Source organism: Microcebus murinus, chromosome 21, assembly GCF_040939455.1.
Source record: "Microcebus murinus isolate Inina chromosome 21, M.murinus_Inina_mat1.0, whole genome shotgun sequence".
Classification (NCBI taxonomy): Eukaryota; Metazoa; Chordata; class Mammalia; order Primates; family Cheirogaleidae; genus Microcebus; species Microcebus murinus.
In genome coordinates this window covers 3,756,040-3,985,909 of record NC_134124.1, presented here as the reverse complement: position 1 = coordinate 3,985,909, position 229,870 = coordinate 3,756,040, and the positions used below count along the sequence as shown (strand labels likewise).

General features: G+C 39.6%; 7 protein-coding genes across 13 annotated transcripts; 2 read left to right on the top strand and 5 right to left on the bottom strand.

Moving 5' to 3' along the window:
• Positions 1-1,167: 1,167 nt before the first annotated feature.
• On the bottom strand, positions 1,168-13,434 carry TXNDC15 (thioredoxin domain containing 15). The gene is made up of 5 exons (XM_012762202.2): positions 13,170-13,434; positions 9,234-9,691; positions 6,343-6,506; positions 4,369-4,499; positions 1,168-1,906 (listed from the first exon to the last, which is right to left on the bottom strand). Exons 1-5 carry the CDS (start codon positions 13,234-13,236, stop codon positions 1,710-1,712), a joined length of 1,017 nt encoding a protein of 338 aa, XP_012617656.2. The 5' UTR covers positions 13,237-13,434; the 3' UTR covers positions 1,168-1,709.
• Positions 13,435-18,810: 5,376 nt separating this feature from the next.
• Positions 18,811-29,496, bottom strand: C21H5orf24 (chromosome 21 C5orf24 homolog). 2 transcript variants are annotated; one of them, XM_012762201.2, is made up of 3 exons: positions 29,202-29,496; positions 22,903-23,332; positions 18,811-21,184 (listed from the first exon to the last, which is right to left on the bottom strand). In XM_012762201.2, the coding sequence occupies exons 2-3, from the start codon at positions 23,327-23,329 to the stop codon at positions 21,144-21,146; spliced, it is 468 nt and encodes a 155-aa protein (XP_012617655.1). In that variant the 5' UTR covers positions 23,330-23,332; positions 29,202-29,496; the 3' UTR covers positions 18,811-21,143. The 2 variants fall into 2 exon arrangements, with proteins under 2 accessions (XP_012617655.1, XP_012617652.1); XM_012762198.2 differs by having other exon boundaries at positions 18,811-23,332.
• Positions 29,497-38,445: 8,949 nt separating this feature from the next.
• Positions 38,446-96,607, bottom strand: DDX46 (DEAD-box helicase 46). Of its 2 annotated transcripts, none has more exons than XM_075996059.1 (23): positions 96,374-96,607; positions 92,277-92,465; positions 91,292-91,435; positions 89,647-89,743; positions 86,196-86,361; positions 84,269-84,414; positions 82,776-82,889; positions 81,912-82,077; positions 80,650-80,770; positions 79,892-80,067; positions 78,835-78,956; positions 76,794-76,872; positions 74,958-75,040; positions 60,150-60,314; positions 59,052-59,214; positions 56,741-56,934; positions 54,460-54,597; positions 53,969-54,118; positions 50,492-50,668; positions 48,321-48,539; positions 47,862-48,006; positions 41,241-41,314; positions 38,446-40,004 (listed from the first exon to the last, which is right to left on the bottom strand). In XM_075996059.1, exons 1-23 carry the CDS (start codon positions 96,388-96,390, stop codon positions 39,957-39,959), a joined length of 3,093 nt encoding a protein of 1,030 aa, XP_075852174.1. In that variant the 5' UTR covers positions 96,391-96,607; the 3' UTR covers positions 38,446-39,956. The 2 variants fall into 2 exon arrangements, with proteins under 2 accessions (XP_075852174.1, XP_075852175.1); XM_075996060.1 differs by having other exon boundaries at positions 50,495-50,668.
• LOC142863071 (large ribosomal subunit protein eL31-like) lies at positions 46,781-47,211 on the top strand. The gene has a single exon (XM_075996061.1). The coding sequence runs from the start codon at positions 46,790-46,792 to the stop codon at positions 47,162-47,164; it is 375 nt and encodes a 124-aa protein (XP_075852176.1). The 5' UTR covers positions 46,781-46,789; the 3' UTR covers positions 47,165-47,211.
• A 7,478-nt stretch (positions 96,608-104,085) lies between the features above and the next one.
• On the bottom strand, positions 104,086-114,465 carry CAMLG (calcium modulating ligand). Of its 3 annotated transcripts, none has more exons than XM_012762196.2 (4): positions 114,176-114,465; positions 111,786-112,246; positions 109,087-109,152; positions 104,086-104,702 (listed from the first exon to the last, which is right to left on the bottom strand). In XM_012762196.2, the coding sequence occupies exons 1-4, from the start codon at positions 114,345-114,347 to the stop codon at positions 104,511-104,513; spliced, it is 891 nt and encodes a 296-aa protein (XP_012617650.1). In that variant the 5' UTR covers positions 114,348-114,465; the 3' UTR covers positions 104,086-104,510. The 3 variants fall into 3 exon arrangements, with proteins under 3 accessions (XP_012617650.1, XP_075852173.1, XP_012617651.1); XM_075996058.1 differs by having other exon boundaries at positions 111,786-112,243; XM_012762197.3 differs by lacking the exon at positions 109,087-109,152.
• A 2,220-nt stretch (positions 114,466-116,685) lies between these two features.
• SEC24A (SEC24 homolog A, COPII component) lies at positions 116,686-181,544 on the bottom strand. 3 transcript variants are annotated; one of them, XM_012762189.3, is made up of 23 exons: positions 180,828-181,541; positions 167,516-167,983; positions 161,300-161,473; positions 158,007-158,084; positions 156,925-157,085; positions 156,492-156,664; positions 155,163-155,265; positions 153,106-153,232; positions 150,811-150,920; positions 147,558-147,670; positions 145,830-145,948; positions 142,604-142,659; positions 141,301-141,507; positions 139,478-139,598; positions 138,980-139,138; positions 135,103-135,276; positions 132,245-132,355; positions 130,437-130,612; positions 127,445-127,582; positions 124,662-124,766; positions 122,812-122,904; positions 121,071-121,174; positions 116,686-119,594 (listed from the first exon to the last, which is right to left on the bottom strand). In XM_012762189.3, the coding sequence occupies exons 1-23, from the start codon at positions 180,922-180,924 to the stop codon at positions 119,480-119,482; spliced, it is 3,282 nt and encodes a 1,093-aa protein (XP_012617643.1). In that variant the 5' UTR covers positions 180,925-181,541; the 3' UTR covers positions 116,686-119,479. The 3 variants fall into 3 exon arrangements, with proteins under 3 accessions (XP_012617643.1, XP_012617645.1, XP_012617647.1); XM_012762191.3 differs by lacking the exon at positions 158,007-158,084; XM_012762193.3 differs by lacking the exons at positions 116,686-119,594; positions 121,071-121,174; positions 122,812-122,904; ... (5 more) ...; positions 138,980-139,138; positions 139,478-139,598 and adding an exon at positions 142,149-142,222 and having other exon boundaries at positions 141,402-141,507; positions 180,828-181,544.
• Positions 181,545-191,317: 9,773 nt separating this feature from the next.
• Positions 191,318-215,237, top strand: SAR1B (secretion associated Ras related GTPase 1B). Its single transcript, XM_020282435.2, has 7 exons — positions 191,318-191,459; positions 201,149-201,224; positions 204,719-204,838; positions 210,068-210,133; positions 212,399-212,502; positions 213,558-213,689; positions 214,595-215,237. The coding sequence occupies exons 2-7, from the start codon at positions 201,167-201,169 to the stop codon at positions 214,709-214,711; spliced, it is 597 nt and encodes a 198-aa protein (XP_020138024.2). The 5' UTR covers positions 191,318-191,459; positions 201,149-201,166; the 3' UTR covers positions 214,712-215,237.
• Positions 215,238-229,870: the final 14,633 nt, after the last annotated feature.

Genomic DNA, 229,870 nt, shown 5'->3' with positions numbered 1-229,870 from the left:
AATCTACTCAAAGGCCTATAATATAGCTAAGGTTAGGAAAATAATTACTAACAATGAAATATTTATCATTTGTTAAGAAAAAAAAAAAGGCAAGTTGCTACATTATAGCTGGTATGACTACAACTATGGGAGGCACACCCAGGAGAAAGACTAGAGGGAAATGCATTTGATGAGGCCAACCAAGCAGGGTGCATCCCACGTAGAGGTTCTAGACTCTAGAGTAAGAATACTTCGGTTTGAAGCTTGGTCCCACCACTGGAAGCTGCATAACCAAAAGCAAGTTATTTGAGGTCTCAGTTTACTCTTTCAAATGAGGATATTTTACAATTTAATAGGGTTGTCATTGGATAAATAAAGTATTAATAGTATATGTAAAGCGTTTAAAATAGTACCTGGCACTCACATAGTAATAACTCAAATGTAAGTTATTATAAGAGATGGACTCACTAGAGGCTTTGCTTACATTTGTATTTTAAGAAAATACACAAAAACCTTCATGTGAAGGTTTAAATCCCAGCTTCATCAATTTACCATCTGTGTAACCCGGGCAAGTTATTTAACCTCTCTCTGCCTAAGTCTGCTCATTTATACAATGGAAATAATGATGGTACCATTCTGAGTCACAGTCCCCTCCTGCTAGTGACCACCCCAGCCATAGCTGTTCTCAACATGACACATAAAGTTGTAAACTCCCATTCAATACTCTGAGAAGGAGACTCACCTAAGGTTCTATTTCTATAGAATTTAGGGTGCCTTATGAAATAAACACTTTATCTACAACACTGGAAGCAACTGGTATAAAAGTTATTTATCATGAGGTAATCAACTCGCTGAAATCTAAATTTAAAGGGATCTTTTAGAAAGAGCTTTTCAATGTTGTTTCTTTACTAAATGTGTCCTGAACTAGACTGGCATCAACCTGTGGGCAAAAACAGTGTTTTATACTTTTGGATCTCACTAAACCAAGCATAGTGCTAGGAACATTTTAAGGTTCAATTAATGCATGCTGCTTAGGTAACTATGACTAGAACTTACACTTTACCACAGAACTGACAATATTATTAAATGAGCTTTAGGTATAGCATTTACTTTTTCCTAACATTTGTCTTACCCAGAAACAAATTAAACTACTTCAAATTCTTTCAGTGAAAGAAGAGATCACAAATGTCAAGGTATTTGACTCTTTTATTTTCCATCAGTTGCTACTTGGAGGGTCATACTAATCAATTCTAGTTACTCTTTCCATAACAACACTTTCTGCTATGGACTCTGGAAGAGAAATTGCAAACAAAAAAAAATCAACCTTCTGAAACATATATAAGGAATCACGAGTTTTCTAAAACTATAACCCAAAAGTCCTATTTTTGCCACCTTCTTAGTAAACATATTATCATTAACTCACTATTCCACCAGAATGTCTTCACATTTCAAACTGGATTACTCTTCATGTATAGGATAACGTCCAAGTAGTAAAAATAAGAACAGGGCATTCTAGTGAATATTTTTTTGCATTTGCTTATGGCAATTCTAGTTAAAATACCAGTTTAGAATTTTTTGACGCATTCAGTAATAGTTCAACAAATGCATGATTTTTTTAATCTAAGTGAACTTGCAAGTCAATACTTCACTAGATAAAATGAAGCTGTAGCACTAATTTCTGAAATGAAGGACAGAAATTCCTCTTTCCAACTTTTCTTTTCAGTCCATCATTATTCCACATGTTCCTGCTCTTGTCCTGGAATTAGCCACCGAATACTCTCAGTCCGAATGGTAGCATACATAATGAAACTAATTAAAAAGAATAAGGAAAATACAAGCAACCAGTCCACACTTTTTATCAACGTGCTGGGAAGAGGACCTATTTGGTCCGCTTGAGTTACCATCACATTTTTCTTGGCTTCTATACCTGAAAGAGAAATCAATTGTTTCAAATCAGATAGAAAAAGCACCCGCCATTGATTTTTCTGAAGTATTATACATGGTATGCAAAATGACATCAAGTCCTAAAATAAACACCACTGCTATTATGTCTGGGATGGATTTCACTTGCCTGTCAGTATAATTTGTAACTTGCCTTTCCCCACACCACATCAAAGGACAGGAATCCATTCAGCTGTTCAAAGCTAAAGCACTAGAATTCTGTGAACTCACCAAAGGTTTCTTAGTCAATGCAGTCTAAGAGATGTCTTTTGTTCTCTTTTGAGGCTAAAGTTCAGTAAGTAACTAGTAAAGCTTCTCTTCAGAGTCTACAGAATGTTTTCAAAGGTTAAGTAATACTAAATTCAAAATGCTTTTTAAATAATTTATTCAAAGAATTGTTAAAACAACTAGCCAGCACTTGGATCACTGATTACCAAAGATGCCTTGAGGAAGACTGCACTAGTGTTCTAGGTTTTCTTAAAGCAGTGAACAAAATGCTCCCTCTCCCACATCAATCTAAATGACAATCAGGGATCCAGTATAAGACTTGAAATAGGGCCACTGTGTGGCTCACTCCTGTAATCCCAGCACTGTGGGAGGCCAAGGCAGAAGAATCACTGGCTAGGAGTTAGAGAACAGCCTGGGCACATAGTGAGACTTTTTCTCTACAAAAAATAGGAAAAATTAGCCAGTGTGGTGGCACAAGCCTGTAGTCCCAGCTACTCGTGAGACTGAGACAGGAGGATGGCTTGAGCCTGAGAGTTCAAGACTGTAGTGAGCTATGATGGCAGCACTGCACTCCAGCTTGGGTGACAGAACAAGCCTCTGTCTCTAAGACAAAAAAAAAAAAAGACTTGGAATAACTAACCACCTTGCAATATCCCACTTTTATTCCTGTAACCTAACTCAGCTGTTTTTCTCTTTAATATCAGATAAAAGTGATTACATGCAACTAAATATATATGGAATGTGTGTTATAATTTGTATTTATTTCCAGTAAATGTACTTTAGGAAGAGTAGAGTGTTCATAAGTGAGGCATTAAGGTTTTTGAGGAAGCTGGGCATGGTGGCTCACACCTATAATCCTAGTACTCTGGGAGGCTGAGGCAGGAAGATCACTTGAGCTCAAGAGTTTGAGACCAGCCTGAGCAAGAGTGAGACCCCCGTCTCTACTAAAAATAGTAAAAAAAAATTAGCTGGGCGTGGTGGTGCATGCCTGTAGTCCCAGGTACTCAGGAGGCTGAGACAGGAGGATCTCTTGAGCCCAGGAATTTGAGGTTGCTGTGAGCTATGTTCATGCCACTGCACTCCAGCCTGGGTGACAGAGTGAGACTCTGTCTAAATAAATACATACATAAATAAGTTTTTTTTTTTTTTTTTGAGACAGAGTCTCGCTTTCTTGCCTAGGCTAGAGTGAGTGCCGTGGCGTCAGCCTAGCTCACAGCAACCTCAAACTCCTGGGCTCAAGTGATCCTCCTGCCTCAGCCTCCCGAGTAGCTGGGACTACAGGCACAAGCCACCATGCCCGGCTGATTTTTATATATATATATTAGTTGGCCAATTAATTTCTTTCTATTTTTATGGTAGAGACGGGGTCTCGCTCAGGTTGGTTTTGAACTCCTGACCTTGAGCAATCCGCCCGCCTCGGCCTCCCAGAGTGCTAGGATTACAGGCGTGAGCCACCGCGCCCGGCCCCATAAATAAGTTTTTGAGGAATGAACTTTTCCAATGGAGAAAATGTCTTCAATTTACGAAGCTCAAACTTTTACAGAGTAAAAAATAAGGCCATATGTTTTGGCAAATATTAAGAAATTAAAATAGCATCTGCAAATGAATTAGTAAATGGAACATTAGCAATGAAACTAAACAAAACAACCATATACAACCATGCAGATGCATCTCACAAGGATTATTTTGGATGGAAAATGCCATACACAATAGAATACCTATTAATATTATATGTCTCCACTAATATAAAGTTGAAAACAGGTAACAAGTCTATGCCATTAGGAGTAAAGATTGTGGCTACCTTTGGGGAGAGCAGGTTGCAGTAGTGCTGAGGGGAGCTGGTATGTTTGTTTCTTCATTTGAGTAGTGGCTACCCAGGGGGTCCCCTTTGTGAAAATTCATCACTCTAATGATTTATGCATATTTTTGTGTAAATATTAGACTTAAGTGTAAAATATATATATTAATAAAAAGATATCTACAAGTGAAATATATAGTATGTGAATTATATTTCAATAAAACTATTTTTTTAAAAAAGGTATCTACAACATTAAAACTACCTATTAATGTTAAGCTTGACATTGGGATTTATTTTAACAGGATCGTAACAGTTCATAAGAAAAGAAGTTTTATATCTCAATATCCTTCACTTAGGATAAGGATTATAGCAGATCAGAACCCAAAAAAGGCATATACCCTCAGCATATTATTTCTACATACCTGTCTGATTGAAAATGAAGATTTTCAGTGTTTCCAATGTTCTATCTGTGTGGTTAAATCTAGCCATTGGTTTAGCTCCTTGAAATAGCAAAATGTTAGGAACAGCTACGGTGCCAAACCTGGTGGAAAGGCTACAAATAGAAAGAAGTCAGTCTGTAAACCTGAATTTAATACCAGTGGGCTTTCTCACACAATTACCATATCAGAATGGATGGAAATATATAAATGAGAAAAGATTGGTGTATCATGTGACCTAAGGAGGGGCGTCTTTGATACTCAAACTTGAGGCTTTTTAGTTTTTTTCTGCCCTCTTTCTTTACAGGGAATGGTTGGGGCATTCCTGTTCTGCAATCTGAGTTACTTTCTATGATAGTATGGATGTACCCATAACAATTATTCCACCATTTAAGTTCCTAACTGTCAAAACATGTCACACCAGAAACTTCTAATTCATGGACAAAGCACACAATGTCAGTTTGCTTGATAGAAAAAATTTCCAACTCTTCAGAATACCCATCCCCATCCCTCAGAAAAGATCAACTTATGGTATGCGATTAGTTTGGTGAATTGGCACAAGGGAATAGATGATCTAACAAACACACCAGGAAGTTCACGATTCGGGCTGGGCAACTTGCCCGAAAGCAATATGATCCGTGTAGGCTTGTCACACCTTTACATAACAGGTATCGGTGGTGATAAGCTCCCACATCAACTCACTGGCTTCAAGCCTCAGTTCTGCCCCTGAACCAGCTGGGTGACCTCTGGGCAGGCGATTTAACCCCCCCAAGCCTCAGTTTCCCCCATTAGTAAAACAGTAATATTGGATGATGAGGATCTTTTTGTGTAAACATGTTGTAACTTAAATATTAACATATGAGGCAAACACGTGCCAGCCCACATAGTAAGAACAAGTGCCCCAGTCTCCATAATCAAGGCACCATACCAGGGACTACAAGGAAATGAAGGAAAGAAAGAATAAATGAGATGGGGGGTGTATGGGAGAGACAGTGGGGAGAGACGGTGTGACACCCAAAGCCAAACACTGCTCCGTATGCTTGGGGACAGTGGAGGGCCCAGCCACAGTCAGACATGGACCTGAACTGTCTTTCCAATCAGTCTGTTCCTTTGCACCTGGCCACTTAGACATTTCCCCGAAGCCCATGTGAGAACTGTTAATTTGCTGGGCAATTTATTTCTTCATAAACAGTTTCAGGTAAACACTGGCAGTTATACTCCCACACTGAAAAATCAGTGGAGTACAAGCCAATGGTTTTACTCAACTTCATTTTACCACCAATTTGACCATTTTCCAGACATTCTAGATTTACTCACCTCCTTGTGACCTGCTAAGGAGAATTTAGAAGAGAAGGGACCACAGTTTGCAACCCAGGCACAGTCACAGCACTCAGGGGCAATATCTAACATCTGAACCAAGTGCTTTGTAACTTATTTTACTGAACATTTAAAAAAGACAAAAGCCCAGTGAACAATATAAAAGAAATATAAAACAAGAATATGGGTAAATGTCATTGTAAAGAGCTAAATTAATCCATTACTTTATTGTCTACTACAGAACATGCATGCGAGAATAAATGTAAGTAAGAGAAAACAAAGGAGGGAAGGAAAGAGAAAGAAAACAAAAGAAGGAAAGAAAGAAATCCTGAGTAGACACAGAACAGGGGTGGGGACCTAAAATGCAGGTTACAGTCACAAAGGAATACCCTACTGTGATACCAATTGTGCTAATTCAGTCTGGCCAGGACCCTAAAAAGCCCCTTGGCCCCTTCCTTGCCACCGTTAAACCTACCACACAAAAAGTCTGACAATCCTCACCCCTTACTCTTGCGGTTCCCATCCTTCAATCTGGTTGCAAAGTTCATGGTCACCTCCTCTGCTTCTTAACTAATTACAACTTCCAAATAACTGCAACCATCGGCCAAAAGGCTGAGCATGAACCCCACCGAGCAAAGGTACCTGCTGTGCTGAGATGCATCCAGAGCCAAAAAATGAAGCGTTGGAAACGCCCGGGGCAGAGAGTTAAAATGAGGGGCCAAGCTGGCAGAGAATCGGCACCACGGGGTGTAAAACAGCACTAGAGTACAGTCGCTGCCGTTCGGGTTCAGGAAGTCCATGAGGTCCTGAGGTAGAAGAAACAAGTGTTAAAGTTAGCAGTAAATGTACAAATACATTCTTCTGAAAGGACACGCAAGAAACGACTGGCAGGCGGGGCAGGGAGAGGCAGGAGACTGCACTGGACATCTTCAAGCAGCTTTTAGATTTTAAACCGTATGAATCCATGAATCAACAGAAAAGTAGTATCAAATGACAAGTTATACACTTTCCTAATATTACTACAGAGCTATGTTAATATTTTTCATAACTGATCAATTCAAACACAGGCATAGCTCGTTGGATTGCACTTCGATCTATTGTGCTTTGCAGATATTGCCTTTTTTACCAATTTAAGGGGAGGGGCAACCCTGCCTCAGTCAGGTCTATCGGTGCCATTTTCCCTGGAGCATGTGCTCACTTCATGTCTCTGTCACGTTTGGGTAATTCTCACAAGAGTTCCAACTTTTTCATCATTATTATATCATAACTGTTATGGTGATCTGGGATCAGAGATCTTTGATGTTACTACTGTAACTGTTTTAGGGTGCCACAAACCATGACCACGTCAGACGGCAGCTTAATGGATAAACGTGTGTGTCCTTACAGCTCCACTGACCGGCCTTCCCCTGTGTCTCTCCCCCCCTCAGACTCCCCTGTTCCCTGAGACACCACAATATTGAAATAAGGTCAGTTACTAGCCCTACAGTGGGCTCTAACTGTTCAAATGAAAGGAAGAGTCACACATCTGTCACTTAAAATCAAAAGCTAGAAATGATTAAGCTTAGCGAGAAACGCAAGTTGGAAGCTGAGACAGGCCAAAAGCTAGGCCTCTTGGGCCAAACAGGTAGCCAACTTGTGAATGCAAAGGGAAAAGTTGAAGGAAATTAAAGGTGCTACTCCAGGGGACACACAAATGATAAGAAAGCAAAACAGCTTATTGCTCACATGGAGGAAGGCTGAGTACTCTGGATAGAAGATCATACCAGCTACAACATTCCCTTAGACCAAAGCCTAATCCACAGCAAGGCCCCAACTCTATTCAATTCTATGAAAGCTGAGAGAGGTAAGGAAGATGCAGACGAAAAGTTGGAAGCTAGCAGAGGTTGCTTCATGAGATTTAAGCAAAGAAAAGACACCATCTCGGGGAAGGGAGGAAGGAAGAAAAAAAAAAAAAAAAAAAAAAGAAAAGACACCATCTCCATAACATAAAAGTACAAAGTAAAGCAGCAAGGGCTGATGGAGAAGTTGCAGCAAGTTATCCAGATCTAGCTAAGGTAGTAAATGGATGAACGTGGTACACTAAAAAACAGGTTTTTAATGTAGACAAAACAGCCTTATATTGGAAGATGCCATCTAGGACTTTCATACCTATAGAAGAAAAGTCAATGCCTGGCTTCAAAGCTTCAAAGGACAGGCTGACTTTCTTCTCAGGGCTAATGTAGCTGGTGACTTTAAGTCACTTACCATTCCAAAAATCCTAGGGCTCTTAAGAATTATGCAAAATCTGTTCTGCCTGTACTCTAGAACTGGACCAACAAAGCCTAGATGACAGCACATCTTTACAGTATGGTTTGCTGAATATTTTAAGCCCACTGTTGAGAACTACTGCTCAGAAAAAAAGATTCCTTTCAAAATGTTACTGTTCATGGACAATGCACCTGGTCACCCGTGAGGTGACATCTAATGGAGATGTACAAGGAGATTAATGTTGTTTTCAGGCCTGCTAATACAACATCAATTCTGCAGCCTGTCGATCAAAGAGACTTTCTGACTTTCAAGTCTTAGTACTTAAGAAATACATTTCATAAGGCTATGGCTACCATAGATAGTGATTCCTATGAAGGCTCTGGGGGAAGTAAATTGAAAACCTTCTTGAAAGAATTCGCCCTTCTAGATATCATTAGGAGTATTTGTAATTCACGGGAGGAAATCAAAATATTAACATAAATAGTTAGAAGAATTGATTCCAAGTCTCATGAATGCGTTGGGAGGGCTCCAAGACTTCAGTGGAGGAAGGCACTGCAAATGTGGCAGAAATAATGACAGAACTGGAATTCTACGTGGAGCTGAAGATGTGCCGAGTGCTGCAATCTCGCGATAAGCCTCGCATGCATGAGGAGCTGCTTCTTATGGATGAGCAAAAAAAAGGGGTTTCTTGAAATAGAATCTACTCCTGGTGAAGATGCTGCGAACATTGCTAAAAAGACAACAAAGGATTGACAATATTCCACAAATGTGGCTGACATAGCAGCAAGAGGATTTAAGAATATGGACTCCCAACTTTGGAAGAAGTTCTACTGTGGTAAAACGCTACCAAACAGCATGGCATGCTACAGAGAAGCCTTTCATGAAAGGAAGAGCCGACCACTGTGGCAAACGTCACTGCTGTCTTATTTTAGGAAATGCCACCACCACCCCGATCGGTCAGCAGCGAGCCACAGCGAGGCGAGATCCTCTACCGGCAAAACATTATCACTCGCTCAAGGCTCAGATGACCAGTAGCATTTTTTAGCAATAAAGTTTTTTTGCTGTTTTTGTTTTGAAAGAGTCCGGCTCTGTTTAAGACAGGGTCTCGCTCTGTCGCCCTGGCCAAGGTGCAGTCACCACAGGTCGCTGCAGCCTCGAACCCCTGAGGAGCTGGGACTTCAGGTGTGTGCCACCATGCCTGGCTTCAAAGTTGACGGGGTTTCAAACCATAAAAATGCATGTGCTAAAGATGAGGAAAAAGTACTCTACATAACTTTTTCCCTTACCTGTGACATATTTAAAATTTTCAGAGTGAAATTCTCCAGGCCCGTCACATTCCTCTCCTCACAGTTCACCTTGGGGGATTTCAGGCTGTCGGTGCTGTTGGCGTCCTCGGCCGGGGCCGGGTCGGACTCCGCCACCTCCGGCTCGGGGTCGTCCTCGTCCTCCCGGTCGGGGAAGGCGGCGCCGGCGCCACCGGTCAGGGAGAAGAGGTTTTCGCGGAGGTGGCACCTCGAGTCCTCCTCGCCTCCCGCGCCACAGGTGTCGCCGCCGCCGCCGGGCTCCGCGCTCGGCTTCTCCTCGGCGTCCCCGGGGACCACAGACAGCATCACCACGCGGTCGCCCGCCGCGTCCGCGCCCACCTGGCCGCGCGGGGGCTCCTCCTCGCCCAGGTGCGCGGCGCCCGCCTGCAGGGGGTGCGCGGGCTGCTCCTCGGCCCGCGGGCGACCGCCTTCCTCTGCGACTGAAACACGTGGGCACTCGGTCACGGTCGACTTCGGCAGCGACGAACCCCCCACCCCCGGAGAAGGACGGCTCCCCTCGGATGTGAAATTTTCCTCTCTGGAGAGAACAGTCGTCCTGCCCACGAAGCCACCCACCACTCTCCAGGCCAGAAGAAAGGGCTTACAGGGGGCACGAGATTCATGAGTACCAAATAAATGAAGGGACAAATATCTGCATAGCTCCGCCCGACACCTGCCACTTGCCGTGTGGGTTATAGCCAGAAACATTCCAGTGCGGACAGCCAATAAAGAAAATATAATAAAATCACTGCAACATTTTCGTTTGGTAAGAATACCGAAGAAAGGCCGGGCGCGGTGGCTCACGCCTGTAATCCCAGCACTCTGGGAGGCCGAGGCAGCAGATCGCTCGAGGTCAGGAGTTCAAAACCAGCCTGAGCAAGAGAGAGGCCCCGACTCTACTAAAAAAAAAAATAGAAATTAACTGGACAACTAAAAATATATATAGAAAAAAGTAGCCGGGCATGGTGGCGCATGCCTATAGTCCCAGCTACTCGGGAGGCTGAGGCAGGAGGATAGCTCGAGCCCAGGAATTGGAGGTTGCTGTGAGCTAGGCTGACACCACAGCACTCTAGCCCGGGCAACAGAGTGAGACTCTGTCTCAAAAAAAAAAGAATACCAAAGAAAAATAATAATGGTTTTATGCAAGATTCTACTCAGGCAAATCTTCTTTGCACACATTGTAAGAGCTCTGCGACATGGGCAAGACAAGGGTGGTCAAGCCCACTTAACAGATGACCACGCTGAGGCACAGAGAGGCTCACCGAGGTGCCCAGTGGCACACAGCGGGCAAGCAGCAGGGCCAGGCCTCAGAGCACAGTCTCTGGCTGCAGCTCCACAGTGGGCCTTCCCCTCCCTGCCACCACACCGGGGGCATGCTGAGCCTGAGGTAAGGCGGGAGAAGTGACAAGGTAGGGCTAGACAGGGCAGAGTGTGGGGCTTGGGCAGCAAGGTGAGACTCTGGCAGAAGGTCAAACGCTTCTGTGACGACAACACAGAGAAAGGGCTGGTGCCCCAAGATGACCAACGATCCACCCCCTGGCTGATGTTATCCTCAAGACTGGCAGGCACGTGACCCTGACTGCAAGGCGGGCTCACACCGGCTGTACGATTAAATCCTGTGAATCGGCCGGGCTTCTGCCAAGAGGCAGCACATTTAACTTGGGCAATTTCCAGACAGTTTTGTTTTTGTTTTGTTTTGTTTTGTTTTGTTTTTTTGAGACAGAGTCTCACTTTGTTGCCCAGGCTAGAATGAGTGCCGTGGCGTCAGCCTAGCTCACAGCAACCTCAAACTCCTGGGCTCAAGCGATCCTCCTGCCTCAGCCTCCCGAGTAGCTGGGACTTTAGGCATGCATCACCATGCCCAGCTCATTTTTTCTATATATATTAGTTGGCAAATTAATTTCTTTCTATTTATAGTAGAGATGGGGTCTCGCTCTTGCTCAGGCTGGTTTCGAACTCCTGACCTCGAGCCACCTTCCCGCCTCGGCCTCCCAGAGTGCTAGGATTACAGGTGTGAGCCACCGCGCCCGGCCTCGGGAGAGTTTAATAAAGCGGCCACCAATGTGTGGGCTAGGCGTGGAGAAGTTAAGGGCGATGGTAAGGCTCTCCATGGCCAGTAATAGCAGGGGGCAGCCGGTTGCCACTCACAGACCTTAAGGGTCCAGAGGCAGAAGCAGCCACAGAACCTGGAAACACAAGGGCAACACAGAGGCAGTTTCTAGAAGTCATCACCTTTCACCAGGGGGACACAGCAAGCCTGTATTATATCCTGATCTCACTCTCGACTCATTCCAACCAAAAGGAAACCAGAAGACAGGACAGCTGGTATTTACTCCACACAGGGTGGAGAACCTGGGGAATGACATCCAGCACATGCCATCATCCCAGTGAGGCCGGTGGAGAAGAGCAGTGGGAATACAGAGGTGTGGCTGGAAGTCAAGCAGAATGCTTCAATCAGGGCTCCCAGACTTCTGGCTGTATGACCTTGGCAAAGGCCTTACTGGCTCTTAGTCTCAGTTTACTCATCTATAAAACAGGAACAGCTTTGGGAGGCCAAGGTGGAGGATCGCTGGAGGCCAGGAGTTCGATACCTGCTTGGGCAACATAGCAAGACCTCATCTCTACAAAAAACCTAGCCAGGTGTGGCGCCAGGCACCTGTAGTCCCAGCTACTCAGGAGGCTAAGGCAGGAGGATTGCTTGAGCCCAGGAGTTTAAGGCCCTAGTGCGCTATGATCCTGCTCTGCCACTGCACTCCAGCCTGAGTGACAGAGTAACACCCTGGGGGGAACAATACCATCTGCTGAATAAGCATTTAAGGATTAAATAACATGCTGCTCCTACAGCACCGGGCACAGTGCCTGGCAGTGAGTGCTTTCATTGTGCCCCTTTACTTGTGCTACTATTCCTCCCCTTGCTCAGCAAGAGTCTACTGCCCTGCCCACTTCCAAGACACCCCAGGAAAAGCCAAGACCTGCCTATTCCTGCCAAGGTCCCAGTGACAAGCAAGGCCACAGAGCGTGGACTGTAGCAGGGCCGTGAGGACTGGGGTGAAGGAGCCGAGAGAGTAAGGCCTCCTGGGCACCGGCTTCCCCACTAGAAGGAGTCCCTGAGAGCAGGCCCTGGCGAGCTGGGGGCTGCCCCGCAGTCTCCTGGGTTCTCCTGTATGTCCTTCGCGCAGGCGTCTGAGCAAGGGTGGCCTCCTTAAGAAAGCGGTCCAGCAGGGCGGGCTCCAGCGAGGGCTTCAGAGTCAGAGAGCCCAGCTCGGCCACGCGCCAGAAGCGCAAACTAAGGCAGCTGGCGCGGCCTCTCCGAGTCTCAGCATCTTCCTTTGAGAAACGGAACCGCTCATGGGAACCCCGACCTTGCAGGGTTGGTGGCGGTTAATCGAGATGATGATGTAAAAGCACTACGTACAGTTCCTGGCTCTGATAAGGCCACTGGAAATGTCAGCTATTATGACTATTATTTATTTTTTCTATATGTTTTTAGTTGGCCAATTAATATCTTTCTATTTTCTTAGTAGAGACGGGGGTCTCGCTCTTGCTCAGGCTGGTTTCGAACTCCTGACTTGAGTGATCCGCCCGCCTCCTCGGCCGCCCAGAGTGCTAGGGTTACCGGCCTGAGCCACCGCGCCCGCCCCCGTTATGATTATCAGTAACAACGAGCTCATCACAGAGGGTATGCCTCTTACCACAGGGGCCCTGCTGCTGGCAGACGCCGGCTGAAGGGGCCTGAGCGCGGCCGCCCGCCTGGCCGAGCCCCTCCGGCGACCAGCGCACCTGAGGAAGAAGCGGCCGGGGACCGGCGCCGGGAGCGCGCCAGGAAGCGGAGAGGCGCGCGTCGCCGGCCCTCGCGGACCCCCACCTTGCCCGGTCACCTCACGCCCGCCGCCCCGGCCCTGCCCGGCCCGCACTCACCCTCTACGCCGCGGGCGAGAAGCGCCAGCGCCCACAGCAGTAACTGCCACCAACCGAGAAGCCGCATGGCGCGGGGCGGCCGGCGGCCGGCGACCGGCGGCCGGGACCACCACCCAGGTGGACTGGCAACGGGCGCTCGGCGAGGAGCGTCGCGCTCCCTACCACAGAGGAAGGCTGGGGGAGGAGAGGCCGGGAGCGCGGGCGCGGGCCCGCGCCGCCATCTTGGCGCCTGGCAGCCGCCGCGAGCGCCATGTTGGAGTCGGGCGGATGGCCTCTGGCCTGGGGCCTGCGCCGCCGGCCTCGAGACCCCGCCGGGAGGCCAGCACCCGGCCTTCCGAGTCGTTTGGAACTCTCCGGACCCTAATTGAAATACAGAGCGGTGCTCCAGCCGAGGCCCGTGGCCTCCTTTGTTCCCGCACAAGTCGGGCCCGGCTGCTTGGAGCACAGCGCCCGCCCGGGGAGCGTTTCCATGCTTCACTCCCAGGGCAGAAAGGCCCAGAAGCCTCCCTCAAGTGCCCCACTGAGGTGCAGAACCCTCGGAGGCTGTAACTGTTAGAATCCCTTCCGTTTCCCACGCTGCCTTACCTGGAGTTGCCAGAGAGAATACCGGATACCCAGTTAAATTTGAATTTCCCATAAACAATAATTTTTACCATAAGGGACATGCTTTATAACTGAGCATCCTATAATTTTATTTGCCGGATCTGGCAGCCCTAACCCTACCTGTCTACCCAGGGGAAGAGGTATTGGTTGGTTTCAACCAATTCACCACCCAGGCATTCTTCCTCCTCAAACCCACCCACCCAGGGCAGGGGCGGTGAGCATGGGCTCTGGGTCATGATGGAGCTGGAGCCACCCGAGCATAAAGCTAAGGAAGGGCTTAGAATGAAGAGGGCATAGATGGGGAGGGGAAGTGTGCCACTGAGGAACAGGACTCTGCATTCCCAAGCGAGGGCACAGAGGTGGGGATCTAAGAGACAATTCTTGGAGGGAATAGAGAGGATGACCCCATTTTGTCAGCAATGAGGGTGTTTTGGCAGGGAGGGCCTCCTAAAAATCGAAGAGAGCAAGTTTTGAGCAGCCACATCAGTGCAGTATTAATTAGTGCACAGTGGCTTTCAAATTTACTATGAAGTTGAAAAAAATAGAAATAGAAAAATTTCAAAGATCTTTACACCAATCTATTGGTTAACATAGCAATGTTAAGGGGAATCTGGGCTGTTTGGTCATGTGGTGAATCCCAGCTCCACTACTTACCATAGTATAGGGGCAGCAGGTTATGTAACCTTTCTTTAAGTTCAGTTTCTTTATCTGTAAAATGAGGATGAAATTATATAGAGTCAGGGATTAAATGAAATGTAAAGTGATGAGCACAGTAAGCACTTCAAAGTGGTAGCCATTGTTAACTGATTCATACAATTCTAGTGGAGTAACTGTATCCTGTGTCCATCAAAGAAAGAATGTTAGACCAGAAAGATCATTAATTTGACCCCATGGATGATTTTTTTTTTTTCTTTTTTGAGACAGTGTCTTGCTCTGTTCCCTGAGCTAGAGTGCCATGACATCAGCCTAGCTGACAGCAACCTCAAACTCCTGGGCTCAAGCGATCCTCCTGTCTGAGCCTCCCAAGTAGCTGGGAGTACAGGCATGCACCACCACACTAATTTTTTCTATTTTTAGTAGAAATGGGGTCTTGCTCTTGCTCAGGCTGCTTTCAAACTTCTGACTGAAGCGATCTTTCCGCCTTGGCCTCCCAAAGTGCTAGGATTACAGGTGTGAACCACCTCACCCTTTTGGATGATTCTTGTAAACAGGCTGCCATGGTTTTGCTATAGTAAATCCTCAAGTGTGGTTTTGTGGGTCCACAGGGCCTGAGACAATGGACATGGATGAAAGAGCCCATACTTCTAGAGCATGGGTGGGGAAGCTTTTCATGTTGGAAGGCCACATTAATTTAGGTGTAATCAAATAAGGCCACATTCAAGAAACTTGAGTTAGATACACTTTAAAAATGTACATTATTTTGTAAAAATCGACTACTATGTACTTAATTTCAGAAAACTAGAAAACAATTTGTTAATTTTAAAGTTAATGTTTTAATAACTTTGTTGTGTCTGCTTTTAGTTGGAAAGCATTTGAATATTTAGTTGCAGCATGGAGGTCCTCAGTTTCAGTTGATCCTCTAGATGGGTGTCAGTCATTTGTGACCTTAAGGGCATCTTGGCTTGGGTTAGGTGGGAGAATGTAGATTTGTAGTAATTTTAAGCAAGAAAGCATTTTTCGGGCGTGTTGCCAAAGTCATGGGTATTCTGCATTTTTCCATATTTCAATTGGGTCTTTCTTAGCATTAAACAATGACTTTAAGATGTCATCTACTGAGAGCTCAATCAGTTCCATCTGCAGTTCTTTAGGTGCCTCGGTGATACCAACTAGGTGAGGCTGAAACGCTAATTTGAGTGTGATGTCATGATTCTCAAAGTCAGTGAAACTTTCATTGTATTCTCCAATTAATAGGTCTATAACAGTTGCATATTCTTCAAATGATTTGCATATATCAGTCAATGGCCTTTGCTAACTGGGGAAATGTTCATCCAAAATTTCTTTTCGAAGAAGTGTTTTGAAAAAAGATAGCTTTTTTTGAAATGCTTGGATTTTTTGCCACATATCATTTATAGACTTAGTTTTACCTTGCAAAGAAATATTCAAGCCACTTTGATTAGACATATCACAGAAATGCTGCATTCCTACAGAAACCTTCTTTTAATAATTCACATTGCTGAATAATTCTGTTCTTCATAAAATTTAACTATCTGTTCTCACAGAGATAAAATTTTGGCTAATGCCTGTCCCTGCGATAACCAATTCACGTTAGAATGATATGGCAAATCCACACCGAAGACCTCATCTTTCAACTTTTCACATGTCACGAAACTGACCATGCCAAATTCCATTTGTTTTAATATAGTTAACAATACTTATATGTTGTTGCCAAATGGCACTTACAATAGTAGTATTAGCACAGAGATTTTCCAAATGCATGATAATGAAAAGAAATGACAGATCTGGGTCTGTTAGTATGTTTTTTCATCTGTGCGATAAACCCTTCATGTTTTCCTGTCATGGAAGGTGCACCATCTGTACATACACTCACTAAATTTACCAAATTCAGTCCAACTTCATGACATTTATCTTGAAAGTTGTTGATATCTATTCCCTGTGTTCTGTTCACAAGAGTGCCCAAAGCAAGTAACTCTTCATAGCAAAGAAAATCTTCTATTAGAACCTGAATGAAGTACAAAACCTGCACCGAGTCAGTAGTATTAGTTGATTCATCCAAAGCCAATTGAATAATATATATTTTCCTTTTGAAATAATGCATGAAGTTGTTCTATTAAATCGAAGACTAATTCATGCTGCTGATCAGTTATGGTTCTCCCTAAAAGACTGTTGTTTGCACTATCAGATGTTAACCGGGGTCTAAGCATCCTCAACTTCAACAATGCATTCTTTCACAATTTCTACATCACTGAATAGCTTTCCTTTGTTCCCGAGTATATAAGCTACTTTACAAGTTGCTTCACTGGCATTATTTCCAGGTCTTATTGCTGCTTGGAAGAATTGTCTTTGCTTTTACTTTTCATCTTTTAATTTCTGCCATACCTTTCTCACCTCTCCCTCTAATTTAAAATATTTGTGGCCCTTATGAGTGTTGTAATGCTGATGAGCATGGGATTTCTTTAATGTTGATATTGCAGTATCACAAAGCAAGCAAATCATATTATCTTTAGCAGAAGCAAGATGATATTGTAATTCCCAATCCTCATTAAAAAATGTTTTCTTCTGGCCAGGCTCGGTGGCTCATGCCTGTAATCCTAGCATTCTGGGAGGCCGAGGCAGGTGGATTGCTCGAGGTCAGAAGTTTGAAACCAGCCTGAGCATGAGCGAGACCCTGTCTCTACTATAAATAGAAATTAATTGGCCAACTAATATATATGTAGAAAAAATTAGCTGGGCATGGTGGTGCATGCCTGTAGTCCCAGCTACTCAGGAGGCTGAGGCTCCTTGCTTGAGCCCAGGAGTTTGAGGTTGCTGTGAGTGAGGCTGACGCCATGGCACTCACTCTAGTCTGGGCAACAAAGTGAGACTCTGTCTCAAAAAAAAAAAAAAAAAAATGTTTTCTTCTTTCAGTGTTCTCTTGGTCTTGGTCTTTGACATGGTGTGTTAAGTAGACAGAGTTTAAAAATATTTTTAAAATATTTTGCACAATACAGTTGAGCTGTGTAACTATTCATAAATTCCACTTCAAACAGAAACACAGTACACTGTTGTCAAAAGCTGATAACAGACTGGCGGACTCCACTTCCATAAAGTCTCACCAACCAGTCTCTCGAGACATTGCCGTCAATCAGGCTGGGGAAGTTAGAACTAAATCATGAGTGCAGCAGCCATCGATTTAGCCCTTACAGTTTACTAATGTTCTAATTATGCCTGTCAACCAGGGAAGATTATTTCATTGAATCTTATTTTATTCTTGGTATTTTAAATACGTTCATTTAACAAAAATGTAAAAGACAAACAAAAATGTCTTAATAAAAATAAAAGGATTTGTCCTGTAAAATCATTTGGGACAGTCAAAAGGCCACACTTAAGGACCCACTACGCCACATGTGGCCTTAAGGCTGCAGGTGCCCCACCTTTGTAGAGTTTATCACCTCAGTCATCATTTGGCTAACTACCTCGCATGCCTAACAGGGTAACAGCACACCTTTCCTTCTTGAACTTATTCCCTCCCATACCCCACATGCCCAATTTGAAGGTGAATGAAAGGCCAATAGGACAGTGCACTAAGAGAATTTATGATTAATGAAAAGGCTGATCTGGATACTCCAACGTGGATGCCCTGTAGATACCACTACTTCCTTTTCATTATGTCCCTTCCCTCCCTGTGTTTGTACCATAGCTGTATATTTGGACAGATACAAATGCAGGAATTGTTGGCTTTCAATAAATAACTATATATACCCCCTAAAATGACAACTCAATAAATACCGTCAACAGGACAGAATCCTCACATGACTGTCTCACCACCAGGTGGCACATGCACTTATTCTCCGTGAGAAAATTCAGGTTTGTCTGTATTTCTGTCAGGGTTTGGAGGTAGAGAGAAGTTGGCATCATTCTCTTCCCTGAAATTAGATCTGCCAATAACTTATGGCCTAGGATTGTTTATACAAGAGTCTGATGGTAATTGGAATAATTATGCACAGCCTCACGCCTCTAACTTTGATCTTTAGTTTGTCCTTCTGGATAGGTTTGCCTACATTTTTTTAATCTGATGAGTCATGAGAGCCTCCCCCCATCCCTCACACACAGACAAGTATTTACTTTGGTTTCCATCACCATAGCAAAGTGTATTTTCCAAAGATAGTCACAACAATCTCCCATCCCACATGCTATTCTACAATGCAACTTTGCTACTGCCCCATCGATAGGTAGAATCTAATTCCCTCCCCATGAATCTGGGTGGGTCAGAAAGCAAAACAGTAAGACAATACAAGATCCACAGTCCTGAAAAAAGTTCAGCATTTACCATTTCTTTACTTGAAAAATACCATACTAAAAAATAAAGTAGAAAACATAGTTGGTTTTAAAGTAATGACTTTATTAATAAATATACATCCATATGATGATGTAGATACAAATCATGAACACTACTCCATTCCCATACACATAATTGCACACGAGTAGCTCAAGTTCATGGACATAAAACAAATACAGTATCTATTCAGACTTTTTACAGCAGAGGACAGCGTGCTTATTATCAGTTAATTGGTAATTATTTTCTCCAAAACCATCTGTGAAAAAAGGAAATTGTGAAAACTTAAAGAATCAAAGTGGTCTGATTACTTAAATCACGCACTTGATTAACTATAGCATTAAATTTCCAAAAATTAAATACATTATATGTGAGAGCAGAGACTTATCTACTTGAGGGGAGGAGGGAGAAAAAGCAAAGGAAAGATTTAGATACATCCTAGAGTTTAATAGCATATAGGTAAGCTATAATAAAAACAAAAGCAGAATAGCCTCAAAATTTTTTATGTCCAAGGGAAAAAATGTTTTGAACTGTTGTGATTTGTTATATTTTTATTAAAAAGAGATCATAAAATTTTATTGCATATAGAGACAATGACTGACAGAGTAGCAGTTATTACCAATATCCCCTGAATTGTTCTTTTAAAGCTTCTTATAATATAAAAGAGAAGTTTAATTTTTTTTTCTTTAGCTCATACACTGGTTTATCCTTATGCTGAATGGATCGCCGTTAACCCAATAAATGGATCCAAATATATTTTTTCCTCCTTAACTCAAAGAAACTCTATTCTTATTTCATGAAAATACACATGTAAATTCACACGAACATCAATTTGGAATGAATGTTACTTTGACAGATGGCTCATTTAAAAAGTAAATTAAAAATATAAAGAATTTTTAGTCTAATTTAAACATTGATTTAAAAAAGTCCCCAAATATTAAAAATTAAACCAGATACTACTTTTTTCCAATACATTGTGCCAGTATATTTTTTAATATCCAGTGCAAAACTCCAAAGATAGTATCAAAATCATCCCATACTAAAGATTAGTTATGCAAGGTTATATCCGTCAAAAAAGGAAAATTTCATCTGTATATTAGCTCATTTGTTAACATGATAACAATAATAAATAGGGCATGTTAAAATATTTTTTAAAGAAAAAAAAGTAAAGCAAACTTACTTGAATAGCAGATCATTTTCTGACCAACAGTTTTAATATAGAATAGTGAAACCTATTTTGTGAAGAACAGAATTACATAGTATAAAATTAGCAATTTACCTTTCAAGAAATAATCATACAGTGGGGGGGAAAAGGCCAGTTTTCCCCAGCTGATTATATTAAAGTATAGGCAACTGTTTAACATGCTATTTCAGTGTTTATCATGACGAGAGACAGTGTTACAAAAGATGCACAACATAGTCTTTAGATTATATAGAAGTAAAAATATTTCATATTTTAAGACTTCATTCATGTAATTACTTAGATGTCTTTCTCTTCAGCATGGCACCAGTAAACTGTTCACAAGGAGAAAAGGAAGTGGAATCAGGAGATGCTCACCAGCGTACAGATCTAATATTCCAGGTAACTGCTTACATGAACAGTAAATTCAGCTTCCTAAATGATGTTATCCATTCACAACGAACGGTAGCCATTTGCCCCCTTTTTTTCCTGGGACATAGCTCCTGATAACAAACACTGTGATGAACATGCCTCCTTTAGATGATTTCACCATTTCATAAGCATGTATACAAAATTCATTATACAATAATACACCTGTTTTATCTTCTGACACACAGCACAGCACCACTTAGTAGATGTGCTGGAAGGTGGGGGAAGGGTAGGGGAGAAAGAGGAGGGTATGTATAACAAAATCAGGAATGAAAATAAACTGAAAAGGAAATGTCAAACGGACTTAATATGAAACACAACATGCAACCAAATCCTTGACAATGTTGTATATTACTCTATGGTAAAACATTTAATTAAACAACTTTCTTTAGGAACTAGCTTGAAAATGGATTTCTAAGAACCCAACTGCAGAACATCACCTTGAGAAACAGCTAAATGACACGTACATAAGAAAAGTAAATAACGAACACATGAATAAAGATGCAAGCATTTGTGTGTGCCAGAAGTTATACTGTTCTGAGTAAATTATAAAAAGTTTTATATTTTAAGCTTCTGCAAGAAGCTCTTGTAGCAATTTAGCTGCCAGAATGTTACAACTGATTTTATGTAGTCATCCAACATCTTTCTCTATGGTTTGTGCAAAGCAAGTATTGTTGAGGTCACTGTCTTAGATGCCAGTGCACACAGTCCCCACACACAATGCAACACCTCTTACTGTAAAGAGCAGCATAAAGTCCAGCTCATTGTGTCAGGCATCACTGGAACACCTGAAGGCTTGCTGCTTTTTTCCTGATAAAAAAGGTACGAAACATGACATCCATTTGCAATCAGAGTGCGCATTAACTGAGAGCAAGCCCAAACAACACAATATGCACCCTTTTAAAATTTTAATTATTTTAAAAGTTTTTGGGTCCTGCAAATCTGCATTTTAATCTCAAAGGCATTTAAAATCTGCAAGTACAAACATTGTAACTTTAATTTAAAGTTCAGTGGAATTTTTTCAAGTCTGAAGTTTATAGTACTTTATTTAAAACAAACAGAATAAATAAAATGTATATTAACAAGGAATATTACTTTCAGAAAGGAAAGAAGAGAGATTTCCCTCTGTCCATATCCATATTATACATATCTACCCAATACTTTTCTTTTTCCTTTTCTATCTTGCTTTTAAAGCTAACATTATCAGGGGAAAAAAAATGTTCTTTTGGATGAACTGGTCTCACGAGAGCCACAGTAAGATTTTAATTAAACTAATGAATATATTTTTTACATGTTTCATGCATAGATGGATTCCTATATATTTCTTAATATTTGGGTTCTGATGGTCAGGAAACTGCATTCTGTTTATACCAGTTTTACAGTCTACCATTAAATCTGTGTCCTTTGGTAGATATAAACCTGAAAACATAGTAAGTGCTAATGCAATGGAATAATTTCTCAGAAAAACTAAAAACATTTCAAATAAATGAGCAACATTAACAAATGTTTTAAAACATAATTTTAAAACTAATACATGAAAGGCAAAATATAGTGACTATAGCTACATGCAGACCTTGAGAATGTTTAGTTTTCTATACGAAATATGTCAAAATGCATTGTATTTCACCAAAAATGTAATGTGCAGCTTTTATAAAATAGTTTAAATATTTCGTAAATATGAATTGTTTGTAGTGTTTGGTATATATGCTCTTAGGCAATTAAAACATACACAAACTATCACTGCTCAAAGACAAACATTAAAGAATAATTTTAGAAATAACGGTTAAATCAATTAATGCCATATAGATTAATAAATAAGCTGCTTAAACCTAGAACATTAAAAATAGGTTTCGTATCACCTGAAGTCTATGCAAACACAAAGCATAGAAGTATCTGTGTCCTGTCTTGTGAAAATGAATGCTGCAACTCACACAGCCACTACCTCAAGTAATCCTGAATCATTAGTTTTTTTGTCCTATCAGTTAAAATTACCTTAGATGGTATCTTTATCATATTGTAGATTTACTTCACAAACTAATACGTATAATGGTTTCGGGTGTTTAGCACATAAAGCATCTATTTATTTAATAGAATGGCCCAAAAGTAATAATGAAACACTAGACATGACCATAACTCTAAAGGAAAAACAAAGATAATGTCATTAGATGTTACACTTGAACCTATGTACAAATATAATGCCACTGCTCATGCCCTGAGTGCATCTGTCAGCATATGGCAGCTTTTGAGCAAAAGCAGGAAAAAAAATCAAACAGGAAATCAAATTTGGAAAGCCCAGGCCATTAAATTACGTATGTCAAAATAAAACCAAGAAACTTTGGGATTATTCACAATCTTCCTTCTGAACCTGGCCTTCTTTCCCTGCCTCACTCACTCATTGGGTGGCTTGACTTCACTGCTGGTTTCCTCTACCCCGTGAACTGCTCTGCCATGCATCATGGGATAAGGAAAAGCAGCAGTACCACAGCCATAACCAAGATCGGCAAGACGGGATAGAGCTTTAATGCTACCTGGAGGTCTCCCTGGGCTGACTTTGTATCCCGCAGCTTTAGTGGTACCCAAAGGTCTGCCTGGACTTGTCTTAAATCCAGCCGCTTTGGTGGTTCCCAGGGGTCTGCCTGTGCTGGTCCGGTATCCTGCTGATTTGGTGGTTCCTGAAGGCCGGCCACGCTTACCAGATCGGTTGAGATTTTTCTTTTTCTTTAGTTCATCTTTTATCTCTATGCTTCTGCCACTAGTAGTCTGCAAGTGTGTTTCATTTAATGGGTCTTGCCTCTGACAAACCATGGGTTTGTGGCTGACTGTGTGGCTGTATTTGCTTTGCTGGGAGGAATATATGTCAAACTGATCAGCAGCTCTCATGGCATCTTCATTGAGGCAGGAAGGCTTGCCAGGCCCACAGAAAGCCGGATTACTGCTGGCAACAGGATGCATCATTTTCTACCAAAAATAAAAGACAAATATATATAAATACGCATATACAAATATATATCTGTATGGCAACATTCAGTGGGAACACTGTCTTCCAACAACTATGCAGACTACCTAAAATTAGGCTGACAGGCAGGACTCCAGACCACTTATAAATAAACACACATCAGCAGATTCAAAGATACTTGTTTTTCTCAATTTAATCATGGATGGGGACAAACATCATACAAGATAACTCAATTTATAACACTGACTTAGTAGCTATAAACTTTCTCTGATTAGGAACTGGAACAGTGTTTAAATAGAAAACAAATGTTACATTTTGTAGGCTTTTCTCTTCTACATTACTAAACTCCAAAAGAGTAACAGTAAATGTGGCCATGCACAGTGGCTCATGCCTGTAATCCTAGCACTCTAGGAGGCTGAGGCCGGAGGATCACTTGAGGTCAGGAGTTGGAGACCAGCCTGAGCAAGAGCAAGACCTCATCTCTACTAAAAATAGTAGAAATTAGCCAGGCAACTAAAAATAGAAACAAAAAATTAGCCGGGCATGGTGGCAAGCACCTCTGTAGTCCCAGCTTCTCAGGAAGCTGAGGCAGGAGAATTGCTTGAGCTCAGGAGCTTGAGGTTGCTGTGAGCTATGCTGATGCCATGGCACTCTACCCAGGGTAACTGAGTGAGACTCTGTCCCAAAACAGAAAGAATAACAGTAAAGGTAAGAACTCTATTTAAACACGATTCTTTTTATTCAGTTTGCCTAATGTTCTTAGAATGCCTTCCGTTGGTCTTTTATTTCCCACATGTTTACTTCTGACCTGATAACAGATGCCACAAGATGGACACTCCATCATTATTATTAATTTATTATTTATACAGAAACCTGAGTGTATGTTACACTTTACAAAAGATAGAATGTGCCAAGCAAAGAACACAATCTCTTGGCCCAAAGTACTGACTCCCTTCAAACATACTCTATCCAAACAGAAGACAGTACTAGTACAAAGGATATACAAAGTGTCCATTAGCTAAAATGAGAGAATATTTATACAATTAAGACTTGTACTACAAAAATATAGGTAATATCATAATAAAATATCTCCTATTTTGAAGGTATGGTTGTCAAGACAAAAATATACAACACTGGTTTCTCCCTTGATCATAAATATGGTATGGATTTTCTTCCCTTACAGGAGTCCTTTGATTATTAAAGAACAGTTCCAGCTGGGTGAGGTGGTACATGCCTGTAGTCTCAGCTACTTGGGAAGCTAAAGTAGGAGGATCGCTTGGGCCCAGAAGTTCAAGTTCAGCCTGAACAACATAGCAGGAAAAAAAAGTCCAAAGTCTCTGTTTTGTCTATGAGGACATCCCTGTGATTTTTTAAAATAAAGAATTTATTAATTAGCCAGGAAAAAAATCCTTCTGTAGATCAAAAAAAGAAAAAAATGGTAAGGAAAAAGTAAAAAAGATATTTAAAAAAAAAAAAAGAAAAAAGAATTTATTAGGCCAGGTGCAGTGGTGGCTCACGCTGTAATCCTAGCACTCTGGGAGGCTGAGGGTGGGTGAGATTGCTCAAGGTCAGGAGTTAGAAACCAGCCTGAGCAAGAGTGAGACACCGTCTCTACCGTAAGTAGAAAGAAATTAATTGGCAAACTAAAAATATATATAGAAAAATCAGCCAGGCATGGTGGTGCATGCCTGTAGTCCCAGCTACTAAGGAGGCTGAGGCAGAAGGATTGCTTGAGCTCAGGAGATTGAGGTTGCTGTGAGCTAGGCTGACGCCACGGCACTCTAGCCAGGAAAACAGAGTGAGACCCTGTCTCAAAAAAAAAAAAAAAAAGAATTTATTAAAACCACCACCACAACAAGCCAGCCACATGATTTAGACACATAGGAAAGAGTTTTTATAGAGTCTACAGTATTACACAGCAATGAGGCGAGAAAGATAAAGATATGGGTTCCAATTCAGATTTTGAAAAAGAATCACAAATGTATATTAAGGTCTAGCTCCAAGTCATTAGGAAATGTTTGCTTGTACACTTCACACATGTAAAAGTACACCAAGACCTGAGTTATGAAAACAGTTACTTCCAGAGGCCATGAACAGGTAATAATGTGAGCCAAAACCACTGAAAATTTACTTAAATTTATAAAGGAAAAGGAAATTGCAATAAAGTCATAGGATCAAATTCTGTTAAACTACTAAATATTTGCTGAGACTCAACAGATAAAGAGCTGCTGGCCAGCTGGCTTAAAGTCTAAACTTGAAGGAAAAATATCTACAATGAGAAGCTACTTCTTTATGGCAGAAGCTTTTTAGACTTGAGAACATAAAACAAGACTGGGCTAAATACAAATAGTAAAAAGAATAATTTTTCACTCATTCCCCAAGGAAAGAAGAGATCTAGGAGAACTAGGTTATTAATTATGACTTCACTAGCTCAAATTCTAATTTCAGATGAGAAAAAAGGAGAGACCCTCCAAATGAGTTCCAAATATAATATGAACTGACAGTTAACAGTTTTTGAGCATTTTAAATGTGCCAGGCAATAAGCTTGGTGCTTTGCACATTGTTTGATTTAATCCTCAATACAAGCCTATGAGGAATATACTATTATTAGCTCTATTTTACAGAAACAGAGGCAAAGGCTTTAAGCAATGTGCCAGGGATACACAATAGGAAATAGTAAAGCCAAATATGAATTTTAATAATCCAACTTCAGAACCAACAATTTACAGTATAGCATACAGCTATACCAGAGTTTTTCAACACCAGCAATGTCATTTGGGTCAGACAATTCTTTGTTGTGAGGGGCTGTCCTGTGCATTGTAGCATGTTTAGCAGCATCCTTGGCCTCTACCGGCTAGATGTCAATAGCAACACCTCTCTCCCTCCCCCAAATTTGTGACAACCAAAAATTTCTCCAGATATTGCCAAATGTTCCCTGGGGGTAAAATGCACCCCTCACCATGAAAATCCCTCAGCTATACTAAAATGAAAATACAAGACCCAACTTAAAACACTCCTGCTTAAGTTTTTATTCACTTTAGTCCCTACCTCACCAAATATCCACAAAATCTTTCTGCTGGTGACATGTACAAAGTCAAATAGATTTGTTTTCCGAATTGAAGAAAAGCCAGTGTTGGAATCTGTGACGGGAACAACCACCTTCCTCTCCCCTTCAAGTTATAAACTAATTGAGAAATATACACAGGAATCGAAATACTAGTTTATTGCCAATAAAGCTGGACAAAAGACCACATGCAAATACAAGGAGAAATACACACAGACCTGTGGGCAGAGGATTTTAAGAGAAAAAGTAAACCCCTTTTTCAGTCTTATTACTCAGAAATCATCCTGCTGGAAAGCTCTAATAAAAAGAGGTACAGTAATCCTAGCACTCTGGAAGGCAGAGGCAGATTGCTCAAGGTCAGGAGTTCGAAATCAGCCTGAGCAAGAGCGAGACCCCGTCTCTACTATAAATAGAAAGAAATTAATTGGCCAACTAATATATATAGAAAAAATTAGCTGGGCATGGTGGCGCATGCCTGTAGTCCCAGCTACTCGGGAGGCTGAGGCAGCAGGATTGCCTGAGCCTAGGAGATTGACGTTGCTGTGAGCTAGAGTGACGCCACGGCAAAAAAAAAAAAAAAAAAAGAGGTACAGAGGTACAAATTCTCTTCCAAAGGTAGGACTGCCGGTGAAGGGAGAAAATATTTCTTCCTACGTGAAGGGAGAAAATATTTCTTCCTACGTGAAGGGAGAAAATATTTCTTCCTACAATCTGTTTCAATGTTTCATAGTTCATGCCTTTTCCATTCCTATCACTAGTCTTACGGAAACCTTCCCTCTGGACCTTACTTCCCTTACTTCATTTTCTCTTAATGTATCAGAACATTCACAATCTGTCAGCACGCACGATATATAGTCTCAGCTTACATTACCTTAGCCTTTAAAGGCAAAATGGGACCACATATCCTTTACCAACCCACACTGAAAAAAACCGTACCATTAAAAAATTAGACCTGTAATTAAAAAAAAAAAATCCATCTCCAATTTCTTTAATCCTCTCCAGGAATTTATGCCTTTGGTTTGTATTATATTAATATAGTTTTGATGTAGCTCACATTTATTGAGGGCCAACTCCACACAAGACATTATTCTAAGTAGAAGTAGGACATAAAACAGTCAAGGGTAAAGGTGATTACTCCAATGGAAAGACAAGATACAGACTTAAGGAACATTTCTCAAGTGTAGGTCTTCTATATATTCTATATTTTCCTTCTCTGCTACTGCCAAGAAATCAGTACAGTATTCTGCTTCCTCAATAATCAATTAACAAACTGGACAAGAAATTTACTATGACAATTACTCGTGTAAACAGTTAACTAAAAAAGGAAACAGCTAAAATCAATGCCTTCCTGCTTTCAGACTTCAATCTTATCAAGACAGGAATCAGCACTATTAGATTCTTATGTGCATAACCACCACATATATATTTATATGCAAGATATATATGTTTATATGAAGTATGTGCACATATAAGCTTAACCCTACACTGGAAAATGGCTCCCTCCTCCCACTTCAGGGCTAACAATTGTTGAAAGACTCTTCCCACACAGAGTTCACTGATAATATGCAGGCCACATTTCTTAAGAGTGTCAGAATGAATACATTTCTAGAAAGTCTGGACGGAATGTAAGCCAAGAGTTACAAAACAGACTGTGTAGACTGACAAAGGTTAAAGATCATCTTTTAAAATGGTTCACTACATGTAACGGAATCAACTAAGAGCTTCTATATACTGTGACTGTTATTATTATCAAATTTTTGATGCATAAGCTAAAACTTGCCATCCCTGAAGCTGTTTTACTGCGTGTGTTTAACTCCTGAAGTTTAACCCCTAAAGTGAGCCGTTCTCTAATAAAAGAACAATTCCCTTCCCTTCTCTTGAATGTGGCGGTCATTACTAACAACATAAAGAACTACAACTATTTCCAGTAACTTCACAAATCATACATGAAGCTTTCTAAACAGGCAGAAACCCCTCCTTTCAAGAAACCCAAGTTCTGCTCTTCTCCAAAGACCAACCATCACATACTTCTCCGAGATTTTATTTCGGGTCATTTGCTAACAATTAGACATAATCATAGACGATTTTATAATCCTAAATTGTCCATCTGCGACTCACCTCAATCACTCTGAAAGTCTATTTGGCAACGGCCCAGAGCTAAGCACTCTGCTCCCCCACGGAAAGTTTTGATACCAGGGCTGGACATAAATAACTGCCTCCTTTGTCTCCTTTCTACTCCTTAACTGTGCCCCACGGCGCAGTTTCCCGGTGCCAGATCTCTTATTTGACATCAGGCGTTTAAAAATGCATTACCTGTTGTGTGCCCGAAAAGAGACTCCTCACGTAGGGGCAATAACAAGTTTGCAGAGGAGACGCGCCATGCTAGAGAGCGCCGCGCGCCCTCCAAACATCAAAATCCACGGACCGCTGCGCGTCCCCTCGGAGTTCCGCAAGCGTCCTGCAGGCCCAGGGGCCCCTCCATCCGGACGCCGGCGGCGAGCCCGGCAGGCTTTCATGTGACGGGGGTGAAAGGACTCCGCATTCTGACCTCTCCAGGAAAAGACGGACCCCTCCCCGCCGCCGCGTCTCCCCCCGCAATGGCTCCACACCCAGGGAAGAGCAGGCTGCGGCCGGGCCCTTCCTCTCGCCCCGGGCTAGGCCACCAGGGCCCCTCCGCGGGCGCCGCTGGGGCACCTTCTCCCCAGCCGGCGAGGCGCTCGCCCACGGCCCGGCCGCCTTCCCCGCCGGCGGCGCCCGCCGCCCCGCTCCGCTCCCCGCCAGCTGACAGCCCGCGCGCGCCCGCCTACCTCAGCCGCTCGTCGTCCGGCCCCTCAGCGCGCCCAGGGGCTTCCCATCGGCTGGGAACCTCACGCTGGCGCCGCTCCCTCCCCAGCCCGCCGCCTCTGCCCGGAGCAGGGAAAAGTCCCAGGCAGAGAGGGCCAGGCCGCGAGGGCGGCGGCGAGGCAGACGCTGGCCCCCAGCTCCGGCCGCGGCCGCCGCACACGGTCCAGCCCCGGACGCAGAAGGAAGAGGCCGCTACGGCGCCGTAGTGCGAAGGAGCGGCGTGCGCGAGCTCGCGAGGGCCGCGCACGCGCGCGCACACGCATCGCGAGAACCGGCCTCCCGCCGCGACCAGCACGCAAGCTTGGGGAGGGAGCCCGGGCGGCCGGGCTGCGCTTGCGCTCGGGAACTGGCTGTCGGCCGGGCTGAGGCCTGACTGGCTCGGATTGTGGTTTGGACCGTCTGCAGTAGCTGGGTTGGAGGGACCCACGAAAAGGAGAATTAGTATTTCCTTACGTGTATTTTTTTCATCCCAATTCTGTGATGTCTGGAAAACTACCTACCACATTTCTCAGATCACAGGACTAATAATTGGCGGCCAGGATTTAGACCAAGCAGTCTTTTTCCAAGACTGTTTTAATCGCTTTTGGCAAAAAGATTATTAATGCCTCATTGTGCTAGGTGCTGCCCAAAGCATGTGCAATGGATTCAGCCTCTGCTCTTTAAGTTTCATACCGATAAGTAGGGTGAGATCCCACTTGCAAACAAAATGAGGAATATTTACATAATTTAGGGAGTTGGGACCCTCAGGTCTAGAATCATGTGATAATAAAAAGCCTCATTTTGTGGGACACCCTGATCCGTAATCATAACAGATCCATGATCTCTTAGAATTGCCATATTCTTCATTCCACCATCACAGGAAAGGATGGACAAGAGTAGTTTGCTTACAACTACTCCTATTATGTACTTACAGTGAGATTTCTGGCATATCACCCCATACAAACCCACTTAGAGGGGATCTGTTTCCTCGCTCCTTCTTCCTGTGAATTTCTGGACGTCAGAAAGGATCCAGAACTAAGGCGGCTACTGAGAAAAAGACACTTTATTAAGCAGTGGGAAGAGACTAGAGGAGGGTGCTTGTCCTTTTCCCCCATGCAATAAAAGGTATTCGAGGAGACAGTTCATAGTACTGAGTTCCACCATAACTATATCCCTCAGCCAGGTGTTGCCCTGCCATTAGGGAAGAAAGGAAGAGCTACAACTTTTCTGGATGAACACACAAGCAGGAGGAAAATCAAATACAACACATGAAACAGGCAAGCCCATTCATTCAACCTACTGAGGGACTGGTTTCGATGGGCTCCAATATAAAAACTCTGCACACCAAGACCCAGGTGAGCTTCCCTGGTTTGGAAGGTAGGATTCTTTGGGCAGGCAGGCTTTCATAACATGATTCTAAACATCACTCCAACTACCCCTAGAAAATACTAGAAAACAGGACTAATCATGCTAGTATGGCTTACACATAAAAGGAAAATATCAAAATAGAAAAGTTAAAATATGTATACAGATTTGAAGGCACATTAACTAGCCTACCAAATTTTCTCTAAGCGAGGCTTTTTTACTCTTCAAGTAGAATCTCAGAATGTATCCTAACATTCCCATTCCATATCATGACTATTCCAAATTCATAATTTTAAACTTTCGTCTGGAGTGTAATTTGTACATAAAAACACTTAAGAAACAGAAACTTTTGTACTAACCAGGTTGAGTAATTTGCAGGCACAATGGAGGGGTAGCCAGAGTAACAGATGAAGTCAGACATTCCTAGGTGTGAATGCCTGAATTTGAATGCTTTTCTGCCACTTGCCTCCTGTGGTACCTTGGGCAAGTCACTGCTCTTCCAGAAGTTTCCTCATGTGTGAAATGAAGACAATATCTTTCTTACAGGGCTGTGAAATGAAATAAGCTAGTAGGGATATTTAAAGTATCTATCAGTACTAAGAGGTTCATTATACTATTCTATTTTCTTTTTCTTTTTTTTTTTAGCAATGCTTCCTTCACTGAATACTATTCTATTATCAAATAGTTAAATTTTCCATAAAAGTTTTTAAGCTCATACAAGTTTGTTATACTGTTCTTGAAAAAAAACAAATATAAACATTCCAATAAAATCTTCAATAAAAATTCACAGAAATAAATATTCACATCATTAGAGTTAAAGGGAATAACTGAGGAAAACTTGCAGAGGATGAGTTTTGAGCTTGGATTTGAAGAAGGTGCTGGGCACAGAATGGTGGAGTAGAAGCAGAGGTGGCCATGGGGGAGACTACAGCAAGTACATTTACACTGGCAGAACAAGTTTCATTCACTGAATGCTCCAAGAAGCATTGGAGGTGGGCTTTAAACTGACACTTTATTCTGGAGAGATCTCTGACAGAAGCAGTCTAAGCCAGGAAATGTCAACAGGAAATCTCCAGCTAGCTCTCTTTAGGGGGCGATATAGGCACCAAGCTGAAACTGCACAGACATACCAGCTGGCTCTTCTAGGTGATGACTTTAGTAATAAAACACAAGTCACCTGACTTTTGGTAAACCATTACCTGGTAAGCATTTGATCAAGGAAGGAGACGCATTCTAGATTAACACACCCTCTGACACATCTATTCATTTATGCTATATATTGACTAATTTTAGAGATTCAATGGAGCAGTCAAGTGTTATAATCATGCAAAATAGCATTTCCCCAAAATCTATGAACTATCTTCACAGCAGTAATTACGAGAGGCTGATCAATTAACTCCTTAGGTAGGAATCTACTACCTTTCTAGGCAGCTCCTCTTATCACAGACCAGCTCTAACTTCTATAGTTTGGCTTCATATTATAGCAGTCAACCTCCTACTAATGTCTACCTGATGTCCTATTTCTTCCACTCAAGCTGCATGAAGTCAGTCATATGATACCACTTGCCTCTGTAATAAGATGCTCATTTAGTTCATTTGAGACCTTCAATTGTGGAGAACAGACCTCTGGAAGGCCTTTATTGAATGCTATGATAGATGTTACAACTAATCTCCACTATCTAGCTCCTCTGTACTTCTCTAGCCACCCCATCTCCCAAAGTCAGGCATGACCATGTGAATTGCCCTGGTCAATGAAAGTGACAAATGAGACCCTTCAAGATTCTGGCTATTAGGACTGTGAATTCCAGATGTTAGAGTTCTCTGCTATCTTGGAGCAAGAAAAATTTGAAGTAGTGCAGGTGTATAGTAAAAAATTTAAACTTGACCAAAGAGAAGTCTGGCCTTGGCCCTTGGCGGCGATATCTAAGCCTTTGGAAATGTCATGCTTGATAGTGTTCTTGTTTGCCTGGGGTCTTGGGTCATGCCAGATAGTCTAACAATGTGATATGGTGTGGGGGAGTTGAGTCACATGATGTCAACTCCACCTCCTGAGTAACTGGAGACTGAGATTAGCCATATGGGTTGTTAATCATGCCTACGTGATGAGCACCAATAAAAACTCTGGATACCAAGGATCAGGTTAGCTTCCCTGATTGGGAAGTTTTATTTTCTGGTAGGTAGGCACAGTAGTACACATTGTTGCCAGAAAAGTTAACACTGTCCATGACTTCACAGGTGAGTACAAGTAGAAGTTCTGCATTTGGAACTTCCCCTGGACTCTGCCCTTGGCATTTTTGTTTTGTTTTTTTTCTGAGATAGGTCTCTCAATTGTCCTGGCTAGAGTACAGTGGCACCATCATAGCTCATAGCAACCTCAAACTCCTGGGCTCAAGTGATGCCTCTGCCTCCCAAGTAGCTGGGACTATAGGTGCACACCACCATGCCCTGCTAATTTCTTCTATTTTGTGGAGAGATGGGGTCTCACTCTTCGTCAGGCTGGTCTTGAACTCCTAAGCTCAAGTGATCCTCTGGCCTCAGCCTCCCAGAGTTGATTATAGGCATGAGCCACAATGCCCAGCCACTTTGGCTGATTTTGATCTGTATCGCTTCACTGTAATAAACCTTAACTGTGAGTACATAAAAGCTTTCAGTGAGTTCTGAGTCCTTCTATTGAATTGAAACTAAGGACAGTCTTGGGGTCCTTCAGATTGCAATTGATATCAGAAGTGAGGGTGCTTTCAGAAGACAAAATAGCACAGGGTGAAGAGCTAGACTCGTTTGATGGGAATGAAATAGAAAACAATGAAAATGATGAATAACCAACACCAGTTCCAGTTCAAGTGTTTAAAACTTTTGACAAGTGGTAGTCCTACTGTTTACACTCACAGTTAATGTTCATACCTAGTTTTATAAGCTGTTCTATAACATAGTGTAGCAAAAACAAACAACAACAAAAAACTCCAAGTCATGTTATACAGGTGTGTCAAAAGGTAACTTGGTCATTAAGTATTGTGCAGTGCATTATTTATTATCACTAGGAGAGATGAAATTTGAGAGGCGATCATGTCTTTTTAAGGAAACTTACATAAAGCTCTGCTTTTCTTTTTTTCTTTTGGTACCATTGGTATTATAATAAAGAGCAATTTGTAACTGAAAAAAAAAAGTGACTGTGGACTTGTGGGCTGTGCTTCCCTCTAACTTCACAGCACAGGATTTAGAGAAAGCACAAGGAGACAGACTCCCGGGTAAGAAGCATAGGCAGTAGATTTTACAACAAAGTAAAGTCTAACATCCAACTTTAGGATTCCCTTATCATGCTATATTTCCCTTTTGAGATTCTTTAGGTTTGGTACACAAAAGTTTGCTACAATTTAGAGACATCTTATGTTGTCATTACATAGTATCAAGGGACGACCACATTGATATTTTGTGAGTAGTCTTCTCTAGGATTCATCCTCAGAATTTTCTTTTCTTAGAGATGGGGTCTCACTTTGTTATCCAGGCTGGTCTTGAACTCCTGGCCTCAAGACATCCTTCTACCTCACCATCTTGAGTAGCTGACTAGTGCTGAATGTAGAGGCTTAAGAGGAGCACAGGCATTTATCATCACTTCATTTGCAGTAAAAGCACACTTAAATGTCACACTATTTGACTTATTGCCCAACATTTTTTCTTCCAAAATATACATCCTTGAAATATAATTTGAGCTCAATCCAACATTTTCACTGCTTCTGCAACAGCTTCAGGCTGGTCCAAGGTAGGCGAGATCCTATAGCAAAATCACCAGCTAATAAGGCTTTTGAATGATACATGGTGATTGCATAAATATGTGAAAAGGCGGCCAGAAAAAGAATATTTGTACAGATCTGGGAGCTGGCTGCCTCTAAAGACCTTTCAATTGAGTCTACAAGTGTCTTAAATATTTTCATTTTATAATTTTAATATATTAATCTTAAAACTTTTACTAACTTTTTCTTTTATTCTTCTATCAGTTGACTAACAGTTAAAGCTTAAATACGTTCACTTGAACTCAAAGATATGCATAGGAAAAGAATGAATCTCTGGCCGGGCGCAGTGGCTCACGCCTGTAATCCTAGCACTCTGGAAGGCTGAAGTGGGTGGATTGCTCGAGTTCAGGAGTTCAAAACCAGCCTGAGCAAGAGCGAGACCCCATCTCTACCATAAATAGAAAGAAATCAATTGGCCAACTAATACATATAGAAATACTTAGCCGGGCATGGTGGCGCATGCCTGTAGTCCCAGCTACTCGGGAGGCTGAGGCAGTAGGATCACTTGAGCCCAGGAGTTTGAGGTTGCTGTGAGCTAGGCTGCAGCCACGGCACTTACTCTAGCCTGGGCAACAAAGCGAGACTCTGTCTCAAAAAAAAAAAGAAAAAAAAAAAAAAAAAAGAATGAATATCACTTTCTAGATTTTAACTTATCAGTAACAGTTGACTTTATATAGAAATTATTTATAGCAATATTATATGGAAAGATAGTGTCTTAGTTCATTTGGTCTGCTACAACAAAATAGCAAAGACTGGGTGGCTTACAAAAACCAAAAATTTATTTTTCACAGTTCTGTAGGCTGGAAAGCCCAAGGTCAAGGGGTCAGCCAATTCACTGTCTGGTGAGAGCCCGCTTTCTGGTTCACAATCTTTTTGCTGTGTCTGCATGTGGCAGTAGGGGCAAGGGAGTTCTTTGGGTCTCTCTTGTAAGGGCACTAATCCATTAGCCCTCGTGACTTAAGCACTCCCCAAAGGCCCCTACCTCCCAAAGTGATCACACTGAGGCTTAGGTTTCAACATATGAATTTTCATGGGGACACAAACATGCGGTCTACCAGCAAACATTTTTTAAATGTTTACCATATGCCAGGCAGTATCTTTATATGCTCTAAATGTATTTATGCTTTAAATGTATTATTTTACCTCATCCTCACAACAACTCTAAGACGTAAGTATTATCACATTCTCATTATATATATGGAAAAACGGAGACAGTTAAGCAACTTACCCAAGGTTGTCCAAGTACCCTCCAAATATTTGTCAATTTATTTTATTATTAAATATATGAACTGTTATCCCAATACTATAACATATTATTAAAAATTTAGACAAAATAATAAGCTCTTAAAGAGATGGTGATTATTGCACAGGGAATTTACAAAAAGGAAGAAAAATTTTTAAAAAGATTTTTAAAAAGAAAGTTTGAGATTTAAAAAGAAAAACAAATAGAAGCTTCAATATTCTGTTTATTTATTTATATCCCCTCATAAACATGTACAAGTCTTCAATATTTTCTTCTTGCTTTCAATGGATTACTGCACATGTGACCCACTTTGGAGACCACTTTAGATCACAGGCAGTCAAAAATCCAAGAGCAAAAGATAGTGAAGATTATCCGTGGTTCTCAAACTTAAATGTGTACCATAGAATCATTACTACCCCAGACACACTTTTAATAGCAACACTAGACCAGTAAAACATTACAGAGGAACTTACACTTTCTTTGAAGCTCCCAGGCATCCACCTCTGCCAGGCTCTCCAAATCCTGTGTTAGACACTGGGCCCTGCGCTGATCTGAGGGGTTTGGGAGGGGGAACTCTTTTCAAAAGTTCACAGTATAGTTGTGGGAGTCTCAGCTCCCAGAAGACTCTTTTAGGCAAAGGCATGGAGACACGATGCTGCCTTCAAGGATCCTTGGGCTGGCCAGACGGCACCTTGGAGCTGTCTGGAATTCAGGGATAAAGGCCAAGGACACCTTAACACCCACAGCTGCTAGAAGTACCTGGAATTGACAGGCTGCTGAAAATCTAGCCACTACCAAGTTCAAATGAAAAGCTTCTTCTGTGGAAAGAACATGTTTTACAAACTGAATCCTCACATTTCTTTTATTCTGTAACATGTATAACTAAAGAGAAACTAATATTCAAAACATGGGCCACTAGGTATTTCTATATATTAAAAATAGTTAGAATTTGTTTTTCCTAATTTTTCTGAAATTCTAGCTTTTAAAGTAATCTTACTATGTGAGAGAATACAGCTGAGTTCCAATTCTCCAAAGGGGTTAAAATTTCCTTTTTATTTCGTACTTTTGTCCCTAAAAAAAAAAAAAGCAGGGTTAACGGAAAGTCAGAATTTCTTCTTAAAGGCTTGAGTTCCAAAATCATGAACTCCTATAAGCCGATGCCATATTTGGAAGAGAACAAGGTCAAGAAAAATAATCAAAAGTAAATTCCTCACCAGTCATGTGATTTGACAGTATGGTCTCACATACATACCAGCTAAGCCGCAAGGCATTAAGAAGGAGAAACCATCTTAATGTTATATTGATACTAAGGCGATCTTGTAAAGAATGCATTTATACTTTTCTTCACATTCCTACTTGGATCTCTGCCTGAGAAAAATAATGAATTGATACAGGGAAAAAAAAAAAAAAGACCTTCAAATATCCATAATTGCCAACATATTAGGGAATCTTTTCCTAGAGAGGGAAATGCAGCCGCCTTTAGCTCCAAAGAGCTGGCCTAGGAGTAGAGAAGATGTTTCATTCAGTGGTGTGCCACTTAATGAAGCTGATATACTCCAAGTTAATTATATGTCTTAATCCAGTAAGATTTTGTTTTCTGATGGTTATATCTAAACTAAATAAAAAGTTAAAACTACACCCAACCCACCACACACATTCACTCACTCTCTCTCCTACTTACACATACATGCACACACGCACACCCCAATAAGGCCAGTGAGATGAAATGTATCAAATCATAAAGTGTTTAAAAGGAGTTAGGAGAACTTAGCCATTATCCTTTTATTCTATATCTCTACTTTGTAGAAGTGAGTACCATTGTGGTAAAACCTCCAACTGGCAAATGAACCTATTATTTCACCTATATTCATCTTATGCTAAATACAAAGAACATCAAAGATGAAGGGGCATTTTTAGGAAGAAATTTTTGGAATAGAACGGTATTTTGGATAATAAGTTGCTAGAATTTTTAATAATGATACAGAGAGAATAATACTTCTCTTACTTTTTTTTCTTAAAGAGATGTTATCTATGTTGTCTAAACTGAAGTGCAGTGGCTATTCACAGCCACTATCATAGGACACTACAGCCTTGAACACCTGGCCTCAAGGGATCCCAGCACCTCAAGTTCCTGAGTAGCTGGGAGCCTATCTACCAATATAAACAAAATTACAGAAACAGAAGAGAAAGCATTTGAGGAAAGATAATTTTAGAAAAATGTAGGTCGAATTAATTTTATTTTATAAGGAATTTAGAAAACATGAGCGAATATTCATATTTCATTAAAAAAAACAGTCTGTACATCATTCAAATTTTAAAATCAGTATGACACTAAAAAATGTACTAACAGTAATATGTTTTATTTTGGAACAAAATACTATCAGTGCCTCATCACAACTAGATATACAAACATAAAGAAAATGATATATAACTCTGAATCTCAAAGTGATCCAGTTGGCTGAAGAGAGCACCAATTGTCACCAATGTGGGACTGCCATACAGTCTATCAAAGGAAATAAACTACTACTGGGTGATAAAGATAAGCAAATAAATAAACTGAAGAAGAAAAAGGAGCCCAGCATGCCTGGAATTTTAGAGTAAATGTTTGTTTCTTTTAAATGCGTTGTATCTGTTTTCTTTCTTCAAGAATCTAAGTGGATGTGTGAGGGATCCAAGGATATTTCTCAGTTATATCTTACTTTTTCAGTAAGGATAACTTTATGTTGAAGAAATGTTTGATACTCCCTATCACTTTAGCTACTGAATGTACTATTAAAATGATTTCAACAACTGCAGTATGCTTTGATTTTTTAAAAAAAACTGTAAGTCAAGAATATTTAAAGAACTTTTATGTCTCTTAATTTAATAAATATGAAATACACATTTGTCCTTTGCTGTCCATGGGGGACTGGTTCCAAGACAACCTCCCAGCACACCCTATCTCCGCTGTGGATACCAAAATCCATGGATGTTAAAGTCCCTTACGATATAAAATGGCTTAGTACTTGCATTTAACCTATGCATATCCTCCTGTATACATTAAATCATCTCTAGATTTCTTATAATACCTAATACAATGTAAATGCTATGTAAATAGTTATTAAGTGTATTTTTTTAAATGTATGTGATTTTTTATTATTGTATTAACTTTCTGAATATTTTTGATGCGTGGTTGGCTTAATCTTTGTGGAACCTGTGGGTATAAAGCATTGATTGTATCTATTTAATAAATTCCCAAAAAAGTTCTTTTTTGAAAAAGTGACAATAATATGAAGTTGAAATGCACCAGGAGCCTTGAAAAGAATATGAGGTAATCCAATTTTAACAATTTAAATTAGGATATTCAGGAACTATACCTTAAGGGTTGAAAAATATAATTTATGATTCCTTGTGAACTAAATTTCACTGAGAGATGCTGAAGTCTAAATCTAAAACTTAGGTACCCTTATGTTTTAAAAATTTGAAGAAAGAAAACTCACAACTTAGTCAATGATCCTGAAGAAAAATCAGATTAAAAATAGTAGGGTATTCGTACATACTACATGTAGAGATGTATAAACACTTACAGAAGGGAAAAGGAATCATATTTAATATTTATAGGCTATAATCACTTTCTTTTAAAGAAGGTTTAAAAAGAATCAGTAGCTAGGCATAGAGCCAGAAGATGCAAAGGGATCCTAATAGTAATAAACAATAAACTATTTGTAGAGTTTTATACTCAGTGTAAAGAAATACAAAAAGTCCTTATACTATAAATCTTTAATTTTACAAAAACCAAAAGTAGTCCAACTACTTTTTGCCTATGACGATGATAAAAATTGAAAGAAAAACTCTGAACCTATTTTGTTAAACTTCTATTACAAAATTCTTAAATCTGGTTCATGTTGTTCCACTGAATCAAGTAACATTTAAGCTCAAGGGGGGGGGTATATAAAATATGACAGTGAATTTTACCTTTCCCAGGAAATGATCACAATTTCATTGAAAGTACAGGATAAAGTAAATAGCCCCTTAGCAACTTGTGTACTTTATTACCTTTAATAGAAAGTCCAAATATTTCCATTTTTAAACCTCTAGAATATTATCCAGATATTCAAAATATTGATATTTAAGTTTTACATTAAAGGACATCATAATCTGAAAACAGACCTGTTTTAAATATAGTTTGATTAATTGTAGGGGTACTTACTGACTGAAGACTTCTTTAGCAAATACTTGTTTTTATATTTAAAAAATCAGCAAGATAGAATTTTAAAAATCTTAATTTACAACGCATTTAACTGCAGACAACAATTACCACATGTATCACAGACCAGAACAGGTGAAAAGTTCTTCCCAGATGTTTATAAGACTTTGTATCTTCCTTTATTTGTTGGTTGGTATGAATTTTGCTATGATAGAAAATAAAAGATACATAATCAGAAAAAGCAAAAAAAGGGGCATAAATATTTAAGATCATTTCCTTTACTGACTTATAAAACAGGCATTTAAAACTTAAAGTTAGTATTATTGCGTTGGGGGAAGTAACTTTAATAATTCATCATTTCTTTGTTCACTCAACTATTCCTTGACAAATGTGTTCTGAATAAACTGAATGGTGGTAGCATCTATAAGCACAGGTTGTTTTTCCATCATTCCTTGGTGAAAGAGTCTTAAGTACTTGATTTAAAGGTTATTTTACTTCTTCCCTCCTGTTTGTGTATCCGCTTTTCTTTAAACTTATCCCCCCAAAAGGATGCTCTATAGGGGAATTTTAGAAAAGTCCTCAAAAATCACATTCTTAGAGAAAGGTTATGATTTCTTTTCAAAGAGCCCTCATCCCAGTATACACACTGTACGGAGAGTATACAAGCTTAAACTGGCAGTAAGACACAGGGATGTGTCTGCTCCCTTTGGAAAGGCAGTCTGTAAACGGCTGCTTTTTCCAAACTCAAATTAAGAAGTCACTGACTAAGTTTAAAGATATTGACAACACCGGGAGTTGGTAAAGATGGAGAACTGGAATTTTCATACACTGCTGGGAGTGTAAACTGATATAAACCCTTTGGAAAACTATTTAGCAATATTTACCCTATAATTAGCAATTCTACTCCAAGGTGTATACCCAAGAAAAAAAGCATGCCAGTGTGTGGCAAAGAGACAAGAGAGAATTTCAGTTTTTTTTCATAAAAACCAAAAACCAGAATAATCCCAAAGTCTAATATATCAATTAATTTGTAGACATCCATATAATTAAATATTATACGGCCACAAAAATGAATAACTTATTGCTACATGCAACAACATAAGTTGATCTCCTCAAAATATTGAGCGAAGAAAACTAGAATATAAAAGGAAGTATATAGCACATGATTCCACTTATATATAAGTGCAAAGGCAAAACTGATCTGAATTTAAAAGTCACAATATGGTTACATTTGGAGGAGAATAATGACAACAAGAGGTATGCGAAGGCTTCTAGGATGTTAGTAATGTCATTTCTTGTTTGAGTAGAGATGACATTAGTGTGCTAATTTTGTGAAAATTCACCAAGCTGTATGTGATCTGTGTACTTGTCTGTATTTATAGACAGTTCAATAAAACACTCATTAAAACAAAATAAATAAGCCCTTGAAGTATTCACTCACCAGCCGGATCAGTTCTTCTTTTATGAGCCTGGTGATTTCTGCCTTTGCTTTCTGCACAGCCAGTTCATTGGCACCTGGTGATTGAGTGGAAAGCATATTATTCATCTTACTAGAATTGCACTGTATTCTTATACATGTCACGGAGGTCCAGGAGAACATACTGTAGTTGACTTTTAGGACACTGTACTGACTGCCAAGATAGCCTTTCAATGTCTGGTGGATAATCACCCACATTATATAATGGCTGCTATTATTTTTATTACTTTTAGAGTATCAAATGTAAACACTGAGGTCACAATACATGTAGTATTAAGAGTTACTGGTATGTTGATTAGAAAGAGTGAAAAGATGATGATTAGCAATTTGTCCAGAAGAGAGTAAGAAAAGTTTAAAGAGAAATATAATTTCCTTGGTTTATTCATTTAACAAATATTTACTGGACATTTATTATGTTCTCTGAAGTCTGCAAATGTTTCAGAAAGGTGTCATCTGAACAGTCTCAAAGATGAAAGGAGGACTAACCAAGTGGAGAGAGGAGGGATGCCATGGACAGTATTTTGCAAAGGGAATCACATGTGCAATGGTACATAATTAACAAAAGCATGCTTAATTATTAAAGAGTAAGAGAAGTTTAGTGTGGTTGGAAAAAAGAGTATGAAAGAACATAGCAAGATAGTTGTAGATGAGGCGAGCTAGAAGCATACATTTATAGCTATTATTCAAGAAACATTAAGCCCTCACCATGTATGATATACTGTGAGAAATTTAAAATACAAAGACCTCATTTATGCTCTTTATAATGTTGTAGCCTACTAGAAAACTTATAAAGATATTACGACAGCATTAGTAGGAAGTAGTTTACCTGAATAACTTTTTTTTTTTTTTTGAGACAGGGTCTCACTCTGTTGCCCAGGCTACAGTGCAGTGATGTCATCATAACTCATGTGATCTCAAACTTCTAGGCTCAAGCGATACTCCTACATTACAGGTGTACACCACTATGCCTGCCTAATTTTTCTATTTTTTGGTATAGACGGGTCTTGCTATTTTGCTCAGGCTGGTCTCAAACTCCTGGCCTAAAACAATCCTCCTGCCTTGGCCTCCCAATGTGCTAAGATTACAGGCATAAGCCACTGCCTACAGCCCAGAGTAACTTTTAAATATCACTTTAACGCTTTTCCTGACTTCTCCAAGCAGAGTTAAGTGGTTTTTTCCTCAGTACTCTCACAGTATTGTGTTCACGTTCACCATGACAGCACATTTTTGAGGTAGAATGGACAAGATGGTTTTTTTGACAGGATGTGAACAGTGAAGAACAGCATCAACGTAAGATGCTCAGAGTAGATTAGCAAGTAAAGAAAGTTAGAAGTAATAAAGAATATACTGGCTAGTCGTTGAGACTCAGCCTGTAATCTTAGCACTTTGGGAGGTCAAGGCAAGAGGATCACCTGAGCCCAGGAGTTCAAGACCAGCCTAGGCAATAGCAAGACTTTTGTTTCTACACACAAAAAAACGAAAAGAATTCACAAGGAAGAAATTTTTCTCCCTTATTAGAAATGAACAACCATTCTGACCAGAGGTTAGGGGAGCTGAGAGAAGAGGAAAGAAGGAGAGGGAGGTAGAAACGGTTTAACAGGAAGGAAAGGGTCAAGTGCATGACTGTGAAATCATTGCAACCTATCTAATTTAGTCCTATACCTCCACCAGCCACTAACCACACATTTTAAAGCTGTGTGGGGAAGGTGGGTACTGGAGGGGAAGGCTAAAGGGTAGAATCAAGAGCAAAGTCAGACTGAAAATTACAATGAAAATGAAATTCAGGAAAAAAAAAATATATCACTTGGCATGAATTGGTGTGAAGCTTGTTACTTTTTCTTTTGTAATTTTTTTCTATGTGCTATTTTTAAAAGAAGGAAAATGACACTCTCACCTAGATCCAAGTAGAAGAATAATTTTCCTACTTTAGTTAGAGCCTGACCATTTGGACCAGTTTAAATTCTGACTTATGTAACTTCTTTAGGTAATAGGTTACATATGTTTATAAGTAGCCATGAAAAAAAGGCATTTCCTTTCACTGGTCCAAAAACAACTCTGGCTGCTTTTAAGGGATTCTCCACTAGTAAAAAGAGAGGGTCACAGAACAGGCTATATAAATTATACAGGCTGACTAGGCACGTAAGTCCTTCCTGTTCTCCTTCCCTTTGCCTGGTGGGAGGCCTGGAGCTGCTGAGCCAAATAGAGCCTCCAAGGAGCCAGCCAGGCAGTGGGGTCTCTCCAATTACAGAACTAGAAACAGATGACACTATGCTCCTTCCATGCTAGCAACACCTGTTTTCATCCTGTTACTGTTTAGTTGAGTTTGGTTAAAGTTTCAAAAAGTAAATGACCCTTTTAAAAGTCTAATTACCTCTGAAAATTCTAAAAGCTTTAGATCAATTAAATTACCAATACCCAGCTCTTATTCACTATCATTATGTTTCTAGAATATTTTTAAGATTTGTTTTCGACAAGGTTGTCTTTTTAATAGGGGTAAAACACTTGCTTAGATTATTATAAAAATTAGATATTATTTCCTGAATGCAAGTTGACAGTGGGAAGAAGTAACCAGAACCATCCTATGTGGAAGGAAAAGCAAACAGAAGCTGGGGACTGTATATAGTGAATATCTTACTCATGTCACCTTATATTATAGGAGATGTGTTCTGATATGTAAACTGAACTTTGATGTTAATTATATCATACCAAACAAACATAACTATCTTTAAACTAATTAATGAATTACAAAAAAGAAACTTTTTCAAAGCAAATAATTATGTCTCTGTTAAATAATTATGACTCTTTATAAGGCAGGAATTTAAAATATTGGTTTTGCTTATGACACCTATTACATTCAAGCAGAAAATAAAAGTTTGATTCCATGTATACCAAAGTTTTTATCATCTGATTCCTCTAAATATCACTGTGTCTACATCCTGTATAGCCTAATGAACACAGCAGCAAAGATTTGCCCAGTTCCAAGTACAAAAAGATGTCATGTTAATCTTTGCTGCTTGAAGACCCAGGTGTCAGCAAGTCCCATTTTGCCATGTAATAAGGAAAAATCTCACATAATTTAGAAACACACTGGCAGACCAAAAGTCCTTCAGGATACATGAAAGGATGTCATTCTAAAACCTTACTTGAAATAGATACAAATCAGTTTCTCATAATCACAAACATGAACTAAAAAATGCAATCTGCCTAGTTCTGGACCCATATCTTTTGTACACCACTTAAAAGTATTATGAAACTTACTGAAATGGCAGAGTGGTGAAAACATGGTAAACATAAAGGCTGCACTTAAGTTTCCCCTTTGCCACAATTCATCATTAATTCAAAAAGTCTAATAGTTGGGCGTGGTGGTTCACACCTGTAATCCTAGCACTCTGGGAGGCTGAGGCAGGTGGATCGCTCGAGGCCAGGAATTCAAACCAGCCTAAGCAAGAGAGAGACCCTGTCTCTACTATAAATAGAAATTAATTGGCCAACTAATATATATAGAAAAAATTAGCCAGGCTTGGTGGCACATGCCTGTAGTCCCAGCTACTTGGGAGGCTGAGGCAGCAGGATCGCTTGAGCCCAGGAGTTTGAGGTTGCTGTGAGCTAGGCTGACGCCACAGCACTCAAGCCTGGGCAACAAAGTGAGACTCTGTCTCAGAAAAAAAAAAAAAAAAGTCTAATAGTGACAGGGACATCAGCAAAAATGGCAGACCACAGAAATGCAAAAGCCTGTCCCTCCACAGAAGGGGGTAATAAGCTTGCAAAACTTGTCAGAATCAACTTTATTTGAACTCTGGAAACTAATCAAAAGTTTACAGCAACCAGGCAAACACTCAAGAAAAAGAAAAAACCAGGCTAGGCGTGGTGGCTCACACCTGTAATCTCAGCACTTTGGGAGGCTGAGATGGATCACTTGAGGCCAGGAGTTTTAGACCACCCTGAGCAGGAGCACCATCTCTACAAAAAACAGAAAAATTAGCTGGGAGTGGTGGCGCACCTATAGTCTCAGTTACCCAGGAGGCTGGCAGGAGGATGGCTCAAGCCCAGTTAATGGGGTAGGTATATTTACCAAAATGCAAATACATTAGACACTACCCTTCAGGACAAGGGATAACAGCTAAGACAAAAGACAATAAAGGGCTTAGAGGAAAGGCTGGGGAATGAAATGCTCTGGGGAACAAGATCTCTGTAAAGCCCTCACACATTCATGGGAATCTAGAAGGTCATGTGCACATCCAGGGCTGGGCACGTGCTCAGAAAAGACCTGAGAAGGCCATAAGCTCACATCACCTCTGGCTGACCTTCAGACTAAGCAAGCATAAAGCAAAAGCTAAGGCAGAGTTTTACTGCCTGGCTGAGAATTGAAGGCTTGCCCTAATGCACAGAGAGAACACGTCTACCAAGAACAGAAGATTTTTTCCTTCCTAGGCATTTAAGGAAATCTCTGTCAAATCACTATCTGAGGCCGGGCGCTGTGGCTCACGCCTGTAATCCTAGCTCTTGGGAGGCCGAGGCGGGCGGATTGCTCAAGGTCAGGAGTTCGAAACCAGCCTGAGCAAGAGCGAGACCCCGTCTCTACTATTAATAGAAAGAAATTAATTGGCCAACTGATATATATATAAAAAAATTAGCCGGGCATGGTGGCACATGCCTGTAGTCCCAGCTGCTCGGGAGGCTGAGGCAGAAGGATTGCTCGAGCCCAGGAGTTTGAGGTTGCTGTGAGCTAGGCTGACGCCACGGCACTCACTCTAGCCTGGGCAACAAAGTGAGACTCTGTCTCAAAAAAAAAAAAAAAAAAAAAAATCACTATCTGAGCCCTGACTTCAGCCTTATACAAGGTAGCCATGTAACAAAAATATGTGTAGCCTCTTAATATTATGAAATTAAAAAAAAAAAAAATCACTATATGACTTCAGTAGCCACACATGACAAATAATACAGACTGTACAAAATTAGTTCAGAAAAGTCACTAAACAAACAACTACAACAAGCAGCAGTAATAAATAATGGGGAGTATCAGATTTCTAGTTACCACATTACAATATTCAAAATGTCCAGTTTTATGTCGGCATTGGTGGCATACTGGTGAGCATCGCTGCCTTCCAAAATGTCTAGCTTATAACTAAAAATTAAGAAACATGCAAAGAAACAAAGAAAGCATGACCCAATTACAGGAAAAAAAGAAAAAAAGAAGTTAACAGAAACTGTCTCTGAGGAAACCCAGACATTGGACTTATTAGACAAAGACCTTAAAATCAAATATTTTAAATATGCTCTTCTTTTCCTGAAATCTGATTAATAAAAAATAAATAGATAAATATGCTCAAAGAGCTAAAAGAAACAATGGACAAATAACTAAAGGAAACCAGGAAAATGATGTCAGACTAAAAGGAGTATCTCAATAAAGAACTAGAAATAAAGGAACCACATAGAAATTTTGGAGTTGAAAAGTAATATAACTGAAATAAAAATACATGAGAGGTTCAGCTTTCTGACTTGGGCCCGGCAGAATGGCTCCTGCAAAGAAGAGTGACGAGAAGAAGGGCCGTTCTGCTATCAACGAAGTGGTGACCCGAGAATACATCATCAACATTCACAAGCGCATCCATGGAGTGGGCTTCAAGAAGAGTGCCCCTCAGGCACTCAAAGAGATCCAGAAATTTGCCATGAAGGAGATGGGAACTCCAGATGTGTGCATTGGTACCAGGCTCAACAAAGCTGTCTGGGCCAAAGGAATAAGGAATGTCCCAAACAGGATTCGTGTGCAGTTGTCTAGAAAACGTAATGAGGATGAAGATTCACCAAACAAGCTCTATACTTTGGTTACCTATGTACCTGTTACCATTTTCAAAAATCTACAGACAGTCAACGTGGATGAAAACTAACCACTGATTGCCAAATATATCAAATAAAGTTAAAAAACCATCAAAAAAAAAAAGAGAGAGGTTCAATAGCAGATTTGAACAGGCAAAAGAAAGAATCACTGAATTTGACTGAAGGTGGAGGCTTGTGCATGTAGTCCCAGCTACTCAGAAGGCTGAGGCAGGAGGATTACTAGAGGCAATGAGTTCAAGACCAGCCTAGGCAACATAGCAAGACCTCATCTCAAAACGAGAAAAAAAAAGAATCACCAAACTTGAAGATAGGTTAATGGAGATCAAATTTTGAGAGGGCAGAAAAAAAAAGGAATGAAGTAAAATGAATAGAGCCTAAGAGACCTGATGGACAGCATCAAATATACCAACATATACACAATGGTACATATGGACCTAAACTTAAGGCAGAATATTCTACTTTAATAGAAGCATAAATGGGTCAGTCCTTAAAATGTACACTTTTCAGAATGATTTTTATTTTGATTGAATTGTCCAAACTGAAGAGTCCCATAAACAGATCATTTACCTTGTACCTGTACTGAACTTCTAAAGACAGACTTCACATGATATAGGAAACTATTTTTTTCTTATAGGTGTTCTTTACTTTCAGTCCTCTCTAGGATTGATCTCCCATTCTCTCTGCATCTATTACATCTACATCACCCTTGATCCAACTTAAGCCTGAAACAGAACCAATAGTACATACTTTCAATTGCCAAGTAAATTTTCCGCTCTCCTTCCTTGGGTTCTTTGCCAGGAGGGAAATACGTTCCTCTGATTGTAATTGCAGCTTCAGAGTATTCACTGATTCTCTGCAGAGCTTCCTTAGAAGTAACTTTCCACCTGGCAGTCTAAAAGAGAGGGTGGGGAGAAAAATATCACATCACAACAGCATAAAAAACCCCACTGTGCTGACAAAGAATAGGTTGGCTGATATCATGGGCAATATGAAGATAATTAACAAATACCTACACCATAAGTTCATTTAGATCCTAATGTACCTTGAACTTATTCATAAAAATCAAATTTCTATTGCTCTATTGTCTATTGCTTAGGTTAAAAGCAAACTATTAAAATGTTCATGGGTTTTGAAGGTAAGATTTTACTCCTAAAGAAGCAAAAATTTCTACTTCACAATAAAAAAAGGTTCAAATCTATTACTTGCCTGTGGGAAATCATTGATCTCTAATTCTTCCTCGTATCTCTTAAAGGATTCATTCTGTCCTCCATCCTGTCTCTCTTCTTCTTGTTTCTCCAAAGGCACATAATTGAGCTTGGCATTGATCTTTTCAGCAAGCTGCTCTGCAATGGTTTTAGCAGACACAGTGGGAGCCAGAATGGTGCCACCTCTGAGAATTGCATTGGTGGCCTGTTGCATCACATCCTGCAGTTAAAGAAGACCAACAGTCAAATCTCAAACGAGCGCAGAGACAGGTACACGGACCCTACCACGAACTGTTCTCTGAAAAGCCTCTAACTCTGTATTTATGTATGTTTAACAAATAAATAAATGAATAAATATCTTTCGTGTGCAGAGTCCCACCCATATGTGCAATTTAGCAGTATATATTAAAAATTATAGTTTAATGTATCTCCCTATTGATGAGGAAAGAGAGGAACATTTAACACTCTATTAAATATTCTACTAGATCACAGATAAGCACTTGATAATTAGCTAATTCTTTTTTTTTTTTTTTTTTTTTTTTTTTTGAGACAGAGTCTCGCTTTGTTGTCCAGGCTAGAGTGAGTGCCGTGGCGTCAGGCTAGCTCACAGCAACCTCAAACTCCTGGGCTCGAGCGATCCTTCTGCCTCAGCCTCCCGAGTAGCTGGGACTATAGGCATGCGCCACCATGCCCGGCTAATTTTTTTTTTTATATACATATCAGTTGGCCAATTAATTTCTTTCTATTTATAGTAGAGACGGGGTCTCGCTCTTGCTCAGGCTGGTTTTGAACTCCTGACCTTGAGCAATCCGCCCGCCTCGGCCTCCCAGAGAGCTAGGATTACAGGCGTGAGCCACCACGCCCGGCAATTAGCTAATTCTTAATACCAGATATAGTAAATCTTTCCAAAATCATTTAGATACTTTGTGACTCCTAGGAGTTTACTCTGAATTAAAATCATTGTACCACTATCATCATTAAGCTCCTCCTCCTCCATGACCCAACCCAACATTCAACAAATTATAATAAATGACTTACTCAAAATCTTCAAATTACTATTGAAATTAACAAACCATTCTTGGGAAGGCTATGGAAATTTATCCTTACTTAGAAATTAACAAAAAAGCTTCCAAGAAAACGATGCCCTGTGAAATATTTCAAAATCATATTTCTCCATTATTTAAACTCCATGTTAGTTTGAGTGACATGACTGGGTGTTTGTATATCCAGAGAATTATGTGCCCAATAACCCATCCAATAAACATGCAGATAAAGAAAGAAAAAGAGAAGTACTTCTTAAAGATTTTGGTAAGACCAATCAGAATACTATTCCATAAACTATCAGTTCAGCATGGTGGTTCATGCCTTTAATCCCAGTACTTTGGGAGGCTAAGACAAGAGAATTACTTGAGGGTAAGAGTTCAAAAACAAAAAATTTAAAAATTAACTGGATATGGTGTACACCTGTAGTCCTGGCTACTGGGGAAGCTGAGGCAGGAGGATCATCTGAGCCCAAAAGTTTAAGGTAGTGAGCTATGATTGTACCATTACATTCCAGCATGGGCAGCTGAGTGAGATCTTGTCTCTTTAAAAAAAAAAAATTAATTAAATAAAACTATCTATGGCTAACAAGCCTAATGGACATTCTAATGTAGGCATAAAGACCTTATTTAACTACACTAGGGAGATTATCCAAATGTAATTATGAACCGAGAATGCTAATTTCTCACAAACTCAACATCTAAGACAATTTGTTGTTCACTTGTGCTCAACATAATTCCTGAAAAGTATTTAAAATTAAAGAATTTATAAAAAGTATTGACTGAGGCCAGGTATGGTGGCTCATGCCTGTAATCCCAGTACTTTGGGAGGCCAAGGCATAGGCAGGAGGATTGCTTGAGGTCATAAGTTCAAGACCAACCTGGGCAATGCAAAAAGACCTCACCCCTATAAAATATTTTTTAAAAAATTAGCTGGGCACAGTGGTATACACCTGTAGTCCCAGCTACTCAAGAGGCTGAGGCAGGAGGTTGCTTGAGCTCAGGAGTTTGGGACTGTAGTGAGCTATGATTCTACCACTGCACTCCAGCTTGGGTGACAAAACGAGATCTATTTCAAAAAAAAGAAAAACAAAACAAAAACACATACTGAGACTTGGAATAAATTACTTAATACCTGAGATTCAATGCCTAAATTCTTCTGCGCATTGATCCTAAGAGCCAATCTCTTAGCAATTTCTAATTTCTCAGCATTTCCTGCAGTTGGAGCAGGGACACTTGATGTTCCAGGAGCAGCCATATCCTTTACTCTCTTCTTTGAATTAAACATGCTTTCAATTTGTTCATCAATCTAGACCAAGGGTAAAAAAAAAAAAAGGATTTGTAAAAACTGGATTAGAAATACCAAATTAGGCATATCTACAGAAACTAAGGAATGTTTCCACCAAAGACTAGAATCAGTTACATTTATGTAAATTCCACTAAACAGATCAATAGAAATATATACTACCTGTTTGTTAAAGGTAACACATTTCATTTCAAAAATCAGTTTATGGTGAACAAAAAAACAGAGCACAGAGATACAATGCAGCATGAACACTTAATCATACTCCAGAGAGGTCCAGAAAATACATCCCAGTTCAGTAAATGAGGAAACATTTGCTGTCAAGACAGAAGAGCCAATATGATGCAGCTGAGTTACTCCAGGGCTCAGGCCTTGAGGCCAAATTACACTGCAGTGAAAGAGGCTGGAAGAAGTGCTATAACTCAATGCCAGTGGACAATTAAAAATACAGTCAATAATTCTCAGGAGGAGTACAACATGTTCCTAAGGCAGGGCCCCCAAAACTCTTCCCAACTCGTAAAATGCAATAATAGGATTTGCCTTAAAAATAGAGTAGCATAATCAGAAAACGCTTCTTGCCTTATTCCTTTGAATCGAGAAAGTAAAGAAATGAAGGTTGGCTTTCCTGCCGAGGCAAGAGCAACAATAAAAGCCCCAGTTCTCTAGGAGTCACATGTGCCCTACTGCTGTCTGCACTTCTTTTTAAAAATGCCTTTTGCCCAACAATAACTACTAATAGCACTGACTAAAGAGAAACAAACTTCTTCATAAATTCAGTTTAGGTAAATAATGCTTTATCTTCTAAATCTCAAATGCAGAGAAAAGCTTGTTCAGGGTTTAAGAAGTAGTTAATTTAGGAAGCCCTTTTACTGAAATAAAAACAGCCAACTTAGCTTCTATTCAAAGCATTCATTACCTATTAAGGAGTTTTGGTTATCAACTAGTTTTAAACTCAACATTTAGCTGAGTAGAACTTTTAAATTAAACAGCATGCACTGTATTAAAATCTAAAGAAATACATAAAATCAGGAATGAGGAATGTGTGCAGTGCTAGTTATAGTTTACTTTCGACTTCATTAAGTATTGTTCAAATTTTTTATAAAAATTATATATTACTTTAACAAACAAACAATCCACATATTTCATCATGAGATGTTTAAAAATTGTGAAAAGTATTGTAGTCCTCCCTTCTCTGCAAGGGATATGTTCCAAGTCCTCCAGTGGATGACTGAAACCTCAGATAGTACCATACCCTGTATATATTATCCTATATATACTGTTTTTCTTATATATACATACCTATGATAAAATTTAACTTATAAATTAGGCATAGTAAGAGACTAACAATAACTAATAAAATAGAACAATTATACCAATATGCTATAATAAAAGTTATATGAATATGGTCTCTCTCTCAAAATACTGTAATATTTTTAGACTGCAGTTGACCACTAATAATTGAAACTGCAGAAAGCAAAATTGTAGATAAGGGGAAACTATTATAATATATTAAAAAAAAAGACAGAGGTGGCTTTTAATTATTTAATACTCTTCTCTTCAAGAGGAAGAGCCTCCTCTTGGGTGTAGGCTAGACTTAGTGACTTGCTTCTAATAGAATAAAGTAGAATTGACAGTGTGCAACTTCAGAGACTAGTCATGAAAAGCACTACCCGCTTCCTCTTTGCTCTCTCTCTCAGATCACATGCTCTGGGGGAAGCCAGCTGCCATGCAGCGAGGGCACACAGGCAGAGTGAAGAATTGAGGAATCCTGTAAACACTGAAGTGAATGAGCCATCTTCGGAGCAGATCATCTAGCTTCAGTCTTGCCCTTAGATGGCTACAACCTGGGCCAGCAGCTTGACTACAACCTCATAGCACCCTAAGCAAGAACTACCTGACTGAACTGCTCCTAATATCTTGAACCTCAGGGAAACATGATAAATGTTTTGCTTTAACCTTATTAAGTTTTAATTTGTTACATAGTAACAGATCCCTGAAACAATGACTTTAATGAATTTTGAGCCAATATGGCCTCAAAATGGCCTATAGTTAATAGGAGACCTGGGTTCTGGTCTCGTCTGTGCTTAACTCTCAGCGTGGTCCCGAATCAAACACTTTTTCTTGGCCTCAATTTCCTTCATGACAGAAACAGACTGAATTCCTGATTTCCAACATTGTTTTGAGCTAAAGTTTAAAATGACATGCCAAAAAAAGTATTGTAGGATCAAATATGTTAGGGAATTTCTGGGTTAAGCAAAGTTAACTTTGCATATCCTTGATGTGATAATGTGTGTTCTATGTATCAAGATGGGGGTACTGGTATATATTAGATTTTCCAAAACTATTATGGAAAGAGCTTCTTCTCAAGATCCTGTCATTAGGGTTCCAAAGACTAGACTCTATGAAACCCTTAAATTGCTAAGCTCTCAAGGTCATAGATAAAGCCATAAGCTAAGAACATGGGCCTTGATAAGAATATACTGGGTACTAGTGCTGGCTCTTCTTCATAATAGTTGTGTAATCTCGAATAGCTTATCATTTCTATCTAAGTGTCAATATACTCTGTTATAAAATAGGAACACCCTGAGCATCTACTTTGTATGGCTATTGTGAGGAGGTAAATAAAATATCCCTGTAAAGTATTTGGCACAGTGTGTGACACTTAGTAGTACTCAATAAATGTTGACAATTATTATTAATAGAGATATTCTATAATTATCAAATTAAAAAAAATGGTATTAGTTCCAATTTGTTAAAGGTATGGCAAACCAGGAACTCTCACACCATCCAGTGAGTGCAAATTGGTACTCCCTTAATGGAGGATAATCTGACAAGGTATAAGGCCAAATCAGATATACCCTTTGGTCTAACAATCCCACTTATAAACTCATCCACAAAACTTGTTCTGCTGAGTGTACAAAATAAAATGTGCAAGGATGTGCAATGAAGTATAGTTTATAACAGTAAAGTATGGTCCAAATAGTGACTATATGGAAACAATTCATAATAAAAAATAAAGGAGTGTCATTCATTCAACTGTAAAACATCAATATATTATATAGACCATCAAGAATAATTTAAGAGCAAATTTACTAAAATGGAAAGAATTCCATATACTTTTTGTGTAAAGAAGATTATAAAGGAGTATGATCCCATTTTAATGAAAATCCATAGATACATGTGCATGTAAACACACACACAGAAAAAGGTTGAGAAGAGTACACCCTAAGAAGGTTCAATAAGACCTCCGAAACAAAAGGAATAATTGCTGCAATTGGCAAAAATGAAGCTTGGAACAATACTTACATCTACTGCAGCATCTTCATCATCTGAATCTTGCAGACCAAGAGCCGCTTTTTGTAACTTCTTCCTCTCATTAGCCAAAGCTTGCTCTGTTTCATCAAACTTGAATCCCTTACCAGAGAACCCACTACTCTTTTTAATTATTTTCCCCTCCTTTCAAAAAAACAAAGCAAAACAAAACAAATGTTAATAATCTCATAGTAAAAACTTTATGTTTAGGAAATTTATAGCAATTAAATATTTTTACAGGTAGTTTATGCCAATGTAACAAAAACAATTCATCTGTTTTGTAAGAAAAAATAAGAGTTCTACATAGATATCACAAAATAGTAAGTTTATGCAAAAGATCAGATTTTCACTCTTTGTTCCCCTCTCTAAAGAGACAAATGAAAACAGTCCTATTAAAATTCTGAAATATTAACAAAAAGGATTTCCAAGTATTAAATATTTAAGCTTCAGAACATATTAATGATTTGCACAAGAGTAACACTCACAGCTTTCTGTTGATCTTTGAAATCACTCCAAAGTTTCTCTAAATCAGGAGGCACTGCAGTCCCTGACAATTCAAGAGCTTTAATTATGTCGCCAGCATAGCGAGCTTGATCTTCTGTGATAAAAGTGTAGGCATAACCCTAACAAATGATGAAAAAAATAGAATTATTAGAAATTAACAAGATGAATCCTACTTAGATCACAGGTAAGATGAAATCTGAACTACCTAATACATCTTCATGAGAATGCTACAATTACTAAACAATTTTAAAGGCAACAAAAGACTCCCTACTAAATTCTTTAATAGTTCAAAGTGAAATATCCAGGTTTAATATTTAAAATTAAAATAAGCAAAACTAGAAAATTTCTAATTTAGGCCAGGTTCAGTGGCTCATGCCTATAAACCCACCCCTCTGAGAGGTCAAGACAGGAGGATCACTTGAGGCCAGGAGTTAGAGACCAGCCTGAGCCATACCCTCATCTAAATAAAAAAAATTTTTAAATCAGCCAGGAGTGGTGGTACACACCTGTAGTCCCAGCAATTCAGAAGACTGAATCAGGAGGATAACTTAAGCACAGGATTTGGAGGCTGCAGTGAGCTATGATTATAGCACAGCACTCAAGCCCAGGCAACAAAGCAAGACCCTCTTTCAAGAAAAAAACAAAAAAACCAACAACAGAGAACCCCCCGAAATTTCTAATTTATGTATAAGCAGAAATATATGCCATTTAAATGCACAATTGTATTATATCTAGTTTACTTTAATATAGTATTTTATTTTTCTCTTTTTTGTTTGTATCCCCATCCTTTGCTGCCTACTACACCACTCTCACTCATATTAACTTCCTAGGATACAACTTTCGGTATTTTCTTTAAGACCAATAAAATATAAAAATATATGTGTACATATATGGACTATACATATAAATATATGTATATGTAAAATGTCTGATTATATACACAAATTAATTTTTTTTTTGGAGACAGTCTCACTCTGTCACCCCAGCTAGAGTGCAGTGGCGTCACTATAGCTCACTGCAATCTCAAACTCCTGGGCCCAAGTGATCCTCCTGAGTAGCTGGGACTACAGGTGCACACTACCACACCTGGCTAATTTTTGTATTTTTTGTAGAGACAGGGTCTTGCTCTTGCTCAGGCTGGTCTCGAACCACTGACCTCAAGCGATCCTCCAGCCTCAGCCTCCCAGAGTGCTAGGATTATAGGTATGAGCCCCTGGGCCTAGCCAGTAGGTATACTTTATAATCCCATGTTTTTATTATTAAAAAAGCAATGACATTCTGTAGTGACAGGACTTGCTAAAATTAAAAAAAAAAAAAGTAAGGCTGGGCGTGGTGGCTTACGCCTGTAATCCTAGCACTCTGGGAGGCCGAGGCGGGCGGATTGCTTGAGGTCAGGAGTTCAAAACCAGCCTGAGCGAGACCCTGTCTCTACTAAAAAAAATCGAAAGAAACTAATCAACCAACTAAAAATATATATACAAAAAATTAGCCGGGCATGGTGGCGCATGCCTGTGGTCCCAGCTACTCCGGAGGCTTTGGCAGGAGGATCGCTTAAGCCTAGGAGATTGAGGTTGCTGTGAGCTGTGCTGATGCCTCGGCACTCACTCTAGCCTGGGCAACAAAGTGAGACTCCGTCTCAAAAAAAAAAAGGAATGAAAGATCATGAACCACATAAACTTTATGATGGTGCAAAAGCAATACGCATTCAGTAGAAATCATACTTTGTATACCCATACATTCTGTGTTTCACTTCCAGTATTCAATAAATACGTGAGATATTCAACACTTTAGTATAAAATAGGCTTTGTGTTATATAATTATGCCCAACTGTAGGCTAGTAAGTGTTCTAAGCATGCTGAAGGCAGGTTAGACTAAGCTATGATGTTCAGGTGTATTAAATGCATTTCCAACTTAGGATATATTTTTAACTTATGATGGTTTTATCAGGATGTAACCCCACTATAACTCAAGGAGCATCTGTATAGAAATTTTTAAGCTTTGGAGGGATGGGAACCAAAAGGGACACAAACTGTCAACAGTATCTGCCTATAAAGAGCAGATAGATATCTGGTAATTTTAACAGTTCTTAGACATGTATATGTATATAAATTATTAACATCAATCATTAACATCAAGAAATCACCCCTGCTGATTATGGATTTTCAAAATGTCCACATAACTCCTATTATCTACTACATAAAATTACAAAGAAACACCTATATTTTAATATAACAGAAATCCACTATAAAAAATTCTTTTTACCTTGTTGCCTGCTCTTCCAGTCCGTCCTGCTCTGTGCACATAATCCTCATAATGATTGGGGCAGCTATAATTTACTACAAGAATCAGATGTTTCACATCTAGACCTCGGGCAGCAACAGAGGTGGCCACAAGAAGTTTACAAGTCCCATTCTTAAAGTCATTTATGATGCTATCTCTGTCATATTGATCAATGCCTGCAGGTAAATTAAAGAGAAGAGCTATAAAACAACACTTTCAAATAAAATATTCTATTTCTTCTGCTAGAGAATGAATCTAAACTTGGAATAAAAAACAATTTCACACTTTCAACTCCTACAATATAGAAAATAAAAGACTAAGAAAATTTAATGGCGGCTGGGTGTGGTGGCTCACGCCTGTAATCCTAGCACTCTGGGAGTCTGAGGCGGGCGGATTGCTCGAGGTTAGGAGTTCGAAACCAGTCTGAGCGAGACCCTGTCTCTACTAACAATAGAAAGAAATTAATTGGCCAACTAATATATATATAGAAAAAATTAGCTGGGCATGGTGGCACATGCCTGTAGTCCCAGCTACTCGGGAGGCTGAGGCAGCAGGATTGCTTGAGCCCAGAAGTTTGAGGTTGCTGTGAGCTAGGCTGATGCCACAGCACTCATTCTAGACTGGGCAACAAAGTGAGACTCTGTCTAAAAAATAAAAAGAAAATTTAATGGCAAAACTGAAAGTTACTGCTACTAATTCAATTTATGAATCTTTCAACTCTGCCTTGTTTCACCCTTCTTGTATATAAAGCTTGTATTTGTAGAGGACCAATATCAGAATCACTAACCTATACCTGTTTTGGGGCCAAAGGGAGAAAAGGCAGGAACATTCAGCCTAAAATGACAGAATTTAGATCTTTGTTTCCTGTAGGTCATGTAGATACTTGCTACTCATTTTTGTCCAAGGAATAGAGCAGAAGCACATGGGAGCTTGGCAGAAATGCAGAATCTCAGGTCCTACCTCAAACTACAGAATCAGATGTATTTGTTTTGTTTTGTTTTTGTTTTCTGTGAAACAGGGTCTTGCTCTGTTCCTGAGCTAGAGTGCAGTGGCATCATCACAGCTCTGTGCAACCTCAAATTTCTGAGTTCAGCGATCCTCCTGTCTTAGTCTCTTGAATACCAGGTACTACAGGTACACACACCACCACGTCTGGCTACTCTTTCTATTTTTTGTACAGACAGGGTCTCCCTATGTTGCTCAGTATTAAATCTGAATTTAAGAAAAACCCAGAATATTTAGCATCTAAATATTTATCAGTATTAATTCCTATTACTATCTAAAATTTTAAATGTAGTCTTCAAATATTGATTTAAAAAGTATTGGATCTTATGTCAAAGAGACTGGGATCTAACACTGGACCAAAAAACTCACTTAAAGAATCAATATCAACATAAATTTAAATTTGTCATTTAAAAATACTAAACTTCTACTTTAGCCTAAGGTATCCTGACTACTACCACAACTGTACATATTTTATTCCTTGGAAATGAACACAATATACTAACTGAAGCATATCGGATACCTACCCAACAATCATCATTAACCCTCTTTTTTAGAATAATGCCAATTTTGTTCATAAACCAACTCAACACATGGTCATGTATACATCAACTAGGAGATAAGCCTAATTCCCAGTTTCAAGAGGTTAATCACACTTAGTGTAAACCAGTCCCTCTCAAACTTTGCTCAGGATGCCTTTACACTCATAAAATAAACAGGAACTACACCCAAAGAGTTTTACTTTATATAGGTCTTTTCTATCAATATATGAATAATCAATAGGAATTAAAATTGAAAAAATTTTTAAATGCTTATTAATTCATTTCAAACAATGGAGCAATCATGTTAAAATAAAAACCGTATTTTGGGCTAGGCGTGGTGGTTCATGCTTGTATTCCTAGCATTCTGGGAGGCCGAGGCAGGAGGATTGCTCAGGTCAGGAGTTCGAGACCAGCCTTAATAAGAGTATAACCCTGTCCCTACTAAAAATTTAGCCGGGTGTGGTGGCACATGCCCGTAATCCTAGCTGCTCAAGAGGCGGAGGCAGGAGGATCACTTGAGCCCAGGAGTTTGAGGGTGGTATGAAGTAAGCTTACGTCACAGCACTCTAGCCCAGGTGACAGAGCAACAGAGCAACACTCTGTCTCCAAAAATAAAAAAAGGAAATGATATAAAATTTAGCTCTAAATTAAAGAGAATAAAGCAAACATTATCATTCAAATCACAGCACAGTGCTTGGCAGGCTAAATACTTAACAGATATTTCACGTATGAATGAAATTAATCATTACCTCCGTGAAGAGACATGCAAGGATAAGATGCTCTCATTAAATCCTTCAGAAGACCATCAGCATGTTCCTGCTTGTCCACAAATATAATGACAGATCCTGATTCTTGATAATGGCCTAGAAGCTCAAGTAACTTCAAGAATTTCTTTTCTTCTTCAATCACTATCTGAAAACAGCAAATTGCACTAAGTTAATGGAATGAAAATACAGATACATCGCTTAGACTAAAATATTCATTTTATTTGTGTTGGATGAATAAACTATAATATCTTGCTATATATTTAGTAAAGGGCTAGGAAAATGTTAATTGTAAACCAATGAGACAAAAAAAAATTGTAAACTTTCAAAGAGGGCTGGCCCGAAGGTGGTGAGTTATCTCACTTGATTGTTCACAGTTACAGATTGAACTCCTTGTTCTACTCCCCTTCTCAAACTGCACTTGACTAGTCTTAAAAATAAGAAAAAAAAAACTTTCAAAGAGTAAGTGGTTTACAAATGTGGGCAAATGATCATCTGTTCTCTGTGCCTCTTAATTTCATATCCTAATAACTATAGAATAAGATAGGTATATGACATTTCTATCTACTAGCTCACTACTTCTGATAAGATAAACTAAAACAAGTATTTATTTTTACAGAGACAGGGTCTTGCTATGTTGCCTAGGCTAATAAAGTGCAGTGGCCATTCACAGGTCACAGCACAGGACTTTTCACATGCTGTTTCCAACCTGGGCTGGTTCACCCCTTCTTAGGCAACCTGGTGGTCTCCTGCTCTGAGGAGGTCACCATACTGATGCTGAACTTAATGCAGACCCCTATCAGCATAATACACTACAGCTCAGAACTCCTGGACTCAAGCAATTCTCTTGCCTCAGCTTCCTAAGTAGTTGGGACTGTAGGCTTGCACCACTAAAAAGACCATTTAAACTGTCAGTTTCATGAAACAGCATAGTCAAGTGTATCTGATAAAATATCGAAGGCTGTAGTTAATGTATACTAGTTAATTTTGGAAATCATCTGCCCACCTCACAATGATCTCAAAAGGTCACACACAATACCTAAATATCAAGGAAACTGGGCAATTCCCAAAGACAGTACTCACCACTTGTTGTTCCACATCTGAACAAACCACACTCCTGCCTCCAACCTGCACTTCAATGGGTTTGCTCAGGATTCTGCGAGCCAAAGCCTCCATAGCTCTGGGGAAAGTAGCTGAAAACATAACTGTCTGACGATCAGGACGGACATTATCCACAATGCGCATAACCTGAGAAAACAATACAAATAAATGAGTATAGTCTCCCAAACTTACATAATGTTAAAACTAAGTAGAAGAATAACTATTTTCATTACTACTTTTTTTTATTTCGCCAGATCACAGTTCAAGGAATCACTTGCCTCTGAATATCACAGTTCATTTTATCCTCTAATTTGCTACTCTCAGTCTCCTAATCTCAAGAAATGAAAATTCTACCCATGCTTAGGCAAAAAGTCTAAGAACAAACTTTTTTTTTTAAAGGAGCCATTTTTGACAAATCTGTTACTCATCTCATAATCATCAACCAATTGAGTATAACTATATCTAGGATGCAACCTATATCCACTACTATGACTGTTTTTCTTCATTTATTCAACACTTTTCTGTGAGGCATCCACTAAGTACCAGGTATTGTTCTAAGTGTTAGGAATATGCAATAAAGAGACAAAAGATGGAGGAAATGATGGGAAGATGGCAGAGTGGGAAGCACCATGAATTTGTTTTCCCTACCATGACAACTACTGTACTGGCAGAATCTGTTTGATGCAACTATTTTGGAACTCTGGAGTCTACGGAAGGCATTCAACTTCCAGGCTTCAAAGGCTTGAAAGGTAAGCTGTGGTTAATTTCTGCTAATTTCCAATTTTAACACAGTAGTGGCTGCCCACCCTGTACCTCTAGTCACAAAGCAGGCGGGTATGCAATTGTTCCTGAAGCAAACTGTACACAGTTTGCACGAGCCAAGGTGGGAAAAAAAGGACCCTGTCCTCCAAATGTGGAGACTCTGTGCTCTGATTGCTTCTTCTGATGATGAAGCTGAAGACAAAGATGCAGTGGCCATAGTTGTTACATCCACCCGCCAAAATGCTGCAAACTCCTCCCCCTCCAGGTGAAGTAACTTCTAGGGGATTTAAAGGCATAGTGTCCCTCCTCTGCCTCATTTTTCTCCTTTTCCCCTTTGAAGAGCAAAACATTAAAGAGCAGGACAATAAAAAACAATTAAATATTCAGGGAAAATTAAAACGGGACCCCCCATACTCAGGGAAAGGCAAAGGCTAAGAAAAGACTTGAGAAGACCTTAAGTTTACAGCTTAGGCTGATCCTTTGCACAAAGACAACCTACAACAATAAAAAAACAGTAATAATAACAAAAACCAGTAAACCCCAGGGAAGGGGGAAAAACTGATTTCCAAAGTTATCACATTATTAAACTAAAATGTCTAGTTTTTATTGGTCTTTTTTGAGACAGAGTCTGACTCTGTTGCCCGGGCTAGAGTGCTGTGGCATCAGCCTAGCTCATAGCAACCTCAACTCCTGGGCTCAAGCAATCCTTCTGCCTCAGCCTCCCGAGTAGCTGGGACTACAGGCATGCACCAACATGCTCAGCTAATTTTTTCTATATATTTTTAGCTGGCCGGCTAATCTCTTCCTATTTTTAGTAGAGACAGGGTCGCACTGTTGCTCAGGCTTGGTTTCAAACTTCTGACCTTGAGCGGTCCTCCTGCCTCAGCCTCCCAGAGTGCTAGGAAGGATTACAGACACGAGCCACAGTGCCCAACCCCAACGTCCAGTTTTTAACAAAAAATATAAATATAAGGCATACAAAGAAACAAAAGTCTGGCCAATTCAAAGAAAAATACTTAATCAATGGAAATTGCCCACATAGGGAACAACATCAGAAAGGGAAAAAGAAAAAAGCAACAACAAAAAACTGCCCATGAAAAAAACCTGTCCTAGCACTCTAGAAGACCCAGGAGAAGGATCACTTGAGGTCAGGAGTTCAAGACCAGCCTGAGCAAGAGCGACACCCTATCTCTACCAAAAACAGAAAAATTAGCTGGGTTCAGTGGCATGCACCTATAATCCCAGCTACTAGGGAGGCTGAGGCAGGAAGGTCACTTGAGCCCAAGAGTTTGAGGTTGCAACGAGCTATGATAACACCACTGCACACTACCTGGGGTGACAGACTGAGACTCTTTCTTTAGGGGAAAAAAAAAGGCTTGAAGAACTAAAGATGTGGGCCAGGCACGGTGGCTCACACCTGTAATCCTAGCTCTCTGGGAGGCCGACGCAGGTGGATCGTTTGAGCTCAGGAGTTCAAAAGCAGCCTGAGCAAGAGTGAGACCCTGTCTCTACTAAAAATAGAAAGAAATTAATTGGACAACTAAAAATATACATTAGCCGGGCATGGTGGCACATGCCTGTAGTCCCAGCTACTCGGGAGGCTGAGGCAGGAGGATCACTTGAGCCCAGGAGTTTGAGGTTGCTATGAGCTAGGCTGATACCACATCACTGTAGCCCAGGCAACAGAGTAAGACTCTGAATAAAAAAAAAAAAAAAAAGAAAAAGATGTGGAAAAAGTCAAGAAAACAATGTATAAGCAAAATGTAAATATCAATAAAGAGATAGCAATGTAAAAGTAAACAAAAAGAAATCCTGATGCTGAAAAGTATAATCAATGAAAAATTCACTAGAGGAAATCAAAGGTAGATTTGAGCAGGCAGAAGAATGAATCGGCAAACTTGAAAGTATACATGTGGGTGTCCCAGAAAGAGAAGACAAAGGAGTAGAAAGAATATGTGAAGAAAAGATGGCTGAAAATGTCCCAAATTTGATGAAAGACAAATATCTAAAAAACTGAATGACCTCAAAGAGGGTCTCAAAGAGAACTCAAAGAGACCTTCATAAAGGCACATTATAATCAAAATTTATAAAGTCAGAGACAAAAAATCTTGAAAGCAGCAACAAAAACGACCTGTCATATCCAAGTAATTTCAGTAAGATTATCAGCAGATTTTTACATCAGAAATTTTGAAAGCAGAAAGCAGTGGGCGGAGTTACTTAAAATGCTAAAAGAAAAAATCGTCAATCAAGAAGCCTACATCAGGCCGGGTGTGGTGGCTCATGCCTGTAATCCTAGCACTCTGGGAGGCCAAGGCGGGCAGATTGCTCAAGGTCAGGAGTTCAAAACCAGCCTGAGCAAGAGCGAGACCCCGTCTCAACTATAAATAGAAAGAAATTAATTGGCCAACTAATATATATAGAAAAAATTAGCCGGGCATGGTGGCACATGCCTGTAGTCCCAGCTACTCGGGAAGCTGAGGCAACAGGATTGCTTGAGCCCAGGAGTTTTAGGTTGCTGTGAGCTAGGCTGACGCCACGGCACTCACTCTAGCCTGGGCAACAAAGCGAGACTCTGTCTCACACACACACAAAGAAGCCTACATCAGGCAAAATCCTTTCAAAAGTAAGAAATTAAGACATTACCAGAGAAACAAAAATGAGGGAGTTTATTACCACTAGATCTGCCCAAATACTCAAAGGAACCCTGTTGGGCAAAATGAAAAATCACTAGACATTAAGTAACTCACAGCCATATAAAGAACTAAAGATCTCAAAAAGGGTAAATACATGGGCAATTATAGAAGATAGTACTTTTTTTTTTTTTCTTTTTTTTGAGACAGAGTATCACTTTGTTGCCCAGGCTAGAGTGAGTGCCGTGGCATCAGCCTAGCTCACAGCAACCTCAAACTCCTGGGCTCAAGCAATTCTCCTGCCTCAGCCTCCCGAGTAGCTGGGACTACAGGCATGTGCCACCATGCCTGGCTAATTTTTTCTATATATATTAGTTGGCCAATTAATTTCTTTCTATTTATAGTAGAGACGAGGTCTTGCTCTTGCTCAGGTGGTTTCGAACTCCTGACCTCGAGCAATCCGCCCGCCTCGGCTTCCTAGAGTGCTAGGATTACAGGCGTGAGACACCGCGCCTGGCCAAGATAGCACTATTTTAACAGTGGTTTATAACTCTACGTTCTCTACATGACTTAAGAAACTTTATTACTCTACTTTTGTTTTCCACGTGATTTAAGAAACTTATTATTCTAAAGGCTAGTAATTTCAACTTATCTCCCCTAAATCCAGTAAAATAAATTTTAAAAAGCTAGCATTATTGTAACTTTGGTTTGTACATCCACATTTTGTTTTCTATATAATTTAAGAGACTAATGTATTTAAAAGGACTATTAATTTATGTTTTGGGGCACACAATGTATAAAGATGTAATTTAGGAACATCACCAACTAAAACACGTAGGGATAGAACTGTGAAAGAACAGTTTTGGTATGTTATGGATGTTATGCTGGTGTAAATTCAAATTAGACTGTTAGAACTTTAGGATGTTAAATGCAATCCCTGTGGTAAACACAAAGAAAATAGCTATAAAATATACACAAAAGGAAATAAGAAAGGAATTTAACCATTTAACTATCAAAAATCAACTAAACACAAAAGAAGACAGTAATACAGGAAATTGGAAACAAAAAGCTATAAGGCATACAGATAACAAATAGCAAAATAACTAAAGTCCCTCCTTATCACTAATTACTTTAAATGTAAATGGATTAAATTCTTCAATCAAAAGACACAGAATGAATAAAACACTCCAGCTATATGTTGTTTACAAGAAACTCACTTTAGATCCAAAGACACAAACAGATTAAAAGTGAAATGATGGGGAAAAAAATATTCCATGCAAATATCAATAGTAACCAAAGAGAATGGGGGGTGGGGACTATATTATTAGTACCAGACAAAATAGACTTTAAATTTAAAAAAGGTTACCAGAGACAAAGAAGAACATAATATATTAATTAAAGGTTCAATATAGTAAGATAAAACAATTACAAACATTTATGTACCACAAATTAAATCTCAGATTTTTAAAGATATTATGGGACAAAGCAAAAGCAGAGCTAGAAGAGAAATGTATAGCTATAAACACATTAAAAAGCAAGAAAGATCTCAAATCAGCAACCTAACTTTACAACTTAAGGAACTAGAAAAAGAACAAACTAAACTCAAAGCTAGCAAAAGGAAGTAAATAATAAAGATGAGACTTTAAGGAAAACAGAGAGTAGAAAACCATAGAGAAAAATCAATGACACCAAAAGATCAACAAAGCTGACTAGCTTTAGCTAGTTGGATTGATAAAAAGGGAAGAAGAGTCAAACAGATATAAAAGTGGGGACATTAGTACCAATTCTACAGAAATAAAAAGGATTACAAGAGAGTACCATAAATAACTGTATGCCAACAAATTGGATAACCTGGACAAAATGGACAAATTCCTACAAACACAAAACCTACCAAGACTAAATCGCCAAGAAACAGAAAATATGAATAGACCTATAACTAGGAAGGAAACTGAGTATCAAAAATCTTCTATCACAGAAAAGCCCTGGACCTGATAGCTTGACTGATGACTTCTATCAAACCTTTAAAGAACTAATAACAATCATTCTCAAACTATTCAAAAAAAAACTGAAGAGAACACTTCCTAAATCAGTCTATGAGGCCAGCATTACCTTGATACCAAAGCCAGACAAGGACGTTACAAGAAAAGAACTATAAAACAATATCCCTGATGAAAACTGATGCCAAAATCCTCAACAAAATATTATCAAACTGAATTCAGCAGTACATTAAAAACATTGTACAAGGCTGGGCACGGTGGCTCACGCCTGTAATCCTAGGTCCTTGGGAGGCCAAGGGGTGCGGACTGTTCAAGGTTAGGAGTTCAAAACCAGCCTGAGCCAGAGCGAGACCCCATCTCTACTATACATAGAAAGAAATTAATTGGCCAACTAATATATATAGAAAAAATTAGTCGGGCATGGTGGTGCATGCCTGTAGTCCGGCTGAGGCAGTAGGATTGCTTGAGCCCACGAGTTTGAGGTTGCTGTGAGCTAGGCTGACGCCACGGCACTCACTCTAGCCTAGGCAACAAAGCAAGACTGTCTCAAAAAAAAAAAGAAAAGGATTGTACAGACAGTCCCAACTCCCGACTTTATGATGCTGTGAAAGCCATATGCCTTTAGTAGAAACCATACTTCAGGTACTCATACAATCATTGTTTTGCACTTTCAGTATAGTATTCAATAAATTATTTAAGTATTCAACTCTTTATTTTAAAATAGGTTTTTTGTTAGATGATTTTGCCCAACTGTAGGCTAATGTAAGTGTTCTGAACACAATGAAGGTAGACTAAGCTAAGCTATGATGTTTAGTAGGTTAGGTGTATTAAGCGTATTTTCAACTCACGATGGGTTTATCAGGATGTAGTCCCATCGTAAGTGAAGGAGCATCTGTACACCATGACCAACTGGTATTTATTCCTGGAATGCAAGAATGTTTCATATAAGAAAACAAATCAAAAAAAAAAAAAAAAAGGAAAACTGATCAACGTAATATACTACATTAACAGAATGGAGGGTAAAAAAACCACATGATCATTTCAGTTGATGCAGTAAAACGTCTGATAAAATTCAACAAACTCTCATGGTAAAAACACTCAACAAACATGGGATAGAAAGAACATACCTTAACATAATAAAAACCACATATGAAAAACTCACAGTAATACTTATGGTTAAAAACTAAAAGCTTTTCCTCTAAGATCAAGCACAAGGCATGGAAGATCACTTGCAGCACTTCCACGTAACATGGAACTGAAGTTCTAGCCAGAGCAATGAGGCAAGAAAAAGAAATAGAAGGCATCCAAATTGGAAAGAAAGAAGTATAACTATCTCTGATGACAGATGATGACCTTAAATGTAGAAAACTCTAAAGATTCCACCAACAAATTATTATAATTAATAAATGAGGCCGGGCGCTGTGGCTCACGCCTGTAATCCTAGCTCTTGGGAGGCCGAGGCGGGCGGATTGCTCAAGGTCAGGAGTTCAAAACCAGCCTGAGCAAGAGCGAGACCCCGTCTCTACTATAAATAGAAAGAAATTAATTGGCCAACTGATATATATATAAAAAAAAAAAATTAGCCGGGCATGGTGGCGCATGCCTGTAGTCCCAGCTACCCGGGAGGCTGAGGCAGAAGGATCACTCGAGCCCAGGAGTTTGAGGTTGCTGTGAGCTAGGCTGACGCCACGGCACTCACTCTAGCCTGGGCAACAAAGCGAGACTCTGTCTCAAAAAAAAAAAAAAAAAAAAAAAAAAAATGAATCAGCTACTTCAGCCAAGCAGCAGGATACAAAATCAACACACATCAGTTACATTTCTAGACACCAAAAATGATCAGTCTGGAAAAGAAATTATGAAAACAATTCCATTTACAATAGCATCAAAAAAGAATAAAATACTGAGAAAATAACTCAAGGAAGTAAAAGACCTATACAAGAAAAACTAGAAAACACTACTGAAAGATAGTAAAGAAGGAATAAATAAAACACATCCCATGTTCATGGAGTGGAAGACTTCATATTAAGATGTCCACACTACCAAAAGCAATGTGCAAATTCAATGTAATCCTTACCAAAATCCCAATGATGATTTTTGCAAAAATATAAAAATTCATCTTAACATTCATATGGAATCTAAGGGACCCTGAGAATAGCGAAAACAATCATAAAATAAGCTGGAGGACTCATACTTTCTGATATTTAAAACTTACTACAAATCGAAAGTAATCAAAATAGTGTGGTTCTGGCATAAAGACAGATATAGAGACTAATAAAATAGAGAGTCTAAAATTAACACTTGCATATATGGTTAAACGATGTTTAAGTAGAGTTCCAAAACCATTCAATGGGGAAAGGATGGCCTTTTCAAATAATGATGCTGGGAAACATGGATATCCACATGTAAGAGAATGAGACTGAAGCTTTACCTAACATCACATACCAAAATTAATTCACAATGAATCAAAGACTTAAATGTAAAACCTAAAACCATACAACTCTTAGAAGAAAACATAAAGCAAAAGATTCGTAACAGGCCAGGCGAAGTAGCTCACAGCTGTAATGCTAGCACTCTGGGAGGCTGAGGCGGGCGGATTGCTTGAGGTTGGGAGTTCGAAACCAGCCTGAGCGAGACCCCGTCTCTACTAAAAATAGAAAGAAATTAATTGACCAACTAAAAGTATATATAAAAAAAATTAGCTGGGCATGGTGGTGCATGCCTGTAGTCCCAGCTAGTCGGGAGGCTGAGACAGGAGGATCACTTGAGCCCAGGAGATTGAGGTTGCTGTGAGCCAGGCTGACGCCACGGCACTCACTCTAGCCTGGGCAACAAAAGTGAGACTCTGTCTCAAAAAAAAAAAAAAAAAAAAAAGTCAGGAACTGGGGCTTTTCCTTGTGAGGAAATTAAGTTGATTTATTCAATCAATGTAAGACTGGTTGGGTGTTCTTGTTGAGTCTGTTTAACCTAAAGTTTTCAAATGTACTGGCATAAATAAACAAAAAAGTAAAATGGGGAAAACATATTATGGATGGAGACAAATTTTCAAAAAAGTACCATCAATATCCACAGAGAAATGTGAGAAATTACTATATCTATGAAACAAGAGAAAGCTATTTAAAAGAACTATTCACACTCTGGGAGGCCGAGGCAGGGGGATCGCTCAAGGTAAGAAGTTCCAAACCAGTCTGAGCAAGAAAGAGACCCTGTCTCTACTAAAAAACAGAAAGAAATTAATTGGCCAACTAAAAACATATAGAAAAAATTAGCTGGGCATGGTGGTGCATGCCTGTAGTCCCAGCTACTCGGGAGGCTGAGGCAGAAGGACTGCTTGAGCCCAGGAGATTGAGGTTGCTGTGAGCTAGGCTACCACTACAGCACTCTAGCCTGGGCAACAGAGTGAGACTCTGTCTCAAAAAAAAAGGGACTATTCAGAGAACAGAAAAAACTTTCTTAAATTAAAGCTATGAAAGCATACTTCTGTGTAAAGCATGTGAGGGAAAAAAATATAATAAAAGCAGAATTTAAACATTTGATGGAAGAGTTGAAAGCTTAGAGTTTAGGAATCTCATAGTAGGACAAAATGACAGAGATGGAAAGTATAATACTTAAAAAAAAATTAAAGGATGAGTCTAAGAGGTCCAATATCCAAATTATCAAAGTTCCAGAAAACAGAGAAAAGGAAATTATCAAAGAAATTCAAGAAAATTTCTCAGAACTGAATGATATGAAATAACCCTCAAGTAGTCAGGATAATTGAAGAAAACAAATCTACACCACAGAACATCAATGAAATTTGAGAATATTAGGGATAAAGGAAAGATCCTAAAAGTTTCAAGACAAAAAATAAAAAGTATATATGAAAGATTAATAATCAGAATTAACAGATTTCTCAAGAAAAACAATGAACCCAAAAGAAAGCATGAAGGAAAATTATTCTCACCCCACAATTCTGTATCTAACTAAACATCAAATAAATGTGAAGGTAGAATAAAGATTTTTCAGTCATGCAAAGACTCACAAAACATACTTCCAATCTCTGCTTGTTTTCCCCAAGCTCTTTCTATGGAAACGGTAGCCTTCAAACCAAAGGAATATACCAAGAAAAAGGCATGTGATCAAATTCCTAGTAAAGACAGCTGACTAAACACATACATCTGTTTTTATACCTTTCAAAAATGACAGATTACAGACAGATTTTTTAAAAATTCACAATGATGTCATTCAGACCAAGAGCAATTAATCAGTACAAGGTTTTCTTGGGATGATAAAAATGTTCTAATACCAGATAGTAGTGATGGTGATAAAATTTTGTGAATATAATAAAATGTTAGAAGGTGTCCAAAGATTTAGCAAGTTCAAGAAACCAGAAACCTATGCTAGCAGTGGGGAAAAGCCCCAACCTGTTTGTTCTCTTTAAGTGGAAATGAGGGTGAGGTGCTAGAATAAGGAGAACTGATACAATGTCTGTTTAAGAAGCAATCACATCAGCAGACCTCCACCCAACTCTACTCGCCATGCAATGGTCCCTCCCACTCCAGTAAACCACCTAAAGATTTAGTGTCTCTGGAGAGAGTGAAACATAGCATGTCTAGACGAGGGAATTTCACACACTGCTAAAGGCATTCTGCGAATGAGGGCATTACACTAGGCGCTGAGACTCCTAATTCTCCCCAAACCCTCTTTCCCAATCCCAGAATTAGCAGACAGGCCTTCATAGTACAGGCAGGAAACTAGCCAAGACTTGCTTAGGGGAATCTATCCAGCTCAAGGACAAAGCAGAAAATACAAATCTTGGAGAATCTCTAGCAAAAAGACCCAGCAAGATCATTCCAGTGAAGCTCATAGTCAGTAAGTTCCAGTCCAGGACACAGAGCTTTGAACTCACTTTTTAGGTCACATCTTTCCCACCCCTCAAACATAAGCTAACTACAGATTACCAGATATCCACATAAAGTCTCTAATCTGAAAACAGAGACCAAAACAAACAGAAAATCAATTTGAAGAACATAAACCCCACTCAAGCAGAAGGAAACCTTTTAACATGAGTTAATTAAGAAAAGATCTACTCTAAGAAGGCAGAGCTTTGGGGATCCCAATACAGAAGAGAAACAAAAGAGATCTTAAGAATGACGGAGATCCCAAGATGATATCTGTATGCCAGATGGAAAATAATTCCTGACCGGAACAGGTCAGGAGGCTCAGAAGAAACCCTTTAAGAGAAACAGAACTGATAACTGTGAGAAGAGACGTAGATAACTAGTAGAGTTTGGTACTGAATTAGTTTTAAGTATATGTAGACCTAAGAAACCAGGCAAACAAACAAAAGGAGAGTTAAGAACTCCAGGGGGAAAAAAAGAGGTATAGGAAAGTTAAAAGAACCATAGTTCACTACACTGCCCAGCTATGAATAACATTTAGATTGCCATAGCATTGTACAATGATGCAATTAAAACAGCAACACAACTCTACTGGGAAGACCAGGAATAGCCCAGGTGTACAAGACCTCTTTCATTATACCACCAGCATCACATATCCATACACACCTCTCTCTGCCCTCATTTCCCACCCTCTCTAACTGCATTCCCCCCTTCACTCTGCCCAGGGACACTGACCAAGCAAGCTCCCACATGACTTAGGGCTTCTGTATTAATACTTGCTCTTTGCCTATTATGCCCTTCTCCCAAACATCCCCTTGGCTCAGTACTTCACTTTATTCAGACCACCTTATCAGCAAGGCCTCTTTTGACTACCCTATATAAGTAGCATCCCTTTATCCCCTTTTCCTTCCATCATTTTCTATTACCTTACATTATTTTTCTCCACAGCATATTATAATCTGATGTGTACTATTTATCTGTTTCTCCTCATTAAAAAGTAAATTTCAAGAAAACAGAGTTTACCGATGTCTCCCCAGCAGCTGTGATACGTACCACATTATATTCATTCAATTAACAACTGAATAACTGAAATACATTAATAAGAAAATTAGAAATCATTAACCACATTAGGTTTGAGAACTTGAGTTTGGTAGCAGTATCACTGCAAGTTGATGTAAGGGTATTTAAAGTATCAATCTTTTAAGACACTACATAAAAAGCATGATGACTTTCGGGTACTTGATCACCTGAACAAGTCTAATGATTTGGTCATTTATTCTCAACTTCTCATTTTACAGATGTGAAAACAAGGATAAGGCAGACAATTCCATTAAAGCCCATATCGCAGCCTTGAAATTCTCTTCAAAGAATAACACAGTCTTCCTCCCTAGAATGTTCACAAATGATCTTTGTTTTCAGTATAGACAGAAAGACAATAAAAAAGGATTTTCAGAAAAACCAAAGCTAACTCTATCACTCGTCACAATATGAACAGCAATCTTCCTGAAATAAATTATAAGTCCTCTACTTCATGTAACAGTCTAATGAACACCAGAGCTTAGACTCACAATATGAACACCTATGACTGCTTAGAGTTGTGAAGACGCCCCCTAAAAATGACCCTAGAGTCATGAAACCCTTTCTCAGTTACATCGGGTCAGGGTTTTGATTGTTCTCTCCCCTACACTTGGCTATCAGGGCTGCTGAATAAAAAGCATTTCTGAGCTGGGCACAGTGGCACACACCTTTATTCAGCAACTAGGGAGGCTGAGGCAGGAGGATTGCTTGAGCCCAAGAATTCAAATCCAGCCTGGGCAACATAGCAAAACCCTGTCTCTAAAAAAAAAAAAAGTTCCAGAAACTTTTCAGTATGCTCCTTCTTTAACAGGACACAGATATGGCAAGTCAGTGATGGAATGCCAAGTTAGTCCATGAACTTATTGGAATCTGTCTTGGGTCTTAAGATTTAGGAAGATTTAATTCTCGAGTCAAACACATAAGGGTTAATTCCTGCATTTGAGCTGCCAAAAAGTCTTACTGCTTCCTTCTGGGTCATTGGCTAGGTAGTTAATGAAGCCAGGAGACTTGCCAAAAACAAACAAAGCATTTACAGAATATCTTTTTGTAAGACCTGTACAGTGCATAGGACAGTAAAGAAAATCCTTCTATACTTCAGAAAAATAATTGCTGGCTTCCAAGAAAACATTTTTTTTTACATTTGTGTTTGATTTAGAGTTCCCTCTTGTCATGCACTAAAATCAAAGCTGGTGCTACTGAATGCAAATGTGCACAGTGACTTCAATCTAGAAAAAAAGTTAGCAGGTAGTAGTATGCCTCCAGGCATGGTTCTATATTTAAGAAAACAGTGAAAATTGGGAATTAAATCACATCATGGCCACTACAGTAGTAGGTCCTGTACCCACTGCCCATGCCATTGTACAATTTAGCATACTCTGAAAGATCTGCACTCAGTGGCCATGATGCATTTTGTATTTAGTAGCACAACACTGATTTACATAGCAGTGTCTTTGCTTGCTATACATCAAAATAGTGCTCCATGGCACTGAATCCCAAATCAGTGTTTTTCATCTATAAAACTCACAAAATAATCATTAGCTAAATCTAAATTCTCCTCTGTTTGAACAGGATTTTAGGAATCAACAAAATAAACAACTATTCAGCATTTCTCTCTTCTGTACTTATGTATACAAATATGTACCTAAGTACATGCAGGAGAATGTTGAATAACTTTACTTTGTTGAAACCTGTTTACATGTATTTATGTACATGGATGTACTTATGGCAAGGGATGATTCACATTTTGCATTATCAATGGAAAATGTTGTGTTGAACTCATTATGGAAAAACATAATTGATTTATCAGAAAGGCCGTATCACTGCATCTACCTAAAGAATTGTCATGAAATCTGGCCGGGGGTGGTGGCTCACGCCTGTAATCCTAGCTCTCTGGGAGGCCGAGGCGGGCAGATTGCTCAAGGTCAGGAGTTTGAAACCAGCCTGAGCAAGAACCCGTCCCTACTAAAAATAGAAAGAAAGACATTGACCGACTAAAAATATATACAGAAAAAATCAGCTGGGCATGGTGGCACAGCATATAGTCCCAGCTACTCGAGAGGCTGAGGCAGTAGGATTGCTTAAGCCCAGGAGTTTGTTTGAGGTTGCTGTAAGCTTGGCTGATGTCACAGTACTCACTCTAGCCTGGGCAACAAAGTGAGACTCTGTCTCGAAAAAAAGGAATTGTCATGAAATCTAAGATTTTACATGAGTAGAAAAGATGTTAAAGGGCACACAGTTACATCTTCTGATACTTCAATTCTCTCTACTGTCTTTCCACAAATGGATCCCTTGCCTCTGCTTGAACACCTGGCTGAAAAAGATATTCAATACCTGTCCCCCTCTCACAAAACAACCTGTTTCACCTACAAATAATGTTTAATCAGTCCTTCCTCAAACTAAGCTCAGATCAAGCTCTGTATGACTTCCTCACCTGGTCCCAGTTTTACACTTTGAAACTAGAAGAATAAATTCAATGCTTCTTTCATATGACAGACCCTCAAAGAGTAAAAGAATGCAATCCAGTCCTGTACTCCAAGCTAAATATTTCTCATTACTGTAGCTGTTTCTCACATGGTACAAGCATTACCATAATCCTGTTTACTCTTTTGTATGCTTTATAGCACATTTAGAATGCAGTCTCTAAATCTAAATACAATGCATGTACTATCACATGACAGGCAATACATTTTTGGAGAATACATGAATAAACTAAAAAGGCTAAACACAATATTTACCTTATCCCTTTCCCATGCCCATTTCTATTATTGCAGTCTATGATCATATTTTTTTGCCATCCATAGCATACTGACAATTCACATTGCTCTTCTTGTTAAGAAAAATTTCAACAGCCTTTTGACATGTGTTTCCATAAATATGTATCACTAAAATTTTGTAATTCAGCAAACAGCATGTATAAAAAAATATAAAACCTAAGCTAGATAAATGCTTTGGGCCTTAGTTTTTACATTTGGTAAATGTAAATAACATGTACTATCTAGATCATGAGGTACTTAAAAGTATAAATTAAAACAATTTATTAAAAAGGACAATAAGGGAGAGCTCTCATTCTATTTTGTAGAATAGAGGCTACCTCAATTATAAAATTTTAAAATACCATAAAAGAACAATGAAAACTAGAAAATATGAAAGTTTAAGCTTCTATTATTAATACTCTAATTCTAGTTTTAAAAGTGATGGTTTTAGATGGCTAAGAAAAGCCTGTATAAATGCCTCCTGAACAAATTTTACAAGGACTCTTGAAACATAAATATCTATTTATCTACTTCAATTCAACATGTCCCCAATCTTCTGTATTTATCATGCAACAGAAGTGTGTGTGTATATGTGTGTGTGTGTGTGAATTCAGAACCACACAAACATTTCATTCTCATGGCAGTTACAAGGTTATAGTTATATTCCAAAACGCTTAAGAAATGTAATGATTACCTGTGGTTCAAAACCCATGTCAAACATTCTGTCTGCTTCATCTAAAACAACATACGTTACTCTTCGAAGATTCGTGACCCGGCCTAAGATGAGAAGAAAAAATAAAGACAAAAAGAAAACTAAAAATCACTTACAATTCATTTTATGGCTACCAAGAACTTTAAAAAACTGTAAGGGAACTAAAATGCCTGACTTAACCAGAGGGGTAGGTTAGGTATCTTTAAACAGTGAAAGAAATTTTGATCTACAATGTCTTACTCTAGTGGCAAATACTTTCTGACAATGGGTATATGAGGCCCTTTATTTTGTCAAACTCATCTCTTGCATACCATCATAGGGCCTGAAGAACCTGTAAAATTCAGAAAACAGCCCTCTCCAAAACACATCATAAAACTAAGACTGAGATGAAGCATCGAGCCACATCAGCCATTACTGACAGCATCACCTAGAAAAAAACATATTAGAGATTACAGCGTATGTGTGGAAAGCAAGTTCCAGTGCTAACTACTTCAGACGCAGAAAACTTCTCTTTACGCTACTTTATAACTTACTTCCATATATTTAGCAGCTTCTTAAATGGTCATATCAAACCATTAACAAGAAGCTATTTGACATAAGAAATTAACATTTTATAAAAAAACTTTAAATACGAAATGTATTACATAAATACATTTTTCTAAGCAAAGATACACATCCAATTTTATTAAGTGCTCCCACTGGTTTAAATAAATGCAACTGGCTTCTTAATCAGTGAAAACTAAATACACACACAGGAAACCCTTTCTAAAGGAGTAAAACAAGCATTGCTACCAACTGTTGAATCAATCACCTGGCAAAAACATATATAAAATAGTTATTAAAGATAGATCAAAAGGACAGATAAGGGAAAAAGGTAAAATTAATCAAGATGAATTTCAGGAGGAAACTTATTCAATGCAGCATTGAGAAAAAACAAGGGATTATTTAATGAGCATTCAACCCAAAACTTTTTGTATGCTGTACAAGCACAATGACTTATCAAACAATTTCAATGTCACTTTGCCAACTTTATGTATAATTAGAATTAAGTTTATACAGAAATTCAAGCAGAATGCTATTAGAAACATGCATTACTCACAGTTTTTAATACTCTATTATATATATATACTGAATACTGCAATGGAAACATTTGCAAGTGTTTTCTTCAAAAACTAGAAATGAGCCAAAATAAGTAATGTCTAATATTTAAGTATTCCACACTAACATTTGCAGTCTGAATTAGTTTTGCAAGGTTGGGAACAGCATTAAATTACCTACCTTTGATGGTTTAAGTCTCGGAAGCCCAGTTCTATAAATCTTGAAGGGCCTTTCTCCACAGAAGTTAAATAATGTCAACAGTTTAGTAACAGTTTTGATAGGGAATAATTTAACAAAGCATAACATTTGAGCTAAAAAACATGCAATATTTACAAAAGATAAAATTTCTTGAAGCTGCAATATCTTAATTTATCCTGTATTGTAAAAAAGATACTAGCTAAGGGGGAGAAAAAGTCTAAATTTTATAATAAACAAAAGGATAGTACCCCTCCCTACTCTTTTAAAAGCACAGCTAGGCCAAAAATGGATTAAGAATCCAAGGTAAGATCAAATGGAGTTCATTCAGAAAAGAAATTTTAAATTAAATTGCAAAGTTATTATTAATGTTTATAACAATAAATTTGTTACAATACAAATTTTAACATATTACAGCTTTAAGAAAAAAATGCAGAAACACTTTGGTTTCTAATATATGCTTTAACAAAAATGTACAGAATTAAAAAATAAGAAAAAGAGAACAAAAAAATACCCCTGACTTACCACTGTTAGCTGCTAACATATCAATCATTCGACCAGGTGTGCAAACAATAATTTCAGCACCTCTTTTCAGCTCAGCAATCTAATAAAAAACATAAAATTGTATAGTCTATCACTAATGCTCACTTAAACATTTAAAAATATAGCACCTGAAGGCTGGATGTGGTGGCTCACTACTAGCACTTTGGGAGGCCAAGGCAGGAGCAATCCCTTGAGACCAGGAGTTAGAGACTGCAGCGTACTATGAACATACCACTGCACTCCAAATTGGGTGAAAGAGTGAGACTCCATATTAGGGAGAAAAAAAAACATATATATGTGTTTGTGTGTATGTATATATGGCATTTGGTCCTTGTATAGCTCTATAAGGCAAATCAGTGAGGTTTGACAGGAAAACTAAAAGCTTCCTGCTTAATTCTATGGAATGCTAAGTTACTACTAAACAAGTAGATAGACCAACATGACAATATGGTACTCTAAATTTAAACCCAAGTTAAAATAGAGAATTTTACTAATTTTAATTTACCACTATCCCTCAAAATCAAAAAGGGGACATAACAGACTAGTAAAAAATAGTGATCCTACATAGATCAATGTTTTTCTTTTTCTTTTTTTAGACAAAGTCTCACTTTGTTGCCTGGCCTAGAGTGCCATGGCATCAGCCTAGCTCAAAACAACCTCAGACTCCTGGGCTCAAGCGACCCTCCTGCCTTTAGCCTCCCAAGTAGCTGAGACTGCAGGCACGCACCACCGCGCCTGGCTAATTTTTTCTGTTTTTAGTTCTTTGGCTAATCTCTTTCTATTTATAGTAGAGATGGGGTCTTCCTCTTGCTCAGGCTGGTCTCGAATTCCTAAGCTGATACAATCCTCCTGCCTCGGCCTCCCAAAGTGCAGGAATTATAGGCGTGAGCCACCGCACCCGGCCTCCTTTTCTTTTCTCTTTTTTTTTTTTTTTGAGACAGTCTCACTCTTTTGCCCCAGCTACAGTGCCATGGCATCAACCTAGCTCACAGCAACCTCAAACTCCTAGGCTCAAGCGATCCTTCTGCCTCAGTCTTCCGAATAGCTGGGATTACAGGTGTGCACCACCATGCCCAGCTAATTTTTTCTATATATTTTAGTTGTCCAACTAATTTTTTCTATTTTTGGTAGAGACGAGGTCATACTCTTGCCCAGGCTGGTTTCGAACTCCTGACCTCGATCCATCTGCCCGCCTCGGCCTCCCAGAGTGCTAGGATTACAGGCATGAGCCATCACACCCAGCCTCATATCACCACCTTTTAAAGATGGCATTATGCATTAAGAGAATAAATGTTTAGGAATCAGAAGATTTACACTGTAGGGCAAACTCCAGAATTTTTAACCTAATTGGCCAACTTTTTAAATCTTTCTAAATAATTTCTCATCTGTAAAATGAAAAATATGCCAGGTACAGTGGGCTATACCTTTAGTCCCACCTACTGGGGAGGCTAAGGTGGCAGAGTGAGACCTCATCTCTTAAAAAAAAAAACAAAAAACTTTTTAAATAAAATGAAATACGTATCTGTCTTTCTCAGGCAGGGTAAGAGGAAAGAGGGACAAGCTAATGTAAATGTGACTCAAAAATTCTAAAATATCACTTTAACATAATCTGTTCTTTTTTAACTCAGCTTTACTGAGGTATAATTGACAAAAAAATTATATATATTTAAGGTATACAAAATGTTTTGATACACATATAAATTATGAAATGATTACCACAATCAAGCTAATTAACATTATCACCTCACATAGTTACCAATTTTTTCCTCTGTGGTAAGAATATTTAACATCTACTCGCTCAACAAATTTTAAGCATATAATATTAACTATAATCACAATATCTCCAGAATGTATTCATCATGCATAATACAACTCATTGTTACTATTATTTTCACACATCATATTTTTTAAGATTTTAAAAGCAATTACCATTCAAAACACTAAAATCAATAATCACTTTACTTTCCTGAATCATTCAATTTGAGAAAAGAATGAAAAAAGTGAACATTTCTTTTGTAACTACCTGCTCACTGATTCCTGTTCCTCCATAAACACAGACCACTCTAAGTCCCAAGGTCTTTGAAAACTTCTTACATTCTTTAGTAATCTGTAAAGCCAGTTCTCGTGTTGGAGTCATGATGACAGCTGAAAAGACAAACATGTCAATAGCCTAACCACCAAAACTCTTAACAGGGTATGCTTTAAAGTGTTAAATTTAACCTCTGCAATAAAGTTCAGAACTCTTCATCTAATTTTTGTTTTAATTTGTTTTATGCACCTCTGAAAACTATTTCAAAAGCTTTACAACAGCAGAGATTGTGGTGAAGGATAAGCATAAGTAGATTTTAAGAACATGCTATAAGAAGATAAATGAGAGTTAAATGCCTCACTCAACCTTCAGGAAAATACTTCGTTGAACAGAATGCAAACAGTTCTCAACTGCAAATCACAGAACAAAGAAAATCAAGTAACTCACTGTGCCGAAGAAGCCATACCGCTGTTTCCAGAAACAACCTGTTCTGAGGGGCACAGACAGACAACAAATATACTGTGCCCTGTGTTTCCAAGAGAGGACCTGAACAACTTTCCAAAACCCTACTCAAATCTGCAGAAGACATCTCTGCCAAACTGAACCAAGAAATCTGAATCTGAAGACCTAATCCTGAATGAAATGCTGGCACTATAGCCTTTTAAGGCCCCCAAAACCAGGAAAATATATTTCCCTACTATTTTCTATGTTGAGTTTAGATATCCATCGATATTGGGCTAAGAACAAACCTCAACATAAATAAACAGATAGATGCACAAGGAGTCTACCTGCCGAGTCAGAGTTTAAAAACTGAGCTGTGCCAGGAGAGGCTGTTTTTGTACTTCTGAGATGTCACTCCAGAGCTCTGAAGATTCTCACTCCACCTGCTGGTAAGGGGAAATCAGCCCCAAAGTGCCAAATTGATAAAGGAAATGTATATAAAGACATCTTTATTGACATCATTAAGAACATCATAAAGTATCAGGTCTTTCCGATTAACTGAACACAAAGCTGTTATCTGAAAAAAATAGTTTAACGAAAAGAATTATACCTATTGGCCCCTCTCCTTCTTCTAATGACCTCTGATCCATGATATGTCTAAACATGGGCAAAAGAAATGCAATGGTCTTTCCACTTCCAGTCTTAGCAATGCCAATCAAATCTCGTCCAGACATTATAGCAGGAATCGCTTGGGTTTGGATTGGTGTGGGCTTTTCATACCCATGCCTTAAAAAGAAAACCACAGGAAGATAAGCTAAGAATTAAGATCTCTGGGCCCCTCTGGGTCCCACAAAAATGAGCTCTTCCAAAATATGGTATATGCATACAATGCAATTATTTGGTAATAAAAAATAATGAAGTACTAAGACATTCCACAATGTAGATGAATCTTAAAAACATGCTCAGTGAAATAAGCCAATCACAAAAGACTATATATGACCCTGTTTTTATGAAATGTTCAGAACAGCCAATCTATACAGATAGAAAGCAGATTAATGATTATTCAGAATAAAGTAGAGGAGAGATGACTGCTATGGGACACAGGTTTCTTTTCAGGATAATGAAAATTCTAAAATTAGATTATGTTATGGGTGCACAACTATATAGATACACTGAAAAACCATTAAATTGTATACTTTAATGGACAAACTTTATGATATGTAAATTATATCTCAATAAAGCCATTTAAGAAAAAAAAAGAATAAATTTTCCTATTAGACTAAAAATGTAACCCTGAGAAATATTTGTGTGAAAGGGCTATCTTGAGCAGCAAGACATGAAAAATGTGGATGACCACCAACCACTTACTTTTTTAGGGAATTTAAGATCTTCATGGAAATTCCACACTGGACCCAAGATTTAATTGGTTTGGGACAACCTTTTCCTTTGACTGTAATACCCTCCATTTCCAATCGAAATACATTCACCTCTACAAAACAAAATCCAAATTAAGAACTCTTAAATACTGTTCTATTGGTGCCTTCTACTTTTCTTTTTTTCTTTTTTGAGACAGAGTCTTGTTTTGTTGCCCAAGCTAGAGTGAGTGCGGTGGCGTCAGCCTAGCTCATAGCAACCTCAAACTCCTGGGCTCAAACAATCCTACTGCCTCAGCCTCCTGAGAGGCTGGGACTACAGGCATGCGTCACCATGCCCAACTAATTTTTTTCTATATATATTAGTTGGCCAATTAATTCCTTTCTATTTATAGTAGAGATGGGGTCTTGCTCAGGCTGGTTTTGAACTCCTGACCTTGAGCAATCCACCCGCCTCGGCCTCCCAGAGTGCTAGGATTACAGGCATAAGCAACCATGCCCGGCCTGCCTTCTACTTTTCAATTTGGCATGGTAGATAAAGAATCTTCAGGTTGGGCACGGTGGCTCACACCTGTAATCCTAGCCCTTTGGGAAACCAAGGCAGGAGGATGACTTGAGGTCAGGAGTTCAAGGCCAGCCTGAGCAAAAGCGAGACCCCGTCTCCACAAAAAAAGAAAAATCAGCCATGCATGGTGGTGTGTCCCTGTAATCCCAGCTACTTAGGAGACTGAAGCAAGAGGATCACTGGAACCCAGGATTTTGAGGTTACAGTGAGCTATGATGATGTCACTGCTCTTTAAGCCTGGACAACAGGGCAAGACCCTGTCTCAGAAACAAAACAAAATAAATGAAATAAAGATATTTTTTAAAAAAATAACTGCTTTCATTTTATCATTAAATTACGTAAAAAAAAAAAAAGACTGACCACAAGTAACATAACCACTTGTTTTCCTAACAAGAATTGCCTAGAGTACCTTTATTAAACCAGTAATACACAGATTCACAGTGGTTCCTAACTCTCAAATCCCAGAAAGAAAAGACTAATAGAAATATTTTATTTGTACCTTCACATGAAGCTTTGCAACCCTAAAAATCTAAACCACATAAGGTGAATTAATTTTTGATCATATCTTAATACTGCCAAAAACAACCTCCTTCCACTCAAAGGTACTAATAACCTTCATTCCTCATGGGCAAAGTGAGGGTATCTTCCTCTGTTTCCACTATAAACAATGTATGAATAAAAGAGAATTTTACCTTCTTGAGACATTTTTGCTAGTTCTGGGACTTCAACATAAAAGTTTTTTCTGAATGGTTCATATTCTATTTTTCCATGATCAACTGGTTCTAGAAGTTTTCTCTGTTTTGTCTGATAACCTGTAAGGGCCGTCTGAAGATCAACTTCTTCCTCCTCTGAAGAATACTATAGTTTAAAAAAACAAAAAAACAACAAAAAAGAGTTGATTCCATTACTACTTTCCCCTTATGGGAAGCAATCCTCCTAGCTTTAAAAATCCTCCTCTCCTAGAAACTACTCCTTAGCTTTTACATTTTACTTTCTAAAGCAGACTACGTGACGCACAAGATTTTTGTGCTGCTCCAGCAAGCTTAAATCTTATAATTTCAAAATCACCTTAAATGATGTCTGTTCTTTTCAACAGAAACATGTCAATCAGCTCCTAAAGAATTTTTCAACTTAGTTTCCTTCTTCTTTGCCCTTATAGAAAATTATAATGCCAGTAACAAGCTAAAATAATAATTCTCAGAGAGGACTTAAATGAAATTTTGCTACTGTTCTCACTATATAATCTTTACAGCATATGTTAATCGGAAGAAATTTAATTCATTCACTTCATTTCTTCTCACCGTGTTATATGCTAAGGTGAGCTGAGGAGGAGCAATGGAATAAAAAAACAGACATACAGCAAGGGGTGAAAGATGTCAGAATGCTCTACCAACTGCATAAATACAGCTACAATACTATTATACTATAATACAAAGAATAGCAAGAATTCTTCCTAATAGTAACAGTTCATGTAAATGAAAAGTACATCTCCATAAATGCTTTCTGATAAGTATTTCTAGGGTAGTATCACAAACTCAAAATTAATGAAAAATCACCTCCATGGCATCCTGATCGTTCTCCATCAGCTCACCTTTCTTCTTATCAGCATCTACAATTGCTTTTTTTGTGGTCACAACAGTGACAACTTTTGTAACTGTTGGCCCAGACTTCTAAAATAAAAAACATGAAATATTTTGCAATAGTGAAACACCAATTATATGCCAACTGATACACAATGATAAATGTCACAATTTACAATTCAAATTAACTTAATGACAATCAAAAGAAAAAAGTAATCTGCTTTTCTCCTTATTAATCTGTATAAACTTTAAAATGCAATATAATTACATATTTTATAATACATTCATATATAGCTTATTGTATAATAAATAATCTTACATGATTACATAGTTTTTAAATACATAGCTTTTAAATACTATTCACTTATTACACAAGCCAAACACTGTACAGGGAGCTTGGATGAATCAATGAACAAAACAAATAAAGGTTCAAAACTAGCCTGAACAAGAGCAAGACCCCGTCTCTACTATAAAATAGAAAGAAATTAATTGGCCAACTAATATATATAGAAAAAATTGGCCGGGCATGGTGGCACATGCCTGTAGTCCCAGCTACGTGGGAGGCTGAGGCAGGAGGATTGCTTGAGCCCAGTAGTTTGAGGTTGCTGTGAGCTAGGCTGACGCCATGGCACTCACTCTAGCCTAGGCAACAAAGCGAGACTGTCTCAAAAAAAAAAAAAAAAACAAATAAATGTCACTGCCCCTGCAGAGCTTACATTTTAGAAGGGGGAAGGGACAAACGGTAAAGACAATAAAAAATTAATTATATAATTTGTCAAAAGGTAGTAAATGTAAACTAAAAAAAAAAGGTAATACATGGCATGAAAAAAAGGAAAAATAGAATAAGACAAGGGTGGTCAAGAGTATGAAAGATGAAGCCAGGTATGGCACCTCTCGCATATGATCCCAGCACTTTATGAGGCTGAAGTAGGAGGATTGCTTGAGGCTAGGAGTTCGTGACCAGCTGTTGCAAGACCCCTCTATCTCTACAAAATATAAGAAAAATTAGCCAGGTACAGTGGCACGCACCTATAATTCCAGCTACTCAGGAGGCTGAAGCAGGCAGATCACTTCAGCCTAGGACTTTAAGACTACAGTGAATATGATTTTGCCACTGCACTCCAGCCTGGGCAAAAGAGCAAGACCTGTCTCTCAAAAAAATAAAATAAAAACGAGAGAGTACAAAAGACAAGAGTGCTGGAGAAGTCTCAAGAAGACTTAGTGAAAAGGTAACATCTAAGCACAGATACTGTGCAAAGATGATGGTGGTGAGAAAGTAACTGTTTAAAGAACATTTACAGCTAAAATTGACCAGTATTTATGGTACTTAGGAAAATTATTGCCATCTCTGAGATGATGAGAAAGAAAAACATTAACTTTACAAAGTCATGCTGACCAGTAGGACAATGCAATAAGGAATTCAAGTTATCCCAGTAGAAATACACATCTTTAGAAACAAAATTCCAAACCTTTTCATTTCCGCCTTTTACACTTCTCATGTTAAACTTTTTTACTTCCTCCTTTACTTCTTCCATATAAGCATCTAATGGATCTAACTCCTCATCCTCCATTTCATTTCCTTCCTTCTCAGCTTCTGCAGGATCATCTTCATCATCTAAAAATACCAGAATATACTTTCTCTGTACATGTGTTTCAAGAGGCAATACCACACAATCAGTCTATACCCCATCTTTCTAATCTTTTCCCCCACTGTCCAAACACCTGCCTTTCCAATTATTCCAGCCATGGTACAGTTCAAATGCTCACACTTGGACATTTTCACATTTTTACATCAAGCATGTATTAATTTTGAATATTAACAATACTAATAAAATGCCAATAAAATATATTTAATTAGGCCGGGCGCGGTGGCTCACGCCTGTAATCCTAGCTCTCTGGGAGGCCGAGGCGGGCGGATTGCTCAAGGTCAGGAGTTCAAAACCAGCCTGAGCAAGAGCGAGACCCCGTCTCTACCATAAATAGAAAGAAATTAATTGGCCAACTAATATATATACAAAAAATTAGCCGGGCATGGTGGCGCATGCCTGTAGTCCCAGCTACTCGGGAGGCTGAGGCAGAAGGATCGCTCGAGCCCAGGAGTTTGAGGTTGCTGTGAGCTAGGCTGACGCCACGGCACTCACTCTAGCCTGGACAACAAAGCGAGACTCTGTCTCAAAAAAAAAAATATATATATATATATATTTAATTGGAAAGAGTCATAAAGAAAGACTATGTCTAAAAGATGGATCTCCAATATAAGATTTTTACAGCTATGCTGCTAGACACCAAACTAAAAACTTTCTCTGCTAAATGACACTTTTAATGACAGGTGACCCTTGAACATAGGTTTCAAATGCATGGGTCGTCTTACATGTGGATTTTCCTCCACTTGTCCCACCCCTGAGACACCAAGACAAACTGCTCCTTTTCCTTCCTCAATGTAATTAACATGAAGACAATGAGGATAAAGATCTCCACATAATGAATAGTAAATATATTTTTTCTTTCTTATGAGTCCCATAACATTTTTTCTCTAATTGTAAGAAGACAGTATATAAGACACACAGCATACAAAATATGTCTTAATCAACTGTATGTTATTAATAAAGCTTTTGATCAACAGTAGGCTATTTGTTGTTAGGTTTTTGGGGAGTCAAAATTTATACGTGGGTTTTCAACTGTGTGGGAATTGGTACCATTTGGAGTTGTTTTCTGTCAAGAAATACAGAAAAAACCTGTATTTCTTTTCTTTCAATTACGTTTCTTTCAAACACAAAAAATAGCGCATCACTCTTAATTCAAGATAATCTAAAAATACGAAAAATCAGCCCAGTATTGTGGTGCATGCCTATAGTTCCAGCTAGCCCAGGCAACACAGCAAGATTCTGTCTCAAAAAAAAAACAAAACCCAAAAGCACATACATACATGGAATCTTATTCAGTCATATAAAGGAAGGAAAATTCTCACACATGCTACATCAGTGAGACTTGAAGATATCATACTAAGTAAAATAAGCCAGACACAAAAGGACAAATATTGTATGATTTCACTTATATGAGGTACCTAAAATAGGTAAATTGAGAGACAGAAAGTAGAGGTTACAAGAGGCACGATGAGCGAGTGGTGGAGGCAGGATGGGGCGCTATTTAATGGGTACAGTTTCTGTTTGGGATGATGAAAAAATTCTAGAAACAGACAGTGGTAATGGCTGTACAACACTAAATGTACATATTACCACTGAGTTGTATAGCAAAAATTGTTAAAATGACAAATATTATATATTCTATGGACAATTAAAAAGCTAAAAAAAATCTCAACATGAAATATTACTCATAATCTATAATATATAATATTCTACATGAGCTGTTATATAGGTTATTAGGCTACAAATATACCATCATCATCCTCTAAACTCCATTTTTTCCCTTGTTTGGTCTCTTCAATTTCCTTTTTAAGTTCCCCTATGTTTTCCATGGCCTTTTTACGTTGCTCTTCACGCCATTTCTCTACTCGTTCTTTTCGCTTTCTCATTTCTTCTTCCAGTTTATTCTGGTCAAAGTTCTTGGGGAAGAAAAAGAGAGACAAAGGGAAAATAAAAAGCAAAACCAGCATTAACAAGTGACATTCCAAATCATGTTTCCTAAAATATAAAGGAAAAAACACATATACATACAAATTCCTTAATGTAAACCAAATTTAGATCACACATCTATGTAAATATATCCATGATAAAAACAAAATCACAGGCTGGGTGTATTGGCTCACACCTGTAATCTTTAACACTCTGGGAGGCTGAGGCGGGAGGATTGCTCAAGGTCAGGAGTTGGAAACCACCCTGAGGAAGAGTGAGACACTGTCTCTACTAAAAATAGAAAGAAATTAATTGGCCAACTAAAAATATATATAGAAAAAATTAGCCAGGCATGGTGGTGCATGCCTGTAGTCCCAGCTACTCATGGGGCTGAGGCACGAGGATTGCTTGAGCCCAGGAGTTTGAGGTTGCTGTGAGCTAGGCTGACACCATGGCACTCTAGCCAGGGTGACACAGTGAGACTGTGTCTGGAAAAAAAAAGAAAAAAAAATCACAATAAAAAGCATCTTTAAATAAGAAAACAGAGATTTCAAATACCAAAAATTAGTCTCATTTTAGTTATAAACAATATATACATACTAATTCAATTTCTTCCTAAGAATAGATACTGAGTCAATTAGTATGTAAAATACTCCATTATTCTCTTTTTTGTTATTTTTTTTCACACTTACGACCGACTCAATCCATTTATTCTCAATTTTAAATCCTCCAAACTCCACCAAAATTGTCTCCATAAAAAGCAATTTTCTATTACAAATTAGTGAATAAATGAAAGCTATGGCTGGGCATAATGGCTCACATCTATAATCCTAGCACTTTGGGAGGCTGAGACAGAGGATCCCTTGAAGCCAGGAGTTCAAGACCAGCCTAAGTAACATAGAGAATCTATCTCTACAAAACATTTTAAAAATTAGCTAGGCACCCTGGCCTCCCCCTCCCCCCACTTGCAAAAAAAAAAAAAAAAAAAAAAAATTAGCTAGGCAAGGTGGCACATGCCTGTAGTCCTAGCTACTCGGGAGGCTGCAGAAGGAGGATCGCTTGAGCCCAGGTGAGCTATGATCACACCACTGGACTCCAGCCTGGGCAACAGAGTGAAGGGGGAAAAAAAAAACCTGTATCAATATGATAAAGAAGTTCTGGACCAAGCACGGTGGCTCACACCTGTAATTCTAGCACTCTGAGGGGCCAAGGCAGAAGGATCACTCAAGGTTAGGAGTTCAAAACCAGCCTGAGAAAGAGTGAGACCTCGTCTCGACTAAAAATAGAAAGAAATTAATTGGCTGACATGGCCCGATTACAGGACAGGGGATGAACACAGAACAACTAAAAATATATAGAAAAAATTAGCCGGGCATGGTAGTGCATGCCTATAGTCCCAGCTACTTGGGAGGCTGAGGCAGAAGGATTGCTTAAGTACAGGAGTTTGAGGTTGCTGTGAGCTAGGCTGATGCCACAGCACTCAGGCAACAGAGTGAGACTCTGTTTCAAAAAAAAAAAAAGTTTTGTTCTTTTAGGCTTTAGGTCTTTGTTTCCTAGACACAGTCACTCTAAAGTTTTCACAAGACTATTAATACTCTCAAGGGGAGGAAGTAAACCACTTTCACAGCCATAATTAGAAATTTAAAGATTATGCATTATAGGAATCAAAATTTTACAAATGCTACAATTATAGCTATTTACAGAAATATGCATGTAAAAAACAAGCAGAAAATATCACAAAATTGTAATTCTGATAGAGTTTCCAGAACCTGGGATTACGAAGAATTACTTCTGACCCCCTAACCATTTTCTGATATGGTTATGTTTGTGTTATACAATAAATTTACTGGCCAGGCGAGGTGGCTCACGCCTGTAATCCCAGCACTCTGGGAGGCCAAGGAGGGTGGATAGCTCAAGGTCAGGAGTTCAAAACCAGCCTGAGCAAGCGCAAGACCCCATCTCTACTATAAAAAAATAGAAAGAAATTAATTGGCCAACTAAAATATATATAAAAAAAAAATTAGCCGGGCATGGTGGCGCATGCCTGTAGTCCCAGCTACTCGGGAGGCTGAGGTAGGAGGATCGCTTGAGCCCAGGAGTTTGAGGTTGCTGTGAGCTAGGCTGACCCCACGGCACTCACCCTAGCCTGGGCAACAAAGCAAGACTCTGTAATTAATTAATTAATTAATTTACTTCTTCAACAAAAAAGGTTTGCTCAATTTATATCCCTTATAATAAATCCATCCTCTCTAAAGATTAAGCCCCAGAAAGTTTATTTGCTTTCCTCAAAATCAGTCCTGCTCCCTCCATAGAAGAAACCTGATCCCAAGATTCTCATGTTTTGGTTCTTTCTGGTTTTTTTCTTTTGGGGAGACTGGGTCTCACTGTGTCACCAAAGCTTGACGGCAGTTAGCTCACTGAAACTTCCCCAGCTCAAGCAATCCTCCCACCTCAGCCTCGCCAGCATCTGGAGCTATAGGAGCACACCACTACAAGCAGGTAACTTTTAAATTAATTGTAGAAATAGGGTCTCGCTATATTGTTCAGGCTGATCTTGAGCTCCTGGCCTTAAACAATCCTCCCATCTCAGCCTCCCAAAGTGCTGGGATTACAAGCATGAGCCACTACCATCCAGCCAATTCCTGTGTTTTATTTTTTTCTTAGCTACCCTGTTCACCAAGCAAATCCTTCAAATAAATGACCAACTAAAAAAAGCACTAAAAAAAACCAAGAAGTGAAGCTATAATGTATTCTAAAAGAGGCAAAAGATATAAATAAAGAGGCAGCTCAAGGTGTAGTCAATAAACTTAATATATTCTTATTTCTAATATAAATTATATTGTGTTCATAACATTTAAATATTCACTCATTTAAAGATATACAACTAAAAATAGTAAGATGCCAACTACTTCCTATTAGATTAAAAAAATTAAACTTCAATATTCCAATGTGGGCAAGGATGTGAGGAAACCATGTGTCTAAATTCATAAATGTGTCTAAATTCATAAATCTAAATTTATACAACTTTTTTGGAGAGTAATTTTATAATATTTATATGATATGATCACATTTTTTAAGTAAAAATAATGTATATCAATATATAACTTTTTCAGAAAAACATTTTCTTATAAGGCCAACTATTATTTTATCTTTCTATTTATTTTATGTATTATCATATACTTAGAAACAAAGCATATAACATTTAAAAAACAAGAATTTGTCATCACAGAAACAAGTTTGATATTATGCAACTGTTTTTAAGTTGGCAAACATACGCCAGCATCTTTTTCTTTTTCATCTTCTTTGTCATCTTTGTCTTTTTTCTTCTCTTTAGAACTTTCCCCACCATCTGTTTTCTCTTTGGACCTAGATCTACCAAAAAAACGAAGAAAATGAGAAGACGAACATGTATTTGTGCTTAGAAATATTCATCTTAGGATACTGTTACAGACATATTTTCTTTTTTAAGAAATAAACTTCTAAGAGTCAATTGGATTTTCATATTCCATTAATAAATACCCTGAAAATATCATCAAAAATTAATTCCATGACACTAATGTTAAACATTACTAAATATTTAATAATTTAATCAAGTAAAACAGACATACAATATAAAAACAATTACAAAATTTAAATGGGATAGTTAAAATTTAATAAGTGGAGCAATATACCAAGATATTCTGCAAGATAATATATATAAATAATACAATTTACAATCTTAATGGGTTTGCACTGTGACTCTACTTATGGTATCTTATAATGAATAAAATTTCTTAATGTAACCAAATTAAGTAGTCCTTTCCCCTCCTTTATATTTAGTGCTTTTTTAAGTAGTTTAGAAATCCAGATTTGATGAAGATACTCAAGTGAGGAAGATATTCTCCAGTATAAACTTCTAAAAGATGTATATTAATAGTTTTGCCATCTAATTTGGTCTTTAATCTGTCTGGAATTGCTTTTTGTGCATAGAATGAGGCAGATGGTCTTATTAATATTTCATTATAGGATAGCACTCCTAGCACTCTGGGAGGCCAAGGCGGGTGGATTGCTCAAGGTCAGGAGTTCGAAACCAGCCTGAGCAAGAGAGAGACCCTGTCTCTATTAAAAATAGAAAGAAATTAATTGGCCAACTAATACATATAGAAAAAATTAGCCGGGCATGGTGGTTCACGCCTGTAGTCCTAGCTACTCGGGAGGCTGAGGCACGAGGATTGCTTGAACCCAGGAGTTTGAGGTTGCTGTAAGCCAGGCTCACACCACAGCACTCACTCTAGCTGGGGCAACAAAGCGAGACTCTGTCTCAAAAAAAAAAAAACAAAAACAAAAAAACCCCAAGTCCCAATGGTATTATACTGACCTTGGTAAAATAAAAGTAAAACGTATAAACATAGGAAAATATTAATCACTAGTATAAAGAATATACAGAAAAGAAATTCAAGCCCATATATCAACTATACTCTAGGGTAGAAAAACTCTAGGGTAGAAAAACTAATAGGTAAAGAACAAACCATTGATAGGAGAAATATAAAGAGTAAACATATTATATCTAACAGATATAAATGATACCTCAAAATTGAATGTTCTGGCATCTTAAGGAATTATGTACATTTTACTTACAAAGGCATAAATACCAACAAAATAATTTCAAAGGAATAAAACAGAGTTCCTGCAAAGATGTCTATAAAATATACTTCTGACCATTAACAGGATATATTCAATAAGGGTACAATGCATTCAATGTTAAAACTGACAGAATCAAGTCTTTTCAATTTGAGTTACAGGCTTTATAACCTACTAAAATAAAATTCTGCCAGCCGAATCCAGTAATTATTTATGAATTAAAAGGGGGGGGGAAGGAATGCTCAAAGAAGAGAGCAGTTCCCAACCTGCCTGATAGATACAGTTCAATAAAAACATTACCTGTTCTCAGCTTTCTTGCTTTTATTGCCAGGACTGGAGGATCGGGATCGCCGGCCCCGGCTTCTACTCCTTGAGCGTCTCCTGTCTCTACTGCGAGATCGTCTCCGCTCTCGGCTTCTGTCCCTCTCTCTACTTCTGGAACGCCTGAAAAAGGGACACTTTTCATTTATTCTATGGCCAAGTGGAGCTACTATTTTAAATCACAATCCTGTTCCATGTTGAAAGAGTCTTAATTATTACCACTATTAAAGGCAGAGGCCTGAATGAACTATAAAATCAGCTAAATAAACAACATAGTACCATTGCTCTCTCTCCTTCCAATCGCTGAAAAAACTATAGTCAAATTCTTTCTGTGATCTGTTTATAGCACCAGTTACAGTTCAACCTTGTCTTCCTTTCCCATTTTAAAGAGAAACTGTGTTAATTTGTTGTTGTTGTTTTTGTTTTGTTTCTTTGGTGTGGGGAAGATTATTTTTATTTACAGCCTGTTTTTCACCTCCAGAAATCCAGAAAAGGTGACAGCTGCTTGACTGGTGCCAAGGAATACGTAATCAAGTGAAAATTAGGGTATGCTTTAATTTAAATGTAAGGCAGTTCATTAAAATAGTTTAAAACAGTGAGGAGGGTGTGGAGAAGGCTCTGCCCCCTATTTCCTTCTGTCTGACAGATGCTATGAACACATCGGTCAGCTCTCTTAGGGAAAAACTTATTACCTCATGGTTTAGTTCATTTTTTACCTCCTTCAGAGGGCCTCAAGGGTTCTCTTTGGGTTATGGGAAATACAGTCTAAAGTTTCCAAACTAACATTGTTTGAGAGAGTTTTTATAGGCAAATCCTTCTAGGTCTGATCAAAGAAGCCAGGGATAAAGCAGAGGGGCCACAAATGCACCACCAAATTCCGGTGCAAAAAAAACACTTTTGAAGAAGCCCAATTTAGCTGAGAAGACCCAATTTACCAATGGTCCTTTGGAAATTAATGTCTTACCTCAGACGCTTCCTGTCCCTTGACCGAGATCTTCTTTTATCCCTGCTACGGGATCTCTCTCGCCTTCTGTCTCTATCTCTACTTCTAGACCGTCTGTCATCTCCACGTTTACTTCTTTTGTCTGAGGGTGAGCGACTTCTAGATCGACTTCCAGAGCGTCCTCGTGATGCTGATCGCTTCCGATAGTGGCTAGCGGAGTATAAAGTCAAAGATTAAGTTCAGCAAATACAGTTCACTTCTAACATAGTTCATTTATATTATTACATTTTTTCCAAAAGGAATTCAGCAGACAAACACTGAAAGAAGTTTTTTTTTTTTTTTTTTTTGAGACAGAGTCTCACTTTGTTGCCCAGGCTAAAGTGAGTGCCGTGGCATCAGCCTGGCTCACTGCAACCTCAATCTCCGGGGCTCAGCGATCCTACTGCCTCAGCCTCCCGAGTAGCTGGGACTACAGGCATGCGCCACCATGCCCGGCTAATTTTTTTGTATATATATTTTTAGTTGGTCAATTAATTTCTTTCTATTTTTGTTAGAGACGGGGTCTCGCTCAGGCTGGTTTCGAACTCCTGACCTTGAGCAATCCGCCCACCTCGGCCTCCCAAAGTGCTAGGATTACAGGCGTGAGCCACCACGCCCGGCCTGAAAGAAGTTTTTATAAACTTTTTTGAAATTAGGAGAAAAAGAAATGAACCCTTCTGCTACAGCACACCTATAGGTGGAAAATACATTTACATTTAATATAATTCAATATAGTCAATATTCATATAATCAATATATTGAATATAATCAATATTCAAATAAATGTGACACCTGTCACAGGGACTTGAAGGAGATAAAGGAAGGAACTATGTAGATACATGGGGAACTTTCTAGGCAAAAACAACAAAGCCGTGTAAGGTGGCTCATGCCTGTAATCCTAACACTCTGGGAAGCCAAGGTGGGAGGATTGCTTAAGGCCTAGAGTTCAAGACCATCCTGAGCAAGACTGACACCTGTCTCCACCAGAAATAGAAAGAAATTAGCCAGACAAGTAAATATAGAAAAGAAAAACTAGCTGGGCATAATGGTGCACACTTGTAGTCCCAGGTACTCAGGAGGCTGAGGCTGGAGGATTGCTTGAGCCCAGGAGTTTGAGGTTGCTGTGAGCTAGGCTGACACCACAGCACTCTAGCCTAGGCAACAGAGCAAGACTCTGTCCCCCCACGCTCCGAAAAAAATAGTAAAGAAAAAATAATTAGCCAGACATGAAGGCATGCACCTATAGTCCCAGCTACTTGGGAGGCTGAAGCAGGTAATATCACTTGAGCCCAGGAGTTTCAGGCTGCAGTGAGCTATGATGGCAGCACTGCACTACAGCCTGGGTGACAGAGACCCTGTCTCTTTAAAATAATAAAAAGGACAACAACTGCAAAGTCCCTGAGGAGGAAACTTGACTGCTGCATTCAAGGAACAGCAAGGATTCCAGTTGTGGCTAGGGTTTAAAGAATGAGAGACAGAGAGTGCCATGAGACGAGGTCAGAGAAACAGTAGGGCAGCCTTATATAATATATGGACCTCCTTACTGGCCATTATATAAGGACTTTGTTACTCTAAGATGAAAAGATACATTATGAAGATGTTAAGCAGAGGAGTGACATGATCTCACTAATGTTTTTAAAATATCACCCTAGCTGCTGAGTGAAGAACAAACAAAACAAAGGGAGGCAAGGGCAAAAGGATAGAAAACTGATAGGATGCTACAGCAATATAGACAAGAAACAGTGATGCCTTAGATAAGAATGGCAGGTGTGGAGATGTTAAGACATGTCAAAATCCAGATATTCTAGGCCGGGCGCTGTGGCTCACGCCTGTAATCCTAGCTCTTGGGAGGCCGAGGCGGGCGGATTGCTCAAGGTCAGGAGTTCAATACCAGCCTGAGCAAGAGCGAGACCCCGTCTCTACTATAAATAGAAAGAAATTAATTGGCCAACTGATATATATATAAAATTAGCCGGGCATGGTGGCACATGCCTGTAGTCCCAGCTACTCGGGAGGCTGAGGCAGGAGGATCGCTTGAGCCCAGGAGTTTGAGGTTGCTGTGAGCTAGGCTGACGCCACGGCACTCACTCTAGCCTGGACAACAAAATGAGACTCTGTCTCAAAAAAAAAAAAAAAAAAAAAAAAAAATCCAGATATTCTGAAACTAGCACTGATGAAATTTAACAAATTAAGTTCAAGTGTGACAGCAAGAAAGAATTCACTCCACGACTAACTGGAGCAAGTAGAAAAATGTTACACTGGCTGTAGCATGAGAGATCTAACAATTAGGAGAGGAACAATTCAAGAAGAAATCAATTTGAAACAGGTGTAGTAATGATCTGGGCAATAAATGATTAGGGCCTCAATTAAGACAAGGAGAGCAAGAATGGGTTAAGGGTGTAGAGTCTAACTGGATATGGGCCATAAAAGAAAATGAGGCCAGGAGGTGGCTCATGCCTGTAATCCTAGCACTTTAGGAGGCCAACGCAGGAGGACCACTTGAGCCCAAGAGTTTGAGGTTGTAGTGACTTATAATGACACCACTGCACTCTAGCCCAGGAAACAGAGCGAGACCCTGTCTCAAAAAGAAAAAAAAGAAGAAGAAAAGAACGAGTCAAATAAATATCCTTTCCAGATGTCTGGTCTGGGTAATCAGATGAAGTCAACACCTTCAGGGAGATTTAAAATACCTTCGCAGGACTTTCTGTAAAGAAATATTTTTTATCTTCGCCCATGTAATGACTACACGGTCTTTATATTTGCCAGATTTCATCAAGCTCTACCCTTAAGCTTTGTCCTTTTTCCTGAATGTTAATTATACCTCAATAAAGTACTGCTAGTATAAAAAAAACCCACTGTTCCCACATATAAAAGATCTTTCAGTCACTGCTAAATACATATAAAAAGTCATTTTTAAGAGAAAAACCTCCGGCCAGGTGCAGTGGTGAGGTCTGTAATCCCAGCACTTTGGGAGGCCCAGGAGGGAGGGCAGCCGGAGGCCAGGAATTCAAGACCTCATCTCTGCAAAAATTTTAAAAATTAGCCAGGCAAAGTAGCGCATGCCTGTAGTCCCAGCTACTCCGGATACTCAGGCGGGAGGATCGCTTCCGCCCAGGATCAACGCTGCCATGAGCTATGACCGCACCACTACACTCCAGCCTGGCCCACAGAGCAAGACCCCAGACCGTCTCTGAAGAGGGTCTCTGAAGAAGGAAAAAAAAAGATAAAAATCTCAAAGTGCCGAACAAGTTATGAACAGTCTAAAGTTGTGATGATGGGATTCCTGGGACTAGGCTCTATGAAGGAAGCTTGACCCAGCCGCTGGGGGACACGCCAGAGTCCCGAATGATGCAAAGATGACACTGGCCTCCTCAGAGTCTTGGAAACCGACTCCATTCGCCACGCACACTTACACTACCCAGATACATTGCAGATGGGTCACGAATTTTAAGATAAAAAAAAAGAAACCAAAAAATAACTTTAGGAAAACGGTGAGCTTTAAAAAAAATAAAGTTGTGGTGAGATTTCATAGTTCTAGTAAGGTCTCCCAGACCACGGTTTCAAAATGATAGAAAACAAATAACAAAAAACTGCGAAACCTCTTTGCAATATAAATGTCCACGCCACAAATACTTATCGTAGTCCGGTAAAAGCCCGGTCGTGTACAGAGCTCTAGGTGCCGTAAAGATGTCCGCCCCCACGATCCCTTCGGCTGACGGAGGACAAGAACTAAAATACAGAGTGATGGGCACCTGGGAAATGCTACAAACGTGAAGAGACGATGGAATTCAACTGGGACCGCTACTGACTGAGGTGATCAGGGAGGCTCCGTGGAATTGGCGGGACGTGGTGCCGACCGCGGGCGTCCCGGAGGGCAGTTCCCGCTCCGGGGCTCGAACCGGCCGGCGGCAGTGCCAGGGCAGCCCATGCCCGTCGCCGGCCCAAGCACAGCCATTTTCTCAGCGGAGGTCCCCCAGCCGCTCGAGTGGCCGCACGTGGGCCCGCACCAGGCCTGGCCCCGCGGCCACCTCAACTCCCGCCTCTCCTCACGACCCCAGGAAGCCGCCCGCCCGCCTCACCGCGACTCCCGGCCCATGCTCCTGGCCGCGCGAAAGCCGAGGCCCTGAGGGACGACTCGCCAGCGAACGGGACAAAGCAGGAAGCTGCGCTGCCCTGGGCGCGCCAGGCGAGAATCCAATCTAAGAGGTGGCAGCAGCTACAGCACAGGCTGCCATTCCAGCGCGGCCAACGAAAGAAAACAGGACGTGCTGGCGCCGGCGGCAGAAAGAAGAAAGAAGCCGGCCGGAAGCCGCTGCCTCTGCACAGCGCCGCCTGTCGGCGGGAGGGCGCACAGCGCCGACCGCGCCGGAACCGCGACGCCTTGGTGGGGCTCCCCGGCCCCTGGCTGGTGGGGTTGAGGGCGGCGCCGCAGCCACGCGGCCCCCGGGAGGAGCTCGGCTGTGGCGCGCTCGGAGGCTTCTCTGGCACGCGCTGCTATCCCGGGCCTGTCCTGGTCCTGGGGCGCCCAGTATCTAGTGGGGGAAACAGACGTGAATGAAAATACAAGCAGAGGCTGGTGCGGTGGCTCACGCCTGTACTAGCACTCGGAGTGGCCGAGGCGGGAGGATCGCTCGAGGTCTGGAGTTCGAGACCAGCCAGCGCAAGAGCGAGACCCCCGTATCTACTAAAACTGTAAAGAAATTAATTGGTCAACTAAAAATATATAGAAAAATTTAACCGGGCATGGTGGCGCGTGCCTGTAGTCCCAGCTACTCGGGAAGCTGAGGCAGGAGGATCGCTTGAGCCCAGGAGTTTGAGGTTGCTGTGAGCTAGGCTGACGCCACGGCACTCACTCTAGCCTGGGCAACAGAGTGAGACTGTGCCTCAAAAAAAAAAAAAAAGAAAGAAAGAAAAGAAAAGATACACAAGCAGATGTAACACAGCAAGGAAACGCCGCCATTGGAGAAGGTTCAGAAAAAGAGTTCCCCGAGGAACTTTGAGATGAGATTTCAAGACGGAGAAGGAGTTAACCTGATGGGGAAGAGGATGAGAACTAAAAATGCATTACCAAAAGGTTATGATGGTTCTCAACATTGCCCTCATAGATGAGCTTTAACAGCAAAGCTGTTAAAAACAAAACGGATCTCTGGCTTCCACCCTGATGTCCTCATTTAACTGGCCTGGCGTGCTACCTGTGCATTGGGGATTTGGGAATTTTTACCAGGTGATTCTGAAGTACATTCCAGATTGAGAACAGCTATGATGAGGCCATTGCACACCGGCCTGGGCTACAGAGCGAGACCCCGTCCATACATACATACATACATATATACACACATAAAATCTCGTGGAACACACAGGAAATATTGAGTTGTTTTTGCAGAAAGTGGTAATGGAGTTCTGGAGGCTCTCAGTTTTATTTCAAATGCCTCTGTACGTACTACTTTCTTCTCTCACACCAAAGATGATGGGGGGAAAAAGTTCGTTTTGACTGTGGTGTTTATTGCATAGATTTGTACATTTTTCAAAATTCATTCAACTGTACATTTCAGATTGGTGCAGGTTAGTGTATGTAAATTTGTCCTTAACACTTTTTTTTTCAGACAGGGTTCTGCTCTCTCCCCAGAGCTACAGCTCAATTGCAACCTCAAACTGCAGGGCTCAAGCTATCCTTCTCCCTCCGCCTCCTGAGTAGCTAAGACTACATGCCTGCGCCACCACGCCCAGCTAATCTCCCCATTTTTTGTAGAGATGGAGTCTGGGCTCTTGTTCAAGGCTGGTCTCAAACTCCCAGCCTGAATCCTCCTAGTGTTAGAATTACAAAGTGTTAGAATTATAAGAATGAGTATCATGCCCAGCCTAATCTTTCAGAAAAAGGAAATCAAGGAGTAAGACTCCAAGATCAGTTTCTGCTCCTCCCCTGTGCTTGCTATCCACCCATGGCAGTAGTGAGTAGGGTAGAGACTGGAGGGTCTGGCAGTCCCTGCTAAGGGTAAGAACAGGCTGGATGAGGAGGAAGGCCAGGCATCCCAGCCACTGTAAATTGCTTGAATGTGGGCCACAGCTAAGGACTGTAGATTTCAGTCTAAGAGCCATAGAAAACCACTAGTGGCTTAAACAGTGGGGGACAATGAGAAGTGGTCAGATCCTGGTTGTCTTCTGGAGGCAGCTCTCAATTCCCTAATTAATAAATCGGATGTGAGCTGAGGGAAAGGAAGGAGTAAAGATGAGCAGAGCTTTTATGGATTGTTGTGAATTTGTAGAGATGAGAAAGGCACAGAAGCAGTAGATTTGGTGGAAGAAAGTCAGCGGTGTTTCAGTCATGTGATGTTTGATATGCCTACTAGACAACCAGGATGTCTAACAGCTACATAATGGGATATATCCAGGGGTGGGAAACCTGCAGCCTTAAGACCACATGCAGCCTTCTAGGCCCTTAAGTGCAGCCATTTGACTGAATCCAAATTTTATAGAACAAATTCTTTTATTACTACAGTTTTGTTCATCTTTTGTATTTTTAAAATGAATATATTTAAAATACAAAAGAATAAAATAAGTTTAAATGAAATAATCCTCCCTGAATGACCAGCACAATTAGAACATCAGTAAACCATAAAGGTTAAATTGACAGCTGCTAAGCTTATTTAGTTCTAACTGAATCTAAGCTGATTTAGTTCTAACTTCCCCCAGCTGCCAGGCCCCACTACCCCAAAGGCTGATTGGTGAGAGTTTATGGGAGTCGAGTAAACCAATCTGTTATCAGCTTTTGACAATGTGCACTGTGTTTCTGTTGAGGTGGAATTTGTGATAGCTGCACAGCTCAACAGTATTTTTTAATTCTGTCTGCTTAACAGTCCATCATGTCAAAGAAGACCAGGAGAATGCTGAAGGAAGAAAACATTTTTTTTATGAGGATTGGAATTATTATCTTTAGATCTTATTATTATCTTATTAGATCTTATTATCTTGTTAAGATCATATTATCTTGTTTCTGCTAAAGATAATATGATTTGCTTGCTTTGTGATATTGCAATATCAACATGAAAGAAACTCAATGCTCACTCACTCAGCATTATTAACATTCATAAGGACCACAAATATTTTAAATTAGAGGGAGAGGCACAAAAGGTTGTATGGCAGAAATTAAAAGATGAAAAACAAAAGACAGTTCTTTCAAGTAGCAATAAGACCTGGAAATAATGCCACCAAAACAACTTATAATGTAGCTTATACACTCAGGAAAAAAGGGAAGCCATTCAGTGATGAAGAAATTGTGAAAGAATGCATTGTCAAACTGGTATGATGTTTATACCAACATTTCAAAGTACAAAAAAGCAGCCTCTTTCATAACTGATCAGCAGCATGAATTAGCCTTCAACTTAACAACTTCATGCAATATTTCAAAAGGAAAATATATATTATTCAATTGCTTTGGATGAATCAACTGATACTCATGACTTGGCACAGGTTTTATACTTCATTTGGGTCATAACAGAGGATTTTCTTTGCTACAAAGAGTGACTCTCTTTGGGCACTCTTGCAAACAGAACATGGGGAATAGGTATCAACAACTTTCAAGATAAATGTCATAAAGTTGGACTGAATTTGGTAAATTTAATGACTGTATGTACAGATGGTGCACCTGCCATGACAGGAAAACATGAAGAGTTTATTGCACAGATAAAAAAGTATTAAGAGATCCAGATGCTCTCACTTCTTTCATTGTACTCGGATCAGCAAAATCTGCTTAAAGCTACTTTAAGTGACACTTTGCAAAAAGTTGTAAGTATTGTTAACTATATTTGACCAAATACAACACGGCATCATCAATTAAGTAACAAGCTAAAGTTAAATAATGAGGTATTCAATGTGGATGTGCCATATCATTCTAAAGTGTGTTGGCTATCGCAGGGACAGGTGTTAGCCAAAATTTTAATCTCTGCAAGAACATAGTTAAATTTTATGAAGAACAGAATCAGCAATGTGAATTATTCAAAGATTTCTATAGGAATGCAGCATTTCTGTGTGACACTTTGTCAAATCAAAATGACTTGAATATTTCTTTGCAAGGTAAAACTAAGTCTATATATGATATGTGGCAAAAAATCCAAGCATTTATAAAAAAGCTTTTTTCAAAACTCGTCTTCAAAAAGAAATTGCAGATGAACATTTTCCTCAGTTAGCAAAAGCCAATGATGAGCAGGATGATATATGTGAATTATCTGAAGAATACAGAGCTGTGATAGACCTATTAATTGGAGAATACACTGAAAGGTTCACTGACTTTGAGAATCATGACATCACACTCAAATTAGCATTTCAGGCTTACCTAGTTGATATCAACAAGGCACCTAAAGAACTACAGATGGAATTGATTGAGCTCTCAGTAGATGACATCTCAAAGTCATTGTTTGATGCTAAGAAAGAGCCAATTGAAATGTGGAAAAATGCAGAATTCCCATGACTTTGGCAACATGCCCAAAAAATGCTTTCTTGCTTTTCAACCACTTATAGCTGCAAATCTATATTCTTCTACCTAACCCAAATCAAGATGCCCTTAAGGTCACAAATGACTAATACCCATCTAGAGCAGGGGTCCCCAACCTTTTTGGAACTAGGGACTGGTTTCATGGAAGACAATCTTTCCACAGATGTGGGGCAGGGGTTGGGGTGTTTCAGGCTGATTCAAATGCAAATGTATTTATTATGCACTTTATTTATATTGTTATTACATTGTAATATATAATGAAATAACTGTACCCACTCGCCGTAATGCAGACTCTAACGCCACTGCTGATATGACAGGAGGCGGAGCTCAGGCAGTGATGGGAGCAATGGGGAGCAGCGTAAATACAGATGAAGCTTACCCACGACTCACCCATCAACCACTCACCTCTTGCTGTTCGCCCCCATTCCTACCAGGCCACAGACTACCACTACCGGTCTGGTCGGCGGCCCAGGGGTTAGGGACTACAAATTTAGAGGATCAACTAAAACTGCAGACCTCCATGCTGCAAACAAATATGCAAATACTTTCCAACAAAAAGCAAACACAATGAAGTCATTAAAAGGTTAACTTTAAAATTAACAAGTAGTTTTCATTTTTTGAAATTTTTAAGTACACAGTAAGTAGATTTTTACAAAATAATGTACATTTTTAAGTATATCTAATTATAGCTTCTTGAATGTGGTCTTATTCAATTATAGCTAAGTTAATGTTGCCTTCCAACATGAAAAGGTTATCCAGCCCTGGATATATCCATCTGGAGTTAAAGGGAGAAATAGAGGTGGGAGAGATATAAGTCATCAGCATTTTATGGAATGTATAATTCATGGTATTTAAAGCCATGGAACTGGATGAGGCCATGCAGAAGTGAATGGAAATAAGGGTCTTTAACTTTTAAAACAAATACAACTTGAATATTGCTTAGAATCACAGAATTTATGTGGCAGCTGGAATAGATTTTTAAATCACACTCAAGTTTTTTTTTTTTTTTGAGACAGAGTTTCGCTCTGTTGTCTGGGCTAGAATACAGTGGTATCTGCCTAGCTCACAGCAACCTCAAATTCCTGTGCGCAAGAGCTCCTCCTGTCTTAGCCTCCTGAGTAGCTGGGACTAAGCGTCACCACCACACCCAGCTAATTTTTTTTTTTTCCCAGAATTTTTTTAGAGATGGGGTCTTGCTCTTGCTCAGGCTGGTCTCGAACTCCTGACCTCAAGTGATTCTCCCACCTAGGCCTCCCAGAATTTTAAAATTACAAGCATGAGGCTGGGCACAGTGGCTCATGCCTGTAATCCTAGCACTCTGGGAGGCCAAGGCAGGCAGATTGCTTGAGGTCAGGAGTTCGAAACCAGCCTGAGCAAGAGCAAGACCCTGTCTCTACTATAAATAGAAAGAAATTAATTGGCCAGCTAACATATATATAGAAAAAATTAGCCGGGCATGGTGGCGCATGCATGTAGTCCCAGCTACTCGGGAGGGTGAGGCAGGAGGTGAGCCCAGGAGTTTGAGGATGCTGTGAGCTAGGCTGATGCCGCGGCACTCACTTAGCCTGGGCAACAGAGAGACTCTGTCTCAAAAAAAAAAAAAAAAAAGAGATTACAAGCATGAGCCATGGTGCCTGGCCTAAACTTCTTGATAATAAGAAAACTGAAACTCAGGGAACATATTCTAGGTCTAGATCACTAATATTGTTGGAATCTAAACTGTAACTAGAACCCACATAACACTCTTCAAGATACTTGACTGTTTATAACTTCCCTTTAAGAGAACACATTAACATGATGATTCTAACTACCTTATATATTTTATGTCCACAATCTATTTATGTTAAGTTCACATCATTTCTGTCCTGGAGGAATGTTTTATCTATTAGCACAAGTGAAGAAGTGATTATACTCTACTGTCTCCAATATATCACATTCAGCAAATTGCCTTGGCTTCCAAAGCAGCAGATTTTTATTCTAATTAACCCAGTTCTGAGTACCTCATAACTCCCTTGCTATTTTTAGTACCAACTGTGATGCACACATATCTGTTTATACAACTAATCAGAAAAAAACTACTAGGCAATATGGTCAACGATTTCACCTATAAACAACCATTGTTATCAATCGTTTTAATCCATATACATTTCAAAACCCAGAAATTTCTAATTTTTAGTTATTCCAAACACTAAGAAACTTCCATTCCCATTTGATAGTAAATTATTAAACATACTTAAGCAAATGACCAGGGAGATGCCAATCAGTGAAGAGAAAAAGGGGCACCAACACAGACATCGTATGGCTCTTCTTGAAATATAAATTTGGTAATAATCTACAATTACTAAAATTTTGCATGTGTCACCTATTATTTTTGTTAAACAAACAAAAGTATGGCTGGGCACAGTGGCTCACACCTGTAATCCTAGCACTTTGGGAGGCCAAGACAGGAGGATCACTGAGGCTAGAAATTCAAGATAAGACTGAGCAACATAGTGAGACCCCATCTCTATGAAAAATAGAAAGATAAGCCAAGCATGGTGGTGAGCACCTGTAGTCCTAGCTACTTGAAAGGCTGAGGCAGGAGGACCACCTGAGCCTGGGAGCCAGAGGTTGCAGTGACTATGACACCACTGTACACTAGCCTGGGCAACAGAATGACTGAAGACCATTTGTCTTCCCAGGGATTAAAAGTGGTAAGTGACAACTCTAAGGATGCTTCACAGTCCTATATATACTAGATTCATTATGGAATCAGGAAAAATGTGTGCCTATTATCTTACCCCAAATCAGAAGAGACTTTATTATACTTATTCTCCAGTACTCTGATTCAAAATAAAAATTAAAAAAATCAAGACTTAGTAATAAAAAGTTTATGTTTTTAATATCACATGGATTAACCAAATAGACCATAAAAAAATCTGTAAAGAAATATAACACCAAGCAATATACCACTTAAATTTTATACTCTTTGAAGACAAACCTTCCAAATGTGATAGTTACCAAATTAGTTAAAAGGATATTTACGCTACTGGGTTATATGCCTCAATTCTTTACAACCCATTTTTAATCTAATCATTTTGTTCTAGTTTGCTTTAAAAAACATACTTCTGAAAATTGAAAGCACAAGTTGAAAATTTCCAATTCTGAGTTTGGTATACAGGAAATAAAAATTTTATAAAAACCTTCTAATTTTACATGTATGCATCTTAATCATTTCTTCCATTAAGTATTATTTTGCTGGAGTAAAAATTAAGATACTAATTCAACATGAAAAGTTACTATGTCAGACTTAACATCAGACAATTCAGTTTGTTTCATTTTATTTTTAAGATGACTTCATTTCTCAGGACAGAATGACACAAATACAAGCAGCAGTCTTTAGGGCTGGCTAAGACCATGTTTATCTGCTCTCCCTAAAGCACTAGCTTAGTCCCCAAAAGAATTACAAATCTAAGAAGTTAGGGGAAAAGTATAGAATAGGGATTCTAATTAAACAAGAAAAATCAAAATTAATGACATTGGTACTCTATTCTTCATATCAGTACTAATATAAACACAACCCTTTCAAATCAGGGAACCTGTCATTCCATTCCTAATAAAGTGGTTTTACAAGCCCTATAAAGAAAAAGAATTACATAAAGGTGTAAACCGATCTGCCTCCTTTAGAGACATTGCAATATAGAAAAAAAAATTTTTTTATAAGCTTCTTCTTTTGAGTTGTGCAGGCTTCAAGGTACTTCTGACCCCCAATAGTCGAGCAGTTCATGACAAAAGATAAAAGTGAAAAAGTAGACACAGAGATCTGTGAAGACTTCACCCATTTTGCTATAGGTATCCATTGATCGATTTATTACTTCAGCAGGAATTCCAGATAACAGAAGTGCAGCTGTTAGTACAGTTGTCTTTATCTTCTTTTCACCCTGTACAGAAAGACTCAAATTAATCTTACAACTTTCAGCAGACTACTTAAGTTCTACAAAAACATCATCAATACTGCTATTTTTACCTAAATGATTTCAAAACTATTAATGACGTTTCAAAATAATCAATATGTCAACATATACTGAATATATAGTATGTAAATCAGCAAACTGCTAGGCAATAGCAAACATCATTCTCACCATTAAAAGTTTTCATAAGGCCGGGCGCTGTGGCTCACGCCTGTAATCCTAGCTCTTGGGAGGCCGAGGCGGGCGGATTGCTCAAGGTCAGGAGTTCAAAACCAGCCTGAGCAAGAGCGAGACCCCGTCTCTACTATAAATAGAAAGAAATTAATTGGCCAACTGATATATATATAAAAAATTAGCCGGGCATGGTGGCGCATGCCTGTAGTCCCAGCTACCCGGGAGGCTGAGGCAGAAGGATCGCTCGAGCCCAGGAGTTTGAGGTTGCTGTGAGCTAGGCTGACGCCACGGCACTCACTCTAGCCTGGGCAACAAAGCGAGACTCTGTCTCAAAAAAAAAAAAAAAAAAAACAGGAAAAACATTACTAGATAGACATAAATAACTGCTAAATGAATGACATGCATAATGTGTAGCATAGGTGCTCAAAGAAGATAGAAATTACTCCAGCGTTTTATATAAATAAAGCACAAGTAGAATGAAAAATAAGCATTGAAGGATGAGTAGGATTTAGACTGGCAGAAGTGAGAGGAGAAATCTTACTGTAAAGTAAGTCTCAGGACAAGTCAGAAGCAGAAGAATGCTTGGGGTATTGGAGAATAGTGAGTAATTTGTAACAGAACTGTAGGAACATCTTGTAGGGCCCTAATTGCTATACAAAGGAATTCACATTTGATTACACATGCAATAGGCTATCACCGAACAATTCAGAGTATTTTAGGGGAAGAGAGAGCATTTATTTCCGATATAATTTTCTAGTCTCATTTTTTGAGATCAAAAGCTGATGTTTTCATTTATTGATTTAGTATTACTAAATCCACTCACATGATTCAAAAATTTTAAAAATATAAATAGCTCTAGTTACCTAAGAGAAATGAAAGCTTACGTCCACAAAAAACTCATACAAAAAAAGTTCTTCACAGCGTTAGTCATAATAACCAAAAGCTGGAAACAACCAAAATGTCCATCAACAGGAGAGTAGGTAAACAGATATATTCATACTATTAATATTTTTCAGCAAAAAAAAAAAAAAGGATGAACTACTGATACATTCAACAACATAAACCTCAAAAATATCATGCCGAAAAAAAGGTGGCTTGCACAAAATAGTACAAACAGAAATGATTCCATTTATATGAATTACTAAACCAGGCAAAACCATGTGGGAAACACACAATCCCATCTTTGGAGTGTAGAGGCTGACACTGCCTAAAAAAGGGGCATGACTGAACCTTCTGGGGTGGTAGCAAGGTTTCAAACCTTGAAATAGATAAAGGCGTCACAGGTTGTCAAAATGTATCAAATGGTATGCTTAAGACTTGAACTTTTTGGCCAGGCGCAATGGCTCACACCTGTAATGCTAGCACTCTGAGAGGCCGAGACAGGAGGATTGCTCAAGGTCAGGAGCTCCAAACCACCCTGAGCGAGACCCTCATCTCTACTAAAAATAGAAAGAAATTAATTAACCAACTAAAAATATATATAAAAAAAAAAAAATTAGCCGGGCATGGTGGCACATGCCTGTAGTCCCAGCTTCTCTGGAGGCTGAGGCAGTAGGATTGCTTGAGCCCAGGAGATTGAGGTTGCTGTGAGCTAGGTTGATGCCACGGCACTCACTCTAGCCTGGGCAACAAAGTGAGACTGTTTCAAAAAAAAAAAAAAAAAAGACTTGAACATTTCATTTCTTAAAATTTTACCTTAAAAAAAGTAAAAATGAATTATAGGTTAATATTATGAAAGGGGTAAAGTATAGTGATGTGTACACCTACAACATACTTTGAAATGTATCAAGAAAAATAAGATGGTGGAATATCAGCACTTTGGGAGACCTAGACAGGAGGATCGCTTGAGGCCAGGAGTTAGAGACCAGCCTGGGCCATAGAGAGACTCTTGTCTCTAAAAAGATAAAAAAAAATTACCTGGCTGTGGTAGCACATGCCTATAGTCCTAGCTATACAAAAGCTGAGGCAAGAGGATCGAGTGAGCCTAGGTGTTCGAGGTTGCAGTGAGCTATGATGGGCCACTATACTCCAGCCTAATCAAGAGAGGGAGACCCTGTCTGTCTCTGAACTGAACTGAAAATAGAAAATTGGATAGATACATGATAAATATAACGAGATGTTAATTATAGAATCTAGGTGGTAAGTATGAATGGGTGTTCACTGCACACCTCTTTCAACTTTTTTTGTGTTTAAAAACTGGTACAACAAAATGTTGTTTATTTATGTTTTTTGTTTTGAGATAGAGTCTCTCTGTGTTGCCCAGGGTAGAGTGCCGTGGTGTCAATCTGGCTCACAGCAACCTCAAACTCCTGGGCTCAAACAATCCTCCTGCCTCAGCCACCCAAGTACCTGGGACTACAGGCATGCGCCACCATGCCCGGCTAATTTTTTCTATTTTTAGTTGTTTGGCTAATTTCTTTCTATTTTTAGTAGAGATGGGGTCTCGCTCTTGCTCAGGCTGGTCTTGAACTCCTGAGCTCAAGTAATCCTCCCGCCTCGGCCTCCCAGAGTGCTAGGATTATAGGCGTGAGCCACACCGCACCTGGGCCAAAATGTTGTTTTGTTGGGACAAAGTATACAGTAAAGTCTCCCTTCCTTTTCTCTCCCTTATTCACCTAATAACCCATACACATCCCTATCACAAATAACCACTGTTAATAGGTTCAGGTATATTCTTATGGATTTTCTTTATGCATATATAAGCCAAATCAAATTATTTTTCTTTTTTTTTTAAAGTAGTACACTATAGATCCTACTCTGTGTTTTTTCTCTTAATATTTTATTTTCTCTTATCAGTAATCAAGAGCTTCTTCATTCTGAATAGATATGCCATAATTTTTATCTAGTCAATTATGAGGGGACATTTAGGTTATTTCCAAACTTTTGCTACTACAAAACTACAAGGTTTCCAGGGTGAATTTCTAAACAAATGCATTAATTAAAATTATTATTTTTTTTTTTACCCAGAGCCATACCCAAGAAGTCTTGAGCAAGTGGACTCCTAAAATTACATCTTTTCCTTTACTATTTTACTTTCTGCATTTGATATATTTTACCCTTCAGAAATATGTTTCAAATCCATTAAAATCACACAGTTCTGTCAGCCCACTAGATATGATTAAACAAACAGCCAAGTAGCTACTTTTCAGCCAAAAAGTCCCACAAAACTCAATCACACAAAGGTTTTCTTCTATGTCAAGCAAACCAAGCCCCATGAAATTGTGCATACACATCTGTAGTCAAGCAGACCAGGTAAACATTGACTCTCATAATCATTCTGTTCTATATATTGGCCAAATATTCTTGTAAATCTCAGGCCCTCAACATTAAAGATAAAGTGCACTGCTATCAAGTGTTTCGTAAGGAGCACAGTAAGATAATCAAATTCATTTTTTAAATCAATTTTCTTCATTGCAGACAAAATGAATTACTAAATTTACTATGGATCTCAGTAGGCTACGAGGGAGGTAAGGGTAAGTGAGTAGGAGGGGAAAAAAAAGAAAAAAATGAATTTACTATGTACTTAAATTGAATACTTTTCTTAGGTACTATTTTTTTTTTTTTTTTGAGACAGAGTCTCGCTTTGTTGCCCAGGCTAGAGTGAGTGCCATGTGTCAGCCTAGCTCACAGCAACCTCAAACTCCAGGGCTCAAGCAATCCTGCTGCCTCAGCTTCCCGAGTAGCTGGGACTACAGGCATGTGCCACCATGCCCGGCCAATTTTTTCTATATATATTAGTTGGCCAATTAATTTCTTTCTGGACGGGGTCTCTCTCTTGTTCAGGCTGGTTTCCAACTCCTGACCTTGAGCAATCCGCCCGCCTCAGCCTCCCAGAGTGCTAGGATTACAGGCGTGAGCCACCACGCCCGGCCTTTTCTTAGGTACTATTCAACCTCTGTTGTGAAGGATCGCAATCCACTGTGGACCAACACTTTTGTGAAATATAATGAAAATGTTATGGCAATGTCAAATTGCTAAAAATGTTTCTAATTACTCACGTTTTGAACTTAATGCATCACAAACAGAAACAAATAGTCTGAAGATAAGCACTGGTGGGCAAAACATATTTTGAGTAGCATTGATTCAGACAAGTAGGACTAATATTTTTAAGTTGTTAAAATTAGCTAGTCATCAATCATTCCAAATACATCCCCATAATTTAGAAGACATTTTAATTTACCTTAGGAAAATATTTGTATAGTCCCATGTACGCAAGTTGTAAAGTAAGAAACGGAGCAAATATGGACTGTGAAGATAGAAGACAAAAATTAAATACATCTAACATAATCATTCAAATCACAATAAATCAAACTAACAGCAGCTATAAAATTCCAAGCAAAAAAAAACTATAATAAAACATTTAATGTTAGCGGTTAAAAGGCAATCTTGTTTCTGCAAAAGGTGAAGAAAATAAAAAAGATCTGATTTCCTAAACATAAGACAGGTTTCTCAAGTCATGCCATTCTTTCACATCCTTTCAGTGTCCCAAAAATGTCTCTCATGAAAACTTATCTTTTGACCAGTTGTGGTCGGTGGCTCACGCCTATAATCCCAGCACTCTGGAAGGCCAAGGTGGGAGGATTGCTTAAGCTCAGTTCTAGATCAGCCTGACCAAGAGTGAGACCCTTTCTCTACTAAAAATAGAAAAATTAGCTGGGCATGGTGGCACATACCTGTAGTCTTAGCTACTTGGGAGGCTGAGGCAGGATTACGTGAGCTCAGCAGTTTTGAGCTTGCAGTGAGCTATGATGACACCCACTGCACTCTATTAGGGGCAACAGAGCAAGGCTCTGTCTCAAAACAAAGAAATAAAAAAAAAACACTTATATTTTAATTATTTAAAGTATTAAATGGTAACAGATGTACAACACATCAAGCAGTAAAATCTCCCTCACCTAGAGGGAATTAACTGACACCCCGCCAGCACACATAAAAGGCCCAGTACTCAAAACAGACACCATTCATTCCTTAGACTTTGGGGCCAGGAGTTAACTCACACAGCTACCATTTGTGGCCCTCAAATGAGCTACTCCTACTAGACGTAAAATGGCTTGGTGATCTGGCCTCTCAGACAAAATAGAAAAGATCAAAATAACAATGTATATAGTTATTTTTTAAATTAAAAATGATGGGCATGAAGGAGCAAACATCACTAGATGGCAGTAATGAGAAATAGTTGAAAATCTGACAGCAAAGAAAATTAGAAAACAAAAACAAAACACCTCAATAAAAGGAGGCACATAGGACATAACTTTAAAAGCATGAAAGCACAGAGCCCTTTAGATAAGAAACAAAAAGAGCTAATATAGCTCATGAATGCTGAAAGCATCACTGATCTTTGCTATGATGACAATTTTATAACCAGGTGAAAAAAAATCAAATCTGTTCAACGTTCTGTTTACAAAAATATTTGCATAAAAATACATACTAAAAAACTGTTTTGCTTAATTATATAAACCTTATTTAGAAAACTTATTTATGTGCCTGGTATGTGATAGGTATTCTTAAATGTCTACTGAATGTAAATACCTCAAAGAGCAAGACACTAACTATGAGCTATGCTTTTCTGCATTCTTCCACATACTATAAAACAAAAGGACCACATCAGGGCACAACAAAAATGGACTGTCATCATGATACTACCACAACATTACAAAATGCTGAAATGCCTTCTGAACCATAGGAAAATTAGCTCATATTCAGCACCACAGGCACCAAATTTTAATGTTTCAAATTATTTAAAAATTGATAATTAATATATAGTACATGTAGGCACTTAACCTTTTGGTTCTGGAATGAAACTGGCTGGGTTTAATGTGAGGTGTCTGTGTGACCTTGGGAAAATGATGGAACCTCTGAGTCTTTGTTGCCTCATAGATTCAAATGATACCTAGTTCATAAGGAAGAGGATCAAATGCATTCATATATGCAAAACACTTAAAATAGTACCTGGCATGTAGAAGGAGATTACTACAGTCATCCTGTGGTATCTAAGGAATATTGGTTCCAGGAACTCCTTCAGATACCAAACTCCACAGACACTCAAGTCCCTTATTTAAAATGGTGTAGTATCTGCATATAATCTACACACTTCCTCTCATATACCTTAAATCACTTCTAGATGACTTATGACATCTAATACAATGTAAATGCTGTATATATAGTTTTGTTTTGTTTTTTTTTTTTTTTTTTGAGACAGAGTCTCGCTTTGTTGCCTAGGCTAGAGTGAGTGCCATGGCGTCAGCCTAGCTCACAGCAACCTCAAACTCCTGGGCTCAAGCGATCCTTCTGTCTCAGCCTCCCAAGTAGCTGGGACTACAGGCATGAGCCACCATGCCCGGCTAATTTTTTTTTTTTTATATATATATTAGTTGGCCAATTAGTTTCTTTCTATTTATAGTAGAGACGGGGTCTCGCTCTTGCTCAGGCTAGTTTCGAACTCCCGACCTCGAGCAATCCACCCGCCTCAGCCTCCCAGAGAGCTAGGATTACAGGCGTGAGCCACCGCGCCCGGCTATAGTTTTTATACTGGATCTTTTTATTTGTATTTTTTGTTTTATTTTTAATTTTTTATTTTTCTCCCCAAATATTTTTGATCCACAGATGGTTGAAGCCATGGAAGCAGAACCAATGTTACAGAACACGCAGATATGAAGAGCCAAATGTAATTATCATCATTAGGCTCTATATTTAATCAGAACACCTCATTCTATAACTAAGATGAATGACAAAGTTTATAATACATCTACAAACAGCCACGTGGATCTAGTAGATATTAAGTTAATATTGGTAATGATTCTATGGATTGAAAGCACTCACTATTATAATCAATTTCCATTTTCCATTAAGTTAGTTAATAGTTTACAGCTCTTTTCTTACCAAGTATTTGCAAACAAAGGCTCTGACTCCAAGAGCAAGAAGAGCACATCCCACCAATCTAAATATTCGAAAAGAATCAAACTCTTCTGTTGTACTTCCATCCTCTTGATTGGGTTTTTCACTAATCAGCTGTTTCCTTAGCTTCATTGCTTCTTCAAATCTGGAAAGGTACTGTTCTAGGCCATGGCGAGAACCCCTCTGGACGGTGTCTGCTGTCGGGTCCCCTCTGTTCCGCTGCCGAAGCTCAAGGTTGACATCATTATTGCACTCGGGTGATTTAACGAAAGAGTCCAATTTGTCTCCCACTTGGGTCCCCTTTACCTCAGCCACAGCACCCTGCTGGTCAGTCGTTCCTGTGCTGACCGAATCACCCAGCACTACTCGCTTTGAAACTGAAGGAACGCTGAGGGAGTTCAGTTTATCACTGTCCTGCTGCTTTGATTTTGTTTGATTTTCTTCTTCTGAGAAAAGAAATTTAAAAGCCTTATGTACTTTACTGGCAAACATCTTACATGTTAATATTTAAAAATATGCTGCTGCATGCCAGGCGTGGTGGCTCACGCCTGTAATCCTGGCACTCTGGAAGGCCGAGATGGGCGGATCGCTCAAGGTCGGGAGTTACAAACCAGCCTGAGCAAGACCCCGTCTCTACTATAAATAGAAAGAAATTAATTGGCTAACTAATATATACAGAAAAAAATTAGTCGGGCATGGTGGCGCATGCCTATAGTCCCAGCAACTCGGGAGGCTAAGGCAGGAGGATTACTTGAGCCCAGGAGTTTGAGGTTGCTGTGAGCTAGGCTGACGCCACGGCACTCTGTTGTAGGGCACTTTGTTGCCCTAGCCTGGGCAACAAAGCGAGACTCTGTCTCAAAAAAAAAAAAATAAGTAAATAAATAAATAAATACTGATTGATTCTTTGTAAAACAAAGATTAGTGTCTCTACATCCTCAAAATGTATCACCTAAAAAGTATTCCTGCACAGGAAATAACCCAAACTTTATGGTAGGAGATAAGAGTAGTTAACAAATTGGGAAAGATATTCAGGGATGAAGCAAGCTGTAAAGACCAAATTTTCATGGATTATATATCCCAGAAATATGACTGCATTGCCTGCTCTAGCTTATATGGTTAAAAACATAAAACTATTAAAGCCTTTAAAAATCTGTACTTTAAAATCTGATTTCTGAATCCAGATCCCTGTGAGCATAGGGTGTGGCACACCCTACAGCTACTGTTTATGTAGTAAGGCAGCCATTAGTAGGCACTTCAGCAGTTTTAGGATGTTGCTGTCGTTTTTTTAAAAACAAAAACAAAACAAAACAAAAAAACCTTTAAAGGTATAAAATTTTCAAAGCAAAAGAACAAAATATAGAAATTACCTCAAGAAACACCAATAAATGGGAAAGAATAACTATCCTGATAGAAAAACATTCCTTCTAACTTTTGTTCTAGGAGAATTTGAAATGGTGCTCTTACATCTCATTGAACTGTCCAGAAGTTCAGAGGTATGTATCTAAAGCCTCACAGAACAAGTCACAAAGATCTAAGGAGCTTGCGACCAGCGACAAAAGGTCAATTATTAAAGGAAACAATGGAATACTAAGGGCATACTAAGTGTTCAATTATATTCACATGAAAAAAAATTTTTTTAAGAATCTCACTGGACATGTCTTTGGGGAGGAATTAGAAACTGTCCTTTTAGGCTTAAATGCAGTTCTAAACACCAATCACATCAACCTGCGCTAATGAAGAGAGGAAACCTCAGGCATGCATGTCACACTTGTTGGGGTCACACAGAATGCTCACTCCTACTTTCCCCACCTCTTCTAGAAAGCCCACAGGTGACAGTGTGGAGGGCGCTGAACACAGAACTGAGCTAGGAGTCTGACCCACGTAGGAAGGACTAGGTGGTAGTTGAGTGAAGACAAGCCGATGGGGACGGAGAAGAATTATACAGGAAAAGACAAAAGGCGGCAGATGCTAGGGAAGGCACTGGAAGGGAAGGCACTTGGAATGTTAAGACAGGGAAGCGGCGTGCCCGAGGGGCGCAGTGGGCGAAGAAGTCTGGGGATAAAATGTGCGCCCTTCACGGAAGGCGAGGGTGTGGGCAGGGCAGAAAGGGGCCCTCCAAGGAAACCGGCTGGAGGGTTTCAGGAGACAGGGCTTCGCAGCCGCGGCGGACGCAGCCCTGGAAAGCTGGGGGCGCGACTAGAAAGCTCCCGGGGTCAAGGAGTGAACTTGGGCTACCGGCTAAGGGGCGGGGACAGGGAGGAGGTCAGAGAGCAGGGCTTGGTCAGTAAGGTCGACCGAGTGGGGGCGGGGGCGGGGAAGAAGGATCCTGAAGATTTAAAGGGGTGACGGGAGGCTGAGAGGAAAGGGAGACTCACCCGCGCCGCTCGCGGGCCTGTGGAAGCCCATGATCCGGTTGATGCGCTGTTCCGAGTTCATGAGCAGCTTCCTCCGCCGCAGTTCGGCCCGGCGCTGGGAAGCCGACAGGCCTGAGCCTGCTGAGGCCCCCGACCTGTCCCCACCGTCGGCAGCGACGGTCACCGACTCCATCCTCCCCTCCACAGTCTGGGAGTGACGGCGGAGGCGGCGGTGGCTGCAGCTGTGGCCCCGCCGACCTGAGACAGGACCCCAGGGAGCGCGTCCCCCTCCCACCGTAGACCCGCCCCCGAGCGCGACGCCGAGCGGGCGAGCTAGGCATGCGCACGCCGCGCGGTGGGACCTAGCGAGGTTCTGGCCGCCATCTTGGGTGAGGGCAGATGCGCGCGATGCCCCGTCGCTCCCCTCAGCCGCCACTGGGCGCCCTCTGCCGTTCAATCGGAGGTGAAGCAAGCCGGCACCGAGACTGAGGAATGGGAAAGGGATGGCAGTGACGTGTAGGCCCGGCCGCGACTGGTGCCCGGAAGCAAAATGGCGATTGCGGCGGCCTCGCTCGTAGGCCGTGGAAGTATAAAGCTCTGGAAGCGATACTTAAGGGCACGTTAAGCTGAGATTTCTTTTTGGTGCTATTTTTCATCTTGAACTGCACTTCTCTCACGTATACGGCTGTTTTGTCCCCAGGTTTTCCTCACTCTTTTGTTCGAATCGAACTTTCCTAGTGAAGCCTTTGGTGTCCTTTATATCAAAATTACCAACACTCCCCATTCCCCTTAGTTTCCTCCTTAGCACCTTGCATGCTAAAGGCACGGGTTTTGTTTGTTGTCCGTTTCTCACTAACTAGAATGTAAGCTCCAAGGAGGCAAGCACTGGGTTTTGTTCACTGCTGCGATTCCCAGAATCACACCGCAGGGTCAACTTACCTGATAGACACCGTAGGTGAAGTGTGGAGGGCCCACGAAAAGATTCTTTTTTTTTTTTATGAGACAGAGTCGCACTCTGTTGCCCAGGCTAGAGTGAGTGCCGTGGCGTCAGCCTAGCTCACAGCAACCTCAGTCTCCTGGGCTCAAGCGATCCTCCTGCCTCAGCCTCCCGAGTAGCTGGGACTACAGGCACGCGCCACTATGCCCGGCTAATTTTTTGTATATATATTATACACCCTGCCCAGCCAGATTCTAATTTTAATTTCTTTTTTTTTTTTTTTTTAGTATCACAGGAAAGACAAGGATAATTTTAATTTCTTTTAAAGGCAAAAGAAAGGGGCCGGGCGTGGTGGCTCACGCCTGTAATCCTAGCTCTCTGAGAGGCCGAGGCGGGCGGATTGCTGGAGGTCAGGAGTTCGAAACCAGCCTGAGCAAGAGCGAGATCCCGTCTCTACTATAAATAGAAAGAATTTAATTGGCAAACTAATATATATAGAAAAAATTAGCCGGGCATGATGGCGCATGCCTGTAGTCCCAGCTACTCGGGAGGCTGAGGCAGGAGGATTGCTTGAGCGCAGGAGATTGAGGTTGCTGTGAGCTAGGCTGACGCCACGGCACTCACTCTAGCCTGGGCAACAGAGTGAAACTCTGGAGAAAAAAAAAAATCAATAATGAGAAAAAAATTAGCTGATGCGATAGTACTTGCCTAGCTACTAGGGAAGGTGAAGCAGGAGGATCGTTTGAGCCCAGACCAAGAGTTGGGAGACTGCAGTGAGCTATGATCACACCACTCTAGCCAGGGTGAAAGAATGAGAAAGACCCTGTCTCTTTAAACTAAAAAAAGGTATTTTATTCCAGAGAGAATCTTAGAGAACAGTTTTAAAATAAGTATGTTTGAAATGCTCAGAAATAAAGGTATTTTGCTCATTAAAAACAATACATTTTATTAAATAAAAGCAGATAAAAATTAATCAAAAACACTTCGATATAAAAAATCTTGGAAATGTAAAGTGTAGTAATGCAAATATAAAAGTCAATAGATGAGATTAAACTCCAATCTGGACATAGTCAAAAAAGAAATCAGTGAAAACATTCATTCAATAGAAATTCTGGGGTAAAATAGAAAAATAGAGGGAATGACAAGTTAACAAATATTTGAAAATAGCTGGAAATGTTTCAGAATTATAGACAAGGATCTTCAAATTAAAGTATGCTCTGAATAACAAGCAGGATAAACAATAAGACTAGAGTAATAAAACTACAGAACATTTAGGATAAAAAAAAATCTTAAAAGCTAACAGAGGATTATTAAATGAACAGTTGGACTGACAGTTGTCATCAGTAACAAAAGGGTCCAGAAGACAAGGGAGCACTAACAAGGAAAAAATAACCTTCAATCTAGAATTTCAAACCCAGCCATCCTAGAGGAGTAAGTATTGAGAATTCATTTTATGTTCTCCCAGACACCTGCTTAGGACATTTAAGGCACCTTCAACAATAGTTTTCTATTGATTTAACTTGGATGAACAAAATAGCATTACTTAGTGATTGGCAAATAGTTCATATCACTTTAAATAATTAGTCACTATATATAAGCTCTTTCAATTAACTTTATTGAATAGCCAAATTGATAAGTTAGCATAGATCAAACAATTGTTTGCATGGGTTACAAATGACTTTTTTTTTTTACAGGAATAAAACAGTGAAAATTACAAACTGTAAAAAGGAAGACGAATCTTGTCTCTAACATTTGAGAGAGGCAAGATTTAACACAGCACACTGAAGTTCAATACATATTTAAATTTGAGAATGAGAATTTAATATTACAATATTATACACTACTTTACAAAATTAAAATTTCTATATAAGGATTACATTTGTAGTAATTAACAAAACCTTGAAATCACATTTGGTGGTCCCCTAGATAATAGCTGTTATGCATCTTTGATTAGAAGAAATAAATCTTTATTCTAATATTGCAAAACAGTCTATTAGACTCAATACATTACATTAAATTAAAAACCATGAAAATATATGCAAACTAAAATAAATGGTACTGCTTAAATGAATATTAGTATGTCAGACTTACAGAAATGTTATTTTAAAAATTCTAGAAATTAGAAAAATAGAGTATTTTTTATGGTAGAACTGCCATGCTCAGATTTAAATACCAAGATTGCCCTTGTCTGTTACTTGAGTAGTTGTAGATCTGTAGAAAATTCAAGGATCTTTCATAATTTACAACTATGATAAAAAATGGCATAGTGTAAATATTAGTTGCTTTACATCAAAAAGTAATACAAGATGATACAGTAGGTAATACCCTACTGCCCCCCCCAGTCAAACTAAAAACACATTCAGGATTGCAGAAAATAACCGATATCCCCAAAAGGCTCATTCATTCTCTAATTATCTAGAGAACAAATATTTATTGTGAATCCTAACTAAAGTTATGTTTTTTATGACCTGTTATAAGATCTTTCTGGATTGCACATATTACACAGTATCTAAAATAATTTTTAAAGTACATTTCTAAAAGTAAATGTGTGAAATATACTAACAGAGCACATGTAATAACAAGAGTCATACCCACTTAGGGATGTGGTGAGGCACAAGGAAGATTATCCCTAAAAGCACAAACGTTTCCCTCTGGAAGATTCTTTACTACTTTTAAGAAAGGACCTACAAATATCAACATTTAAAATCACATTAAGAGGAAAATTTTAGATATTTTAAGAAACATTAGTACATAATGACTCTGTTTCTTTAAAAGAGGGGGAAATATAAATTTAATTTACTACAATTTGAAAATTGCTTCCTAGTAAATGAAGCAGCTTTCAAGAAACCTTCCAGATCAATGCACCATTTGCACACTGAAAACACCTTAACACTGCCTTAAGGGAGATGATATTTTCTAAAACATAATTATTGTGATCCAGCTGGCAAGCAGTAGTTGTGTATTCTAGAGGGACTGCTTTTTCCCTATCCCAAACAACTCAGTTTCAGTCAGCTCATGTTGTTGTAAACGTGAAAGTTACTATTTCATTGGTGATCATGTAAACATATTTTCTAACCCATTAAAACAAAAAAAAACCAAAAATCTTTTTATCAAGTATTACACATGAACATCTTTTAAGAAGTTACTACAAGACAAGATGAATCTGAAAACTGAGCCAAACTCTTTTAAAAAGATACTATATCACAGTACTTTAAATATACAGATGTGTAATTTACCTACTTGTAAACAAAATTTGCTCAACTATTTCTCTAGCTGAATCAAAAAGCAGTCTCGAGCATGTTCAGAAATCAAGTTTCTTTCATAATTTCAACATATTGGACTTGTATGATCTTAATACCCACCAAATCAAACAGCAGCATTCATGCTTTAGTAGGTATTAATATTCAAGAACAAATATTTCTTATGAGTAACTTCCAATTATTAACCTTCTTAGAAAAATGTTACTAATGCATTTGAGATAGCATTTAAGAAACTTTTAATTTCTTTCATTCATACTCATTTCACCAAAATAAAACTTTTATTATACATTCAGAGCACAAATGTACCAAATAAAAACCCACTTAAATGATCAAGATAACCAAAGTTTCTCACCTCCCCATTATCATTGCCAGTCCCAATATTTATAAAGACAGCTCAAATTCTTTTCACTGCAGAATAACATAGTATGTTCCAAGTCTTTTGCAGCCAAATCAAAAACACACCTCATTATAGTTTTCACTTGAAACCAAAGTGACTTTGTTCTTCAAGTATGGAGAATACTGACAGATTTTAAAGCTTGAATGTATTACTTCATATTTTTCTCAAGCTAGACTAGAGTTAGTTTACTCTAGTTTTAATTAACATGATAATACTTTTTCTTCCTTAAGAAAAAAAAAGAGGCATGGGAATGAATTCTAGTTTTCATATATTCTATTTACTTTTGATTTTTTAAAAGATCAATAGATTTGTAACTTCCCTGCAACACTCAGTCCTGTGAGGTTTTAAATGTAGCAGCCAAAAATTCAGAAAAATAAAAAATGAGAAATATACATGTAGAACACAGACGTCTTTATTTTACAAAATGTACTTTGCCTCTGTAATATTGTTTCATCTTATTTTAATCCATAATAACTCAAACATAATTGGCAGCAAAGGAAAAAAGGTATCAATCATATGTAGATATATTTTGATTTCAAAAATACAGTATTTCAGAGTTGCATGTTTGATTCTCTGCTGTGGTTCTTTATTTGCTATAGTTTGTTGAAATCACAGTGAGAACATTTAAATCATCACATTAAGTCCAACTTAATAGAAAAGGAAGGTATTACACATTGCTAGGTACTCTGCATTATCATGACATTTCTTAGAAATAACTAAGTCGAATTTCTTCATTTATTCACTTGCTGCTGTATATGCAAAAGGAATTCATAATATGATAAAGCAGATTCTGTTCTGTCTTCTACCATGTTTTGAAGGAAGTTTGCTTTCATTGGACTCTCATCCCTTAGTAATAAAAGGCAAAAAAATTTTAGATAAAATGTAATAGTAAAATGAACAGATTTGTCACAAGACTCTTGACTGACTCTCATAATTATCATAACATTTACCATACAAATAGCTACTTTTAGAGGCTTTCTCTGAGAATATTTGGTTGATGATATAAACTTCATTTTGATTAGGGGAGAAAGTTTATAGTGGAATTAAGAGAAATAGTTGATCCACCAGTTCTTCTAGGTATACAGCCAAAGGAACTGAAATCAGTATATCAAAGGAACTGAAGTCAGAGATGTCTGCACGCCCACATTCACTGCAGCATTATTCACAATAGCCAAGATACAGAAATAGCTGACGTGCCATGAATGGATTTTTTAAATATGGTATGAATACACAATGAAATAATATTTAGCGTTTGAAAAGCAGGAAATTCTGTATACAACATGGATGGATCTAGAGGACATTACACTAAGTGAAATAAGCTAGGCACAGAGAGACAAATACCACACAAACTCACTGATGTGTGGAATCTAAAAAAGTTGAACTCATAGAAGTAGAGAATTGAATCATGGTTATTGCCACAGGCTAGAAGAGTAGAGAAGGGGTGTGGATGAAGACAGGAGAGATGTTGGTCAAAGGGTACAACGATTCAGTTACACAGGAGGAATAGGTTCTGTTAATCACAACATGGTGACTATGGTTAATAATAATGTAGTGTATATTTTAACATAGCTAACAGAATGGATTTTAAATGTTCTCACCACAAAGAAATAGTAATTATCTGTGGTGAGGGGTATGTTAATTAACCTAATTTGATCATTCAATAATGTATACATGTACTGATGTATCCAAAAGTCACAGAATACCTCATAAATATACACAATTCTTGTCAATTAAAAATAAAAACCAAAAGAGAGACAAATGGTTAAGCTATTTACTAACAAGTCATTAAAAGTTCAGTAATTCCAATAATTGAATTATAAAGCATGATTTAGTACTATTTATTGAGAAGAATTCTTTTTCATTTTTCCCCCTATACTACTGTAAAAGGTTTGCTTAAGCATTCAGTCACATATATCTGTGATTCTAAACAAGTCCTTGCGGCCATGTATGGTGGCCCACACTTGTAATCCTAGTACTCTGGGAGGCTGAGGTGGGAAGATCGCTTGATGTCAGAGTTCAAGACCAGTCTGAGCAAGAGTGAGACTGTGTCTCTATTAAAAATAGAAAAAAACAGCCAGACAACTAAAAACAGAAACAAAAAATTAGTAGGGCATGGTGGCAAGGGCCTATAGTTCCAGCTACTTGGGAGGCTGAGGCAGGAGGATCGCTTGAGCCCAGGAGTTTGAGGTTGCTGTGAGCTAGGCTGATGCCACGGCACTCTAGCCCAGGTGACAGAGCGAGACTCTGTCTCAAAAATAAAAATAAACAAATTCTCACAAGGCCAAATTGTTTTACTACTAGCAAATGAAAAATCTGACTTACCTTATGACATAAAGTATTGGGAAAAATGGTCTCTGCTCTCTAAGCCAAGAGATGAAAGCTATTGTTCTGGCTGATTCTGGTGTATCAAGTTCTGGAAGGTCTGTCTGTTAAATAAAACCAACAACATCCAACTTATTCTAATTATATCTCTAATGTATGTTCTACAGTATTTATCCAGTTTTAACATATGTATGAATCACCTGATGACCTTGTTGAACTGCAGATTATAGATTTAGAAGGTTTGGAGAGGGGGCCTAGAATCAACTGATTCATTCAGGTAATTATTACAAATAGGACGATTTCTTATTTACTCATTACTTAAAAAACTTAGTAATCCAATCAAGTAGTTTTGCTCAAGACCTGAAAGTTAGTGCTCATCCTAGTTATACTCCTGACATAGATACATGTCTTTTAAATATATGAATCCTTTAATGACTTCTATGAATGGAGTCACAGAACACATAATATAAAAAAAAGGACATTCATGTGAAACATATCAATATGAAAAAGTGATGAAATTAAACACATTCTAAAACTGGATACAAACTGGTTGTAGGGACTAAAAAATATGATAAGACCATCTATTATAATTAAAATATGATAAGACCATCTATTATAATTAGACTAAAAAATATGATAAGACCATCTATTATAATTAAAATATTATAATTAAAATATGATAAGACCATCTAAATAAGACCATCTATTATAATTAATTCTAACTTTGTAATTCATAACTGTCCAAATGCTGTATAGTTAGCACTTTCTCAGAGACTATTTCAATTACTCCTCCATAAGCAAGAGATTCTTACTTTACAAATGAGGCTATTTAAGGACTTGTCCAAGAACACATAACTAGTGGCACAGTCCATTATTACTTTCTTCAATAATCAACATTAACTCAACTGACACTGGCCACATGTCATTTGCTAGGTACACCAGGGTGGCAATTAGTTTAGTTCTTACTTCAAAATCAGCAGTTTAAAAGACCATGCCAAAGAACAAGAAATGCCAAAAACACAAAAACAAAAAAAGCCACATCACACTGATCATGAATCCAAGGGAAAGAAGAAGAAACAGGCCGGGCGCTGTGGCTCACGCCTGTAATCCTAGCTCTTGGGAGGCCGAGGCGGGCGGATTGCTCAAGGTCAGGAGTTCGAAACCAGCCTGAGCAAGAGCGAGACCCCGTCTCTACTATAAATAGAAAGAAATTAATTGGCCAACCGATATATATATAAAAAAAAAAAAAATTAGCCGGGCATGGTGGCGCATGCCTGTAGTCCCAGCTACCCGGGAGGCTGAGGCAGAAGGATCACTCGAGCCCAGGAGTTTGAGGTTGCTGTGAGCTAGGCTGACGCCACGGCACTCACTCTAGCCTGGGCAACAAAGCGAGACTCTGTCTCAAAAAAAAAAAAAAAAACGAAGAAGAAACAGAAAAGCCAAAGCTCAAATGCCATTTGCAGCAAACTACTTTTTTTGGTCATTAACTAAATTAATTGCTTTCTGCCCCAAATAGTATACTGTCTTAGACACATAAGAACAGATAAATATGCAAAGCAACCTAAAGAATGCCATTAAAACATAAAATGAGTATTTTCAGTTGGAAGAGAAACATAATTTGTGGGAACATTTCCTCTTTTGGAAAAATTTTTAGTATTATTTTCTGATTTCAAAATGGGATATTCATGTATTTGCTACCTTTGAAATGCCTTTTAAGTCTACCATAATAAAACAGTCTTACCATAGGCTGTGGAATTGATGCATAGTTTTGAACTCCTAGAACTTGACTGAGAAAATTCTGTGCACAATTTTTTCCAACCCAAAGCATCAGTACCTGGGGAGAGGAATAAAATTATATTCAGATGTAGCATAATGGTGATTCAGTTGACTCACCTTTACCACTGAGTATCTTTTAAAAAAATCAAGAGGATGAGCAGAGCTAGTGAAATTGTACAGCCTTTTAACTGAATGATTAGTATTTACCATGGTGAAATACTATATGCTTAGCATGAAACAGGGAGGCTGTGGAGAGACAAATGTGCCAAGATCACAGAGTGTACTCACACAAACCTAGATGGTATAGCCCACTACACACCTAGGCACAGCCTATTGCCCCCAGGCTAGAAACCTATAGAGCATGATACTGTAACTAAATACTGCAGGCAGCTGTAACATAATGGTAAATATCTGTGTATCTAAATATCTACACATAGAAAAGGTACAGTAAAAATTCGACATAAATTAACCCTTAGTATTGAAGACAACTGAAAATAATTAACTATCCTTAGCTTATTGTAAATTTTTTACTTTATAAACTTTAATTTTAACTTTTTAACTCTTAGTTTAAAATCCAAATATACAGCTGTATAAAAATATTTTTCTTTTTTTCTTTTTCTTTTTTTTTTTTTTTTGAGACAGAGTCTCACTCTTGTTGCCACTGTGGTGGCATCAACCTAGCTCACAGCAACCTCAAACTCCTGGGCTCAAGTGATCCTCCTGCCTCACTCTCCCAAGTAGCTGGGACTATAGGCATGTGCCACCATGCCTGGCTAATTTTTGCTATATAGGTTTAGTTGGCCAATTAATTTCTTTCTATTTTTAGTAGACATGGGGTCTCGCTCTTGCTCAGGCTGGTCTCAAACTCCTGACCTTGAGCGATCCTCCCACCTCAGCCTCCCAGAGTGCTAGGATTACAGGCATGAGCCACCATGCCTGGCCTACTTTCTTTCTTTATAGCCTTATTCTAAAAACTTTTTTCTATTTTTAAAATTTTTATTATTTTTTTACTTTTAAACCATTTTGTTAAAAACTAAGGCACAAACACATACATAACCATAGACCCCCACAGGGTCAGGATCATCAGTATCATTGTCTTCCATCTCCACCTCTCCTCCCAACACAAGGTCTTCAGGGACAATAAAATACGGGGAGCTGTCATCTCCTATAACAATGCCTTCTTCCTTCTTCAAGGAGCTGCCTGAGGCTATTTTACAGTTAGCCCCACCCTTTTTTTTTGAGACAGGGTCTCTCTCTCTCTCTGTTGACCAGGCTAGAGTGTAGTGGCATCATCACAGCTCACACCAACCTCAAATTCCTGGGCTCAAGCGACCCTCCTGCTTCAGCCTCCCAGGTAGCTGGGACTACAAGTGCAGGCTACCACTCCTGGCTAAGTTTTTCTATTTTTAGCAGAGATGAGGGTCTCACTCTTATCTAGGCTGGTCTTGGAAGTCCTGACTTCAAGTGATCCTCCCGCCTTGGCCTCCCAGAGTACTAGGATTACAAGTGTGAGACACTGCGCCTGGCCAACCTTTTTCTTTTTTTTAAATAAATAGGAGTATACTCTAAAATAATGGTAAAATGTATAGCATGGTAACGACTAGGTGATAGGAATTTTTCAGCTCCCTTATAACCTTATGGGACCACCATTGTATAAGTGGTCCACTGTTGACCAAAATGTCATTATGTGATGCATGATTATTCACAGGTCAATATGTAATCTGTTCAGGAAGAGAGAGATTACAGGGAAAAACTAAATGCTAACATGGTACAGTAGTAGCAGTGAGAAGGGTCAGGACAAGTCAAAGCACTCACAGAGCCTGCATCCATGAGGAAAGCTCCATCTCTGCTCAGCTTCTCTACTGAAAGCTGAAGGATAGGGGGCTGGGGTATGGTTCTGTCACTGATGTTGAGTGCACCCTGAAGAAATAAAAGATTAAAGCTTTTAGATACAGGTAATATGAAGTCATAATTAACAACAAAAAATTAAATGAATGTTGCCTCCAAAAGTTTGGGCCTTACTTAAGTAAATCATAATTATTCATATTTAAATATATAGAAGATGAGAAAATATTTACCACTTATCTAAACAAAGCTACTGTGAATCCCAATAAAGCCAAATTAACTTCTGATCTTAACTATTGTTTTAAAAAAGAATACAATGCTATATTTTGAACAAATAAATGACATCAGTGAAATCCAAATAAAGTCTGAAATTTAGTTAATAATAATATACTAAGAGAAAGGAGAAGGGAAAAAAAGAATATAGATGTATTTAGTACCATTAATTTGTACATTTAAAAATGGTAAAGACAGTAAGTTATATACATTTTACCTCAATAAAAAAATTAATTAAAAAAATTAATAATAACAATAATGTACTAGTGTTGGTTTCTTGTTTTTTAATAAATGTACTGTAGTTTTGTAAAAGATTAACATTAGGGAAAATTACATGAGGAATATATGAGAACTTTCTACACTATCTTTGCAACTTACCTTTACAACTAAATTTTTCCAAAATAAAAAGTTTATTTGGGAGAGAGAGAAGGAGAAAGATATGAAACAAGAACATCTCTTTCAAAATTACAAGCAGAAATCTCCAAATTGGCTCTCATTGGAACTAACTGCTTGCTTGGCTTAGGTCATGCACACATCCTGGGGGGGGGGGGAGCCTAAGGCAAATGAGATTTTAATACTTCTCTTCAAAATGACATTTATTTATTAAAGTCAGAAATGGAAGTTTGTTGTTTATAATTGATTATAATACTGTTATCTGAAAACACACCACACACAAATATTTCAATATTCATAACTATTCATTTTGACTAAAAATATATTCAATCACTTAAACTAGGTGCTTAATTAAATCTTACCCAAGAGAAGAAGTAAAATACTAACCAAGCGATATAGTTTGGGGATGTTCATGTTATGTGAATATAAATGGTTAAACCTGGAAACAATGTATATGTCCAATAAGAGAATGGTTTAATGAACTTATAAAGTCATTAAAATGTATGTTTTAAATGAATGCTCATATACATGGAAATACACTTAATTATGATAATCATACTAATGATGATGGTGGTAATGGTAACAGCTATCTATGGTTTATATGGTGCTGTTATACCCAGTCATTGTTCCAAGAGCTTTATATATATTACTATGTAATTCATATATATTACTGTTCCAAACGACAAAAACATCAGGATTCAAACAACATAACCACAACTAAGTAAAGCAAACAAAATATAAATGGAAAATCAAAGCAGGAGAAAAGTATACCTGCAAAGGACATTGATTGCTCTGTGCTTTCAACATCCCTCCTTCCTTCACTCCCCAATGTTTGAGAAAGGAGTTCTTTTCACTTCAGTGATGAGGCTGTTGTTTTGTTATTTGCTATTAATCACAGTACTTTAAGCTCTCTGGCCTTGGGAAATGTGGGGATCTTAAGAGAGACTATAACCAAATACAGCCTATCAGAAATTTCGACTTAAAGTTTTCTAATGTCAACTGTAAAAACAGAGCTTTGTCTTTCTCAGATAGTGAAGAGCCACTCTCAGTGGCTCTGTTTACTAGTCTTGTACAGAAGACTGATCAAAAAGAATGAAACTCATGCAAAATGAGTCTTTGTATCCTAGGGTCTAGTAGATTCTGAGTCTAGCTCTATCCTTGCCTTTCCAATGGTTTATTTTTGAGTGCCATTTCAGTCCCCTTTTTTGTCTAAGCTTCCTCACAGCCAAAGAGTCCTGATAAATAAACCTCCAACATGTTAACAATGCCTATCTCTGGATGAGGCATTATGGGTGAAGTAATTTTTTTTCTTCTTCTTTCTAGTGGTTTCCATATTATAGATATACAATAAATTACATTTATATTTTTATGTGAATTTCTTATTCTCTTAATGTAAGAAAAAGGTAAACCCAGTTATTTGAACTTGCCAAACAGGATTAATCTAGAGTTATTATTTTTGTAATATCGATTGATAATGTTATAACAAGCTTTTCATTAGATAAAAAGTTACCTCATTTCATAGGTAATTTCTCCCTTATACATGCAAGATATCTTAAATTCTGTAAATTGTGAAACGTGTTTTAACCAGAACATTATTTCCAACACATACATCTTAACTTGATCACAATTTTAGAATGAAAGATTATGATTTAACATTTTCATGTTTCTGACTTTAACTCTGGTAAACTTCCTATCAAAGGCAAATAATGTTACAAATCAGGTAAATAGTTTTTCTTTAATTCAAGGGCACTGTTACATCGAACAATGAACTTAGATGTTCAGATGTAATTTCACGCTCAGGATGCTCCTTTCAGATCAATTTGTTTAAATAAATATATGAATAGGTTGCTCTGGTCAATTTGACAATCTCATTTCTTAGATCTGCTCTAGAGATTGTGTCTTTGGAAACTTCAATAAAGACACTATTTTGGGGAGTATCCCTATACCAAAATTTCTTTACATAGACCTAAAGAAGAAATAAAATAAAAAGCTTTAAGTAACAAATGTTTTCATTTCTGCACTGGAGTGACTCTGATTAGGCTTATAAACCTTCAAGTAAAAGCCACTAAAAAAGGCATCAATCTTACCTCATCTGACAGATTGTCAACTCTATACAAACTGGGATGAGTTGTGAGCATAAGGTAAACCAAGGGCTGATTTTTCACTTGACACATAGCAAAAATGCGTTCATCTAGACGTGCATTTGTCCCAGTCTGGAATGATTTCTGTAAGAAAAAACAACCCCCATCCATCCCAAAAAAGATATTTAAAAAATACACACAAAACTTTGTAAATGTCAGTTGTTAAAAGAATCTCTTCAGACAAATACACTGTTAATCATTCTTTAAAAAATATCTTTTAAGAAGTCACATACATCTATTAAATTGTGGGTATAGCGCCACCTAAAACTCATGAGAAATGAACTAACTGATCATGGTAAAGTTATTTGATCTCCGTGGTGTTTGTTTCCTAATCAGTGAAATAGATCTAAACGTGTAACAATCTATGCAATATCACAGGAAGGATAAAGTTATACTGCAAATGACAAAATAAAGGCATATATCAAGGACAAAAAAGATATACATTAAGTGTTCCATAAATGCTGGGTGATGATTAATAGTGGCTGTCATTGTTTTTCCCACAGTTAGAGAAATTAAACAATGTAACAAAGCTTACAAATCAATAAGGAAAAATAATAGTACACATGAGGACAGGTGCTTAGTAGAATAAAGTTAATAAGTAATTTTAAGATTTAACCAGTATTACCTTTATGGAGAATAATGAATTTATAAGGTAAGGTTTTTGTCTTTTTTTTTGGGACACAGTCTCACTCTGTTGCCATGGCGTCAGCCCAGCTCACAGCAATCTCAAACTCCTGGGCTCAAGCAAACCTCCTGCCTCAGCCTCCTGAGGCATGCACCACCATACCTAGCTAATTTTTTCTGTATATTTTTAGTTGGCCAATTAATTTCTTTCTATTTTTATTTTTATTTCATAATTATTTTTTTTTGAGACAGAGTCTTGCTTTGTTGTCCAAGCTAGAGTGAGTACCGTGCTGTCAGCCTAGCTCACAGTAACCTCAAACTCCTGCGCTCAAGCAATCCTGCTGCCTCAGCCTCCCAAGTAGCTGGGACTACAGGCATGCACCACCATGTCTGGCTCATTTTTTCTATATATATTAGTTGGCCAATTAATTTCTTTCTATTTATAGTAGAGACGGGGTCTTGCTCTTGCTCAGGCTGGTTTTGAACTCCTGATCTCAAGCAATCCGCCCACCTCGGCCTCCCAGAGCGCTAGGATTACAGGTGTGAGCCACCCCATCCGGCCTAATTTCTTTCTATTTAGTAGAGACGGGGTCTCACTCTTGCTCAGGCTGGTCTCGAACTCCTGGGCTCAAATGATCCTCCTGCCCTGGCCTCCCAGAGTGCTAGGATTATAGGCATGAGCGACCGCACCCAGCCTAGGGTAAAGTTTTAAGTATTCCAACTGATGGATAGGAGTGAAGGAGGCAGAAAAGCAATGAAATTATGCATTAAAACAAGGCAATGACATAAATAACGGAAGATTAGAAAAGACTGCTGGCCGGGTGTGATGGCTCACGCCTGTAATCCTAGCACTCTGGGAGGCCTAGGCAGGAAGATACACAGACTGGTGTATTAGTCTCTTTCCCAAATTGCCTTTCTCTTAAGTTTATTTTCCATAAACTCACATTACACATTTTTTCCAGTCAGGTTTACTTTGAACAATATTTCACTGCCACATGTTCTAAGGTCCTGGTCACTCCCTCATCATTCTACAGGGCACCTCAGGTAATTGCAAAATTGTCCTTTAAAAATACAGCGTACTTCACTACCACCAATGTAATGCTTATGCATACGGTTTTCCGTGGAGAAAGGAAGTGGAAAATATACACTTTGCTGTTTAGGTTTCTCTGCAGAAAAGTCATCTAGAAATAGTAACATTAGTCATTCCAGAGCAGCACAGAAAGTCTGAGATCGAGCTCTACTGCTTGATTTACTTTCATTTGTCATGACAGATCCTATAGAAATTGAGGATTTGAAGGCAGGATAAAGTGCTGCTCCTGCATTCCAAAGACACCATAGACTACTGAGAAGTCATTTAAAAGAATGTTAGGTTTAAAGGGACTCAGATTTTAACCAAACCAACATCCACTTTTACTGATATGTGAACCAGGGCCCATGACTTGCCCATGGTCACATGGATAAGGCCAGGCAGGACGTCAAATATGGCTCTGTCACTGAAGTCACTGGTTATCACTTAACAAATTCCAGTTCCTGGGCACTCCAGACGACCATTTAACCAATTAAGCGCAACCCCTGTACAGTCTCTGCAGTCAAATGCCTTGAGATATTTTACTTTCTTGCCACTACTGTGAGATTCTTTCTTTCAAAGTGAAACCACACCTAAAGTAGCTATTCCTTTTCCCCACTGCAAAGCTTGGACTGGAAACTCCACCAGCCACAGGATCGCCTGAGCTCCCTCCCTGTCCAGGAATTCCCAGCAAGCTGGTCTGCAGCTCCAGCGCCTGCGCCCGTTGACCCAGCAAAAGGCTGTACTGCATGACCTAGCAGGGATGGGCAAGGCAACATAGAGACCAAGATCCCAAGGAACTGGTCACCACTTCCAGAAGGGACAGTCGGGGCAACTAACTTGCCGCTGCTTTTACTAACCCAAAGGTGACCACAGTAGAGGCAACCAGGACCCATCAAAGGACTGGGGAAATCCCATTCTCACTTTTTCTGGCGCCAGATGCAGCTTCCCAAAATATACAATTCTTATTTGGAAAAGTAGAAAACTGATTATCATTTGAATGTTTGATAACATCACTGAATATGTGACTCAGTGAGCACCTCTTATGAACAAGGCACTTGCTTTAAATGAGTTATTTGTAACTTTCTTTCGTTATAAATTCCTTCAAAGTCCAAATAAGAGGTAGGGTCCCTGTCCTCAGAAAATTTAACCAGTATAAAATAATTTATACAATATTTAGGGGTTTATAGGATAAAAACGTTGGCTTTTATGTTTTCATTGGTTAATTTCTATTTTTGTTTTTCTTACCTGTTTAAGGAGCGCCAACACAAACAGTGGGAAAAGCCGCAAAGAAAAAGGAACCATGAGTCCAGGCTGCTGGTTACTTAGGACTGAAGAACGGTAGGCTGAGAGAGAGTCGATGACCGCATTCACTAGTGCATCTCGAGCGTCACTCAGACTGGCCGTCATAGACCTGTCAACAGCTAATTGAGGTGAGGGTAGGGACAAGAGAGAAATAAGACACAAGCTGAGTTACTCCATTGTTAAGGATAGAAGAGATAATCTTTAAAAAACATACTCTGTCTTTCTCCAATTTATTACACACACAATAAGGTAAAACACATACAGCAATTAAAAGCACACTCTAGAGAATGATGCCAACCTCTGGGCTTCCTGAGCCTCAGTTTCCTCATCTGTAAAATGGGAAAATTATATTCCATTGATCTAAGATGTTACTGATTGTGATCCACTACTTTATTTATATACAAATGAGAAAGAAAAACCACTGCAATTAAACATATCAATGCTTTCCTGTCACACACAGTTTTATTTTATAGTTATGGAAAAAGCTCTTAGAGAGTTATTATTATCATTTTTTTTTTGCTCTGTCAGTAAAGGTCTGCTGTATAGAGAGTTATTTAGATAGATTTTCATCACCTGTCATGCCACACAGTTTATATGCATTTTTGCATAAAAATCTTTTTCTTTTTTTTTTTTAATTTTTTTTTTTTGAGACAGAGTCTCACTTTGTTGTCCAGGCTAGAGTGAGTGCCGTGGTGTCAGCCTAGCTCACAGCAACCTCAAACTCCTGGGCTCGAGTGATCCTTCTGCCTCAGCCTCCCGAGTAGCTGGGACTACAGGCATGCGCCGCTATGCCCGGCTAATTTTTTTTTTTTATATATATATCAGTTGGCCAATTAATTTCTTTCTGTTTATAGTAGAGACGGGGTCTCGCTCTTACTCAGGCTGGTTTTGAACTCCTGACCTTGAGCAATCCGCCCGCCTCGGCCTCCCAAGAGCTAGGATTACAGGCGTGAGCCACAGCGCCCGGCCTAAAAATCTTTTTCTATGTTCATAACAATACTTCAGAAAACTTTTTTTCAATGCTAAAAAACACCATCATTGTTTTGAAGACTTCTCAAACTAAACTAAACTCAATCCATGAGGTATCAGAAATACATTCAATAAAGACTATTATAACTAAAATTAGCACACAGGGACAAAAGAATGAAGAATGTTGGGCTGGGTGCTGTGGCTCACACCTGTAATATCAGCACTCTGGGACACCAAAGTGGGAGGATCACTTCAGCTCAGGAGTTCAAGACCAGCCTGAGCAAGAAGACCCATCTCTACCAAAAATAGAAAAAATTGTCCAGGTGTAGTGGCTCACGCCTGTAATCCTAGCCCTCTGTGAGGATAAGGTGGGCGGAATGCTCGAGGTCAGGAGTTCAAAACCAGCCTGAGCAAGACCCCGTCTCTACCAAAAATATCAAGAAATTAATTGACCAACTAAAAATATATATACAAAAAATTAGCCGGGCATGGTGGTGCATGCCTGTAGTCCCAGCTACTCAGGAGGCTGAGGTAGGAGGATCACTTGAACCCAGTAGTTTGAGGTTGCAGTGAGCTAGGCTGATGCCACAGCACTGTAGCCCCAGCAACAGAGTAAGACTCTGTCTCAAAAAAAAAAAAAAAGTATCTGCAGCAGATCTTTTCAATCAGATAATTACTTAGTGGGCACCCAGGGATCCAAAATATTGAACTGTGAAGCTAATATTGCAAATAATAATAATAACACTTGAGAAATATTTACAAGAGGTGATAACAACTCTTACCCATATTGGCCAATAAGCCTGAAATTGCTTGAACATCAGCTCCAAGAAAGACTTCATTCAGAGTTGAAACTACTGGCAAACACAAAGTATGGACACGAATTCTTCTTTCACCTTTGGGGAAATGGCATGAAATACATGAAGTATAGAAAGGGGCAACTATTAATATATATATATATATATATAAAAGATTAAAGTCACTTGGAAAAATCATTTCAATTTAGAATGAAGTAGAATTATATAGAAAGCAGACACAGTATCAAACATTTTATTTTTTCTTTTTCTTTTTTTTTTTTTTGAGACAGAGTCTCACTTTGTTGCCCAGGCTAGAGTGAGTGCCATGGTGTCAGCCTCGCTCACAGCAACCTCAATCTCCTGTGCTCAAGCGATCCTCCTGCCTCAGCCTCCCGAGTAGCTGGGACTACAGGCATGCACCACCATGCCCGGCCAATTTTTTGTATATATATTTTTAGTTGGTCAATTAATTTCTTTCTATTTTTGGTAGAGACGGGGTCTCGCTCAGGCTGGTTTCGAACTCCTGACCTTGAGCAATCTGCCCGCCTCGGCCTCCCAAAGTGCTAGGATTACAGGCGTGAGCCACCGCGCCTGGCCAAACATTTTATTTTTTAACTCTGAAATTCTTTTCATTCTTTTCATTTGCTTTTTCAAATTCTTTTCACTTTTTAATAATAAATTACAGGGCTTATATTCAAATGATAAAATGCTAAATTTTTGAAAACATCTTTGATAAACTTTTTGGTAATAAAAATTTTTAGTTAAATACATAAGACATCACTACTCAAAAATAAATTCTGTGGCCTGTTTTGACACATATAAAGTCCAAAAAATTCTTACACCTTTTCTTCAATCATAGAAAAAAAAATTTTAAATACATTAATAGTCACAATACTTTTTCTTCAGTAATTACCCAGAATAATAATCAATAAATACAAGAAGCAAAATAAAAAATTAGAGAATCATCAAATATAAGCTAAACTTTAAAAAATTATATTCAGCAAGATCCTAATACATGAAAGGAAAACAAGTAAAAAACCCCAAAAAACGAGAGATGATACACTACAACCTAACATGACACATAAAGACTAATGAAAAAAAAAAGATTAAATGACATATATATATGAGGAGCTCATATAAACTCTTTTTTTTTTTTTTTGAGACAGTCTTACTCTGTTGCCCTGGCTACAGTGCAGTGGCGTCACCCTAGCTCACTGCAACCTCAAACTACTGGGCTCAAATGATCCTTCCGTCTCAGTCTCCCAAGTAGCTGTGACTACAGGCACACACCACCATGCCTGTCTAATTTTTACATTTTTTGTGGAGAATGGGTCTTGCTATGTTGCTCAGGCTCATCTTGACCTTCTAGCCTCAAGCATTCTCCTGACTTAGCCTCCCAAAGTGCTGGGATTACAGACATGAGCCACTGCACCTGGCCAACAAGATTTTTCTAAACAGTTTAACTCTATATCCTATATCCATTTCTAGAAAGTTATATTAGAGAAATCATCTGAAATGACATGAAGATTTGTATACAAGGAAAGAAATTTCAAACACATTTTTCAAAGAAGCAAAACATTAGAAACAAGCTAATTTTTTTAAATATAAAGAAGTTAATAAATTATGGGGCCAGGTGTGGTGGTTCATGCCTATCATCCCAGTACTTTGGAGGCCAAGGCAATAGACTTCTTGAGGCCAGAAGGTCAAGATGACCTTGGGTAACCTAGTGACACCCCTGTCTACAGAAAAAATTTAAAAATTAGCTGGGCATGGTGGGGATGGCTGGGAGGTGGGAGGCTGAGGCAAGAGAATCACTTGAGTCCAGGAGCTGGAAGTTGCAGTGAGCTGTGATCACATCAATACACTCTAGCCACAGTGAGGACCCTGATTGAAAAAATAAAAATAAAAAAAAATAAAAGAACCACCCCAACCAGCTCTTTTATCCCCTTCCCTTGACTTATTTTTCTCCTTAATTATTATCATTATATAACATACTATTATTTTATTTATTTATCCTGTTTATGGATTGTCCCTCCTAAGCTCCTTAAGCTCTATGAGGAAAGGGGCTGGGCGCAGTGGCTCACGCCTGCAACCCTAGCTCTCTGGGAGGCTGAGGCAGGCGCACTGCTTGAGGTCAGGAGTTCAAAACTAGCCGGAGCAAGAGCGAGACCCCGTCTCTAATATAAATAGAAAGAAATTAATTGGTCAACAAATATATAGAGAAAAAATTAGTCGGGCATGGGGGCACATGACTGTAGTCCCAGCTACTTGGGAGGCTGAGGCAGCAGGATTGCTTGAGCCCAGGAGTTTGAGGTTGCTGTGAGCTAGGCTGACACACGGCACTCACTCTAGCCTGGGCAACAAAGTGAGACTCTGTCACACACACAAAAAAAGCTCTATGAGGAAAGGGATTTGCTAAATTCAGATTTATTAACTCCTGTATCAGAGTGTCTGATACATAGTAGACTCTCAATAAATATCTGTTCAACAAATGAATAAATAAAATGGTTTAGGAAAATCAATGCCAAACATCTTGGCTTTACCAAGAATAGAAGCAAATCTCTTATGATTAGGAATACTCTTTTTGGCTTAGTAACAATAAGTAATCACCTCCAAAGAAGGAAGAGTTTATCATAAGCCACAGAGTACACAACCACATCAAAAATACACCTCTTGAAGTATTCAGAGCAGCGAAAAAAGAAAATAAAAAATAAAAAAAAATACACCTTTACAACAACTTATGCTTATAGTTAATACTATACTGTACACTTAAAAATTTGTTAAGAGGGTAGATCTCATGTTAATGTGACTGCTACCATAATAAGAACAAACAAACAAAAACTTACCTTTGCTGGATGTATATAAGAGTGCTGACTGAAAAGAAACCAACTGAGTGTCAGTAAGACTCTCCTCTACTGACATCTGCACTGCATACCCAGCATCTGGGTTAACATTGGGCAAAGACAGTAAGTCTGTTGACCGAACAAAGAAATTCCCATGGAAAGTATGAATGGAAAGACCTAGAAGAGAAAAAATTATCAAAATAACTTATATATACCTACATATTGATATTTACATTTATCCTAGTCACTTATCAGATTGGCAGAAAGTTAAAAAGTTTAGACAATACACAGTACTTATTGAGGTTGAGGGGTAATGGGTGTCTTTTAAAATAAAGGTGGTATGCCGGGTGCGGTGGCTCATGGCTGTAATCCTAGCACTCTGGGAGGCTGAGGCGGGTGGATTGCTCGAGGTCAGAGTTTGAAACCAGCCTGAGCAAGAGTGAGGCCCTATCTCTACTAAAAGTTGAAAGAAATTAATTGGCCAATTAAAATATATATAGAAAAACTTAGCCAGGCATGGTGGCACATGCCTGTAGTCCCAGTTACCTGGGAGGCTGAGGCAGAAGGATCCCTTGAGCCAGGAGTTTGAGGTTGCCATGAGCTAGGCTGACACCACGGCACTCTAGCCTGGGCAACACAGTGATACTCTGTCTCAAAAATAAATAAATAAATGAAATAAAATAAAGGTGGTAATACAAATATTCATAAAAATATTTTGGACGAATATTTGCCAATACCTGTCAAACATCTAAATGGATACTTATTTTGACCTTAGCTATCCCATATCTAAGAATTTATCCTACAGTCTGGGTGCGGTGGTTCACGCCTGTAATCCTAGCATTCTGGGAGGCCTAGGCGGGCGGATTGCTTGAGGTCAGGAGTTCAAAACCAGCCTTAGCAAGAGGGAGACCCCATCTCTACTATAAACAGAAAGAAATTAATTGACCAACTAATATATAGAGAAAAAAATTAGCTGGGCATGGTGGATTGCTTGAGCCCAGGACTTTGAGGTTGCTGTGAGCTAGGCTGATGCCATGGCACTCAATCTAGCCTGGGCAACAAAGCGAGACTCTGTCTCAAAAAAAAAAAAAATTATCCTATAGATATACTCTTTCTTTTTTTTTATTTATTTATTTATTTATTTATTTTTTTAGAGACGGGGTCTCGCTCTTGCTCAGGCTGGTTTTGAACTCCTGACCTTGAGCAATCCGCCCGCCTCGGCCTCCCAAGAGCTAGGATTACAGGCGTGAGCCACAGCGCCCGGCCGAGATATACTCTTTCAAGTGTCAAATTTGCACAAGCAAAAAATTTTTTAGCAGATGTTTGTTACAGCAAAAAATTCAGAAATGCCATCAATGGGTATCAGTAGGAAAATAAATTGGTTTTTGCCACATGCATGCAAGCTTATACAGGAGGACTTTAGCTTTATCAATAATTTTTTAATTTTTTATAAGAACAGATATTTATTTTACTTGTGAAATAAAAACCAACTTTAAAACAATAATCAAAAAAAAAGAGGTCAGACAGTGGCTCAAGCTCGTAATCCTAGCATTTTAGGAGGTCGAGGTGGGAGAATCACTTGAGCCAGGAGTTCAAGATCAACATGAGCAACATAGTGAGACCCTGTCTCTATAAAAAATAGAAAAAGTAGCTGGGCATGGTGGCATGCACCTGTAGTCCCAGCTACTTGGGAGGCTGAGACCAAAGAATCACTTGAGCCCAGCAGTTTGAATCAGACCCTGTCTCAAAAACAAACAAACAAACAAAAACACCCAACAAAAACAATTAAAAAAAAAAGAAAAAGAACACTAGGCATGGTGGCACAGGCCTGGAGTTCCAGCTACTTGGGAGGCTAAGTCAGGAGAACCCCTTGAGCCCAGGGGTTGGAGACCAGTCTGGGCAATGTAGTGAGACCCTGTCTCTACAAATGAAAGAAAGGAAACAAGGAAGGGAGGAAAGGAGGAAAGAAAGAAAGGAAGGAAGAGAAGAAAAGAAAGGAAGATGAACAGATGGAAGGACAGGACAGGAAGAAGGAAGGATGGAAGAAAGCAAGGAAAGAATATACATATGTATATTCAAAAATAGAAAGGTGCACATGACATAGTGGTGCAGGAAAAAACAAGGCAGGTGCAATCTCCACTACATTTTTTTTTAAGACAGGGTCTTACTGTGTTACCTGCACTGTCATCATTGCTCACTGCAACCCCAAACTGCTGGACTTAAGCAATCCTCCTGCCTCAACCTCTCAAGTAGCTGGTACTACAGGCGCACCACCATGCTTAGCTAATTTTTTCTATTTTTAATAGAGATGGGAATCTCGATATTGCTCAGGCTGGTTTCAAACTCCTGACCTCAAGCAATCCTTCCACCTTGGCATTCCACAATGCCCTGACTATAGGAGTGAGCTTCCGCATCCAGCCTATTTTTTCTTTTTTCATTAAATTTACCAAGAGTATGCATTTGATGTGTAATGAAATTCATGATAAAAAATAAAAAGGGAAAAGGATAGTTCATTGACAAACTCTTTATGCAAAGTGAGGTATATATAAATTAGCCTCTTGCTAAGTAGAAAAAGTCTTAAAAGCCACGTATGATGTACATTTCCCCTAACTTATACCCAGTAAGTGCAGAAATAAATAGTTTTTAGGTCTTTCAATCTTGAATGAATGGGATCCAATAAATGTGCCCTCTAAAACATAAACATTAAAACAACTATTAGAATAACAAATGAATTAATCAAGGCTGCGTATTTATAGTGATGGATAATAAAGAACTTCAGGCTGGGTGTGATGGCTCACGCCTACAATCCTAGCACTCTGGGAGGCCGCGGCTGGAGACCTCACGGTCAGGAGTTCGAAACCAGCCTAAGCAAGAGCAAGACCCCATCTCTACTAAAAATAGAAAGAAATTAATTAGCTAACTAAAAATATATAGAAAAAATTAGCCGGGCATGGTGGCACATGCTTGGAGTCCCAGCTACCTGGGAGGCTGAGGCAGGAGGATTGCTTGAGCCCAGGAATTTGAGGTTGCAGTGAGCTAGGCTAACGCCATGGCACTCTAGCCCGGGCAACAGAGCAAGACTTTGTCTCAAAAATAAAATAAAAGAAAATATAATAATAATAAAATAAAATATAAAGAACCTCATATGGCACCTGATTTGACCAATACATTTCAATCTTCTGTAGCAGACAGATTAGTGGATCCTATTCTTTTCTTTGCTACAGATTTCATATAATCTTTCCAGTCTAAAAAATGATTGCCTCACACCCCTTATAGAGCAATAATATTTTAATATATGAATAAAAAATTAGAACCAGGTTGACAATGTGGTAAAATGAAAAACCAAAAATCAGGGCACAAATTAAAAGATCTCCCACTTCTGGTGATGGATTACAGTGATGCTTGCACAGTAAGAACGTACTTATTGCCACTGAGCTGTACAATTAAAAATGGATAAAATGGTAAATTTTATGTCATGTGTATTTTACAATTTTAAAAAATAAAAATAATTGTTTATTAATAAAAGATCTTGCATTACTATTGCTCAGTAAGAGGAATAAAAATTCATCAGTTATATGTTCTGTTTTCTGTAGAGATATAGTCTCTTTTTTTAAAAAATTGAGGTAAGTCACATACCACAAAATTCACCATTTTAAAACATACAATTCAAATAAAAATAAATAAAATGTAAAGTTCAGTGGTTTGTAGTATATTCACAATGTCACTATTTTTCATATCGTTTCTTCTCTTAATTGCATATTCCACAGAGTTAACAAAGGATCTTATTAGGGCAAATCCTATAAATAAGAATAGGCAAAAACATACATATTTACCGGTATCAAAAACATCATTCTCTCCTATGTAAAAAAATCGTCCCCACCTTTGGTGCAACGAATCCTCATGACTGCCTCAAAGCCAATCTTCCGAGTGAGGTATCTGTGTAGTTCCTTCTGCAATTTCTGTACTTGGACAGGGTTGTGGTGATGATGGTAAGAGGGGTAGTAATAGACACTACCGGCTGAATAACGAGAAATACAACCTGGAAAAGAACATGCATTCCTTTTAAATTGTGCCCTTAGCTACTTTTATTATAGCAAAGTAACTACAGGAATTTGAATCAATATTTCTTTAACTGTAAAAACAATATTTCAATATTGCTTAGTTAGGCTCTAAAAAAAGAATATTTCATTCCTTTAAATAGTAGTATAGAAATTTTTCTATTACTAATGTTTAGAATAGAAGACAATAAGGTTTACAATAGACTAAACTCTCCCAAGACAATTCTTTTACTTTGTCCTCTATTTAGAATACTATCATATAATTACCATTTTGACATTTATTTAATAAAAAAACAAAAAAATCATTAGAAAAAACTTACCCAGAGAAGCCAAATCAGAATACTGTCCACTGAGAAGGAATAAGTCAACAGCTACCTGCTGACCAGAACAGTCCAAGGCTAATTTCTTATAGAAGTCAGTGGATGGTGTCAGGTGTATTTCCTGTTAAAAATAAATTACAAAGTAATTTAAGTAAAATTTAAATGCAAATCTACATATACCAAGGTATTCACAACAGTTATCTCTGGGGATACTACAATAACCTTTTGTTCTTTGATATTAGCTGATTTTTCATTAAGAAGCATGTACTAGCTGGGTGTGGTAGCCCACACCTGTAATCCCAGCACTCTGGGAGGCTGAGGAGGGAGGATTGCTCAAGTTCAGGAGTTCGAAACCAGCCTCAGCAAGACCCCATCTCTACTAAAAATAGAAAGAAATGAATTGACCAATTAAAAATATATATACAAAAAACTAGCCGGGCATGGTGGTACATGCCTGTAGTTCCAGCTACTCGGGAGGCTGAGGCAGTAGGATCGATTGAGCACAGGAAATTGAGGTTGCTGTGAGCTACAGTGATGACACAGCAGTCACTCTAGCCTGGGCAACAAAGTGAGACTCTGTCTCAAAAAGAAGCATGTACTGCTTATGAATTTTCTATAAGTTGTTTTTTTTTAAATAGAGATAGAGTCTTGCCATGTTGCCCAGGCTGGTCTCAAACTCCTGGCCTCAAGCAATCTTCCACGTTGTCCTCCCAAAAGTACTGGGATCAGAGGTGTGAGCCACATGGCCATCCTGATTTTTCTATAAGTTTTTTATGTTTTGCTTTTAAAAAGAAAGAAATACATCTATTATATTAATAATTGGCAAAGATAATTATTATTGCAACTGAAATCTTTTAAATGCTCAGTATGCTGAAACTGTTCTAAACAATCCACATGAATATCTACTTAAGTCCTTTTAATTACCATAAAAGGTAGGCTCTATCATTATTTTCACTTTCTTTATAAGTGAAACAAAGGGGCAAAGAAATTATGCAATTATTCAAGTTCATATATGTAATAAGTAGTGGAACACAGGCAGTAGAACCCCAGGAATGACATCATAACCAGTATAGTATACTGGCCTCTCTCTTAATCTTTTGGAAAATATAGGTCTCAAATTGTAAGTTTATACACACAACACGCTCAAAAGAAATCCATGACCATCGACATACCAAATAATGACTATTCCTAACTGTTCATCTTTTTTTTTTTTTGAGACAGAGTCTCACTTTGTTGTCCAGGCTAGAGTGAGTGCCGTGGCGTCAGCCTAGCTCACAGCAACCTCAATCTCCTGGGCTCAAGCAATCCTGCTGCCTCAGCCTCTCGAGTAGCTGGGACTATAGGCATGCGCCAACATACCCGGCTAATTTTTTCTATATATATTAGTTGGCCAATTAATTTCTTTCTATTTATAGTAGAGACGGGGTCTTGCTCTTGCTCAGGCTGATTTCAAACTCCTGACCTTGAGCAATCCGCCCTCCTCGGCCTCCCAGAGTGCTAGGATTACAGGCGTGAGCCACTGCGCCCAGCCCAATTGTTCATCTTTGTCCCTAGCAAGCATATTCTCTTAGTCTCCCAGACTTTCTCATCAAAAGCAGGATGAACTGTTAGTGGCCAGCCAAAGATACTAAAAAAAAAAAGTGAGGGTGACTCAGGTAGAGAAAATGTAATAAAATCAAAAAGTCTACATAAAAGTGAAACCCTTCAGTAATTTCATTATATTCCTTCTTCCCAATAATTGAAAAATAAGCTCAAAAAAACAACTCTGTACTCAAAGGGAAGGAGCACCAGCATAAATCTTATATATTTTACAACTTTCTAACCTTAGCAGATGACCTTTGGTTGGGTTCCTCTCGTGGCTTCAGGGCTCCCACTCCAAGAGTTGGGAGTTGTGTTTGAAAGACAGACATTCGACCACCAGTTGGGGACATCAGCTTAAAGGCAGCCTGAAGTGCAGGACCCAAGGCACTCTGGGTTTCCAGAGTCTTGGTAAACATTTGCGGCAAAGTTTTCAGTAAATCTTGGACAAGCTTGTGAAATAAAGCAAGAAAACTCAAGAGTGTTAGAATTAAAAAATTTTTTTGCACATTAAGTCAGTTTCTAATACAACAGACAAGACACTGAGTCATGATGACGTTCAGAGAATCTACAGACACAATGAAGTTGGTCAACTGACAAGAAAGCCATTTTAAGTCAACATTATAAATTGGCAAGCAAGACATATCAAAGTTGGGGCCTTACAGTTCTTGCACATGCAATAGTCCAGCAAGACTATAAGTCCAAAATGTATCAAAAGAACCATCACAGTTTAGAGATTTGATATATTTTAATGCCATGAAATATGGCCTTCTCCATCACCTCTACATACTTTATTTTTATAAGTTCCAAAGTGAGTTTAACTGTTTCCTGTTGCAAAATCTAAGATATCCAGTATCTTTGCCAACTAGTAGAAATATGACTACAAAAGAAAAACAAAATAAAAAACAACTACCTATTCAGGTTAGGGTGTACAAATAAAGATAGTTAATGGGGAAAAAAATACTTTGCACTGTGGCACAGTCACCATTGCTAACAGCAGAGACCATAGACTTGCTAGTTAAAATGTTACCCCTACGGCATATATGCATGTACAGGGTAGACAACATCCCCCCTTCAGACACATTCTGTTCACCTCTCACTGCATTATGTCATGGCAATTTCCAGGCAGGTAATAAGAGTTTCTTCTGAACTGACCCCAATGACACTCTGTGAATCAAAAAAGCAAAGGGCACTGAAAGCAGCCTAGCTAATGTGCTTCTACGTAGTGACCAGAAGCTTTATGTCAGCAACCCTCCCAACTTCCCAAATGGCTGGCAAGACAGGTTTCCTTCAGGTGTTCTTCCTTTATGGAACAGGCTTATCTTCTAATCTACTACAAATAACTTGCTGCATTAGACTTAAAAATGATCAGCTCAAGGTCAAACTCAAGAGCTCTTCATCTAACGAATTCTAGCTAAGAGTAAATACAAAATGCTACACATCTTAGAAATGTCACAGAAAGAAGCAAAATTTTACTTAAAGTTCATTTCAAAAATATATTCTTTCAATATTTCAATTAAACATGTCAAGTAGCAAAATGTGCCTTACCTCTTTACTTTCATTTAAATTTACTAATAAGTTCTCTGGCATAGGTATAAAAACATCTGAAAGAATAAATACATATTTATTTTTAAACAAAATATAATTATTAAAGATGTTCCAAATACACAACACTGATGCAATTAACAACTCCCATACTTAAACAAAAACCATCTCCTTCACTATTATAGAATGTCTACATATGTCCAAAGAGTCATCAAAGGAACACTGATTCAAGTAGTTACTGTAAATATATTCTGCTGTTTAATACCTTGTGAAAGGTATACCCTCCCAACTAAAAAACACTGATTTGTAAGCACATTGATTTGTAAAGGTCTGCTTCTTAGGCTAAACACAACAATTTAGAATCTTGCTTTACCTTCTTCTTCTTCTTCTCTTTTAATGCCTGTCCATAGAAGCTAACCAAAGACATACTCTTGGCATTAAAAAAATTGTTGACTAACATGACACACAGGAATACTATGCCTTTATACAAAGGCAATACCACTCACCAATAGCTCTGTCATTCACAAAGCTAATGCTTTCTTATAAAGAAGGAAGGCAGCCACCAGTGCCTTTCCTAATGGGACTACAAAATGAAGTGAATCAGACAGAATACTAACCAACCACTTCAGGTGAGCCTCTCGGGATTCTCATTTATTCTCGCTTAGAAACTAAATTCCCTTTAGAAGGAATTAAACTGGGTGACAACGTGGGTGGCAGAGGATTATGAGAAGAATCATGTTTTACATTTCTATATTGTTTTTGATTATAAAAAATATGGATTATAAAGTTTGTAAAATTAATACCAACAAATAATTTGAAACATTAAATATTTACTTTAACGGTCACACAAAGATTCTACCATGTATTCTTTAGGCTTCTTCCCATTTTTTCCTTTATAATTAAAATTTTTTCAGTAACAGATTTGAGATATAATTCATATATCATAAAATTCACCCTTGCAAAGAGTACAATTCAGAGATTTTAAATACATTCAGAGTTGTACAGCCATCACCACTATCTAATTCAAGATCCTTATCATCATCTCAAAAAGAATCCCTGTAACCATTAAGTCATTCCTCATTTTCCCTCCCCCCAAGTTCCTGGAAACTATTAATCTACTTTCAGTCCCTATGTATTTGCATATTATGGATATTTCATATAAAGAGAACCATTATATATGTAGTCCTTTGTGATTGGCTTCTATCACTAAGCCTAATGTTTTCAAGATTCATCCATGTTGGCATGCATCAGTGCTTCATTCTTTTTTATTGCCAAATAACATCCACTGTATGGCTATGCTATGTTTTGTTTATCCATTCGTCAGAAGATTGACATATGAGTTGTTTCCACTTTTGGGGCCATGCAGCTATGAACATTAATGTACAAATTTATGTATGGACATGATTCTTTCAATTTTCTTGAGTATATATTTATTGAGTGGAATTGCTGGGTCATATGGTAACTCTACGTTTAACTTTTTGAGGAAATGCCAGACTATTTTCTACAGAGGCTGCACCATTTCACATTTCCCTCCCAGTGTATGAGAGTTCCAATTTCTCCATGGCCTCACCAATACTTGCTATTGTCCAGTTCTTTAATTTTAGCCATCCTAGTTGGTGTCAGGTGACATCTCGTATTTTTTGATTTGCATCTGCTTGTTGATTCATCTACTCATGTATTTATCAACCATTTATATATAGAGTATACTGAATATTATATATTATATATATAATATATATTATGTGTATAAATATAATTTGTTTATATATAAAATATATAAATATATATTTTTAAATATATATGTTATATATTAAATACACAAATATTCAAATCCTTTATCTACTCTTTTTTTTTGAGACAGAGTCTTGCTCTGTCGCCCCAGGTAGAGTGCAGTGGCATCATCATAGCTCACTGCAAACTCAAACTCCTGGGCTCAAGTGATCCTCCTGCCTCACCCTCCCCAGTAGCTGGGACTACAGGTACACACCACCCCACCTGGCTAATTTTTGTATTTTTAGTAAAGACAGGGTCTCAATCTTGCTCAGGCTGGTCTCAAACTCTTGAGTGCAAGGAATCCTCCCACTTCAGCCTCCTAGAGTGCTAGGATTACAGGCATGAGTCACTGCATCCAGCCCCTTTATCCATTCCTACCTATTGTCTTTTTTTGTTTTTTTTTGAGACAGAGTCTCACTTTGTTGCCCAGGCTAGACTGAGTGCCATGGCGTCAGCCTAGCTCACAGCAACCTCAAACTCCTGGGCTCAAGCAATCCTACTGCCTCAGCCTCCTGAGTAGCTGTGACTACAGGCATGCACCACCATGCCCAGCTAATTTTTTCTCTATATATTAGTTTGTCAATTAATTTCTTTCTATTTAGAGTAGAGACGGGGGTCTCGCTCTTGCTCAGGCTGGTTTCGAACTCCTGACCTTGAGCAATCAGGTCAACCTCCCAGAGTGCCTCAGCCTCCCAGAGTGCTAGGATTACAGGCGTGAGCCACCAGCGCCCAGCCTCTATTGTCTTTTTATTGTTAAATTGTAGGAGTTCTTGATGAAATCTAGATGTAAATTCTATATCAGATATGATTTCCAAATTTTGGAAACCCATTTTGTGGTTTGTCTTTTCATTTTCTTGGTGGTATTCTTCAATAGACAAAATGCTTGGAATACAGTGGTGAAAACAGAGCTCACTGCAGCCTTGAACTCCTCCTAGGCTTAAGTGAGCCTCCCACCTCAGTCTCCCAAGTAGCTGGGACTATAGGCACACACCAATCCAGCTGGCTAATTTTTAAATTTTTTGTAGAGGTGTGGATCTTGCTATAATATGTTGCCCAAGCTGGTCTCAAACTCCTGGCCTTAAACAATCCTACCACCTCAGCATCCCGAAGTGCTGGGATTACAGGTGTGAGCCACCATGCCCAGCCTTTAAATACTTTATGAATAAATTAATGGAACGAAAGGGGGAAAGCCTAAATTTTATCTGAGTTCTAACATTAATTTGCTTTTGTTATCTTGTTCAGAATTCATATTACCTCCATAACCCTGTATCTACTTCCATAAAATGAGAGATTGGTCTGAAAACCTCTTAGAATTCTAACAATCTTATGATTTTATACTCAAGAATTTCCTCAACATAGTAGATTCATACAATAGACCCCTAATCTGTCAAGTATTCGTAAAATATTTCTAACACTGAAAATTCCCAATGTCATTCAATAAATGTGTAACATATACCTTCAATATCTGAAACTATTAGCATCTGAGGTTGAGAGAGACCTTCTTGAAGACTGTAGAAATGGATTGTACTGTCAAATGTTATGAAGCCAATTTTTGTTCTGGTGTTGCCAGGAAGCCTAAAAACAAATTCAGAAGAGTATTTTATCAAGTTTTCCCACACACATACATACATAAACTATCTCCTAACAATTGCATGCAAATAACTAATTTAATATGGAAACTGGCCCAACATACACAAATGTTTAAACCACCCAATGTTAACAATGAAAACACATCTGACTCAAAGGGAAAACACTACATATAAGCCAATCAGCAAAAACAGCAATCCAAACCAATTATATCTATTATAAAGTTACATATAATCATTTAGGAAATAGTACGTAAAAAGAACTGGAAAACATATATAATACTTTTCAGATGATTTAAAGTTATTTTGTCAAGAATGTTTAAAAAAACTACCATATACCAACCCAAAAATGTAGTATAAATTTTGGTTGTGCATCTCTTATAATGTTATATGCATTTATATAAGAATAGAGGAACTAAAGCACCTATTTTAAAGAACTCAAATAAGTGGAACTACAGTTGCATAAAAGGAAAAACAAGCTGATTTTCACTCTTGTTTATGCTTGGATTAGTCAGTGGACTATCTCATAAATACACAATCCCCATATACAATCTACAACATTAAAAATACAAATGCTGGCAGGAACAAGGATACCTTTTCACCAAGGTGAGGGAATTACTCCATTTGTGATAAGATTTGGTCTTCCACATTCTTCCATACCACACTGGAGCACTATACTTCATTACACTGAAAGGTCACTCTAGCTTTTATGGATTACACTAAATATCTAAGAACCATTTGAAATATGTTATTTTAAGAGACTTAAGAGACATGAAAACCAAATGCAATCTTTGTACACTGTTTGGATTATTACTCCAACAAACCTACAGTACAAATACATTTTTGAGATAACTAGCAACAAAAAATGAACTGGGTATTACATCATATTATGGAATTATTGCTAATTTTCCTTGGAGTGATACCAGTATCATAGTTAGGGTTAAAAATTAGTCCCGTGGCTGGTCTCAACAGGCTCACACCTGTAATCCTAGCACTCTGGGACGCAGAGGTGGAAGGATTATTTGAGCTCAGGAGTTTGAGACCAGCCTGAGCAACAGCAAAACCCTGTCTCTACTAAAAATAGAAAAAGTTAGCCAGGTGTGATGGTGTACATCTGTAGTCCCAGCTACTCCAGAGACTGAGGCAGGAGGATCACTCAAGCCCAGGATTTTGAGGTTGAAGTGAGGTATGATGAGACCACTGCCCTCTATCCCAGGTGACAGAGCAAGACTGTCTCAAAAAAAAAAAAAAAAATGTAGTCCTGAATTATTTACAGGCAAAACAATATGCTGGCTGAGAGCTGCTTTAAAATTCTTAATAGGATAAAAAAGTGTGTGTGTGGAGGGGAAGGTTCAGATGAAGCAAGAACAGAAGAATGCTGAAGATAGTGAAGTTGGGGAATAGGCGCCTAGAGGTTCATTTCATTACATTATTCTTCCTGTTCACAATACTAACATTTCTAAGAGAAAATGAAGCCTAAGGTAACCACTAATCTAAGTGGTCTTTTAGAACATAGCTTTTTGTTTTGTATTTTGAAAACTACTTATTCTTTTGCAAACACTGTTAGTTTCAGATTTAAGGTGAATTGAGACACTTACAAATCCAGATTGTCTAACAAACTCTGGCAAACTGAATTCAAGTATCCAGTTTCAACTGCATTGTGAGACACGTCAAATACAAAGAGGTACACTGGAGGTTGAGGTGGTCGTAACTAAAGGAAAAAAAAGATCCTGTTAAGTACATCCAACAGGACTAAATTTAAACTTATCAATTGCCAGGTCCACGTATAGCAAAACAATAAAATAAGCATTATTTGCAGATTAAGTGGAGACTACAATGGGTAAAGCTATTCTATATTGTTTACAAATGCATACTTTAAAGAAAAATGAGTCTGTGATTGCCATAATTCAGAAGAGTGTTTTCTCTAGAACAGGAAGGGGAGGAAATATGATCAGAAGGGCTTCTGACAGTATTGTCAATGTTCAATTTATTGTTCAATTTATTGTTCTGGGTAGTGCTAACAAAAGTGTTTATAAGTATTTGGTAACTTGTATATTTATGTTTCATGGACTTTTTTATATGTGTGTTACATTTCACAATTTAGAGAAATTATAGTTCTAAAAATGACAAGTTAGCTTCAGCTGTTTATTTAACTAATACATTGTTCAGCCAAATTCCATAAAAATCTAAGACTCTGTATTTTAAACTTCTAAATCCAAAGACTTGCTTTCAATTCAACAAAAAGCATCAAATAACCGCAACCAGAACTGAGCAGGTAGTATACAGTCTTTCCTCATTATCTGCCCTCGAAGATAACAGTTCTAGGACCTACCTTGAATAACAAAATCCCCAGATGCTCAAGTTTCTTACATAAAAGGGCGTATTATTTGCATATAACCTATACACATCTTCTCATATATTTTATTTTATTTTATTTATTTATTTTTTTTTTTTTGAGACAGAGTCTCGCTTTCTTGCCTAGGCTAGAGTGAGTGCCGTGGCATCAGCCTAGCTCGCAGCAACCTCATACTCCTGGGCTCAAGCAATCCTCCTGCCTCAGCCTCCCGAGTAGCTGGGACTACAGGCATGCGCCACCTTGCCCGGCTGATTTTTATATTATATATATTAGTTGGCCAATTAATTTCTTTCTATTTTTATGGTAGAGACGGGGTCTCGCTCAGGCTGGTTTTGAACTCCTGACCTTGAGCAATCGGCCCGCCTCGGCCTCCCAGAGTGCTAGGATTACAGGCGTGAGCCACCGCACCCGGCCCTCATATATTTTAAATCATCTCTAGATTACTTATAATATCTAATACAATATAAATTATGTAAATAGTTGTTATATTATATTTTTTAATTTGTATTATTTTTATTGTTGTATTTTTTTTAATATTTTCAATCCACCGTTGGTTGAAACTGCAGATGTGAAACCAACTATAATAATTTTTATATGCATCACTTGCCAAATTCATAGAACCTGTCAACCAAGAGATAAGCCAGGAAGAAGCAAAAATCTCTTGCTATAGGAGAGTTTCCAAATTTAAAGGAAGTCAGGCTGGGTGCAGTGGCACTCGCCTGTAATCCCAGCAATATTGAAGGTCAAGGCAGGGGAATTACTTGAGCCTATGAGTTCAAGACCAGCCTGGGCAACATGGCAAGATTCCCTCTATACAAAAAAATAAAAATTAGCTTCTCACTAACATTGATTCTTCACTGAAGAAAAAGTAAATAAAAGTTTAAAAAAGATTATAACAATAATTATTTAAAATAAAAAATAAATAAATAAAATTAGCTGGGTGAGGTGACGTGCACCTGTGGTTCCAGCTACTTGGGAGGCTGAGGCAGGAGGATTGCTTAAACCCAGGAGTTCGAGGCTGGAGTGAGATGTGATTGCACCACTGCACTCCAGTCTGGACAACGATACCCTGTCTCTAAATAAAGAAAAAAGGAAAATCACTTTTGTAAACCTAGGAGATAAAAGGAAGCCAGGAAGGCCAATCCAGGGAACAAATGCTTCTGCTTTTTTGGTTTTAATTAAATAATGGAACACATAACTGCAGATAGCTATTACCAACTGCTTAAGTGCCGCAAAGTATTTTCTACATTGAATCTTCTCTGTGGTAAAAAGAGACTGGCCAAAATTAGCTGGACGCGGTAGGCGCCTGTAGCACCAGCTACTCGTGAGGCTGAGGTCGGATCGCTTGAGCCCGGAAGTTTGAGGTTGCAGTGAGCTAGGATTATACCACTGCACTCTACCCTTGTCAGCAGAGCAAGACCCTGTCTCTAAAAAAAAATTTTTTTAATTAAAAAATAAAAAGAAAGAAGACTGCCCCTCCCAATAAATTCCACATAATAATGGACCTAACTAACTAAAGGCACAAAAATACACTAAAATAATAAACTATCAAAAGTTAGTGTTATGTCTAATCTTCATATTCCCCTTTCCCTTGAAGGAATTATGGCACAGTGAAAAAGTAGCCAAATTCAAAGGTTTGGATTTTTACACAGCGTCTACCACTTACTAAGTATTTGGCAAGTCACTTAACCTAAGTCTGTTTTGAGACCCGTAAAACAGAATTAACAGCATTTCTCTTCGCTTTCTTCAGAGTATTATTTGTGATCGTCCAAAATGTAAGTGCTCCGTCCCAAGCAGTGGCTGACACCAGCACACTGGAAGGCCAAGGTGGGAGGATCACTTGAAGCCAAGAGTTTGAGACCTGTCTGGGCAACACAGTGAAACCCTGTCTCTGCAAAAAATACAGAAATTAGCTAGGCATGGTGGTGCATGCCTGCAGTCCCATTTACTTGGTAGGCTGTAGCAGGGGGGAGGATCGCTTGAGCCCAGGAGTTTGATACTGCAGTGAGCTATGATGACACCACTGCACTCTAGCTCAGGCAACAGGGCCATCCCCTGTCTCAAAAACAAACAAAACAAAAATACATATATATAAAAGTAAAATATAAAGTGTTAATTAAGCGCTAGGCATAAAAATTTTTAAAATGCAAGATCTCAAATACCCTCACAATTGTAGAAAAGTATAGTATTTGCAAAAGGATGTCCATCACAGCATTATTTACAATAGAAAAAAGCTGGATGTGGCTTAAAAGTAAATGTGATCCCAACATTATATTGCATATTTCAGGATGAATACACAAGAAACTTAAGAAGAACTTTGCATATACTTTTACTTTTCAAACATACCCTTGCATGCTAATAAACTACTTTTATAATGAATAAATATCATACTTTTATAAATTTAAAACCATAAAATTCTGTTAAAGGATGCTATGTTGTTTTTGGAAAACCTGGTATTACGAAATGAGCATACTGTATTAAAAATGAAAGTTTACCATGTATTCTGAAGGAGCCATAAACTCAACAGTAGCATTTTGAACTTCTGGTCTTCTGTGAGGTTCTCCATAAACTCTGGTCAAAGGGTTGTACATGAACTCTTCAGGAACTATATACAGTTAACAATACATATATTGATAAAACGGAAAGCATTAATGTAATCTATCTTGCATTTGGCCACTTTCTTAATTTAGAGGGTTATAAATAATTCCATGTAGGCTCTAAATTAAGAGATAAATTCACTTTTTTTAAAAAGTTCCATTCAAGTTCCTCACATATTAAATGGCAATAAATATTTCTCCCTTTTAGAACTACAGTCACTGTAACTTTTCTTTTCCTATGGCTTCATAGCCTTTGTCTTAAATCTTGCTAAACCTGCTCTCCTAAAATCGCTTGAAAAGGTGATAAAAACTCATTAAACAAAATCTGTATAAAAGAAAAAAAAAAAAAAAAAGAAAAGAAGGAAAAACTCATTAAATGTCAATTATTTTCTTAAATTTCCCAATTATAAAGGACATTAACATTTGACATATGAAACGTACAGACTCTGGTTGGACTTAGAAGCTATGATAAAACAACTTCGGAGGCCAAGCCCATGAGGGTTTAGTTAGCTTCATTAATTAAACAGCCTTTATGGCACATCACCAGGGGCCTACCACTTATGATACAATAGTGATCAAAGAGTATTTTTTAAATTAATTATCACTGTATCTGTCTTCCTTATAACTATTTAGAAATTTCAATTCCTATGTACCCTAGAGGGTAAGCTGTAGTTCATGAATTGGACTGCTTTGCATAAGAAAGGGGGCTTCAACTTTTATTATAATTTCATTTCTTATATTAAAGTACCCACACATAAGATTTTAAAGGTGTACTAAAGACTATATGTATACTTTCTGAATTATCATAGAGGAAAAAATATTCTTATCTTACTCTCCCTTTACTCAAAAAACAAACACAGGTAAACAATAAAACTGGCTTTTAAAATCTCTTATGTTGGCCAGGCGCAGTGGCTCACACCTCTAATACTAGCACTGGGAGGCCGAGGCGGGTGCATTGCTCAGGTCAGGAGTTCAAAACCAGCCTGAGCAAGAGTGAGACCCCATCTCTACTACAAATAGAAAGAAATTAATTGGCCAACTAATATATATAGAAAAAATTAGCCGGGCGTCGTGGTGCATGCCTGTAGTCCCAGCTACTCGGGAGGCTGAGGCAGGAGGATCACTTGAGCCCAGGAGTTTGAGGTTGCTGTGAGCCAGGCTGACGTCATGGCACTCACTCTAGCCTGGGCAACAAAATGAGACTCTGTCTCAAAAAACAAACAAACAAAAAAATCTCTTATATTTCTCTCTTTCCCAGCTCTTAATAAAATTTCCTCTCACACTGACACTTAATTTTCAATGTGGATATTGGCATATCCATTTTCTTGTCTAATCCTAAAAATGTTGTTGGCTGGAAGATATTCCTCAAACATAAACTGTGAAATAAGTTACTGAGAGAGATCTCTTTCTCCTCCTCACTTACTGAGCAAACTACATCCGACTAACCTTCTAGCACTGCCCACCTCCCTTCACACAGCAGTGAAAGAATTAGGCAGCAATTGTGCTGACTTACTTTCTTTCAGCCTAGAGGAAAGGCATGAGACAATTTCTAAATAAAAGTATTTCTTATTTTACTGGCTTAATACCATGAAATATACCACTTATTATATACCCAAAAATATAATAAATATAAAAAAGTGGTATCAAGGTATTATATTTTTTATTTTAAAAGTATATAATTATTGGCCGGGCGCTGTGGCTCACGCCTGTAATCCTAGCTCTTGGGAGGCCGAGGCGGGCGGATTGCTCGAGGTCAGGAGTTCAAAACCAGCCTGAGCAAGAGCGAGACCCCGTCTCTACTATAAATAGAAAGAAATTAATTGGCCAACTGATATATATATAAAAAAATTAGCCGGGCATGGTGGCGCATGCCTGTAGTCCCAGCTACTCGGGAGGCTGAGGCAGAAGGATCACTCAAGCCCAGGAGATTGAGGTTGCTGTGAGCTAGGCTGACGCCACGGCACTCACTCTAGCCTGGACAACAAAGTGAGACTCTGTCTCAAAAAAAAAAAAAAAAAAAAAAAAAAAAAAAAAAAAAGTATATAATTATTTATTTACAGTTAGCAACAGTATTCCCTGAGTGGAAAGATTGATTATAGGTAAATAAGAGGGATTTTTTTTAACTTCACATTTGTATTATCTGATTTCCCTACAATGCAAGTAGAAATTTTTTAATGTTTCAAAAAAGCATACCATCATTGATTCGGTAACATAAGTTACACTTCCATCTCCTTTGATCAAGAAAGCTGACAAAAGGGTTGATGTACGTTCTGCATGAACGGCATCTCACAATTGTACTGGAGGTAACCACAGGCAATTGCTGAAAAAACAGAACTAAGTTTTTAATGACGATGATCATCACGTTGAAAGGGTAATAAGCATTAATCCATCCCTTCTAAATAATTGTTGGAATATTACATTATAATATTATAATTTCAGAGAAAAAACCTAGGATAAAAGATGTGTTCAAACTGCCACACAAAAAAATTATGTAGCTAAAATGTATTGATTTTAAACTGTATTGTTTCTCTCCAGGACCATTCTCCTTAAAATCTGTCTTTCAGAAAAAGTATTTTCTCATTAAACATTCACACTGCAAAATCAAGATAGTGAATTAACAATATACTTTTGGGATGGACAGTAAAGGGAAAAGGATTAACACTCTAAAAACAAATGAGCACTGAAAGTATTACAAAGTTTCTTGATGTTACATTAAGAGGCCTCTTTAGTTCTCATAAAATAACTATTATAAGGTTAAATTATATTTAAATATTTAATTAAACTTTGCAATTATGTTCCTATTTAAAGTTTATCCTACATATTTAAAGTTCTAAAGCCTCAGCCAAGCACAGCATCTAGAGCCTACTCAGTAGGTTGAGGCAGGAGGATGGATTAAGCCTAGAAGTTCAAGGCTGCAGTGTGCCATGACTGTGCCTATAAATAGTCACTGCACCTCCACCTGAGCAATACAGCAAAATCATCTCTAAAAAAAAAAAAAAATCAATAAAATCCAGGTGAAGTGACTCACATCTATAATCCTAACACTATGGGAGGCCAAGTTGGGAGGATTGCTTGAGGCCAGGAGTTGGAGACCAGCCTGAGCAAGAGTGAGACTCTGCCTACAAAAAAAGGTAGTGGGGCGTGGTGGCACCTGCCTGTAGTCCCAGTTGGGAGGCTAAGGCAGGAGGATCACTGGAGCTCAGGAGTTTGAGGCTGCAATGAGCTATGATGATACCACTACACTTTAGCCCAGGAGACAGAGCAAAACCCTGTCTCAAAAAAAAAATTTTTTTTAATTTAAAAATCAACAAAGGCACTGAAATCCTCTCATCAAAAGGAGGTTTGGCCGGGCGCGGTGGCTCACGCCTGTAATCCTAGCTCTCTGGGAGGCCGAGGCGGGCGGATTGCTCGAGGTCAGGAGTTCAAAACCAGCCTGAGCAAGAGCGAGACCCCGTCTCTACTATAAAATAGAAGGAAATTAATTGGCCAACTAATATATATACAAAAAATTAGCCGGGCATGGTGGCCAATGCCTGTAGTCCCAGCTACTCGGGAGGCTGAGGCAGGAGGATTGCCTGAGCCCAGGAGTTTGAGGTTGCTGTGAGCTAGGCTGACGCCACGGCACTCACTCTAGCCTAGGCAACAAAGCGAGACTCTGTCTCAAAAAAAAAAAAAAAAAAAAAAAAGGAGGTTTGTTTTGGGAAAGCCACCTCACTCATGTGCCAATCCTCATGAGTATGTAGCTGTATGTCGAAGTCCCAGAGTCTTAGGACAAGGTAGATCAGCTTCTTTTTTCTTTGGAACAACTTTTTTATTTGTTTGTTTATTTAGTGAAGAGTGGCACTTGGCCCCTACCTCGGGGGCCAGGAGACGCCTCCACTCCAGAACAACATCCTAAAATAACAAATTTTACTCTAATAATGGCAGAATGTAGAAATTGTGGTAAAGTACTTTAATGGGTAAATAATTTACAACTTACTAAAATATTTCAGTTCATTTATTTATATTCTTTTAGTACATGTGTTCTATTCAGTACCTCTTGGGTTTTTCAATATGTTCGTTTTATCTAGTTTTTTAAAGTGTTTGGTAATATAGTTTCTGATTGAATTACAAATAAAGAAATCTGTCAATGGTCAACTTCCTAAAGATAGCTCAAACAAATTTTATATGTGATTCTTGCATTGTTGCATAAAATTTTCACCACCAAGGTAATATTCCACAAGACATTTACTTTCACCACAGAAACATACCAGTAGGTCTTTGAAAGGATGAAGCAGCAGCCCCAAAGGAAGTTTGGCTTTATTCAGCAATGCCTGAGTCTGAGGAATGTTAGTCAGTGTGCATCGAAATAATCTGCATCAAAGTAAAAAGCTCATGTCAGTTGCTGCTATGATTGTTTTGGACAAAAAAAAAAAAAAAAAAAAAGATTTAAAAGGTATACATTTTAATACTGGATGTGAAATATTTCTATAGATTCTCTCTCAAATTTTATCCCATTAAAATACTAATCTAAGTCCCACACAGAAATAGAGAATAGATGGTTATCCTATATAACCAAAATAATCTCTTCTTGGTTTATATACAAAACTTAGGTAAAAGAAAAAAAGATTACACTGCAATTACTAGGTGATGACCCAAATTTGCAAATGTAAAGTTTATTATTTAAAAGTTCAGTTTCAGCTGGGCATGGTGGCTCACACCTGTAATCCTAGCACTCTGGGAGGCCAAGGCGGGCGGATTGCTCGAGGTCAGGAGTTTGAAACCAGCCTGAGCAAGAGCGAGACCCCGTCTCTACTATAAATAGAAAGAAATTAATTGGCCAACTAATATATAGAGAAAAAATTAGCCGGGCATGGTGGCGCATGCCTGTAGTCCCAGCTACTTGGGAGGTTGAGGCAGCAGGATTTCTTGAGCCCAGGAGTTTGAGGTTGCTGTGAGCTAGGCTGACGCCACGGCACTGACTCTAGCCTGGACAACAAAGTGAGACTCTGTCTCAAAAAAATAAATAAATAAATAAAATAAATAAAAGTTCAGTTTTACTGAATATTCTAAAAATATAATTTATTGGCAGCATCGACTGAAATGGGGAAATAACAAAAAACAAAGAAAGAATAAAATATAAAAAGAAAAATATTTAAAAGTACCAAATTCAATTTATGAGAAAGTCTTCACCACATACATTTAAACTTATGGCAAATTTTTCAGGATTAAAAAGTATTATGTTTGTTATGAAATTAATTTAAAATGAGAGCAAATAAAGGATTATATAGAAACAAATCCCTATACTTTGGATTTTGAAGAAAGAATGTAGTCGCCATAATGATAATTAATATCATAATCTCATTACAGCGGATAAAAGCAGAATCAGTTCAGGGGTTACAACCCTATTTCACGACTTAGAACATTTCAAATCACAAATAAGCAAGTAACAGAGTTCTATCTTCTGTATCTAGAACTTCTTTTATAAACTAATATACTGTACAGCTTATTCATAATACCTGAAGTGGCTAAAAAAATCTAGAAAACTTTAGAACATGCAAAATGTCATGTTTATTTAGAAGTGCTATTTGAAGCCTTACTCAGGGTTACAGTTGAGTTTCTGGATGTCTTCATGCAAATTTGGTACTGGAGGCTGCAAAGGTGTTGAGGGAAGCATGCTTCTTTCTTGAAGAAGATTGACAACTCTTAGACCCTCTGGATGTAGACTTAATCCACCCATGCTTGCACTTAAATGATTAGCACCTAAGGGAGTCTACAGAGATATAATTTTAAAGTAAGTTTTGTAAGTGTGTAAAGAGTTGGTTAATTTCTCTCTACATAACAAAAGTATAATTTAGATTTCCTGGACACTCTTTTGGTTCTAGAGAAATGTATAAGGACAAAGTCATCATGAAATGTCCAATATGGTTTTTTGGTTGCAAAAATGTTCAATATAACTTCCTAAAACGTTTCTCATATATATACAGTTTAAACCAAAAGGTGGAAAATAGTTTAAAAAAACAAAAAGTTTACCTGAGTAAAGGCCTGTGGTCCACCTGGGTAATTCAAGGAAGAGGGCGGCATTCCAGTTGCACTGGGTGGTGTTGTGTTCTGGTAACCAGGTGGTAAGGAGGGATATGAATATCCAACACTGCGGCTCATTTGCGGATTCTTATTAGCAAGCTGTGGTGTTGCTAGAAACAAGGTAACTTTTAAGTTCTATTTAATACTCCAGAAGCTGCGGTCCCCAGCCCCCAGTCCCGCGGACTGATACCGATCCGCAGCCGTTAGGGGCCAGGACACAGAGCTTAGCCTCCCTCCACTGCCCCCACCCCCAGAAAAAACTATCTTCCATTAAAGTTAATAAAGGAAGGCGAGCGCACAGCAGGTGAATGGCCGGTGAGTAAGCAAAGCAGCTCTGGGTTTCCCTTATCACCACCCGAGCTCTGCCTCCTCCCGAACCCTGTCCCACGGAAAAATTGTCTTCCATGAAACCAGTAGCTGGTGCCAAAAAGGCTGGCGACCTTGGGGACCGCTGCTCCAGAGTACTTTAAATCAACACATAAATCCATTAGATTATAGGAATAAACACAAAAATTAGTTTGGTATAGTTCATTTACTTTCATATGATGTACTAAATTATTATTTTAAGAGACAGGGTCTCTCTGTGTTGCCCTGGCTGGAGGGCACTGGCTGTTCAACGATCATAGCGCACTGCAGCCTCAAACTGCTGGGCTCAAACGATCCTCACACCTCAGCCTCCAGAGTCACTGGGATTACAGGTGTGAAACAAGGTAACAGACCTCATGTATTAAATTTTGTATTTAGACTAAAATTTTATATCAAAACAACTTATATAATAATTGATAAACATACTCCATAGTCATAACATAATTACAATAAAGCCAATGATTCCAATTATGAAGGGAAGAAAAACTACTCAAAAATCTAAATACATGGAAATCAAAAATGTTAACAGTACGTATGGCTACATAATTATGAAGTTTTCTTCTTAGTTTCCCACAACGAACACAGATTCCTACAATGAGCACATACGTATTAATTCTATAATCAGAAAAAAGAGATTAAAGAAAAAAACTTTCATAGCGTCTCACCCAAGAAGCCACCTCCTTCAATTTCATCATAACTACTGTGGGCTACCATAGATCCATTATTGGTATTTGATGTAATACCTAAGAAGGAAGTTCATTAACAAGATTTAAATTAGAATAATTATAATTCATGCAATATTTGAACTAACATCCCAAATTTTACATAACTTTTCAAATAAGTTTAAAACCACAGCCTGAATAGTTTAAAACCACAGCCTGTCAAAAAAAATGCATGTTTTAAAATATGTATTATAAAAAATATCAATTAGCATAGCTGCAGCTTCAGGGCAAAAGAAACATGAGTCATTGGAAGGAGTCTTTTTTTATGTTACATCATACCTAAGCCAAAGGCCCGAACAGCACAAGGCACTTTTCTTTTTTTTTTTTTGGAGACAGGGTCTCACTCTGTCACTTGGGCTACAGTGCAGTGACATCATCATACCCCATTACAACCTCAAACTCCTGGGCTTCAGTGATCCTCCTGCCTCACAATAGGAGTGTGCCACTGCACCCAACAAGCACGGCTTTTCACAACCTAACTCTAAGCCAGGCGAGGTAGCTCACACCTATAATCCTAGCACCCTGGGAGGCCAAGGCAGGAGGATCCCCTGAGCTCAGGAGTTTGAGACCAGCCTGAGCAAGAGTGAGACCCCATCTCTACTAAAGTTAGAAAAATTAGCTGGGTGTGGTGGTGCATGTCTATAGTCCCAGCTATTTGGGAGGCTGAGACAGGAGGATTGAATGAGCCCAGGAATTTGCATGAGCCATGAGCTAGGCTGACGTCATGGCACTCTAGCCCCAAGTGACAGAGCAAGACTGTCTACAAAAAAACCCAAAAATCTCTAAGGAACAGTATACATTGAAAAAAACATGAAAATAAATACCACTTAAAGAAAGTAAAACTATGACAACAAAAGACCTTATTTTCAAAATATCTAAGAAACAAAGTGGAATCCAAAATTAATTAGAAAGTGACATAAGTGAATTAGGATAACTGCTTTCTTAAGTCTAGAGAACAACCACTACAATAAAATTAAAAGTTGAACTTGTCTTCTAATATTGTACAGGATTAAAGACAAATGTCGGTGGCTCACGCCTGTAATCCTAGCACTCTGGAAGGCTGAGGTGGGCGCATTGCTCAAGGTCAGGAGTTCAAAACCAGCCTGAGCAAGAGCGAGACCCCGTCTCTACTATAAATATAAAGAAATTAATTGGCTACCTAATATATATAGAAAAAATTAGCCGGGCATAGTGGCGCATGCCTGTAGTCCCAGCTACTCAGGAGACTGAGGCAGGAGGATCGCTTGAGCCCAGAAGTTTGAGGTTTCTGTGAGCTAGGCTAATGCCACTCGGCCAACAGAGTGAGACTGTCTCAAAAAAAAAAAAAGACAAATGTCAGGGACATCTGCATATGAAGGCTAACTATTTATTTCCAGTTATCTCTGCTATTTATGAGCTCTAATTCAGGGACAGAAGCAACTAAATTCATCCCTGGTAGTCTGGTTGTTAGGAAAAAATAACAACAAACTAACTTCAGTGCATAGCATTAACCCCTATAATGTAAATACAAGAGTGCTGACTTTAACAGGCATATGTACACCAAGTAGAGGGTGGGAGTGGCTGAGGGATAAAAACTTATCTATCAGGTACAATGAATACTTTAGCTTTATACAAGGTATCTATATAATGAAAACATTTGTACCCACCTAATATTAATATTTTTAAATTAAATAAACAACAAGTAGATAAGTCTAATGATTTTCAATAAAGTCAGTAACTCCTTTTCAATTCTCAAAACCAACATGATTTTAGCCATTGAATTGATACAGTATGCCACAGTAAAACTTTTAGGTGAAACAAACAAAGCAATTGGGCACATTGTGGATTCTATTTAGTTGTATAAAAATTTACATATTTATTGTAACTTGATTTTCAAAATTATAATGTGGCAACCGTGAGAAAATGCCTTATCATTTTGTTACTCATTGTTAACACTATTCTTTTTCCTACTTATAATACTTAAGTAGGTGGCTCACACCTGTAATCCTAGCACTCTGGTAGGCCGAGGTGAGCGCATTGCTCGAGGTCAGGATTTCAAAACCAGCCTGAGCAAGAGCAAGACCCCGTCTCTACTATAAATAGAAAGAAATTAATTGGCCAACTAATATATAGAGAAAAAATTAGCCGGGCATGGTGGCGCATGCCTGTAGTCCAAGCTACTGGGGAGGCTGAGGCAGTAGGATTGCTTGAGCCCAGGAGTTTGAGGTTGCTGTGAACTAGGCTGACGCCACGGCACTCACTCTAGCCTGGGCAACAAAACGAGACTCTGTCTCAAAAAAACAAAACAAATTTAGCCGGGTGTGGTGGTGCACACCCAGCTTCTCAGGAGGCTGAGACAGGAGAATCACTACAGCCTAAGACTTTGAGGTTGCTGCAAACTATGATGATGCCACTGCATTCTAGCTGGGGCAACAGAGTGAGATCCTGTCTTAAACAAAACGAAACACAAAAACAAAACAAAACTGCTTATATATTTTCACTACTTGTATAAAAGGTTTTTGTTTAGTCTCATAAATATTTTTTTAATATTTGTTAATATTCACAATAATAGTGGCAATAAAAATGCTTTTTCACATTGGGCATAGTGGCTCACGCCTATAATCCCAGCACTTGGGGAGGTTGAGGCCAGGAGTTCATTACCAGCCTGGGTACCACAGGAAGTCTTCATCTCTATCAAAAATAAAAAAAAATCAGCAAGGTATGGTGGCCACGCCTGTAGTCTCAACTACTCAGGAAGCTGTGGCAAGATGATCGCTTGAGCCCAGGGGTTCACGGTAATACTGAGCTATGGCCACTGTACCCCAGCCTAGGCAACAGAGCAAGGTCCTGTCTTTGAAGAAAAAAAAAACTTTGGTGGAAAAGGATCAATACTTTAAAAAGAATAGTTCTAACATCATGTCCAGAAAAGCTGTAATTCCCCTTTTGCACCCACCTCCAAAAGGCATTTAACTTGATATAGCCATGATTTAAAAAAAAAATCTATACAACAAAAAAATGTGACAGAAGATAAGAGCAGCAGTTCTCAAATGCTAGTCATAGCCCAGCATAAGGTAATGAAATTCCTGGGAATTTTTTTTTTGAGAAATTTTTTAAAGCTATTTCCTCAGGCCTATCCATAACCAAAAGCCAGATTTTTCTGAAAAAATAGGATTCTAATACACAGAATTCAGATAATATTCATCTGTCTACTATAAGTCAAAACTTTAGTACCTAACTTTGTTCCTTGATTTACTTACCTTCTTGGTTGATAGCTGAATTAAATGAGGGCTGGGGTACAGCTCTCTGTGATGTTTTCGGGGGCATGAGAGTCCTTACTGAAGGTGGGCCTCCCGTTGGAGGGGGCCCAGAAAGAGCTCCTGGTTGAAAAGTGGTAGGCAGAGGTGCATTTGCTAAGGGAGGTACAGAAGAACCTAAGGAAACATTGGTTTTTCACATGTTACTTAAGAACTTAAGACAAATGCTAAAAACAGCCTTTTATAAAGCTGAATAACTTCCAAATTTACATTCTAATGTTTTTTTTAAGACAGAATCTTGCTCTTTTGCCCAGGCTAGCTCTCAGAGTGCTAGGATTACAGGAATAGGCCACCACACCCGGACTACATTTTAATTATAATCACCAACAAATTACCAAAGATACATTTACTTCTTAAAATTTATGATTTTTAAAATCTATATGCGCATTTTATAAATTTCCAACTCTCTCCCTCGCTTCTACCTGTCAATTATTAAAGCAGAGTAAATATAAAATTAGCATGAAATCACTTCTACAGTAGTTACAATGCCCTCTTCGTTAATTATTTTTCATTAACTGATCACAAAGATTCAATAGGCCATGTGAAATATCCAGTAGAAATTAACAATGAATAAAATGTTAATTTCAAGGCCGGGCGCGGTGGCTCACGCCTGTAATCCTAGCTCTCTGGGAGGCCGAGGCGGGCGGATTGCTCGAGGTCAGGAGTTCGAAACCAGCCTGAGCAAGAGCGAGACCCCGTCTCTACTATAAATAGAAAGAAACTAATTGGCCAACTAATATATAGAGAAAAAATTAGCCGGGCATGGTGGCGCATGCCTGTAGTCCCAGCTACTTGGGAGGCTGAGACAGAAGGATCGCTTGAGCCCAGGAGTTTGAGGTTGCTGTGAGCTAGGCTGACGCTACGGCACTCACTCTAGCCTGGGCAACAAAGTGAGACTCTGTCTCAAAAAAAAAAAAAAAAAAAATGTTAATTTCACTGTAATCCTAGCACTCTGGGAGGCCAAGGTGGGCGAATTGCTCAAGGTCAGGAGTTCGAAACTAGCCTGAGCAAGAGCGAGACCCTGTCTCTACTAAAAATAGAAACAAATTAATTGGCCAACTAAAAATATATATACAAAAAATTAGCTGGACATGGTGGTGCATGCCTGTAATCCCAGCTACTCAGGAGGCTGAGGCAGGAGGATCACTTGAGCCCAGGAGTTTGAGGTTGCTGTGAGCTAGGCTGATGCCACAGCACTCTTGCCCAGGTGACAGAGTGAGACTTTGTCTCAAAAAAAAAAAAAAAAAGGCCGGGCGCTGTGGCTCACGCCTGTAATCCTAGCTCTTGGGAGGCCGAGGCGGGCGGATTGCTCAAGGTCAGGAGTTCGAAACCAGCCTGAGCAAGAGGGAGACCCCGTCTCTACTATAAATAGAAAGAAATTAATTGGACAACTGATATATATATAAAAAATTAGCCGGGCATGGTGGCGCATGCCTGTAGTCCCAGCTACCCGGGAGGCTGAGGCAGAAGGATCACTTGAGCCCAGGAGTTTGAGGTTGCTGTGAGCTAGGCTGACGCCACGGCACTCACTCTAGCCTGGGCAACAAAGGGAGACTCTGTCTCAAAAAAAAAAAAAAAAAAAAAAAATGTTAATTTTATTTTATCAATTTTGTAATATTTTGTTAAGTATATTAATCTGCAATTAACACCAACTAAGTTTAGAGTAAAAATACAGAGTACTGTGGTTATTCTAAATTCTCCTAGGTTTATTTTGTTTTGTTTTATTGGGGTATAACCTGTTAAAAATGAGATTATAAATTCATACATTGTATAATGTTTACCTAGTAATGGTTAAAGCTAGTTCACCTTCTAGAGTAGCTTAAATTTTATATTAAGAATACGCCCTGGGCTTAAAAATCAGAAATTGATCCAAAGTTCATATATATAAACATTATAAAACACTCCTTTCTGACAGGCTTAAAAGTACCCATCAAAGTAAACTAAGAATAACATAGTATTTGTCTTTGTATCTACTAAGCATTTCACTGTCCTAATTTCACCGTTTTTCTATTTGGACAGTAAGTTCTAACCAGTGTAAAAACATGATCAATTGCTCTTAGGAAATTCTTCCATGCAATATCAACGTTTCAAAGCCCCCAACCTCCCGTTCTTTCAAGTTAACAACATTATTTCTGCCTTCTCATTTGCCAAAGAGGAGGAACAATCTACAAAATATTAATAGATAAAACACTATAGAGGCATGGGCATGGTGGCATCCTAGCACTTTGGGAGGCCAAGGTGGCAGAACTGCTTGAGCTCAGGAGTTCGAGACAGGCCTGTGCAAGAGCGAGACACAAGACCTCATCTCTATTAAAAATAGAAAAATTAGCTGGGTATGGTGCATGTAACTGTAATCCTAGCTACTTGGGAGGCTGAGGCAAGAGAATCGCTTGAGCCCAGGAGTTTGAGGTTTCTGTGAGCTAGGCTGATGCCACAGCACTCTTGCCCAGGTGACAGAGTGAGACTTTGTCTCAAAAAAAAAAAAAAAAATCCAAAAAAACACCACTGATAAATGTGTGCTTTAATTTTTCTTTCTAAGACTTCTTTTAAACATCTGAGTTTATAGGTGAAATGGGTAATAAAGTTTACTTATAGCATACAGTTAATCCTGTCTTTTATAAAACTTAAGGAATAAATGTAGGAAATTTTCCAAAATGTTTCAATATTGTTATTTATTTATTTATTTTGAGTCAGAGTCTCATTGTGCTGCCAGGGCTAGAGTGCCATGGTGTCAGCCTAGCTCACAGCAACCTCAAACTCCCGGGCTCAATCAATCCTTCTGCCTCAGCCTCCCGAGTAGCTGGGACTACAGGCATCCGCCACCATGCCCAGCTCATTTTTTCTATATATTTTTAGTTGGCCAATTAATTTCTTTCTATTTATAGTAGAGACGGGGTCTCGCTCTTGCTCATCAGGCTGGTCAATACTGTTATTAAATAAATTCTCCAGGGCCAGGCCGGGTGCGGTGGCTCACGCCTGTAATCCTAGCACTCTGGGAAGCTGAGGCGGGCGGATTGCTCGAGGTCGGGAGTTCAAAACCAGCCTGAGCGAGACCCCGTCTCTACTAAAAATAGAAAGAAATTAATTAACCAACTAAAAATATATATACAAAACATCAGCCAGGCATGGTGGCACATGCCTTAGTCCCAGCTACTTGGGAGGCTGAGGCAGCAGAATCCCTTGAGCCCAGGAGTTTGAGGTTGCTGTGAGCTAGGCTGATGCCACAGCACTCATTCTAGCCTGGGCAACAAAGTGGGACTCTGTCTCAAAAAAAAAAAAAAAAAAAATTCTCCAGGGCCAAATTGAAAAATTATTAGTGAACTTTATAGCTCCCAACAAGACAAATCAGTGCCTTGTTGATAAAAGTGAAGACAAAGATTACTGCCATATAACTTCCTTATCAAGAGGCACTCACACACATCTATGGCAATACAGAGAAGTCAAAGGGACAAAGGGGCAAGGTACATCACCAACTCAGCATGAACAAGAATATGTAATACATCTGACCACAAATTTGTAACAAGCTAATGTTTAACAGAATACAAGTTTTGAGATTTTTTTCACAGTTTTTAGAAGAATATTTTTGAATCCAGATTATGATACATTTCATAAAACACATTGTTTTTTCAAGTTGAATAATTCTTATTTATAACATTCATAGTTAGAGTTTCAGAGCTTGCCTTCTCAGATCCCTAAGGCTAATTAATGTAAGGATGTTAAAAGGTAGCCTATTATCCAAGAAATGTCACCATCCCTAAAAAAAAAAAAAAAAAAAGGTAGCCTATTAGAAAAAATAATTCAAAAAATTTAATATGTGGACTAGAAATTTAGTATAACTTAGATACCCACAGTTTTGATATCAGAGTATCACGTACCTATTATGAATTATGGGTTGAAAAAACAAAAGTAAAAAACGAGGAATTTTCTTTTAGAGGTCTCTTATGAAGAGAAAGCCAGGCACAATGACGCATACCTATAATCCCAGCATTTGGGGAGGTCAGCAGTTAATAAACTACAAGCCCAATGGAGTATATGTCACATATACATACAGAAATGTATGAGTGAAGAAAAGGTAACTATTGATATTACTTCACTGAATCAATATACAGAGCCCAATACAGAATTTTAAATGCTTTTCAAAGAAACACTACTAATGTTGGTAGGTGTATAAGACCCTACTAATTTTATTAGCAAAAAAGGAAAAGTGAAATGGTTAAATGAATGTACTTCTGAACCAGATAGGACCAAACACTGAGATTAAAAAATAAAAAGATCAGCCAGGCATAGTGGCTCACTCTTCTAATCCCAGCACTTTGGAAGAGGGAGGCAGGAGGATTCACTTGAGTCCAGGAGTTCAAGTCAAGCCTAAGCAACATAGGGAGACCCTGTCTCAACAAAAAATTAAAAATTTAACTATGCATGGTGGCATTGGCCTATAGTCCCAGCTACTCAGGAGGCTAAAACAGGAGGATTGCTTGAGTTTGAGGTTATAGTGAGCTATGATTGGGCCACTGAACTCCAGGCTGGGCAACAGAATGAGACTCTGTCTCTAAAAAAAATTCAAAAATAAAAAGATCAAAGTCAGTCTAAGAATATAATGCATAGCTTTCTTCTCAAATTGATGTACAGATTGAACACAATCCCTATCAAAACCCTATCTATCTTTTTTTTGCCAAAATGACAAGCTGATCCTAAATATCATATGGAACTGCAAGAGAACCAGAAGAGCCAAAACAATCTTGAAAACAAAGTTAGAGGAGCCACACTTCCCTAATTCAAAGATTATTACAAAGCTACAGTAATCAAGATGTTTGGTACTGACATAAAAATAGACATACAGATCAATGAAATAAAATTCAGAGTCTAGAAGTAAACCCTTAATTTATGATCAAATGATTTTCAATAAGGGAGTCAAGACAATTCAATGGGAGAAAAACTAGTCTTTTCATCAAGTAATGGGATAACTGTATGTATAGCCACATGCAAAAGAATGACGTTGGACCCTACCTAATACGATATACAAAAATTAACTCAAAACTTATCAAAGACCTAAATGTAAGAGCTAAAATTATAAAACTCTTGGAAGAAAGCATCCACATAAACCTCTGTTCAGGGCCAAGCATGGTGACTCAAGCCTGTAATCCTAGCACTTTGGGAGGCTGAGCAGGGAGGATTGCTTAAAGCCAGGTGTTGGAGGTTGCAGTGAGCTGTGATTGTGCTACTGCACTGCAATCTGGGCAACAGAGCAAGACTCTGTCTAAAAAAGAAAAAAAAAAATCTCTGTTCACTGCATGGAGTTACTGAGTACAACTGACCAATCATTTATGCTGAACTCAACAATGTTCCTGGCCGGGTGCAGTGGCTCACGCCTGTAATCCTAGCACTCTGGGAGGCCGAGGCGGGCGGATTGCTCGAGGTCAGGAGTTCAAAACCAGCCTGAGCAAGAGCGAGACCCCGTCTCTACTATAAATAGAAAGAAATTAATTGGCCAACTAATATATACAGAAAAAAAAATTAGCTGGGCATGGCGGTGCATGCCTGTAGTCCCAGCTACTCAGGAGGCTGAGGCAGGAGGATTGCTTGAGCCCAGGAGTTTGAGGTTGCTGTGAGCTAGGCTGATGCCACAGCACTCACTCCAACCTGGGCAACAAAGCGAGACTCTGTCTCACACACACAAAAAAACAATGTTCCTCAGACCAAAAGCATCATGTTTTGACCTGCTCCTTCAAGATCCTACATTGGTTATGGCCCCAGAACAGCCATGGCAAAAAGGTAACTCAAACCTCATAAGACCAAAGAGAGACTACAGGGATTTATTCAACTTCTCTAGCTATATGATGGATCCCAGTTCATTAAAGCAATGGCTAGTCCCTATGGAATGGTTCTGCATGCATACCTGAATCCCTGTAATTATCATGGGTAACTCAAAGAAAAATAGAAGACACTTTCAAAGGAAAGAAGCAAGGCAGGACCAATTCATAAATTTAAGTTATCTGAATTCACTCAGAGGTTAGAAAAGTAATTTATATAGAGACTAATAATGATTTTAAAAGCCAGTAATTTTCCATATGGTTTTAAGGCTTCAAGTATTAATGCAAACATCTAAACAAGCAAAAGCTTCACATTTCTACATTTTATACACTCCTGTAAAAATACTACCTGACTTTAAGAAGCTGTTTTGAAGTGAAGGTTCTTCAGAAGAAACATACTGATGATTTGTTGTTAAACTTGTATTCCCAGATACAGGTGGTTGGGATGATGCACGAGGAAAGTGGTTTGTCTGTGATCCTGTGGATGGATAGTTATATTGCCAATTCGAAGGCGGTGGTAGGTTGGCTCCAGGAAGAAAACTACCAGAAGGCATTGGTGTAGCAGCTGGGTTCTGAGAAGCAGGTAGTGGCATTCGGGGAATAGGACCACTATGGAGCAAAGGTGTTACTGGATTAGAGGCCACAGGTGGTCTGTTAATAGTCTGCCCAGATCCCTGAGAACCACCATAGTTAGACTGTCCAGAGGCTGGATTCAAAGTCTTTGCTGGTATTAGATGAGGGTAGGATCCTGGAAGCTGGAAATTGTATCCTTGGCTCACTGACACTTGTGAAGACATCAGTGCATTTTGGACAGGACCTTCCAATAAGAGGAGGAAAAATTAGTCTTTCAAATGAATATAACAATACTTTAAAAAAAAATAAAGAAAAACATATGGTAGTCTTACATTCAGCAATAAAAAGATAAATAACCCAATTTAAAAATAACAGATTTGAATAGATATTCAAATATATTTCCAAAGAAGATATACAAATGGCTAATAAGCACAAGCAATTATTAGTCATTAGAGAAATATAAACATCATTAGTCATTAAAGAAACATAAATCAAAACCGCAATGAAATACCAATCACACCAACTAGGATATGTAAAATAAAACGCTACACAATAATGAGTATTGGCAAGAATGTGGAGAAACTGGAGCCATCCTATTGCTAGTGTCACACAAAGGACTAATTATCAATAAAATGAATATACTAGGTGTACATCTATCAGTAGAGATAAATTACAAAAAGAATGGCAAGACAAAAGGAAGTTACAAAGAGATAAACAGCTATTTTATAAATTTAAAATACCTTTAAATGAAAAATTTCAGATATGCACAAAAATAAGACCATTTCAAAGAGTCTCTCACAAAAAATACTGAAATGTTGATTGGAATTACATTTAATTTATATATTAATTTTGGATTAGTTGATATTTTTATGACAGAAAATCTTTCCATTCAAAAGCATAATATATCTCCTACTTATTTAAATTTATTTTATATCTTCAAATAACATTTGATGCTTTTTTCAAAAGATGTCTTATACCTTATTTGTTAAATCTGTCACTAGGGATTTTGTAGCTTCTCCCTATTGTGAACAGAATATTTAATTTCATTTCTATTTCTAATTACAGAGTTAAAAGAAACGGTCATCAATTATTCAAAGTACCACAAATGCCCAATGAGAAGGTAAGATTCTCCCCAAAAATTATTTCTCAAGAAAGAGGAAGTCATCTTATATGAATCTCTACAAAGGTTCTCACTATACAAAAATGCTTTTTGTCCTACTGGGTTAACTCAATATTTTTCAAACCATGGGTAGCAACCCATCAATGTGTTATGAAATCAATTTGAGTTACAAACTATCATTTTTATTGACATGGAATAGTTAAAAACAGAAAATATCAGAGCACATTACATATAATAAGGGCAAATATTACTATGTGATTTCAGTTGTAAATATATACATAAATGACTATATGTACTGGGCCACTATTTAAAATACATTTCTTATTTTAGATTACAGTTAAAGTCTGATAGCCACCTGACTGATACTTATTTATTTATTTTTTTTGGAGACAGAGTCTTACTTTGTCACCCTGGATAGAGTACAGCATGGGCGTCGCTCACTGCAAACTCCTGGGCTCAAGCGATCCTACTGCCTCAGCCTTCCAAGTAGCTGGCACTACAGGTGCGTGCCACTACGCCCAGCTAATTTTTCTATTTTTAGTGGATGTGGTCTGGATCTTGCCCAGGCTGGTCTCAAACTCCTGGCCTTAAGCAATCCTCCCATCTTGGCCTCCCAGAGTGCTAGGTTTACATGTGTGAGCCACTGCATCTGGCCCTGATACTCTTGCAACTTGCCTTATGCCTCTATGATTTATTCCCCACATGCTGTTACCTTTTTTTTAATTTGATTTTTTTTTTTTTTAGAGACAAGGTCTCACTCTGTTGCCCAGGATGGAGTGCAGTCACATAATCACAGCTTACTGTAAACCTCAAACTCCCGGGTTCAAGCGATCCTCCTATCTCAGCCTCCTCAAGTGCTGGGATTACAGGTGTCAGCCACCATGCCTGGCCCCTATTACCTTTTCTTTTTTCTTTTTTTTGAGACAGAGTCTCACTTTGTTGCCCAGGCTAGAGTGAGTGCCATGGCGTCGGCCTAGCTCACAGCAACCTCAAACTCCTGGGCTCAAGCAATCCTCCTGCCTCAGCCTCTCAAGTAGCTGGGACTACAGGCATGCGCCACCATGCCCGGCTAATTTTTTTCTATATATATTAGTTGGCCAATTAATTTCTTTCTATTTATAGTAGAAACAGGGTCTCGCTCTTGCTCAGGCTGGTTTCGAACTCCTGACCTCGAGCAATCCGCCCGCCTCGGCCTCCCAGAGTGCTAGGATTACAGGCGTGAGCCACCGCGCCCGGCCTGTATTCTGATTCTTTGAATCTATTTGTTTCCTGCTTGCTCTTTAGGTAAACTTTACTATAAAGCTCAATTTTTCTACAGGGTTAGGTTTAATATAGAGTATGTCAACTCACACAAGAAAGGAGCCAATGTCTTGAACCATAGATTCATTAGATCTATCTTTGTTAGATGAATCAAACATGGTTCTTCACTCATTAGGTACCTCTGGTCCTATCTTGATTGTTCCATTTTCCTATTAGTTTGTAATATTTGTTCACCTGTATACACCAAGGGGTCTTTGTATCTGATAACTCTACCTCTGGAGAGATGGTTATGCATTCTGTACTTAAACCAACTTGGAGCAGACTGCAGTCCAAAAAACATAACCATTTTACAATTCTCCATTATAACATTTTACCATACAATATACCATGGTTTAATGAATAATTTCACTGAAGACTGAAAGCTACTTTTAAATATGTATGTATGAAGGAAATATGTGTATAAATTCTTGAGTTTAATAAAAACCTATGGTGGCTCATGCCTATAATCCTAGCACTTTGGGAAGCTGAGGCAGGAGGATCACTTGAGCTCAGAAGTTTGAGACCAACCTGAGCAAGAGTAAGACTCATCTCTAGTAAATATAGAAAAATTAGCTGGGCACAGTGGTGTACATCTGTAATCCCAGCTACTTGTGAGGCTGAGACAGGAGAATCGCTTGAGCCCAGAAGTTTGAGGTTGCTGCAAGCTAGGCTGAAGCCACAGCACTCTAGCCTGGGCAACGGAGTGAGACTCTGTCTCAAAAAAAAAAAAAAAAAAAAAGAGAAGCGGAATCTTTTCTTTGGGAAAATGGAGCATTGTCTTTCTTTAGGGTTATTTTATATTCAAACATATATAGTAATTTCATTCCAAAGGATGCTAAATACTTTTATTTTCAAGCAATCGTCTTAACTTGTTTGGGCACCAAAAAAAAAAAAATTTGTCTCCCCCAGAAAGCCTGGCACTGTTCTAACTCAAATATTTGATTTGGTTCACATTCCTATTTGACTGTGTTAAAATAAATTAAAATGGAGACTAGACCTAAAGAATCCCTGAGTAGGCCGGGAGTGGTGGCTCACCCCTGTAATCCTAGCACTCTGGGAGGCCGAGGTGGGATCACTTGGCCCAGGAGTTTGAGCCCAGGAGTTTGAGGTTGCTATGAGCTAGACTGATGCCATGGCACTCTAGCCAAGGCAACAAAGTGAGACACTATCTCAAAAAAAAACACAAGAAAGAAAGAAAGAAGAAAGAATCCCTGAGTAGACAAAACCAGTTTAGCCTCTTAATTGACCTTAACTTTGTTCAATTTACAAACACATAAGTAGGCCTGGCACAGTGGCTCACGCCTGTAATCCTAGCACTCTGGGAGGCCAAGGCGGAAGGATTGCTTGAGGTCAGGAGTTTGAGACCAGCCTGAGCAAGAGCGAGACCCCATCTCTATTAAAAATAGAAAGAAATTAGCCAAACAACTAAAAATAGAAAAAATTAGCCGGGCATGGCAGCGCATGCCTTTAGTCCCAGGTACTCAGGAGGCTAAGGCAGAAGGATCACTTGAGCCCAGGAGTTTGAGGTTACTGTGAGTGAGGCAGATGCCACAGCACTCTAGCCCGGGCAACAGAACAAGACTCTATCTCAAAAAAACCAAACCTCAATGAACTCTTAAAATAGATGAACTTAATTATATACAAAATAGTCCTCAATAAAATTGATTTAAAAAAAAAAAAAAGAACAAATACATAAGTCAAACTTATCTCGGGCTATTTTTTGTAAATGCCTATATTAAAGAAAACCAAAACTTAAGCTCAACCAATGAGAAGCTGCCAACAAACTTAAAAAATCACTGGGATGAAAATGAACAATTAAATTCTCATTTAGTCCTGGCTACTGGCAAGTACACTGCCTTCACTGAGCAGGTTACTTTCTGGACCTGTCTATTAAAAATCAGGTTTTTGTTTTTATTTTTTCTTTACTGATCCCTTGTCTAAAGACCCTGAAGAAAGCAATATGTTTCCAACTGAAAAGTGTTTAAACTATTCAAATGGTGACCTTGGGCTTAGAATCATCTTAAAATAAGCAGATTTAAAAGTTGGCCAGAGGAAAAAGGCCACTATTTAATGGTGTATCACCAATGAGAACCCACCAATGAGAATGCTAAATCTGCTTAGAACCAAGGGAATGTCCTGGGTCCCATAAGGCTGACCTACTCTGAATATATGCTGAAAGTACCTAAACATTGTGACTCTTACCATATATATATATATATATATACACAGATTTTTGGAAGGTTTCACTTTCCCTAAATTTTATCTCCTCAATGTTTATATAACCCATTTATATTGCCAACTTGAGTCCTTCTGGAAATAAGACAGGGGATAAGGAAGGAGAGAAAAGCACAAACAAATCAGTTAACTCTGGCTGATCTCCAAAACATCGTATCAGAGGAATATATTATGGGAAATTAACTACTTATGATTTCTAGGAATGTGTGTATGATTTACCGAAATCATACATATAAATTACAGAATCTGCATATTCCAAGGCACCCTGAAGATTCTGAGATCCTGAGAAACTTCAGGCTTAGAGCAGCTAAGCAACTTGTCCCAAATCATACCACCAGTTAACTGTACTCCTCATCACATTCCATATTCTAACTCCATAGTACAATGTATATCCAATCTCTGGGATTTACTATAAAAAACTAATGTCATAAATCCTATGCCTATATAATCATCTTCCTAATAGTACAAGGTCATTATATATGAAATGTATATTGAAAGAAGCACTATAAAGTAGGATTAAGAGCACATCTTGTTGCAACACATTCTAGAAAAATATAAGAGCACAGACTGGAATAACCTACCTAAATTCAAATCCTGGTCTTGATATTTACTAAGAGTTAGTCCTTTTTTTTTTTTTTTTTTGAGACAGAGCCCAGGCTAGAGTGCCATGGCGTCAGCCTAGCTCACAGCAACCTCAAACTCCTGGGCTCAAGCAATCCTCCTGCCTTAGCCTCCCAAATAGCTGGGACTACAGGCATGTGCCACCACGCCCAGGTAATTCTTTTCTATATATTTTTAGTTGGCCAATTAATTTCTTTCAATTTTTAGTAGAGATGGAGTCTAGTTCTTACTCAGGCTGGTTTCAAACTCCTGACCTTGAGCGATCCACCCACCTTGGCCTGGCCTCCCAGAGGGCTAGGATTAGAGGTGTGAGCCAAGTATTTGCCCTTTAGCAAGATTGTTAACCTCTCTATACCTCAGTTTCCTAATCTATAAACTAGGAACCAGAATAGCACCTGTATTATAAAGTTGATATGTACGGCAAACAGAAAAATGGCCCCCTAAAATGTTCATGTCCCTAATCCACAAAACATGTTAGATTACATGGCAGAGGAGAATTAAAGTTGCAGATGGAATTTAGGCTGCTAATCAACTGACCTTTAAATGGGAAGACTATCATGGACTGTCAGGATGTGCCCAATGTAATCACAAGGGTGAAAGAGGGAGGCAGCAGAGTCCGTATCAGTGATGCTATGTGAGAAACACTCAACAAACTGTTGCTGGCTTTGAGAGGAAAGAGGGTCACAAGCTAAGGAATGCAGATAACCTCTACAGGGCAGAAAAAGCAAAAAACCCTCATTCTCTGCCAGAGCCCCCAAAAAGGAGTTCAGCCCTGACACTTTGATTTTAGCCCAGTGAAACCAGATGACAAATTTGTGCTTTTTTATGCCACTAAATTTATGCCAATTTGTTACAGCACCAATAGAGAACTAATACAATTTGAGAATGAGTTTTGTGATACATTCATAACTGTTTTTCATATAGTCAGTACTCATTAAATATTAGCTACTGTCATCATCTAAGAAACATATATTTGTGTCCTTAACACTGTAGTATTCATTGATAATTCAGTTATTAGTAAAGCAAATAATTTCATTTCAACTAATAATTTTTTTCCTAGTGTCATCCAGTTAAAGACCAGCCCTATATTTAGGCTAATCATTTTACTCTAAATGGATAACTAAGAACATTCTATTCATTCCCTGACTGAAAAAACACATTTACAGCTGGGCACTGTGGCACCAGCCTTTAGTCCCAGCTACTCAGGAGGCTGGGGTGGGAGGATCGCTTGAGCTCATGAGTTCCAAACTGCAGTGACTTATGATCTTGCCACTGCATTCCAGCCTGGGTGACAGAGTTAGACCACAACTTTAAAAAAAGAAAACGCCGGGCGTGGTGGCTCACGCCTGTAATCCTAGCTCTCTGGGAGGCCAAGGCGGGCGGATTGCTCAAGGTCAGGAGTTCGAAACCAGCCTGAGCAAGAGCGAGACCTCGTCTCTACTATAAATAGAAAGAAATTAATTGGCCAACTAATATATATAGAAAAAACTAGCCGGGCATGGTGGCGCATGCCTGTAGTCCCAGCTACTCGGGAGGCTGAGGCAGGAGGATCGCTTGAGCCCAGGAGTTTGAGGTTGCTGTGAGCTAGGCTGACGCCACGGCACTCTAGCCTGGGCAACAAGTGAGACTCTGTCTCAAAAAATAAATAAATAAAGAAAGAAAGAAAGAAAACCTAATACACATTTATTACATTTACTAAGTCTCTTCTGAGAACACAAAGGTCAAGTTTACTCCATCTCTGCACTCACATAGCTCAGTCTAGATGTGAAGACAAAGAACCAGGCAATGACAACAGAGAGTGAAGCGATATGGGAAATGCAGGACACTGTGAGAGCACTGAGGAAGCAGCACTTTGGCTAGATGAAGGCCAAAAGATAGCAAAGATGGTTTCCTGAGGAAGGGAATTTTAATCTGAAACCTGGAGAACACAAGTTAGCCTTGGGAAAAGGAGTTCAAGAGGGTTCCCAGTAAAGGGAACAACATAAGGAATAGCTTGTGGTCATAAATGGGCATTCTGAAAAAAGTTCAGTATGGCGGGACCAAAGCACCGAGTCAAGTATCTGAAGCGAAGAAGGATTTTAAGACTACCCCCATAAGAAGTATGAATTTCAGACTAAGGGCAATGGGGCTTTCAAAGGCAACCTAGGAGACCCTATGAAACAGCCCCCCCAGGGAAAATCAGAGACTAAAATGAGTCTATGGCAGTAATCCTGGAAAGAAAGATGGACTAAATAGTAGCAGAGAGAATACAGAGATTTTTAAATAAATGTAAACATTCATAAAAAATAATTTATAACTATATTTTGGGTCATTTGGATAAAAACCAGCCATCTCACAGCCTAATACTGCCACAAGATTTCATGGCCCAGTTTTGTATTTGTATTTACAATTTTTATCACAGGCTAATATGACAAAGAGGCACCTTCAAGCCAGATGCAGCCAAGTGAAAGCCAAATATCATCAAAATGTACAAAATAAGCAAAAGTTTCACAGTAAGTCAATAAAGAACATGAAAAGAATATGCTGCACAGGCGAGGTGGCACAAGCCTGTAATCCCAGCACTTTGGGAGGCAGAGAAGGAAGAATGGCCCAATATAGTTAGACATCCCCCCCACCAAGCTCTACAAAAAATAAGAAAAATTAGCCAGGCGTGGTGATATATGCCTGTAGTCACAGGTACTTGGGAGGCTGAGACAAGAGGATCATTCCTGCCCAGGAGATCAAGGCTGCAGTGAGCTATGATCATGGCACTGCACGCCAGCCAGGGTAACAGAGCAAGACCTCATCTAACACAAACAAAAACAAAAGGCTGAGTGAGGTGGCTCACACCTGTAATCCTAGCACTCTGGGAAGCCAAGGCGAAAGGATTACTCGAGCTCAGGCGTTTGAGACCAGACCAAGCAAGAGCAGCAAGAACAAGACCCTGTCTCTACAAAAATAGAAAAAATTAGCTGGGTGTGGTGGCACACACCTTTAGTCCTAGCTACTTGAGTGTCTGGTGGGGGTGGGGGGATAGAAAACAACAAAAGCGGAAAAGCAGCTGCTAGGAATCAAAGTAGAATACGAACAATTTCAAGATCTATAGGACATTCATGAAATGTGATGAAGAAACAGCAAAAAAAAAAATGGGCTAAACAAAAACATCAGGTCATGCATTAATTAAAATCCAAAGGAAAAAATGTAGGTGGCAGCTTTTTTTTTTTTTTTTTTTGAGACAGAGTCTCGCTTTGTTGCCCAGGCTAGAGTGAGTGCCATGGCGTCAGCCTAGCTCACAGCAACCTCAAACTCCTGGGCTCAAGCAATCCCACTGCCTCAGCCTTCCAAGTAGCTGGGACTACAGGCATGCGCCACCATGCCCGGCTAGTTTTTTCTATATATATTAGTTGGCCAATTAATTTCTTTCTATTTAAATTATAGTAGAGACGGGGTCTCGCTCTTGCTCAGGCTGGTTTTGAACTCCTGACCTTGAGCAATCCGCCCACCTCGGCCTCCCAGAGTGCTAGGATTACAGGCGTGAGCCACCAAGCTTGTAGCTTGGTGGCTTTTTAAAATGTCAGCAAATACTTATTGCAATTATAAGTATTTACCTATATAAAGAAACCAAAAAGAAGGTTCTGATCCTGGATTCAGGTACTTATTCAAGGTGCTAGCTACTGGGATTCAGAGATAATAACCACTTGGCCGGGCACAGTGGCTTGCACCTGTAATCCTAGCACTATGGGAGGCCAAGGTAGGAGGATTGCTTGAGCTCAGGAGTTTGAGACCAGCCTGAGCAAGGGTGAGATCCTCATCTCTACTAAAAATAGAAAAAATTAGCCAGGTGTGGTAGGGTCTGCCTGTAGTCCCAGCTACTGGGGACACTGAGGCAAGAGGATCACTTGAGCCCAGGAGTTTGAGGTTGCTGTGAGTAGGCTGACACCAGAGTACTCTAGTCCAGGCAACAGAGTGAGACTCTGTCTCAAAACAAACAAACAAACAACTAAAAAAACCACTTAAGTAGAATGACAGTGGTCAAGTAAGACTTCCTGTGTTTAAATCTGGGTTCTGTTATTTATTACCCATGTGACCTTGAGCTAGTTGCTTAACCATTCATCTCAGTTTTCTTGTCAGTAAAAATAACAGTTCCTACCTCACAGGGCTGTTGTGAAGATTAAATGAGATAATGCATGTAATGCAAGCTAGCACAGTGCCTGGGCATATAGTAAGCGAACAATAAATGTTAGTTTTTACTGTCACTATTTCTGTCTTTCAAGAGCTCTCGGTCTGTCCCCAGACACAAACAAGAAGCTCAATGGTTACCACTGCAACGTGGTAAGTTCTAATAGAGATATGTGAAGAGTATTCTGGGAATCTAGATGTACTGACCCCACTGAAAACATTAAATGGAACCTGATCACAACAATCAGTGTGTTATAGATCATATACCATTTTTATTCACAGCATGCTCTGATCACAACTAAAGACTTCCTATATTAAACAATCATAAATATGGTTTATGTTACAGTGAAACTAAAAGATCCTTTCTATCACTCCCAAAATAGAAGTATTAGCATAAGCCTAGCATTTAACACATCAACTACCAGTGTATTTAACTCACCCTAGTTTTGAGCTCGGGGCCCGGTGAAGCATATGTAACTCAAATGTCTATTTATTTACCTTAGAACCCGAGTGAACTATTTTTCAACTTGCATGTAACTCATGCACAGAAAACAATAAAAAATAACAAATTTTTCATTAAATTAGAAAGGATCATGTTTTTTTTTTTGGTGAGACAGTGTCTCACTCTGTTGCCCCAGCTAGAGTGCCGTGGCATCAGCCTAGCTCACAGCAACCTCAAACTCCTGGGCTCAAGCGATCCTCCTGCCTCAGCCTCCTGAGTAGCTGGGACTACAGGCATGTGCCACCATGCCCGGCTAATTTTTTCTATATATTTTTAGTTGGCCAATTAATTTCTTTCTATTTTTAGTAGACACGGGTCTCGCTCTTGCTCAGGCTGGTTTCGAACTCCTGACCTTGAGTGATCCACCTGCCTCAGCCTCTCAGAGGATTACAGGTGTGAGCCACCACGCATGGCCTTTGTTTTGTTTTTGAAGTTTTTATTCTATTTTTGAAATAAAATATCATGGCCCAAAGGATAAAAATTTTTTTTTTCTAGTGTGACAGTCAATGTGTTATACTAATAACAAGAAAAAAATCTCACATATACTATTGCTTTGGCTGGTAATACTGTGCAAAAATCCACAGAAATGAAAAAAAGAAGAAAGCTCTAATCTTATAATGAATAATTCATTACATGTTTAGTAAACTGAATTGCAAAATACCCAATTTTAAACTTTCATTCAACAAAACCAGTAACTCCTAAAATGTGCTAGGCAGTGTGGGAAGCTGGAGAGAGAAAGATGCACAAAAGCAGACATTTTTGCCTTCATGGGGCTTACAGTCTAGAGGGAAGTCAGATATTATTTTATAAAATCATAATATAACAGTGGAATGGGAGAGAGGAAAGGCAGAGGAGAACATCCTTTTCACCCATAATTCTATATATAAAAAAGTGAATATTACATCAATATTACAAAAATTGAAATGAATAAAACTACAGTTCCTAACTGCCTTTACAAGTTTATTCAAATAGTCAATAAAGCAACTAACTCATATTGGGAGTCATTATTTGCCTTTAGCCTTATTACATGATAATCAGATTAAGATCTGTTAGTTCAAGCAGTCTTGCAGTCTCACTGTCAATTTTCACAAAGGAACTATGTATACGCAAATCTACACAAAGACTTAGACAAAAACCTCTTCCTTAGATAAAAACCTTTATCTCCGAGAGAAATGTCTTGGTGTATAAGGAATTCTGTACTAGAATGACACCATACAATATGAAAGCAAGTTATAGAAAAATGAAAAAGGTTATTATTAGGTCTTTTGATTATAATATTTAAAAATCTAAATATCCAACTATAGTATAATATATAATTTAAGCAAGCTACATTAAATCTAAAGCTTAAAAGTTTTCAATAGAATATTTAAGCAGCAATTACCTCCTTGAAACACTTAACCAAAACTAGACTCTAGTATGTAAACTTTTTGTCACCTCCTAGAAAAATACCCTCCCCTAGCAGTATAAACAATAAAGCCACCCAATATAGGACATTAACCATTTACTGAGATTACATCTATAGAAAGAGATTACATCTCTATCTTCAGAAATGGGGCTTATAAATAGACTGTCAAAATTATATTTTAAAAGAGGCTTATATGTGCAGTCCTATGATCTCACTCCCCATCTCAGTTGGCTACATTCTTCCAGCTCCTACCATCCTGAACTGCAATCACCAGTTACATGTCTGAATTCCCAATTGGTTCTGGGCAATCTATGTACAGGGAGTGCTTTCTTATTATCTTTTATATGCACAAGGACAGAATTTAGAAGGTGTGCAACAAATGTCTGTTGGACTGGATCAAATCAACATAGTGACAATATCACATTGGTTAAATTCCTTTAATATTTCAATATTATGACAACTACACTTACATATAAACTTACAAGCACATTTGGAGGATTTGCCATTTTCAGTTTATGTAAAATTAAAATTTATAGATTATAAGGGAAACTCATAACCATATGACATCTTGTTCAAGTTATCTGACCTTAACATGAATGTTTTAAAATGATTTTATCCTTCGTGTAATGTTACTAAATATCCTAGAATAAAACGTAGTTTACATAATCTGTTAACTCATAAATTTGACAAATAACAATTAATTCAACTTAACACCCTTTCAGTCAGTGTCTTTCCCCCACTTATTCTTGCCTCTGCCCACATAGCTGCCTACTCAAAGGCATTTTTTAAAATCTTTTAGAGGCAGCTTTGTAAAGAAAACAGTAGTCTTCTCTAAAAATAATGTAAATTAGCAATTTTAATCATTGGCTATTCTCTCCATCACAGCAATCTTGGATTCCAATGGCAATTTAAGTACTTTAGTATTCCTATTCTACTAGTCTTATGCCCATAAACCAAAGATTTGTAGGTAAATTGGTAAGCAGGCAAGTTGTTGGCAGAAAACCTGTTTTTCTCTATTATAACATATAACAAACTTAGTATACCACAATAGAAGACAATTTAAGGAATCCTAGAATAGGTATAAAATTATGACATTCTCATGCCAAATGACAAACTACATTGCCACATGTACACTCTCGTCAGAAGTTCAGAGTTGTGTCCAACCACTTTTCAAGTGATGTAAACACCTCTGGAAATCAAACAGGAGAGCCTCTCTTCTATTTCGTTCTTTCACAGCTGAAAACAGGTGGCCTAGGTACAATTCTGGGAAGGTTCTGGGAGAGATGAGTAGGCCGTAAAGAGGTCTTCCATAAGCAGTCATGTATTCATCTCCCAAACTCAGACTGAGCAGAACACCCACCCCACTTCAGGGCCTACAGAACCGAGATGAATCGGACTCCAAACCCTGATGTCTAGGAGACTAGAGTGCGGTGGCACGGGAGGGTCAAAGCACACAGGCCCTGTGTGTGATCCTGGGATTCCAGGTCTGAGGTATTGACCAAGTCTGTATTTTCTCACTTATGTTTACTGACGGCGTTGCATACGGCGGGTGCTCATTAACTGTTTGCTGACTGAATAAATAAATATGAAACACTAAGACAAGCCTTGAGGCTATGGTGCACGTTCGCCGCGGTCTCCCTGCCGTCCACCAGCACCGGCGCCAAACCCCAGCAGGGAGACCACCCCTCCATCTCTGCTGCCTCAAGAAACCAAAGGTCAGTTCGAGCCCGGACCCAGGCAGCACTCACCGTTGGTGTAGGGAGACCCCGAGGCCGAGGCGGCCCCGTTCTGGGCCTGCAGATCGGCTGGGGCGCCGCCAGTTCCCGGCATTCCCGGCTGGGACATGACGACGGCGGCAGAGGTGGAAGGAGCTGTTCAGGGCCGACAACGGCGCCCGGCAGAGAGCTGAAAGCCGACTGCTGAGGCGGACGGCGGGTGTTCACAACTTAGGACTGCAGCCTGGGAGAATGGAGCACGGTGCATCAAGCCCGAGGCATGGCGCCCCACTCTCCTGAGCCCGCCGGCGGACACAGCCTAGCCTGGGAGCTGAGGGTTCGGAGTCCGGCCGGTGGGGCCTCCAACGCCCGGCCGGGAGGTAGCAACCAAACCGGGAGAGGAGGGAGGCCCCGGACGGAAGTGCTTGTCAGCCGCCTGCTGCGCATGCGCAATCGGGACACGTGGCACTTCCGGCTCCGGGCTAGTGGCCGCAGCCGCCGCCGGCGCTCTCAGCTCTTCGCTAGGGGTTTCCCCGAGACCACCTGACAGCTCCTGGCGTCCCGGCCAGGAGGACCGTGCTCGGCCTCTCCTGCCACGTCAGTGACTATCACCGCCGGCCGGAAGTGCTGTGTGTCACCGCTACGGAAATTCCCGCCGTCGACGTGACCTGGCCAGCTGGGCAGAGATCGAAGTGCACTTTGGAATGCGGCAGCCGCCTTCGTGGGGCGGGACCGATAGTTTTGCGACGACTACCTGACGCGACTGACGTCATCGTCCCGCGCTGCGACCGTACCGCCCCTGGTAGCTGAACCGGTTAATGCCCGTCGCAGTATTTCATTTCACATTTCGTCGTCATATTCCGGGTGTAAATTGTGTAGGATTTCAGAAAGAGGTGGCTAAATATGTGTGTGTGTTAAAAGTGTGATCAAGGTCCGGCGTGGTGGCTCCTAGCACTGGGAGGCCGAGGCGAGAAGGATCCCTTGAGCTCTGGAGTCTTGAGACCAGCTCGAGCAAGAGTGAGACCCCCATCTCTAGTAAAAATAGAAAAACTAGCCGGGCATGGTGGCGCATGCCTGTAGTCCCAGCTACTCGGGAGGCTGAGGCAGGAGGATCGCTGGAGCCCAGGAGTTGTAGGTTGCAGTGAGCTATTGATGCTACCACTGCACTCTCCCTGGGTTTGCTGGGGTGAGACTGTGTCTCAAAAAAGGAAAATAAAGTTCCTTCCTTACTCCTTCCCTCAAATATATATATACATATAATATACATATACATAAAAGTGTGATCAAGCTGAAGAGAGGCTTTTTGACCAGAGGGTTCAGAGGCTATTTTAATTTTGAAACTCGCTGATTCATTACCAGCACATTTAAATGGCAGTTTTGTTTCCTCTTCTAAGAGTTTACAGAAAGGTAAATAATTCAAACTTCCCCTTTTTTTTTTTTTTTTGGCAAGTAGACTTTTTTTAGTTTTGAGGCCAAAGAGATAGAAACTGGGTTGATTAGACAACATAGTTATTTAATGATCTCAGTCTACCTTCATTCTATTTAGCTTTTTCCTGCTCTGGGCTGATGATAAAGCCCTTTACAGATTTGTACTGTTGATTAAAATGTCATGCCACCGGTTTGCAATCTCAGGGTGAAGTACATCTTACCTAAATCATTTGATATCAAGTGCCTGCTATGAAATGTTATGTTATCTACAAAAAAAAGCAAGATCTATTGAACCCCAATAAGTTAGCAAAACAAAAAAAAAAAGCAAGATCTAAACCAACCACTGTCAGACCTGAAAAATAAGTAGTAAAAAATTGAAATAACTAAATGTTAAATTTTATCCTAACCCTGTTGTTGATGTCATTTGCCTCAAAACCTCACTAAAAATGTATTTGCTATAGGTGGAAATGAACAATTATATTCCTTGTACAAGATCTACATTCAAAGTCGTCTTTATTTTATTTATTTATTTTTTTGAGATAGAGTCTTGCTTTGTTGCCCAGGCTAGAGTGAGTGCTGTGGCGTCAGCCTAGCTCACAGCAACCTCAGACTCCTGGGCTCAGGGGATCCTCCTGCCTCAGCCTCCCAAGTAGCTGGGACTACAGGCATGCGCCACCCTGCCCGGCTAATTTTTTTTCTATATATATTAGTTGACCAATTAATTTCTTTCTATTTATAGTAGAGACGGGGGTCTCGCTCTTGCTCAGGCTGGTTTCGAACTCCTGACCTCGAGCAATGCGCCCACCTCCGCCTCCCAGAGTGCTAGGATTACAGGCGTGAGCCACTGCACCCAGCCCAAAGTTGCCTTTAGAATGAATAAAGATGATAGTTTTGGTCAAATTGTTTTCAGCTTAAAACCACTATAACAAAATCCCAAATCATAGATCCAAAAACACATAAAAAGATACACAAACACAAGCTTCTCAGTGTTTTAAAGAGAAAATAGATCTCAGAGAGAAACTGAACCTTCTTGAGATTAGACAGAAAATCAGGGTCACTCTTCAAAGAAGCAAATGCTTAGGCCTGGTCTCATACTTACATTAGTTAATTCTTTTTTTTTTTTTTTTGGAACTCTATTTGAATGATCCTGGTTTGTTGACCTTGACACAGTGGTTTGATTTGGTTAAATCAAGCTTTCTTTGAACTTTGTTCTGTTTAAGCAATATCTTTGTGTTCAGAGATTTTAAAAAGCAAATAATCTAATTGGTTAAATGAGGTTAAGTGAACATAAATAATTTCCTAATAAGTAAACAATACTTTTTCTAAAATTTATTCTACCCCTAAGTTTTTGTATTGCTATTATCCCCTCCAGGGCCAGGCACAGTGGCTTAAGCCTATAATCATAGCACTTTGGGAGTCCTAGGAGAACCTGTTTCTACCAAAAATAAAGAAAATTTGCAGGGCATGGTGGTATGTTCCTGTAATCCCAGCTACTTGGGAGGCTGAGGCAGGAGGAGTTTGAGCCCAGGAGTTTGAGGTTGCAGTGAGCTGTGCTGATGCTACCACACTCTTAGCCCTCTGCTGTTGCTAGCAAGCCATGTCTCAATAAACAAACAAACAAAAAAACCCTATAGTTAAGTCTTTCAAATGTTTTTTATACTTCCAATGTAATCAGCTTTAGAATACTGAGATCAAATGCTTAAGTAATTGAGATGAGGTAACATGTAAAAACAGTTAAGTAATTTTCATATTAAGTATTTACCTATATGTACTCTACGCTACCATACACTTTTCTAAACTGATGTCAATAATGTATTCTACTTTGTTTATCTTTTCCAGAACAGGACCCTTCTGCCACGTATACACAATTCTTATTTCCATTATGAGATTTTCTGCACATTATTTTCAGAGCCTTCAATCCTACTTAACAAAATTGTAAACAACAAAATAAGTGACAAGAAACTATTTCAGCAAGGAGATAACCACTATACAAAGAATATTCCATTACATTTGATTATTTATTTTGGAAGTAGATAGCATTCCTAATAAAATTTGCTGATGTGCAGACATGGACTTAGGCTCACACCAGGGCCCCCTTTACCTGCTTGCTCATTGTCAGGTGATAAGTAGGATCAATTCAATTTACTTTTCAGGAAGGAGGACATTATTTTAGGTCCTTTAGTTTTTGGGTTTTTTTATAAATTGATCTATTTATATTTTAAAAAACAGTTTCAATTACCAACAGGTTTATACAAACAATAGTTTCATTCACTGAAACTTACTTGTGGCTACATTTTAAGAACAATCCTTTTGCCCTCATTTGTCTCTGACAGGACATCTCTTTGTATCTAAAGTCAGCAGCTCCGAAGCTATTAATACATCACAAGTACCCTCATCCCACACCAAGCCAATAAATCGCTTTCTTTGAAAAGTTTTTATCTTTATGTAGCTCTTAACATTCTCACTGCCCTTTTTTTTTTTTTTTTTCTTTTGAGACAGAGTCTCACTTTCTTGCCTAGGCTACAGTGAGTGCCGTGGCGTCAGCCTTAGCTCACAGCAACCTCAATCTCCTGGGTTTAGGCGATCCTCCTGCCTCAGCCTCCTGACTACAGGCATGCGCCACCATGCCCAGCTAATTTTTTGTATATATATCTTTAGTCAATTAATTTCTTTCTATTTTTAGTAGAGATGGGGTCTCGCCCAGGCTGGTTTTGAACTCTTGACCTTGAGCAATCCTCCTGCCTTGGCCTCCCAGAATGCTAGGATTACGGGCGTGAGCCACCGCACCCAGCCCTCTCACTGCCCATTCTGGTTACTTTTCAACATCTTGCACTTGAACTAGTAGAATAGTCTTTCTGAATTCCATCTTTCTAATTCATTCTGCATGTTGAATTGAGCTCCTAAAATACTGATTCCACCTTTTTTATTTTCCTGTACCCCTAAATCTGCAATTGCTCCCCCTGCCTGCTCTACCAAGTTGAAATTTCTCTGCATGACTTTTCTCATCTCATGCCAAGTAAAATCCAAAGTCCTACTCATAGCCTTCATGACCTGGCCTTGCTACCTCTCTGACCTCATCTTTTTCCACACTCCCTCTTACTCATTCCATCCAGACACATTAGGCATCCAAGCACAAGCCTGCCTTTACACTTACTTCTGTTACTTGGGATGCACTTCCCCAAGACAACCAGGGAGCTCAGTCTCACCCCTTCAGACCTTTGCTTAAATGTTACCTTAATTGAAGAGGCATTCCCTAAACATCCTGTATAACAGCACTCTCCCCCTGCTATTAATAATTCTCTCTCTTACCCTGCTTATCTTTCTTCATAACCCTTCTCGTCGTTGTTATATATGTATCTGTGTTTATCTTTCTTCAGTGGAATATGTGTACACATATCCAGATAACTATTTTTTATTTTGGCCAACTTAGTCTAATATATATCATCCTGTCAATTTTAAGGTGATCATGCCTGTTTTCCTCTTAGAGAGTAGAGACCAGGAACTGTGTCTTACTCACCTGTGTATTCTCAGCACTTGGCTTGGGGGCTCACACTTAACAGGTACTATATTCAATAACGTTTTTCAATAAGTAAATTTAAAGTGTCATCTCTTCTATTTTGACCCTCATTGATTGAGTGCTATGAGTTCCTACTGCCCTTACAGTCTAAACCACATCACTAGCACTTGTTTCTAAACTGTGTTGGTCTCTAGTGGTTTTAGATTCTCAACTATTATGCTGTTTAAGACCCATCTGATATAAGCCTAATAGTATAGTGGAAATAATGTTAGCCTCTGGTCAGACCCTGTCCCTCATGGGCAGGGCTAGAGATACAATATTAAATTGCAACGCTTTCTTTTTCCTTTTCTAACCCCAAATAGCTCCCTCTACACATACTGTGACACCATGGTATTAGAGATAGGAAATGCAGCTTCTCCTCTAAATCCACCTTTTCCTCATGCCACTTTCTGATGAATGACCTCACCAGTCAAGCTCCTTCATTCACTAATTCATTCATTCATTCAAAAAGTATGTATTAGGATCCAGGCATGGTGCCTTGAGCCTATAATTCCAATTACTCGAGAGGCTGAGGCAGGAGGATTGCTTGGACCCAGGAGTCGGAAGCTGTGGAAAGCTCTAATCGCACTACTACCCTCCAGCCTTGGCAACAGAGTGAGACCTCATCTCTTTAAAAAAAGAAAAAATGTATATGTGCCTGTGTGTGTGTATGTGTGTGTGTGTGTGTGTGTGTGTGTGTAATGCCTTTCATGTGCCAGGCACCAAGCAAAACAGAACAGGACAGAGACAAGATCTCTTCCTTCTGAGTAGTTTACAGTTGGAGAAAACAAAATAAAAATGTAAAGATATATATATATTTTTTTTTTTTTTTTGAGACAGAGTCTCACTGTGTTGCCCAGGCTAGAGTGCTGTGGCATTAGCCTAGCTCACAGCAACCTCAACCTCAAACTCCTGGGCTCAAGCAATCCTCCTGCTTCAGCCTCTCGAGTCGCTGGGACTGCAGGCATGCACCACTATGTCCAGCTAATTTTTTCTATGTCTAGCTGATTTCTTTCTTTCTTTTTTTTTTTTTTTTTTAGTAGAGACAGGGTCTCGCTTCTTGCTCAGGCTGGTCTCAAATGCCTGAGTTCAAACGATCCGCCCGCCTCAGCCTCCTAGAGTGCTAGGATTAGAGGCATGAGCCACCAAGCCCGGCTAAGAAATATGGTTTTTTTTTGTTTTTTTTTTTGAGACAGAGTCTCACTTTGTTGCCCAGGCTAGAGTGAGTGCCGTGGCGTCAGCCTGGCTCACAGCAACCTCAATCTCCGGGGCTCAGCAATCCTACTGCCTCAGCCTCCCGAGTAGCTGGGACTACAGGCATGTGCCACCATGCCCGGCTAATTTCTTTTTTGTATATATATTTTTAGTTGGTCAATTAATTTATTTCTATTTTTGGTAGAGACGGGGTCTCGCTCAGGCTGGTTTCGAACTCCTGACCTTGAGCAATCGGCCCGCCTCGGCCTCCCAAAGTGCTAGGATTACAGGTGTGAGCCACCACGCCCGGCCCAGAAATATGTATTTTTAAGTTTCAAATTTGGTAAGAGTTACTGAGGAATCAGTGCTGAGGTAAAGAAGCAGGAAGTTAGTTTGGATAGGATGGTTAGGACAGGAGGTGACATTTAAGCTATAGTCCAAAGGATGAGAAAGCTAGCTATACAAAGAGAGAAGATGGGGAGAACAAAGACCTCAGGCAAGGCCGGGCGCGGTGGCTCACGCTTGTAATCCTAGCACTCTGGGAGGCCGAGGCGGGCGGATTGCTCAAGGTCAGGAGTTCAAAAAGACCTCAGGCATAGGAACAGCACCTACAAATGCCCAGGGGCAGGAATGATCTTGCTGTGGTGAGCAAGGCAGAGTGGCCTGAGACAGACTGGAGTAGCAGAAGGCACCAGAGCAATGAGACCCTTATAAGCCATTGTAAGGAGTTTAGAGGCTTTGGGAAGCAATTGAATGATGAACAGGAGGGTAATTTGATCCAATTCATGCTTTAAGATGAATCCATAAAAAAAATCAATCCAACCACTGTAAGGATAATTGATTGGAGGAGAAAGAATGAAGTTGTTGCTGTAACCCGACCAGAAATAATGGTGTCTACAGTAAGGTGGTTACAATGAAGATAGAAGTGGATTTACTAGCCCAAATTAAAACTTTGGACTTTGATATCTCTTTTGCTTTTGCTAGCCACATACAATCAATCACGAAAGCTTATGGATTCCAACCTTTACTCATGACTCCCTCTTTCTCACACGTCTCCCTGTTTCTCTGTTCCCACTGACTCAACCCAGGCTCTTGTTACCTCTCACCTGCATGATTGCATTAGCCTCATTACTGATTTCCGCTTTCAGTCTTAACTTGTTCCAGTACAACCCACACACTGCTGCCAGGAGAAACTTTCAAAAACACATTGTGACCATGTTCCTATTCTGCTCGAAACCCTCAAAAGGCTCTACAGTTTGAGAGTAAGATCTCCGAAGTCCCAGGCCAAACCTAGCCAGTTAAACCATAATACTTGTCTAGTGCTTTTCTCATATCTATTCCTTTTTATGTGTTACTCTCTCAATATGATATATTATTCATTAGTGTCCACTTTACAGACATAGGAAGTGAAACTTTGAGTGGCTACTAGTGTTGGAACCAGTCTTTGAACTATAGTCTATAGCTAGATTGGTTTTCATTTTAAGTGTTTTATAAAAGTGTATAGCATATAATCTTATAAAACTGGTTTCATCTGTGTGTTGCAATTAAGGGTGATTTTTATTCCCATTATATTTTTCTGGATTTTCCAAACTTTGAATAATTACTGTGCATTACTTCTATAACAGCAACAACAATCATCAAAAAGATTGAGGGATTCAGCCTTAAAAGGAAGGAAATTCTGACATGTCACAATGTGGATGAACATTGTGAACATATTTCACTGGCTTGTGAAATAAGCCAGTCACAAAAGATAAATACTGTATGATTCCATTTATATGAAGTACTTAGTGTAGTCAGAATCAGAGGTAAAGTAGAATGGTGGCTGCCAAAGGCTGGAATGAGTAGTTACCTGTTTAATTGGTACAGAGTTTGTTTTACAAGATGCAAAGAGTCACAGAGATAGATGGTAGTGATGGTTCTACAACATCATGAATATATTTAATACCAGCAAACCGTACACTTAAAAATGGTTAAGATGGGCTGGGTGCAGTGGCTCACGCCTATAATCCTAGCACTCTGGGAGGCCAAGGCGGGTGGATTGATCGAGGTCAGGAGTTCGAAACCAGCCTGAGCAAGATCGAGACCCGTCTCTACTATAAATAGAAAGAAATTAATTGGCCAACTAATACATATAGAAAAAATTAGCCGGGCATGGTGGCACATGCCTGTAGTCCCAGCTACTCGGGAAGCTGAAGCAGTAGTATCACTTGAGCCCAGGAGTTTGAGGTTGCTGTGAGCTAGGCTGACGCCAGGGCACTCACTCTAGCCTGGGCAACAGAGTGAGACTCTGTCTCAAAAAAAAAAAAAAAATAGTTAAGATTGTAAATTTTATGCTATGTGTATTTTACCACACACACAAAAAAATGAAAATAAAGAGTGTGGGAAAAAATCCTATGTACCCTTTAAGGCTGGCCTCCAATACTAGCTTCTGCCACCTCTCCACTCACCACTCTCATGACTACTTTGTTATCCTGTTATCCTTTTTCTCCCCCTACTTTTTTTTTTTTCTACTACAGGCATGCGCCACCACGCCCAGCTAATTTTTTCTATTTTTTTGGTTATCTGGCTAATTTCTATTTTTAGTCAAGACAGGGGTCTTGCTCTTGCTGAGGTTGATCTCTAAGCAGTCCTCCTACCTTGGCCTCCTGAAGTGCTAGGATTATAGGTGTGAGCCACCATGCCCAGCCCCACTACCTTCTTTTATAGTTAGTTGTGACCTAACACATATCCCTGCACTAAGGGAAGAGACTATGGTTTGTTTATTGTCACATTTCCCCATTCCTAATGGTTTTACAATTTGTTGCTGAAACCAGCTGTAATCACAATTTAGATTTTTAAAAGGCTGACCAAAATGCCACAGATGTCAGGAAAGAAAGCCTACCCAAGACAACAGCTGTAACCTTGAGGGTGACAAGTGAATTGCCTCAGGCCACCTAAGTGTTTATGAAACCAAACTGAATTCAAGAGAAGGGAATTCAAGTGAGTGGACAGGGGGTTAAGGAGAATCCAGACTGAAACAACAGGCTTCTCCAACTCAGACCAATGAACTGTAAGAAAGCCCTTCAGCCCCTTGAGGATATAAAATGTACAAATTAATCACTCAAGTTTGTTGAGTATCTATTGTGTGTCAGGCACTAAAAATGGGTTTGAGAGGGAAAAAGGCAGATATGGTTTATAACCTCAGGAAGCTTATAGAATGTTGGTGGTATGATTATTTAAGCAAATAATCACACACATTTAATTGTATAACTTCAATGATAAAGCAAATTGTACGGTTGCCATGGAAACCTGTAACAGAGGGCTCAACCAAGTCTGGGAGGAAGGTCTTGATGAGAGTCAGTTATCTGAGCTGAGAGACCTGAAGAATGTGTAGGAGTTGCCTGGGTGAAGAGCAGAGGTGGGAAGAAGCAGTTCTGGCAGAGGGAAACCCAAGTGCGAAGGGAGAGCTCATGGAGTGAGGCACTTCTGAGGCTGGAGCGAGAAGGGAGATCCAATAAAGCCAGTGATAGGCTTTGTTGGGAATCCACAAACTAGCCTCAGCTTCAGTTCCCAAACAGCTACTCTGTCTGTCTCTGTCACCTAGAATCCTAAGTGTGAGAGCAGTTTTGTAAGCACTGATTTCACACTTCCATTCAACACACCCAAGTATTTCCATTTAAACACATTTAAAGAAGTTAATGTTAATCCATTAGCAAAGAACCCTGGAGTCAAGACAGTCATGGTTAAAGCTGAATACCCAGCATCCAACACATTATGTGGCACATAGTTACATTTTGTAAATCACTAGTGAATTCAAGAAACACCTGTATTTAAAAAAAAAAATTTTTTTTTGAGACAGAGTCTCACTCTGTTGATTGGCTGGAGTGCAGTGACCTGATCATAGCTCACTGCAACCTCTAATTCCAGGGCTCAAGCAATCCTCCTGCCTCAGCCTTCCAAGTAGCTGGTACTACAGGTGTGTGCCACCAAACCCGGCTAATTTTTTCTATTTTTTTTTTTTGTAGGGGGCTGGGGGTCTTATTCAAGCTAGTCTCCAACTCCTGCCTCAGCCTTCCAGAGGGTTAGGATTACAGGCACACTACCACACCCTGCCCTAAAAATGTGTTTTTAAAAAACAGATGCCAAGGATAATTTTCCCAATGGAGGGACAAATGTTCCCTTCTCTTCTAGGCCAGCGGGGCCCAAAAACCCCTCGGGGCGGCTGTGGGGAGGCGGGAGAACGAGTTGACCCAGGCAGGGCGTGTGTAGGGGGTGGGGGCAGAGGTTGCAGGCAGGCTGTCTCTGAGCGGAAACTGGCGGCGGAACTGTTAGGAGGCGGAACAGTGGCCGCGCGGCGCTGTGGTCTTGCGGACTGTCGTTAGCGAGGCACCTGCCGGCCCGGAAGGAGCTGATACGAACCCGGGCCTCGGCAGCCATAGCTCTTTGCAGTTTGGTCTCCAAGTGTAGGGCCGACGCAAAGCAGGGGATTGCGTTCTCTCCAGTCGCAGGTGAGTAGCAGCCCTCCTTCTGGGGGGACCGACGGGCGGCAGCTGTGGATCGCCAGGAAGGCGCACTTTTAGGGCCTAGGGGCTCCCCAGGGCCGCTTCCTGTGGCCCTGAGTGGCAGGGGCGTCTGGTTTTCGCCCAGGAGAGGGACAGGTCCCTTCCATGCTCCGCGGGGCCTCGCCGATAGCCCTCAGGGCAGGACTTGGCTGCTGTCAGACGCTTGCTTGGTTATTCCAGCAAAGAACGAGATGACTTAAGGCAAGCCCTTTCTTTCCTCTGGGCCTCTTCTCCTCCCTCACCTGGTAAGGCGAAGGTGACAAGGATCATTGACAGCTGAAGAGGCTGTGACGCTGCACTGCTCGGTGTTTTCAGCTCTCCCAGTTAGAGTGGAGGCAAACTGAGCTTCCTTACTAGCAGTGGTTAAAGTTTTGCAATAGCCCAAGACCCACTTGAGTGGGAAAAAGATACACTGTTAGAAAAAATGTAATGATTTATGAAGTGTTGATGATATTCTGACAACATAGAAATGTGTTTTAAAAGAGCTAGAGCTCTGACTTCATTAGCCCAAAGAACAAAGTTCGTCAGGAATTAAAGGTGTTTGGTACATTAGGCAAAATAGGTGAAGACATCCTTTTAACTTGAAAAATTAAACCTATTTGCAGTTCTTACATCTAGGTGTATATTACCAAGTGTCGTAATCTGAAGAAGCCCTACGTTCAATGTTAAAATATCAATTAAGGCCGAGCGCGGTGGCTCACTAATCCTAGCACTCTGGGAGGCCGAGGCAGGCGGATTGCTTGAGGTCAGGAGTTCGAAACCAGCCTGAGCAAGAGCGAGACCCCGTCTCTACTATAAATACATAGAAATTAATTGGCCAACTAATATATATAGAAAAAATTAGCCGGACATGGTGGCATATCCCTGTAGTCCCAGCTACTCGGGAGGCTGAGGCAGGAGGATTGCTTGAGCCCAGGAGTTTGAGGTTGCTGTGAGCGAGGCTGACGCCATGGCACTCACTGTAGCTTGGGCAACAAAGCGAGACTGTCTCAAAAAAAAAAAAAAAATCAAGTAAGAGTAAGTCTCATTGAAACAAATGAAAGAAGGAAAGAAACAGAACATTTATTGATATGTGTAAAGCACTAGGTATACACACAACAATCCACCAAGGAAGAGAGTAGCATCATCTCTATTTTACAGATGAAAAAGATTTACAATTTGTCAATAATTAGTGGTACTGATATATTGAATCAATATGTATATCTACTATTGTACCTTTCAGTAGATTTGTATTTTTCAAAATATTTTGAACTTAAAAAGATAGTTCATTGGCATTTGTTGAGTTTGCAGAAAAGGAAAGTGGCGTCTTTATTTTAGAAGTATTAGAAAAGTTGGGGAATGGTGGCTCATTCCTGTAACCCCAGCACTCTGGGAAGCCAAGGCTGGAGGATCACTTGAGCTCAGGAGTTCAAGACTAGCCTGAGTAAGAGAGAGACCCCCATCTCAACCAAAAATAGAAAGAAAAAAAAAAAAGAATTAGCTAGGTGTAGTGGCACAGACCTGTAGTCCCAGCTATTACAAAGGCTGAGCCAGGAAGATCACCTGAGCCCAGGAGTTTCAGGTTGCTGTGAGCTAGGCTGACGCCATAGCACTCTAGCCTAGGCAACAGAGCGAGCTTTGTTATTGTTGCTCTGTTAACAATAATATTGTTAATATTGAAGTTAATTTGGAAATTGGCATTTAAAATTTTAAGCTTTCAATTTCAATTTAGTCTGAATGAGTTAATACTATTTTTAGTTGTGTCATATTCAAAATACTAGTATTTTCATATACATTATCATATTTAATCATTCTTACAACTGTGTGAGGCAGGTGGTATTGTTATACATAAGAAGGAACTAACTAGAGCTCAGAAAGATTGGCTTTCCCAGAATGAAACAATAGTATTTGAAAGGTGCACTTTATTTATATTTTTTAAATTTCAGAATATTATGGGGGTAGGCCAGGCACGATGGCTCACGCCTGTAATCCTAGCACTCTGGGAGGCCGAGGCGGGCGTATTGCTCAAGGTCAGGAGTTCTAGACCAGCCTGAGCAAGAGCGAGACCCCATCTCTGCTATAAATAGAAAGAAATTAATTGGCCAACTAATATATATAGAAAAAATTAGCCAGGCATGGTGGCGCATGCCTGTAGTCACAGCTACTTGGGAGGCTGAGGCAGCAGGATTTCTTGAGCCCAGGAGTTTGAGGTTGCTGTGAGCTAGGCTGACACCATGGCACTCACTCCAACCTGGGCAACAAAGCGAGACTCTGTCTCAAAAAAAAAAGAATATTATTGGGGTACACATGTTTTGGTTACATGGATTGCTTTTGTACTGCATGAGTCAAAGTTATAAGTGTGCCCATCATCCAGATAGTGTACCCAGTAGGTATGATTTCACTCATCCCCTCTTCCACTCTCAAAGGTGTATTTTTAATCCAGACTTTTTAAATTGTGGAACAGGAACTACATCCATTTCATTACGGCTCTACAGTGCTTTAGAGTTATTAATGCATTGCTTCTACAATAATAAAGAAGAACTTTTTGGATATTTGTATCTTGTCATTTTATTTGTATTTTTAAAGTTTCTACATAGATGGTTTTGCTTAGTTACTAATGTAAATCAGTTTTAAATATTGAATGTCTATGTAAAGTTGTTTTTTTTTTTTTTTTTTGAGACAGAGTCTCACTCTGTTGCCTGGCTACAGTGTCATGGCGTCAGCCTCCCGAGTAGCTGGGACTACAGGCATCTACCACCATGCCCGGCTAATTTTTTCTATATATTTTTAGTTGGCCAAATAATTTCTATTTTCAGTAGAGACGGAGTCTCACTCTTGCTCAGGCTGGTTTCAAACTCCTGACCTTGAGCAATCCACCCGCCTACACCTCCCAGAGTGCTAGAATTATAGACATGAGCCACTGTGCCTGGCCTATATAAAGTTTTTAAAAATTTGCTTTTAATTTTTTATAATGGCTTTTTTGAGATATAGTTGACATACCATAAAATTTACCCTTTTAAAGTATACAATTCAGTATTTTTAATATAGTTACAATGTTATGCAACCATCACTACTATCTAGTTCCAGAATATTTGATCACCCCAGAAAGAAAACCAGTACCCATTAGCAGTTACTCTTCATTTTCCCTTTCCACAATCTGACAACCAATAATCTATTTAATCTAAAGATTTGCCTGTTCTGGACAGTTCATATAAATGGATTCATCCATATAAGTTTACTGGGACAAGGCATTAAGGAGTTATTTGTAATCTGAGAAGTTCTGTTCCATTACATCCTTTGCACTGATTTCCATGTTACTTGAGTAGATCACTTTTCTAATCTGCTTGGGGACTTTTCCTGTTTGGTGTTCATGCAATAAATAAATCTGCTGACGTGTATATGTTTCCTTGTTCTTGACCTTTGCTCTTCACATGTCTTAATAGTGTGTTCGTGGTGTTGTATAACCTGTTCTCAGGGCTCAGGTATCTGTTTGTAGCTAAGTAACTTTTATTCTTAGTTGGGCATTTTTACCTCTACTTAACAACCACCACCACCAAAAAATAGTTAATTATGTTTCTAATGACTCACTCCCACCTGTTTTAAGGCTCTTAGAAACCACAACTTTAAACAAATATAAATATCTCTTATTATCTTCTGAAGCAGAGTTTCTCCATTTCTGTTATTAGATTATTTCTCTTGGGACAAATTTTACAACCACAAATTGGTGCCATTCTTATGCAAACAATCCCTTTTCTTTCAAGGCTTACCCCATTCCATCCTTTACCTTTCCTCATAGCTCTCACCTACCAACAGTCATCTTCAGTAAGGACTTGGCCACTTGATTCACAGTCTTGCTTTCTACAGCAGTGCCTTCCACTCTTCTGGGTGATTACACTTTTTTTTTTTTTTTTTGAGACAGAGTCTCACTTTGTTGCCCAGGCTAGAGTGAGTGCCGTGGCGTCAGCCTAGCTCACAGCAACCTCAAACTCCTGGGCTCAAGCGATCCTGCTGCCTCAGTCTCCTGAGTAGCTGGGACTACAGGCATGCGCCACCATGCCCGGCTAATTTTTTCTATATATATTAGTTGGCCAATTAATTTCTTTGTATTTATAGTAGAGACAGGGTCTTGCTCTTGCTCAGGCTGGTTTCGAACTCCTGACCTCAAGCAATCCACCCGCCTCGGCCTCCCAGGATTACAGGTGTGAGCCACCGCGCCCAGCCTTACACTGTCTTTCATTGTATACAATGTACCCTCTAGCCTGGCTTCCAACATATTTCACCTCTGTTTTTCTTCATTTGTCCATGCCAGAGTCAGACCTAACTTTTCTTGAATTCTTGCACTCTATAGCCTCCTGTACTTTGCTGGTACAATTTCGGTCCACCTTTCACCTCTCTCGCCCTTTTCTGCTTTTTGGCTTACAGACTTTTTCCCTATTCTCCCAGTTCTTTTTTTTCTTTTAGAGAAGGGGTCTCACTATATTGCCCAGGCTAGATATGAACTCCTGGAGTCAAGCAATCTACACACGTCAGCCTCCTGAGTAACTGGTACTACAGGCCTGTGCTACTGCCCCCAACCTATTCTCCCAGTTCTATTCTGTGAGAAGCCTACCTTTGATCACCACCCCACCTCTATACACTGTCACTCTGGGCAGAGTGCAGCCCAGAGTGCAGTGGTGTCATTCTATCTCACTGCAACTCAAACTCCTGGGCTCAGGCGATCCTCCTGCCTCTGCCTCCTGAGTAGCTGGGACTACCAGCACACGCCACTACACCTGGCCAATTTTTCTGTCTTCAGTAGAGATAGTGTCTCGCTCTTGAGCAGGAAGCTGGTCTCGAACTCCTGAGCTCAAGTGATCCTGCTCCCTCAGCCTCCCAGAGTGCTAGGATTACAGGCATGAGCCACCTCACTCAGCCTCAGCCTGAACTTCTGATCAGATCACTTCAGCCCCTCGCACTAGTACTCTCAAAGTCCCGTTTTCCTTGTCCTTTATCATCCCTATCCTACAAGTCCTTAATCTCCAGTCATTTCATGTTCTCTGAAGCTGAGCATTGCTAGTAGTGGTCGGTGGGAGGTTGGAAATGAGTACAGAGTGGCATTGCTTCGTCAGTGTTTGCTTTTCAATTACACCTGAGTTCTCACTCTCTCTAGCAATCTTTTAACTTGATCTATTCCCCACAGCAGTTAATGCTTGCTCTGCTTCTGAAAATTTCTCTGCACCCCGTCTTCACTTTTGGAGTCATATTCCTGCCATCTCCACAGATTTGCTGGCCCTCCTTTCCTGTAAGCTTAGAGGGAGAGATGCCCTCTCAGTTCAAGCTCCTATGGAAGCTTTGTCCATTTCTTTTATTTAATTCCTTCTTTCTTTCTTATCTTTAACCTATCCCTTTCCACTAGCTCCTTCCCTTCAGTTTATCATCAAACTCAAGCCTAACACTTCTTTGAGAAGAAAGTCTCACTTCCCTCATTCCATTTCAAACTTTCTGAAAGAGGAATTTGTCCTCACTGCCCCACCTATTAACCTCTTGTCCATTTTACTTCTCAATAACAACAACAACCAGGCTTACTTTGTGCATTTTATCTCATTTGATCTTTACATACCCTGAGATTTTTCAGAACTTATAACTTGTCCAAGGTCACGCAGTTTATGAATCCTGGAATTAGGCTCTGCTGTGCTTTAAGCACTGGCTATAGGCTCTCCAACACCACTGCTCCACTACAGGCTGCTCATGCTGTCAACAATTGGCTCCTTGTCACCAAAGCCAGCAGTGGCCTTACTGCAGCTGTATTTGATGTCACTAACTTCTTTGCTTCTCATTTTTGCCAATGGGTCTAATAGTTCTTTTGCCCTGTCTTGGTTTCATTGGTTCTTCCACACTCATCTCTGTCCCTTAAAGACAGTAAAGAACTTAGGTTTTTTTTTGTTGTTGTTGTTTTATTGAGACAGAGTCTCACTTTGTTTCCCAGGCTAGAGTGCCCTGGCATCAGCCTAGCTCACAGCAACCTCAAACTCCTGGGCTCAAACGATCCTACTGCCTCAGCCTCCCAAGTAGCTGGGACTGCAGGCATGTGCTACCATGCCCGACTAATTTTTTTCTATATAATGTTATTTGGCCAATTAATTCTTTCTATTTATAGTAGAGACAGGGTCTCGCTCTTGCTCAGGCTGGTTTTGAACTCCTGACCTGGAGCAATCCACCGGCCGCAGCCTCCCAGAGTGCTAGGATTACAAGCGTGAGCCACTGCACCCGGCCAAGAACTTAGCCAAGTTCTTTGGCTATTGCTTGAGGCAGGAGGATTTCAGGCAGAGATGGTAGAATACTGGTTCAGTATTGTTTCTTTTTTCCATATATTGTAGGTAGCAAGCATGAGGTCCAAATGCCTAAATTTAGTGTTAGATTTATCACTCTGGCTCCTGCCTCACTAATTAGCAGGCATTGACTTTTACTGTCAGTTCCCAGCCCCATCAACCCAATCATATCATCCAACACCTGACTTTTTGCTGTGCCCATTCAGTTGTACCCCTATGTACATGATATGCTCTTCACAACCTTCTAGTGAATTCCTACTTAAACTTCCAGACTCGGGCTAAACATCATCTAAGAACCTTCTCCTTAGCTACACCTTGTTGTCTCAATAGAACTCTGGAAATAGAACTTTGGGTGGAAAGATAAGAAGGACTTGGTTTCTCTTTTTTTTTAAATGTATAATATAAAGTATATTTGTGAGCATACCATACTTCTTCCTGTTAAATTATTTATTTTTATTCTGTTGTTTTGTTTTAACTTTTGTTTGAGACAGTTTCACTCTGTGACCCAGGCTAGAGTTCCATGGTGTCAGCCTATCTACAGCAACCTCAAACTCCTGAGCTCAAGCAATCCTCCTGCCTCAGTCTCCCAAGTAGCTGGGAGGCTAATCTTGAACTGGCCTCAAGTGATCCTCCTGCCTAGGCCTCCCAAAGTGCTGGGATTACAGGCATGAGCCACTGCACCTGGCCACAAGTTTCAATTTCTACATGATCTAGGATGATGATGATAGAGGGAGGTATAACTTTCAACCTGAGTACAGTAGGAGCTTTCAGTGTGTTATGTGTATGTTTCTGTTGTACTTCTCATTCTTATAATACTGACACATGGAACTACTGGTAATTTTGCCAGTCACGTTATCTGAGTCAGGAACTGATTGGCTGTGAGAACAATATTCTGCTCATGGTAGTTCAAGGGGGAGAGGGGAGGGGAGAGATTATTGTCAGGATCTAGGGAATCTGGTAGGAAATATTGCTAAACCTCATACAAACTGGAGATGGGCCCACTCACTCTCTTTTCTTTGTCTCACTCACTCTCAACGTGAATTGGTCACTTGGCTCCTTATCCTCTAGGACTACAGTACCCAACCCCCAGTACTGGTCCACAGCCTCTTAGGGACTGGGTCACATAGCTCCACCACCCTCCCGCCAGTCCCCAGTCTGTGGAAAAATTGTCTGCCATTAAACTTAGGAAGGGGAGGGCACACAGCAGGAGTCATCTATGGAAAATTGTCTTTGATGAAACTGGTCCCTGATGCCAAAAATGTTGGGGACCTCTGCTCTAGGAATTCTGAGTTTGGTGGGCCCATCAGTGTCACACTTGACAGCCTACCTAAGTGAAAGGTGATTAAAAGAAAGCTGGGTTCTGTGGTTCTGTGGCTGGGCAGGGTGGCTCACGCCTATAATCCTAGCACTCTGGGAGGCCGAGGTGGGCGGATTGCTCGAGGTCAGGAGTTCGAAACCAGTGTGAGCAAGAGGGAGACCCTGTCGTCTCTACTATAAATAGAAATAAATTAATTGGCCACTAATATATAGAGAAAAAATTAGCCAGGCATGGTGGTGCATGTCTGTAATCCCAGGTACTCGGGAGGCTGAGGCAGAAGGATTGCCTGAGCCCAGGAGTTTGAGGTTGCTGTTAGCTAGGCTGTTGCCACGGCACTCTAGCCTGGGCAACAAAATGAGACTCTGTCTCAAAAAAGAAAAAAAAAAACTGAACAGAAGAACCTAGGCCTAAAACTTGGGCCAACTCCAAAAAATGTGAAGGTTCGTGCTTTGATGTTCTTTAGACAAAGCATGACACAGAACCCTGCTTTCTTTCTTTTTTTTTTTTTTTGAGCCAGAGTCTTGCTTTGTTGCCCAGGCTAGAGTGAGTGCTGTGGCATCAGCCTAGCTCACAGTAACCTCAAACTCCTGGGCTCAAGCAATCCTTTTGCCTCAGCCTCCCGAGTAGCTGGGACTATAAGCATGCACCACCACGACCGGCTCATTTTTTCTATATATATATTAGTTGGCCAATTAATTTCTTTCTATTTATAGTAGAGATGGGATCTCGCTCTTGCTCGGGCTGGTTTTGAACTCCTGACCTCGAGCAATCCACCCGCCTAGGCCTCCCAGAGTGCTAGGATTATAGGCGTGAGCCACCGCAGCCGGCCTTTTGTTCAGTTCTAATAAGTGAACTTTGTTGATCTGAAAATATATTTTTTTTTTTTTTTTTTTGAGACAGAGTCTCACTTTGTTGCCCAGGCTAGAGTGAGTGCCGTGGCATCAGCCTGGCTCACAGCAACCTCAATCTCCTGGGCTCAGCGATCCTACTGTCTCAGCCTCCTGAGTAGCTGGGACTACAGGCATGCGCCACCATGCCCGGCTCATTTTTTGTATATATATTTTTAGTTGGTCAATTAATTTCTTTCTATTTTTGGTAGAGACGGGGTCTCGCTCAGGCTGGTTTCGAACTCCTGACCTTGAGCAATCCGCCCGCCTCGGCCTCCCAAAGTGCTAGGATTACAGGCGTGAGCCACCGCGCCCGGCCCTGAAAATATATTTTTATATATGTGATCTTTCTTTTCCCAAGAGGCTTTTTTCCTTTTATTTTCCATATACTACCCTATTAGTTTAACAAGGCATATGTCAAATGCTGAATTGAACTATACTCTGTATTTTCTACTATGATTTAAAAGATTTTTTTAACATTCAGTAATATGATTAAAATTTGAAAAATACAGAAAGATAACAAACTTAGAAATTTACCACCTGGAACTACTTGCTATTAAAAAACACACAAAAGAAACTGAAAGAGATTTTACTCCACACAGGTATGATCAGACTTGGAAACTCTTATTTCATTATCATAACCTTACTTATCTTTTTCTTCTCCCTACTCTTCTCCTTTCTCCCATAGCCCCCAACAATGTTTTGGTAAATATATCATAGGCCATAAATAACATTTGTGACACATAACACATCTTCATACATAAAAGTTTTCTATATGTAGAACAATTTCTAAAAGTAGAGTTCTTAGGTCAAATAGTATCAACAGATATATTATTGTCAGATTGGTTTTGTACCTGTTTATACTATTACTAGTGTGTTTCTTTCACCACATTTATTCTAGTCCTAGCTGTTATAATTCTTCTTCATTTTGCTACTTTGATGGGCAAAGAATTGTTTATGATTGGTATTTAAGTATCATTTTTTAAATGTATTGGTATAGATCATGTTAGACAAGCCTAGATAAGAGTGTTTTTATAAAGCTGTTGTAGAAGTATTTACCCAGAGTTGGTGTTTAATGCTATTAGTGTTTAATGTATATTGGTGTTTAATGTTGACTACTAAATTCAAAACTCTCTTTTTCAGGCCCTATCAGATTTGGATATGTCCTTCATATTTGATTGGATATACAGTGGTTTCAGCAGTGTGCTACAGTTTTTAGGTAATGTTGGCCCTTTGTATTTTATCCCATTTAATCTTTTTTATATAATTTGTTTTTGGTTTTTTTTTTTTTGAGACAGAGTCTCTTTTTGTTGCCCAGGCTAGAGTGAGTGCCGTGGCATCAGCCTAGCTCACAGCAACCTCAAACTCCTGGGCTCAAGCAATCCTACTGCCTCAGCCTCCTGAGTAGCTGGGACTACAGGCATGCGCCACCATGCCCGGCTAATTATTTCTGTATATATTAGTTAGCCAATTAATTTATTTCTATTTATAATAGAGACAGGGTCTGGCTCTTGCTCAGGTTGGTTTCGAACTCCTGACCAAACTCCTGACCTCGAGCAGTCCGCTTGCCTACGCCTCCCAGAGTGCTAGGATTAGAGGCGTGAGCCACCATGCCCGGCCTCTTTTTTATATAATAATGCTTATTTGTGTAGAGCCTCTTTATATATAAGCCAGTAGTTAAGAATGTGGGCTTTGAAATCATACAATTATGTTCAATTATTAATTGTATCCCTTTTATTTATTTATTGAATTTAATTTTTGAGAGAGTGTCTCACTTTGTTTCCCAGGCTAGAGTGAGTGCCGTGGCATCAGCCTAGCTCACACCAACCTCATACTCCTGGGCTTAAGCAATCCTCCTGCCTCAGCCTCTCGAGTAGCTGGGACTACAGGCATGTGCCACCACACCCAGCTAATTTTTTCTATATATATTAGTTGGCCAATTAATTTCTTTCTATTTATAGTAGAGATGGGATCTCGCTCTTGCTCAGGCTGGTTTCGAACTCCTGACCTCTAGCAGTCCACCTGTCTCAGCCTCCCAGAATGCTAGGATTACAGGCGTGAGCCACCACGCCCAGCCATTGCATCCCTTTTAAATTATGTAATATTGGGTTACTTACTTTTTCTACATTAGCCCAAGTTTCATTATCTGTAAAATGATAATAATAATTTCTACCTGTTAAGGTTATTAGGAATTTTTTATTTTTTAGATAGGGCCGACTTTCCTCTTTATAGATTTTATTTTTGCCTTAGATTCTCATTCTTTTTTTATATATTTTTTTCACTAATGTATCCCAGAAAGATTCTCATTCTTTTATTGAAATCTTTGACTTATCACATTTTCAGTGAAATAAACTTTTGATTAACTTTTATGTTGGGATATATACAATTTTATTATTATTATTTTTTTATTTTTTTTTTTTTGAGACAGAGTCTCACTTTGTTGCCTAGGCTAAAGTGAGTGTCGTGGCCCATCAGCCTAGCTCACAGCAACCTCAAACTCCTGGGCTCAAGCAATCCTGCTGCCTCAGCCTCCCCAGTAGCTGGGACTACAGGCATGCGCCACCATGCCCGGCTAATTTTTTTCTATATATATTAGTTGGCCAATTAATTTCTTTGTATTTATAGTAGAGACGGGGTCTCGCTGTTGCTCAGGCTGGTTTCGAACTCCTGAGCTCAAACGATCCACCTGCCTCGGCCTCCCAGAGAGCTAGGATTATAGGCGTGAGCCACAGCGCCCAGCCCAATTTTATTATTGCAAAAATAATATTCGACCAGGCACAGTGACTCACACCTGTAATCCTAGCACTTTCAGAGGCTGAGGTGGGAGAATCCTTTGAAGCCAGGAGTTTTAAGACCAGCCTGAACAAGAGTGAGACCCCCATCTCTATTAAAAAAATAGAAAAATTAGTTGGGCATGATGATACACACCTGTAGCCCCAGCTACTTGAGAGACTGAGGCAGGTGGATCACTTGAGCCCAAGAGTTTGAAGCTGCAGTGACCTATGATAATGCCACTGCACTCTAGTCTGGGCGACAGAGCAAGACCTTGTCTGAAAGAATAAACAAATAAATGAAATGATACTGTAATTTTCTTTCTTAGTTGAATTCAATATTTTCAATTTTTTGATAACCAAGGTTTTTTTTTTCCTTCTGTAAAAGTTAAATTCCTCACACATTTATTTATTCATTTTTGAGACAGAGTCTCACTCTGTTGCCCTGGCTAGAGTGCCATGGTGTCAGCCTAACTCACAGCAACCTCAAATTCCTGGGCTCAGGCAATCCTTCTGCCTCAGCCGTCTGAGTAGCTAGGACTACAGGCATGCACCACCATGCCTGGCTAATTTTTTCTATATATTTTTAGTTGGCCAATTAATTTATTTCTATTGTTAGTAGAGACGGGGTCTCGCTCTTGCTCAGGCTGGTCTCGAACCCCTGAGCTGAAATGATCCCCTTGTCTCGGCCTCCAAGAGTGCTAGGATTATAGGGGTGAGCCACCATGCCCGGCCCCGGCCAACTTTTTAACAGAAAAAATTCTCACCATAGTTTTTATTATAAAAAATACTTTATTTATATTCATGATCAATCTCTAATTTTTCCTTCAGTCTAGCTTCATAAATATATAATGCAATGTATTTTATTGATTGAGAGTGAGAGAAAGAGAAACAGTCTTACTCCATTGCCTAGGCTGGAGTGCAGTGGCATGATGATAGCTCACTGTAACCTTGAATTTCTGGGTGCAAGCAAACTCCTGCCTCAGCCTCTGGAATAATTGGGAATGCCAAGTATTTTATGAAAGTTTCCCTAATAGAATAGGGCACAAATATTTACTCCTAAATTGTCAAAGTAATCAGCATTTTGGCATATGTTATGGCAACACACATATTCTATTGACTAGGGCAAAGTTTAGTTTTGTAATTATTTGAAGTCCCAAATCAGGAATAGATTTAAAATAGCTCTTTTATTTTATTTTATTTTATTTTATTTTATTTTATTTTATTTTATTCTTTTAGAGGTAGAGTCTCGCTCTGTCACCTGTGCTACAGTACAGTGGTATGATCACAGCTCACTGCAGGCTCAAACTCCTAGATGATCCTCGCACCTCAGCTTCTGGAGTAACTAGGACTATAGGCCCCGCTTAACATAGCTCTTTTAAAACTATACTGTACTAAAAAATAGCTATAACATAGCTATTTTAAAACTATAAAACTATACTATACTATACTAAAAACTATACTATACTAAAAAATAGCTATAACATCGCTATTTTTTTTTTTTTTTGAGACAGAGTCTCACTTTGTTGCCCAGGCTAGAGTGAGTGCCGTGGCGTCAGCCTGGCTCACAGCAACCTCAATCTCCGGGGCTCAGCAATCCTACTGCCTCAGCCTCCCGAGTAGCTGGGACTACAGGCATGCGCCACCATGCCCGGCTAATTTTTTCTATATATATTTTTAGTTGGTCAATTAATTTATTTCTATTTTTGGTAGAGACGGGGTCTCACTCAGGCTGGTTTCGAACTCTTGACCTTGAGCAATCCGCCCGCCTCGGCCTCCCAGAGTGCTAGGATTACAGGCGTGAGCCACCACGCCCGGCTACATCGCTATTTTAAAACTGAAAATAGGTTTAGAAATTCAAGTGTAGTTGGGCCAGGTTTAAAGTCATTTGAATAATTTGTGTCAGATATCACTTTGACTAATCATAGCTCTTACTCTGCAGGATTATATAAGAAAACTGGTAAATTGGTATTTCTTGGATTGGATAATGCGGGAAAAACAACATTGCTACACATGCTAAAAGATGACAGACTTGGACAACATGTCCCAACATTGCATCCCAGTAAGTATTTTCCCCCATATGATGTAATACTTGATCAAATGATGCTGAGTCGTAGACACGAACCACAAGTTTTCTATTTGGAGGGAGTTTCTGGCACATGAATTATGATCAGGTGATTTGATGTGTTCCTAAAATAGCTTAGTAAATATTGGGAGACCCAGCTCCCAAGGAGTATATTTAGATCTTGAAATAACATTTATACCTTGCTATCGGTTAGTACTGCCTTCTCCAGCTAGAGGAATTAAAAAGTTATTCTCTCAGATATTGTGACATGATTGGTAAATAGTCCACCATTACCTTGTTTACATAACCTGACTTTCTATCAAATTTTAAAACTGTACTATTTCACTCATTAATTCAGTAGACAGATTATAGTTGTGTTTCTTTTTGTTGTTGTTACTTTATTTAGAGACAAGGTCTAGTTCTTTCGCCCAGGCTGGAGTGCAATGATGCAGTCATAGCTCACTGCAGCCTTGAACTCCTGGGCTCAAGTATTCCTCCTTCCTCAGCCTCCTGAATAGCTGGGACTATAGGCATGCACCACCAAGCCTGGCATTTTTTTTTTTTTTTTTAGAGACAGGGTCTCATATATTACCCAGACTGGTCTGGAACTCCTGGCCTAAAGTAGTCCTGCTGCCTCAGCCTCCCAAAGTACTGGGATTACAGACATGCGCTACCATACCTGGCCAGATTATAGTTTTACATATAGCTGGTAACTTCAATTTATTAATCATTAGTTTTTTAGTCCTAACAACTCAACAACAATATACACCATACACTTAATCCAGAAACAGGCATATGTTGATACACTTATAAAAAGTTTTTTTTTCCCTCCAAGACAATGCCTAGGTACACTTATAGAAAGTTTTAAAACAGTTTTTAAAATAATTTGTTGTGTGTTCTTTTAGGAAGACCACCTGAAAAACATTAATAATGACTCTATAAATTACTTAATACATTCCATTCTGTATTTAAGGTTATGTAATGAGGAGTGTTTGAAAAAGTAATGTTAAGGTGACAAAATTATAGAAACAGAAATCTAATCTATAAATATTTGACCTTTTACCAGTGAAAAGATATGAATCAAGTAGACACAGAGTTTAAACACAATTTATAGATTAATTATGAAATATTGAGTATAGCCTTAATAATGAGTATAAAATTGAGAACTAGCCCCAAAAGTAGATAATACTATAATTATTTAGTTCAGTAAATGTTCAAAGAACAAGGAAGAAGAATAGAACAGAACAAAACAAAGTTTCATTTTATCTATAAAACTGTTAATGAGGTTGGAAAAGGAGGATTTCATAAAATTGATAAATCTTTTCTTATATTAGGAAAAGAGTGGGGCTTGTCAAATAAGATATTGATACAAGAATGATACTGTTAAAGAAAACATGATCATGGTGAAATTGAGTATATAAAATTGCCTACAAAAACAGCATAATTGGAAGAGACTACAGAGTGGTCTTATATTAGGTGTAAGTCATTTTTAAATTTTTTGATGTTGCTCTCTTTCATTTATTCAGCAAATATTTATTGAGCACCTACTTTATGTGAGACATTGTTCTAGACACTAGGGTTACAACAGTGGCACAAAACAGATGTTATCCCAACCTTCCTGCAGCTCACATTCATTTCAACTTGTATTTCGCAATTAAAGCATTTATGAAAAAGGCAACATACGTGTATCCTACAATCTGACAATTCAGGAAAAATGAAAACATATATTTACCAAAATCCTTGTAGAAAAATGTTTATACTTGCTTTATTTGTAATAGCCAAAAACTGGAAACACCTCAGATATTCATCAAAAAAAGAATGGATAAATGATGGAATTCTACTCAGCAAGAAAGAGGAATAAACTACTGATACATTCAGTCGTATTATGCTACATGGAAGAAGCTGGTCACAAAAAATTACTTACTATATGATACTATTTATGAATGTCTAGAACAGGCAAAACTGACCTGTGAATAGAATTCAGATCAGTGGTTGCTTCTGGAGGTAGAGGTGGGGATTGACTAGGAAGGGATACCAGAGGACTCTCTGGGATATTAACAGTACCAGTGTTCTGTATCTTAACACATTGATTGCCATGTAAGTTGTATTTAATTTTCGCTAGTTGACACTAGTTTTGAGCCTGAGGCCTCATGAAGCATGTGTAACTGCAGTTGGTTCGGGAAAATCTTACTTGTTGATGTTTTTGTTGTTATAATTAATATTGACAATTTAATTGCATATAACTCATACACAGAAAACAATAAAAAGTAACAAATTTTTCATTAAATTAGGATCATTTTGTTTTCTAAGTTTTTATTCTGTTTTTGTAATCGAACACCATGGACTCAAGGAAGAGTTTTTTTTCTGGTGTGGGAGTCAATGTGTTATTCAAATTGGGGCTTCTTTTACACAGCAGGGAGTATTTTGGGGATTGTAAACATAGAAGCGGTTTGCCTAACATATCCAAGCATTATTTTTTCCTTATAGATAGTGACTTTGAACAGAGATTGTAATTAAATATTTCATTCAGTTGGCAATCTACTTACAGAATTTCTTAACAAGATAAACTACTCTGGGGAAGGGTAGTTACTCTGAAACTTTTATTGTCATTGTGGGGAACTACCGCTTTTCACCATGAAGAAATAATAAGAGTAATTCCCTCTATAAGCAACTAGAAAACTGGTAAAAAAAAAAAATATATATACCACAACTGTTTTCAAACACTGGGCAATAGCCAGCACAGAATTGTGATTCCTGAGAGAAAGAAATCAAATTCATCTTTATTCTAGCTTTATTCCAAGAGGTAATTTGCAGACCATGGTGCAAGCAGAGGGTACCCAAAGATAATCTTGGTGAATGGAGGACACAGAGAACAGAATTGGGGGAGGCGAAGGGGACTAGACTTGCTGGGAGAGAGCTATGGAGATTAAAAGGACCCCAGAAATTTGCATGACAGAATACCAATCTGCATGTGCACAGGGTAAAACTCCACAAGGCCAAAGAATAATTTTGGGGAAAGTACAATTATAGGGAGCTGTTAGCTAAATTACTAGAGCTCACCTGGGGCTGGTTCCCACAAGCCAGAATGGGAAGACCTGATTTGATACACAGAGTATTCAGCAAAGACCCCAGAAGGATCAGATCTTAGTAATGGGGCTGAACTAGCCTCCAAAGTAAAGGCTACTTTAGATTTTCCCTAACCTTTTTTTTTTTTTTTTTTTTTTTTTTGAGACAGAGTCTCACTTTGTTGCCCAGGCTAGAGTGAGTGCCGTGGCATCAGCCTAGCTCACAGCAACCTCAAACTCCTGGGCTCAAGCAATCCTGCTGCCTCAGCCTCCTGAGTAGCTGGGACTGCAGGCATGCGCCACCATGCCTGGCTAATTTTTTCTATATATATTAGTTGGCCATTTAATTTCTTTCTATTTATGGTAGAGACAAGGTCTCCCTCTTGCTCAGGCTGGTTTTGAACTCCTGACCTCAAGCAATCCGCCTGCCTCAGCCTCCCAGAGTGCTAGGATTACAGGCGTGAACCACCACACCTGGCCAGATTTGCCCTGGCCTTAAAAATTGATCTGTAAACAACCATCCACCAAAACAAAGTCCAACCTTCTTCAAAGGAATACAACAAATTCCAGCACCTATTAATAGTATGAAATTACTAGACATGCAAAGAAGCAGGGAAGTACAACCCATACCAAGAGAAAAATCAATCAGAAACATACCAAAAAGTGACAAAAATGATGTAAAATTAGCAGATATGGACGTTAAGACAATTGTTATGAATGTGTTCAAAGATTTACAGGAAAACATGAACATAATGAAGAGAGAAATGGAAGATATAAAACATAGCTACAAGGCCGGGCGCTGTGGCTCACGCCTGTAATCCTAGCTCTTGGGAGGCCGAGGCGGGCGGATTGCTCAAGGTCAGGAGTTCAAAACCAGCCTGAGCAAGAGCGAGACCCGTCTCTACTATAAATAGAAAGAAATTAATTGGCCAACTGATATATATATAAAAAAATTAGCCGGGCATGGTGGCGCATGCCTGTAGTCCCAGCTACCCGGGAGGCTGAGGCAGAAGGATCACTCGAGCCCAGGAGTTTGAGGTTGCTGTGAGCTAGGCTGACGCCACGGCACTCACTCTAGCCTGGGCAACAAAGCGAGACTCTGTCTCAAGAAAAAAAAAAACATAGCTACATGGAACTTCTGTAAATGAAAAATACAATATCTGAAAGGAAAGTTTCATTGGATGGTATTAACAGATTAGGCTGGGCACAGTGGCTCATGCCGATAATCCTAGCATTTTGGGAGGCTGAGGTGGGAAGATCACTTGAGGCCAGAAGTTTGAGACCAACCTGGGAAACATACTGAGACCCCATCTCTACAAATATAGAAAAATTAGCCAGGTATAGTGGTACACGCCTATAATCCCAGCTACTGGGGAGGCTGAAGCGGGGGATCACTTGAGCCCAGGGGTTTGAGGTTGCAGTGAGCTATGATGATGCCACTGCAATCTAGTTTGGGCAACAGAGACCCTGTTATAAAACAAAACAAAACAAAAAGAAAAAAAAAGCCAGCAAATTAGTGCCAGTATTGCAGAAGAAAGACCAATGAACTTAAGGCAGTATAATACAAACTATGCATAATGAAGCACAGAGAGAAAAATGACTGAAAGAAAAACAAACAGAGCTTCCATGATTGTGAGATAATATCAAGCGGTCTAACAAACCCATAAGTGAAATCCCAAAAGGGAAAAGGAGGGGCAGAAAAAATATTTGAAGAAATAATGGCCAAAATTTTTTGTTCTAATTGTGTTTGTTGATAAAGATGGTCTCATTGCAGCCATAAGAGAATATTATTCTTTCACTTGTATCATTTAAGATGAATTACACAAAAAATTATTAGAACAGTCATTAGCACTCATAGCAAATAATTGTCTGAATAGATTAACATTTTCAACAGGAGTAGTAGAGAAGGAAAAAATAAATAAATGTTAGTTTTGTAGTGGGTAGTGAATACCAGAATTGAATATTACAGTGATTTGTGTTATAATGTCAATATGAATTGGAGTATATCTAATTACAATGAAGTATTGTTTTACCGGTTTCTTAATATTTGATATGACCTTATTTGCAATAAAAGTAAATCAAACGTCAAGTAGTAATTAATATATGCTATGAAGAGATTTATGATTTTCATACTGTAAAAATATTTTTTATTATTATTTAGCTTCAGAAGAACTGACTATTGCTGGCATGACTTTTACAACTTTTGATCTGGGTGGACATATTCAAGGTAAGATTCTATTTTTTTTTTTCCAGCATATTATGGGGATAAGGATTCTATTGTTATAGTCATTTTGTTTTAACTTAATGAACATGTGGCCATTATATTCCAGTGCATTCTAGTCTTTTTTTTTGAGACAGAGTCTTGCTCTGTCGCCCCAGTTAGATAGAGTGCAATGGCATAGCTTATTGCAACTTTCATCTCCTGAGCTAAAGCAAACCTCCCCCCTCGGCCTTCCAGAGTGCTAGGATGACAGGCGTGAGCCACTGTGCCTGGCTGTAGTCTTTATTTCTTGCTATTTCCCTTCATTTCTCTTTACTCCAACCAAATCAAACCTTCCTGGTATTATCCCACCTCTGTGCTTTTGCTCATGCCATCCCCATATCTAATGAATAACCCCTCAGGGCCCAGTGAACATCCTGCTACCTCCCCTAGGAAGCCACTTCCAGCCAGGAGCACTCTCAACTGTGCTTCCAGTGGCACTGAGTCCATCTGTGTACATGTCTACAAAAAGTTTGGGAAGACTGTCTTTTCTCCTATACTAAACTTTCTGGGACTAAAATCTTGCTTATTTTTGTATCCCCAATAGTACTTGGCAGCATGAGGCAACATAGTAAGTCATAACTAATGCATATTACAGAGTTGGTGGGCATTCTAAAATCCTGATGTGGCCGGGTGTTGTGGCTCACGCCTGTAATCCTAGCACTCTGGGAGGCAGAGGGGGGCGGACTGCTCAAGGTCAGGAGTTCAAAACCAGCCTGAGCAAGAGCGAGACCTCGTCTCTACCATGAATAGAAAGAAATTAATCGGCCAACTAATATACATAGAGAAAATTAGCTGGGCATGGTGGCACATGCCTATAGTCCCAGCTACTCGGCAGGCTGAGGCAGCAGGATTGCTTGAGCCCAGGAGTTTGAGGTTGCTGTGAGCTAGGCTGACGCCACGGCACTCACTCTAGCCTGGGCAAGAAAGTGAGACTCTGTCTCAAAAATAAAATAAAATAAAATCCTGATATGACACATAGGTGAAAAGATTTTAAGTGGTTGTGGCTAGTGAAATCACATTTGAGAAATATGATGTTCAGCATGTACATAAAATAATTTCTGGAATATGATTAGAATTGGAATCTAATGGAGTTTGTCTGAGACTTCATTTCTATATTGTTTCAAGATATATTTTGAAACTTAAGTCAAAGAAGAAAGTTATTTTCCCTGGGGTACCCTAAGAACTGTTTTCTCCTTTAAAAAAAGAGTGTCATGGAAAAAAATCATTCTGTGGTTTTACAGACTTTAGTTAATTATTAATACTTGAGCTTGTTTTGTTTTTGTTTGGGGGGGGCGGGGGGGTTGTTGTTGTTTTGGAGACAGAGTCTCACTCTGTTGCCCTGGGTAGAGTACAGTGGCATCATCATAGCTCACAGCAACCTCAAACTCTTAGGCTTAAGCAATCCTCCTTCCTCAGCCTTCCCAGTAGCTGGGACTCCAGGCACATGCAACCACGTCCAGCTAATATTTTCTATTTTTCAGTCTAATGCTCTCCCAACTGAGCTATTTTGGCTGGTGGCTAATTTTTCTATTTTTAATAGAGATGGGATCTTGCTTTTTGCTCAGGCTGAACTGCTTATATTTTATATTTGTATAATAACAGTTTTCTAGTGAATTTAATTTGCATCATTCATTGTCCAATGGTATAAAAGCAAATATTCTACTTCTTTCTTGGAGAAAATTGGGAGAGAGTAAAGTATTTGACTTGCCCACCAAGGAAACCCTGAAATTTCTTCTTTAGCATTCTGGGAAGATTTTGGCACCACTGGGTAAAAGATTAACTTGAATATATAGTGAAGTAGCAGGTGTCAAGGGATAACTCCCCCCCCCCCCCCCCCCCCCCCCGAGACAGAGTCTCACTCTGTTGCCTGGGCTATATGCCACCGGTGTCAGCCTAGCTCACAGCAACCTCAAACTCCTGGGCTCAAGCGATCCCTCCTGCCTCAGCTTCCCGAGTAGCTGTGCCTACAGGCATGTGCCACTACACCCAACTAATTTTTCTATATTTAGTAGAGACAGGGTCTCACTCTTGCTCAGGCTGGCCTCAAACTCCTGAGCTCAAGCAATGTTCCTGCCTCAGCTTCCTAGAGTGCTAGGATTACAGGCATCAGCCACTGGGCCCAGCCATGTTAAGGGATAACTATACTCAATATCTTGTTGGGCTGTTCAATCAAACCATCTGGTAGGTTTGACCAGTAAGTAAAATCTAAATTCTGATTGTTTTTGTTAGCTCGAAGAGTGTGGAAAAACTACCTTCCTGCTATCAATGGCATTGTATTTTTGGTGGATTGTGCAGACCATGAAAGGCTGTTAGAGTCAAAAGAAGAACTTGATGTAAGTTAAATAATTAAAACTAAATATAGTTAAATCACTCTGGTAAGCCTGAAGAAGTAGGTTGAAGTTACAGATATCAGAGTACAGTTTTTCTGCAGTCTCACAAGAAACTGCTGACAATTTGTTCAGCTCAGTGATTGCTTTAAGTAGTGATTACTTTACTTAGAATGCATAGGGAGTACCTTTGAGTAATTGTAGCTACTGAAGAAGCCCTAACACAGACATCCTTCCTGATGACTTGAGGAACCCGCCCTGGACTGAGTGTGTCCTTCCAGTGTAGTTCATGTTGCTGTATTCCTGAGTGGGTTGCTCTTGAGTCCCAGGATGCCACTTCTTCAGGGGTTGCCACTCCTGGAAATGGTGTGACATGCTGTCTTTGACACTCCCAGGAATAAACAGAGGCATATTTAGCTACCTCCTCTCCCTTCTCCCAGGTCAGATGCTTCATAAGGTCCTCAAGAGCAGCAGGCACGGCCAGCACTAGGTCTGGGGCCACAGAGTAAGCAGGTCTGTCGTCTGACTGATGGTCGACCCCATCATGCTTCAGCCCAGGGCAGGCAAACAAATACTTCTTTATGTGGAAAAGTCTAGGTAGGTTCTGTAGTTATGGAACATGGCTGGGGAATTCCCAGTTTCCTACTTTGTGCCAGATACTGTGCATATTATTTCACTTAATTCTCAAATCAGCTCCATAAGGTAGGTGCTAGTATTCCCAGTTCTCCCTGAGCTTCAGTGAGGCTAGCTTGCCCAAAGCCACAGCTCAGAAGTAGCAGAAAGCAGGCCTTTCCGCCTCCAAGGGCTTGACTCTAGCCCTTCTACCTCACTGGTTTACAGAGTGCACAGAGTGAGCATTTACAGAAAGAGCCCTAGGGAGAAGGAAGAAGTGAGCTTACGGTTTCATGGAGCTCACTTTAAAATGTGGGAAACATTTGCCAAAGAAAGTTGGCATGACATGATATGGTAGGGAATGAGTTCCTTGACTGTTTTATCAAAATAAGCCCTTTGGATGCTTTTATATCAGCTTCCTGTCTTTTGTATTGTTTTGTTTTTTTCAGTCACTAATGACAGATGAAACCATTGCTAATGTGCCTATACTGATTTTTGGGAATAAGATCGACAGACCTGAAGCCATCAGTGAAGAGAGATTACGAGAGATATTTGGTTTATATGGTCAGACAACAGGAAAGGTAAAAAAAAAAAAAATTTGACGAGTATTTAATTCTATAGTGTAAATGTCTTTTAAAATTACTATTGTCTAGCTCCACAAGCCTATTATCTTTTTTTTGTTGTTTTTTGAGACAGGGTTCGCTCTTGCCCAGGCTAGAGTGCAGTAGGGGTTATCTGAACATATACTTTTTTTTTTTTGGAGATAGATTCTCACTCTGTCACCCAGGCTAGAGTATACGGTGACATCAGTCAAGCTCACAGCAACCTCAAACTCCTGGGCTCAAGTGATCCTCCTGCTCTGGCCTCCCAGAATGCTAGGATTATAGGTGTGAGCCACTGCACCCAGCCTGAACATACACTTTCAATAAACTTTAAGACACATTATTTTTGCATTCTTTTTTACTAGGATTTGGTGGGGGTGATGGGGACATTAGTGTTGAAAAATTTCAGATAAACAATGGAAGAACCTTGGAGTTTACAGACAGAATTTCCTTGGTTTGCATATACTATTTCAGGGTGGAGAACTACTACAGCATATAGCTGGAGATTCTTCTGTTAGACAACGAAAACTTTGGTCTGTTTTTTATGTCTTCTTTTTAATAAGTCACCTCCACATTAATTTTCGGAAATGCCTTGTTTGGTCATAAGCCTACTCAGAGAATGTTTTTAATATCCATGAAACCAGTTTGGACTTTTTCTAATATTTTTATTCTTGTGTCCCTCACAAGCTAACCTCTTTCTTACTATGTGAGAGAAGGAGGCTTCCTGTGTGTTTAGGGGACTTGGAGGCCAAGTAGCTATGACTTTAACACAGTTGGGGCTGTATCACAGTCACTCTTTGTTCTAAAGTAGAACCTATAATTCTGCTGGGAAGTGGGGCTTTTATTTGATAAAACTCCAACATAATGTCTCTCTTCTCTTCCAGGGCAGTGTATCTCTGAAAGAACTGAATGCCCGACCCTTAGAAGTTTTCATGTGCAGTGTGCTCAAAAGACAAGGGTATGGAGAGGGCTTCCGCTGGATGGCGCAGTACATTGATTAACTCCGACCCGTGTTGGTTCCAGGTCTCGACATTCAGGCCTGCTCAGAGATTTGATCACTCAACATGCATAACTTGAATTCAATAGACTTTTGTTGCTTATAAAACAGATGTTTTTTAGATTATTAATATTATATCAACTTAATTTGAGTGAGAATTGAAAACTGATTCAAGTTAGTTTGAATATCACACTGTTAGTTTTCTAATTCCATAAAAGTAATTAGTTTTTACAGTTTATAATCTGACATTACCCCAGCGCCATTTATAAAGAACGACTTTCAAGGAGTACATTTGAAGCACTTTTTAATAACATGAAACTACAAATATCAACCATATTTAAAAGCTCATCATGTTAAATTTTTTATGTACTTTTTTGGAACTAGTTTTTAAATTTTAGATTGTATGTCCACCTATTTTAAGTGTACAGTTAATAATTAGCTTATCAATGGTTGCATGATGCCTTACAGTTTTCAATAATATTTTTTCTTATGCAAACGTCATGCAATAAAACAAACTCTAATGTTTGGCATCTTTGTTGGGCATATGTTTCATTTAAATGTGTCTTACCTAGCTAGTATACTCTGAAAATCTGAATTTTTAAAACATTATACGTACGAAGGGGTTGTTGGGAAAGGAGATTCCTTCAGAATATTTAGAATAATGTTTAAGCCCCTATAGGCTTTTGCACTGACCATGAGACGATTGTGTCAGTTGTATCTGATACTCCATTTCTCTCTCAATCATGTGTATTTATATCAATAATGCTGCCATTACCAGTGCTGTTGGGGGAGTCCATGTCCTATTCCCTGCGGGGTTGACCTTTTGAAGGAAAATACATCTATACTACTCAAGGGTAATTCCCAGCTTGGTAGACCCTATAATTCTATCCCAGTTGTCTAATTCTGAAGTACTCCAGTCTTATCGGTGCCCAGTTTGGTAATCTGTGCCTCTTCACCAAAAGTAGTGATAGGTGCCAGTCTCTCCACATTTAGAAGTACTCCCAGTCTCTTTATATTTGATGGTACTCTCCAGGGCAAGCAGCTGGGAGGATCTTTTACGCAGTTGCATTGTGGAGACCTGCATATCCAAGGGGAAAAAACAGCTTGTTCTGCTTTAGAAGCCACTGGGAAGTGTGGGGAGTTTGCTCCTATCCTATAGCTTTTTTGCATCCTTTGGGATATTTTATTTCCTGGTTGAAGAAAACAAATGCTTCTAATTTTCTTTTTTCTTAGTTGTTCTCAAGTAGCTCTTACTTTATAGCACAAAAAGTTTTGTTTTCGGATACTTGCCATGTGATAGTGTCTACAAGCCTCACTGCCAAACTTACTAATGAGATTTTAGTTTTTTAAAAGTATTGTAACTTCCTAAGAAATTTTTTTTCTTTCATGTTTGAGATTCCCATCCTTAGTAAGATAAGATGAAAGGTAAGTGCCAAAAATGTATTTTTAAAGACTTCCAAGTTTAAGATTTCTCTTCTGATTATAAGCCAAGTTTTTATAGTATATTTTAGCCAATTCCATTGAGAATAAATTATTCTAATTCTATCAAGAATTTTAATATCAAAATTAGTGTTTTCTCTAGACATTGTCCAAGTCAGTTATTATAGCCCTTTCTTTCATCAATAATGTAACCTTATCTGCAATAAAGCAGATAAAGATTGAGGAATAAGACTGGAAGGGGTTACTATTATAGTTAGCTAAGCTACAAGGTCATTTCTTAATATGACATTTGGTTTTAGTAGTAATGTGGGTATTCTGTTTTACTTTCATTTTCTTTTCTTTTTTTTTTTTTTTGAGACAGAGTCTCGCTTTGTTGCCCAGGCTAGAGTGAGTGCCATGGCGTCAGCCTGCCTCAGTCTCCCAAGTAGCTGGGACTACAGGCATGCACCACCATGCCCGGTTCATTTTTTCTATATATATTAGTTGGCCAATTAATTTCTTTCTATTTATAGCAGAGACGGGGTCTCGCTCTTGCTCAGGCTGGTTTTGAACTCCTGACCTTGAGCAATCCGCCTGCGTCGGCCTCCCAGGGTGCTAGGATTACAGGTGTGAGCCACTGCACCTGGCCACTTTCATTTTCTTTATAAATGAAAATAGCTTCTTAGCTAGAAACATCAGTAGCACTATGGGGAAAATAGAAAATGCCATGTAGCATATGATTTATTCTGCCGGACAGCCTTTTTTTTTTTTTTTTGAGATAGTCTTGCTCAGTAGTCCTGGCTAGAGTGCAGTGGCATCATCATAGTTCACTGCAACCTCAAACTCCTGGGGCTCAAATGATCATCCTGCCTCAACCTCCCAAGTAGCTGGGACTACCGGTGCTTGCCACAGTGCCCAGCTAATTTTTCTAGTTTTAGTAGAGAAAGACTTGCTCAGGCTGGTCTTGAACTCCTTAGCTCAAGCAATCCTCCTACCTTGGCCTCCCAGAGTGCTAGGATTACAGACATGAGCCATTGCGCCTGGCCTGCTAGATAGATTTAAAGTACTCATTCCTAAAGTTCTGACTAAATAGAACTAAGCCTTATGAAAAATAACTGCTTCTTGTTCATGCATGTCTTCACTGCCTTTGGGGACATGTTTTTCTTCAAGTAGTCCCTATAATATCCATTGTGATACTTGAGAAGCTAATTATTTGTGTTGTAAATTGGTCTAAAGGAAAAAAACTTACTGATTTCTCTAGTGGGGAAAAAATGCTTCCTTGTACAAAATATTTCACTCCAGAACCCTCATTCTAATTCTGATCAAAGAAACAAAGTCACTTTGTGGACCACAGCTATAGTTGTGGATATTTGCCTAAAGTTGTAAGATTCTTAGGGCCTGAGCCTCTAGAAATGAAAGTGCACTTAGCAGCAACCAGCTTTCCTCCAGAGTGCCCAGCCCGAGGACTTACCATCCAGCTCTGAGAATCCCTCCAGAGAACATAAACTGGGTCATTGCCCTTTTTCAAGAGAAGCAAGTTAGGAGAATGGAAAGAAGCAATAGAAGCACATGGGGAAGACAACTCTGCATGTGGCACATGCCTGTGCAAATGAATGTGTGCACCTATGGGGTGTTTTCCAGGTAAATGTTAGTATTGGGGATGCAGGTTAGTTTTGTGCTCCGCAGTGTAAGATGTTAAAGTGTAGTTGTAACATGGTTATGTTTAAGTTAAGACTGGATTCCATACAAATCAGGCACTGTTCAAAAGATATTTCAAAATCTGAAGTCCAAAACTCTAAAAATTATAAGGTCTCAGCCCACTTTTATATTTTTAAAGAGATTCTTACCCCACACCTGTTTCAATGACTGCTGTTAATTACACCTTTTGGGTCATAACTGGTTAAATTGATAGATTTCAGCTTATCTCTATCTGAGTGAATTTTTAGAATAGAGATGATTACATTTTTAAATTGGGGAAAGACAAATGTCTAAAATCCATGGCAAAAATTCTTCACTGTTGGCTTAGTCAAACCAGTATCTTTGTATGAGTGCCAAAGAGGTATGAATTCAGATGTTGCCTGCATAGATCTAAATTTTAGCTTTGTGTGCTTGCATCCATATACAGATTTACTGTGGTTTACAACAGAAATGCAGAACAGTTTCTTTTCCTTAGTTTTCAACTGGCTCACACTTCTCTATAGTGCTTTCCAGCACTAAAACTACTTGTAAATCATTAAGACAAAGTGATAGCCGTGATAATAGTATTTCTTGCCTTCTGGAAAATTATTTCATTAACCACATTTCAAAATCCAGCATTTTCACAAGTTCCATCATTAAACACAGTGTACTTCTACTTAACATGATTTGAGAGTTTCAGGGGAAAGGTTCACATTTTCTGAAACTCTGTATTTGATATGTGACTCAATGTCATATTCCGGTATTATTAGTCACTTACCTGACCAAAGTTTGCAAGGATTTATTGACCAGAGTATGCTGAGAATAGCTTATATAAAGGAAAATCTCTCAAAAGTCTTTCTTCTGTTCATTTTATTTAGAGTGTATCGTTTGGATTTTTTTTTTTTTTTTTTTTTTTTTTTTGAGACTGGATCTCACTCTGTTGCCCAAGTTAGAGTGCAGTGACATGATCATAGCTCACTGCAACCTCAAACTCCTGGGCTCAAGTGATCCTCCTGCCTCAGCCTCCGAAGGCATGCGCCACCACCACGCCCAGCTTCTTTATTTTTTATAGAGGCTGTCTAGCTCATGCCCAGGCTGGTTTTGATCTCCTGGCCTCAGGCAGTTCTCTAGTCTTGGCCTCCCAAAGGGGTAAGCCACCACTCTCGGCCTATGGATTATTTTAAACATATGTAAAACGTTGGTGAAGCATCAAAAAATCTTCAAGACAGCATGAAAAGATAGAAATGAGCAAATATAAATTTCTTAATAAAATTAATGGGAAACAAAATGTAACAACATAAAAACCAGAGGTTTTTGCTATATAGATTTCAGTTCAGAAAAACAGTACTCTTCAATTAAGGATTATCAAAAGCTACATGTTGATGTTTTTGGTCATTTCCTTATTTCCATTATTGTCCTTTTGAAATTAAAGTTAGTACTTTTTGACCAAAAAAAAAAGGCAGCAGCAGCTCTTGGAATATGTGACTGCTATTCTGTGGAAAGTGACCATGTTTTTACTTCTGAACCCGGTAACCATCCCTCCTCATGCATCCCTGTCCCATGCCTGTATTTAAAAGATGCCTGAGTGTAAAGGGAATCTACAGATTCTATTGAAGATGCAGCCCAATCAATTAATTTTTGTTCTCATAATTTAGAATATTAAGAAGCTAATATATTTAGACCGGGCGCGGTGGCTCACACCTGTAATGCTAACACTCTGGGAGGCCAAGGCAGGAGGATCACTCAAGCCAGCAGTTCGAGACCAGCCTGAGCAAGAGCGAGACCCCGTCTCTACCAAAAATAGAAAGAAATTAGCCAGACAACTAGAATGTATAGAAAAAATTAGCCGGGCATGGTGACACATGCCTGTATTCCCAGCTACTCAGGAAGCTGAGGCAGGAGGACTGCTTGAGCCCAGGAGTTTGAGGTTGCTGTGAGCTAGGCTGACGTCACAGCACTCTAGCCCGAGCAACAAAGTGAGACTCTGTCTCAAAAAAGAAAAAAAAGAAGCTAATATATTTAATGCCACTGATCAGGGTTTGATCACACTTTTAAATAAAGTCCAAAGTAATAAAAGGACAGTGACTAAGGTTACCCAAAGCAAACTTTGTTTCAGGTGTGTCCCCTGCCCCAATAGATTTTAGGGCAGAAACAGGAAAGTGATTTCACACAGAATTATTTTTTGGAAAAGCTGCACTAGAGTAGATGGATTCTTCTTCAACATGCATTTTCAATAAGGGCTGAGATTTAATTTTAGTTTTAAATATTTTGGGGTCAAGGGGGGGTGACAATTCTGTTTTTGATACACAGGCTTTCTTAAGAATTGTTTTCAATATCAGGTATAAAGATTCATGTCAGAATGGCCAACTTCACATGTGCTTCTGCATTCCCTGGTGTTGTCCCTAACCTGAACTCAGAATCAATGGCCATACTGAGGCAAGAGCACTCAGGGTGAATGTAGTCAAGTTATAAGAAGTGACACAAATGTTTTCCATGTGAGGCTTGTGGGAGTGATAAGTCAGTGGTAAGTTCATCACTAACCTCGTTTGCACTTTCATATGCCGCTGCTTGCACTAGGACCTTAGTGTGAATTTTAAATTGTTTTACAGTATATACAGATTGTTAAGCATAATATATAAAGATGTTTCTGTTTACTCTTGTGTATTTTACAAAGAATAGCTACAGTAGATGGCTAAATGTTTGTGAATTGTGTTTGTATGTTATTTTGATTGTGTTCTATCTTTTCACCCCCTATGAATTTGAGTGTCAGGAAGGGAAAAATAAAATGCTAATCTGGTCTTTGAAGAACGCTAGTGTCAAGTTCCGTTTTTGTTATCCTCTTGTAATTTTCATTTTGCTCATTAGAGATTTCTTGGATTTCAAATATTACAGAGATAGTAGACCTTTCCCTTTGTTCAAGGATCCTCCTGCCTCAGCCTCCCAAGTACCTGGGACTACAGGCACTCCACCATGCCCAGCTAGGTTTTTTTGGTTTTTTGTTTGTTTGTTTTGTAGAGACAGGGTATTGCTTTGTTGCCCAGGCTGGTTGAACTTCTGGCCTCAAGTAATCCTCCTCCCTGGGCCTCCCAAAGTGCTGGAATTACAGACATGAGCCACTGCACCAGCCATGAAGTAGGACTTACACAATGCTGACAAAGTTGAAATGTGAAAAATAAGGCAACCAGTTAGTTTTATCTACACCAAGATTCTCCAATTTTGGTTTGCAAAGAATCTTCTGGAGAGCTTTTAAACACACACACACACACACACACACACGGGAAAAAATTCCCACCAGAGATTGTGATTCAGTAGATCTGGGGGTGGGAGTGGGAAGCAGGAATCTGAATCTCTAACAAGCCTCTCAGGTTTTTCTTTTCTTTTCTTTTTTTTTTTTTTTTTTAATGCAACAGACTGGCTTAATATTCTCAGGTTTTTCTGATGCTGGAATCTGGATTTCTCATTTAGGAGAAACATTGATATAACAATACTAAATACTGGTAATAGTAAATGATCATTGGCCAATCAGTGAAGCAAAAAATTTAATCATTTTGTTAAGAATTATCAAGCTAGTTTTGAGCTTCAGATCCAAATAGGAAACCTTTCTACAGCCATCCCTTTAACCTTCTCACTAGCAAGGACAGCAGTGACAATAAGCTGTGTGCCAGTTCTTTTTTTTTTTTTTTTTTGAGACAGAGTCTCACTTTGTTGCCCAGGCTAGAGTGAGTGCCGTGGCGTCAGCCTAGCTCACAGCAACCTCAAACTCCTGGGCTCGAGTGATCCTTCTGCCTCAGCCTCCCGGGTAGCTGGGACTACAGGCATGCGCCACCATGCCCGGCTAATTTTTTTATATATATATCAGTTGGCCAATTAATTTCTTTCTATTTGTAGTAGAGACGGGGTCTCGCTCTTGCTCAGGCTGGTTTTGAACTCCTGACCTTGAGCAATCCGCCCGCCTCGGCCTCCCAAGAGCTAGGATTACAGGCGTGAGCCACAGCGCCCGGCCTGTGTGCCAGTTCTTTAACACAATCCATCACAACTCTACTACAAACAGGCCCAGCAACCTAGAGATTTACCTGTGGACCCTCAAATTATTTTTTGAATTTAAACTAACAAAGTGGAAATAAATAGTGCATTGAATGGACCAGTGCTAAGAAAATACGGTCCAGTTTATTCAACTCGTGTTCTTGAATTTAGCTACATAATCTCCAACTAGACTATCTGACGTTTGCACCAGTAATCTACAAGTAATGCAAGTGTCACAGCCCCCAGCAGAGTGTAAAAGGCACTTGATGGGAATACAGAAAGTTCCTAGGAAATAATGTAAAAGAAGCCCTTTGGGTGTGGCCACCCTCCTCCTAATTGAAAAGTGGGAACAACAGATTAGTGACCTGTTGATTAAAATCAAAGGTCCTAAAACAGACCCTGTTTCTTCAGAGTCCCTCATACAGGGTTCAACTGGGAGTTTGATTAATTGACAAAGGCTGGGACTATGTTTATAAAGCCTCTTAGTTCATTTAAAATTAGACACCAAGGGACAATAATTTTCTTGGTATTGTTTAGTAAACAAATTAAGCCTTATCTTGGTGTGTAGGTATTTATTGTGGGGGTATCATGGAGAACAACTTGAGACATCTGTTAACAATCCCTATGACTCAGTGATGGCACTATGCCACTACAAACAAGCTGATGATGTTGCAAAGTGAGAGTTTTCTTGATTGTATTGAAGAGTCTCAGGTTAAGGGGTAACAGAGTCTTCCAGTTAGAGAACTTCACATACAGCATGTTATGTGAATGTCAAAAGTGAAGAAGGGGAAAACATAACCCGAGGTTAGGTACAGATGGACAAGAGGGAAGCACTTGGGGGATAAAATGTTCACTCCTTTTTTTTTTTTTTTTAAGAGATAAGGTCTTGCTCTGTCATCCAGGCTCAAGTGCAGTCATCTGTCATAGCTCACAGGAACCTCAAATTGCTGAGCTCAGGTGATCCTCTCATCTCAGCCTCCTGAGTAGCTGGGACTACAGGCACATGCCACCATGCCAGGCTCAGCTAATTTCTTTTGTTTTTATAGATAGGGTCTCACTGTGTTGCCCAGGCTGGCCTTCAACTTCTGGCCTCAAGCTTTCCTCCTGCCTCGGCCTCCCAAAGTGCTGGGATTCCAGGTGTGAGCCACTACACCCAGCCTTGTTCATGGCTTTCTTTAGCTAAAAGGAATGTAATATGAAATTCAATGGAATAATCCCATTTCTTCGGGATTCACAACATCTCAGAGACCAGAGAGACTGTAAACATTACTAAGTAACAGCACCATTTTTAAGGTCTCCAAGCCCCTGGGGTTTCAGTTGAAGCCTCTAGACCCACTTCCTGGTTAGGAAGCCAAACCAAAAATTGCTGTCTGGAGAAAAGCAAACTGACTCTCCTCCTAGATGTTAGGTAGATAAGTAGGATCTCTGGCTGTTCTTGGAACAAGGGTTCTCTGTTTTGGTGCTGTTTCAAGCAATTGCTCCACCTGGGAAGAAGGATAACAGGGGCACTCCATTTGGGTATTGTCCCACTCTTAATCCTATCCAAGCTCCTGCTAAACCTGGGGAAGGAGGGCATGCTTTATCAGCCTGGGAATTCCCTAGCCCAGGCATAATCAGATTTAGAAAGTGACCTAGGGGGCCTGGTGCCCTGGCTCACGCCTGTAATCCTAGCACTCTGGGAGGCCGAGGCGGGCATATTGCTCGAGGTCAGGAGTTCGAAACCAGCCTGAGCAAGAGCGAGACCCCGTCTCTACTATAAAGAGAAAGAAATTAATTGGCCAACTAATAGAAAAAAAAATCAGCTGGGCATGGTGGCGCATGCCTGTAGTCCCAGCTACTCAGGAGGCTGAGGCAGAAGGATTGCTTGAGCCTAGGAGTTAGAGGTTGCTGTGAGCTAGGCTGACACCACAACACTCTAGCCCGGGCAACAGAGTGAAACTCTGTCTCAAAAAAAAAAAAAAAAATGCCGGGCGTGGTGGCTCACGCCTATAATCCTATCCTAGCACTTTGGGAGGCCAAGGTGGGCAGATTGCTCAAAGTCAGGAGTTCAAAACCAGCCTGAGCAAGAGTGAGACCCCGTCTCTACTATAAATAGAAGGAAATTAATTGGCCAACTAATGCATATAGAAAAAATTAGCCGGGCATGGTGGCACATGCCTGTAGTCCCAGCTACTCTGGAGGCTGAGGCAGATAGGATCGCTGAGCCCCAGCGATTGAGGTTGCTGTGAGCCAGGCTGACGCCACAGCACTCACTCTAGCCTGGGCAACAAAGTGAGACTCTGTCTCAAAAAAAAAAAAAAAAAAGAAAGAAAAAAAAGTGACCTAGGATTACTAATGACCTAATATGCCATTGGCTTGAATCTGCATTGTGGTTCACCCCCACCAGGTGGGCTTTCTTAGAGGGCACTCGCATATGCACCTGTTGATTATTTGATAACATGCTACACCTCCCAAGAGCTGTCCTCCAGACAGAGGGCTGGAGGGGCCTGATAATTCTAAGGTAATAGAAGGCAACAATCCGAGAAGTCAGGAAGTAGTGAGTGGGTCTGTCTCTCCAGGCTCGGAGACAGACTCATTTTATTCTACAATAAAGAGCTGCTCTTGTGAAACTGCTCCCTGCCTGAGGTCACTCCGTTGTGTTGACCTTGCTAGTGATTTTCCAAGAAAGGATTCAGAGGACCAGGATGATAGTCAGGAAGTGACACTTTGGTGTGTCTGGTCATTCTTTGGCCAAGACCACACCAAGAACGGAGGGCAGACTCCCACCCTGACATCTCTTGTGCCGAAACCCGGGATTCTGAGATAGAGACTTCAGTCTTGAGAAACAAGAGGCCAAGAGTCCCTCTTTAGGTAAAGGGTAGAACAGGAGAGCTCTAGCCCTGTTCTGGGCCCCAGAGAGGCAAAGTGTGTGACAGCCGATTTGTGACTAGGGGCTCCAGTGTACCAGGACGCAGCACTGCCAGCTCCTGAAGGCAACCATGCAATGTGGCTTGCTTTCCTGACTGCCTGGCAGCAGATGGCAGGGGCATGAAGCTATTTAGAGAACAGTCTCCGAGTTTCTCTCCACCCCAGATTCTATTTGGGGCCAGGCTTAGAATTATCAGGCCCCTCGAATCGTCTGGCAGTTGAATAGCAGTGGAGCCCCTCTTGGATCCCTGGGGCCTCAACCGCCTTCCTCGTTGAAGCAGCAGTGCCTTGACCCTGATGATTACCTGGTGACACAGCAGCCCTTCTGCCCACCACTTGCGCCAGGGCTGGGCAAAATAGGGGGCAGGTCCCTACTCCCCAGGTTGTTTTTTTTTCCCTGTATCTCTCACATAAAACCTTACATAGGCCGGGTGCAGTGGCTCACACCTGTAATCGTAGCACTCTGGGAGGCTGAGGCAGGCGGATTGCTTAAGCTTAGGAGTTTGAGACCAGCCTGAATAAGAGTGAGACCCCGTTTCTAACAAAAACAGAAAAAAAAATTAGCTGGGCATGGTTCAAGCCTATATCCTAGCTACTCAGGAGGCTGAGGCAGAACAATTGCTTAAGCCGAGGAGTTTGAGGTTGCTGTGAGCTATGATGATGCCACGGCACTCTAGCTGGGGCAACAGAGCCAGACTCTGTCTCAAAAAAAAAAAAATGCCTTACATAACAGAAACCATTACTTATCACCAGGCACTTAACCAAGTTTTGTGCTGAGGTGTTAGATTCAGGCTTGAGTGCTTGGTCTCACTTTTCATCTGCCTTCCCTTCAGCGAGCTGTTCTGCAGGCATTTCCAGAACACCTGCCTGCTGGGAGCTGGCATGGCATAAAGAAACTGGGTACAGATCTGCCCAAGGCAGCATCGAAGCCAAAAGGAGAAGGCCCCAGTCACTGTGGAGGTTTATAGAAAGGGGGCACCAGAGCTGAATCTTGGAGCACAAAGTGGTTAAGTAGAGAAGGGGTGAGAGAGGATATTACAGGCAGATGGACTACCAAAGACAAAAGCGTGGAGGCAGAAAAAGGCACACTGTGATTTGGGAGCTGGTGGAGCTCAGTGCCCCAAGAGGTACCATGTGGAGAATGTATTAGAAGGAGGCAAGAGGCCAGGAGAGGTGGCTCATGCCTGTAATCCTAACACTCTGGGAGGCCGAGGTGGGAGGATCGTTCAAGGTCAGGAGTTCGAAACCAGCCTGAGCAAGACCCCATCTCTATTAAAAATAGAAAGAAAGTAATTGGCCAACTAAAAATATATAAAAAAATTTAGCCAGGCGTGGTGGCACATGCCTGTAGTCCCAGCTACCTGGGAGGCTGAGGCAGGAGGATCGCTTGAGCCCAGGAGTTTGAGGTTGCTGTGAGCTAGGCTGACACCAGCATCTCAACCCCAGGCAACAGAGTGAGACTCTGTCTCAAAAAAAAAAAAAAAAAAAAAAAAGGAGGCAAGAGGGGAGGGCGGGACCACAGAGCACAAGGCCAGGATGGCAGAGGCAGGAGTTCAGGGCAGTCCTCCTGCCTTTCAGCCAGTCACAACGAGCCCGTTATTTCCAACACTGATTCTAACACCAACACTGCATGACGGATGGCCATGTTTTCGAATCCAAGCTCGGGAGTCGGTGATCCACCAAGATAGTCTGTTCATGGGGCCACCAGATCAGGACAGACCATTTGAAGTTGGGACCATCTGGATAGACAAGTGTCCCCAAAATGCCAAACTGACCACTGAGCATGTGCACCCAAATGTGTGGCCCTGACAGTGGGAGGAAAACTAAAACACAACATGAAACCGTTGAAACAGCAGATACTGCTGACCCATACAACACCTGACTGAGTCCTGGGGGTACAGGTGGGGCTCACTGGGGAGACAGCACCTGTCCCCTCTCTCACACCTCTCTGCACAGACCTCTGACCCAGGGCTGGCGTTGCCGGAGCAACATCGCGGTGTGTAAGTGCAATGGCATTAGAGCAGAGGAAACACCCTGCATTCTAATCCCCTAGGAAATACCGAACTGGAAAAGCCAGGTGGGCAGAGTGTCTTAACTGCTATGAAATAGCCCCCGGGCTGCCCAGCGGGACTGGCCCGGGCGACATCTCTGTGACCCCAGGGCCCAAGAGGACCTGGGAATAGAAATGTCACGTGTCACAGAGAGACGTTAGGATTGAATTTAAGAAAGACCTTTGTAGTACAGGTATCGGAGCAGCGAGATGCCTTTCAGATGACAGGCTGTGGCTGGAATTCAGAGGTTCTCGTAGAGAAAGCAGCTCTGCAGGACAGCGGTTAGACAAAATGAGCTCTGCAGCCCTCCCCAGACTTGAGAGGCCGCGTCACCTACACGGGGCTCTGGGGAGGCGGCCAAGCAGGAACTCAGAGCGAGGGCGCAAGTTGGTGCCGATCCCGTGTGCTATCTTGGCCGGAAGGAGGTGCTTCTGCAGGGGCGAGGGGGCCCTAAGGCTCTCGCCTCTGGAGCACCCCCTCTGACTCCTGATGCTGCCACAGGGACACGCCCTCCGCTTTGACAGTGGCCACTTGTGGCTGTTGACTAGATATGGCAGAGACCAAGCCCCGCCCCCCCCCACGCTACTTCAGTAGGGAAGGGCGTGAATATCGCAGCCGGCACTCGGGGAGCAAGGCTTTGCATACTAAACACCAGACACTAGAACCACAGTCTCCCTGAGTCCCCAGAATAGCAGTTCAGAGTATCCACAAGTGACAGCTTATTTTGCTGAGTCACTTTTCACCCTCTGGCTTCTCCTGCAAGAGCCTTGGCTGCTCTTCCGAGTCTCATGTTGACCGTAACATTTAATCCTTAGCAATGGAATGTTCCTTCTTTGCAAAAGGGGGGTGAGGTGGAGACAAGGGAGGCCTCTCGGGTTGCAGGGTTTCAGGAGTACAGGATGACCGCAGGGCTGAGGAGTGGCCCCGGTAACCCAGAACGCCGGGGCCCCGGGCGATTGTTGGCCCGGGTAGCTGGCTCTGGCACACGCATCACTTGAGCTGCTTCCCTGATGCCCACCAGCTGTCTGCAACCAGCCCCTGTCCAGGAGCTGCACCTGGCCAGTCTCTGCCCTGACCCCCGGCCACAGTTGTCCTGGTTGGGAGGCCTATGAGGACTTGCAAACAAACAGGGCTTACTGTCTCAGGTTCCAGGAAGTGAGCGTCAGTAAACAAACCCCTTGGGCTTCCTTCTCTGGTCAGTCTGCCAGCCCGAGTGCCCTCCTGTCCCAAACCACCCCTCCCACACTCCTCTACCACGTTCAGGGCTCCTCATTTCGCCCACTTTGAGCCTCTCAGACACTCTGCGTGGTGGGCCCAGCAGGAACTCTTGTCCTCATTTGACAAATGGGGAAACTTAGGCCCAGAGAGGTTCCCTAATCCCCGTTACTCCAGGGCCCACAAAATCCCACCTCTAGCCACGTCCTCCTTGAAGGCGCGTTTCATGGACAGATTCTTGAGACCCAAATGGTCTTAACAAGTTGCTCAACATTCACTGAGGATGGAGGGAAGAAGGATGGGGGTCGCCCAATGCATACAAACCACCAGACCCCAGGCAAGCCCACCCGAGAATTACCCCGAACTCGGAGGCCCCCAGCCCTACCAGGGAGGCCCAGGCCCTGTTCCCGAGCCTGGAGGATGGATGCCACCCTTCTCCAGTGCCTCCGGCCCTGCTGCGTGCTTCACTCTGTCACTGTCCCAGCCAGACCTAGCATCTCACCCCGTGACCAGACCCCTAGCTAGTCCTGTGTTTCCGACGGCCTCCTCACCTGGCGGCGGATGAATCAGTAGCCACGACGGTGTTCTCGTTGTGCGAAGGCCCCAGCGGAGCGGATGAAGCTTCTCCCTTCTCTCCCCCTGCCCAGGTACAGTGTGCGGGCCCACCTGCTGCTGCCTGCCCCACCTCGCCCAGCTGCCTCAAGTTAAAGGCTCTGCAAGGCTCTCCTTTTATAACCGGCTCCATCAGCAAGAACATGTTTTTTCAGGGTTTTTTAAAAATATTTTTTATAGTTCTCTTATGTTTCAAATCAGTTTTCAATGTTCACATTGTACCTGGAACTGGCTACTCTAAGTAGCCTTGAATGATGGTGCCATAGACAGTGAGTTTTATCTCAACATTAGGAACTCAGCCACTGAAGTCTGAAAGTCGGCAGAAAACGGCTTAGCAGGCTCAGTGGGATTTGCTGAGCAGAGCTTCGTAACTTTCTGTTGCACTGATGCCACCTGTTTGTCCAGAGAAGACAAGATGAGCAACACCCCACCCCGGACCATGCCCAAGGACCCCTGAGCAGCCCACTCCCCATGTCCCACCTGCACACAAGGCTGGAAGAATGACCAACATTAACCATAGCTCATTTTACTACCAAAATCCCTGCCCTGGGAGCGACGTACCCATTTTTTGATCATGGAACGTATGTACTAGCATGATTTCTCCCTGTGCATGCGTGCCTGGCACTCTACCCCAAACATGTGATGATGCTCACTCCCTTCATGCATTATTCATCTCACCTCCAGAAAAACCCCCTGACCCCGTTGGTCCAGGAGGCAGATTTGAGACAGTCCCCTCCTCCCACCTCCCACATGAAGCACCCTCTGCAGTACATCGTTTCTTCCTTGACAACCTTCATCGTCTCACTGACTGGCTTTCTGTGGGGTGAGCAACAGAGAGAACCCGCCTTGGGGTTCATTAACACTTTGACCCTCTCCGACCATGGACCCTCCCCCCAGGAGCTGGACTCCAGAGGTCACAGATACCTGCAACCTTTCTTCCCACTGTACAGATGAGGAAACTGAGGAACGTCACTGGCAGACAGAGACTCCTCAGTCCTGCATCAGCTGCATTTTCCTACAGCACTGCAGACAGCCCAGAAGGGAGGGGAGTTAGTATTTTGAAAATAGCCTTCAGTTTGAGTTGGGGACGCTGGGGGAGCCATGAGGGGCCCAGGAAAAGCAGAGGCCCAACATGAACTCTTTTTCCCCTAATGTTTTTTGGTTTTTTTTTTTGAGACAAAGTCTCGCTTTGTTGCCCAGGCTAGAGTGAGTGCTGTGGCGTCAGCCTAGCTCACAGCAACCTCAAACTCCTGGGCTCA

Excerpts from the sequence above, each read along its gene's own strand:
- TXNDC15 (XM_012762202.2), bottom strand. The coding sequence starts at position 13,236 with ATGCGGCTTCTCGGTTGGTGGCAGTTACTGCTGTGGGCGCTGGCGCTT. Across the intron at positions 9,692-13,169 it reads TCTCGCCCGCGGCGTAGAGG|TCGCAGAGGAAGGCGGTCGC; the intron begins GTGAGTGCGGGC and ends CACGTGTTTCAG. Across the intron at positions 4,500-6,342 it reads GATGCATCTCAGCACAGCAG|CCTTTCCACCAGGTTTGGCA; the intron begins GTACCTTTGCTC and ends TTCTATTTGTAG.
- C21H5orf24 (XM_012762198.2), bottom strand. The coding sequence starts at position 23,329 with ATGATGCATCCTGTTGCCAGCAGTAATCCGGCTTTCTGTGGGCCTGGC.
- LOC142863071 (XM_075996061.1), top strand. The coding sequence starts at position 46,790 with ATGGCTCCTGCAAAGAAGAGTGACGAGAAGAAGGGCCGTTCTGCTATC.
- DDX46 (XM_075996059.1), bottom strand. Across the intron at positions 60,315-74,957 it reads ACATGGGTTTTGAACCACAG|GTTATGCGCATTGTGGATAA; the intron begins GTAATCATTACA and ends TTGTTTTCTCAG. Across the intron at positions 40,005-41,240 it reads AAGAAGAACTGATCCGGCTG|CAAAATTCATACCAACCAAC; the intron begins GTGAGTGAATAC and ends TTTCTATCATAG.
- CAMLG (XM_012762196.2), bottom strand. The coding sequence starts at position 114,347 with ATGGAGTCGGTGACCGTCGCTGCCGACGGTGGGGACAGGTCGGGGGCC. Across the intron at positions 109,153-111,785 it reads CCTTTGTTTGCAAATACTTG|TCCATATTTGCTCCGTTTCT; the intron begins GTAAGAAAAGAG and ends CTATCTTCACAG. Across the intron at positions 104,703-109,086 it reads TATACAAATATTTTCCTAAG|GGTGAAAAGAAGATAAAGAC; the intron begins GTAAATTAAAAT and ends CTTTCTGTACAG.
- SEC24A (XM_012762189.3), bottom strand. The coding sequence starts at position 180,924 with ATGTCCCAGCCGGGAATGCCGGGAACTGGCGGCGCCCCAGCCGATCTG. Across the intron at positions 141,508-142,603 it reads ATTTAAATGAAAGTAAAGAG|CTTGTCCAAGATTTACTGAA; the intron begins GTAAGGCACATT and ends TTATTTCACAAG. Across the intron at positions 132,356-135,102 it reads CTTATATACATCCAGCAAAG|GTGAAAGAAGAATTCGTGTC; the intron begins GTAAGTTTTTGT and ends ATTTCCCCAAAG.
- SAR1B (XM_020282435.2), top strand. The coding sequence starts at position 201,167 with ATGTCCTTCATATTTGATTGGATATACAGTGGTTTCAGCAGTGTGCTA. Across the intron at positions 204,839-210,067 it reads TGTCCCAACATTGCATCCCA|CTTCAGAAGAACTGACTATT; the intron begins GTAAGTATTTTC and ends ATTATTATTTAG. Across the intron at positions 212,503-213,557 it reads AGTCAAAAGAAGAACTTGAT|TCACTAATGACAGATGAAAC; the intron begins GTAAGTTAAATA and ends TGTTTTTTTCAG.